Below are 288,358 nucleotides of genomic sequence, written 5' to 3'. Positions count from 1 at the left end.
CTTTGTAAATTTATATTGGTGGCTCAGTAAATGCCATTTTCTTTTAATTCCTTTTTAGTTGTACATGTTGTTTCAAATCAAATCGTAGATTATGAAATAATGTGACAGCCCTGGCCGTTCCCCTATGTTGTTTGGCTTAACTTATTCTGTTGATCCCTTGTGTGAGCTTCTCCAAATAGTTGATTTATGTTTTCCATGGGAGGTAACACATATTTGATTTTTGGTTTCTAAAAACACCAAAATGAATCCTTTTTGAAGTTTGCGGCTTGACATTGGCTCCTAGTACGCTTGGTAGTGACGTCTGCTGGAGGCTACTATGGTTTGTACAGTGCTCTCAATGCTTCGTAAATTAAAGGATTTCTAGCTCACAATGGTTCATTTGCTCAGAATGATTTAAATGAAGCAGGATGTCCAGTATAAACACATCCACACCTCATTTGTGCTGCATACGCTCCGTTTTATGAAGTTTTACTACTGTAGTGTCAACTGCAACTAACCTCTCACCCCAACAATCTGTTGGGACACTCCCTCCTTGATTAGATTTCCTGCTGCACAGAAAAAAAATTAGAAAAGAAGGGGGTCAAAAGGATAAAAGCAAGGAGAATGGTGGAAGGGCAGAGGAGCAGCATTTAAGACTGAGCTAGTGCACACTCTGGGCAGTTTGTGGGCAAGTCAGCTGCCTTGTCCCTTTCTACTCATCAAATGCACATGTTCTGTTGAAAAATGTGGGTCACAAAAACACATTCCAGCCTCAGAACATTCTGATGGTTTCTGGAACGGCAGAAGAGAGGAAAAGAAGGGCGTGTAAGGGCAACGAAGGGGGGGCAGGCAAGCAGACAGGTCAGGGTAAGTCAGTCATGAGAAAGAGAGGGAGTGAGGCAGTAAATCAAAACAAGGTGATCTGAAACATCATTTTGAGCTAAAGTTTTCACTTTTTTTTTTCACTGTATTTGCTCCCCATGCATTTCAGGATTCATTTTAAGATTCTTTAAATGGTTTATAAATGTCTTAATGGTCTTGGGCCTTCTCATTTATCGGAACTGCTTTTAAGTTATGAACCTGAGGTCCTCTGGTATCGACCCGTTAGTAAGAACTACAACTCACGGAAATGCCTCGTTCCATCACTACGGTCCTCATAGAGGGCCATCCATGAGGGCTGCAGAGACTATTGATTTTATTTTTTAAAAAAGTCTCAAGGCCTACCATTTTTGCTTAGCTTATAAAAAATCTTATTTAATTTATTCTCTTTTAAATGAATCTTTGCCTTTTACTTAGTTATTAAACTTTGTATTTTATTTATTTGCTTATTTTTTCAATTCTGCTTTTATTGGTCTTATTTACTGTTACAATTTTAGATTGATTTGAGCGTTGTTTTATTTATTTATTTTTTCCACTCCTATGCCTACTCTGGCCACATGGTCGTTGCCATGGGGATTGTACTTTTCGGGGTAGTCAGGGCCCTGCGCTGCAGCTTTATGATTGTGGTGTGACCCCGATCTGCCCTGATCTGGGTCATTCCCATGGTGAAGACCTTTGTGGTGTGGTGTGGATGGACACCCCAGGATATAATTTCCTCACCAGGTGCAAAGACATATGTTTGTTTATACTTTTACTTTTAGTTAGAGGCAGTTTATTTTAGAGTAGGGTCAAGGGGTGGGGGGTGACAAACTTTGGATGTGCTTGTGTTTTTATTATTTAAACAGTTGTTTTTATCATGAGAAGTACTTTGCACTGCTCTAATGCATGAGAAGTGCTTGACAAATAAAATTTGATTTGATTCAAGAATATGAATCCTACACTTAATCATACCTAACTTATGTGCAGTAGATACAGAATCCTGCTGCTTTAAAGAAGCAATCCGTAACTTTCTGACCTTAAAACTCTGAATTTCAGACTAGTTTAATGGCATGGTGACATCTGCTGTGTTATGGAGCCGTCACTGAGAACTATACAACTCTTTCATCCGGGAAGTCGCATGACGTTGCAATTTTATGGCTAGGCTTCCATATATTTATGCCCATCTTCTGCGTGATCTCTACTCTCTAAGCTTTACCTCCATTTTTTTCTTGCATATATTGGTGCTTCTAGAACCACAAAGTGAGTTTTACATGCAAACTATGGGGCTGCAGCAGAAAGCAGAGCCCATTGTTACAATGACTAAAGATTAAATGGCTTGTACTTTGTAGCATGTTCTGTTTTTCTCCTAATCTTTGTCCTTATGATGTGAATTTCTCTTTCTTTGTGTTTTTGGTCTGTTTATTGCCTGCTCTTTATGTCAAATCATGGTAGTTGTTTTCCTCTTGTGTGTGATTATGACCATGGACTGCATTTACTTTGCACACTAATTTCCTTTCTTAGGTTGTTTTTACTCTTTGACTATTCTGTGACTTCACCAGCTTGGAAATTAAGTTGAGTTAAGGGCCTCGCAGGCTTTTAGGCTGCATCAGAAATCTCCTGCTCCAGTGAGAGTCTGGGACCTGTGTGATTAAGCCACCATTTAGGTCAGCATTATTTGACATTTCCTTTGGGCTGAGGAGTTGCAGTGCAGCCTGCCAGATCCACAGATGCATTCTGTTTAAGTGTGTAAGAGACACACGGTTGAGACTCTGTGGCACGTCAGAGCTGATAAAAACATGTGGCCTTCACTCATACACAGCCAGCAGTGGTGTTGATCTTAACTGTCTTGCTGACATAAAGCAAGCAACCACTCTGGGGTTTGGTTTGAACTGTTCTGTGTCATCGTCCATGCTTCTGTGCATGGCACCACCTGACTCAGGAATCATATGCAGTTAAATGCTGCTCAGTTACTCAGCAAGGCCAAAGGCAGACACTCAATATTAGTGACAGCCACAATAGCTTACACCAGATACTCGATAATCCAGTTTAACTGCGGACAGGATGCTTGTATGCTTTTGCCAAATCCAATTTTGATCAGATGTGAGAAGCTGTCATAGATTATTTTTAAATTTGAAATGATATATTTCTTAGGTGGACCCTTTAATGCGTGATTTCTTACAATTAGATTGTGTTTTCATCACTTTTTTTAGGTGTAATTTTCTTTAAAATTGAAAGTGAGTTTTATAAAATGTTGTAATTGTGGTGCTATGCTGGCAGACTGGCAACTGCCCCAGGGTGTTGACCCACTTCTCCGAGAGCTGATTTTCTTTTAGGCCTTTCGCAATGATTTATCTGTGAGCAGAGTGCACGCACAGCTCGTGGTTTGGTCATTTTATGGCTGTGTGTCAGTCTGTCACTGTGTCAGTGTGTCAAAGGCTGTTCCACAGGGTTGAGTGACACCATTTACCAATGGGTGTAGCAACTTCCTGTCGTCAGTGTTTATATGACACATCCTCATACCCACTTGCAAATTGTGTTGATACAACAAAGTGATCTCTGTTCAACTAAATGTTACTATAAATAAATATCTTCCCCTCCACAGTATATTCTATATTGTAATTCAGCCAGACATTGCTCTCACAGGATGTCGACCTTTGACCCAGGGGATCATTGACCATGAGACTCAGACACAAAACAACAGGAAGGGCTCCCCCCCACCCCCTCTGCTCTCAGCTAAATCAGGACAACAGATGCTGATCCTGCAGGCTCTGCAGCACGACATAATGACAGAGACACACACAACTTGGCTAGAAGACAACACACTCAGTCCACTCTCAGAGGGTCTTATTATCCAATTTAACATCATCCACATGCTTTTCTGTATCAGTATCATGTTGTTACCCTTTAAAAAGTCAAGGAATGCTTAAGAAAATACAACCAGACCCTCACAACCCCAAAACACAAAACTGACTTTTGATCTGCAAGTCCAATAACGTTCCTTTTCTTTTTAAGTTAAGAATTCATTCCCTAAAAGGAATTCCAACTTATCATAAAATAAGCAACCAGAGTCGAAGGTTGGAATACTGCTGGAGAGAAGTTGACGGGCCACTCCAGGCATGGGAATCCTGTGGTGTGAAGACGTAACATTTTCCAAAATATATTGAATTTCAATGCTGTAAGAAGGGAAAATTTAGCATGCTTAATTGAATTGTAATGTTTACGTATTACTGCTTGATGTGGTAAGTTCTGATAAGGAATTCAGACGGGGTGTGTTGTTTACTTTTGCAATTCATCCGGGGGGTGTTAGTGGGGTGGGAATATGATCCTGGAGGCTGTTCAGCATTAGAGGTTATTAAAGGGCTGATGATGATAAACAGAGAGCAACCTCTAAATGACTAAATGACTAAATGACTGTAGAATAGAAAAGCGTCCGGACAGTATCCATGCCAGTCCAGGGCAGAAGATGGGAACAGAGGAGAGGAATGACAGGTTATTCAGAGGAATTATAAGCCTACTGACCACACTAGTGGTGAAGAAAGAATTTCATTAAGTTTTGAGGCCAATTTAACATAGAAGATTGGAACCACCCATCTGGCAGAGCAGTCATTGACACCATAAGAAATTCAACGCTCCATCAAAGGGTTTTTTTCAGGCTTTGCAATGCCAGAAACGCAGCATTCAAACAAAAGTAAACCCTAACTTGAAGCAGCATCTCTGAGGACGGATGCATGTTAAACCGCGAAGTTCAGAGTTCATTCTCAAAGCGAGGCGGAACCGACACTCATGGTGAGGTCATGCTTACTTCAAGGATGAGGACATCGTGCTAACAGCTGCAGCCGCTGACCTCGTCCTTTGGCCCTCGCTGCTGCAGCAGCGCTTACACAATCTCAGCTGTGAGAATGCTGGTTTGGACCCTGTTGCAGAATTTTGCCACATGCTAGTGCAATGAAAAAAAAAGAGAAATTTCTGCGCTGTCAACTGGAAATCACACGCACACACCTCAAGAAGTGGAGGCTGTAATGGGGAAAAACCGGCATTAATCACCTTGAGTAAACCGCCAACTATCAAAGTCACTTTAACCATCTTTCCTCATTGCCTTCAAACACAACCAGAGTAATCAGTCTGACTCATTGTGGAGACACTGAACTCTCTCCCCGTTGCTGTACATCCCACTTCTCAACCCTGTCTGCCCTCGTTGAAAACTTCTTGGTCAGCATCTTGAAAGATGCAAACACACACATGCAGAGTGCTGATCGTTTCCAGATGTCTAATTGGTGAGAGACATAAATAGCCTAACAAAGGCGAAAGGGAGAATCACAGAGTAAAACTGAGAGAGGTGAAGGGCTTGTGGTTGGCTGTCTGGATGAATTATAGACTACAAGTCACGCAAGTTTATATTCAGGTAATCTAATTGTGGAAAAAATCCAGTCTTCCTCGCACGATTATTAAATTCAGAAATTTTTCTTGTGAAACCATGTTTTAAATTTTACTTGAAAGATTCTGATTCTCATGCTTAAAAATGATTTTGTCCTAATTTAAATGACTTTTTTTTTTTTAAAGGATTGGTCATAATGGAGGATTACGTTAGAGATCGGCTAGTTTTCTGAACCATGTGGTTCATAATGTTTTTATCAAATTACATACATTGTATATAAACTTGCCATTGCTATATGTGTTTACCAGTGTATGTTTTACTGTTGCCTCTGGTCCAGGTCGTCATTGTAGTTGAGAACTGGTTCTTAATTAATCATCCTGGTTAAATAAAAGTTAAATTACACAAAAAAAACTAACACAAGTAGATGCTATCAGTCCTCATGGATGTTTGAAGGCGAGATTCTGAGATGTTGCCTTTCTTCCAACAGGCCTTGTCCACTTTAAACCAGCATGAAAAGCACATACAAAAGACCGCCACAGCCAGAATCACAGAATCGCTACTGAATTTAGGCAGATTTTCTCAGTGAAGCACTCCCTTAATAACGGTTAACTCGTCATCCATGTTGCATCCCACCTCTACTCTGAGCTCTCTCCAGAGAGTACAAGTTCGTACTTTATGTCCCTATCTCTGTTTCGTCACCTTCTTCCAATAATGTCTTCTTGTGGTGAATCAGCCATGGTGCATGTTCAAAGCAGCCAGTGTGTTGATATCTAGCTGCTGGCGAGTGACGGGACTTGTAAAGCAAAACTTGGTTCTAATGTGATGTTCTAGGCTGAACATGGTGGTGCTTTAAGTTGCCTTTGCTTTAAGCACTAAAATAAAGTGAACTTTTAAAACATAAGAGAGCTTTTAAAACTGCAAGTAGATAAATACTATACTTAAAAGTTGTCATATATTGAAATAGGACAGATTTCATGTGTGGGAATGACCGTTATTGTCAGTAATTTAAAGGCCCTCTCTGACAATCTGCTATCTGTTTTACTGGTCTGAACCCCGTAAATTTATATGCATAAAGTTTACACTGCTAAGTTCATAATGGACTTGTTCCTGAGACTGAGCAGCAATTACATTTCCTCCAAAACTTTGTAGTTTATGGGCCAGACATTGAACCCAGCTCTATGACTCATGAACAACATGCAGGGGTCAATGTAAAAGGTTATCTTTGTGACCAGGTGGCTAATATTGCAAGGAAGTTTTCTCAGATCATATCTCAGTGGGAGACAGGAACTCTACCATAGCTCTTAATAGCTAGTTAAGACCAGCATGGCTTCCTATGTAAGACTCCCTCCAATTAAATGTGACTGCAAATGGTCAGTGCACTCAAAGACTCCCAGAGACCTTGTCACCCCATTTAAATTTCTGTGAAAACAATCTGCCAGACAAAACCTCAGTGGGTGAAGGGCTGAGTGGTGAATGTAACGCTGCACAGCTGCACTTTTTCAAAGGTACACCTTCTCTGCCCTGCTATTCAGCAACATATTTGGAATCTGAGTTAAATAACATAACAAGCCAACCTTCTTCCAGCTTTTTTTAATGGTACTGAACTCGTTTACATGCACACGAAAAGTCATTACCAATTTCAGACACGGAAGCAGTGTAAAAGCGTCCAGTATTTTTCAAAATAAAAGCCTCCGTGCAGATTTGCGCTGCTGAACCATGAAAACTTTATGTGTTTAACCGGTCAGGGGGTCTCAGTGTCTTTTTGTTTGTTTTTTTTTTTGTCACCATAGATGATGAGACGTTTATCCTGGAATCTCCTGTTATTTCATTGCATCGGTGGACTGCACTTGTGGGCGCTCCACACCTGACACACCCGGTATAAAATGCCGCACCACGCAGGTTGGAACAAAACCATGGCGCAGCTGTAACATGATGCATACGCACCCAGAATAATTCCAGCGTTATCCAAGTTTGATAGTCATGTAAACAGGTTTACCATCATGAACTTTGACATTTAACAAGTTAACTGAGGACTGTAGAGTCTGACCTGCAGCTTTTGGGTTTTTTTGCCGTTTTTTTGGAAAGTTCTCAGTCAGACCTTGAGGTAAATGTACTGGGATGCTCACTTCAGCAACAAGTGCTTCTATAAGATCATTACTGATGTCTTTACTCCTGTTGTATGCACCAGGTACATATCAACTACCAGCATAAAGACAAACCCTGATCTATTCTTTGTGTCTTGCTGTTTCCAAGCTTTAAAGTCTTTCTCAAATTTGAAGAAAACCTTTGCTTTTTACTGTTGCATTCAGCACATTTTTGCCTGTCCAAAGGATTAATGTCTATTAAAGCAGAATGAAGGGCTTCACATTATTATAGCTAGGCTTCTGCAACCCAAGAGAAACACAGAAAGACAAGTAAAGGAAGAGCCAAACTTCCTCTTTACAATGATCTAGAGTTCAGTAGGAATGCCATCGGGCCAATGGAAGTAGGTGTCAGGTGGAGATGCCTTACACCGCAGGTCATTTTTTTGTGGGCATTGGGTTTCAGTGCTGCTATTAAAAACAACGTGAATTTAACTTATGTGATCATTTTTAAACTAGAGGGGAGGTTTGAACTTTAATGTCACAGTGTAAAGTAAAAAATGGGTTTATAGACCTGAATCAACAGCTATTAGCCAATTTTGACTGATGTGTTTTCACATTACACTCAACAACATGGAGTCCTGCTAATAAATATCAGCCATGATAGTTAAAAAACAGACAGGATAGTTGACAGCCATGTGGAGCTGGAAAGAAACTATGGCTAAATGAAATAAAGAAGAGGCATGTGGGTAATGGGAGCTGGATACTTTCTGACAGGCAGATGGGAGTTGGGGGGGCCAGAAGCTGAGGCCGGATAAAGATTGACTTCTTCCTTCATCTCTGACGTGGCGAGAGAGACAAGACAGACAACCTTCCAGCTGAACATCATCTGGAAAACATTTGTCCCCCCTTTGACATATGCGGTGCAGTTTGCAAGTCTAAGGAAGAGTAGGAAAAAGAGAAAGAGAAGGATTTTTTTCTGTTTAATTGACTGGTATGCAAATCAGAATTTGCCAGTAACGCATTGCAAAACATTGGAACAGAAACATGCTTATGAGCTTAACAGCTAAAAACCCATTTTAAAGAACATTTATGTAAAAAAAAAAAAACAAAAACAAAAATAGAACTTTGCCTCACAGTCATCCATTGTCAACCCATCCATCGACCCCACCGTCCTCCCTACATCTATTTTCTGCACTAGAGGTTGATATCACTTTGAAATGTAATGAGTCATAATGGGGTTATTTTAAATCTAAAGCAAGTAATTATGACAGCAGATGCCAATTTTATTGCAAAACTATTCAAGGTGATGCAAACTGAAGTTAAAAGTGTTTATTTAAGTGGCAGATGCTTTGTGCCTGTTGCAATGGTTCTTGTGGCATTATTCTATTACTGCCAGTCTCCATCAACCATTACATGTGAAATTTAGCAACTGAAAGCATGAATAATGTTCTTTGTATATGTTTTTTACTCTAATATAATATGAGCTAACATCAAGATGGCGGCGCGCATGGATGCAGCGGCTTACGGCTCCCCATTCCAATGCTCTTTTCTCTTTCTTTTTCTGTCATTTTTCTTTCTTTTGTGCACGACTGGTCATGCGAACATCCCGTACACCCGCCAGATGCTCTTGGATATCGGAAACCAACACCAGATATCTATTTCGAGTGACTTTCACCACACGCACAACATTCCAGACGACATAGCGAGACCACCGGACTCTCTGTGGATTGTTATCGGGTCTGGAAGGCGGCGCAGACGGAGGAGGGAGAGGAAGCAGAAGCGGGGCTGCAGGTCCGGCGTTATGCTACGGCTAAGAAAACAACCTCACAAGCCACCTCTTCCGAGCCTGTATCTCTCCAACGCCAGATCCCTGGTAAATAAAACGGACGACCTGGAATTACTACTCGCTGGAAACCGCTATGTCCGGGATTGTTGTGTACTGATTATTACTGAAACCTGGCTCCACCTGGACATACCCGATGCTAGCGTGCAGCTAGCAGGCCAAACTCTGCTACGCTGGGACAGGACTGAGGACTCCGGTAAGAGCAGAGGAAGGGGGCTCTGTATCTATGTGCACGACAACTGGTGTAACAACGGGACAGTCATAGACCAACACTGTTGTCCGGACATAGAGTACATGTCTGTTAGATGTCGGCCTTTTTTTCTGCCGAGAGAGCTGACTGTTGTTATCGTCACAGCTGCGTATGTCCCACCCGACGCCAGTGTAAACACGACACTCTCTCTCCTGCTGAACACCATAAACGAACAACAGCGGGCTCATCCCAACGGTGTTCACATTATTGCAGGGGACTTTAATAAGGCCAACTTAAAAACTGTACTACCGAAGTTCTACCAGGATGTTAAGTGTGCTACAAGGGGGGAAAACACCCTGGATCATGTCTACACTAACATCAAGCATGCATACAGGGCCGTACCCCTCCCCCACCTCGGACAGTCAGACCATCTTTCCCTCCTGCTTCCCCCAGCCTACACCCCCCTCAGACGTAGGAACAGGCCCACCACAAAAACTGTAACAACCTGGCCTGAAGATGCCCTCGCAAAACTCCAAGACTGTTTCCAACAGACAGACTGGGACATGTTTGAACAACAGGAGCTGGAGACACTTACAGGAACGGTACTGGACTATATTCAGTTCTGCATCAGGAATGTGACTGTGGACAAAACCATCAGGGCTTTCCCTAACCAGAAACCCTGGATGACCAGCCAGGTCCGCGCACTCCTCAGAGCCCGGGACGCTGCCTTCAGGTCAGGGGACAGAGCACTGTATAGTGCTGCTCGAGCTGACCTGAAAGGAGGCATAAAAAGAGCCAAGGCGGACCACAGGATGCGCATTGAGTCCCACCGGTCTAGCAACAACACTCGGGAGTTGTGGCGGGGCATACAGGACATCACCAACTTCAGAGGTTGTGATGTGTCGACAGCAGATCAGAGTGCAACACTGACAGAGGAGCTAAACTGCTTCTTTGCCTGGTTCTAATCACAGCAGCATGCATCTGCTCCAACCATGCCCCCACCCACACCCCCATCTGGCTCCCGCACCACCCCACTCACCATCCAGGAGCACGATGTCAGACGGGTGCTCCTGGCAGTGAACACCAAGAAGGCTACTGGCCCAGACGGAGTACCGGGCAAAGTGCTCAGAGCGTGCGCCCACCAGCTCGCCCCACCTTTACCAGGATCTTCAACCTCTCCCTGGATCAGGCAGTCATCCCACACTGCCTCAAATCTTCCATAATAGTCCCGGTGCCGAAGAAGTCTCCCATCACCAGCCTGAACGATTACCGACCGGTGGCCCTCACTCGGGTAATCATGAAGTGCTTTGAGAGACTTGTTCTTCAGCACATCAAGGACCATCTCCCCCCAGACCTCGACTCCCACCAGTTTGCATACCGCGCGAACAGATCCACTGAGGACGCCATGGCTGTAGCTCTACACTCTGCGCTGAACCACCTGGAGCAGCAGCAGAGCTACGTCCGGATGCTCTTTGTGGATTACAGTTCTGCGTTCAACACAATAATCCCGGACAGATTATGCACAAAACTGGACACTGCTGGCCTCCCCCCTCTCACATGTGCCTGGATAAAGGACTTTCTAACAGACCGACCCCAGACTGTGATACTAGGTCCCCACCTCTCCTCCACCCGCACGCTGAGCATCGGCTCCCCACAGGGCTGTGTGCTGAGCCCCCTCCTGTACTGCCTCTACACCCACGACTGCAGGCCGGCCCACAATAACAACCTCATCGTCAAGTTCGCTGACGACACTACAGTGGTCGGACTCATCTCCAGGGGTGATGAGGCTGCCTACAGGGAGGAGATCCTGAAGCTGGCTGCTTGGTGTTCTGAGAACAACCTCGCTCTCAACACCAAGAAAACCAGGGAGGTTATCATCGACTTCAGGAGGTTCAGCACAGACCCAGCCCCCCTCTACATAAACGGCGAGTGTGTGGAGAGGGTCCACACCATCAGGTTTCTTGGCGTCATCATCTCGGCCGACATCTCCTGGTCAGAGAATATCACGTCAATCACTAAGAAGGCTCAGCAGTGGCTACACTTCCTGAGAGTCCTCAGGAAGCACAAACTAAACTCCAACCTGCTGCTGACCTTCTACCGCTCATCCATCGAGAGCCTGCTCACATACTGCATCACAGTATGGTGCGGCAGCTGCACTGTAGCAGACAGGGAGAGGCTACAGAGAGTTGTAAAGACAGCACAGAAGATCATTGGCTGCCCTCTCCCCTCCCTGATGGACATTTACACCTCCCGCTGCCTCAGCAGAGCCAGAAACATCATAAATGACAGCTCCCACCCTGGCTCTGATCTGTTTGCCCTGCTGCCCTCTGGGAGGCGCTACAGGTGCATCAGGACAAAAACAAACAGACTCAAAAACAGTTTCTTTCCAAAAGCAATAACTGCCCTAAACTCCTGTAGGACTTCAAATGTGAAATACACTGGACACTAACGACATGTGCAATACATTCTGTCATGTGACATACACAACATATCATGATACATGCAACAATACTCTGAATGTGCAATATATTTTCTGACTACATCATACTTATATCTGCAAATAACTCGAGTGTGCACATCTGTTTATTTCTGTAAATATTTTATACCTTAGATCTTTTATTTATTTATTTATCTTCTATGCTGCTCTCTTTGCACTGACATTGGGGATGGCTTAATCTCATTTTATATTTGTATAATGACAATAAAAGGCATTCTATTCTATTCATTCTATTCTATTCAGAAGGCAAAATTGAACATTAAAATTAAACAAATCACACAGTTACTTACCTTCTCTCCCTTCAATTCACTACCAGTTGTAACATTATTCACCAAAGGAAAAATGCATGTCTTACATCTCTCCTTGACATGTTTGTGCATTGCTAGGCAAAAGAGACAATGTTTTGAAGAAGTGTGTAAAGGTAAAGTTTCTCCATTTGTGCCAGTTTTTCATAACATTGTTTGTGAAGACAAAAGCCTTTGACTCTACTAATCACAACATCTTACTTTGTAGGTTAAAAGATGTCTGTCTTTTGGGGCCATGCAAAAGATGCAAGCTGGGGGTTATCATTCTGATCCTCCAGCCCAGTGTTTCCCAACCTTTTTTCCTCAGGAACCCCCTTCATGAATATACTAAAATGTCATGGACCGTCTGCTCCACCCTGTGCTGAAACCATGCTTGGTTTTAGGCTTGCAAAAGTGAGATTCTCACCAAAAATAATGTATTCTGGTTGAGTCCTGTCCTTTGATAAAGCCAAAGTTAAATGAACAACATACAATGCCTTACTTTTATTTATTAAAATAGGGACAATTTGTGGATATTAATCACAATGGCTCAATGTTCAAAGCCTCAGGGACCCCCTGTGCTCTTTGGGCCCCAGGTTGGGAACCACTGCTCTAGCCCTATCTATGGGTATTCCTTAGGGAGTCTATTTTAGGGTCCAACCTCATTCCAAATGTATCCAAACAGCATTTGTCTTTGCCACTGGCGGTTCTTACATCCATTTATTTGCTGATGACACCATTCTTTTCACATCTAGTCCAAACCTTAATGATGCCCTGGCTTCTTGGCAATGCAACTTTAATGGTCTCCAACACACCTTCTCTAAGCTTCACCTTTTCAGACTAAAACCAAGCTTATGTTTTTCAACAGAAACTTACCTCTGAGCACCTGTCATGTCAATAGCTCTATGATAGATGGTACAGTGTCCACTTTGACAAGTATTAATGTATTTGCCTTGTTTGTTCACTCTTGTCTAACATTCATATCAACACATTACTTTCAAAAGTCAGATCAAGAGTTAGCTTCTTGTACCACAACAAATCATCCTTTGCACCCTTCACCCATTCTGCGAAGCAGGCTGTGCTAAAAATGACAATCTTTCCCATTTTAGATTGTGGTGATATAATCTAGAGGACTGTCTCCAAAAACTTTCTCAAAGACTGGATGTTTTCTATCACACTGCAATCTGTTTTGTTACTACTACCCCTTTTCAAAAGTCATCATTGTAACAGTTATTCATTATTTAACTGGCCTTTACACCATTTCTGCCAAGGTGAAGGTCCCATATTCAGCAGCGTTGGTTTATCTGTCAGTCTGTTAGCAACATAACTTTAAAAGTTATGCATAGATTTTGATGTAACTTTCAGGAAATTTTAGGAATGGAATAAGGAACAAGTGATTAGATTTTGGGGGTAATCCCAAAAAAGTGTAAATAACAATAATAAAAAAAAAAAATCTTAACTGGGTGGAGGAAGGAAAAAATTACCTGGAATCTCTGACTCAATGGTGTCATGCAACACATGTTGCAACAAAATGTCTTGCACATCTTGTTCTTAACTTTATTTATTTTAGTTTGGGTTGTTTAAATGAACACAGCCTAACTTTTGTCCAAATATCATTATTTACATTTTTTTATTGTTTAGGAGAAACGTCATGTTACCAAGTAGGATAAGCACCTGTTGATATAAAAACAGATGTCTGTAGATGACCACACTCTTGAGCACTTACCTTTAAAACACAATTTAACTACAGCCTGATATGTTAACTGTGGTTTAAACTTCCAAAAATGACCACACAATACAGAATTGTAGCACTCTCTCAGAAAATTCCTCCTTAGGTTTGTCATTTTTACAACTGTATGTTTCCATTACATTTTCTAGTGTAGAAGTAATTTTGCTATTTGTTTTCCCCCTAAAGCTATCAAGAACACAGCTTACACTTCTTATGCACATGAAACTTGCAGGCAGAATAGGCTTTGTTATTTAGTGTTTCTATTAGATGTGTCTGTCCACAACAGGCTTTACAATTCCTTTCCTTTTCTTTGGCTATCATAGTATTTAAACCAAAAAATAAAGCTGACATAGTATCAAGCAAGATGCCAATAAAGAGCTAAATATTTTGGCTAACTTCTGCATGAATCTTTATTTTCTGCATATGTTGCATGCTTCCTTTTACACTTTCCATATTTTACCAGTTAAAGTCAATCCTACACTGATTCTGCTGTAAAGATCAAAACAGCTTAACTGATCAATAACCCTAAAACAGTGACTGTTAGTGGCATCTGCATGACTTTCATGGTCATCCTTACTGGATTTATAAAGCAGATTTTTTTTTGGCATTTAGACCTGTCCAACGGTCAGGATGAGTGAACTCCCTGCACGACATTTTTTTCAGCGACTTCCCAGAAGACAAAACCAGAACCACATGGCAGCTTTTGCTTCTCAGAGTTTAGCCTGTGGGAGTTTTGGAACAAAATATTTCAAGAACACCTTCAATTTTTCACTTTTATGTTGTCCATGAGTAAATTTTAAAGTGCGCTGGCATGAGGTCTCATTTACTGACCCAGTGTAATTGAGTAAAACATAAGCTTCACATTGACTCTGGGTGGGTTTAATTGATAGATAACAAGCCTTGCTAACATTTAAAACAGTCACTTTCTTCAAATGGTTTTGATTTACATGATAAATTCAAGTCAGGATATGTGTTTGTATAAATTCAAAGGTTGAAATGTAATTAGCTTCATGAGCCAAGGAGCCAAGGGAGCAGTTTTTCATGAGAACTGACGCACACAGCTTCTTGATTCCACCAAACAACTGAGTATCCTGAGCTTCCGTGACTCTTTATGTGGACCTAACGCAGATCAAACACAACGTGGGCGTATTTATATTGGCCCAGTGTGTGTGTCTGTGTGTGTGTGAATGAAAGAGGAAGCTGCTCTTGCAACCATGGGTGAAGAGTGATGTATACAGTATGCATGTTTTCATATGTTTCCATATGTGTGTGAAATCCCAGAGGGATCTCCCTGGCTACAGCTAAAAGGATCATTCAGAGGGGGGGAACCTCCCTTCCAAGCTTTCCGGTTCCTCGCCCCACACCCTCTGGACCTCCACCCAGGCCTCACTGGTTCTGTCACCCAGGGATGGGCAGCTCTTCCAGTGCAGAGCTGGTTGATTGTTCCCCTGTGTTATTCCGTCACAGTCCTTCCTCTGATGGAACCTTGCCAAGCCAAGCATCATGTTGGATAAGCCAGTGATGTGTGTGTGTGCGAATGTGTCTTGACATAGTGTGTGTATGCATGTGTTAATGTGTTTTACTAAGGCACTGACAGGAAGAGGACAAGAGGGCAAGGAGGAGCACAAGGAAATCATCATTGTCACATAGTGTGCACAACCTTTTGCCTGCCTATTGTTCAACTTTACACACTCTACAGAAATAAAGTTCCAGTGTGGTGAATTACCAGTTGTTTTGATAATTGGAAGCAAATAAAAAGGTTTTTAACTCTGATTTAAAACTGCTGAGAGATTCAGCAGATCTGAAGGGTACCCTTCCCAGTTTTTGTGTGTGGAAGCAGTTTTTGTTTCTACACTGCCTCTAGTGGTTACTCACAAACAGCTTGCGAACAGAGCATTACTTTTTAAAGATGTGCACAAACAACACTTCAAATAAATACAAAATATGCAAGGCAGCAATGATAAATATGCGTACACGTAAATAAATGTAAGTATATTTCCAGTCCGAAGGGTATTGTTCACCACAGACAGAACAGCTACGTTTTAATGCATTCTTCCAAAGGAGTAAAAGAATGAAAATAAGTGTTTATGTTGCGTTACCTGACAGTTTCTGCACAAAATTCAACTTGGTGACACAATATTTTATAGCCACCTGCATTTTTTAGCATGCATATCTCGTATTTTGCTTATTTGCTTACATTTTATCCAGAGGAAGTGCGTCTGTGTTTTTTTAAATGCTGTTGTTCTCATTGGGCCTTCCAGCCCAACAGTCTGCTGAGCTCTATACACAAAGACAGGCCGAGGTCAAAGTTTCTGCACATAGTTATCATGACACACACGCTTTTCATCCACAATAACAGTGGGCAGTGAAACAGGCAAAACGCCTGCAGATTTAAAAGAAAAACCATCTTGTCTTGTAAAAACAGAACTGATAAACAGTCAGTGCATGTCTCCGGGAGGGATAACTTTTCTCATGGTTCATCAGGGGATGTTTGCTGCCAGGTGCACACAAAGCAAACAGACTTTTTTTGGGACTCTGCAGGTTAAAAACCACTTTGCATTCAGATGCATCACAAGAATAGTCTGGTAAATGTACACTGTTTAATCTGCAAGAAGAACAGTATTGGTTGCAAATAAATTTAGTTTTAAATAAGAATCAGAATAAATATACATGTAGTTTTCAGGTACTTTTGTCTAATGTAGAAGCTGTGTAGAGCATGTGCCAGGAAGGATTGCAGAAATATAGTGACATGGGAGTTGAGACAATGTCATCTTTAAGATTTCCTTTTTCTTTTTTTTTTTTTTTTCTTTTTTTCCCAGTTGTCTTTCAGCTTCACTGCAAAGACAAATTTATTAATCGTACTTCTGCCCTGACTCCTCAGTGACTAAGATGTAGGCTATGGACTGTGAACACCTCTGAGCTACTGAAGAAGGCTCAGCAGAGACTGCCCTTCCTGAGGAGGCTCAGGAAGAATAACATCATCCAGAGGCTGCTGGCATCCTCTACAGGTGCACTGCAGAGAGCATCTCGGTGTACTGCATGTGTGTGTGGTACACCAGCTGCACTGTGGCTCAGAGGACGGCACTGCAAAGGGTCATAAACACGGCCCAAAAGATCATCGGCTGCCCTGTCCTCAAACTGGAAGAACTGCACCATTCCCGCTTCCTCTGGAAGGCTGGCAAAATAATCCAGGACTCCTCTCACCCTGCTCACATGTTTGATCTGTTACCGTCAGGCAGGAGGTACAGATCAATCACTGCAAGGACAAACCTGTTAAGGGACCATTTTTACCCAATGGCAGTACAGTAAGAGCCCTGAACAAAGGTTTAATGAGTACTTTATTTTTATTTTTTTTATTATTCCTTTATTTAACCAGGATAAAAACTCATTGAGATTAAAAATCTCTTTTGCAAGAGTGTCCTGGACAAGCAGGAGCAGCACAGTTACAACAATGAGTTACAGCAACATACTTCCACACATTCACACATAATAAATACAATACAAGATCAATACAAACAAAATTAACTAAAACAATTACAGGCAAAAGATTTAGTTTCAAGTTCAGTTAAGAGCGACTTAAAAGTGTTGAGTGACACTAAGTCTTTTAGTTTAAGGTCTTTCTGTAGGTCATTCCAATGGTAAGGTGCAGCAAACTTGAAAGCCTTTTTCCCCAGATCAGTGCGAACGCGGGGCACAGAGAACAGAAGTAAGTCCTGAGAGCGCAGACTATAGCTGCTATCACTCCTCATCTCAACGAGATTATTGAGGTATGGAGGAAGTAGCCCAAGGATGGATTTATAAATTAAAAGATACCAATGCCTTATTCTCCGGAATGACAAGGAAGACCAACCCATCCGAGTGTACAAAAGACAATGATGGGTCAATGACTTAGAATTCGTTATAAAACGCAATGCCCCATGATAAACAGAGTCCAAGGCATGTAAAGTATCAAAGGAAGCGTTCATATAAATAACATCCCCATAATCAAGAACAGACATAAAAGTAGCAGAAACAAGTTTCTTTTTACCTTCGAAAGATAAGCAAGATTTGATTCGAATATAAAAGCCCAATTTCAATTTCAATCTTTGGACTAGTTTCTGAACATGAGGTTTAAATGATAAACAACTGTCGAGTAAAATACCGAGGTATTTGTATTGTGTAACTAGTTCAATTTGATAACCATCATTTGATTTAATGGGATGTAAGTGTGGAAGACTTGCTCTGGATTTAGTAAAAAGCATGTATTTGGTCTTTTCTGAGTTTAAAACCAGTTTTAAGTGGTAAAAAGTTTCTTGTAATTGATTAAAAGGTATTTGAAGTTGAGATTGTGCTTGCTCAGGAGAAGGTGCTGAGGTGTATAAAACTGTGTCATCTGCATACATGTGTAAACTAGCATTTTTTATATTTCTTTCTAAAAAGCTAATATAAATAATAAAAAGAAGTGGTCCAAGGATAGAGCCCTGCTGTACACCTGAGGTTACTTTTGAGAAATTGGATTTTTGTTCCTGGAACCTGACACACTGCGATCTGTCAGACAGATAATTTTCAAACCAACCTACAGTATGATCTGATATGCCAATGTTACGAAGCGTTTGTAAAAGGACAGAGTGATCTACTGTATCGAAAGCTTTGGAGAGGTCGATGAAGAGTACTGCACAGTAGTGTTTGTTGTCTAACGATTCAATAATGTCATTTAAAATTTTGAGAGCTGCAGTTGTTGTGCTATGCCGCTTTCTAAAACCAGACTGGGACGTGGGTAAAATATTTGCAGTGGTCAGGAATTTCTTAAGCTGCGTGTTTATTAAAGATTCCAGGACTTTAGACAGGACACACAGTTTTGATATTGGACGGTAGTTGTTCAAATCTGTCGGGTCACCTCCCTTAAACAGAGGTAAAACATGAGCTGATTTCCAGATTCGCAGAATTGTATTTGTGGCCAGGGACAAGTTAAAAATATATGTCAATGACGGAGCAATAAAATCTGCTGCGAGTTTTAAGAAATAGGGTTCTAGACCATCAGGGCCTGCTGCTTTGGTTATATCCAATTCCTTGAGGGTACGTGATACCTCACAGATGGTAAACGGCTGAAAAACAAAATTATGTTTTGAGGCTTCATAATTTATTGCTGAGGGAAAGTGTAAGTCCTGTGAGTGATTGAGGGAACTGAACAAAGAACCAGAAGCAATAAAATGGTCATTAAAACATGTCAACATCTCGTCCTTATCTGTGATGCTTTGAGAGTTTTTCACTATGCTGGTTGGTAGTTGAACGCCTAAGCTATTGTCGGATAGGGACTTTATTGTTTTCCAAAATTTTAATGGATTATTTAGGTTTTCAGTTGTTTGTTTAATAAAATGATCAGACTTGGACTTTCTTATTTCAACTGTACATTTGTTGCGTAGTTTCCTGAATGTAAGCCAATCAACAGCATTGTCGGTTTGTCTAGCTCGTGCCCATGCTACATTACGTTCATGCAACAGGTCAGCCAGGTGAGAAGTATGAATTATGCTTGATACTATATACTTGATATTCCAACTCATGTTTTTGCCTTAGTAAGCTACCTCAGGTTTTTATGTCTTTTATTTTGCACTAAATAACTGTGCCTTAATTAAATAAGGGGCGTTGCAATAGCTGTATTAAATACTTTATTATCTATTATATTTTATATGTTATATGTTGTGTGTTATATATTTTATATTACACATTATACTCTGGCAGCTATTACTTATTTCATATTATTTGCTATGTTGTAGCTACATTGTATTTTGTCTTATTCATGTTGTAAATATTTATTTTTTTTCCTATTTATTATTCTCTTTTGCATTGTCTGGAGGACTTCGTAATTTCGTTGCACTTTTTGTTGCAGTGACAAATGAAGTTCTATTCTCTTCAATTCTATTCTGGGCACTGAGTCATCTAGAAACAGCAATGGAAAATATGCTGCATTTGAACCCATCCTTTTCAGTATAATGAAATGTTTGAGTTAAATGCATCTGCAAACATAATTCATTTGTTTCCATACTTTATCCACTCCCACTAACTTGAGCATGATTGATGTCTTACAGCTTGTTTAGGGAGCACAAAAGCACTTAAAGTTATAAGTAAATATTGCACAACCACAATCCCTCTACAACTTCGTCCAGTCCTTTTAGAAGCATAAATCAAAGACAGAGCAAAATGCATTTTTGTCCTGATCCATGGCCATCCCTCTGCATTACTTTCGAAGGTAGTGGCTGCCCTCAAAGCATTGCTTTTAATGCACAGGGTGTCCCAATTTGAGCATGTAACATTTGCAGAATGCATTGCTATGGCAATGTGAAAAAGGCTTGCAAAGCTTTTGATAATCGTCTATCTATCTATCTATCTATCTATCTATCTATCTATCTATCTGTCTATCTGTCTGTCTGTCTGTCTGTCTGTCTGTCTGTCCGTCCGTCCATCCGTCTTTCTGTCTTTCTTTCTTCTACTGCTTATCCAAGGTTGGGTTGTGGGGGCAGCAGCTTAAGCAGTGACGCCCAGACTTTCCTTCCCCCTAGCAGTTATTTCAGCTGATCTGGGGGATCCCAAAGTGGTCCCAGGCCAGCAGTGAGACGTTGTCTCTCCAGTATGTCCTGGATATTCCCAGAGGTCTCATACTAGTGGTACATGCCAAGAACATCCAGTAAGCATCCCAACCACCTCATCTGGTTCATTTTGATGCAGAGGAGCACCGGCTCTACTCTGAGACGACCAAGCTTCTCTTCCCATCTCCAAACGAGAACACAGACACCCTATGGAAGAAATTCATTTTAGCCATTTTTTTTATCCGCAATCTCTTTCAGTCACTACCTAAAGCTTGGGACCATAGGTGAGGGTAGTAACATGGATACACGACTTGTTACAGCTATTCAGCTTTTTGTATGATGTCAGAATGAACTGTAAATGCACTATAACCTCTTCAGATAAACTTAACTTGACTTTCTCTAAACTTTTGAATGCATATGTTCAGATTTTCAATGTTTAGGTATTTATTGCAATAAATATATTATTAATGTTATATATAATCATAAAGGTAATCATGGACAACCATCTTGTTCTCCCAGTATGCATAAATGGTAGAGTACTCAAGGTGTTTACAAGGGTGTCCGTAATGCCACGATGAGCTTGTGTGGTTCCCTCATAAAAATCCAGACTGCTGTTAACCAAAAAAAACGGCAGTTATTGCACTTTTCAGTTCATTCTGCAGAGGTGAATTGAGTTGATGGGGACCTGGAAATCAAGATCATTGACAATATATTTACAAATCAGTTGACAACATATATAACATCTGGATTATTAATAAATGACATCACGGATCATCTCCCCATCTTTAGTGTGTTTCATGACCTCCTCGGCAAACAAAACAGTACAACCAAACCATCTAATCTCAGAATGACAAGGCTTCTAACATCGGAAGCAATTGCTGCACTCAAGGCAGATTTAGACCAGCAGTCATGGGATGAGGTTTATTCTTCTAGTAATCCTGACGAGGCCTTTGAAACATTTAATTCAAAATTAATAACTCTATATGATAAACACTGCCTACAACGTATAATATCACAGAAAAAACAAAAAAGTAAACCATGGTTCACAAAGGGAATAATAAATGCTTGTAAAAAGAAAAATCAATTATACCGAAATTTCTTAAAATTCAGAACCAACGAAAATGAACATAGATATAAGGTTTATAAAAATAGATTAATAAATATCATTAGAGCCAATGAAAAACACTATTATCATACACTATTAGAACAACAAAAGAATAATATTAAAGGTATATGGAATTTATTGAACTACATAATTAGAAATGGTAAGAAAAAACATAGTCTCCCCAACCATTTTGTTTGGGATGGTGCAATATTAAAAAATGCAAAGGAGATTGCAAATGCTTTTAATGACTTCTTCACCAATGTTGGCCCAAGTCTGGCAAATAAAATCCCACAAACTAGTAAATCGGATCCAGCTCAAATGTGCATAAATTCAAATCTAAATTCCTTCTTCTTAAACAGTACAAGTGAAATTGAAATAGAAAGCATTGTATCACAATTCAAAAATAAGAAATCCTCAGATTGTTTTGACATGGATATGGACCTGGTGAAGAACATCATTGGAGGCATAGTTTCTCCATTTACATATATTTGCAATCTGTCCTTTTCAATGGGCACATTCCCAAACGGAATGAAAACTGCAAAGGTTATTCCAATCCATAAAGCCGGTGACAAGCATATCTTTAATAATTACAGACCCATATCTCTTCTACCTCAGCTATCTAAGATCCTAGAAAAATTGTTTGCTATTAGGTTAGACAAGTTCATCGACAAACATAACATATTAAAGGAGCATCAGTACGGCTTTAGGTCAAACAGGTCTACATCCATGGCTATTATGGAGCTTGTGGAATCTATATCCACAGCAATTGATAACAAGGAACACACGGTTGGTGTTTTTATTGACCTGTCCAAGGCATTCGACACTATTGACCATAATATACTTTTAAATAAGATGGAACGATATGGTGTCAGGGGTATAGCATTAGCATGGCTCAAAAGTTATCTCACAGGTAGGCACCAATATGTGCATATAAATAATGTCAATTCTGAACATAGAGCAATAACACATGGAGTACCACAGGGCTCTGTTTTAGGGCCTAAACTGTTCATTATGTATATCAATGATGTTGGTGACATAATGGATCAGTTGAGCTGTTTACTCTTTGCAGATGATACCAGTCTTCATTGTTCAGGGAAGGATTTATCTAAACTTATGCATACCGTTGAAGAAGGGTTAAGAAAAATAAAACAATGGTTTGATTTAAACAGGCTCTCTATGAATTTAAATAAAACTAAATATATGATATTTGGTAATAAGAAGAATAATGGAGTAATTAGTATTAATATAGACAATGTAAACATTGAAAGAGTGACTGTAACAAAATTTTTGGGAGTGTATATTGATGAAAATCTGAATTGGAAAGAGCACCTACGTATTCTTCAGAACAAGCTTGCCAAAGTTGTCGCCACTTTGGGAAAGACTAAATATTATCTAAATCGAAACTCATTAAAACTTTTATATAATAGCTTATTTCTTCCATATATAAATTATGGCACAGAAATATGGGGCAATACCTACAAAACAAACACAGATCCGATTTTCCTACTACAAAAGAAGGCAATAAGAGTCATAGATAAGGCTGGTTATTATGCTCCCACAAATCCCATTTTTAGCCGACTGGAAATTCTAAAATTCACTGAACTTGTTGAATTTAGAACGGCAATAGTTATGTTCAAAGCATTTAATAATATTCTTCCTCCTTGTATACAGGGGCTCTTCACTCAAAGGGAAAGTCAATATAACCTAAGACAAAAAAATGTTTTTGTACCCGACAAGATAAGAACAAATATTAAGAGCCATTGCATATCTGTTCAAGGAGTAAGAATATGGAATCAACTGGGTGAGGAATTAAAACAATCCAGTTCTATTTATATTTTCAAAAGAAGATATAAAAAATATCTTCTTGACAAATATATATATCTGGAGCCCAATTAACTTAACTCATGAACCTCATCTTACAATACAACCCAATTGTTGTGTGTCTTTAGAATTACATACGGTCTATTGAAGTGTCTGATGTTTCTAGTCATCTTAAAAGATGTCTCTAACCTTTGCTGATACTTGAAAATACACATGTATCATACTATATTACCACTGCTGAAATGTGATGTTTTCTCTCATATATAAATGTTGCTGTAGTTCGATACCATTGCAGAAAAAAAAGAAAAAAAAAGAAGCCGCTACTTTTGGCAATAATACTGAATGTGCTGCTAGGGGTAGACATCTATAAGCATTCTGCTTCGGTCTACTCCATTTGGGCAAGTTTTGTGTTTATTATTATTTTTTCTTTTTTTTTGGATTATAAAGCTGATGTACTTGTCAAAATTTGTTTTGCAAAACTCTGCTCAAATAAAGAAAGATATATATATAAGATAATGGGAACATTTCCCATTTGCATTGCAATGCCAAGCTAAAGGAAACATACACCTTCACACACGTGCTTAGAACTGCACATGAATGATTTGGCTGCTCCAGGTGAGTCCAAAAGAAGCTGAGTCAACAGCCAAAGAACATAGCAGCAGACTGTGAAGGTGAGTGTGTACCTGTTTGCAGGAGCGTGAGTAAACTTATCGTGCCTGTGTTCCACCAGGTGTGTAACTTTGAATCATAGATCACACACACTGGCAGCGCAGTGCAGCAGGTCAGGAGTGTGTGTGTGGGCCCGGGCATCGGATGGCTGAAAAATAATGTCAACGGGTTGATGTGGTGAGGTCTGTCATGAGAGCGCTGGAGGTTCGCACCGTCAGCTGTGCTTCATCAGGGAAACCCTTACCACTAAACCTCACGTCTTCCTCCTTAGCTGCTGCTCTCCTCTTCCTCCACCGCCCTGTTTTCCAGGTTGCTCCTTTCCCCTGTGATCTTCCATCTGTTTCCCTTTGCCCCAACACTTTTCTCTATTTTTATCAGCTCTTATCTATCTTCACTGTCGAGTGTCTACCACTCTTTCAATTTGTCTGTCAACTTATATTAGTTAGACCAGATACGTCGGCTTTTTTGTTTTGTACATCTTAAATCTCCTTCAACTAAAAACCACTCCAACAGCTTTTGATCAAACACTTACATGTCCTTCATGTTTGTAGATTTGCAGAACTGATTTTTCTGTCCTTTTTTACTCAGGCGATTGTTAGGTCTGTTTTTCTCACGGTGGTCTGGACTGTGCTCTAAGCTGGCATGGGTTGGCATGGGTTGGTACAGGAAGTGGCTGAAGCCCCACGAGGGATCCAGGCCAGTTCTATTTCCTGTCAAACATCCTCCCAAAGGAAAGGAGCGCCGGGACAGTGGAGGAAACTCTCGGTGGGAACGAGTGGACTCACTAAACATTTTCATACCCAAAGGAATTTTTATCTTTGCCAAAGCAAATTACAAACTTTGAAGTCTGTGTTGATTAAATGACCAAGTTGTATATCCTTATTAACATCTGCTTCAGTGTAGCCATGCAGATACACTCACTGGCCACTTTATTAGGTACACATGTTCAGTTGCTTACTTACACAAATATGGGATTTTCACACAACCAACTCCAGGGTTTACAAAATATATCCAGTGAGCAGCAGTTGTCTGGACCAAACTTCCAAAGGTCAGAGGAGAATGGGCAGACTGGTTGATGATGATAAAAAGGCAACAGTAACTCAAGTATCCACTGGTTATAACCAAGGTATGTAGAAACGATCTCTGAATGTACATCACGTCCAGCCTTGAAGCAGATGGGCTACAGCAGCAGACCACACAAGGTGTCACTCCTGTCATAAGAACAGGAAACTGAGGCTACAATTAACACGGACTCACCAACAGTGGACAATAGAAGAAATGAGTCTGAGTCTGGTCTGATGAGTCCCCATTTTAGCTGCTACATTTGGGCCTCTTAGTACCAAATAAACATGTTTTCAGCTTTCAATCCAACTTTATTTGTTTTAGTGCCACTTTACAACAAAGTCACCTAAAGGCACTTAATCAGTTGAAGCCATTTATAATGATCCAGCTAAAACAAATCCACATTAGTCCATTTTATAATAATATACAAGCCAATTTGTAAAATATTATTGCCTTTCTAAAGAAAGGATTAGTTTAACCATCACAGCCTACCTGAGTTTTGTTGCTCACCATGTCCATCCCTTTATGACCACAGTGTAGCATCTTCTGATGCTACTTCCAGCAGGACAATGCACCATGTCACAAAGCTCAGATCATCTCCACCTGCTTTCTAGAACATTACAAAGAGTTCACTGGACTCCAACGGCCTCCACAGCCACCAGATCTCAATCCAATAGAACAGCTTTGGTATGTGATGGAACAGGAGATTCTCACCATGGATGCACAGCAGCTGTGTTATACTATCATGTCCATATAGAGTAAAATCTCTGAGGAATGTTTCCAGCACCTTCTTGAATCTATGCAACTAAACTCATTCAAAATCTGCAATTTAAAGCCATTAGGTGAGACTTATTTTTCAGTTACTATTGTATGTTATAGTTCTCTCATCAGGCATAAAACTTTAAATTTTGTGACCTTTATATGACACCACAACCTCCAAATGTTGATAACCTGAGGATTCTCTGAATGTTTTGGGGTTTTTTTTTCTTTAAAATAGAGGCTGTGTTTGTTTCTGCCAGGGTTAGGCATTTTTGTGGGGTATGTATCCACTATCTCCTACCACTGTCTGGCTCTCTGTCTCCACAGCTTGTGGGTTTTTGGGTGCAGACCAGGCAAGATGAAGGGCAGAGTTTGCCTCTGTGGTTCTGGGTCACTTATTTTCTCACATGGCATTCCAGACAGATCTCCTTACATCCAAATATTCAGCTTTTGTTTTCTTGTCTTTATCCCTGTTTTCTTTCTTTGTTGTCTGAGTGCAGAATGCCCCCAAAACACAGGCAACATTAAGAGCTAAGTAATACTAATAAAGGAAAACATTCACTATTTGTGGGCTTCATAAGGTGAACAGAGTAAATTGTGATTTTTTTTTAATTGTTACAGCTTCACTGTAATCACAACATGATGCCTGTGATTAAAGCTCAATTTAGACTCAAAGTCTTGTAGGTGAGCACAAGGGAGCCATACATTCACACGGAAAGACACATTTGATTTTATGAAGTGCTAATGTCAAGAAATGCTATTTGACTGACTATTAAGAGCATGGATAGGAAAGAGGTCCTTAGCTGTAGAAAAATGGGGGACAAAACGGATTCTCTAAAAGAAAACGTGAGAAGCGAAATGCCGAGGAAGGTCAAGCTGATAATGAGCGAGGTATGTGGGGGTCAAGTTAATTCCCCTGAAGCATTGCTTTGTTTTGAGGGCATTCCTTTATGCCAACATAGTCAGCACACTCTGTTATCTGCAAAACAAAGAAAAAAGCAGCTGACTTTGGACACTTTTCACTCCTCTTTGATAGATTTATGATAATAGCATCAAAGGGAATTCAGAAGAATCTGAGAAAGATACAGCCAAATATAAACTGAACATTGCATTCCCAAAAGTTCCAGTTTTCATGGCCTTGAGGAGCCTTCACTTTGGCATGAGAGACCTGTCAGAGGACAGCGGGTGTCTATTGTGTCTTGGGGTAATTCATCACCAGAGGAAGGTAATGAAAATCCTGGTGGGGACACTACGGGTGACTGTAAATTTAGCCAAGCCGTGGTGACCTGTAGGCCAGAGCACTAACTCAGCACGGATGTGCCTGTCCGTCAAAGTTTCTGAAAAGGTATGTGTGTGCAGGAGAAAGAATTTCAGAAGTTTATTTGCCTTAATTTCGATTTAGTAATAGAACAAATTGTTCCCTCTCATTTGTCTCAAAACACTCTTTTCTGGAAAAATAGTTTTTTAGAGCTGCTGAAGGTATTTTCCCTCTATGCATGTTATGCAGTCTCATGATATTTTCCCCTTAATGTTTTGGGTTTTTTTTTCTTCTAATACCTATTTGGATTATTTTTAAATATAAACATTAAACATAAACATAAAATATCCAAGACCATTAAAAGTATATGCAAAATGAAAAAAGTCAGTTCAGTGCTGCTTTGAGTGACATCATAGACCTAAGCATTAATGTACAATGCAAAACAAAATGCAAGTGAATGCAACATGAATGCATGTGTGGGTATGAGTGTGAGAGAGAGAGAGAGATTATGTTTAGGTGTGTGTTTTAAAAAGCACTTTGTGCTACTTTTGTATGAAAAGTGCTTTATAAATAAAGTTAGGTGTGATTAGATTTTTTTGAGACACAAATATCGAATGACAGCCGCATTTTAGTTTACGAAACCATGTCACACACCAGTAACAGGACTTTAACACACTAGCCGTCTTGGACGTTGAGCTGTAGCTCGTTTGACAAAGAAACCCAAGAAGACATGAATGGAGGAAGTGAAGAAATGAAAGAACGTGTCAGAGCTAGAGATGGGACAAGAGTCAACATCGGACTGACTTTTACTGGCTAGAGAAAGGTTGGAGAAGAGACAAGATGCAAGATGGATGCGGAATTTAAAAAAAAAAAAAAAGTGGAGGGGTGGTAGCACATCACACACATCAGCACATTCTGAGATATGTTGAACTTTGATTTAATAAAGACAGAAATATCAAGAGCCGAACTGGCAATTCAGAAAACAACAGGTGAGATCGTGCTGGCTTCCTGGGTGTTGTCACACACAGTTTCATAGAACAACCGAGGATTCTGTAATGTTATTGTGGCTCTCAGTTGTGGAGGTCCTGAGTCACTTATTCATGTCAGTATGGTCAAATGTCTCAAAAAGTAACATTTCAGTCATTGTGGTTTGGCAAAGGTGACGAAGTTTCCAGGCTTTTAAGACTAGGTATGTTCCAGTAATGCATAGTGAGGTTGATGGCTGGTGAGGCACTGACTCCTTTGGAGTCAGCTTTACAATTATAAGAACTCAATGTCTAATCAACTTTAATATTATTATTATTATTATTATATATTTAGCGCACATGACCTGCTGACTTTAGCTAACACTTTAGCATGGTCGCAACAAGCTCACGTACGTCCCCTCAAGGTAGGTGAGGCAGAGTTCTGTCTGCCTCACTTTATGACTTTTCTCCGCAGTTTCTTGTCTGATCAGTGAGAATAATTATGTCACAGACTTATGGTACATTAAAGAAATTTTACAGACTGTTGAAAGCCAGGCTTCATAATAAATCTCTCTGTAAACTTTATATTGGTGACATGCTGAGAAACAGAAACATGTCTGTTTCTGTACAACCCAGCATAGGACCAGTGAGGCGAGGTTCGCGGCCTCCTCTCGGGTTTCTGCCCTGTAGGAAATGTGCAAAGTCAGTGATTTGACTTAAGAAAATGTTAAAAAATTATTGGAGTCATAAAGATAATACACTTCCAACACAGATAAATGGACAAATATTAAAATTATGTGATAATTATTCATTTTTTTTAGTGACCGCACATCACTGGTTTGCTCAGTGGTTGAGGCTGTGCATCTTACAAGTCCATGCTTGGTTAATTAACAGATGGTAAAGGATGGGACTTCTCCTTAAATCCTTTTTGGAATTGTATTAAGACTAATACAGAGTTGGGGATGTCTGTTCTATTGTAAATGTGAAAAATAAAAATGTTGTGTTCATATTTTGCTTATTTGCTAAATCTTTTTTTTTTTCTTCTTCTTTTTTATTGTAAACCACAAAATAGCATTGAACTGATGCATTTGAGGGTGTGTATTAGCATTTTTCATCCTCTGAATTGCAGTCATGTTAACTGTACTAGGCCATATTTCCAGTATTTTCAGTGCTTTCTCTTCCCCTCTGTCCTCAGCTTGTAACAATTACTCATGCAGAGCCTCCATACTGAATGATTTTACCCTGTGGTTAGCATGTGATCCTTCAAGTGATGGTGTATTTGGCCAGGTGTTCCCATTGCATGCTTAGGGTTTGATGCCTGACTCAGTCTAAAGAGAATACATTTTTTTGTGCAGCTACAAAGACTTTTATAAAACAGGCAGTCTGCAGGAGGTGAGTGTTTCATTACGTAGGCCTTTTTGAAAAGAAACACTCCATGAATTGCTTCATGAATCACAATTCTGGCTCAAATTGGGACAAAAACCACAAAGAGGTTCTTTAGTTGAGGTCCCAACAGAGAACTAAAGGAGTGGACCCTCCTTTCAGCGATCTGAAATGTTTCCTCTGAGTTTTTGCTGCATTAATACTCTATTGAATTCAGCTTTATTTGTATGACACCACTTCACAACAGAGTTGTATAAAGGCACTTTATAGACATAATTCAACCCAGTTTATTGTGAAATGGGATCCAGTCCACAAATCCATATTACTCCAATTTATAATTAGTGTTCCTATGAGCATATTAGTAAAATAAAATAAAATCAAATAAAAAGAAATGCCTATCTGTAAATTAATATATATATTTTTCCAGAGCCATTTTATTCTACAAAGTAGATAAAAAAAAAAGAAGATTAAAAACAGTTTTAAAAGGCAGCATCAATCATGCCAAAAATACCTCAAACACATACTTCACTCCATGACCCCACCACCCGCCCAGATCTTCTCGGCTCCTCTTACAATCCTCAGATTTTTCCTGAAGAATGTTAACACTCTGGAGTCGTGTTCTGGCAGCAGGACTGCAGTTGTTTTTGTCCTTTTGTTTACTGCTCAGGAATCCAAATATGCCATTACAAGTGAAGGATCTTCTCCTCACAGACATCCCACATGCTGTCAGATTCCTGCTCCACCAGCTCTAGTAAATAAGTGCTTGTCGAAAGGTGGCGGCTGTAACAAAAGATTCTCAGCTCGTGTTTCTTCAAATGATGGCTTGTAAATATTTCACCATGAGCAATTAACTTCTTAGCCAGTTTGCACGCGTGAACTCGTGAGAATTGAGCTGTGTGGTTTGGAAGCTGACAAGCTGTCATGACAACAACTTAATTCCAACAATCCTCAGAGTCAAGAGACAGACTTTTACTAATATTGTAGTCTTTGCTTTGTCCTCTTTGTCTTTGCAGGCATTCAGAGTTTCATTTAACTCAGGAAGGCCCTTGAAGGCCCTAAGGTCCATGTTGGCTCTTCTGTCTAGCTGACGGTGTCAGACGAAGCCCTGAGATAAAGACAAATGTGACAGTATGTCAGTCTGCTCAGGGCAAAGATGCCTGGAATGCCCCATCAGAAGGGGGGGAAGGGTGTGGGTATAATTACAGCATAAACGGCGTAATCTCACTTTATTAATTGTGGAATAACATCAAGCAGTTGAGCACAGACACATGTTTCTGAGAGGATTCAACCTTTTTTATATATTAATTCAATCCCATGTTAAGAGAAAATATAAGAAATTTAAAGCCAGCAGTCAAACTATGAAAATTATGGAATTAGTTATGAATTAATAATGACGTATGTCAACTCAGACACTGATTAGGAAAGATTTTTACTCATAACTTGTTCCTTTATAGTATATCCAAGTGTCAACTGAGGTAGTTAACACTTCTGGAATTAAAATACAATATTATGTCATTTTTTTTTAATTAGGAGAAAACCTAGTTAGTAACCCTGCTGCAGTATAACAAACTATGTCAAACACACTTTCTACCCCGTAGTTAGACCACTGCCTCTTTTATTTATTTACTCATTTTTATTTTTTTAATTGATCTCAGATCTGCATGACTGTGCTGCTCAGTATAATTAGCACCTCACTTGTTCCTGACATTAAATCCTTGATGGCACAAAATTTTCTTAAGTTCAGCCAAAAAATTGGAGGCCACTCTCTTTGGTCCCCCAGTGTCGCGAAAACTCTTAGTTAATATCCCCCAAACTGCTTGAAATAAATGGAGTAATATTTGATTCTAACGTTAGTTCTGATGCTCAAGACAACATGTAGTTCAGTCTTGTTTTTTTTTTTGTTTGTTTGTTTTGTTTTTTTGTTTTTGTTTTTTTGTTTGTTTTTTTTGTTTGTTTTGTTTTGTTTTGTTTTAACAGCTTAAATCAGGACAAAAACAGGTAAAAAATCGTTATGTGTGTACCAGGCTTAAGACAGTTATCATATATATTCATATATTAATAATCAGGTCATTTATTTAAGCTGCTGTGTTACAAAAGGGCATGCTTTTTTTTCTACTCTTGCTTTATGTACTTGGGTATCAGTCAGGGCTCACTTCAATCACTTGCCATTGTTTCAAAACCCTGCAGCGAGACTCATTAACTAGAGCAAAAGAAAAAAAGTAGAAACTAGTGCTGAGCAACTATTTAATTTTTTAGTCACGATTAATTGCATGATTTTCTGTGAGTAATCGAATTATGTGCAAAATTTGTTAATGATTTAAAAGTAGAGTGCTGCATGCCTGTATATAAAATGTGGGCTTTATAAAGAAGTTTCACTGTTTTTAATAACTCTGTAAAACGTAAAACTTTCAAATAAAAATAAAGACAGTAAAGAGAGACTTTTTGTAGTAAATCCATAGTATGAGCGGAGGTTTGGTGAAGCTGAGGAAGAAAAAACCTCGGCACAAAACTGATAAACATGAGTGTGTTAAGGCCACATGAAATGCTTTTAATGGTTGTGACATGTGATGACGAACATCATAAGCCAGTAACCCTGCCTCCTGTGGCCCGTAATTTGTCTGCATGTGTATTCAGAGCCAGTGAGCAACAGATTAAAAAAAAAAAAGAATTAAAGAAAAAGAAACATTAACATGCCAAAATATTTGTTGGCATTAATTATTTCATTAATGCGTTAACTCCATAATAATGATTTAACTTGCCCTGCTCAAGTATAAACACACCCCTGTGTTTGCATTCCTTCCCTGACTTCCTTTTAGATGTAGTTTATTTAATATTACTGGCTAACCTTCAACGCTTCAAATAGTCCTGACATTCATGCTGCCTTTCTTTTATTTTTTTAACTCTTCTTATTATTCTGAAAACATGGCAAGTTTTACATCAGTGTTATTAGAATAGTCTTCTTTTTTTTCTTCTTCTTTTTTTCTAAAAAGGCCATGGTGTGAGTTCAAAATGCCCATTGTGTTAATATCTGCTTGCTAGCATGCAAAAGCAAAACCCGGTTGCAAGGTCATGCAGTGTCCCATAAGAAATAGTGGTCCTGCTGTGGAGCAACGGCTCCAGAAATCCACATAATAAACGTCACTGTGCAGGGCATGAAAGTTCACGGCGGGCTTGCGGGAATCCTGCATAATATAGTCAATTCCCCAAACCTAGCTCTTATAATGCGGGAAATTCCCGCATACAGTTACAGCGGTGTGTAATAAAATACAGTGAAGGTTTGCACTGGAGCATAACGGAACAGGAAGACTCTCCTTCTCTCTAAGATCCGAGCTCCCTCTGCTGTCATAGCATCGCTCCCCCTGGCAAACCAAAGGCTGGTAAGGCAATCCATTCACCGACCGCTGGTTTAAATGCTAATCTAACCTCACATTATCTGAAGGGAAAAACACCAGAAGAAAAGATAACGGCCAGTAACGGTGTTGGTGTCAGTGACGTCATAGCACCGGTGACGTTACCAGCCAGCCCAAAAAAAGGTTTCAGGCTAACTGGCTTATATCCGTGGCTTCAACATAATGGTGGTCACATAAATTCAACAATGTACGGTGTTACGTCATTTCAATGTCGTTTCTAACACAGCAGCTGTAATGAAAAAGCCGATTTAGAGCCTTGCAATAATTATATATTATTAACGTATGAAAGAGATCATTATCTTGTGGCCACGCGCTAGTTAAACACACATTTATGGGCAATTATCATTTAATTTGATTGTATTTTAATGTTAATATTAACTAGAATTATAACTGAGTTTACTGGGTTGTTGATGCTTAGTAATAATGTCCACAATTTGCATGTTCCCAAGTAATTTTTTTTATATAAATGTCACCAAATTGTTTCAGTACTAAATGAATTGGCCATTTTTTCTCATCTGGTTAAATTCGTGAAAGAGTATCCTACTGGAAACACCAAGCTATGGTAGCTACGTGAATGAAAAGGTCTGCCAGAAATGCACCAAGCAATTACAGGTGAAAGATTTGGACAAACTGTGCTAAAAGTCCTGTGTTTTCCTTAATAATGGATAATTCCTCTGCAAGTAACACCAAGTAACTCATTTAGATACACAGATGTTAACCAGATTAATGCAAAACTGTTAAGGAACTCCTGAAATTGTGTGAACATGGATTCGGCACAAAAGAGGATTAAAAAAAATAATAATAATTAGAAATTAACTGAATAACACAAACCTCACCAGTCTGATGCTCATTTTATTTTATGCTCAGCTTGCACCTCCCCATGAAAAGTTTGAGGGACAGAACTTATTACACTGATGCAGCTCAAAAAGTCAACAAATTACAGCAATGAAAATAGTTTTTATACCAAACTGGCAAAGACTGACATGTGAGCAGGTTAATAGCATGGAGATGAGACCAGAGTGCTATCTGAGATGGCAAAGGAGAAATAGACGACAAATTAAAGCTGCATATTAATCTGAGGTACAAGTAGGACACCGCAAGACCTGTAGTTAAGCTCACTGGTGATATCCCCCCAAGTGTATAAATCCTCCCTCTATGTGAAGCATGTAAGGGGGGAATTACCCCCATTCTGAAAAATTAATTTCAAGCCCAGATGTGCCATTAAACGACTCCAAACAGAGTTTTAAGGTTGGAAAGTCACAAAATGCATGTCTAACACATCTAGTCCTTTAACTTTCCAGTGTTATGTTTTTATTAAATTCCATTCTTCCCTAGAATTTCCAAATTCCAAATATCTGCTATGCAAAGTAGGCCCTGTGATGGACTGGTGACCTTTCCAGGGTGTACGTTGCCTCCTAATAGCTGCTGGGATAGCTACAGTTCCAACCAAACTGTAGCTGCTAACATACATCATGAATGGGAAAATGTCAAAACAAAAACTAGATGAACAGCTGCTAAACATACTGACAAAGCTGCTCAAGTGCTGCTGCAACTTCAAAGTAAAAAAAAAAAAAAAAAAAAGCTATATGCTTCCTGTGTAAATCTGAACTGCACTGGAGCCAAGAGGCTGTGTTGCAAATATGGTTTGAAAAAGTTCAGTCTTTCTTCATATGAAAGAAAATGAGAAGCAAAAAGTCCAGCAGAGCAAGTAGAATTACTCTTTAAAAGTCTCAACTTTTAGTCCGTCAATCTCTCTGTGTGTAATTACTTCAGCTCACTGGTTCCCCACTTGTCTATTTTTTCATTTTAAACAGGCGCTGCATTATATAGTTGACAGGGAACGTTTTCAGAACTGCTGAAGAAAACTATTTAAACCGCACAATAATTGCCACATTTTTCCTGTTTTCTGTCTGCTCTTTGCCTTGTTATTGACCAACCCAGTTTGCTGCATATTTATCTCTTATGCCCGACTCTGTGACCACAATGTTGGGCCAAATAGGCGAGCTCTGTGTCCCCACATAACCAGACAGGAGAGGAATAGAGGCTAGTAGGGAATCAAAAAACCCCAAACTTAAAACAATAATCCCACCTTGTGATAATGGAATAAGATACCCAAAGTCCAGCATCAGTCCATGTAAATAACACAACTCCATTGACTAAGGGAAAATAAAGGGGGGGATAGCATTTTTTTTGCTACTACATCACAATGGGTGTGTTAAAAAGACTTTTTCAATAACACAGTCTAACAAAACCACATATTCCAGTCTCAAGTATCACAGTATATGCAGATTAGAACAGTTATCTATTACTTAGCTGCAGAGCTCTGTGATGTAAAACTCACAGGTCTTTGCTCAAGTCGAAGAAATTCTTTCCCTAAAATCAAGTGTCTGTGTTGCACAAGTTTAACCTCTGCTTCACTGACAGACTGTTCCAAAAAAAACTTGGATGTCGAGACAAAATACCCAGACTATACAAGATAATAACTCCAAGAAGAGGTCGCATGATGTGGTCCGACTGGAATGAGATAAAGATATGGGGAGCAACCGGGGGAAGAAGCAGAACAGAGATTAAGGAAGAGGTCTATTTTGGAAAGGTTGAAGTGTATGTATATGTAATGTCTTGCTTTTGTTTCTGCACATTTTTTGGTGTGCCATTATTAAGACATGTCTCTATTGTGGTCCCAGTCACTGCCGGAAGCATTTCAGGATCAGAATTATCCCACAGCTTCAATTTTGGTTGTTTAGCTACTTTCAGCCATGCATGCAGCTCGGCTTTAGCTCATGTCCGTGCCAACCAGTCCAGCCAACACCGGTTCAGACTGAAATGGGTCCATGTAACATACAGACATTGCTGGCCCCTGATGAGGAGTTTAGATCAAATAAAAACACAAATAAACAATTTAGTATCCTAAAATTTTATTAAAAAATGTCTAAGCATACTGAAAAACATTATTAAATCATTTATGGTTTCCAGTCTCTCTTTTTAAGTAACTTTACTTTTAGAAATACTTTTATGATAAAAACTATTTTTAAGTAACGCTGATAACTAATACTGCAATATTTTTTTAGGCTTTATCTTAATGAATGATACATCTCAATGGGCCTCATTCACCAGTGTCTTCTTGTTTGTAGATGACAAAATTGTTTGTATCTTTCCTCTTAGATTGGTAAATGTCGGTCTCTTGTAAACTGAAAGGATATGCCTGCTGGCCCTACTTTGCATAGTTAAATTCCCAAATAATGCCCATAAAAGGTCAAAACTTATAGGTATTAAAATTACCATAGAGGATGAAAGTATCAAACGAATGGTAAGTTCATAAAAAAAAAAAAAAATTAAGGCTTTTCAGAGTAGATGTGGAGGTCTTTGGTCTTTCAGCTGGATAGAAATCTGAAGCAAACGTCAAAGAACACAAAAGAATACCAAAAGAAATGTGAGTTCTTCCTTAAAGACATATTTTATTTTCTCTTTCAAAAGCTGACAGAATTTCCTGATGTCAGAATTACACTAACACTGTGAAGGCCTATTTTTCCTCCCTTAATTTACGCTTCCATCCAAACAGATTATTTTGGCATGGAGAGATTCCACTTCTACCCCGTCCCTTTTTGTCCTCAGGGCCTGCTTCTTTTGAGATTTGTAGTACTTAATAAGTCTTGGAGCAGTTATCGTTGTATGACGGAGCGTACAGCAATCAGGCTGAGGACTCAGACCACACACCACACTGGCAGTAAGTTAGTTGAATATTAACGTTATTCAGAAATGATTGTTTTTAACTTTAGCTTAAACTGATGGTGCAAATGGGAAATCTGAATCCCTAACTTTTGCAAATTAAAACAAGCTGGTAAAGAACTTTTTAGACCAGGAAAGCCTGCACACTACTTTATATGGAGTATGCTGAGCTTTTCACAGGACAGATGCTCAGTGTTTTCCCTACTTTACATTTTACTTTATAGGGGCTGGTCTAATGTGGTCTAGGTTCCCAATACACATATGCTCAACTGTGTTTCTTTACATGTTTTTTCTGACATAGCTCTGTTGTTGGCTGGAAAACGATCAATCAGAGAATAAGGCACTTCAACCACAGTCTCCACTTCAAGAGAATCAAAACTCAAGCGAGTGAGGACTGTTTAACCAAGCGTGCAGTGACAGAATTGAAAGCGCCCTGGAAAACTGGCCGCGAGGAAACTGGTCCACATGTGTACACAGTGGATTGATAGGCTCTTGTGAGGGTGATTCTCTACTTGCAAATACTGTTCCCTCGCAGTGCAGTAATGCCTCCTTGCAGTGTGTGTTTTCACTCACGGGTCAGTTTTTTAAGTGTCCCCCTTTTTGGAAACGCCACATTGAAATGTCTATTCAACTTGTAAAATCTAAAGCAACTTACCTGCAGCTACATTTTGTCTCAACAGACTTTACAATGGCCTCTGCGTTCACATGCAGAGCAGATGTCTGACAGCACAGTAGCTACCGCTGTGCTACTAGCAGCGGCAATGCCTGTTCAATTAAGAAATTTTGACATCCATGTGAAAAGATTTAATTCTCAGCATTTTGAAGGCATGGCACTAACAATATAGCTGGCAGCCAGCCGCAGTTGAGTCAACGTAGGGAAGCTGCTTTAGTTAAACAACTCTGCAATTTATGGCAGTAGAATGATGCTGTAACTTGTTTGATTTCATAGTGTTGGATGCTCACATTTTAAAACATATGACAGACTGTGGTCTCTCTTTATTACCCACCATTACCATTACATGACCATTATGTGGCCATGACCAAGGAAAGATATATCTTGTCCTATTTTCTTGTCCCTTTGTTGTTGTTAGTAAAATATCAGTTGTTGATTCATCATTGCTTGCACATTGGTACTTTCGCAAATTTGACCATGTTTTGCTAGCACTACAAAAAGTATGTTTTATCTAGCCTTGAGTTTGGGGACCACTGACTTAAAGTATGAGTAGTGGGGATTGCACTGAGTAACTACTGTGGTCACCACATTTCTGTAAATTCTTATTCAGCAGAATGAACTTCAGAAACATTATTTATTTTTGCTGCATGCTAATGCTATATTAATGCAAACAGCTAAACATTGATACGATCATGTTTTCTAATCAGCCCCTAACATGACATACCTGGAGTCAGTTGTTTGTACTTTACCAAAACCTTCTTGACCATTCATAATTTGCAATAATAGCTAGCTATCGCTAATTTAATCCTCCACAGAAAATGTATAGTGGTCTGCTGAGATCATGCAGCATTTTACAAAGTGTGTACAAAGACTAAAAAGGTCCATAAGAAAGACTCCTTTTTAAGGCAGAGATTCTATAACCTCACAAGACTAGCATCCACCTAACCACAACTACAAAATAAAGGAATTTAGCTAAAACTTGCAGTTACATGTTTCCTCAAGTGAGATTCATTAGTTTTTTTTTGTATGCTGAATTATCGATTTGTTTAGGTAGACCCATAAGACCCCACATTTTATTGCAGAATAAGCTCAGATGCCAGCAATACAAGAGTACATTTATTAATGGGCTGAGAGGTAAAATAGCAGGCGGAATAGTCTGCATAACCACAGAGAAGCACACTGGTAAGCCGGTTATTAGAGCATATTGTGCCTGCATACTTACCAACAGACTGCTTTGGCTTCTGCCTGCCTGTCGCTCTCAGAAAAACCACTGAGGTGAAAGAGATACAGACCTAACTGGGGTTTTTAGACTTGCATACATTGTGTATATATACAGTATCGACAGTGCTCAGAAAAGCTAAACAGAGGGTTAGCTCACCAGCACTTGTGGATCATGTTCAAGCACTGTGTATGCTGCCAGCAGCACTAATCCGAGACCAGCACATCTCTTCTTCACATGAAGAATAACATTAGTGCTTTTACAGTTCCAGTTTTCTGTGCCTCGTGGTGTTACACCTGATGCTCCAGACACACAGTTGCGTAACAAACCTGTGTTTACACGAGCACCGACAACCTTTGTGTGAAAATTATAAAGCTGTGGGGGATCATAAACATGCCACAATAGTGTGAGATGACAGACCAATAAATAACAGAGAACCAACCCTGCAGGCTAATGGGGATGTCTTCATAAAGAAAGAGTGTGGAATGTTTCCCATCCTCTGAAATAGCATTATGAGCTACTACTGCCTGACATGTTGCCGGACAGAGTTTATTATGCTTCCATCTTGACTTCCTTTAAATGATAGGTTTCCCATTCAGAGTGCCAGACAGCAACACATTATCTTTGGTGCTAGTTTCCCTGGCCATGTACAGCTGGTTGGCAGTATAACATCTGGCAATGTTACATCAATGTGGGCCACAGGGATGTGAACTACAGACTTTAGATCTGCATTATGTTTTAGGATTGTTTGGAGACTCTTGTCTGCCTGGTCCACATTAAATAAAATTTGGGGGTATTCTGTAACATTTCAAATTCAAAATGTCTCAGGATGGAGTAAAAATACTCTTCTAGTTTTGTATTGTGGTATCACAGGTTGGCAGCCGTACTAGACTGCATAACTTGCACTAGGAATTATGACTTTTTTTGTATATATGTATATTTCTGTTTTTATAAATTATTCCCAAAAAGAATTAACCAGAAAACCAGCATGTAAGCTATTAGTGGTAAAATGTAGTAGAAATCCTGTCAAAAAAATAAAAGAAAATAAAAGAAAACAGGGAATCAGTACGTTTGGTATTTATCAAATCTGTTTCCAAAATACCCAGTTGTCTCATCAAACTGTCTGATCCTCATTTTTCAAATACACCCAGCCATCATCATCAATATTTATAGCGCTACATGGAACTTTGCTACTCCCACAGAATTTTCAGTGCTACGATTTCCACCCCTGCTGCCTCGACCATGTCCAGAAACTCTCCTAAATATTGGATTTTTTCCTCCCAGACCTCAGTTAGATAGATCTGGAGATGTGGCCCATTTCATCCAGTTAGGTGCTTGTCATAATTTTCAACTTTGGCACAGACACACCCGTCACACACAACAGCAACCATGACTATACAAAAAAACCACACAAATGACTCCCAGAAAGACAATTTATTCTTTAAGACTAAGGGGTATGACTACTTCAGCTGAAGCCATGGGCGCATAAAAATGGTTCCTGATCCTCTTTAATAATTACTTTGTCCTTACTCCATAAAACTGCATGTGTTTAGTATAGAAGTGAATAACTACTACAACCACTACTAGCTCCATCTGCTTACAATTTAAATAATGCAGCCTGCTTAATAATATAAGATTAATGGGTCATGGACTAATTTAGTACCAGAAAACTTTATTAAAAGTCAATATGTGCATTCCAAAATGTGAAATTAAGACTAAAAGAAGGCAGTAAAATGCAGCCAGCTTTGAAAAGTTGCTGTCTTGAAGAAACATGCCAGGTGTGTCACTTCCAGTCATTCTCCAAAACATACAAGAAGTCATGACTCGCCTGCATTTACTTGCTAGGTGTGGCTGCATTAGATCTAAAGCATACTATTGTGATTTGATAATAGATAAAACAACAAGCTGAGCAAACATTTAACACCTGAGTGCCAGAACAGTACGAGTTGGCTGCACATGGCAGCAGGTGACTTGGAGGTGGTGTAGCGTGGGGAGCCATGCCCATTAACGGAACACTAGCACAAAGAAATGGAAATCCAAAAACAACAAGTACAGGTAGAGCTTCAGCCAAGACTACCCTTAAACCTCTGCTTACACATGGATTTTAATAATTACTGTTTATTTTGTTATTAAGCAAATAACAAATATTAAGAATAAATCCTACTGAAGGACTACTTATAAGTCTTTAATAGACTGGATCATGTCTAACTCAATGATCCAGTCTATTAAATAGTTCCAGATTTATCACCTGGGGCTAAAAGTGTAACAGAAAGATGCTCAGTATAGGTAAATTCATTTTTTTGTTTTAAAGGAAATTCTATTTATGGCAATAATATGCTCTATGGCAGTAGTTCCCAACCTGGGATCCCCCAAAGAGCACAGGTGGTCCCCGAGGCTTTTGACCATTCAGAGCTTTGTGTTAAAAATTAAGACCATGTTCACACAGAGAGAAGTTGAAGTGTATCCAATCAAGTTTTTTTTTAAAACCAAGCATGGTTTCAGCACAGGGTGGAGCAGGGGTTCCATGGTTTTTTAGTATTTGCCTGAGAGGGGTCCTCAAGGAAAACAGGTTGGGAACCACTGCTCTTTGGTACAGTTAAAAACATTAAAGTAGCACTTTAACCCATGCTGTATCCAGGCTTGGCATGCCTCCACACCTATGTCACCACAGGCTAGTTCCATGGCTTGCAGGAGATTTACCCTGGTGTAATGTTGGTGCTCGTATACTTTCCACCGCCATGAGAAGAATTCTTTAATGGGTTCAGGAAAGGGGAGTAGGGTGGAAGGCAAAGACTGATAAAACATTGATTCATACTGAGCCATTCTCTAAGCTGGTGGGCTCTGTGAAAACTCACACTGTCCCAAACACAGTAATCAACATTGAATGTGTCTGGATATATACCAACCTGTACATACTGGAATCTTTGCTCTTTGAGTTGCGATCAAATGTGTACAGCTGAGCTTTCAAGCCGTTTCATGCGTAGTCTGTTGCGCTTGAGGACACGATCGACAGTAGAGAGGCTGACACTGTTGGTACCTTCAAGACTCACATGGTCCTCAATGATCTTCTGCTGAATTTCACACAGTTTAATGGTGTTGTTCTTTCAAACCGTATCGACAGTTAGGGTCTCTTGATGTTGGGAGAACATGCCTGTCTTCCCACCCTCATGTGGCAGTCTTTCAATTCTATGAAAAAGAGAACATGCAGTTAGAGAAATATACATGAAATACTAGGATACAAACAGTTAGACTAACCCTCCATTACAATACTACAGTACATTGGCACAGTGATGTACTGAAACACATACTTACAGTATACTGTGGTACAGTATCTAGTATAGTCCCGTGATTCTCATCCCTGATCCTCAAGGCACACTATCCTCGAGGTCTTCAAAGTCTCCCTGCTGCAACACATCTCATTCAAATTAATGGTTCTCTGACAAGCTCTGCTAATGAGCCTGAATTTTAATTAGGTGTGTTGTAGCAGGAAGACAACTAAGACCTGCAGGAGAGTGTGCCTTGAGGACCAGGGTTGGGAATCACTGGTATAGCCATACAGTAATTGCTGTGAACATTTACATACTGTAATGTCAAAAAAGGTAATTATCTGCTCTCTTCTCTAAATCTTCAGATTTTGGTGGACACAGTGATTCTACTGATGTTTGGTTGTACCTTTGTCCGGCCTCCCTCATGCTCTTACCATGGACATGAACATGATTTCAGATAGTACTGTCCTTTGTCTTCGCTGACCACCTCTCACACAAACTCCTCCTCTCAGATTTCTATCCATTGTAGTGGATGGTGACGTGGTACGGAATGTAGCCAATCAGAGAGCGAGCTGGCTGAGGAACAAGGAAGTAAATAAAGTCCGTTTTCACGATGTCTCCAGTCTGTTATTTTTTTCATTTCTGTATTTGTCTGTTAACAATAGTTCCAAGACCACCATCATTCCCTCGTCCTATATATTGTTGGAATCCCCTGATTCTCCCAAGTCCGTTGATGGAGAAAAACCACTTGAGATCAATTCCAATTTTCAGGATATTTATTTAGAAGCAAAAAGATTACATGAGCAATTTTCCTGCAGATATATCTGGAGACTCTAACTAGAAACAAGCGCTATGAGATCCAAGCAGAGTCTACACACTCAGGAAGCGCTATCTTATTTTATACTTCACTCTCTACCCTAGAAACCGGTCCAGTCTGGCTCAGATGCTGTATATGTGTGTGTGCTGTTCTATTCGAATATTAAACAAAGCATCTCTGTCAAAAGTTTCTCTCTGTGTGTGTATGGGAGTCTGCTCTCTGTCCTGTTATGCAGCGTCAAGGCTGACAGAGAAGTATTCGCTTCTGCAGCTGTCTCCCTACTAACTGAAAACAACCTTCACTACACCACTCATAAGCTATTATTTATGATTCATATATGATTATACCCTTCTATTACCTGACTCCCGTACGTGTCACCTGTCTAATTGTTTTCTCTTCCTCACAATATCCTCTTCCATGCTGTGTGTTGTGTTTGCCGGTTGTTGCTATGGTGCTTCTTCTACGTTTCGGAGAACTAGATTGTAGATGAGTTGCGGGACAGCATCGTCATATGTGTGTTGTTCTGTAGTTACATTTTCGGAGAACACCACACACAGTACGATCAAAACTGATTTTTTTATCTTCACGTGTAAGGTCTGAACCAGGTTAAAAATATCATAAGATCAAAAATCGGTAAGTGTGTACCAGGCTTAAGCAAATGAGAAAAACTGTGAGATGTGCTTCTGACTCATTGTGATGCCACACTGACATTCGTTATGAACATTACTGGAGCCGTTGTTACCCAGTAGCATCCTGAGGCTAAAAAACCTCCCAACTTTTGTTCACATTGCATTGTTCAGTAGTGTGGCTTTAAAAAAATACAGATTCAAAGCAATGGTTAGAATTCCTTTTTCATTACTGAGATTGTTTTTAGTTCTTCGGGGTGAAATGGAGCCGCTCTGCCACTATTAATAAAATACCTCTATTATTAAAAGTTCTTCTGTTAAATATAAAATGCCTACCCATCTCTTTAAAAAGCTTTTGTTTGAATATTTTTCTAGACTATAATTTTTATTTTATTGTAGTTTTAGAATTTTTAGGGTCCATGCCATACGAAGTATGGAAGGACAGACGGAAAAAAGCCATATTTCCATAGAAATACATGGGATCTCCACCAAATAAATTCATACTTGTTGGGTCCCTAACGCATTACAACACCTGTTGCCATGGCAACATAGCATGTTAGCTAGCGTGTTAGCATGCTAGCAGAAAATGCTAACTAGGTATATCAACATTTCAGATTCTCAGCTGGACGTTTTACCATGTCACATACCATGTTAGCAGGTTACCTAACATGCTAGGAAAAGGTGTGTGAGACGGGTGCCGGGGTCAAGAGGCTCGGACCCGATAGATGTCGCTCGCGACTTTAATTTTCTTTTGTTTTCATTCTTTTTGTCTCAGCTTAACATATTTTATTTAAACTTTCAGCATCTACATGAGGGTGTGTGTGTGTGTGTGTGTGTGTGTGTGTGAATATGTCTTGTATATGTGTAACTTGTGAGTTTATGGTCTGGGAGATTCGATGAAGTTTGTTTATCACGTTTTTAATGTAAAACCCTTCGAGGTGTATTTCTATGTATGTAACGTGGTCTATAAATAAAGTTTGATTGATTGATTTTTATTTAGTTACCAATCTCCTGCGTCCTGTTTCATCTCATCTTCTGTTTTAAGTTTTTCTCCTGCCTTGGTGGAGCCATGATGCAGATATGTAGATAGACCTCCCATAGGTCCAAAATTAAAAAGGTTTATAACAATATTTTTGAAGTAACCACAGGTGTTTTACATTTTACCTTTGATACGTGGAAATACTGACGGAATGATGCAGCTATTAAGAGATGATACAGTCTTGACACATAATTCTTATTGAACAAACTGTCTTCACTTTTATTGTCTTTATTTTATCTGTTAATCCATTAGATCACAAAACATTCAGCAAATTAACTTCACTGGTCTTATTTAAACACAATTAAATTAGCATTTACAATTTCAATGAAAACAGAATAATATGGTAAAGCACATTAGCATTTTAAAGCCACTGTGTTAGATAAAACTTCCTAAAGCAGCTCCATTATCGTATAGAGATCAATTACAACAACAAGCAAGTGCTGAAGGCACAGGTGGATAGGTGGTGAGGAAACATGTCACCACACATTTGTTTAAACACACATACACACACACACACACACACACACACACAAAACAGCAGATGGAAACCCATTTATCAAAGTCACCTACCAGTTGTGTGCATACAAAACATGCAATAAATGTTCTATCATAGATGTAAAACATCAAACTCGGCCACAAGAAGTGCTGGGTTTGTTACATGCCCTGATTAGCATGTACAAATGCAAAATAACAAAACCCAAAACCTCTTTGTCATCCTTCTAGGAGCAGTGTTACGTCAGCAGCTTTGCCATCCATTGCTCCTCCTCCTTCTTTACTACACCTGCGATGACCTGAGTATCCTCAGTTCAGTTGTCTGTTTGGACAGGAAGGCAACTGAAGAGTCAGGAAACTTGTGAGCCAAAAAGGTGAGTCAGGAATTCTTTGTGAAACGATTAATAGTTAAGTTCTAGCTCTGGACTAAGTCAAATATTAAAATATTCAGATAAAAATACAACTGGAGGTAACGATTTGGAGCCTATCTGCTCCTTGTATTTGACCTGTGAGCATGTTTTGATTGCTGCTTCTTGGTTCATTACCTGAGAGGATGGTGTCAAGTTACAGCTGGTAGGTGCAAGATACATGTGTGCACGTGTTGGTTTATGCCTATATTAAGTAAAACTATTATTTGTTTTTTTAAAATGACAACCTTGGATATGAATCATGTTGATTAGATACAGCAGTTTCTCATGTGACATAAAGATTTATTTGATACAGGATGTTGTTTGGTATAGCTGAAATGAACAACCTTAGATGTGAAAATTGATGTTCCTCTTCCAAGCACGGTAAAATGATGTTTAAAGTTAAATGATTTATGACATAAGATTTACAGCATCTGGAAACAGCTGAGTCATGCTGGTAAGTAAGTAGGTAAGGTTTATTTCTATAGCACCTTTCACTTCTTTTTAGGGCAAGTGAACAGACTATTATAGGAATCTAATTGTGATGAGATCATTTCTAGTTTACTTGTTGGCAGCAATGTTCAAAGCTTTGAGATGTGCATCAAATAAAAAAAGCTGTTTCTTATTAAATATTTGGAGTGCTGTTCTAGAGCCAGTTCTTCATCACACAGGCATGCTGGCATACCTCAGCGTCTTATCTTCATATTTAACTTGTGTTCTTACACTTAATATTATCTCACACAAAGTTTTTATGTAACTTGCAGTGTATATGTTTACCTTTTTCACATATTTGGCTTTTGAAGTATGTTCAGCTTCCACATGCTCCGTGACTATACTCCACACTCTCAATTACAAACTGTTAGGAGTCACATTACCAGCAAATGCTTAAAAATGCAAAACTATGTTAGGACTTATAGATGTCAGGTATATACAACCAAAACTATTTCACCCAATTCAACCACATGCTGTTTGTCCGTAACTGAACTCAGATCAAGTGTGCTGACACACACAGCAACCGCACTGTTTAGCTAATAACATGGTTGCTACACATGAATGTATTGCATAGGTCTTCATGTGAATGCATAACCTATTTCACCTTTTCATGCTAATGCATACTGATGTCATTTGTTTTATAGCACACATGTTTTATTTCCATCTCCTCTTTAGCCGAGAGGGCTTTCTAATGCCTGCCAAAAGTATCTGCGGATGTTTCCGTCCCTTTTTTGTGATTCGACCACAATGCTGAGGCAGCTTCTTGGATTTAGTGCATGCAGTTTTCTGTTGTCGCTGCATGGTTTTGACTTTGGCTTGTGTTAAGCAGTGTGCCTCCTTTGGTAGGAAAATAAAAGAGAATAAATGAAACAATATGAGCTTGATGGTGCTATGTGTTTATAGTTTATAGGTGGAACGAGGAAGGCTGCATCTGTGTCACTTGTGTTTTATCTGCATGATGGTCAGATTTGATGAGCCTGTGCCATAGATGAAACAAGAGTGGCTAGTTGGATGTGAGCAAACCAGAAATATTTGAGACCTGAAGATAAAGTAGTCAAGATAAAGTAGACTTAGGTACTGTGGTTGTGAATGCAGTCATTTAAAAGCAGTAATTCCTTCACCAGATGACTAATCGCTATTTTTGCATTATCAGTGTGAATATATCAAAACTTGCATATCTCACTGCCATCCTTAATAAACAAAAGGAACTTAAAAATGAACCACCACCACAGTTTGTGCAACCAAAGCCAGCCATGCATCATGCAACACTGTGAACCCAACCAGGTGTGCTATGGAGACATATCTAGAAGGGAAATAAACCACTTTTGTGTGTGTGAAATCCAAGAATTAAATCTAAATTGACATTGCTAAGCCCCAAAGCCTCCTTTGTAGCATCACACCAGCAAAACAAGGAGAGAAACCAAACTTAAAAATCAAAAAGGAATTTTGAGGAAAAATGGAGAAGAGCGGCAAAGGCATGATTTAAATTGTTTCATTCTGTTTCCGCTTTAATTAAACACCACAGAATGTATGACAAAACGTCAGTTTTTTCCTTCCCTTTTACCTTTTTTAATCTTGTTTTTTTCTTCTTTTTTTTTTTTTTAACCAACCCCAAATATGCAACAACCAACATTAAAGTGTCATTACTGTGTATAGTCCTTCAGGTGGTTAAATAACCTGTCGACCTGCCCTGGTAACAACAAGATTTTGCTGTCCTGCATGGTCCTGACCATCTACTTTTGGGGTATGTGTCACAGATGTTGGTGTAAGTGGGGTGGGTGTGGCATGGCTTCTTCTGAAGTGGCATAGATTCCTTCTCAGTATACCCCCATCATTTAACTTTACTTCATACAATCTGTGGCTCACTGGTCTAATCACGTGCAGGCTTCCAGACTTTACCTGCCTCAAAAGGTTGAACTCTCACCTTCCCCCTTTTTTTAAACAAATCCATGTCCTTGGCAGTGCAGTTGTAGTGTGTCAGTTCATGTTTGTTGTTTGTTATCTCTGGCACCAGCAGAGTGTCCGTGATTGGACGAAGGGTTCTCGTCCTTCTACTCAGAAGTCTCTGTGTAGGGCTTGTGTTTACACCTTGACTTGGCATGTTACGATGGTCCAGCATAGCCAAGTATGGATCCCGTCCTGCAGCCATGGCTTGACTGCTGATTCAGCTTTTTCATTGCTTTGTGGGTATCCCGGTGATGACGTCTCACTTTTTGTTGAATCTTTTAAACTAAGGCAAAACAGGCCTTTTAGCTGTCTTTCGACTGTGCTGCTCTTTGTGTCAGGTAGGTAATCCACCTCCCAAAAGTTGGAATAGTAACCCACTGTTATCACGTAGTCCTTGTTGTGAAAAGAAACAAATACGTTCCTACTTTTGCCCAGGGTCGATGTACAATATCATGAGGATGCAGTGTCTCTCTCTGCTGCTTTGGGTCCACTGACCTGCATATGTTATATCTGCAGATGAAAGTCTTTATGTTCTCATTCATCTCTTGCCAGTACACACATTCCCTCGCTTGTCTGAGGCATCCCTCTACTCCGAGGAATGTATGTGACGAGTGATGTCTGCTCTAAATGTGTCAGGTATCACTGCTTTCTCTCCTCTGTAAACCACATGATACTTATAACTCACTTCATCCAGCAATGAGTGGTAGTGCCGGATGTCTTCTGGAATGTCTTTCTTTATTTGGTGGCTACCCTGTCAGAATTATCTCTGTCACTCTCTGTAACTTTGCATCGGCTTTCGCAGCAGCTTAAATGGAGCTCAGCCTCTCAGCAGAGATGGTCAACCATGTTTACAGTCTCAATCTCTGTCTCAGCTTCTCCCTTAGTGCAGTCCTGTACGTGTGCAATACTCAGTGTGTCTGCTAGGAGCATCTGTCGTAAATGACATTAATATCATACATGTGCAGCCTGAGAAGCATCGTCTGCAATCTCTTTGGGCACGAAGTAGCGACTTCCTGTGATTGTGCTCTAGGGTCTTGTGGTTGCTCTGTACTGCCACCTGTCTTCCGTTATAGGTGTACTTTTCCATCCCAAACACTATGGCCAAACATTCTATTTTAATTTCGGCCTGTCCTCTCTTTGTGGTGCCCTACTCCCAAATACCACTGGTTTACCACTCTGCATCAGTGCAGCTCCCAGTCCTGTTTCCGATGCATCACACTGCAGTATCAGCTTCTCCTGATTGTAGCACTTCAGAAGTTGAGCATTTATTTTATGTTTTAGTCTTTGAAATCCAAATTCATGTATTTCACTCCACTCCCGCATGTTCTCTTTGTGTGTGAGCTTTCTCAAAATCTCACAATCATCTGACAGGTGATCATAGAATTTTGATTGGTAGTTGACGATACCCACCAGTCTCTGAACACCTTTGACATCCATTGGCCTCGGCAAATCACTCCTCTTCGCACTTTTTCCCTTTGATGTCACCAGGTGACCAATGTAGGGAACCTCCTTTCTACCTAGTTTGAGCTTATCAAAGGTGATGTTTGATATTACATTCCCTGCACCGATTTAAGAAGCGTCTCAACTTTTCATCAGTCTTTGTTTGCCTCTTCCTGTGTTTTTCTTTCCCATGTGGTTAGTACATCATCATGAGCCTCCTCAGGAAGACTTCTGGTGCTGGACTTATTGCCATTGGTATTCTTAGTCAACGGTAAAGGCAAAACAGGGTGGCAAAAGTTGCGAGGTAACTTGACTCGTCATCTAGTTTGATGTGCCAAAAACCAGTTTGCAGAGGATATCATCAATTGTTGGGAGAGGAAAGTGGTTTCTTTTAAGTGCTCGATTAAGTGGTTTTGGATCTATGCAGATCTTTGGCTTTCCATTTGATTTTGTCACCAAAACCATGCTGCTTTTCCAGTCTGTGCTTCTCTCCACAGGTGTAATGATTCCTCTTTTAGTTCTTTTGGTTCCTCTTTGAGTGGTGCATTCATGGCGACCAGCACTCTGCATTTTGGCAGTTTCACTGGAGTCACACTGTTGTCTATTTCATTGTTGTAACGTCAAAACTGAATTCTTTCATCATTGAGCTTGGTTCATTTTTCACTAGGATGTTCTCATACTGCACTGGCATTCCTGAACCATTTGGGGGATCCCGTCATTTTGGTCTTCTACCTGAAACTCAAGTCTGTAGAGTTTGTTGTTTCTGTGGTTTCTGACCTTGACGCTGCATTTACCAGTTGGACGCAGTTTGGTCTTGTTGCACATCACAAGCACCTTCTCTTTGTTTTTCAGCTGTACATTGGTGCTCAGAAGATGTAACGGGATGTTGTTAGAGATGGCTTCACAGTATCTGAAAATCAGTTTGTTTCTTGTAGACCATCATTCCTGCAAAAAGTTGTCGGCTTTGACCGTGGTTCTTTTTGACTTGGTTCACTGTCTCATGGCCTCCATCATGTACAGGTGTCCCTGTCATGCTCTCAGACTACATGTACTGGTTTCCACTTTTTGCTGCTCTCGCCTCTTGATTTACATTTCTCAGCTAAATGATTTTCTATACCCATGTTTTTTACACTTTTGGGCTGGACATTTGCTCTTGTGTTTCTCGTGTGTTTTGCCACAAAATTTACTGTTAACTTCACGGTTTCTGTTCTTCCTTGTGACCCTTTTCAGTGCATGAACCTCCTCCACTGTCTGTCCCTGTAGTGCTTTGTTGTTCTCCTGAGACAGCAGGCTAACATTTTCAAAACTGCCTCCTTCCAGCTTTTCCACATCTTCACCACGTTTCTGGAGTCTATCGTCAGCATTGCTGGAGATTTTAATCCCTCCATCCCGCTGTCAGCTACTTCCTCTGCTCACCCACAGTGATGTTTTCCAGTTCTAGCCCTCCAATGTATTCTTGTTGATTAGCTAACTAGTTGCACTCTTTTCCTTCGCAGCAGTGAATTTCTATACTGTTGCCACCATGTTTAATTCTGTTGTCTCTTTAATTAAACACACAGAATGTACAATGAAACTCCTCTGTGGGTTCTTCTTAGTTGTAACTTTATTAACACTCCAACCCTCAGCCAGCTTTCATCAACTCACATCTCTCTATATGTGCATCACTGAAATCATTAAACATTAACATGGAACAGTAATTCTATGCATTAAATGACTGGAACTTTCTATCTAAACATTATTTGATAATATAAGGAAGGGTTAAGATAGGAATCAGGGATGATGCATTAGTTTGATGCATTCAGACTCATCCATTTTTCATATTTCCTTTACATAAAAAATCTGGCATATATTTATTAATGATGTTGTATTGCATCACAAAAGCCATCATCATTTATCTGCAAAAATGGAAAAGAAAAATATCAGTGAGCAGCAGTTTTTGTTTTTGTTTTTTTTTTTTGTTGTTGTTGTTTAAAATGCCTGGTTAATGTCAAAGGAGAATGGACGAACTGGTTAGAAATGATAGAAAGGCAACAGGAACTCAAATAACCACTGGTTACAATCAAAGTATGCAGAGTAGCATCTGAATACACATGTCCATCCTTGAAGCAGATGGTCCCATGAATCACCATTTCAGCTGCACATTCAGATGGTAGGATCAGAATTTGGCAACAACATGAGAGCATGGATCCGTCCTACCTTGTATTAATGGTTAACCTGATCTCACAGAAAGACATGAAGAAACCACAAGGTTATTTCAACACTCACTAAATTAGCTGTATAGCAAGGCTGCTCTCACAAATGGTTTGTATGATTTCTTATGCAAAATAATGGTTCAGGTTTCTGATAGTGTAATGGTGTTGGGCATAATTTTTATGGCACACATTTGGCTACTTTGTACCACCATGGCATGGTTTAAACTTAACAACCGACCCAAGTACTGTTGCTGACCATGTCCATCAAATCCCAAACAGAGCTACGTTACCCTTTAAGCTTCCTGAATATTGGTGCTTAACCTTAAGTTTTCTTTCCATCCAAGTGTGTGAAAATGTTGTCTATTAAAACCTGGCCAACCAGAGCTGCCATGTCAGCAAAAAGTCAAGTAACGATATAATCAAATCAGGTTATAATGGAAGCAGTGGCCTGTAATGATATAATTACTTCAGAGGTACCCTGCCACTTTGTTATGTGCACAACAGTGGAGGTATGTGGAGTTATAGTCTCGTTATTAATCTAATTATTAAACCTTTAGGCTGGAAGTAGCAGCCTTCATCTAGTTAATTCATCATCTTGCCTACAAAGTTAGATTCCCACAGAGTTCCCTTCATGTTTTTTAATTCTTCACACAGGTGGAAAAAAGCAGTCTTTCTGTTTGCCGTCAGTCATGGTTGAAGGGGGCTTTAGGATAATCCATTGCTGCATTCCTCCCTGGGGCAGTCTCAGTCCAGAGTGTGAGGGCCCAGCCAGATCAGATGGATTAATTACTGTGCAGTTGACTTGCTAGCTAAAGGCTTTATTTAACATCCATATTCTCTGTCATTCTGTACAGCATTGTTTGATGCAAGTTTCCACATATCGAATTTTAGGCTGGCAACCTTTGTTAATAAATTGTGAAATTCTAATTGGGGTGTTAAATTTAGCTTTCTGGTTGTCACACTAGCAATTACAAAGAAAATCTACTGTTTGTCTTGCTTCGGGGTTGGGGCCATGTAAAGAGAAACTAGTCCTCATGAGTGCAGCATCCAGACTTAAACAAGTCCAATGATATGATCATTCAACCCTTAGTTTCAGGCCCAGTGAACAACAGGAATCTAGGTTTACTGAGCTCTCCCATATTTGCGTGAGACAAAGGCAAAGGCTGAACGAGCGAGGGAGAAGCAGGTTTGGACTCGCTTTTTTCTGTAAAATGATCATGAGGAGCAAGGTCTTAATTAATCCAGCTCATTAAGGCACCAACTTGAGGGCTCAGGTAGAATCCACATCCACAAACAGAGGTAAGTTCAGCCTGAGGACAAGTGATGTTCTCCTGTAGATCAAATTTTAATATTTCATGTCATTTTCAAGTGTTTTTCTTTTTGTATTTTTAAATTAAATAACTGTCTTCAGCTCCCATGTGGGATCACAGCTACTTGTGGCTGAGAAAAATCATGAGATTGACCTTTTAAGGTTCTAGGAATCCCATGTTTAAATGTTTTATGTTTAGAAATAAACCAGGATGAAGTGGATTTTGTTGACTGTCAGAAATACCTTTTTAGTTTAAGTTTAAACCTCTTGGTGATCGGTTTGGGATGTGTAAACTAAAATCTAAAATGCATAGTCCAACATGTAAGGGTGACTCTTTGTTTGCTCTGACTGAATGGCTCATGGATTTAGTTTTTCTTTGGAATTTTTCATTAAACAAATATGTCCTGTTAAGTGGACTAGATGGAGGGGGTCAGTGGATTTTTTAACATTTGAGCAGTCATGCTAAGCTAAATGTTTTATAGCACTTATCTGGGACTGAAGGGTAGCATCAGAAACCTGTGGACAGAGAGGTTTTTATCTCTCTCTGCTGCCTGGTTGCTCATTTCAAACTGCGTTCTCCTTCCCCATCCTTATAAACCTATAAGCAGAAATAATCAAGTTTGGATTTGGCTGGTACCACCAGCTTGGTGCTGATAGTGAAATATAAATGGCATAAAATCGGTGATATAACAGAAATGTTGTATGTTTTCCCATCAGCTGGAAAAAAACAAGTTTCCTTCCACCATAGGAACTAGTTAGGAAAATACCTAACTTGGTTTCCTTTGTAATGTTTAATTAGAAAACATCATCCTCTGCATCCTCACTCTTCTTGCTTCTCTATCATGTCTGCATTCACACTAGGATAGTCTGGAGGACTCAGGTTCGTTTTCACACGTTCCCTTGGTTTGGTTTGCTTTCACACTGCCCTTGACTCAAGTGAACCGACCCGACAACGCCATGCAGTTACAACATCTGCTCGCTACAGGCGATATTTACCAATACGACCACTATCCAAGAAGAAAGAACAATACAATCCAGCTTATTGATTGGCCAGGACAGAAAATGGCTCATTTGCACAAAAAAAAGAAACTTTACTTTGGTGTTTAAACCTAATGCAGTTTTCACTTGAAGATGTCCAGTGTGAGCAGCAGGAGAGGCAGAGAGATATCCAGCATGTTGCACTACAACATGTCCTACACTACTTCTTCTTTTGCTTCACTGAACAATTTATTTGCATTCACACTTCAAGCAAACTGCCCCAGGGTTCACTTGAAAGTGAATTGAGACCTTCAGCTTTAATGGGATCAGATTTCGCTTCTTTAGTCCGCACCTGAGTGCGAATGAGTTTTCACAATACTCCAAATAAACCAGGCTATCCGTGGAAGGGGACCAGGGTTCGTTTAAAGCAGACCACATTGCTACAGAAGCCTAGAAGGAACAACCACTACCTAATGCAAGTCACTTCCAGATCTCAGTGGCATGTGCTCATAATATGAGTTTGACAGGGGCCGATCCAAACTAGCAGTCACTTATCCTGCATAAATATCTTTGAAATCTACTAAAAATTATGGCAAGTGTCAAAATGGCCATTCATGAAAGTTTATTATATCAACTTTTCTTCACTTGCAACAATTTTAGGAATACAGAAGAGATATTGGATATTTAAATGAGTGTAAATGATGAGTACTGTGAATATTAACTGGTAATCTTCAGGGAACAGACTAAAACAACACATTTAAAATAAAGCATCACCAATCACATGACTGCCCATTGAGGGTAAAAGACTCATGTTGGACAACCACCCCTGAACCCATTCACATAAAATTTCCAGTAAAGATTATCAGACTAAATATCTGGCTTGTCACAAACCTTGGGGAAGCCTGTACACTGCAGACATGAGGCCATATGTTACATTTAATGACTCCCTTTTTACAAGGTATGTTTTTCACATAACTTGAAGGGAAGTTGGGTGGATAAACCAGAGGAATGTTTACCTATTTAGGACATAAGAAGCAAAATATGGGAAGGGGATGAGGAGTTAGAGGTCTGATGTTGACCACATGAGTACCTCCACTCTGAAAGGGTTCAATCAAGGCAAGAAGACCATTTTAGGTCCTTCCAGCATGTTTGACTTAATTGTTAAGGTAATAGATTAATTACCTTAAAAAAGCTAAAATGGATCGCTGACAGCAATGCTTAAAAGGAAACTTGTTATATCTTACAGTCCTGAAGTTACATCCACTGATTACTAATTTTGTTTTACTGGCTTGTGCACAGTTGGAAACTGCAGCACCTTTCTTCCTCTCTGAGGAATATGGCTATCCAGTATAAATCAGCCCAAACATTAAGGATTTGAGCAGGTGATTTAACTTATAACACCTAAGGTTTTTGAGAACAGATAGCCAAACTATGTCACAATGGCTGTTTTAGTTAAGCCCAAAACTTATTTAACTTGTGCTTCATGCCATCCTCAATTACTCTTCACCAGTTACACATATATACTGATATTTACTTATCTTAACAAATTTCACAAATGTTCTCTTTACTATGACTCATAGACTTGATGTGTGCAGAGATATACTTATTTCATTATGGATATGAATTGTTGGAGATGTTCTGCCAGTCTGTGGTGGCCACTGCCATCATATGCTGTCATCTGCTGGGGGAGCATTATCAGCAATTGTCCCAATCTTGGATAATTTCTCACACCCACTACACAATATCCTGAAGGGATGGCAGAGCTCCTTTTAAACCGGCTGCTGCCGTTCCTCTGTCACAAAGAGAGGTTTAAAGAATCATTCCCTCCATTCACTATAACTCTATACAATAAATCCTCCATGTGTGAGAGGTCATCACATCTCTGTACTGCTGCCACATCTTAATTTGAACATATTCTTCCTCTATATATCTGTATTTATTTATTTATTTATTTTTATTTATATTTATTTGTTTTTGTAAATATACTGTTCCTTTGTGTTTATTTGATTTGTATTGACATTTCTCTCATATTTAGTTTTATTTGTATTACTTATATTTGGTTGCTATGATGAAGAGATTTCTGTCACAGAATTAATGATCAAATCAAATCAAATGTTATTTATAGAGCGCTTTTCATGCACAAAGCAAGACAAAGTGCTTCACATAATAAAAACAAATTATATAATATATATAACTGGAAATATAAATGCACCTCATTGTAGTCTATGTCTCATGTACACAATTTAAAGAGATCTAAAAGCAGAGGTCTAAAAGAAAGGGCTCATAGGGGTTAAATCCTGAGAACTCTTGCTAACATATTAACGGCATTTTGACTTCTCTTTTTGTCCTTGAAGACGTTTCACCACTCATGATGAAATCCAGTTCCCCAAGCTCTTCAGATCATACCACTAATATTACTACTATGCACCCACAATGACCTCACGTAAAGAGTGTGTTTACACAGGCCCGTTAGCTGTAGCCAGACTGGCTCACAGTGAGAAAGTTGGCAGATATTTCCTGTAGGTGTTATGTCAGAAGATTTTTATAGTGAACGTGGCACCTTTTGCTTATCAAATGTCCTTCTAAAACTAACACATAATTTCCCTTTGGGCATTTAAGACTACACTTAATTTCTATATGAAATATGATTTATACCAATGGACACCCCTTGGTTACTGCAGCTTTCTCTAAAATTTCACCCATATCTAATACTAAAACTTAAGCTGTTTTTTCTCATTATTATTATTATTACTACATTGCTTGTGCTAAAACCTTTGTTTGTGCTGCATGTTTAATGTGACTGTTAGCATGGGTTTTGCACTGCAGAGTAACATACATATGCTTACAGATTGCAAACATGGAAACACACAAAGCAGAGAGTAATCGCAGCGGAATTTCAAAATTTTTAAAGCTGTGCAATTATTCTTCTTGTTTTGAAAACTTTTTGAGTTGTAGCACAGGACGGAGGCAGGAGTTTCACAATACCTACCACTGTATATCAGTGACCCACTGCCCTGGGTACCAGACACCAATAAAAGTAGCCATAAAGCATTCAGAAACTGTGCATGCTACGCCTGGTCTGAGTTACATGCCATGGCAGCACATTTACAAAGGCCACAGGTTTGTCAGGGCAGAACAATGGCGACTGTATTAAAAGACCCTTAATGTTGGAGTTTTATTTGACCCCTGGGAAGTAAAGCATTTGCATTTAGAGAGGCTGCATGTGGAGTGCATACTTATGGCTGAGGAATTTGCGCATTGTATATGGTTGCAAGACATTTTACCACTTCCTGACTCTTGACCCTTGACTTCTTGATTGTGGAATGTCCTCCAACTAATGAACGAGTGTGGAGTAAATTCTGACATAAATTTGTATTGGAGCTTAATTGCAGGCTTAAACTGTACAGGGCAATTGTTTTCTTCTCACAATGCAGTAAATCTCCTCTCTAGCTTAATAGATGTCAGAGTTGCACTTGTAAGGTACTATTATGTTGTTGTGTATACTGAATTCTTTAGGTTTTTTCTAGCTTTCTAGATACTGGTTTTGAGGTTTAAATGGGAAAATATTTGCAATTTATATTTTTTTTACATAATATTACACAATTTATGAAAGAAGAAAATTTAAGTTCTTTTTTGTTATACAATCAATGCTACAAATTTGCATTCATTTAGAAATATAATGAAACCACCTTGAATGATGTTCAATATGTTTACCTTTTCTCCCAGTATGGAGGAATGTGGGCCAAAGGCTGTAAAGTTTACACATTCTTAATCTTTTTTCCCATAATGTTTGTCTGTGCTAAGATGACTATACAGATATATTAGGCACCATCTAATCTTAACCTTTATCAATATAACCATAAAAGTCTGACAAGCAGAAAGGATAACAGAACAGGATGTCCTGTTTTTCTCAAAATGCCATTTCTTAACTATATAATAGGACCAGGATCTTTGCCAGCATTTAATGGGTTCTTTCTTTAGCTATACTTCCCTTCCAGGTGTCCTAAAGTTCAGCTCTTTTGAGAAGAGAGAATTAAACTACTTTCACACTGCAGGTGTGAACATTAATACTCAACTCCGATCTTTTGCTGAAATCCGATTTTTTTTGCATGATGCACATTATCATTTAAATGCCACCTCCATCACACTTTAGTGTGAACTGTACATGGTCCTAAAGTGACCTGTCAGATTTTAAAAAATCTGATCTGTTCAGATTGGAATAAAAAGATCTGATAGATCACATATGGGCAAAACAAATCAGATTTGAGCCACTTTTGCCAATAGTGTGAACAGAGCCTTAGTAACATGCTCCAAATATTAAGTAAACCTTAAATCTCCTCTATAAGTGGACAAATACCAGTTTAATAAGTCAATATTTGGCCCAGATCGAAGCAGCTATACCATTTTTAGAAAGTATTTTAAGGGTTTTAATAAAGTGTGATTTTGAGTGTAATTACTTACATATAACAAAGACAAACATGTTACACATACAATGTGTTTGCTAAATAGCCATATAAATATTGCCACAGGTATACATGAGTGCTATTGTCTACAGGGTAAAGTCTTTGTATGTGATTTATACACTTAGTAATGTAACCTAATATGTCCAAGCAGTGGAATGCAATTTTCAGAATGAAGTCCAAAGTGTTAGCAGGAGTTTTTTTTACTATAAATGTGCTGCCGAATGAGCACAGGCAATGACACAGCCTGTTAAAAGTGTATAGAGTTGCTTTAGGTGGCCTGCTCTGTGACTGTTTGTGGGTTAAGAGTTCACGTTATGGAGCTGAATGCTGGTTCTTTTTTTTTTTTTTCTTCCTTATTTAATTTCAACAACCAGATTCATGCAATCTGTAGAAAAAAAAGCAATCTGAATCCAGTCCATATAACAGGCAAGAGGCAGGGTACACCCTGGACAGGTCGCCAGTCCATCGCAGGGCCAACATAGAAAGACAAGCAATCACTCAGTGAGAAATTTTTTTAGAGTTACCAATTATCCTAACATGTAAACTCCACACAGAAAGGCCACTGTCTAAACCTCCCCCGAGCCAAGGCTCGAACCAAGCTGCTGTGAGGCTGCAGTGCTAACCACCACACCACCGTGCAGTCCCTAAAAAGAAACAGAGCAAGATAAAATGGAGAGAACCAGACAACAGAATACATACAATGGGTTACACATGATACAAACAGATGTCAATAAGATATAAGTTATCATTACTGTTAATGTGCATATGCATATGTTCCAGATATTAGGGGCATAAAACCCATCCTGCAGAGAAGCAGTGTCTCTACTCTGAGCCCCTCCTAGATGTTTGAAATTTTCACCCCATCTCTAAGGAAGAGCCCGGCCACCCTGTAGAGGAAACCCATTTCGGCCGCTTGTATTTGCATTCTTCTTTCACTCATTATACACAGCTCATGACCATAGATGAGGGTAGGAACACAGATGGACTGGTAAAGCAAGAACTTCTCCTTCTGGCTCAGCTCTGTCTTCACCACAACAGACTGATGCAGTGTAGGCATCACCACAGACCCTGCACCGATCCACCTGTTGATCTCTGGCTCTATCCATCCATCACTCTTGAACACAACCTTGAGGTACTTGAACTCATCCACTTGGGTAGGACCTCATTCCTGACCTGGAGAGAACACTCCAACCTTTTCCGGCTGAGGACCATGGTCTCGGATTTGGAAGTGCTGATTCTCATCCCAAGTTCACACTCTGCCATGAATCTCTCCAGCCAAAGCTGGAGATCACAACCTGATGAAGCCAACACAACCACCTTATTTGCAAAAAGCAGAGACTCAATCCTGAGGAAGAAAGTTATTCTCACAGTGCTGCCACCACCATCCAGATGCAAATAGTCGCTCTGCAGCAAGTAGATGACTGCATCAACAACACTCAAATGGGGCTGGTAGGCAAATTGCAGAGGGTCCAGCATATCCTTCACCTGCAGTCTTAGGTTTGCCAAGACCAGCCTTTCCAGCACTTTCATCACATGTGATGTGAAGGCCACTGGATGGTAGTCATTGAGGTTCAACTTCTTGAGGACAGGAACCAAGGAGGTGCTCCACTTAGCCTGCTGATACCCATCAGCTGCCTCCAGAGAACCACAGGCCAAAAAGGCCCAATAGGACATCTTCTTCAGTTTAACGGGATCCCTCACTGCTGGTGTCCACCAACAAGTTCAGTAATTACCATCATGACAGCCACCAAAAGACTCCAGACTTACTCCAAAAACTGATTCTCCCTGTTTATTTTTAACTCCCGAGATGGAAAGCAGACTTGACCCAGGTGATCTTAGATGTCTCATGGCTCATATTGCATCAGCAGATCAAATATAAATTTTGGACCAGAACAATTCAGGGCCTTGTACACCAACAGCAAAATTATTAAATCAATTCTTTGGCGCACAGGAAGCCAGTGTAAATATCTGAGAAATGGAGCCTTTTTTAGATCACCATCAGCATAATTGTGGTAAGATATATTTTGTTTCTAGCTAATGGAAGCATGTAGATGTTAAACAATTAGGTAAAGTGATTCCAGATGATGAACACTTTTTTATGTGTGGATTGATTTAGTTTTTCCTTTCATAAAATATAGAAAATAACATGACAAAATATTATAAAGGAAGTGCTATGTATATAAAAGTAAAGAAAAAAGTTGTATTCAGATGAACAACAGCAGTTTCTATTTACAAATCAACACATAAATTATGTCTGCAAATTTTAAAAGACGTGATTCATTATTTTTGTGCATTAAAAATATGTATTTATTCTTCTGATGCAGCTCGCCAATGTATTTATCCTTCTTACTGGAATATAATGTGCAATACATAATACATCCTCATCATCTCTTCATCATCATTACAAAATTGACTTTCATGTTATTTCTTTATGCACAATTGCCATAGTTGTGAGAGGAACCGACCAAACTTGCAAGAAAGACACGTTCGTTAACTTGGTTGAATAAAGGTACACAAACAGGTTCAGGTGACATGAACCAAGTGCATGGTTAAAAGAGAGAGAGAGAGAGAGAGAGAGAGAGAGAGAGAGAGAGAGAGAGAGAGAGAGAGAGGCGAATGTGCGGCACCTTTAATGTTTTGTAACACAATTGGAAGAAAAAAAAACCTGTACCCATGATGCTATGCGGTTGATTCGGTAACCTGTTTATTGCTAGTAAGCATCCATTCCTCACTCTGGATACATTTCGGTACAGTCACACCAACCAGCCAGCAACCGCGCACACAGCTGCTCAAGCCTGGAGTAGACCATTTCCACTCGCTCACAGGGGGGTGGTCGCGGCGTGGAGACGTACAGCAGACGCAGAGGTAGGCAATGACATGTTGAATTCTCTGCGGTTTTTATCCTTTTAGACGACTTACAAAGTGAATATTACTTTACACTCTAAAATAAATGACGTAATTCAGCATCCGAGGAGCATCCTGAGACTTAAACACGCCTCTGCCGCGCCAAAATCGTACCGTTACATGACAGTTACATGTGCGTCAGTATGAAGAGGGACAGTCGGACGTTTAGACGGCGCGAGCCGGAACGCAGCATTTATCCTCTGTTGTGCTTTGACTATGACAGATTGTCAGGTGTGGTGTAAAGTGAGTTACAAAAGCTGACGCGTACCGGTTATGTCAGCATTGTGTGGTCACGTGATTAGACGGGGGTACATGAAGGATGAGAAAAGGACTTGGTCTGAGGTCATGTGACAATGACAGAAGTTTCTCTGAGACACTGTGTTTACAGATAAGAGTGGCATAACCTTTCTTTAAGTCTGCACTTCATTTAAAAAACAAAACACTGGGTAAGCTATAAGTTTTGTTCCAACAAAACTACATGAAAAAAATGTTAAAATAGTAAGAATAATAGAAATTGCCATATTATGACAAGTAAAATGGATATTTAGTTTTACCATCTTTTTGGTTCGATAAAAGCATCAAATAAAGCATAAAAAGATATCCTATGCAGACTAAAATATGTAAACCAAATAATTTAATGTTCTAAGTTTGGGCTTTTCATATTCTTATGAAACAGTTTTACTGAGGAAATGGTTCACAGCCAGATGCTTAGGCTAAAATTGACTGATTTATCCATTGGCCGTCCTGCAGGCTGCAGATAAAGGACGCACACCCACATTAGGTGTCCTTGAGACACACATCTGAGATAAATGAGGCAGCCAAACCAACAGTCACTTTATTCTGTGCCAGCTATGAAGATGTGAGTGTGTCACACTCACTATACTCTTATTTTTCAACTTCTGTGGCCTATTACATGATTTATTTTCATTCTTAATGCTTTTCTTTTTCAGGGGTGTGTGTGTGTCCCTGCAAGAACCAGCGATGGCCGACCGACTGCCTTCACCGCAGGCTGAGCAGCCAGTAAATAAGTTCCACCAAGGACGCCTCCCCAGTGGGAAAGAAGCCCCCGGAGACGGCCTGCATGCCCGAGGCCAGTGGGCCAGCAAGGCTGAGTTCCTCCTGGCTGTAGCCGGGCAGATCATCGGACTAGGCAACGTTTGGAGGTTTCCCTACCTCTGCTACAAAAACGGAGGAGGTAAAGAGAGAAAAGAGTTGTGTTTTTTGTGTGTTTTCTTGCATTTAATTTGAGTTTACAAGCACGGTATTTGTTTGCGTCCAGGCGTTTTCTTTGTACCCTACCTGTTGTTCTTGGTGTTGTGCGGCATCCCCCTATTCCTCCTGGAGACCTCGCTGGGACAGTACACCAGCCTGGGAGGGGTCAGTGCCTGGAGGACTATTTGCCCATTATTTGGAGGTAATCTCATTTTGTTATGTCATCAGCAGACTATATTAGGCCACTGTTGGCGCGGCTGCATAATGTTTGGTTTATAGCGTCTTTTCTTTAAAATCTAATTTCATTCATAAATAATTTTACCAAAAAATGTAAAAACCAGTGGAAAAATCAGTTATGATGTGTTAAAGTTTATTTGTGTAAAACACAATTTCCTATCATATACAAGTAAAAAGTTTAAATTACAAGGTCCCAATGACGTACGAATTATTCACATTTCTGTTGTTTTTACTTGGTTGTTGCTCCTTCATTGTGTTTATGAGTGGAGCTCATAAAGCCTAATTGATATATGGATGTGTGATAAAGACTAATAGCTCTTTTTTATAGACTGGATTAAATGTTTATTGTCCACCGAGGTGTAAAATTGCCCTCAGCTCACCAACACACAGTAGAAAACACACAGGTGCAATAAGATAAAATGCATTTAGAAATACATTTAAAAGGTAAAAATAAAAAGAGGTAAAAACTAAATGTCTAGCAGTTCAAATCAACCTCTGTGGATTGATCACTTTGAGTTAAAAATGCCACAAGGTTTTGGAATTAAGAGTATTTTAAAGGCATCTTTAGCCAAAAGTACTCTGAATCACCTTCCTGACTTTAGGAGCTCAGGAAGCAGTAATCAAGAGCATTAATATGTGATGCTTACATCAGTCAGCTGATTTCCAGCAAGGTCGGCATGCTGTTTGACTAGACACACTCATATGCTGCTCATATGTCTCCCGTTTGGCCGGTATGAATGAGCAAAAGTGAGCGACGATGGCGTAATGGGGCACATGTTTTGCAAAAGCACATGCTTTAGACCAGTGGTCCCCAACCCTGGTCCTCAAGGCCCACTATCCTGCAGGTCTTCGATGTCTCCCTGTTGCAGCACACCTGATTCAAATGAATGGCTCATTAGCAGATTTGTGCAGAGCTTGTCACAGAACCATTTAATTTGAATCAGGTGTGTTGCAGCAGGGAGACATCTAAGATCTTCAGGATATTGGGCCTTGAGGACCAGGGTTGGGGACCTCTGCTTTAGACAACACATATTTCGGTAGTATTTGTGATGATGAACTTTTCTGCTTGAACACTGCAGAAGTTGGAGAGGATGATAAGCCTTATTCACTTTTAAGGAAAAGTTAGATACACAGTACTGTGCAAAAGTCCTCAAAATTATTGAGCTACCTCTTGTTTCTCTATATTTTGCTTCCAAACAGCCAACTTGTGGGCTGTGCAACTGTTTTCCAAGCTTTCAGAGGATCCTTTTTAGTTTTTCTTTAGACTTTTTCACTTATTTTTGGTCTAATCCTTGTATCTATTCAGCTTTTACTCACCTTTTAAAAATGTGTTTCTGGCTTGTTTTGATGGTAAAGTGATATTTATAATGTACATTCCTGGAGCTATCCTTTCCCAGCAGCATCCCGAGGCTTAAAAACACTTCACAACTTTGTGTTCCAGACTGGAGCATCACGTTACAGTTTTGCTTTATGCACTCCATCACACACACACACACACAGTTTGTTCTTATTTCTCTTTTTGTATCTAATAACACATTTTGAAAGACAGAAAATAGGATTTTTTTCACCAATAAAGTCATTCTCAAAGGACTATAAAAAATTGGAATATTTCAGCATTCCACTGAATCCTCCCCCGAGTCCAGATCACATCATTATTAAAGCAGTGTGGGATTATCTGTACAGAGAACAGAACAAAAGGCAATATGAAAAGAAAAGCTTTGGGAAGTCTTAAGAAGCCTGGAAAGCTATTCCTGAAGACAACTTTAAGAAATTAAAAGGAAGCTTGTTTAAGAGGGTTCAGGACTGGACTTTCAAGGTGTTTGTAGTTGTTTTTCTGCTCATATATAAAGAAATTATGGGTAGCTTGACACTTTTACAGAGTACTGCTCGTGTTGAATTGGAAAGTAGTAGCATCCTTTAGTTTGGTGCTTTTTTATGCATTTTTCTCACTGTTTTTCCACCTTCCATCCACTTTCTCTCTTACTTTTCAATCATGGTGCAAGCATTTAAAGCCTTCCTTTGTCCCTAACAATACATAATTCAGTGTAAACACTTGGTGTATTAATATATCCCAACAGAGCAAAGGGCAAATGTAAGCGCCACTTGTTTTCATCAAAACAAGAAGTCATGGTTAAGAATTACACCATTGAAACAGTGGGGAAATTGGTCACCATGATTCAGTGTACGAGACTTTTAACCCTCTTTGCTTACTTAAGTTTCTCAAATGATCCAAATAGTCACAAAAGTGGGTAAGGTGGGTTTAGCTCATCAAACCTTGGAATAGTAGGATTTGGCCTGTACAAAACCTGTTTACTTTTCTGAATGTAAACCTGATCAACCCACACAGTTAAGGACAGGAAAAGGACTTCGACCCATCAGTTTCCAGGCTGTATTTGTTTATGGGAATGACTCACTGGTTAATGTAAATGTCCATTAACATGTAGCAGATAATGTAAGTGGGTCAGCTGAAGCAAAAACCACAACTCTTATTCATTTTTTTTTTTTTTTTTTGTCTTTACTGTACCTTTTATAATTTCAAGCTTTTTGAAAGTAAATTGTTCTCTTGAGGAATCCATGCAGCCCAGGAGATGCTCACACGCATGCATGCATCTTCACAGCTTCTCTTCTTTTGACGTTTTGCAACACATACAGAATACCAGACAAATTGCCAGCTGTATGAACTTAGACAAAGAGATGCTTCTTTAGGAATTCCTCTCTGGTTTGCATATTTAGCCCGCCATCATCAGATTAAAGGCCTGAATTTCATTAGCAGACACCACAAACATCTATTTGTCAAGGCGAACAGCCTCCTCTTTGTAGCCCACTCAAGACCTCATAAGACAATCATTCACTGCTAATGAAGATCATACAAGGTGTGGGCTGTGGGTCAAGTGTCTCGGCTAAAGGGTGCTTTCATCTGAAGCTCGAGTGACTTGGAGCTGATCATAGAATGCATTTTGCATGGGTTTTTTTGTGTGTTTATGCAACTCTCCATATATCAGTTAAAGATATGATCTGCTTTTGTAAGTCATCACCCCCCATATATGCCTTTCTGCGTTTTCTCATGTCTCTACAGGCCTCGGCTATGCCAGCCAGGTGATGATCCTGCATGGCTGTGTGTATTATATAGTCATCCTGGCCTGGGCTCTCTTCTACCTGGCTTACAGCTTCCAGGCGGAGCTGCCGTGGTCGCACTGCAACAACACCTGGAACACAAGTCAGTCAAGTCAGAAGCTAATGACGTGCATATTGAGGCTGCCATGAACAACCTTTAAGAAGTTTATGCTTTCTGCAGATTCCTGTGTCTTGTTCAACCACAACAACCAGACAGCCAACGCGAGCAGCCTGCCTGAGAACACCACCTCCCCTGTCATGGAGTTCTGGGAGTGAGTGCAAAAGCTGTACCGATGATGCCTTATGGGATCCCACGCGGTGTCCGGCATTAACAGCTGCGTTCATGTGTCTCTTTTAGACGGGAGGTGCTCCGCCTGTCAAGCACTTTAGACGAGCTGGGTCCAGTCAGCTGGAAGCTGGCTCTATGTCTGGCCGCCGTCTGGCTCGTCTGCTACTTCTGTGTCTGGAAGGGAGTGAAGTCCACGGGAAAGGTGAGCAGAGATAACACAGGCGTAATCGATTCTGGAGATTTTCTGTTTCAGTCATTGAAATCTTACTTGAAATGCAGGTGGTTTGTCTCCACAGAAGCTAGCTAAACGTTCTATCGTGGCTGACTGCTCTTTTTAGCTACAATCTATAGATAACAATCAGACCAAAGCCTGGTGCCTCACCAAGTTATACTCCCAACTTGACAACAAAATGGCAATAAATTAATCTTTTAGGCAGCTTTTTCTGAAGGTATGTTCAGGTGCGCTTAAAAAAATAATATGAAGGATTAAGTACAGCTGTCAGATTACTGCAAATTATGGGAATATTGCTAAAAATTATTTTGGCCTGAAATATTTTACAGAACTGGATGTTTGAAAGACTTGTTGGGAAAGTATCAACCAATGGATTTCCAATAACCTTTATTGGTGAGTGAGATCATAATAATGCATGAGCATCAAAACTGTCTGCAGCCTCCACCTCTTGAGTTGTGTTTTAGCCTCCAGTTTAGAACAAATTTCAGAGCTCAACGGTGATTGGTTAAACTCAGAACAAGGTTTATTGTCCATCAAAGAAAATCTGGATTTATATTTGCACAGCGTCTGTATAAGTTCGGTTACAGCGTCACTCACCATATGTTCTGTGTAGGTCCGCTGAGGCTCGACACTTACCTTTTCCAGAACTAACGTCTTTCCAAAACCTCCTGCAGCTACTCCTCTGTGCTGTTTTCATATAAATCCCTGGTTTTTCAGCTGCTGAAGCTCCATCATTTCTCTATGCAGATGTAGTAGCATGACATGTGTTTCTGAGTCCTCATAAGCAGTTTTATTTTAAAAAATGACTGGATTTCTATGTTGAAGCCGACTCTTTCTTACTTCCCAACTCAATATACATTAGACATGTATTTTTAGCTCCTGAAATATGTTTTTGAGTTAGCATATCTTGCTAAATCTAGCTTATTTGTTAGCACAGGGCTTTTTAGCTAAGTAATTTCATTTAGTAAAGCAGCAATCCTAACATGTAGCATACCAAAATCAAAGGGAGAAACTCAGCTAAAAGACTCTACCAAGCATTGGCATCTAAACCAAACAACCCCAAAGAGTTATATGGGACTAACAAAAAACATAACAGATCTGTCAACTTCTGCTAATTTTTTTACACAAACAAGGTGTCAAATGAAGGCAGAAACTCTGCTGATTACAAAGATCTTCACTCTTCCTGTGACATACTATCCTGGGCTTTATTTCTTTTTGGACCTTCATCGATATTCTAAGGTGAATTTAATGTAAAAATATTTTGGGTGTGTCTGTTTGGACAGGAAGCAGAAATTGGGCCTTGTGGAGAAGAGATTAATAATGTAAAATTCTAGCCATGCTTTATTATTTTTATTGAAAAAAGTCATGAAATAACAGAACCCTGAGGTGTACTGAAGTCAGAAGTGAGCATAAATCTCCTGTGGAGATGAAATAAGGGACTGTGCACTGCAGTAATTTAACAAACTTTGCCGTTTGCTGTGTCACTTCCTCTATTCGTCAACAGGTTTCAGGACTTTCCAGGCTTCCCTCTTTTAGTACCTAACCCTGCTTGAGGACATCGCGGTCACATCCTTCCTAACCACAACCCTCTGCTTTTGTGTACACTCTAGGTGGTGTACCTGACGGCCACTTTCCCATATGTGATGCTGTTTGTGCTGCTGGTACGAGGTGCCACCCTGCCTGGAGCGACCCAGGGAATAATCTACTACCTCAAACCCAACCATACCCGCCTTGCTGACCCACAGGTGCAAAAACACAAATGCACACACGTCTTCAAATGATGGAGAGTTTTAAAAGTCATGTCAAGAAGCAAAAAGACGTTCTAGTTGTTCTTTCAGGAATGGCAGCACCTTTAGGTAGGGAGGCACACTCTCAGGTGAGTAGGTGTTGTCAGTGCAGTTGGTAGGGCTTGTTTATGGCTGACACATCTGGAATAAACAGGATTCTTTTAAAGTAGACATATCATCCTTTTAAATCATTCCTTTTCACATGGAAATCATTAATTTATGGTCTATATAAAGTAGAACTGCAATGCTTTGGTCTGAATTCCTGGTTATTCTAGCTCCACACACCCCTTGTAAACCCCTGTTCTGAGCTGCGTCTTTAGAGCAACTCGTTTTGGTGCAGTCTTTTTAAATGTGAATGAGACATTTCATGCCCCGCCTCCCTCCAGGTCGCAGAGAGTTCCACTCCACCCCATTCGGTCATATTTGTAGTTTGATAACAGCGATGCGATTATCTACCGGCAGAGAAACGTTTTATTGGCAAGTTTACTAGAGATGTCAACAACAGTAAACGTGTCCATCCAGCCTTACATGTTTGAGTCCTCCTCTCTCCCTTTCTGTTCGTCCCTCACTGATAAGTTCCCCATACACTTCCATATATTTTTCATCATCTCATGCAGTCTTTACCAGCTGTTGTCCCCCAACCCCCAACACTACCTTTTCCACACTACCAAAAGTTAACATACAGTACAGTTATATCCTCAGGTAGGAAGCTTAAATTTAGCACACAGCAGTTATATCTTCAGGTAGGAAGCTAAAAGTTAGCATACAGTACAGTTATATCCTCAGGTAGGAAGCTAAAAGTTAGCATACAGTACAGTTATTTCCTCAGGTAGGAAGCTAAAAGTTAGCACACAGTACAGTTATTTCCTCAGGTAGGAAGCTAAAAGTTAGCACACAGCAGTTATATCTTCAGGTAGGAAGCTAAAAGTTAGCATACAGTACAGTTATTTCCTCAGATAGGAAGCTAAAAGTTAGCACACAGCAGTTATATCTTCAGGTAGGAAGCTAAAAGTTAGCATACAGTACAGTTATTTCCTCAGATAGGAAGCTAAAAGTTAGCATACAGTACAGTTATTTCCTCAGGTAGGAAGCTAAAAGTTAGCACACAGCAGTTATATCTTCAGGTAGGAAGCTAAAAGTTAGCACACAGCAGTTATATCCTCAGATAGGAAGCTAAAAGTTAGCATACAGTACAGTTATTTCCTCAGGTAGGAAGCTAAAAGTTAGCATACAGTACAGTTATTTCCTCAGGTAGGAAGCTAAAAGTTAGCACACAGCAGTTATATCTTCAGGTAGGAAGCTAAAAGTTAGCACACAGTACAGTTATTTCCTCAGGAAGAAGCTAAAAGTTAGCACACAGCACAGGTATATCCTCAGGTAGGAAGCTAAAAGTTAGCACACAGCACTAACAGAAGCAGAACGCACAATGCTAATACTATCAAAACAACAGCCTTACATCATATTAACACACAAATTGGATGTCTAAAATTAAGCTTGGCGTAATTCAGACGCAGTCTTTCTGGAAATCCATCTTAATACTGGTGGAGATTGCTGTACTCGTACTTGAAGTGCTACGTGGAAATAAAAAGGACTTTCCCCGCTGATGTTGGTACATTTCTGTGAAAAATTAAACTGGTAACTTCGGCATAACAAAACATGGACTACAGAATCGCTTTGAGAAAACAATTTTTTTTTAAATTGCGGATTCACAGAATTGGATACCCGGAAGCCCATGACCTTATTTTGCAGACCCACAGCAAATATTGTGACGTAATAGATAAGAAAACGTAATAGAGAACAGAGAAAACTAAACAGACTGAAAAATATGACCCAAAAAGATAATAAAGATATATACACAGCACCAGGAGAGAATGTATTTAAATTTTCTACATTGATAAACACTAATAGTGTATAAAAACATGTATTTAAGGGCTAAAAAAGTGGATTTTTCAGGATATATCCCTTTTAACTGTGTAAAAAGGCAGCCAAAGAGCAGACAGATAAAATCATTTGGCTCCCGTCACCACTCATTTGTCCTTTCCTTTTCCCTTCCTGCTCTTTGTTTCTGTTTCTCTCTGTAGGTATGGATGGATGCAGGCACCCAGATTTTTTTCTCTTATGGAATCTGTTTGGGAAGTCTAACAGCGCTGGGCAGTTACAACAAATACAACAATGACTGCTATAAGTGAGACACTTTGTCACACAGACACACACATAATGTACAAAAAGCAATCCCAGCCACACAGCAGCTCACTTTCCTCCAGACAAAATCATAGTCACTGTAATGTAAGATGGAAGCTTCCACTGGTCAGATGGCTTCCAGAAGGAATGGCTGGAATGGACAGAGAAAACACGCTGATACAGCCACACCTTAAAGAAAAGCCCTTGCTGCCATGTTTCCCACAGTCTCAGACTCACACACACACCAACACACACACTTACAGACTGAGCCAAGCACTTGACTCTTGAGACCTCTTTTGTTTCTAGTTTTCTAAAGGGCATTTTCAATACAAGTGGTTCAGTTGTTTGACATTTCTCCACATTTACTTGCATTAATCGCTGTTTATCTGTTTGTTTCAGGGATTCTTTCATGCTGTGCCTCCTGAACAGCGCCACCAGTTTCCTGGCAGGTTTTGCCATCTTCTCTGTGCTCGGCTTCATGGCTGAAGAGCAAGGCGTGGATATAGCTACGGTGGCCCAGTCAGGTTAGACTCGTTTTTTGGTTTTGTGTTTTTTTTTTTTATGATTATCTGATTTCAAGAGGCTCAAAACAATATTGCAGGGCTTAAAATATTCCGACACTGTGCCAGATCTCTGCCATGCAGAGATTTTGCCACAAAGAAAAAGAAAAAAAGACAATCTAATAAGTTGAGGTCATGTTGAGTTAATCTAACAGTTGTAGGAGAGAAGTGCAGCTTTGTTTTCAGACAAACTCAAAACTAACCAGAGGTTGAGCTGGACTTGGAAAATGATTGGTTGAGAGATCCAGACAACGACGATGGAGCAGAGAGGTTTGTGAAAAAGTTTGTGAAGTCTGGAGAAGCTGTACAATTGGTAAGGGACCAATTGGTAACTTTTTATTGCAGATATCTTACCAAACAATTTAAGAACTAAACCAGGAGGAAAGTGGTGGTTTACAAAACAGATATTTTTGTTTACTTGATGCCACATATTTTCTGACATGCTCTCTGGCCACTGCTGGAAGTGTGCTCTTTAGAGATGGGAATTGCAAACTCAGATGGCTGCAATGCAATTTATAAAACTATTATTGATGCACACTTTTTCCCCATGTGACTACTTGACTACTACTACTTACCAAGTTCAAACTGTAACATGGTTTCTTACAATTGTCGTAACAAACAACACAGAAAAAAACTCATTTATCTGTTGGTTAATGCTTCTGTTTCCACCACATCAGAGGAAAACGTGGCGCTGCATCAGATCCTAGCGGCCTTGGGTTGATTGTATTTCTATCAGAACTTTTACTGAGACATTTCTCCTGGCCAGAGCAAGAGTGACAATCAAAATCAGAATATTTTATTGTCATCATATTTGACACATGAGTGAATTGCAATGCCTTGCGCTGAACGCACAACAGCCTTTGTGTTGTAGTCCAGCTTCCTGTATTTGAAGCTAGCTGAGAGCTATGTTTATAGGTGCATCAGAGTTCGCTTCTTTGATCTGCATCAGGCTTTATTTGCTCATCCACACCTTCCCAAACATACGGAACTTTCCAAGCAAGCAAAGCCCCCCCCCTTCCATGTTTGCATCGCCATGCATCTAAAACTGACTTATTTCCCACCCCTCACTCACCTGTGCTCACCTGTGTGTGAAAGCACATGTCCGTTTAAGTGAGATTAAAGACTAGTTTTTAAACACTTGGAACACCGTCACTGAGTTGGCTGCTGATTTGTTGTATACATGTCCTTACAGGGCCTGGTCTTGCCTTCATCGCCTACCCACGAGCTGTAGCCATGATGCCTCTGCCCCAGCTCTGGGCCGTCTGCTTCTTCCTCATGATCATCATGCTGGGACTGGACACGCAGGTAAACACTGAGTCTGGTGTTTGCTTTTGATTTGCATTGTGTATTATCACTTAAAGCTGACAATGCACAATGTGACCTGGACTTTCACTCAGTTTGTGAGTCTGGAGGCCCTGATGACCTCAGTCACAGACCTGTACCCACATCTGATCCGACGAGGCAGCCGCAGAGAGCTGCTGCTGCTGTTTGTCTGCGTGGTCTGCTTCCTGATCGGGCTGGTCATGGTCACGCCGGTACGTCACGTTTTGGATGCTCCTCCAGGGGTTGTGATTATAATGATATGGATCTAAAAAGTGTTTTTCCGTCCTGTGTGCAGGGTGGTCTGTATGTGTTCCAGATCTATGACCATTTCTCCTGCAGTGGAGCCAGTCTGCTGCTGCTCTCCATCTTCCAGTCTCTGGCCATCGGCTGGGTCTACGGTATGAATCTCAGCTTCTCACTTTTCCATTTATTGTTTTCTTTTCCTTTCCTTTTCTTGACTTTTTTCCCCTCATTCCCAATCCATTCTTTTTTCTATTCTTTATCTTCTTTCTTTCTTTAATGTTTTCTGTCTCCTGGATTTTATTACTTATCTATATATATTTTTTTTATTTAGTTCTTTATTTTCTGGTTTTTTTTCTTCTTTTATCATCTTCTCCTTTGTCTGTCTCATTTCTTTCCATTACCCCTTTTTCATTTTCCTTGTCTCCTCTTATCTTTAATCTTGACTTTATTTTTGTGCATTGTTCTCATATTATTTAAATTTTTTTTCTCTTTGTCTTTTTTCTGCGTTGTTTTCTTTTTCAGTTCCTCTTGCAGTGTGTTGTTATTCTCTCTTTTCATTTACTTTATCTTGTTTTTGTTCTTTTATTTAATTATTTTTTTGACAGCCTTTGTGGGAAAAAGTCCTACCTGTCCAACCCGCTCTGTGTTTTGAGTTTAATTAAATTTTGTTATCAGTAATGAATGTAGACTCTCCGACTCTGGCTGTCCTCCTCCTCCTCTCCTCCCTCTGCATTCCTCTTACAGCCTGTAGACAGTATATTAACATGGCTGCAGCTACCCACTGCTGTAAGGAGACTGGCTCCTGGCCAGGCCCCTGTCTGTCTCCTTCGGGCCCTAAATCAGCCTTCGGGCCCCGTCGCCTCTCAGTCTCAGCCTGGTGGCCCCAGGGAGCCCTTATCCCAGCCAAAAGTGAAGCTCTAAAGCATGCAGAAAATGATGTTTAGATGTAAATTGGGTGAATGTTTCATGTGCATCCATCAGGGTGATGTATTTAGTGCTGAAAGCCACTTTGTGATCTTTAAAAATTAAGACATAATGTTAAAAAAATAATAATAATTGTGCATTAAATAACAAATTAGTTGAATATGTTTGCTGGGAATGTGTGTTTGTGTGTGAATACCAAGCAAGCCTGATTTTATGGCTTTCCCAGCAGTAGGTGAGGGCAGCAGGAGAGTTGAGCCGAGGAGTTTTGGGTAACACAGCGGTCAGGACTTCACTGCACCCTCTCACCTTTTTTATGGCTGTGGGAGCGTACAGTTTTAAGGACTCTGCTAACGCTCCTCTGGTGCTGGTCATGCGGTCCAAAATGAAGAGGCTTTGGGGAGAGGAATGTATGTCAGCTTTAATGTCCAGTTAAACTAATGTTTTCTTTCTATTTCTTTGCTGATTTCACAAGTTTTTCTTGTGTAGAATGAAGAAAGTTAGCCACTGCCACCAAACCATGATGTCAAACCGAACCTTCACTGTGTTGTTGTTTTGTCCACAGGAGCCGATCGCTTCAGCGCCAACATCAGAGATATGACCGGCTACAGCCCCCTACCAGCCTTCAAGCTGTGCTGGAGATACCTGACGCCAGCTGTATGCACCGTGAGTGACCTCAAAACTGACCTGCTGTCACACCATGTAATATCTGCTCACTGGGAAGTCATGTATACCAAAACAAAGATTCCACCATCTGCCTGTCAGTCAAAGCCCAGGATAAAACCAACATGTCTGTGTTTTTTATTGTACGTTTACATCCTAAGACCAGAAAACAAAGCCAACAGAAGGATTTGCTTTGTTTCTACAGTTTTAAACAAACTACGTTTTGCTTTTTAATACATGTATTATTATGATATAAAGATATTAATAAAAATGTAAAATCACATGAAATCCAACAGATTTTTATCAGTAAAAATCAGATGTGCATTTGCTGCCCTTGGAGAGAACCCAGTGCCCTGGTTACAAAGAGTATTAACAGCTGTTTCATCTGCCAGCTGCTAACAAAGAGCTGCCTACAGCCCATCTCCTATTAAACACTAAAACACTGATTATGATGCCATTTTTGGCATCATAATAGTGAAATCTCTTAAGGCAGAACTGAGTCTGCTGCCCATGTCTTTCTCTTCAAGCGCACCAAATTAATCTACAGGAGGCTTCGGTCACCTTGTAGCAAAATAGATGTAATATAATTTTTTTCACTTTTGTACACCCTTTGTTCACCTTTTATGACTGAAAGTTATTATTTTATGCATGAGAAAACTTCTTGCTTTTACGCTTTAAGCACAGAGGAAACAGTTATAGATTTATTTAAGTAATATAATAATTAATAATAAGAGATTTTTAATGGCAAATCCAACTCATTTATTATATTGTCTCCTGAAGGGTACTTTTATTTTCTCCTTGGTGCGTTGGTCTCCACTGAGCCTGGGGAAAGGACTGGTGGCTCCAGTCTGGGCCACGACGCTGGGATGGCTCCTCACCCTCTCATCTGTCTCCCTGCTTCCTATCTGGGCCATCTACGCCCTCATTACTACTCCAGGAACTTTGCCACAGGTAATATTACCAGAATGAGCATCTTTATTTATTTTGATTTTTTTCTTAGATGCAAGATACACTAAATTAAGTGTCCATTAAAGGGATACAGATTTGTGTCCTCCTCAGATTTAGTACCCTCAGGTGACCTTCGTAGCCAAAAATGTCCATGCAGAAAAACTGCTATCAAATCATCATATATCAATATTTTCACACGGTTAGGCCTGTCGCGATAAGCAATAAGTCAATTAATTGAACGATAAGAAAATAAGAGCACGATAAGTTTGCCGGCCGCGATAATTTTTTTTCGTCCCCCCTTTACCATAGACTGTGTATGACAATAGGTTTCACTATGGAGTATTTCGACTAAACGCTCTGGTTTCTTGCGGAGTGATCTCTCTAGTGTCACACTTGACTGCAGCATGTTGCAGCACGAGCCGGTAAGCCGCATTTGTTTTGCACGGCTGCCAACACGCAATGGCCGTGAGACTTGCGTATTTAAGTGGCTTCTCACGCTCTCGCGCTAAACCTCCGATTCTCATGCTGAAATATGTAAATAATAGATGCAAGCATCTCCTCTTTTATTGTTTCGCTGCTTCCCACATGTAAGCAGAACACACACATTCTAGCTTACGACGTCAGTACAAAGCCCCCACTTCCTGGTCTACTGTAATAACCCCTGTAATCCGCAGGCACATTACGCAAATAGAATCAGCCTATATACTACCGTATATGACAAAATACACATTAAGAGCAATGCCGGCTAATCGAGAGGTTTGGGAGGATTCCCAGTGGGCCGCATAACTTTTGGGCCGGTGTCCCGGCGTATGTGAATGTGGTATCCCAGCTAACTGCTGGGTTGTAGTTACTTATAAGGCCAACAGAGGGCAGAATGACTTTGTTTCACAAGCAGTAGATTTTGAAGAGCAGAAGAAGAACACGGGTTTTTGTTCGATGTAAAGTGCTGAAGTTTGGTTCGTCATTAAAACCGGCATGCTTGTCTACTTGTCTGGAGTTTATTTGAAGATGCAACAGTGAAAAAGGCGCTTTTATTTATTTAGTTTATTGACCTTTGAAAATGTGTACTTGCATTATTACGGCATATGTCACTATATTAGTTGAGAATGGTCTCAAAATGACACATTAGCGCTCTGCGCAATATTATCGTTTATCGCGATAATTTCTGAGAAAATTTATCGTACAGCTAAATTTGTTATCGTGACAGGCCTACACACGGTTCCATAAAATAAAGAATTTCCTGCATCTGCATACAATGGGGAAAACAGCTGAATCTGGCATAATCCAGTAAAAATATAAAATATCACTACTTTTCTTCCAAATGAAACACTGACATAATAGAATGATTTTATTCAGTAATGACTTGACATTAAAAATTTTTTGTTTTAATTTAAGTCATTGGGGAATTTTTTGGCCATGAAGGTCACCAAAGGGAGTATCTGACACTACATAGAAAATACAAATGCAATCAAATAGATTTTCCTGCTGATTTGTGACATACCACCAGTACCCCATCCCTCTAATATCTATAAAAAGAATTTAAAAATTAAACTGGTATTTAAAAGGTTAAAGGTCTTAAATATCTGGTAGTTCTTAGTTCTGAAGTTTATGTAAAAAAGCATAAAAAAATATATGTTTGAAATTTTTATAGCAGTTTTTGGTACATGTACAAGTTTTTCTGCTAACATATCTAAGATTCTAATCACCACCAAAAATCCTACTATTAACGTGTAACTACACACCCTCCATTTTTGCGTAACTCCGCCCACTGCCAAAATTTGAAAAATGCTTAACCAGTAAAAACTGGTATGCCATCAAAAATGTGCTGGCTACGGTTGGATAATAGATTAAAAATTGCAACATAAGCTCCGCTGTTACCGTTCATGTTTACTTCCGCAAACACAAAGACGTCACACACACACTCACTGTCATGTCGTCGTGTCTTATATGCATGCGGGACACTTTTGGTGCGCATAAGGTTCATACAGGTGATCACATACAAGTCGCATTTAATTGGAAATGTGAACGGACTCTCAAAAAAATCGGATTTCCCACAAACGTCCGAATTGAGCCTTATGCCCTGCAGTGTGAACCTAGCCTTAGTGCTGTTAGCTGGCCTGTCTGCAGCTCCAGCAGCTCTGGAAAGCTGTGGAGACTCGCGGCAGGTTGTAGCAGCTGCAGGAAGTGCTGCTGGAAGTTATTGCTGCTACAATTTGAGCTGCTGTCTGTCACCAGATAAGGATCAGCAGGTAAAGAATAAAGTTCGGTGTTACTTTTACACCCCTCAAAAGCACAAATCTGTCCCATTGCAGGAATATTTCATCAGAAACTCTGTGAAAGAATAGAAGTCTGACACTAGCAAATCTACACCATATAAGCTCACATCCCTTTATATGCATTGGTGGCAGCCTCGGCCAGTAAAATGTGAAGCCTATGCAGAAGTGCAAAAAATTGGAGTTCCCCTCTTATCCTCTAGAGGCTGGCCCCAAAACAGAGCAAATCCCCATAGACTCCCATGTTAAAAAGCCCAACTTCACAGCAGTAAAAAACATGTTTAAAGCCTGGTACAAAAATCCATTTTAGGATTAATAGGTCAAGTTTACCTTCATGCCAACTGTGAGGGGGGTGAATTTTTTTTTAACTCATCCGTTTGGATGTTATTTAATCTTGAAATTCGGCATAATTAGGGGCGTGTCCTTTTGATTGACAGGTATCCAATATCCGCGGAAAGAAGGGAGAGTGTAGCACAGCCGAGGTTTTTAGCGGGCTAACAGCGTGCTTTAGCGTAGCCGGATTAGCTCGGTTAGCTCTTAGCTACAGACAGCTCGGAGTTTGATGGGTGTCAATCATTCACCCCCACCTTCACAGTTCCCCCTCTCAGCTCCACCTCATTTTGGGATTTTCCGGGAATGACGACACGCTTGACGCTGCCAAGATGGCAAGTGGGAACCGCCCAATGAGCTTCAATTCAGCTCTTCAGAAACCTACGGATGACGTCAGGGAAGCTCCGTCCATCTTTTATATATAGTCTATGGTTTGTGGGCGAACCATCTGTTTGCATCTGAAGGGAGGGGCTGTGGGGTTTTTCAAATTTTCTTGTGAAGTAGGTAACCTCTCTGTAATGAAAAATATAACCTGGTTTTACCCTGTAGAGGGCGTTATGAGCCATTTTTTACTCACAAAATCCCATTTTTAAAATAAATTTAAATACAAATTTTATCAACAGTAGTAGTTGGCAGAAAATGGTGTTCTTTACAGCTCAAAAACACATTTTTTGGGTGCACTACCCTTTAATTATATGGATATATATTTACATTTTTGTATTTGTTTGTTTATTTGATAAATAGGCAAACAAATCAAATAAACAAACTAGCATTTAAAGGTCTAAAATCCTAAAAAATATTGAATTTTGGTAGTTTTGCACAGGTCTGAAGTTGTTTAGGTGATTGTTATGTATTCTTCTTCTTCTTTATTCTTTATTAAGCTCCCCATTAGCTTTTGCAAGGCATCAGCTATTCTTCCTGGGGTCTTTAAATTTTTGCAATTGACAATAAAAGCACAATACACACATAATACAAGACAGTACATATAGTACATGAACACAAACTCACACAACATACCCACTCTCCGTAACACAAATATAACACTAAGACTGCAACACACATCACAAGCTCCTACACTGAAACATCATTAAAGAAAAAAATATGAAAAAAAAAAATAGTTAAATATACAACAAAATAATTGTCTTACTCTAGGATACCATGACCCCTCAACAGGCCTGAACACAAAGAAATAACAGTCAACTCAAATCAGTACAGACTGTTACAATCAACCTAAATAAGCTATATTATAAATCAAAATTACGTGCTAAATAATAATCTTTTAATTTCATTTTAAAATTTACCATATTATTCTGTTTTATTATATAATCAGGAAGTGAGTTCCATTCCTTCATTGCTCTAAAGATCACTGTAGATTTAACAACTGTCTTGCTTATTGGCAAAGTAAAATAACCTCCACTAGCATGTCTTGTTGTATAGTTATGCATCTCTGAACTGAAGGACAATTTACGATACAAAATAGTAGGCTTTTTTGAAGTAATTATGTTTCTAATGAAGACCATCAACAGAAATAATAATCTATATTTCACCTCTAGCCAATGAAGATGGTCATGCATTTTACTTATGTTTGTCCGTATTCCACAGCAGAGGGCCACTCTTGCTGCTTTATTTTGTGCCATTTGAAGTTTCCTGATGTTATTTAATGATGTATTGGACCAAACAACTGTACAGTAATTGATATGTGACAAAATCAGAGCTTGACATACCTGTTTAGAAGTTTGTGGTGTGAAGAATTTATAACATCTTCTAATCATAGATAAAATATTTCCAATCTTTATTAGTATTCTCTGAACATGCTTAGTCCAGGATAGTTTATGGTCAATAATTACACCTAACAATTTTACTTCATTTTCTTGTTGAACTCGTGTACTATTAATGGTAAGTTCAAGCTTGGGATTTGAACGCAGTCTGTGTTTAGATCCGATCACCATGCTAGTAGTCTTTGACACATTCAACATTAATCTATTGCAATTAATCCACTCTACTACAGACTTCAGTTCGTGATTTAAATTTGCATTCAGTTCCTCGATGGTGGCTTCTGATAAGTAAATTGTTGTGTCATCAGCATACATTGCCATTTGAGCTTTCTGTAATACTAAGGGAAAATCATTTGTAAAAACTGAATACAGAAGAGGCCCAAGGCAACTTCCTTGAGGTACTCCATGTTTAACATATTTGATGTCTGATTCACTCCCATTCAAATAAACCAATTGCTGTCTGTCACACAGATAATTTTGAGTTGTCAATAATGCAGATGATGAGAAACCATAACATTTTAATTTTTCCAATAACAACTCATGATTCAGAATATCAAATGCTGCCGTAAAATCAAGAAACACAACTCCGATTATTTTCCTTTGCTCAATATTATTGTGCCAATCATCCACCATTTGTGTTAATGCTGTTTCTGTTGAATGTTTTTCCCTATAAGCATGCTGGAAGTTAGTAAACAAATTATTATTGGAAAAATAAATGTATTATTATTTTATAGCAGCTATATTGCAAATTTAGCAACTAAAAGGGTGCAGAATGCATTAATATAGCATAAATGATGTGAAAGAAAAAAATGGATTGAAAAAATGTGACTAAAAAGATTTATTGGAAAAAAATGCTGCAACACAGCCAAAATGATCACCTATTTTTTATTTTTAAAAAATGTACAAAATGCCCATGGAGGGCATACTGGCATAAAGGATTAAAACATCCAGCTAACTGCAGCTTTTTTATTATTCTGCAGCGTTTCCAGCTTCTGTGCAGTCCTGCTAAAAAGTCCCCACTGGCTTTCAACTACCTCTCCACCAACGGCTTGGTGCAAGCCTACAGCCCGGTGCTGCCTCTCAGCGAGAAGCCAAAGGAACAAATCGCAGAGTTCATCCAGAACCAGAAGACGTGAGCGCCATCATCAACAGCATTCGACGCTGTATGCTGCTAAGCCAATCAGATGTGCCCAACAGGAGGGTGGAGCCTAATGCTGAGAGCTGTATCATCATCAGTCTTTATTTACAGGGAGTCATGTCTTCTATACCGCTGCTGTCGGGCGCAAACCTCCTATCTCCAAAACTGTCATTTTTCAAAAAATGAAAAAAAATGTATGGTTTTGTAATAACTGGATATGATGTCATCAAGCTTGGTATTGTGTTTTACATCATATATCTTTGGTTAAATATTTGTAAAACAACAGACAGACATAAAAGGTGACCAATAGTACTGATTTATGAAGAAAAACAAAAATCACGAATTTTGGACATAGGAGGTTTTTGGCCCACAGCAACGATACGAGATGTTTACAATCAGATTATTTGAAGACCAGATTCAGGATTTAATTTTACAGTTAGCTTGTTAAACCTTCAAGACCAACTTCACCTCCTGTTCTTGGCCATCAGAATTGGTAAAAGTAAAACAGCACTCACTTCTTGATCTTAACTATTTTATCTCCCTGCTTCTTATCATAGTTTCTTACTTATTCGTACAGTTTAGTCACTGTATCCAAGGACCACAAAATCACAACCCCCCACCCTGCGGCCTCTCAATGCACAGGATGCTAACGTTCCCTTTGCATCACCGTTATTAGCTACCACTGTGCTCTCTATGAGAGACTGAGATTATCGCTATGGATTATGTCTGCTGAAATGACTCCATGAGTCAGACATGTTTTAGTAAGTGGTTTTTTTATGTTTTGTTTTCATTCAGATGGTTCAAAACTCAAAATAACTGAAATGTGCAGCAACCTGCTCTTATACACGATAGTGTTTCTTTAAAAACTGTAGACAGCAAAGTCGGACTGTTCTGCAAAATTCAAATATCAGTTTCTGCAGAAGTCAAAGGCATTATTTAAAGAGAGCTCATCAAGCTGAAAACACGCAGTCGTACTGTTTGAAATCACGTTTGCACAAAGGCTGCAGTGATGCGTCGTTTCTAAACCACAGAAAAAAGCAAAATGATGGTGAATCTCACCAATGTGTGGACATATTTTTGCATTTTATACTATTTTAATATGTAGCAAGGCATTAATATAAAAAAGGCTATTTTCATTCAGTGTGACTGATTATTATAGTTTCTTTTAGCACTGTATACATTTACAAAGTTGAATTGTGCTGTTTTCTGACAATCATCATACCATAAAGATCTCATATTGCTGCAACCTTTTGTTCAGATTTACACAATTGCTGCTGCTTTGTAGAAAACTAGAACTCAATATTTTTATGTGCACAAAGAATTAAGTGAATGACTTCACCTTTTCATTGTGATTTCTATCCTTTTTTCACCATTTGAACAATAACATGTAGTAAAGAAAATGTTTAAACTACCAAGGTGTATTAGGGCTGATATAGACTAGAGGTGAAGCTCTAGAGACATAAAAGCTGGGAGGTACTTTATTATTTCTAACATTAATAATGTAGATTTTAAGGATGCACAGATGCCAGAAGTACTTACATTTGAGTACTTACCAATACTGACTACCAATATGACTACTAATAAATCCCATTACAGTTCATTGGTAAGTAGTGTAAACCAGAAGGCCAGATGGGAAGACTGAGTGGCTGATTGTGCGATAGATCAAATCATCCTGTGGCCACCCTTTAAATGTCAAGCTGGAGAACTTTTAGAATCTTCAAGTGGTTTTTGGTAGACTATCTTCACAGCTGTAACGAGGGACATATGTGCCCAAAATCAGTTTCTCTCATTGAGTTAATGGCAAATTTGGATTTTTCAAGTAGCACCAGTAAAAACTTTGTTTCTGGACATCCGATGATTAAAACTTTTAATTAATCTCTTTGCATTGATATGTTAATTTTTACAGCCCTTTTTTTCACATTGGTATCAGGTTCTGTAATCTCAACACTTTTATGAATACTGGTTATGAGTGCATACACATAGTATCGGCCTATTACCTGATACCTGACACTGGTATTGGTGCATCCGTAGTAGATTTATAAGATGGCAAAATGTGGATAAATTCTGAGATTAAAGCGGGAAATTTATTTAATTTACAATAAAAGCACTTAAATATTTAGGGAAATTCTTATAAATGTAAGAAATATTAATTTAATGAGATTTAAATACATTTATAAGAAAAAAAAACTACTTTGTTTATCAACCTATAGTGTATTTAAGTTTGCAAAGTGAATCACTGTAATTTCATTCCAAAAAAAATCTAATTTATGTCATCCAACAAAAGCTCTAATGTGCTGTTGTACTATGCAAATATAAGGATGTATAAATTTTAAAGGATATAAATAAGTGAAAACAAAGAAATTGAATTATGTTGTTATGTTAGTCATCATGCAACAAAAAGGGCAAGCTCAAAAGTTATTGAAAGCTATGATCAACTTTCTGATTTTAAACTGTTTTTACTCTTTAGTGCAGGCTTATGAAGAACTAGCTTTAATTATTCATTTTCCTTTGTGTGTTCATCATTGTGAGGTTTTTTTTTTCTGTCTAAAAGGGGTTCAGGTTGCAAAGTGAGACCAGCATCAACTTGCTGCACTGTAAGTCTAGGACAGAATGTACTGTACGCTGGGAATGCTTGTGTAAATTTAAAAGTGGAAGTGAAATATTTCTTGAGTAAGTGTGATGTTTAAAACATGTAAGAAGATAAACAAGTTCCCTTCTTGAATCTGTTTTCTTTCCATTTTCAGACCCGGATCAGAGTTTTTTTTTAAATGTTAAACTGATCAGGTGTTTTAGGGAAGCCTTTTTTTTTTTTTTACTTCATATGATCTAAGTGTGTTGTCAACTCTGTTTACATGTTCATACATGTGCCTTGTGTTTTCAAAACAAGCTTCTTTTATGTTTACCATCACTTACTTTTTCTAAATTAAAAAGTTTCTGCTGACTGAACTCATTTCAAGTCGTGTGTGAAACCGTGCAGGTGTGTCAACAGAGTATACCTGTGGTTGAGGCAAGCTGTCACCCGGGAGACATCCTCCTCTTCTCCCTTAACGCCATGGCAACAGATGCAGAGAACACACCTGGTTTCTACAAGGAGAGATAGAGGAGAAGGCTGATTAATTGTGACTCATTCTGATGGGAATTACTGGTTTAAAATCCATGATGGGATGGAGGATAGAGATAGGGGAGAAGGTGTCATGGAGATTAAAGAAGAACAGAGAGGGGGCTGATTCTGACTCAACCATTTAAGACTGAGCTTGGTGGTTACATAAACAGCTTGTCAATTAACCATATTGGATTCCCTCTCTACTAGAAAGTGGGCTGGTCCCCCTGCATGCACACGTGGCTCAGCACGTTTACGCACACAATTTGTTTTGGTTCACAACGCTGTAACATCCTGCTATACACGTGTGATCCGAGTTACTGTGTAATTGTGTATGTGCGTGTGTGTTTGTGTGTGTAATAACGGGGGCGGTTTATGTCCATATGGTTGCTTTGGCATACAACTTGATTTCAGATGATGGGGGGGGGGGGGGATTAAAAATGATCCAATAGGCTGAATGTGTCAGATTCAAAGAGGAGAGGAGGACATTGATGGTGAGCCAAAGCAAAAGCTTCAGTCAGCTTTCAAAAGAAGCAGCAGAAAGTTCATATTTTGCTCAGGCTGGCTGCCACTAGCCTGCAGCTGCAGCACTTTTCACCAGAAGCCTGCCTCATTACTTCAAATATCTGAGGAATGGATCATGTGATCATCGGAAACAGAGATTCAATCAACTCTGTCTTCATGAGCGCCTTTTTCCTACCGGGGGGGGGCTAAAGAGGAGATGAAGACAGTGAAGAAAAAGGAGATGAGCAGTGGGGGTGGGATTGCATTGCATAACAACAGAGTGATATGGGCACCAAGCTCAGCTTGATACTGTATCCACCTTGCAGGTGCAGCAGGGCCACGTCTAAGATTTTAACTAGTTAAAGGGAAATATTTGGATGATTCCTCTGAAGTGCATCCTCAGTGATTTGACAGGGGGTACCGAGGCTGACAGCACACTGTGTTCCCTTCGTTGGGTGCTCTGCCACCAAACACCCACTTCCTGCATCCATGCCCACTCATGCCTCCAAAGGCTTTTGGATCAGGAGCTTTATTAGAGCCCAAGAAATGCAGGGTGAGAGAGGGTATCTACCTCTGGCATGTAGAAAGATGTAAACGCTCTTAAGTGACTCAGCATAAGAGCAAGGACTCTCCTTCTGAGATCCTCTTTATATTAGTGAGATGATGGGAATTCACCCTGAGAAGTTTTGCATGAGCTGTGCATTCACTCAGATTTCCTCCACTTCCACATACTAACAACATAATAAAATGTCTTATATGGGCACAGGGAGCATTGAACTCTCGGAGTTCTTATTTGGGAATGGCCATAAATTATCTATTCCCTCTTGTTTGCTGAAACTCTCTAGTCAAACCCTGTTGGACTTTCAGCTTTTAATTATTAAAGATGGCAAAGTGGTAAAAGTGTAAAAATACCAGGCTGGAGTTTAATAGAGGCATTTAGGAACCTGTGCTTGTTTTGTTTCCAAAAAAGGGATGGTTTTATGACTTATGGAAAACAAATGATTTGTAAACAACAACATCCTCTTTCCTTTGTTGGCGCAGCTAACACTCCAGTGACAGCACTGTTCAGGTTTCTCTCCTCCAGCACTTAACTCTGATTTGAGGGAGAGAGGGAGAGAAGAGGGGGGTGGAGGAGTGGTGATTGAGCGCAAAGGGGGCTGGACTTCTTCTCTCCGGGTCCTATTAAGAGCAAACTTTGTGTTTTTGTTCTCCAAGTTCAGCTCAGTCCTCTCCAGGCTGCACACAGCTCCATTCTGCTCATATTTCTCCTTCATCAATGGTTTTGTGTTTCCGCCTGTTGGTCAGTGCTGTGTTTTTGCATGGGAGATCTGGAAACCGAGAGGATGCGCTTTTTGGAGAGACAAACACTCAGAGTTGTCTCCTCGGCCGCTCCAGGGTTGTGTTAGCGGACACATAAATGTTTTTCGGCTGGGAATGAACAATGGTGCGGCTCCTTGCTCTGACCGGGGACATGCTCTGGTGTCGGCTGCTGCTGCTCTGCGTTGTGGAGTTAGAGCTGGGAGCCAGAGTGTCTACTTTTCAGGGTTTCTATCTTCCACCTGCGAGCGGGTCCATTCACACACCTGCGCGGAGGACAGACGGGGTGGTGCGGACCATTGATCGGATTTACCACGGCGGTGGGAAGGTTGGCTACCTGGTGTACCTGGATGGGAGCCGGTTTCAGCTGGACATGGAGCGGGATGAGTCGATGCTGTCGCATCACTTCACCCCCCAGTATATGCTCGCTATGATGGGGCAGAGTCCAGCGCATTTGCAGCGGGAGTGCGCGTACCGCGGGACGGTGAACTCGCACCCGGAGTCCCTGGCTGTCCTCAGTCTCTGCGGAGGAGGTCTCGAGGGCTTCTTCGCCGTGAATAATTCGCGATACACTATCACACCCATCATAAGGGCTAAGGGACATGAGCACGACGTGCGCGCCCTGCAGGACAAGGATGCGGAGAGTACTCTCCACGTGTTTACGCGCGAAAGTTTCAGTTTCCAGGCTTTGAGCGAGGGGCGCGAGAGCTGTGGGACGCGCGACAGGCGCAGAGGACGCAGAGATGCACAGGGGAAACTGCGGCACAGAGGTCGCGGGAAGGGGAAACGGGCAGAAGACGAGCACGGCCAGTCTGGGAGGAGATGGTGGAGCCGGCTCGCCAAGGCAGGCGCTCCAGAGCCGGGCGCGAGGCGCAAGAGATCGGTCTCACGCGCTAGGCACGTGGAGCTTCTCCTGGTGGCGGATGACACAATGACTAAAAAATACGGGAAGGACTTGAACCACTATTTGCTCACACTGGCCTCCATCGCCTCTAAACTGTACGGACACGCCAGCATCGAGAACCCCATCCGGCTCTCCGTGGTGAAGGTGGCCACAGTCGGTGACAAAGAGAAGGGGCTGGAGGTGTCCAAGAACGCGGCTTCGACTCTGAAAAGCTTCTGTAAGTGGCAGAACCAACAAAACCCATTGGATGACGACCACCAGCACCACCACGATGCGGCCATCCTCTTCACCAGGCAGGTAAACAAACTCCCCCTTGCCTCCACCTGTTCGCTCCGCACACCTTGCACACTAACCGTGGCGCCGGCTGTCTTCCACACGCAGGAAGGAGAGGCTGCTTTGCGTCCTCGTATGATGCCAAGGTAATGACGGGTTTGTTGGAGTGGTAGAAGGGGAGTCTGCACAGACTTCTCTCCTCTTTTAGTATTTGTTTTGCTCCCATCTTCGTTTTGCTGAATCTTTCGTGCGTAATGCGAAGCGCCGATGAAGGAGCGAGAGAGAGAGAAAAACTATATTTCCTGCATCTGGTGTTTTTCTAGGCAGGCTCCTCTGTCTCCAGGCTCCCCCTCCCAGTCCCCTGACAGCCTCGGAGTATGTGCACGCCTCCATGCACGCGCATTCTTCCCAGGGTTTGGAGATTTCGCATCAGCTGCTTGGTTGCATTGCAGAAATATCTCAAAAACTCCCTCTGAGACTGCATTTCATTAGGTCATCATCAGCCCCCCCCCTTTCCCCCTCTCTCTCATCTCTCCACTCTGAAAAATATTTTCCCTGTTACATTTCCAGCGTCTGTCAGCTTAAGCTGGGAGCCCTCCATAGGTTGTATAAGCTGTCAGAAAAACAAACATATCCACCCTGTTAGAAGCTGTACCATTACTGAGACCACACTCATCCATCCCTTCTTTCACCATCTCTATTCTCTCCCCTCCTCTCTAAGTGCCTGGTCCAAAGCCGCAGGGCAGCAGCAGCAGATTTACATGCATTTTTCACCTCTTTGGGTGTGGCTTCATGGTGGTTAGCTCCAGCTTTGCCTTGGACTGTGGTGTGTTTAAGTCATGCAAGGTCTTGTCATGGCTTGGCCAAAAAGAGCATGCACAAGTGATATTACCTTGGATTTCCAGCGCTCGTGCATACTTGGCACAGTCCTTGCCGGTAGTGCATACCTGAGGCCAGTACACTGGCAATGTGACAGAGTTTTCTGTAAACCAAACATCTAGTATGTATCTAGTTGTAGGAATCAAAATGGACATGTCAGCTAGTGTTCCATTAATTTTCCCTTTCATACTGCAGTCTTGATCTTATTGAAATACTCGTGCTAACCCTGGTATTTGTATATGTCTCCACTAGTTTGATCCATCCCTTATTGCTCAGTGTGCCACAGCCCCAGAGAAAAGAGTTACAGCATGTGGCAAAAAATCTCCATATACTTAGCACTAAATTTGCATCTCACCTGCTCAGTGTTTGTATTATTCACAAACCTGCCTCTGGACCTTCTTTCACACACATCTCATCATTACTGAACCTGCAGGTCATGCTGTTGAGTTAATCTGTCACCAGATGGTGTGATTATCTGCTGTGCCCCCTGTAACACAACACAGACCTCTAAGAACATAAGTTGTTGGATTTCTGCAGAACAGTTTCGCTTAAATCCAGGGATGGAGCCAGAAGGGCAGCCAGAGTGGCACAGGTCACCTGGAGGATGACAGCAAAAACATCTCTTTAGACACAAATGGATCAACACTGTTACTACACCAGTTTGAAGTACATTTTAATGTGGTTTCCTAATTAGTAATTATTTTGAAAAAAAAACATTGACATTTAGCTGCACGTTTCTAGAGGGGTTTTTGTCCCTGTGATAGTATATCTACTAATGTTATGAAAGGTTATTAATCTAATGTTATCCTGAAGCTACAAAGCATCTTAAAACTAGTCAAGTTATATGGTATGTAGTACTTGATTAGTTTTAAGATAATGTGGGAAAACCATATTTAGTTTTGTGAGTGTATTAAGGGACTATACATCAGCTCAAGATTTTTTACATTTGAGCTGAAACTTAATCATACAGAATGGTCAGAGAGTACCTAGGTGTCTAACTTAAGCTAGAGCTACATGAACCAGTTCAATTTCAACAGGAGGCTAGCAATGAAGCGTGAAAATGTGGAGAAATATAGCCTGCAACCAGTTTTATTTTGTAGAGGAATTTATAAGAATAAGTAGAACAGCAGATATTTCCAACTTTATTACAAAAAGGAAGGACACAATTTTGGCCAAGACAGACCCCAGCCGCAGTGTCAGCAGCCCCGACAGCTTCCAACATGGAGCTAGCCACACAAGTCACTGTAGTCAGACCACAAATATCCAGTCTACCACTGCCACAGCCAGACAGTAAGCCAGCGCTTCTAGCTACTGATCCCTCTACTACCAAATCAAGCACCACATACGGCACCCCAATACAACCAACTTACCTTTCTATGCACCTTTTTTAACTTGTTGTAAATATTTCCACTTGGTGATCCAGATTATTAATGTAAAGATGTTTTATTTCTTATGTCTCTCTAAGGTGACCACAGTTATCACAGCAGTGGCTGTGAGTGTGTTTGTTAGAGAGAGAAACAATCATTTTTATGCTTACAATATGCGCCCCTCCAGATGTCAAAGTATGGCCACCCATGTACAAAAGTCTAGCTCCGCCATTGTTTAAATCTGGTTAAGGGTAAAGACAGCAGCTAATACTTCACTTTAACCTTTGAACTCTGGCTCTTGAAAGCCATTATCTGAATATTTTGCAGTTATTTTGTCCACTGCTATGACAGCGAGACAGGCAGAGTTGAGGTAGCAACTCTGTGAGAGTGAAAGTGGAATTTTAAAAGCTGCATTCCTCATAAAGTCTCTTTTCAGTGATTTGTGTCCACCCATACTGCTGCACAGGTGTTACCAAGAAAAAATATAGGAAGTAAAGATGCTGGTAGGTTTTAGTCCCCCCGTGCTTTGCAGGAGCTCTTCTTGTTTGTGCTTTTTTGACCAATAATCATTTTTGTGAGAGTGACTGTCACTTAAGTTCCAAAAAATGTTCGGGGCTGCACAAACAGAATGCAACCATTAAAGACTTTCAGTAGCTTTGCTGTATTTTTAGCTGGAAAGCAAAGCAAGCTTACATAAATGAAGTATGACACAGTCATTTTCTTTGGAAAATAACTTGCAGCTTTAATGGAAATGGTGCAGATTTTTTTTTTATCTGAGTATTTAGAGCAGCTATGAAGTACATCTGGATTTTTGTAAAACACTGAAGTAAATCACGTCAGTGTGGAGTCAAACCAGCTCATTGTTCCCACATGAGAGCGCAAAGGGTTGGAGGGAACTTGCCTTTCTATGGATGGGTCCAATTACTCCAACACCCTGTACTCGCAGTGAGATGACCCGTGCAGCAGTGTCACCCAGTTCCACACATGCCAGCACCCGGACAAAACAACGGGTACATTGAGGGGACTTGGAGCACTTCTGAGTGTGTATCTCTGTATGTGGGAACATTAAATGTTACGCATGATTGTGTTGTTATGAGCTTGGACAGCAGACAAAGCCTTACTATAAGTTGACCAGAGCGGCAGAGTTGTGGAGAGGTTGGCATACGTATGTGTGTTCATGTTGATGTTCAAATTTGTTTTATTTGCTTCAAATATTGTGGAGTTCATGATGCAGCAAACAAAGTGTTGTATCTTTAATACTCAGGTTGATATAATGGCAGTGATAAAAACACACTATGTCCTCCACATAGTAACTGGATGTAATTTACCCTCGTCTCTCTGTACCTAAACATTAAAGTGTACATTTCCCAGCCCTCACCCCCGTCACAGCCAGTACCTCTATTTGTTTTAAATGTTCTTGATATTTCACACGTGCTTTACTTCGTCTGACATGTGTTGACAACCCGCAGACAGCTCCTGGATCTCAAACCCTCGAACTCGGGTCCTGATCTGTCGACTTTATGCAACTGGCCAGAGAACTCAAGTCTGTACTATAACAACACACTCTTCACACTAAGATGCATGAGTGACTTTAAAGCTCACTCCCGTTTGCAATCATGGTCGAAAGTTCTCTTAGAGCACTGACTTTAGGTTGGTTCATGTACCTTTCTGCCGAAAAAAATAACATTTCTTTGACAGGTTAGAACATGACATCCTCTCGCAAATACTTTTTTGGGGGGAGACATGAAGCTTTAGTGTAACATCTTATGGGAACATCCAGGCTTGAACTTGTGCATTTGCATAGGTGTTCTTACCAATTTCTTTATATACTATGTGTGGATTTCAGATGTGACATCTGCCAGCAACAGCTGATCTGGAGGAGATTAGCATACAGTATGAGACTACAGCATCTGAAATGGAGGGTTTTCATCATTAAAACAAAAGTACACAGTAACAGTGAATCCGTCATAACAATGGATTTCCAAAGAGTTTTAATTTAATGGCTGCTTTAATAATTCAATTAGTTTACGCTTGTTTGTAAAAGATATTGGCTTATTCATCACCTGCCAAGTTTTTTTTTTTTTTTTTTTAAGTTGCTTTCTCTTTCTGAACAGACCCTAGTGATGAATTCCCTCATTGTTCTGCAGTTATCTCTGTTGAAAATGACCACGACTGACATCTGGTTCCATCTTTTATTGGGTCACCTTCACAAATTTACATTGCGTGTCAGTGCTCGTGATGTTAATGCTAATATTAGCATGCTAACAAGCTCATAATGACAATGCTAATGTTTAGCTAATTAAAAATATCACTACAGCATGGATCAAATCCTCAGTTTAGCTAGCTTGCATGCTAATGTATGTTGCATAAAACTAAATTCAAAGTACATTTGAGAGGTGTTTTCATTTTGTGGGTCATAAACCAGAGTGAACTAAGAAATATACTGGTTTAATATATATTTAGAGAGTTTAAAGCTCATAATTATGTTAGTCTGGATGAAAGTGGTGGATAGATGTTTCATCTGTCTCAAGTCTTCTCCAGTGATTTTGGCTGCCTTAACCCATTGGTACCAGACATCCCAGGAGGGGGACATGACAAAAATATATCACACTCAGTCTCCCTTCCAAGTACCACACCATTGGAAAGCTACAATTCTTGACATTTGTATGACGTCTACCATATTAGGCTACAATAATAGTTGTAGATTCACTAAACATTTATCTATAGATTCTGTAAACACTTGTCTGTGACCAGTACATCTATTAGGCCATACTGTACTCCAATAACAGATGATACTGCAACAAAAAACGGTCCTGTTACGCGCTACATCATAGTCCGCATCCTTGTTGTGTTCCTACTCCAACACACCTGATTCAAATAAATGAACTTCCTCATCCAGTTCTTTGCAGCCTGTTAACGAGCCATTCGTGTAATTCAGGTGTTAAAGTAGGGTTACATCTAAAACATGTAGGGCAGGAGGTCCCGAAAGTAGTGGATAGAGGATTGGTGTTTAATCAGTAACCCTCAACAACTTGCTTCTTACAAGACAAAGGTAAACAAGCACATGAAATACTAAGCGGAAATATGAGAACATGTGTAAGCACCATTATATCATTTGGTATTATAACATCTATCAAAACTGCAACGTCTTTCATCATCACTGGTGGCTACTTGTCTCGTCAGTGGTTGTTTTTCATTGGGTTTGTTGGAATCAGCCTGAGGTGATTTTCACAGAGTGAAATTCTCTCAGCAAGAGGGACTTCTGTGTATGTGTGTGTCTGGGTCTAGCTCTGTTTGTTTAACACCAGCGCTGGCTTAGATTTCAAGTGGTCTTGTACCTCACACACATACAGTATAAGCATGGCTCTGATCGTCTCCTGACCCTTGCAGCCAGCCTGCCACCTGTTTTCCTGTTGTTTCTGCCAATATTACCATAATCCCTTGTTCTTAGAGTACTTTTCTTTAATTTCCGGCACTGCTCCATCCTTTTCCCCTCAGCATCTCATTCTTCATATAATTTTTTTTCTCTAATTCTGTCCAACCCTCCCTTTTCTTCACCCTTGTTTGTCTGTTGAGGCCTTTGGATGAAAGTAACTCTGCAAAGAACTGGGAAAGGGGCGAGGTAAATAAATACATGTGTGTTTGGGGATTATTTCAAGTATTATTCCCATGTAACTACTTAACAGGCAATCCCCTTTTTTTTTGTTTTACCCACGTTTCCTGTTACACGGCTGTACCAGTGAAAACTGTGTATGCTTGACAGAAAGAAACAAAAACATCTCTCATACAAGAACCTGGGAGGGGATGAATGAATAAATAAATGAAAGTGAGAGAGGTATAAAGACTTGAAGAGTTTGGGACTGGGAAAAGAGAAACAGGCAGAATGTGAGGGGAAAACTCTTCTATAGTTTTCATGCCTGTCCATGCACAGACAAGTACTGAGAAACTTAAGCTCTATTTGATTCTCAGTAGCACTCAGTGCAGTCAGAACTGGCCTTTGTTTGCTTCTTATGTATCCAGCAGTCAGCTGGCAAGAGAACAGGCTGTCTTCCTGTACAGTTTGTGTGTGTGTGTGTGTGTGTTGTGACTGTCCAGTAAAATGCTGTGTATGTTCATATTTATACATCATTTGTATGTGCAAATGTGTTGCATCTACTAAGATGTAATTTGTGGGTTTTTTTTTTCGTTTTTTTTTTTTCTATGAGAGGTGGTCCCACCCAGTCAGTCATGTGTGTTAGTGCACAACACAAGACAGTTTGTTCTAAACTGATCGGTCCGAAACGGGTAAACACCCTCCCCATCAAGCCTCTCATACACAACCCAGCAGGCCTGTCAGCACCACTTAACATGACAATTCATCCTCTCCCCAGGATGTGTGTGTTTGTGTGTGCGTACGTTCTCATGTGCGCATGCATGGATATTTGTCTGCAGACGTTGAATGTACATTTTAAGCCCATTTTACTTTGTGTACGAGCACACACAAGAGATCATGTGCAGCCGCATGTGCGCTGATGTGATGGTATGATTAGCTGATTGATCTCTGCTCTCAGCGGGGCCAGGCTGGGCAGCCAGAGGCGTCATCTACATGGACATGTGTGGGAATCAAAACAAGGATCAATGCTATGCACTATCTGGGAGGCAGAGAGATGGGGATGAGACAACAGCATCAACACCCAATGGCAATGATTAAAAGGATGTTGTGGCCAAAGAGGTGGCAGATATGGCTAAAGGTTGGCTCTAGTCAGTTAAAATGGACCAGTCAAAGTGATGCGTTTAAAGACCTGAACATGAAAGAAACATACTTTGGTAAGACAGGATCTGTAGGGACTCGTTGGTATAGAAACCTGTAAACCTGTGTTAATTTAAACGCTTTAAAACTCAGCTAGTGCTCCTGAGCACTATCATTATTGTCAACAATTTCTTGGGAAGGGTAATGTGTAACTCTGTGGGGTAAATTGTGATGGATAGCTTACCCTTTAGGTGATCTGTGGAAGTTTTCCAGGGAATTATGTCCTGTCCAAGAGGTTTACAATCCAGCCACAAAATATAGTGTTAATTCAGAGACTATATATGATAAATCCACAATGAAAGATTCACAATAACATGATTATGTATCACGTTTTTATAATAAAAAAGTTTACTAACACTACTATGTTGCTAAGAGATTTCTATTTTAACTGAAAATTATAATGAAGCCACTTCCTGTAAATATTTCTACAAATTAGATAGCTTAAATTGATAATGTCCAATCAGGAACAGCCAAAGATAAACAAGTGACCAGAACATTTAATTTTTCTCTGAAAAGAACAAAAATAATGGTCTTCTATGGTGGGAATAAATTCTTTTAATAAGATTATTTGATGCACAGTGGTGCCCAAAACCATCTCACTTGGAGGTTGTTTTGTGAGGATAGTAGGTAAAAAGTAGCATAAATAACTGTGAATACCAAAAAAAAAAAAAAAAAAACACATGGAGGAAAAAGTGTAAATAAATAAATAGTTTCTGCTGTGTGTTTAATGCTTTTTTTTCTCCTGAAAGCCAAGACTTGAAAGAATGATATGCAGATAAGAAAAGGCTTGGCCACTGTTGATCTGTGTGTTATTTCTACAAGGCATTGTCGTATACTGTGATAAATTACGTTTAGTTTATTTAGTTGGTCTTTATGTTGCTATATCTATTAATAACATTAATATTACATCATTTTAGCCTCATAGTCTGACAACTGTCCTAAAAATATCTGTATGTCTGTATGTTGATTGTGCTTAAAAGGGCTGAGCTTATATAAGCATTTTTACATGAAGAAAATAACAGATGGACCCAAAGTAGCAAAAAATGGCTTGGAGTTTTAAGTGTCAAACATACTACGTTTCATTTCTCCAGGATCTCTGCGGCCACCACTCCTGCGATACCCTGGGCATGGCGGACGTTGGCACCATCTGTTCTCCAGAGCGAAGCTGTGCCGTCATTGAGGACGATGGGCTTCACGCCGCATTTACTGTGGCTCATGAAATAGGTAGGCATGGATGCACAGGTACACAAACTAAAACAATCATGCCAGGGCATGCACATGCACATCTGTCAGAACATTTCTCTGGTGGATTAACATCACGTCATTCAGCTCATTACCTGTATGTTTTTCTTTCCTCATTCTTCCTGCATGTGCACATTTGAAACAAGTCCTGTCATTTCTTGCATTGTTGAAAGTTTGTACAGATTTGATGGAAAGTTTTCCATATTTTATTAAATTTAAAATATTTTTTTTCACTATTAAAGCAGCCGATATTAAAACCCTTCACTCAGTGCTTGTTTGGTTTCTTCGCTGTCCTCAGGTCACCTTCTTGGTTTGTCCCACGACGACTCCAAATTCTGTGAGGAACGCTTCGGGGTGAACAGCGACAAGCGGCTCATGTCCTCCATCCTCACCTCCATCGACGCCTCCAAGCCATGGAGCCGCTGCACATCAGCAACCATCACTGACTTCTTTGACGACGGCAATGGTGAGCGTGGGATTATTTAGGTGATACCAATCACCAACAGCTGTCGGCTGGTCACATTTCTTTTTTATTTCATTACAGAATGCATTTGTAGCGCAGCCAAAGACAAGTCAGACTCTGTGCTCCAGTTTCAGCAAGCAGCTTTATTCATAACAACCATAAAGTACAGCTGTTGACATTTTGCTCAGAAGTTTCATGGCTTTCAGCTTAATTCGTGAACCAACAGTATAACTTCAGGATCACCTGCTGCTCCACATTTTTTTGTGTGTAAAAGGTCATACGAGGCTTGTTTGTCAAGAATATGCAAGTAGCAGGTCTTTCTGCAGTTTTTCTTTTTTTTATGCCGGTAAAAAAAAACTTGCAAGGCTGCAAAATTTGTAGTTCTGCTTTTTCCCTCCTTTCCTCAAAGGCATCACCAGGACACACATTTGCATAGTGTGTGTCATTAAGCTAATTTGGCACAAAAAAATTAGAATAATTAAATAATGAATTGTGCCAGAGCTGGACTTTTATAAATGAGGTAGCCAGAGGGTGGGCAAGACTTTATCAATGGGGGCTATATACTAAGAACGAATCAATGTTGTTGAATCCAAATATGGCTTTCATTTAAATTGTATAGATCCAAAGAGTTTTTATTTACTTATTTATTTTAGGGGCGGTGGGAATCCTCTTTGGAATGAAACAGCTTTTATTGTTAGTAAAGCGTGTCTTAAGAGCGCTCCCTCAGGGCCAGGACTTTCAGACAAAAACAGAGGATACTGTCGTCTTACCAATAAAACATCTGATGGAACACAGAATAGTAATGTCATTTGGCCAAACACAATCATGATAACAGCATTGTTTTCCTCCATGGATGACGGCAACTTTTGCCTGCGATGTTTTGTTTATAGACATCAGCGGTTGATGAGGGAAGTCTTGTTATCTGTAAGCAGTATAATATGCTGTGTAATTTAACGCTGTGTAGAGTGTCGTGATCATTTTGAGAAGGTTATCTCCACTGCTTATCTGATCTTAATTCAAATTCTTGTCGTAAAATAACAGGGAAACTAAAACACATTCCATTGTCTGGTTTAATGAATGATTGCAATTTGTGCTCAGGCTGATAATCTAACATGGCCAGATGCAGTTGGGGTTAGCCTTAACATACGTTCATGCTCATGAAAAAGGAGCCTTGGCCCAGTCGATAATATTAAAATTTTTTCCAGTATGAAAGAGCTTAAGGAGAAAGACTATATTTATGTAGTGTAGCTTGATTCAGGGCTGAAGTGCAAATGGGTCTTGTAAAAGATTGAGGTCAAGACTGAGGTGAAGGGAGATCAACACAGCTTCCTGCTGTCACAGTATTTCAAAAGATTGGCAAAGTGAGGTTTTCCGAATACTATTCCAATTTTTTTTAGCACATGGTTTTAATAAATGTGCTTTTTCATCAGAGGTGTGTGTGTGGGGGGGGGGATTTGCTCACGCATCTCCCTAAAAGGACTTAGTTCATTACCTTTTTCACACTTTCAGAGTTTACAGGTATGCATCAGAAAGATATGAGGAATAAAACATCTTTCCAAAAGATGCAGAAATAGCTCTCATTTTCCTTGTTCTTATATCTTCCTCTACCAAATAAATCTGGTTACAGACTATATTTCTCTATATTTTCATGTTGTAGGTTACTTTAAAATAAACTACCAGCCTTGCTAGCCTCCTGTTTCAATGAAACAGATCATCTAGCTCTAGCTTAGTCAGCACAAATTAACTTGAAAACTGAAGTACTCTTAGACCATTCTTTATAATTTATTTTTAGCTCAAATTTTTAAATCTTGTTTAAGTGGGTTGATGTGTAATTCCTTTAAATATAACATGGTTTCTCCACATAATCTCACTTAAAACTGCTATGTAGCTTCAAGCTAACATCAGGTCAATAGCATTACATAACATTAATGTTTGTACTTGCACAGGGACAAAATCTCTTATAGAAATGTGCAGCTGTGCCACACATACTGGTGTTGTAACACTTTGTGCCCCTGTCAGCTCTGCCCTTGCCCTGTTTATTAGCTAAAAAGTGACTAGAAGTGGTGCAGAAACAATATGAGACAGTGTTTTCTTTTATAGTTCAGCATTTAAACTTACTTTAAAATGTCCTCCTCCCATTTTCATGCCATTTTCAGCCGAGTGTCTCCTCGACTCTCCTCGTCAGCCCCTTCTTGGCCCTGAGGAGCTCCCAGGTCAAAGCTACGACGCCGTCCGCCAGTGTCGCCTGGCCTTCGGACCCGAGTACACAGTCTGCCCGGGCATGGATGTATGTTCTCGGCTGTGGTGCGCCGTGATTCGCCAGGGACAGATGGTGTGTTTGACCAAGAAGCTGCCAGCGGTAGAGGGAACACCCTGTGGGAAGGGACGCATCTGCCTGCAGGGAAAGTGTGTGGACAAAACCCGAAAGAAGCACTACTCGGTAAGATGGCCGGATGGCATCAGAGTAGGATTTAGGGGAGGACATAGAGATCCTGCCACCAACATCCTCTCCCTTAATTTTTTTAGACTTAAGAATCTTTCATCTGTACATTTCTTGCAGTGTGATAGCATTTTTACAGTGGAAACAAGTAATTCAAGTACTATAAAGACTCAAGAGAAGTAAATGGAAAAGTTGTTTCCACAGATGGTCTGCAGAATTTGAGGATGGGAAAATCAACTTTGTCTCATAAAATGTTCAGCGCTATTTATCCAATCATTTTAATCACTTATGAGTCATATACCAACGGTTGGAAAAACATAAAAACTCTGTATGTTACCTAAGGTATTTCATTCAGGCTGTTCCTCAGGGGAGCCATGTGAGCACTGAACCTACTGTGGCTATAAACAGATGTTAGTTATTATCACATGACGATAGCATCCTTCTTTTCCACATTCCAATGAATGTCACATTTTTCTTTATCACAGATCTCTCTCCAAAGGGCTTTTTCTACAACACGTGGCTTGCTTGGCAGCCACTCCAACTTCCAGCACATCTGATAAGCACTAATTGTCCTCTCTCATCTCTTTCATTTTTTTGTCTCTATCTTATCCCTCTGATCTTCCCTCTTCTGTCAATTTCCCCAACTCTGATATCGGCTTTAATCTACACAACCCTCTTGTCATTGTGACCCTCCTCTGCTGCTCCCAGGCGTCCAACCACGGCAGCTGGAGTTCTTGGGGTCCTTGGGGTCCATGCTCCAGAACTTGTGGAGGCGGGGTGCAGTTTGCCCACCGTTTGTGCAACAACCCGCCACCACGGAACAACGGGCGCTACTGCACGGGCAAGAGAGCCATCTATCGATCTTGCAGCGTCACTCCATGTCCGGCATCAAGTGAGTTAAAAAGGATTGTCCTGTTAGACTAGGTTAATTCATCGTCCTTTAGCTCACACCTTTTTTCTGATGAAACTTTTCTCCAGATAAGAGTTTCCGCCAGGAACAGTGTGAGGTCCGTAACGGTCCTCAGACCGATCCAAAAGGGGTAAAGACCTTTGTGGAGTGGGTGCCAAAGTACGCAGGAGTTCTCACTAAAGATGTCTGCAAGTTAACTTGCAGAGCAAAAGGAACGGGATACTATGTGGTGTTCTCTCAGAGGGTGAGTAAGCTGCACTGTAAAGAGGCAGTTTGTTTGATTAAGAAAAATAAAAATAACAGTGTTTTCTCTATGTTCAGGTGGTAGATGGAACTGAGTGTCGTCCTTACAGCAGCTCGGTGTGTGTAAAGGGGAAATGTGTGCGTACAGGCTGTGATGGCATCATTGGCTCCAAGCTCCAGTTTGACAAGTGTGGTATATGTGGAGGTGACAGCACTGGATGTATAAGGGTTATAGGCAACTTCACGAAGAAGAGGTGAGAGTAAGAAAGTTGCACACCATGATAGAAATATGTCACTTCAGCACTAATTCTCAACAAAGGTCAACTCAAGACACCTTTAAATGTCCAGTTCAGTCCAATCAAATTGTAATTGAGTTAAATTTAATTAACTATAAAGCATTTATCATCCATTATCATTTAATTAGAGTGCAACTTAGAATATTGTCTGTAACCACAGTTTGCAGATGTCACTAAATGCCTCCAATGCAAGTATTTAGTCAGCCAGAGAAGCTAAGCTAACATTAGTTGAGGCAAATGCTAAATAATACAAGATAAATTGGTTCTCTCTAAATGAATGAGCTTTATAATCCTGTTAAATGTAATTAATTAGAAAACCTTTATTCTCAATTATCAATTGATTAGACTACAACTCAAAATTTTGTCTGTAACCACAATTTACAGATGTCTTTAAATGTTTACTATGCAAGCATTAGGTTAGCCAGAGAAGCTAAGCTAACGCTACCTGAAGCAGATGCTAAATAATACAAAGCAAAGCACAGTTTTTCTCTGTAAATGAATGAGGATTAACATATTTATTGCTCAGAATGAACAAAGTAAAAGAAACATCTTCTAATTCTTGTTCTTACTGATGTAGTTGAGTTGGTTCACAGTGCCTGGTAATCCCACTGATGACTGTTTTCAGAAATACTCGAGTTGCACAGCCTTAAATCTTGAATGTCTCCACATTTCACTGCTCAGCTGGTTCATAAGTGTGGTTTTGTTGGTCCTATTTCATTAGCGACACATTTTAAATTTTCTAACTGGTTTTAGATAGTAATGTCATCTACTTTTGAGACAGCAGTGATAAAGAACAATATCTATTAACTACTGATCTTATCCCTTCCCTCATCTCTTTTTTGCAAATAGCAAAGGCTACACTGATGTAGTAAAGATCCCTGCTGGTTCTACTCACATCAAGGTTCGTCAGCACAAGGCTCCAGACCAGACCCGTTACACAGCTTACTTGGCCCTTCGACGACCCAACGGGGAGTACCTCCTAAATGGAAAGTTCATGATATCCACCTCCGAGACAATCATTCCACTCAACGGTTCTTTGCTCAACTACAGTGGCTGGAGTCAGCGGGATGAGTGGCTTCACAGCATGGGCCCTGGAGCTCTCCAAGAACCCTTAGTTGTCCAGATTCTAGCTACAGATGCCAAAAAACCCTTGGATGTTCGTTATAGCTTCTTTATGCCACGGTGGATGGCTTCGCAGCAACCATCTCTTCAAAAACTAACCTCCTTGCAGAGCAGCACAACAATGTCAACGACTACAAAAACCACCACCACTAGTACCACTACAACTTCTACTGCTTCCCCCACTCTGGTCCCAGAGTCACCTTCACCACCTGGTCCCTCAACCCCTACTCCTGGACCTCAGTGGATAACTGGACCTTGGATGACATGCTCCAGAACTTGTGATAATGGCTGGCAGAGCCGGACTGTGCAATGCAAGGACTGGGATGGGAAACTGTCAAAGGGCTGCATACTAAGCGCTCGCCCCTCTGCCTTCAAACACTGTCTGGTAAAAAAATGTTGAGGTAGAAACAGTCTGTTGGAGGAAGCTGTAATCTGTAGGTCTGAAACAGTCTGTATCAGTGGACAGAGGACTATGAACAAATAAATTTAGGACATAGAACCTTAAATAGATTGTGAATGTTGGCGCAGAAAGCCAAGACCAAACGCAAGATACAGACAGACTGGCATGGATGTATCTGAGTGTATGCCAGAGGACTGACCTGGAATAATATTAGCTATGCAGAACACAAACTGAACAGAGAAGTATCGCTCTGGCATTGCTAAAGACTCAAGTTGCATGTAATTTCCACATGGACAATAGCTGATTGTCTTTACTTAGCCTCCAAACCCTGGAGACTTAGTGAGTGTTGCCCTGTAATGGCATGCGTGTCTTTTTATGGTTCCATGTGTTGTTGTCACTCAACTCACACTTCTTTGTCTTTTGTCATGAATGCATCTGAGACAAGAGCCCCAACAACGGGAAGCACTCAATGTTCTTTAATTCTATCCACACGGCAGCCCCGATTCAAAGCCTTCATATAATTCATGGTCATGGAGAGCCATATCATGTATCTTTAATCATAAAATGTGCTGGAAGATTGTTGGCAATCAATGACTGGTTGGATCATCTGTAGACTATCTGATTACTAAGTAAGGCCTCTTCCACTAAATTCTGCTCCATAAAATCATGTTTTCAGATTGCCAGTGGGTATTTTTCCCAATCAAAGTTTGCAGCATCTTTGATATGTATGATGGTACTTGATCACACCCTGAAAAAAATTGAAACAAACTAGAAAGAAGGAGAATTTGACCAGGAAAAAATGGGGAAACCTAGCTGTTTTGGAAGCCACTCGGTCACTCCGTTGTCCAGTCTGTGTTTAAGTGATCCCATACTTCCCAATGCTCCTGTGAAAACCAGGCTGGGAAAAAAGTTTTCTGAAGATGAAAGTATTAGTTGTACTGACTTTGGTAATCATTTGTGAAACATAGCAACGGCATTCTGTGATAGAAAAGAAGCTGACAAAGGGGCAAAGTAACCATGATGCTCCTTAACATCAATGGAGCTTATTGATGACACAAAGGTTTGGGGCAAGGCTTGGGTTGTATGCCTGTGTCGTGTGTGTGTTTTTGACAGCATGTGTGTTACCACACCCATGTAGCCAGGCATGTATGGTTTGAACATGCTTGAAACATGCAGCAGTTCCACTTATATCAATCATTTGTTGGTGCTGAGAGGATTTTGTATGTATTTTGTTTTAGTTATTGTCTCTTCATCTTTTAAGGAAACAACACTAATATGACAATGTGTGCCCTGGATACTCGCAACGACAGAAATGCAGTCATTACTTGCCTTTTACAATTCAATTCTTTGTTATTTTACTTATTCTACATTCTTTATTTGCTAATTATTTTTCAACACTGATGGGTGAAGGTAGCCACAGTACATGAAGTTTAATTATACCAGAAATGGGTCCATTAAATCAGGCCTTATGATCAGGTGGAGGATTTTTGTGATTTTGGTGAAATTGCGGGGGGTTTTTTGTTAAATTTGATGTTAAAGTTTACAGTTTGATTAGATAAGTAGAAAGCTGACTGAGCTTTGTCGTAAAAAGCAACTCTTAAGGACCATCTATGCTCCCTTACATGCGTGAATAGGGACGTCCGTTTCAAATGTTGTCATACGTCACCGTCCTCATAATTCAGTGTCTCATACTTCACATACTTCAGTGCTAATTTAAGAGTTCACTCCCGTGGTCTGATGTCAGATTCAGACACCATTGGTGGCGGTAATACATAGCATTTTTTCCAGCTTCCCAACACGTCCTAAACACTTGCATTTAGTCTTTATTCACAAACTCATGCAATTTCTACAGTTGTGCGCATCTTCATTTATCTTTTTCTAGCTAAGCTCTGTGAAAACAAACCAAATTACGCAAATAACCGACACAGGAGCCGGACGAAACCATCCATCCTTCTACGTGTCCCTCTTTTGCATCAAGCATAAAAGGGCCTTTAAGTTCACCAATCTTTTGTGTATTTTTTTTAACTAAAATAAAGAAAACTGACCCTACTTACAGCAGTTCTGAGGTGCAAATTCAGAAAAAACACTGGTAAAAAAAAACGAAACACCACAATCAAAAAGGAAAATTACATGTAGAAATGTTTTTGCAAAAATATTTCAGAAAACATTTCCAAAATTATTGTCTTTTTTACATTTTCTTACCATGTAAAGAAACATGTTTGCTGAAATGTCATGTTTAGTATTTTGTTTTCTAAAACATCATGTCTAAAATGTTTTTTTTTTTTGTTTGTCCCCCCCCCCCCCCTGCTTTGGTTTTCAAAAATACCTTGTGCTGCACCTCAGGATTACTGTCAGGTACACTTCTTGCTAATCTTAGCTAGGCTAAGCTAGGCTAACAGGCTGCTGGCTTTTTTTTTTTTTTTTTTTTTTTTTTTTTGAGGTTTTACATTTTGAGAGTCCAAAACGAAATTTTTTTAAAACCAGATCCCAAGATGAATAAAACGCCACTGTTTACAACACATGCACATCTTTCTTGAACCAATGACACCAAATCCACACCTCTCCCTCAACCTATATGCAAAAACCTTGTGAACAGCTACAACAATGGTGAATTACTTAGTGTTGTATTCATGCAGATGCTAAGTATCATATGGCTTTTATAGCAATATGTAAATGGTAAATGGTCCATATTTATATAGTGCTTTACTGTACCTGGAACGATACCCAAAGCACTTTACATCATACATCACATTTACCCATTCACACACACATTCACGCACTGATGGCGGAAGCTGCCATGCAAGGCGCTCAACTACGACCCATCAGGAGCAATTTGGGGTTCAGTGTCTTGCCCAAGGACACCTTGACATGAACTTGACTTGGCTGAGGATTGACCCGACAACCCTCGGGTTGCAAGACGACCGCTCTGCCTTGCTGAGCCATGCCTACTCTCCATGTTTTCTTCTGTTTTTAGTGTATTTCTGTAGCGGCATTACAGCACCACTTATAAGCTTGGCATATATACTGCAGCATTTTCAGAGGTTTTGTGTGGACATATTTCTTGAAATGATTTTGTTTTCACAGAGCAAAATTGGTTCTCTCTTGTGCGAATGAAGCCTGGAGGCTTTCAGATGAGGACTTTAAGCACACAGAAACAATTTTAGGTGTATCTGCTTAAGCTTTTTTTTTTTTTTTTTTTTTATTTTGTTAATCGTTTGGACTTTTTGTTTACATGGGCTGGCGTGTTGGGAGCCAAATAAATGGTCATTTTTAAACTGGGTCCCAAAGTGAATAAATCTGAAAATACAGCTGTTGCATTTCCATGTTTACAATTCAAACCATTTAATTCCAGAACCGATGATGCCATAGCTCCATCTTTCCCTTGACCCGCATGCTTAAACTCTCAGCACATGCTCCGTGTCTTCTTCTCTGTTTTTGGTGTATTTCTGTGGTAGCGTTAAAGTGCCACTTACAGATCTGGCATATATACTACAGCATTTTCAGTGGTTTTTTGTGTAAATCTGAATGCACACTTGAAATTATTCCGTCATTACAGAAAACTTTGTCAAAAGTAAATTGGTTCCGTCTCCACTGGATGAAGCCTTAAGGCTGAACTTTTTTCTTGTTCTCAAGGCCATGAGAACAAAATGGCATTATTTTGCTCTTGCTAACACACAGCTTCTCATGGAGTGAACTGACCGGAGCAATACAAACTTTTTTCTTGTTCTTGCGGCCTCGAGAACAAGCACAAAGTTCTCGCCTTTCACGGAGTATTTTCTTTTTGTACCGAATAACTAACCCTTTGAAATCCTCCACCAAACTCGTAACATTGCCTTAATTTTTGATAATTCAAAAAAGGATGCATTATCAGTGCATCTGCCTCAAAATAAACTTAATTTGTGTAAAAATAAATTAAATATTTTTTAAGAGATTACAGCTCATCTTGTGGATAATTAAGTATAGCAAAGTAAATAGCATATCTAATGGACTCAACAAATACCTTCCTGTTATTGTGTTAGAAAATCTGGCACCCATTATGCTTTCCTGTGTAGCTAACCTCACCCATCTGGCACCCATGCAGGAGAAGAAAAAAACATAAATTTAAACACTACACATACCACTCTTTCCCTCTCCTCCCCCCTTTACACATGCAGATTTATTGACTCAATATAGACGTGTTTGTACGATGAATTGATCTTTCATATATCTGTTAGTATTCAACCGTATTTAAACAGAAATATAGAGACATTGACGCAACCCAAAATTTATGCAGTTTTGGAGTATTGCAGATGCATTCTGCAGACATTCAACCTACAAAACGACAGAAACACAGCACTGAACTTGTAATTTATTATGTGTGCAACTGGTATGTGAATAAACAAAACAATGAGATGAGTTTTATTTATTATAGTAATTTTGTATCAAATTACTGTTTAACTTAGGAATATGACTGTGCTGAATAATTCCTATGTAAGAATATAGTGTTTTTTTTCTAGTCATCCACATGAATATATGTACATAAAATCTATATATTTAAAGGTCTTTGTGTCTGTGTCATTAAAGCCGTCCTGCCACAGAATTATATTGTAATGACTGCAGATGGTTTTTAAATATTTATAATGAGTTAATATCACAGAAACACATTTAAATTTAGCAAATTTTATTAGAGTAACTTTATTTGGGCTATAGCTACATATAGATGGAAGTTAAGAGGAGAAAATGAGAATATATTGTGGATTAAAGAGGAAAAAAGCAATACAGTAAGTACTGATGCATAGACATAGCAGAGAGAGAAATATGCATTACTTCAGTAATAACGCCATTATGCATAACCACGCATATAAGCAAAATTCAGATTGATCCATTTCCTATTTCTGTAGCTAAACAGGTTGCTGGGTAGTTTAGAGTGACCTGCAAAGATTTGAAAACATTTCTTTAACTGTAAATCATTAAGTGGCTGCAACAGGGATATTAAACTCTAGTCCTCATGGGCTACCGTCCTGCACGTTTTTGATGCTTTCCTGAGCATATTTGACTTAAATTAATGGGTCATCAAGAGCAAGCTGCTGGAGAACAATGTAATTTAAGCCAGGTTTGTTGTAGCAGGGAAACATCTAAAACCTGCAGGACAGTGGCTCTCGAGGTATGGAGTTGGTGATCCCTGGGATGACCATGGCGTAGTTTGGAGACCCCTAGAGTTGAGCTCATATGGAGTCAGCATAAAAATGAGGGAAAAGCCTGGAAAATGACCAACACTTAAGATATTTAAAATGTTTAAAAGATAATGCTAAGCAGTAAGGTCCAACAAGTATAACAAGTCCTGATAAACTTGTCTGCATAGTGAATACCATGAGCAGCCACCATGCATGCACTCACAAAATGAGAAAATGCTCGAAATAATCGAAATTAAAAGTGAAATGGTGTAAAAATTAACAACGCATTCCCTCACATCCCTATGAGACTTTTTAGGTCCCCATAGTACCAGCCCAGGGTAGGGTTATCAAATTCTATCAAATATTTATTGTAAACTGATGTAAACCTCAGATGCCCATGTGCATGAGAATGCAGAAGGTTTTACATGTTTTTGTACAACAACATCAATAATACAACATCATCTCACCAACTGCCTATGTAAGTGAAAATAAATGTCTAACCTGACTGTTTATATTTTTATAAATAGAGGATTTAAAAGTCATAAAATCACCAGATGTGACAACTGTGCAAAGTTAAAAGGCTAATAATACTGAAGAAACACTGATAAAAAGTGGTTTGCAGAAGTGATTAAAAGCCACATAAGGATCACCTTAGAGTGGCATTGTGCAACTCTATGGCCTTTAAAATAATACATATATATATATATATATATATATATATATATATATATATATATATATATATATACATTACTGGAGCTGTCGTTACACATGAGTTTTGGAAAAAGAGACAGGATGCAACATGGATGCCAAGTTAGCCATCATTGGGGGAGACTAACTAAGAAAATCTGCCAAAGTTGCTTCTTTAAATAAACAATTTTTACTAAAAAAAAATGACTGGCTATTTTGGTATTGCAAGTTATTTATTAAGTAATTATTATTTAGTCATTATTTCCTAAAGTTATTTCTAGACTTGCCCTCTGACAAAAATTCCCTCTTCTATGGCCTTTTTCTGATAAACTTGGCTCTCTGCTCACAACTAATTGAGAGGCTGACTGTTGTCCACTGCAGAGAAGACACTAAATGGTGATGATGAGAATTTGACAGCTTTATAATGATGTGATTCCTCAAACCATCAACCAGTGTGTTCTTAAAGCAGCTGTCTTGACATGCCAGTGAAGCATGATAAAGCTGCCACAGGGATTTCAGGTGGTCTCATTTAAAGATAAACAAGACAAGGTCCGCTACACCACTTTATTCCGGTAATTTATAGATACCTTCAGTCATTTGTGCTGCTCTGGCCTTAAGTAGGCCTTTTTTTTTTGCTCTTTATCTAATGGATCTTGTTAAAGATTTCAGCCAAGTCACGTTTTCTTAAACAGAACCATAAAGTCTCCATAGAAATCAGGTTGGGGTTTTTTTTTCTTCAATATTCACAAAAATACACAGAAAAATAAAATATTTTGCAACTTGCAGCTGTCTCTTAGCTGCAATCAGAACCATTTTCCACACAGAAATGCTTTATTAGACGTGCACACTCTGCCTCCACGTGGTCAGCGGCCAGTGACTTCATTTTCCAGTTATCTCCAAATATAATGCAACTGCGCCGCCTGCTGGCTACGCTTATGAAGCGTCATAATTTTCTTTAAGTAAATGTATGCCATCTAACGGGAAATAATGAAATGACACTCAGTCTCTTTTTTGGCCTGATATTTTTAAGGTGGACTTCCATGAGTTTACCACTCAAACCAATGTTCTTTAAGGCAAAGTAAGAAAATGTGATACTAAAAACCCCAAAATGTATATCTAACCATCATTTATTAAACTGCATGATATTGTGAGTTTTTAAAATAATTATACTCAAGGCATTTTATGATTTTAAGAAAACTCCAGTTTACACTTTTAAAGAGAAGTTCAATTTTATGCCATCCTGAACTGATTTGAGTGATTTTTATTAAAAGGTTTCACATGAGTGTTGTTTTTCAGCACTGTCTCTGCCTTGTGAGTTACTTTAATGAAACTCAATCATTAACTCTTCCTTCTTTTTTGGGAGTAAGAGCGAGAGGAAGATGAAGCAGGAGGACGGGGGCTCGGGTTGCCTTGTGCGGAGCGCACATGCAGCGCCACGGAGCAGTTTCTCCACCTTAAGACCTCTGCGGCCCCTCTCTGTTCCCTCTCCCCCGGGAGAAGCAGTGAGGAACCCAGCCACGGCGCACCACAGCCGGCTTGGCATAGAGGAGGTGAATATGGTTCTTTGGGCTCAGGTCAAGATGATATAGTTACCATTCCCGACCTTGCCCTCCTTATAACACTGTTCCACATCAACCACACTGCCTATCACCTCAACGTGGACTGAAATTAGCTGAAGTTTAATAAATATGAGTAAAATAAACGCACTGCATTAGTAAATAATTTAAAGATGTGGTTTATATTTTGTGAGTATGTAAGTAATACAGATATATTTGTACACCAGTAAAATGTGTTACACAGCTTATGTGAGTAGTGCTTGAGGCAGATAAGTTCAGAGTGAAGAAAAAAGATTTCCCTGCCCAAAGCTCTCTATCCTCCACAATGATTGATTATTATGGCAACTCTCCAGGTCGCTGGTGTGTTCTCCTTGCGCACGGGACTTGGCCTCTTTCAGATCAAAGAGTCCTCAGGAAAGGGGTGGTCCCGGGGCTTGGGGAGATATAAAGGAGGGACCGGCTCTGATCTGACTGCAAGCAAGCAGAGAACAAACTAAAACTGGCTCAGAGCAAAAGACCTGCCCCCGAACTCAGAGCTAGAGCCAGAAACTGAGACATCTAAGTTTTTAGAGAGAAAAGGAGAGCGACCTGTTGGAATTTACTGCTGAGATCCAACTTTTATCTTCATTTCATTAGAGGACTTCACAGCAACAATTTAGACCTGCTCATAATTTTAAAACGAGTTTTGCACTGGATTTGTTAAATTTTTTTTAACATTTATATAAGTGTGCGTATTTTTGGGGGGCAGTTTTGTGGAAGTTTAAAGTCTTTGGTTTTGTAGCTCGTAGTGGAAACACGTTAAAGGATTTATTTTGTAAAGACTAAGTTATCAATTAATTTTTCCACTTGTCGGATTTCACAGTTGAATGATGTGTTTTTTTTCACGTTTCCATTGGTTTTATTACCGTCCTGTGCGCCGTCGCGGCGCAAAGCATCTGGGAGGAAAGTACAGTTGTACCGGTCAGATTAGATCCGGCGACCCGGTCGATGGGCGAAAACGAACCGTGGCGAACTCTCTCTGCAGAAGAGAAAGAGAAAGAGGCAGAGATGAGAGTGTACCGGTTGGACGTATTTGGCAAGCAGTTAGTTTTGCAGCTAGAGCCAGACCAGACCTTCTTAGCGCCTGGGTTTGTCTTCCACGTTGTGGGGACTCCCGAGACCGAACCAATACAAGAATCCAAGAGCGGTGCCGAACCGGGCTGCTTCTTCTCTGGCTCGGTAAACGGAGAGGAGCACTCAGCTGCGGCGCTCAACCTCTGCCACGGACTCAGGGGCGGATTCTACTTTCAGGGTGAAGAATACTTTATCCAGCCCCGAAACTCGAGTGACTTCCTGGGCACCGAAGAGGAGGATGTCCATATGATTCGCCGGAGAAGCCGCGCGCCTTTGGCTGGGGAGGGCAGCTCCAAATGCGGGGTCAACGAGGACGAAGAGAGGGTGCCAAAAAATCTGGAGAAAGAGGCCAGTCACGGAGCCACTAACGCAGACCAGACAGGTAATTCTGCGCGCATTTAACACACTATTACTCATCTTTATTAGAGCTAATATGTCCCCTGCACCAAAACGTAAAAATATATAATTGTATGAAGTGTATTCACACTTTTTGTAGCTTCAAAATGCAAAACTGTATTTTAAACACACAAATCACCAACTTCAGTGAGTAAGGCGGACCAAGCTGCTGTCAGCTGGAATTGTCCGTGTGCCAGTTTTACGCAGCACGCGCAACGGACTCGGCTACCTTTTGACAGCGCAGTTAGCGCGCTGCCAACGAGGGAAGGGAGGGGAGGAAAGGAGAGAGGAAAAAAGGAGGAGTGGCGGAGGAAGGGGAGGGGAACTGAGGAGTTAGAAGACGGGGACAGCCACAGCCCGGCAGCGCTGAGACGTGTAAGCTCGCCTCCTGGTACACGTCGCACCGACGGAGTTTTGAAAGGATTTTCTCCATTCTTCCTTTCTCTCTCTCACTCGCATAATTTTTCCACCCGAGAAGATCATTTTTAGGAATTTAGACCCGGAGAAGGAGGAGCCGCAGGTGGTGTGACACAGAGTCACAAAAGCCAGGCTATCCTTAAAAGAAATATAAAATAACAATAGCTGCTAGTTTTATAATATTCCACTTGTTGAGAGATTAGATAAATGTCTCGAGAATTTCTGTTAAATATATCAGCTACAGGAAGTCTGACCTCTTATTTCTCTCCTCAGTCCACCACAGGACCAGGCGCTTCGTTTCCACTCCTCGCTACCTGGAGATAATGCTGGTGGCCGACCAGTCCATGGCTGAGTTCCACGGTTCGGGGCTTAAACCTTACCTCCTAACCATAATGGCAGTGGCATCCCGCCTATACCGCCACCCCAGCATCCTCAACTCCATCACCCTGGCTGTGGTGAAGCTGCTGGTGGTGTATGAAGAGGAGCGAGGCCCTGAGGTGTCATCCAACGCTGCCATGACCCTCCGCAACTTCTGTCAGTGGCAGCGCCAGCACAACCCACCAAGCGACCGCCACCCAGAGCACTACGACACCGCAATACTTTTTACCAGAACGGTAGGTTTGGAGTAAAAGGGGTGTGTTAAGACAGAGAAATTGAGGAGAGATAAAGGATGATGGTGGGAAATTCTAACATTTTGTTCTCTATCTGCCTCTAGGATCTGTGTGGTGCCCATTCATGTGACACCTTGGGTATGGCTGATGTTGGCACAGTGTGTGACCCTGAGAGAAGCTGTTCTATTATTGAAGATGATGGACTGCAAGCAGCATTTACAGTGGCACACGAGCTTGGTAAGAATAAAAAACATTAAAATGTAAAATCACATGTATATTTACGCTAGATGTGCTAAAGTACTGCTATTTCTTCAGGTCATGTCTTCAACATGGCTCATGATGATGCCCAGCTGTGCTCTGGGGTCAATGGTGCCCACTGGGGTTCCCACATGATGGCTTCCACCCTGTCCAACCTGGACCAGCAGCAGCCATGGTCTCCCTGCTCTGCCCTCATGGTCACCACCTTCTTGGACAACGGCCATGGTCAGTGCCTGCTGGATAAGCCGGTCAAGCCTCAGCCGCTCCCACAGCCCCTGCCGGGGACGGTCTACGACGCCGATCATCAGTGTCGCTTGACTTTTGGTGAAGACTCCCAGCACTGCCCTGACCTGAGCAGTGTGTGTGCGGCTCTGTGGTGCACTGTGACTACAAGTAATGGTTTACTGGTGTGCCAGACGAAGAACTTCCCCTGGGCTGATGGGACGCCATGTGGGAATGAGAACTACTGCCTGGCTGGACAGTGTCTCACAAAGAGCCAGGCTGCCAAACACCAGGTAGGAACGAGACTTCTAAAGACCCCAACAAAAACAAAAATGGACTTTTCTTTACTTCCTGTTGGATCATCCAGAGTCCTGCCTGCTTTAAAGTCACAATATTTATTTTCGTTATTTTCAGATTCCTGTTAATGGAGGCTGGGGTGTGTGGGGTCCCTGGGGTGACTGCTCCCGAACCTGTGGCGGAGGAGTGCAATATTCCTATCGCGCCTGTGACAACCCTTTACCAAAGAATGGAGGCAAATTCTGTGAGGGTAAAAGGATCCAGTACCGCTCCTGCAATACAGAGGCCTGCCCTGATACCAATGGTAAGAAATTAGCCATCACATCTAAGTAATAGGCTAAGTCTCACTTCTAAGTGTTCCCCCTTTGGCATCACTTATATGCAAGTGTCATGTTTGCAGTAAATCTAATCTTTCTGCTTTTATTTTCTTAGGATTGTCCTTCCGTGAGGAGCAGTGTCTGGCCCACAACGACATGTCAGCTCAGGTATCGCTGGGTTCAGGCGAAGGTGTTGAGTGGGTGCCCAAATATGCTGGGGTTTCACCCAAAGACCGCTGTAAGCTGGTTTGTCGTGCCAAGGGAACTGGATACTTCTTTGTCCTCAAATCTAAGGTGATTTTCAGAGTCTTTATATCTTTGTAGACACTCAGCTCTATGGCCTTTTAGCTTTTGAGTGAGTTACATAATATTCTGACAAGGAAAAACTAAAGTTACATTTTTGCCTCTCTGCTGCCCCCAGGTGGCCGATGGAACGCCCTGCAGCCCAGATTCCACCTCTGTTTGTGTGCAAGGCCAGTGCGTAAAGGCTGGATGTGATCGTGTCATCGGCTCTAACCAGCGTTTTGATAAATGTGGTGTGTGTGGTGGAGATGGATCTACTTGCAAGAAAGTTTCCGGCTCCCTGGAACGTGCCAGGTAAATATTTAACAGGCCATAAAGTCATAAACTCTGACCATCAGACTTTCATCCAAGCTAAAGTAATTTTCTTATCTAAGTTGGTCATCTGTCTTCCTCTCTTTCAGGCCTGGTTATCAGGATGTTGTAACTATCCCTGCTGGTGCCACCCACTTGGACATCAAACAACGTGCTCCAGGCAACAGTCGTCACGATAACAGCTACTTGGCGGTCCGTCGGCAAGATGGAACGTATCTGTTAAATGGCGATTACAAACTGATGACCATGGAGACGGACATTGCCCTGCGAGGGGCACATTTGAGATACAGCGGCTCCTCCGCCAGCCTGGAGCGCATCAGAAGCTTCACCCCCCTCCCCGAGCCACTAACTATCCAGGTGCTGTCTGTAGGGGAGGCCCCGAGGCCACGGGTGAAGTATAGCTACTTTGCCCCTAGACCAACCAATGCCGCTTCAGGCTCCAGCAGCAATGAAGGCCGTCGCCAGTCAATTAATGCCATCCGGGAGGTAGGTGGTGCTGAGTGGACCCTGAGGGAATGGGGCCCATGTTCCCAGACCTGCGGAGGAGGTATACAACAAAGAGAAGTTGTGTGCCTGGACCCCCAGGGACGTCCATCCAGAGACTGCCCAGAGGAACTCCGACCTTTGGCCTCCCGGTCCTGCTCCACCCAGCCATGCCCCTCCTGGCTTCTGGGAGAGTGGTCGGTATGCTCTAAGACCTGCGGCCGAGGCTTCCGCAAGCGTCCGCTGCGCTGCATCGGACACGATGGGCACACGTTAACCAATGACAGCTGTGACCCCAAAGACCGGCCACGACCCCTACTGGAGCTATGCAATCAGAGTGCCTGCTAAGGACTGCATCCAGACTTTATTCTCCAACAGAGACCCTGAAAAGAGGCCGATGCATGTTTACATCCAGAGCTAGAGAGCCGCAGATGAGTCCACAGTAATTGTGACTGCAATTACCAATATTTATCCACTCCCTCCATCCATATTGGGGCCAAATACAAACATCAGTGGCACAACCATCTCAGATCATAGATCTGTTAAGGGGAAACACACAGACATTTCTGACTTTCCCTAAAAGAGCATGCTGCTTCCCATGCTAATGTCAAGCTTGTGTGTGAGTTCGATTACCTTGTTTTTTTAATGCATGTATGTTTGTCCAAGCTGGGCTGGACAAACAAAGATTGGGGTGGGTGAGGTTATTGCAGAGTTTATAAAGAAACAAATGAAAGAGAATAGCTCATGATCTACTTGCTCACCCCATCAGGTATGGAAATAAGATAGCTCATTGTTTGTATGTTCAAACTTCAGTCCACATTTATTTATCACAAACCTAAAGCACTTCATCTTTTTTTTTTGTTTGTTTGTTTTTGTTTTTTGCCAGTGGCACATTTTATCACCCAGTTTCTCAAAAATGTCTCAGTACTTTGTCTATTAGCCATATCTTGCCCTCTCCTACACAGCCTTTAATGAGGGAACTCTTCAAAGACCAAAGAGGACTGTGTGAGTGTGTGTGTGTGTACATGTGTCAGAGTGTGTGTGGGTGTGTGTGGAGACCTAAAGAGGGACTTGTCTCCTGCTACTACTTCATAAGTAAGTCTCTCCTGCCTTCTGCGAAGGCTTTGTTTGATTTTTCACGTGTTCTTTTTTTCCCTTTTGTACAGAATATCCAAACTTTATTTATTTTTGTACAGCCTGTTAAATATAATCATGTGGCTTTTTAATATTATTTTTTATTGAGATTACAGAAGGAAGTAGAATATATAGAATATTTATACAGTGTTATATATATATATGGTCCTAGGTTCATAAATAAAGCATCACATTGACTTGTGCAGTTGATGTCTCAAGAGTGGTTTTCTCTTTGGAGTTACGTTAGTGACGTTAACTATTCCTTTGCCTCTTGAGGGCAATGTACACACAGCTGAATGCTTAACCTCACTCTAACTTTCACACAATCCTTTGAGGTGGCGAGGTGTGGCCAAAACATCCTCACTTAGATGATCTTAACTCTTTGCGCCCTGTGCTTATTTTTTTAAGCCTCTGCTTGAAAATTGCATGCCCATAATGAAGTGATTGTATCCATGCAACCACAAGGTATATTTGAATACTTTTGGAGTCATAATAAAGGGAAGATGTTTAAGTATTAGTATATTTGTTACTGGTAAAGAGTTAATGAAGATGGCACATAGTACAAAAGAAACAACAATTCAGGCCTGCCTAAAAAATATACTGAGAATGAATATGAATGTCCCTTTGGAGAGGCAGAACTAAATTAGAGAGATTTTTAGTGCAGACAGTTCAGGAGAGGTCTCCAAAATGGCCGTTTTGGCACAGATTGGCACCATCTGTTCCCCAGTAGGGGGACCACAGACTTTAACACCACAATGCCTAATATATCATCTTTCATACATATAGTTTCTGAGACCTATTTCATCACTCTTTGATAAAAACCCTCAAAGCCCTGTTGTATATAACATGATATTTAAAATTTATCTGCTGGTGTATCAATTTTGCACTAAAATAATTCTGGCAAATCACACACTGATAAATGGAACATATAGGTTTATGATTTTATTTTAAATGTTTACATTTTGTTAAAGGGCCAAATAAAGCATTAGGATAAAAATAAAAATTCCTTTTCAGCCCCCTAAAGACATCAGTTCACATCTTATCCACAGGACTACTCGGTACACAGCAGAAAATATTAAAGTAATTTTGAAAGAAAAAAAAAGCATAATAAATTAACATATTTGGACTCTACAGTGTTGGATGCATAGTGGACCCCTACTTTTTGGACCCCACAGATAAAATAGAACTGGTCCATGTAAACCCAAACAACCTATGAAATCCTTCAAGAGTTTCCTACACCCGGCTGACCACGAGGGGGCACTGTTTAGCAGCTTTCTGAAAATGTAAAAAAACTTGTGCAAATCAAGATTCGCCCACAAGATGGTATTTTTTGTCCATTTTCATCCTTGTAAATTCTCTAATCATTTCAGAAAGATCTGGTCAGATTGGACCACAGGACAGCCACAAAGAGCTGCTGATAACTTTTGAGAGCCCCCTATCCTTTAAACCCACACCTTGGCCCACATATGTAGGTCTTATAATGTGTTTCATATGATTTACTGAAAGCACTGCTACTCTACTGCCTGATTGTATCAATATGAGATTAAATAAGATGGATGAAATGTAATATTTTAAAAATGCACCACATCTTGTAGACATCAGCTCAGTTTTTGTATTTATTCGAAGCAAAACTAGGTGTGGGGCTGTGCATTAGTTGAACATATTGACGTCAATCTGAATGAAGCAGACTGTCGTGCAGCTGAAATTACTTTAATCAAAGCAAGATGCTATTTTAGATTCAGCAATCAAGCAGTCACTGAAACACAGAGTATACCTGTAATTTTCAGATCCTTATTAACCATGTGGAATAAAATGTATTTCTGTTACAAAGTGGAATACAACATTTAGTATAATTTGATAATTTGTGTTCAACAGTTTTTTTCTTTCTTTCTTTTTTTTTTTTCCTCTCAGGCATTTCTTGCCTGAACTTTCCCTTGCTGGAACCACAGCAGTGTCACTAAAAGCTTGAGTCCATGTGTGAGACAATCTACCACCATGAAACACAAAGGAAATCATTATCCTGTAATTATAGATGGTTAAGAAGAAGATTGGCCATCTCTGTAATCTGCATGATAGTATAATATGTCTGCTCTGAGAAAAGATATGTATATTTATAGACTTAAACTTGTTTTTATATTTCTTTCCTTGACTTTGAAACTGACAGAAAATCAGAGATAGTTGCAGGAAATGTTATAATTAATGTCTGACATGAAAAGGCACCCTGCTTTTTCTACCTGCTTGTTTTTACATGCCTCACACGTCACCATTACAGCTTAAAAGAAACATCTGGAAGGCATTATGAATCATCTCTGCTCAAAGTGGGTGGCATTTCCGAGAACTAAATTATCTTCATCCTTTTCTCTCTTTTATTGCCAGTCTTGGTTTATACATTAAAATAAAAAAAAATATATATATATAAATTTTGTTTATATTATAGCAAATGTTATCCGGTTTGCCAGCTTCAAAAGAAACATATTCAGGTTTAGAAATCTGAATCTATAATGACTAAATCTGGAGTTGATCAGGTTCCACTGCAAGCAAAATGTCACTTATCATCATATATTTTAAATTTACTTGTATTTTACACAAGAACTTTTGAGATCAGGAATCATAAATTGATGAATTCTTTCTTTTTATAGATTAAAGTCAAGTATTTTGCATGAATATTTGAGCCCTCACTGTGTCACATTTTGCTCTAAAATGATTAGATTAATGAAAGTACTCAAATCACCAGAGAAAGAACAGAGGGAGGTATGAAAGGCCCCTGCTTTCTCTGCAAAGGTGGGCAATGGCATCCTTCCAACCTTATAGCACACATAATCTTTATCTAGCATCAAAGATTTAAAAAAAATCCATACAGCCAGTTTAAATTGGCGAAATGTTCTGAGCTAGTTAAACTTGAAGTTAGATTGACTCAAACAACTCTAATTCTTTGTCAGAATTTATACCTGTATGTTAGTTCTATGGTAATTTAAAGCTTTGTTTCACAGATTAACTCATCTTTGAGCAAGTTGTTGCATTCAGGACCTTAAGTAGTTGTAATCCTGCATGAAGTAATTTGGAGTGAATGCGCTTATAAAAAAAAAGTGGAGGCATTAATTAACTTTAATGGTTGCCAGATTTGGCAACTGTGTGGATCTGGGTGAAGTATGGCTGCGTACTATTCTGCATATTCCTTTGGATTTCTTTTCAGTCATCTGGAAGGACCTGGGTTTCAGCATCCAGATTTGGGACGATTATATCATCACTCATTGGATTAATTTTGGCTTGGAAGATTAAAGGGACAGGGGTCCTGATTAAGATATATATATATGGGATCTTTGAACGTATTAATCATTGCTTATCTTGAATCCTGCTTGATTTAGAGAGATAAGAAAACTAATGTAATTAAGTGTGTCCTCTCGGTGTTTTAATGGGCTTTGACGTGATACTGTGTGATGCACAGATGATGTTTTTTGCGCTCCGGGACAGAAAGTTGGTGTTGTTTTGATAAACATGTTATCAGACATCGTGGATCCCAGGAACATCTGAAGTTGTGATGTCACAGCAAGGGTTTCACGCACGTGTGCGCATACGTAGAAACCTTCTTTCCCTCTAAACTCCGAATGCATCAAGCGCAAAAGACTATTAGATCACTGCGCCGGAACTTCTTTTTAAAACTAAAGCAGAGCTAACCTAAAATCAAAATTTTTATCAGAACAAACCGATCTGTATTGTGTTGCATCTTGCTTCAAATGTTTTTGCCTCTATAGTTTCCTGTTTCTTTTAAACTCTTGTTTTTTTTCATGTTCTTTCTGCTATTGTTGTGGCTCTTTTTGTGTAAACCTTTCTTACCCTAGGTTTATAAAAGACTAAGTAAGGTAAATTGGACATACTTACTTACCTTATTGATGTGTTTCATAATCAGCTCCATACCAAAGCCTGCTGTAATAATTGGATAATAATAGGAAGGTTAAAAAAGTGTTAAAGAGAGAGAGAGAGAGAGAAATTATGACATATTATTAGAATGTTCTATCCAGTTCATACAGTCATATAACCCTTTCAATCAACAAAATAAATAAATAAATAAATGAACTTTATTTTGTGTTATGATATATACATATGAAATGAAATGAAAATTTTTTACGTTAATTTTTTCCAAAACTCAATAATTTTTTTCTTTCTTTCTTTTCTTTATCTATTCATTAATCATAATTATTTACATTTTTTTATATAGCTTTGTGATATTTTTCTTTTCCTGTTCATGACTGTGGCAAAATTGGTTGGCTAATTATAATAAACGTATATATGTATTAAATTGTATATGTATTTATTCTTCTGTGGGTGGCAGTATATGGGATGACTCAGAAGTGCCTACTGCAGTGGCTAATTTGTAACTATACCAACACCTGTTTAGCCTGTTTGGAAATAGCTTTTAAATTCCATTATGCAGGCAAGAAATATATTAAAAACACCATTTATGGGTTTATGTTGTGAGTGAAAAAGGTAAACAAACATAATAGATAAACAGTTCTTTGGTTTATTGAAGAATAAGGTTATCAGGAGTTTTATATTTTACTTTGAAAGTAACAACCGGAAGTCGTTCTCCGCCTTGATTCTGACTTATAGTTCTTATTGATCAGCGGTGGAAACTCAACAGGGTGATTGTAACAAACGGAGGGACGGTGGGGGGAGGAGAGGGGAGGGGAATAAAAGCCTCCGCGGTCGCTTGGAGGTGTGGGAGCGGAAAACGAAGCACACACGTGGAGGAACAAAAAAACGCAGCTCCGCTTTTGAAACAAGCCCAAGTTTGGAGGAACACGGCTGTTGTTGGTCTACAGGGAGGAAATGTCTCAGAAAGAGACAGATATGTGACCTCTGAAAGCTGAGGAGAGACGCGCTTTTTAAATTATCAGCTACTGACATTAAGAAAGATAACAGGCTGGAAAAGAGGAGACCATGGAAAAGCCCTGGAGGAGGCGGAGGACGCAGGCGTTGGGATGGAAGTGGCTGCTGCTCTGTTTGTTCACTGGTGAGTTTTACTTTCCCAAATAAAATTGTTGCTTCATCTTTGATTAATAAAACTACTGTGGAATTTTCTGGGTGACTAAAAGATTTCAAGAAATCGTGACTATGGATATTTGTAGGAAAATGTGCTGGAAACTTTTCCACTAAGTCAAGTCTACAGTAAAGAGCTGCTGTGGGAAGGGGGGCAGGGGAAAGCCAGCGGTGTGTGTGTTAATGTGTGTGAGGACATGGTGCCATTGTCTCCCAGCATGTGGAGAGACAGGAGCCAGGACCTATGAGGACCACCCAGACAGCTCTCCAGGAGTCTGCTGGTGGGAAGTGTTCCAGCTTTTAAATTGGGAGGTAGTGCTAAATTAAAAAGGTGAGTCTCTACCTCCATCAAAGATGAAAACGATCTGTCTGTAAAGACTTGATGGATTTGGTAGTAACTGGGACTTATAACACATTTATACAAAAAAAAAAAACATCCCCCACACCCCCCTTCTTTTTAGTTTTCTTCCTGTATTTGAACCTCTTGAAATATGTATATGTGCCTCCAGGCACACATCACTCAAGTACAAGTGATTGCTGAGACAAAGCAGACACACACACATACACACACGTGCACGCTGCTTGTTTTCTTTGCAGTGTCGCCCATTTGAAGTGCATGGGCTCACTCTTGATTGTGAAAGACTCCAGCAGGTCCTGCACAACAGCAGAAACCCACAGAAGAGCCTTCAGATGAAAAGGGTCGCGTTGTGGCAGCAGGTTGAGGCGGGTACACGAAGAGGCACAGCTGTGTGTACAATGCTTTTTTGAATAAGCAGTCCTTTGCCTAAGCATTTGTGTAGGGGTGGGTGGTAAAGTTCATTAATCACAAATGCACACAAAAGGATGTAATAGATCCTACCCAAGCTTTGACTGCTCATTGCGACGATAAGCATGTTCATAAATTATTAAATCACTCTGGACACAAGTGGAAATGCTCTTTACCCATTTTGATTTAACCCCCTACTCAAACACTCCCATCATGCTGTGTGCCTTTCTAATAATCTCCCACTTGAGTAAATTCCTCTGCCAGATCCATGAGGCTCATCTTTACGCTTTATCTGCAACCGCTTCATAAGCTCCTGAATTTAACAGCTCTGTCAAGGAGCCATGAAACTCACATTCTCATAAAGATGGGCGACTCAAAGGGTTTGATCTTTGAAAAGAATTGGTAAAATTTAAGTAAAAGACTCATCTGATGGTCCAGCCCCAATATGCACCATCCTGAGAAAGCAACCAGTTTCCATCCACTTTGTTTGGTTTACATTTAAAGGTGCAGAAAAATTGAATATATCATTGAAAACTATGTTTTCTAAACACCTTTTTTATTCTCTAAGAATGAACCATTTATATCTCTTTCTTGTGGGTCCACATACATGCCAGCTGTCATACTCTTGCTGCCATTTTTCTTTGCAGGGACAAACAACTCTTTGTACAGACCCGGTGCTAGGGGTGGGCATCAGGGGGCAAAGCCCGCCCACTCACAAATCAGGCCCTCCTATCCAGAAACCTGCCGTTTTTCTTTAACTTGTATAGTTTTATATATTATTTTAATTAATAATTATGCAACTATACAGGTACTAAATTTCCATAATTAGGCTGTATCGAAAATTACCCCAAGCCATATTTGCTGGTCAGATGTTAGCTTACCTGGTAGCCTAGCCAGTTAGCAATAGATGCCTCAGCCATGTAATAGTGTGATGTCATCTTTTTTTATTTACATACAAAAGTCAGTTTGTAAATGCTTTAAAAATCCCAGTAATAATTCCTTAATGTTTAAAAAATGTAAAGATGCAAATAATTTTAGATCTCAACAAAATTTAAGGTAAAATTTGCACTTTACATTTCATTCGAGAAAGAAAGCCTGATCCCTGAAGTTTTGTTGTTTTTATTATAACTTAAAATTCAGCGATGAACATCTGTATCTTTGAGAGGCTTGTCACAAAAGCAGCAATGATGGGCTGTTTAACAATTTTTCAGCAATAAATTATAAATCAGTGATTCTTACACACTGGACCTTTTTAAGGTTTTACATTAGAAAATGTTGATAGAAGCAGAACAAAAGAAAAAGAAAACACCTTCTGATAATCATGTGCAGCTTCTAACCAGCTCACAGAAGCATGAATTTTATTTATTTATTTATTGTCTAAATCTGCCATCCAGATCTGATTTTTTTAGTCATTTAACTCAAAGCAGAAGATTTTTTTCCTGCATCTGAACAGGATCTATATTCATTACCAACGTCATGAATAAAAATGTTGGATTTTTGCAGCCTGTGTCATAGATTGGTCAGCCGGTATGCATCACACGGCATGTGAATGTTCAGGTGGGACATGTGGGCTGTTATTTCTGCTTTGGTCAGTCTGTACATTAAAGATAAATAATTCATGTCTAGCTTTATCTCTGAGATGCTTCATGGTGATTTTTGGTTCAGACATAGGGGTGAGAGGACCGTCAGAAGGAAAACCAGTTGCATTTTTGGTGTGGATGAGCTTTGCAGACTATTGAATGGTTTCTAATAAGAAGTATGTGATGATGCTTTATGGTTCAACTTAATTATCTTTGAAGGAAATAAAACCTTATAACAAAAGGAAAAAAGGCTTGCTTAGTTTATTTGAACAAAACCTAAGATTGTTCAAAGGCTTGGTTATATGAATCTTTTTCTTTAACTCCCCACAGGTGTTGATGGCTTATTTTTAGAGCAGCCGTCTCTAGTTCTGACATGGTATAATTGAGTCATGATTATTTCTGACCCTGCTTTTTATTTCATCAAGAGCTTTAGAAATTAAATTCTATGAGTTTTTAATTATGAATAGGGAAGACAATCATGAGTAAGCATGGAAAAACACTAAAGGACAAAAGTGGTGGTGGGGGGAATTATTAAAATAGAAAGAGAAGTGGTTGTTTAGCTGTTTTAGCAGAAATGTGTCAGAAACTTTCCCAGCTGTTTTGGGAATCTCCGTCCAGGATCTGGAAGCTTGAAAGTAATGCTTTCAGCCTTTGTGTCTATGTTTCATCTCTTATTTGTAAACTCTTGTTAAAAATGGTAATTTCAGGTATGTTATTGACCTTGTTTCCTCATTCCTCTGTCCTCCCGCCTGTGATCTTGTCCCGACAGCGAGGACGTCTACTTGTGTTGCCAATGTGGCACATCAACATTTCAGGGTCTAATATTAGAGGCCTCCACAAGCACTAACAGATATGGTGTTGTGTTTAATGACTATCATTTTCTGTGGTAAAAACAAGCACTAACTTGGATACAGAAAACTTCCCCGACTGGGTTAAAATTCAACTGTTTTGTGGTTGCAGATTAACCTCTTCTTCACTAGAGCCTCCTGTGCAGGGAGCAGCATGAGACACATGCAGTACATATTTTTTTTCATACAGTAGAACGTACTGTACCAGTCCTAACATGTAAGATACCAAAATCACAAGAAGAATCTCAGCTAAAAGACTCTACCAAGCATTGCCACCCAAACAAAGCACAATTTAAACCCAAAGCAAAATACATGGGAATGTAACAAAAGCATGAGAGCAGCTCTGTCCACTTTAATTTCTCCCCACAGACAAGGTGTCATCTGAAAGCAGAAACTTTAATTATAAAGATATTTGTCTCGTTATTGTGTGACAGAAACTCTATGAGCTAAAGCATGCTTTAACTTTGCTGTTTTATGGTCAAATGTTTTATTCCGCCTTTAAAAAGACGCTGGTGATGTGTTCTCCTGTGACCTTGCCTTTTTTTAAATGAATGAGGAAGGTCCTGGTGGTTTCTATGACGATGAAGAGGGTATCCTGGGCTTCACTTCTTTCTGGGTCCTCATGGTTTCTAAGGTGAAATTGCCATCCTTCGATTCTCCTGACTCTGACCATTGATAAAGGTGTTGATTATCAACATCAACCGATGGCTTCCTGAGATATTTACCTACGTAACACCACTAATAAAACATCTCTAAAACTTCTCAGAATCACTTTTTTTAGGTTATAATTTTGCACAAATCCTCACCAGACAATATTTCACTAATTCCAAGATGAACGTTCTTTTAGGAGGAGATAACATTTACATTTTCTACAGTTTTCCATGTGATTTTACTCTGGCACAGTAACGCATATCTTGATTCTGGCATTTGTGTAGAAGAGGTTTAGGTATTAGCGGCCAGTACTGAGCTAGTTTTAAAACTTAATTTTTGGAAGAAAAAAAAACACACGCAAATTTTTTTTTCCCCTTAGGTTGTTTTTTTTTAATATCTCCACATGTGTGTGTGTTTGCAGGTGGTGTTGATGCCCAGTGTGAAGGCTGTATTGAGTACTGCTGTGACGGTTCGCCGCCTTTCTGCTGCTCCTACTACGCCTACGTGGGGGACGTCCTCTCGTAAGTTAATGCATTCACAAAACATGAACTTTTCTAAAAAATTAAAAATAAAAAAAAACTGCCCAGTGTTTTACTGTTATGGTACTTTTCTCTCTTCAGTAGAAGAAAGCAAAGAAAGTATTTTCTCAGATATATCTTTTTCCTGTGTGCATACAGCTGACGGTGGCTGATAAATCATTAGGATAAAACTGGGACTGACTTGAGGTTTCAGTGCTTCTGCCCGGATTTTTAACAGCTTTGGTTGCTAGGAAGCATCAATTACCTCCTGCTGGAAAAAGAACAGAGTGCACAATCTCATGTGTGCCCCCCCCCTTTACAAACACAAAAATTGGAGCTTTAACTGTTTTTGATCTGTTAATGATTTTGGTTTACACTACTTTGGGGGGGAAATGACCAATCAGAGTTAGTTTGGCCAAAATTGTGACAAGAAATCTGCAGAGACTCATAGCTTTGAGTTCTGGCTGCAAGATTCAAATGACGGGGCACTAATTCGCATACCAGCTGTCCTTTAACAAGCCAGAAGGTGCTGCAGAGGATCTGACCTTTTGATCTCTTGCTGCTGTTGCTCAGCACAGCTGCTACAACACGTTCACCTAGCTGTCAGACCTCCACTCCCCTTTAGATGAAACTGCTATTCTTTAAGTAACTGTCTCAGTCTGTTTTTCTGATCTTTTCTGATCTCTTAGGCTCGTCTGTTGTGATGTTCTTTGGTAAAATCTTGGCGAATTCAGGCTTTGGAGAGCAGCGAGGGCTGAATGTGACAGGCTGACTAACACCGACCACGTAACAAACCTGCTAATGAGCCTTTTTCTATCTCCTTTTCCAGTGCCAATTCGCAGACTCCCCTGCAGCGAACGCACACGTTTGCCACACAGTTTGCACACAGCTGAGTTGCATCAGATCTCCCTGGCAGCAGCGTAGACGTAAAGTCGGAGGCAGCTGCATCCTCTCACGCTCATGACTCTGTTTGTGTGTCTTCCAGGGGCACCGCCATCTCCGGTATCGTGTTCGGCGTGGTGTTTTTGATGGGGGCGGTGGCGGCTTTGTTTCTGTGCATGTGTATGTGTATGAAGAACGGGCGTGGTGCACGGGTCGGCGTGTTCAGCACCTCCTACATCAACACTGTGAGCCAGGGATACCCAGGTGGGTCGGCACGCTCTAGAAGTCGGTACTGTCTTATAATCAGGAAGATATGCACAGCTGATGACAAATAAAAGGAAAAAAATGAAAGTTTTGCCTCCTAATTAACCAATCTAGCAGCCCTAAAATGAGCTTAATCAGTGATCCCCTTCATCTCATCCTGCTGAATTAATAAATGAAATCAAATCATCTGTAATGCCCTCTAGACATCAGATTCCAACTTGTGAACAGCATCATAAAAGCACCAAATATGATGTGAATGCTCCCTCTCATGTTCAGTATGGTTCCATGCACTTTTGAGTCAACCCAAAGTTTTATCCATTAATTGGTCTAGTCGTCTTATTCTAGAGTACAAATTTATTTATTGACCCAATTATGTTTGACTTTCAGCTCGGTAAGCCCCATTTATGCTCCCTTTACATACATAAATAGGTACGTCCATTTCAAATGTCACTGCCCTCATTCTTCCATGCGTTCTTTATGAGAACGTTCACCTCTAAGTTCTGATGTTAAAGCAAACAAGGTGACGTTGAGGGAGATCATGATCGTGTACATTCTCATAAGGAGCTATAAAAGTAGGCAGCACAGAAGACGTGGTGGTCTGTGCAGCCATGAAATACATCAAAGCTGCTTCTTCGTTGTTCCTTCGTGGGTCTCATATCATCTACATTGCCCAACACCACCCCCATTGTTTCCAGTGGTACTGCTCTGTATGCTCCACTCGCACTCCTTAAAACTGAATAAATTTTGCACATGAAGGACGCAGAAGATGGACGAAAAGCTACATATTCATACGCTGCTACACCTCGAGCGAGACAGCAGACAGCTGTGAGGAGAGTACATGAGTGAGTGGGTCATGTCATCAAATCCTACTCATAGAGAGGAGAAACTGGATCAGCCCATCCAAGATGAGGCATCTTATTTTTCTAAGTGCCAACCTGCACTGAGGACATTAATGCTGCTTTCTTGAGTTTTTTTAAATGGTAAACAAGTGGTTTTTTATCAGAGTAAATGCACAAAAGGAGGCAATTATAAGGCTTATCGTAAAAATGCTGAAGGGTTTTCAAAACACAAGCCATTAATTTTGGAGAAATTAAGGTAAATTATGGGGCTACAAAAGATGCTAAATTAAGAGCCGTTTGGGAGCCAAAAGAGCCGAACATCCCATCACTAGCTCGCACAGTTTCTTCAGTTGTTGTCCTGTCTTTATTCTTCTTCTGCTTTTTTCTTCCCTTCCTAATCCTCCTCTTCTTCTCTGGTTTGTTTATTTCGCTGGTGGCATGTCGGTTATTCTGCTCAGCACTGCCGGTGGTATTGCTCCCTCTTCTGTGACAGACAGCTAAGCTCTAAAAACGGATCAAATTACGCACGTAATCGACACAGAAGACGGACGAAAGGAATATTCTTAAATATAAGAACAGCTCTGGCCATAAATTTGCACAAAATCTAGTGGCAGAACAGGGAAACTGCAATATCTGGAGGGTCACAACAATCTCAGCATCCATGTGTAGTCTTTATTTTATCATAATAAATACGCTTTGCAGTGAGCTCGCCTTCAGAGAGTTATCTTTTGGGTCAGATCAGAGTGACTTCAGATCAGATTGTGCTTCCAAAAGACATCTTGTTACAGATTTGTGTTACATTTGCAATAACTGTTTTGGTGAATATACAAATGGGTTTTGCTCACCGACGTGAGACAGGAGTCAGGTTGGGCTTTTCCTAACCATCACTGAGCTGAATTATGCCATCCATCAAGTCAATTTTAGTTATAAAGTGTTTTCCCTTCCAAAGGCTACACAAAGTGCTTGACATATGCATTATAAAGTAAAACAAGCCTTCACACACCAAAGTGAGTTAATTAAAAACTAATTTATTATTAGCTCTCACACACAGTCACAAAGAATTCCATTCACAGAATTTTAAGCTTATTAAGCATTTCTTAATAAACATGAACATCCTAAATCAACATGTAGATCTGGAAAAGTACTCTTGAAATGGAACATGGTTTAATTTTTCATGCAGTCTGTTACAGATTTTGTCTTCGGTGACAGTGTAACCTCATCCCTTCCCCTTCAGGCCAGTACTTCTGAAAGCAGTGGCAAAAGAAGGGGGGAAAAAAGAAAAGAGTAATTAATATGTTACTGACTCCACCACAGCCTTGAGCAACATCTCTGAACACAGTGGATTATTATCGGAATACAAAGGAAGAGATGTCTATGACCTCTATTTGGTGATTTCAGATTTTTGTCCTCCATCTTTGTTACTCTGTTTCTTGTTTAGGCGAGAAAATGATGACAAAGTTTCCATGTTGTTCTCATAAGAACACTCAGCACATCTAAACCGGTGCTCCATGATACTCCTCCAGCTTTAGGAATGGTTCTTTTTTCTTTTTCTTTTTTTTTTTCTTTAAGGCTCATCATTTATTCATCATGTTTCATTCTCCTCTGTGCATCTCCTTCATGCTATGCTGGCCAGGCGCCTTTCACGCTGCCCTGCAACTCTGATCAGGTTTCATGAAGACAGCACTCAGTGTGATGCAATATGAATGCCTGTGTACTGTATGTAGCAGCGTGGGAATAACTTTGTTGTTCTGGGTGTAATGGGCTGTTATCTTTCTGGTCCAGTGTCCCACTGATGACAGTTTCAGATCAGCTCTTGATGTCTTAAAATAAAGCTATTATTTAATTATGAGATTGGGTGCAATATACAAAAAGCTTGCCATGGGGTTTAACTTCAGTTAACGTTTCTTTCATGTCTGCTGCTTTAATGTGAATGCTTTAATGAATTATGAATTCCCACTAAAAAGCTGCTAAAAGTTATTTTATCTCCAGCTTCCATGTTGTTCTCTTTCTTAAGTGTGCAGTTTCACCAGTCTACCACCAGAGGGTGCAATTGGGTTGCAGAACCTCCTTGTTAAATTGGGGCAGGGATCCTGAGCTAAAGTGGGTTTCACATGCATTAAACATGGAAGAAATGTAAAGCTTGTCATTATGACTGAAGAAAGAAATGCTTCTGAAAAACCTGCATTAATTATGTTTTTTATTTGTTTCTTAATTCAGGTCCTCCACCTCCATACAACTATGATTATGAGATGTACCCCCAGTCCTTGCATCCACCACCCTACACTCCAACTCAACCTCGGCCAGACAACTACTCCCCACCACCTCCTTATCCTGGGTTTACCCGGAAGTGATTTCTCCCACATTGTAGAAGCCATCCAGACCAGCTTCACCTCTTATCGCTTGGATTTAGGGACCTGGAGATCTCTGTACAGCGTGTGGTGTTGCAGTGTGGATACAACCCAGCACGGTGTCCATATTAAAACTTAAGGAGTGAACAGCCAGAATACCCTAGTTGATGTCACTGTCTTTCAGCTGCTCTGTGGAGAAACATATGGTGGGGAAAATAATCATTCTGTAAAATGTGGGTCAGGACAGCCAGAGAATGCCCCACCAAGTCTGATAGACTTAACTGTTGGCTGGACTGCAGCTGGTACTTACAGCATGCCAATGACCGATATACTTTGTATCCCATCTGTGCACATTTAAGGTAGCACACTGTTTGGACAAAGGTGAAGACTTCTTTTCTCAGCATGGAGTGGAACCTCACATTGTTGGAGAGAAGAAAATGTCTCTAAAAACACCATATGAACTCTTTTTTTTGTAAGGTTTGCTATATTTCCCCCATATTTCCTTTTGAACTTGATGTATATAAGTAACTGAGGTGGGAGTTTATGATTAAAGCCATTTTAAACAAGTCAGGTCTGGACCTGTCTTGTGTAGACATAAAGACTTGAACATAATGTTTAATAATGTGTTTAATGGCATGGCCAGTCTTAAGGATTGGCCTATTGGTAATGAACTGGCTTTTATTACCTTAATTGAATTCTTATAGGAGGGTGAATACAAAACTGACTCACACTGAAAAAGACATGTAATAAAATTGCAGTTGTAGAGAAATTAAGGGGTTTTATTTGATATGACTGTGAATAGATGAGGTTTAATCATATAAACAATGTAAGGTAAATTATTGTTGCCTTGCTCTTTCAGTGCCTGTTGTAAATTAAACATGTTTATAAATATAAAAGCTGACTCTAGCATCCATTTATTCTCATGAATTGTTAATAAAAACGAGCGCACGCGACGACTGAGATTAAATTTTTCTTTCTAACATAACAAAATAACGGTTTGTGCGTGTAGTCTTGGTGCGCGATAGTATTAAAAACAAAACAAATGCTTAGGCTGGGAAGATAAAGCGCGCACGAATGAGGCTGCGTGCGCGCACTTGTTAATCCCACTCCGCCGTGGTCAGGTGATGCTGTTCTGAGCAGCTGTGCCACTTCGATATCGTTCACCATCAGACAACGGGAGTCACCGGCGGCGATCGCACACAGTTTTCCAACCGACTGAAACGTTACATCGTTTGGACAAACGCTGCCCATAGTAGCGTTGTGTGAGGGAAGCGACATGGGGGACCGAGTAGCTTTACTGCTGCTGGTTGTAGCGGCTTCGGCTATGGCCTTGGAGGTAAGAAAAATACGTTTTTGTGTGCTTGAACCTATAGTATCTTCGACCATATTGTTGCTGTCGTCACAGCTAAGCTAACTAGAGTTAGCTAAGCGTTAGCCCGGAAGCTGAGCCGTCGTGTTCCAAGACTAAAGCTTAACCTTTAATTAATTAAATAATCTTGTGGAAATCCTTAGAATCTGATAATATGAAAATTTAACCAAAATATATGTTACTCCTTTTCGTAACGTGCATTTATGTTCTGACTCGATTAAGAGAATAACATGCATAACATTGCCTGTAGTTTTATGTTGGAAGATTTTAAGCGGACGTGTCTCTTTAAAATCTAGCTAGCTCGACAGTGTGGGTGAATTCTTGGGTATTTCTAAACGAAAGGTTATGTGTTTAGTCAATGTCGCTTAAATAGTTGGACATTTTCCTCAATTGTTTTTAGTTGTATATGGTTATAATACACCTCTCAAAAGGCACGAGATATTTACTGGAAGTTGAATTGCCTCTATTGCGTTGTTCCGCGACGATTTTCCCTTGCAAATCCTTGTGTTAAGCCAGTGGTATGTGATTTATTGGGACAGCGTAACAATGAAAAAATGAAAAAGAATACCCGACATTCATTATTTAAAGGTGCGACCATTAAGTTTATATTTGTGTTGAACCGAAAAGCAACACGTTTTGCTATTATTTATAATTTCCCAAGAAAGTTGTGTACACTAACCTTAATAATACTTAAAAACGTAGCTACGAATGCTGTAGTATTCATATGGCGCATTTACCAATGGTTTGGACCTTATCCCCTTTGTGATAATCAATACACTGTACTTTAAAAAGACGAATAGTCTCATTTTACATATACCCGAGGGCTCATATTTGAGGGTGGGCGTGTTTTGGGGGTTGCAAATAAGTCTGTAACACATTCTTGTTTCGTAATGAAGTCTTGACGTTTGATTGTGGTTTTAAAGAAAAGAGAAAATCGTGAAGTTGGGAGTTAATGTGGGAAATAAACATTAACGCCCTCCACATAATTCTGTTAGATGGCAGAGAATAGAGAGGTAAGATGGCGGCGGTGCACTGCAGCATTTATGGAGGGGTTGGGAAGCTGGGAAGCCAACAGGAGCTTTGACCACAAGTGCTGCCTTTTAGGCTTTTCATTAACCTGTCATGCAGTGTGAAGGGATAAGTTACCCATGACATTTTAACTAATTTTACTTAATGTTATTTTTTAAACCATGCAGCTTTGTTCCCAAAATCATTGCTTATATATTTTGTATTTCAGTTCCCACTTGAAAACATTTCTATTTTCACTGCTTTTACTTGATCTTGTGCTTGTGTATCCCTGAAATGTGGACACTCTTGGCTATTTAACAGTTGTGAGATGTTTTCATTACATATTGGTTTAAAAGGTGTGTTGGATACACTTAGAAGGCTAGAATAAGTGTTAAGTTCACCCTTCATCAATACAAGAGGCTAAAATTGGCATTTAAAATTTCCCCAAACAGTTACAACAGTCCCCCAAATGGGAATTGTTCAATTGTCTACATTAAACATTTGAATAATAAAGGGGAACAATATTTCTAATTTGTGCTTATTGTTGGAGAAATAACACATTCATATTCATAAGGATTGGACTCTAGTTGTGGTTTACGGTTATAGTTCAGTGTTATCGGTGGTATCGCTGGTTGTATAAGTTGAAGCTTATCTGCACGTTTGACTGTATACTGGCACTTAATGTCTATAGCTTGGCTCTGGGCTGCTGTTTTACTCATTTTAGGGTTAGCTTCCTTCCAATTTGATGAATGAGGGGAAATGTGGCTGCTGATCTTCATTGTTCCCTCCAGTAGTCTATAATCAGTGGATTTGGAATGAATAGTTTGGACTCTGGCTTTGTTCGTAATCCATTTCTGAGGTCCCTTCACACAGTTTGTACTCTTTGACTCCACAGTTTAAAATCTAAACATCAAAGGCAGAAATTGAGAAATTATATTAGGATTTAAATATGACTTGAAAAGTAGATGTTACAAGTTTTCAATCTTACAAGAGCTCTGTTATTGCCTTCATTACTGACCTATTTAAACACATGCAGTCACTGCTAAACACACAGCCCTAAAAAAACAGCCTTTTCCTGATGAGCTTGCCCTATACGGGCAGGCAGTGGTGTGAAGTATGGGAGCTGGATGCCAGCCTTTGTGCATTTGTAAATCCTGAGGAAATGGTTCTTGGATGAGTGCAGACAGTCTGTGTGTGTGCATACTGCAGTCTTTCAGCCTGGGGTGGACAAGCCCTCTCCTCTTATTAGAGCCTTAATGCCTGTTGGTGCTGCCACTGTTTCTCTGTCTGGCATCTTCTGCTGCTCATATTGCAGTTTCAGGTCTTTGAAGAAAGTAATCCACTTGACACCAACAGATCTTCTTATTTTACTTGCTTTCCCCAGCATTGCTTGTATCTCTATAATGTATGGCTCAGCCAGCCCTTAGAGAATGAGGTTGAACTTTGTGCTTTACCCAGGAATTCTGTTTACTTCAGAGAGAAAATCCACACCAATAGTGGCATAAGCTTTTACACTTGACTGTTGAACCGACCTGGTGACAGAGAAACCATTGCTCTGAGAGGCTGGAAGCAAAAGCTAAATACTCTGGTTTTCAGCTGCCACACAGGAAATATCTTGGATGTACCATCTGAAGCTGAAATGATAAAAAAAAAACAACTTTTTGACCACTTTATGGTTGAAGTAATTTTTTATTTACTTGCTCACATGTAGATTATTTTGATTTTCTAAACGATCAGTTGACTTATCATTTGTATATTTTGCATTGGCTAGTTTAGAATATAATCAGTTGTAGTTTGTATTGATAATAAAAGATAAATCTGATTATAATGTTAATTGCAGTCCTAAAGTTATACATAGTCCAATTCTTTAGTGGACTGACAAAAACTGTAATAATACAGCAAACCGAGAACCTGCAAAAGTGTAACGCATAAGAGGCCTTATTTTTTAAATAAAATAAATCAATCCTCAAAGTGAAATTTGAATTTATGAAAAAAAAATGTAGTCACTGGTTGTTTTGTCCTTGTTATTTGCAGGCTTACCAGTCATTGTGGTAAATAAAAGTTGACATTGTGCTGGTTTCTTTTTGTTTCTGAAAACAATAGTTAATGGCATATTGGAGGGCTGGATGCTGTTTTTTTATGTGATTGGAAAGATTGATAGGAAAGTGGGTGTGTGTCTTTTTGTTAAACCTCCACAACTAGTCTGAAATTGTCCAGAAACTGAAAACTATATTGTGTTTTCTGTTTCTCACATATGAAAACGTGCTTCTTTTACATTTTGTTTTGTTATAAAACAATGTGGTTGCATGGGATCGTTTAGAAATGGTGTTTACGTAATAAACTTTACACCAGCAGAATTACCAGAGTAAACACGAGAGCTAAGCAGCCACCTGTGTGGCATCAAGCATTGTATTCATTAGTAGTTAGTAACTCATTTACAAAAGGTATTCCCGAAAAATTGATGAACAGTCCATCATTATAGCTTTTCATTATCATGTGTGAAACAGGCCTCTCCCAGATAAGTTGTCATAGCTATATTTTAGGTTTTAATAAACAGCAACACTTTAAGGCTGTAAGAAGTTTTTAAACAACTTTGCTATGACTGAATAAGGAGGTAGCAGAATATTTCAGATATTTTCATCACAAAGTGCATAGCCTCTGTCACAGGCTCATTCACAGGAGTTGCTGCTCGTTGCTGACTGACCAGGTTCGAAGCAGAGAAAACTCTACCTGGGTCGGCAGTGGATGATGCCAAATATTTGGCTTTGTGCCCAAATCTAGTATCAGGCTTTTGTTTTTTGTTTTTGTTATTTTTTACCCTCTGCCTTTCATTTTCTTTGTATAATCCTTCATGCTTAACCAGTGAGGCTAAAAGCTTGCTATGAAAATTAATTGTGCAAACAGCACGTTGTCCATCTTGGTGATGTCAACAACAACACTGCTGTCGTCCCAATTTATGCTCCCACTGCACTCCCCCCCATCTCTGCCCTGAAGAAAAGAATTCCTGACCTTTTGATGCTGTTGTTTCTGTTGTCATAGTAATCGGGATAACGTAGATATGCTTGCTGTCTTTTCAAGCTGTCCCTCTATCATGTCTCCTCTTTGTCTACCTAATAAAACCCCAGACACAGGTTTCCCCAGAAGTGATGTAAATCGTATGAACATCAAGGGTTCACCTATGTTTTTTTCATCACCTCTTCCCTGCATCACATCCTTTTTTCTTCTCAGGCAAATAGTCTGTGTATGTTCATGGTGAGCTTTTCCTGTTTGTAAAAATGGCATCCCCCTGTTTAAAAACATGTTAGGAATTTGGTAGTGCAGATTTCACTGGTTAGAGGCCATCGGATAACTCAAAGACCTGCTTTGTGCTGCACAACCTGGCCTCTGAATGAGATGCTGTGCGTGTATATGAGGGTTGATTTGATCTATTAGGTATTAAAGAAAATACTGGCCTTGTTAACTACGGAAAAGATTGTGATCTGCAGCGATAGTTTAGATAAAAACTGGAATATAAAATGATGCTGCAATTGTAAATTCTGCTTATTTAGCAGGGCTTGCATGTGCATCAGTAACAACTACTTGAGAAATTTCCCAAGTATAAGAGTCCCTAATCGATCAAATCAATAGCTTTAGTCTCTGACTGTTAGGACAAATTAGTCCCTAATAATATATTATAGAGGATGGGTCTTCATTGTTATTTTTTGGAGGTGATCTTAGGTATGGATGCATTAACATATTTCTGATTACCATGGCATGTTATCAATAGCTAATGTGGATTGGATAAAGTGTATAAAATATTTTCACTAGAGCATTTCCCATGAAAATTCTTCTCTTCATCTTCACTTTTTGCTGTTTAACTCGCAAATAATTTGTTTTTAGTTGGTCAAATATGTAGTTTGTTGCCTCGTAGTCTTGAGGACCACATTCTCCCTCCCATTCACTATATTTGAGTGAATCTCTACAAGGCTGCACCATTCATCATCATTCAAATGTTATTTCCATCTGTAAATATCAGCAGTGCACCATGAAGATGCTCTTTTCATTTTACTGCTGCTGAGTAAGCAGCTGTTGGTACAGAATCAGAATGATAAGTTGAGAAACGAGTCACCCTGACCTGCAGTTACTCAGTAACAGGCATAGAGTATATCCACACACACACACACACAGGCTCTATCTGAAAGCATGTACTTGCCACTGAGGTCTATCATGATCGTTGTATGTCTGACTCAGATGTGTTGTGATGCATGTGCCTGACCTTCCACTAAGATATGACTTAAATCATGATCTTACCACTGCCTATATAAAATCTACTTTTACACATGGATTAGATCACATGTCATGGTTGCAGCACAATGGTACATTATAGGTACGTGTTCATCATACATTTGCAGGCTTCCAAGAGAAGAAGAAGAAAAAAAGATTGGAAATCCTAGCATTAGCATGGAAAGTCTACTTTTTTTATGGTTAAATGTTATTTTCAATTTATAAACTGCATATATATGAGAAGACTAATTTGCATGCATTTTACTGAAAAACCTTTGTTCCATCTCAGCAGTTTAATATGATAAATGCAGACATTAGTTATTCACATGTGCAATCTTTCCCTTATTGCCCTCATAAATTCTTCCAGAGAAATAAGAAATGAGCCATAGACATATTTCTTGCAGCCACATATTTCTGCAGCCCCCCCACCAGTCATGGAGTATTTTAATCTTTTCAGTGCTTATTAAATGTCTAAGACACTGCATTGTCTCAGTAGGTTGCTGACTCATTTTCTTCTTGAGATTGGGAATCTTTTAAAAAGTTCCATCTTAATTATGGCATTATTTCGTTTCGCTGTCTCTATCAACACATACAAAATCCCACAAGGGTATTTAGTTATAGTCTTTTACTAGTAGAAATGATGTCATCTTCTTTTTTTCTCTCCTCCTTGTCCTCATCCTCGGTGTTCAGGGTTGCCATAGCAGTCTAGCCTTCCCCAGGTACTTGGACCATAATTAGGCCACTTTGTGTTTCCTGTCACTTCTCCGATCTTTTTTTATTTTTACTGTTCCCATGTAAAAAAATCACTTCTGTTTTTTTCTGTGAAAATCTACCATTGATTCAATATAACAAGTTCTTCTATATCTACACTGTGGAGTTGGGACACTGTTTAAAACAAGCTTTACATGTCTGATGTATATGTGAATCAGGAGAGTGAAAATTTGCATCCAACTGGACTGCATTGTCGATTGTGCTGGGCTATTTCTAGATCTGTTTCCTGTTTGGTCTCCTTGATAGTGGTGGACATCCTGTTTGTGTAGTAAACCAGAGTGATGTCACGTGTAATACGTGATTGTGTTGGTGTGGGTGGTTAGAGGAAGCCATTGTATTGAAATCCCTCTAGTTTGAGGTGATGATGACAAATCCAAAGTCATTTCTATTTAGTATTCTTTTAAAGGAGCATTTAAAACAAAGTAATAATTTTAGGATTCATTTAACTGGCATAGGAAAACTGGATCCTTTAAAATGTTAAATATTTCTATTGCAGATTTATTTTGTTGTTTTGTTTTATAAATATGGACTTTGCATCCAGTGTCTCAGCTCGTCCTGTTTTGGGGTGGTGTTTGAAAGCACACATAAACTCCCTTCATCAATACATGGTCCCAGATGACACAGAAGGATTACCGCTACTCTCAATCAGCAATATAATAATGGGTTTATTTATTTATTTATATATTAGAGCAGGGTTGGCCAGTGTCAGTCCTCGAGAGACACAATCCTGTAGGTTTTCCAAATTTTCCCTGCTCCAATGCACCTGACTTAAACTAATGAGTCATTGTGCAGATCCTTATAGGCTGTTGGATCCATTTAATTTGAGTCAGGTGTGCTGGAGCAGGGAAATTTGGAAAACCTGCAGGATTGTGGCTCTTGAGGACCGATGTTTTAGAGCTTTGAAATGTAGAAATGTGATTGTTTTTCATGGTCGGCTTAATTTAACTTTCTCCAAATTAATACAATTTGAAAGCCTTAGAAAAATATGCAAACATAAGGAAAGTTTTGTATGTGTTAAAAAATTTGTTTTACCAAATAGTACAGTAAATCTGCAGCATGCATTATTTAATTCAAAGGCATTGCCTCCTGGCTATATTTAAGCTTATGGTTAGCGTCATGTTATAAACAGATGACCTCAGCACGAACAAGTCATTGCACTTTAACTGTATTCTCTTTCTTTTTTCCCTGTCCTTAAAATATTGATAGACATAAAACATCAGAGAGGTGTGAGCAGAAATAAACCACATGGCCTGGAGTGTCTTGGGCTGTTTTTTTTTCTTTTCTTTTGTTTTTTTGTTTTTTTTGTTTTTTTACTAGCAAAAGACCCTTGGGGAAATTATACAATATGTTTCAAATAGATGTAAAAATACACCTAAATTAGAGGTTGGAAATGTCATGCACAGCAACACAGAAACTGTAAGAGTATAAAGAAGAATCTAAAAAGGACAACTCAATATAAAATTGTGAAATTATATATATAAAAAAGACATTAGATTTTGTTCATACACGTATTTTAGTTACAGCTAAATCAGTACCTAATAACTTTAATGAAATTTTGTACAAATTTGTGTACTTAAAGATAATTGGGCCATAAAATGATCGTTTAGTGTAAACAATGTGTGTGTTTCATCTGTGTATGTTGCTTTTCCACTGCAGTGACTCCAAACTGGGCACCAGTGAGGTCAGAGCCAGCTTATCTGGCTCATTACAGATTGGTTTGGGGCACTGGCACACACAGCAGCCTGTATCCTCTCCAAAGCAAACTAGCCAGATGATGAAATTCCTGTTCTCATGTGACTGGGATAATGGTGCTGCCTCAGGTTGCTACAGCGATGACTGGTAGAGGTTATAACAGGCAGTTCCCTACGGTAGAGAGCACTCACTGTATCTATGGTGGCTATTACCAAGGCAACCAAGAGTCCCTCCAGCATGTCTAGACAAAGTGATCAGAAGTCACATTGTGTTTCTTACACACTTTTAATCAGATTTTAACAGATTTGTCTGAGATGCTAAATCCAGAAGAAGCCCTCGAGACAAAGCCTAATCGCATTGAATATGAATGAAGATAATTCCTCCAACAAACTTAAGTTCTTCTCTCAGACTTGATGAAAACTTGTAAAGATGTGGGATGAACTCTGCAAGGAAAGATGTGACATGCAAATGATGGATGTGGTTGACATTAGATTTGAGAAAAGCAATTGACAGAGACAAACACATTTAGAAGTCTCAATTCTTGATTTGAGGAAGCATTTCGTTGTGTCACTTTGACCTGTTTAAGCCTTTATAAGGGATGAGATCAATATTTAACCTAGACTGACTTCAGATTATTGATTGCAGACGTGCCTGGGTGAGCATGATGCAGTCTACATTTCTTTAGGCACTTAGATTTCATCATAACCTCAGTCCCTTCACCCTGCCTAAACTGGTGGTTACATCATCTAGCCCAATTACTGTGCATTTACCTTTGACTTTAGTGGACAAAGCTGGTGGTTTTCCTGCAGGTGGTGAACCATCCATCCACCGACTCACCCACCCTCCCTCTATGCCCAGTTACTCCAAGATAGAGCTGGGGCCTATCCCATTGGCTACTAGACAAAAGGAAGGGTACTCTCTAGACAAGTTGCCAGTCCAGCACAGGGCCATGGTGAAACAGTGTGTTTCCTCCTTTGACTGCAATTCTTTTATTGCTGCTCTACGGGCTGGTGAGCAGCAACGCCTTTTCATTTTCTTTCTATAACCAAAGAGATGCACAGAGGATGACTTGATCAGTTTGTTTGGAGGGAGTAACGCTTCCTCTGTCATACTTTCCCAATTGTGTAAAATCAAGTAATCATGGCAGCTCTAGAACCTACAGTGTTAGAGATGATCTACGAGTAAATAACAGCCAATGTGATTATAGTCCATCTTTATACGTTGTCATTTTATGCAAGAGCATAGTGTTCATTGTATTATTCTGCAGTCTTTTTTAGTTCAGCTTTCCCAAGCAAATTAAACTGATTTAAAAAGTAGTGTATTTTGAAAAAAACTCACAGCTTTATTTGTTACCACTGTAATTAATTTATTGACTTGAAAGAAAGCAATGAAGTTATGTTTACCAAGGATAACAGAATGAAGCCCTTATTTCCATTGTGTTAAGCTGTTAATTTCTGTTTTCGACTTACTGATCATGTATCTGAGCTACGGTAAACGGTATCTAACACCTACTGGCTGACGTCATTGTGTTTGAGGTGCAGCCTTGTCCTATTAACCACTGGTCCAAGCATGTCGGCAAAAGATGCCTCTAAAAGGCGTGTGCCACAGAGAAAACGTGTCTAGCTCCTGCGACACATCTTGCTCTCCAGGGAGTCTCCTCCTGGGATTAGAGCTGATCTTAAGACACACACCCCCACTGCCATCATCCCACCCACCACCCCCTACACCCAGCTCCCCATGGCAGGCCTGGGCTACTCAGATAAGACTGTGCAATTAATAGCACTGCAGGACCAGCGCCTGTGGGGACACTTCAAAGATCGGATATGCATGTGTGTACGCTCAGGGTGCACTGGAATATATTAAACAGACTTTCAGCCTATGTGTGGAAGAGAAGATGTACGTAAGGATAGATTTATATGCATTTAGCATGCTTGTGATGTAATATTTCTTTTTCTGACAACCCCATTTACTTTTATTTATTTATTTATTTTTTACAAAACAATCAAATAACTGTACATCAGTAATAAGGTGTATAAACATAAGAAATAAAACAAATAATAAAATACAACTAAAATTGCTCCATTATATGAAGCAAAAGTATATGTTTGTATTTTGCTTAAATTTGTTTCGTCAGACCTAAAAACATTTTTAAAGTTTTTCTATTTCACAACTAGTTTGTTATTAATTAATTGTCAGCTTTAATTGTCTTCGTCTTGAGGCAAACATGTGGGTGATTATTTAATTATGAAAGCCTTAATAATCCTTTAAGACAGAACATATAAAGCTTTTAATGACGATGATGTGTCCAGCATTGAAAATATTTGAGTCATAGATTTTAGCTGTGAAAATTTTGTCTGTATAAGATGAAAACTGTGGTTTAGGTCACTTTATGTAATAAAATCACACACACACAAAGATAGTTCATGTAAAATGCTGCACTGAGCTTGTCATACTCATAAACCAATGTGGGGTAGCAAGCCACTCCGGCAAATTGCACCAGCAAATAATCTCCCTTTTAATCACTTTAAACTTGTATGTTATTGCATTACATTATTAAATTGTTGCTTTGTGTTTTTTGTTTCTTTTATGTTCCAACCTCAGGGGAAAAATAATCCCTTTTCCCTCTCAAAATGGTACACTGATCCTAAAACCTTTTTTTATGGTGTTTAAATCAACCTTAAAGCCAAAATTTAACAACTTCATCTAAACTGAGTTCAGTTTTGTGGACCTGTAAGGGCCTGCAGGCTTATCTTGGGTTTGCATTTACTTCCCATGGCTGACATGATTTGGACACAGTGCTGCTGCCTTCCTGAATGCCCGCCACAACCCGTTATCATTTTAGTTTTTTTTATCATCTAACTATAGAGTTCATTCATCACTTAATAGGATTAATCAAAGCAGCAAGAAGCAGAAACCCATTTTTGATGGTTCACTGCTTTAGTTGCGTCACTTCTAATTTTGTTTTAGGAAGAAGTAGCATGTGCCTGGGGATTCTGCTCGCTTTAATTGCACCATCTTCTCAGGGTCAGTCTCATACAGCACGGGCCTTCCTCCTGGGTTCATTCCCTGTTGTTATGGTGATAGCTATCATGCCAGATTGAGACCAATGGGGGATATTACTCCTGACCAAGCTACCATCCAAATCCTCAGTGTCCAGATTACAGGTCTCTTCTCCCTCTGTAGGATGACCAGCTGGCAAACTGAAAGGACTGTGAACCAGGGCTAAGACGGCATAAAGATGATGAGTTTAGGAGATGAGGAAGGCCTGATGTCTCTATCATTTGTCTGCTTTTCACTGAGTCCATCTGTTTGTTTCCTCCATATAGATTTTAGCTAGGCTGTTACTGGAGCAAGAAGTAAACACTAAAGTACCGTTTTTCTAATTTAGTCTTTTCATTTACAAGATATAAAGAGAAGATATTGTTGAAAAGCAGGGAAAAAAGCAGGATTTAAATATGGCGACATCTTTTTCTTCCTGAATTACCCCTCTCTGACACCAGAAATTCCCTTCTTCTCCTCAGTCCAACACCCCCCTCTGCTTTTGTGCCTGGTGTTTTACAAAGTGCTTGACCTTCTTGAGCCCAACTGGCTTATTTTCTAGTTCATCTGTTCTCCAATCTCTCTCTGTCTCTTGCCTTTGTGATCATTGTTCTTTTTCTACCTTCCTGCTCTTTGCCATCCCTGGTGGTGATTTATAACTTGGCTGATTTTAACCCTCCCCTTCCCCAAACTTTCTTTCAACAAACGACTAAAATGCCGAGAGATTTGTGAGTGTACCATTTGCCCAAAAAGTGTGACACAAAGAATTTGAATGTCAGCAAGCTGTTGGAACAGATACCCCTCAAAGCAGAGAGGAAGTTGTTTTTATCTCCTTCAGTAAGTGACAGACTGCGTCCAGGGGGGGTGGTCAGATAACGTAAAAATGAATCTGGGCCCCTTAAAGTGGTTTAATTAAAAGATGTCGTAACTGCTCAACATTTTAAGGAGGATTTGAAATCTTTGAGCTCTGTTTGCATCGGTTTTTGCTATAAATAAGCAGGATGGGATGTGATCTGTGCCTGTTAGTGCTGCTCGCTCACAGATGGCAGTGTGGGAATCAAGAGGCAGAACCCTAAATAATCCGGTGTGGTGGTGCAGATGGCTGGGTGTCAAGAGTAATGGCCACCAGTGTTATCATTTGTGTGAGCTGAAGAGGGCTGTGGCCAGGAGGGGATTTTACACTTGTGGGTGTGTGTGTGTGAGGGATTTACTACACTTTGCAGCTTATCATGTTGACCTGTGGGGGGATATAAACTTTGAAGATGCATATTTGGTCCATAGAAGTGTAACCAAATCTGATGGTGTCCAAGTGTGTGTGGTGTTTACTGCTAAAACTTTTTACAACACATGTTTTGTCTCTTTTTATTTAAACAAACGTTTAATTAATGGACAAATTTTATAATTGTTGTATTAAATTCTTGTTATTTGATGCAACTCCAACCAGTCTCACAGATGCATTGACTTGAGGAGAATCTATTTTTCTAGATTGCCATCACCTCAGAGCAGCATCCAGCATCGCTTATATTATCAACAATTTTTCATTAACAGTAGCTTGTAATTCTGTGAGGTAAATTGTAATTGATAGCTTACTTTTGAGGTGATCTATGGAAATTTTCCCGGCATTTATATTTAATCCAGGAAGTTTACAATCCAGCCGCAAAATGTAGTGAGGCTCTAGGTGGTAAATCCACAATAAGTGACCCAAGGTAAAGTGATTATTTATCACATTTGTATGTTTTTATTTTTTATTTTTTAAATTTTATTTTTGCTGTATCTGCTATGTTGCTAAGAGACATGTGCATTAAATAATTATGAAGCCACGTCCTGTCGAACCTTCTACCAATTTGATTGGCAGTAATGTCCAATTAGGAGTGGTCCAAGATAAAGAAGTCACAAGAAAGTTCTACGTCTGTCTGAAAAGAACAAAAATAATGGTCCACTATGGCTGGAATAAAGCCAAGCTGCACAGTGGTGTCAAAAACAAGATAAGTTGTAGTTGCTTTGTTTAAATAAGTTAGTGTTTGTTTCAAAGGCAATTTTTTTTCTCCAGAAAGCCAACACTTGAGAGAATGGTATGCAGATGAGAAAAGGTTTGTTCACTGATTTTTGTGTTATTTCTATAAAGTACTGTCAGTAATAAATTCTGTTTTTGTTTTTTTAGTTGGCCTTTGTGCTTCTATATCCGTTGATGCAATCATTTTTACATCCTTTAAGTCCCATAATGTGACAACTGAGGCTGTCCTGGGAAAAAAAAGTCTTTATGAAGGAAAAAAACACGTATAATAAGCTTGGAGTTTTAAGTGTTTAAGCCGTGCTCACTTTTTTTTGGTTGGACATGAAAATAGTAAAATTAAAAATAGAAAATAAAAGTAAAACAGTAAAATGAAAAAGTAAATAAAAATCTAAAATCCAAATTAATGTTAATTTGTTGTGTAGCCTTGAAACAAACTACCAGATTCACAAATGACTCCTTTTTCTAGTTGTGTTAGCACAGGGTTGCTTTACCTTCTACAGGTGTTGGTTTTATTGCATTCACCTGATGTACCTGGTGAGCTTCCTGTTCTGCTGTGCTTGTTTTCTTCGGGTGCAGTCTGGTGAAAAGAACAGCTGAAAATGTTCTGCGTCTAACAATTGTGTAAATACTCTGTAACTGGAAAATAATGAAAGCTGATAAAGTTCATTTTTGCACCAGGTACACGCCTGCTAAGTTGACCCTGAGATTGGACTTTTTAGCTTCAGATTGAATCCAAATTGGCACCCCCCCCTCTTCCCACTTTGATATTGGAAGAGCATTTTATGCCCCTGGCTGCTTGAAGAGAATCACGTCTAGAGGGGACAAATATGCTATCCATCTCACAGAACAACATTTGTTTGCTTGCCAGAGCCTTCAAAACCATTAACAAGATTAGGCAGTGCACAATGGCAGCGGTCCCTCTCCTCCCTCCCTCTGTCGCCTTCTCTTTTTTCCTCCCATATTCCCTCCCATTTTGTTCTCAGCTCATTTGCCAGTACAATGCAGACATTGAGAGGTTTGTCTGCACCTCCTCTCTGAGGGGAACCTCCGCACAAAACCTCCTTATGTAGGCAGACTGCAGTGGCATGCACAAGAAAAGACACAAATCATTACACAGGGATGAAAATTAACACACAAATTACTACATTCATGCCAAGGGTGGACTTTGTCTCGCTCACATTTGCTCGCACACAACTCCCCCCCCTTTGCTTCTGGCCAAATGGCTCTTCCTCTCAGTATGTCCTGCACTTACAGAGATATGAACTGGAGGGTTATATAAATACCATGCTTTCTTGTATAAAGGCAAAAACCCTGCAAAGCCACAGAGGTGTACACTATACATATAAGTGTATACCACAGAGCAGTGGAGTGGGCGAGTGTGCTTGTGCATAATAGACAAAAGAGGCTGTATTTGTTTCCTCTGGGTTTTCTTTTTGAGGTAATTTATTCTTGTGAAGATATTGATTTGGAAGTCCATGCTCTTGTTTTTCATCATTTTTCTGCACAACCTTTTTGCCAGTTTGACTATCACCACAACAAATATGTTCACAAACATTCCTGAGATATTGTTACAACATCAGATATCACGTATGGCTATATATCAGATATATTTAAGGAGAAGAGAACAATGTCCTTCACTTCTCATTTACTGAAGACTTTGTTTGCTTTTACTCACTTTCAACATCTCGCTTCATCTTACAAGCTAATCTCCTCTGTTGGCTTACCGCTGTTTTAGCAATAAAATTTAATTGCATCTGTGTTTCAGTTCTCAGCTTAAGTAACAAGAGTGGTGTACCTCATTAAATCCCTCTCTCTTATTTCTACCTCCTTTTCAGGTTCCTACAGATGTTTCTATGGGTCTACTGGCTGAGCCCCAGGTAGCCATGTTTTGCGGAAAACTGAACATGCACATCAATGTGCAGAGCGGCAAGTGGGAGCCAGACCCCTCGGGCACAAAGAGCTGCATCGGTACCAAAGAAGGCATCCTGCAGTACTGCCAGGAGGTAAAGTGTGAGGAGTGTTTGAATACAGAGCAGGACCTGCTCACCTCCTGGTTAATTACTCCCAGAAGGTTATTAAAAATATCAGGATATTAAAAAATAATACTAATTTTGACATGTACTCCACACAACAGGCAGTTCTCATGCTTTAATTAACTAGTGTTAGGTTTGAGACAATATGTCTGGATGATAAGATTTAACAATCCTTTTTTTATCATTATTATTTAACGGACTAACTTTTTAGTAACTAAGCAGTTGGCTTTGTTATTTTAGAAAAAGTTAAGATGACAACAGATACGAATAATTGGTCTGTCTTTACTTAAGTTTTAGTTAACATAAATGTAGTTAAAATTTGAACTCCACAGGAAATTCAAGTATAGGGATGGAAATTGAAAACCAAGCATCCACTCAGCAGCTGGTTCCCAATTTTCCAAAGCGTCGGACTCAAGCGTCACTTGGCTTATCAATACCTGTATCAGTGCTGACAGGTGCTGGCCAGCTCACTGGCTACAAATAAATGTCAGACATGTCGGTTTGTTGCTGGAATAAGCGATCCAGATCCAGAGCATGGCTACATTTCATTGAGAAACATGACAATGGCACAAGTCCTAATGTCGATATTGGAAAGACCAATAATAGTAAAAGATAGTAGGACAGAGCTATATCCTTGCACAGCAGAGTCAGCTGTCTAATCGCTATTCTGCTCCTTTACAAGAGGAGAGTACTTGCTGGAGGTCTGCCTGAATTGCAGCTGCAATACTGCAATCTTTTAATTCAATACAGTAGTCCAAATAATGGAATAATTTCCTGCTTCCTGTAGATGCTGAAGAGTTCATCACTGAACTGTGAGTTTTCCTCCCACTGCTGAAAATATTCCTGCTGTATCCCTCACTTTTTCTGTGTTGAAACGGTTATGGTGGGCGAGGGGCATGTTTTGTGACATGCGTTCTGTTTGCACATCGGACTAAGTGCAATATGGAGGGCAGAGGAGAAATTATGTGCAGTCGTGTAAATAAGACAATATCATCATTTAGTTTTTTTTATAATAAGGATAAAAAATAAACATGTCCTAATGGAAATGTCTAAACGCAGGTGGGGCGCCACTCTTATATAATTATAGGGAAATAAGTAAAACATCCAAATGAGAATGCATTTGGAAGCCAGATATTGGAATTATGCATCATTTATATATTCACATGAATTATTTGTTTCAGTGGCTTTAAATTCAGTTTTGCATTAAATGTCACAATACAGGTCAGTGTTTATTTTATTGCATTCCTGGAAACTTAATGTAAACTTCTACAGAGTTTGTATATTAAGTGATATATTATTTTCTGCTTTACAGACTAAATCTGTAGTTTTGGCATCCATATCAGTTTGAAGATATTATTGATTTTGTTTACATTGTTTGGTGGAGTTGTCAAAGATTTTAAACTCAGCGTACACTTTAGAATATTGACAAAGTAAAGCTATGCTGTGTAATTAGTTCCTCATAGAAAACTGGGTCAGGAATTAAAAAGGAAACTGACAAAGAATTGATAATGGCATTGACATAGATAACATCTTATCAATTTCCATCCTATGCTGGGAGCTCCAGTGTCACAATACACAGTCTTTCTGTTCTCAGTGTCACTAATCTTCCTATCTGTAGTCCATTTCTTCCATTTGGGTCTTCTTGAGTTTTATATTTGTACAGGTTTCCTCAGCAGTTTGAATCTATTGGTCCAGAGTTGGTGGGTCTGCCTGGTCCCATCTCATTATTATTATTTTTTTTTTCAAGACACTGTTAAGATTTTTATCAAAGACGTTGTCCACTTTATTACAGTAACCTCTTGCTTCTAGATATATCTGAAGAACTCATGTTTATCTCGGCCAAATTTATCTATTTCCTGAAAACTTGTCATTATTTCCTTCTGAAATCCTTCTATGTTGTGCTTCTTCTTGCTGTTCTTTTTACAGTGGAGAACATCTAGATTTTTATACTTGAGGAAAGCAACTATTAGGGAAAGCCACACAAGGAATTGTGGGTGTTAAGAAAGGGAAGTATTTGTTTTTGCTGGTATAAAAGTAAGTAAAACCACAGAAGTCTACAGTATTTTTCAAAGGGCCATACATTCTGCAAGCAGATTTGTTTTTAAGTCAACAAAATCTCCAAGTTAGCTGCGTAACATGAAACCAAAACTCTGCTCAGTAAACAAGCTCCTTACGGCCATGCGACTGCTTTTCAAGCTACACTTAGCTTGTAATTAGGAAGAGTGAAACTAACCAAAGCAACTGCCTAATGCGTGACACTGAAAAAAAATCACACCGCTGCTAGGCTCAAGGGTCCTAAATTCTAAATTCTTTACATTATAATTGTAAATACACCATGATAAAAGTAAGCTGCCTGATTAAAAGGGATGTTTTCTGTGTAAAAACATGCACCATGTTCAGAGGAGTATGGGAGGTTAAGCTCCTTTTTCCACTGTTACCACTGAAGGCAAATCTTGTGAATATAAACAAATGACTTTCAAATCGTAACTCCCAACCACAGCTTGAACTCAAAATATTGAAAGTAAAACAAAGACATATTAAGAGCTTTCCACTCCTCTGCAGTACTTGAATGCAAGAGCTGATTTGACCAAGGCGAGGGTGACAAGTGGGAAATAAAGTCATGAGATTGCTATTTTTTTCCTCTGTATGAAGGGATAAAAAAATAGGAGTTGTCATAAGTGAGAATGAGAGAAGAGGTATTTGGAGAGGGATGACATGCCGAGTCAGAACGATGTGCACAGGCAGATGTCATCCATGACGGGCTGTCATGGAGACGAATGTAGAGGTAAACACCACAGACTTTTTTTAGGCAGAAAGCTCCACAAAATGCTGCCGCTCAAAATGCACAACAAAGGCACATCACTTTTTTGGCATGAAAGGCATCAGTGAAAAGCCTGCTGATTCCCCTTCGGCACTGTCTTCACTCTGGGTTTCAAACCACTTCCAGATGTTGTGTTCTGAAGTGTCTGCACTTTGACACATCAGTATAGGGCTAAAAAAATAAATAAAAAGGTTTTTAGTCCCTGAACATTTCTCATTAAGAAAAAATGTTAAATAGAAATGCAATCTTGTGATATGACTTAGCTGTGTTGTGACATTATTACACTGCCCTTCCCAAAAAAAGTCATCACCTGGATTTAACTTAGCAAATCAGTGAGTAAGAGCCTCCCATTGGATACTTGCTGCATGCATGATTGTTTCAGCTGGCAAGAAATTATTTACCCCGAACTGCTGCTCCAGTTAGCAGCTTCTCATTTCTTAAACAACCATGTTAGAAGACGCATCCTGTGGTCATGAAAAATATGTTGATCTGTTTTAGAAGGGTCAAATTATTAGCATCAGACAAAGAAAACATGTAAGGAGATGCTGAAACTACTAAAACTAGGTTAAGAACTGTCCAACGCATTATTAAAAACTGGAAGGATAGTCGGGAACCATCATCTTCCAGCAAGAAATGTATAAATATCTTGAATGATAATGATCAGCAATCATTTTCACTTTTTAATAGTGAAAATAGTGAAAGTAAGAGCATTTCCAAACAGGGTTTGGGACTTAACAGCTGTGTAGCCTTAAGAAAACCACTTATCAGAGTTTAATAAAAAGAAAAGGCTTAAATTTGCAATGGAGCATTAGAAGGTCATGTGGTCTGAGTCCAGATTTACCCTGTTCCAGAGTGATGGAGCATCAGGGTAAGAAGAGAGGCAGATGAAGTGGTGCAGCCATCATGCCTAGTGCTACTGTACAAGCCTGCAGTGCTACAATCTGGGGTTGTTGCACTCGGTCAGATCTAGGTTCAGCAATGTTATGTATCCAAAGAATGAGGTCAGCATATACCTGAATGACCAGGATATTCCATCAGAGGATTTCTTTCATCCCTGATAGCATGGCCATACTCCATGGCACGAGACGACATTTCATACATGGATTAGCCACCACAGAATCCAGACTGGAGCCCCAGTGAGAATCTTTAGGATGTGATGGAGAAGACTTTACGCAGAGGGCTGAATCCCATCATCACAATAAGATATTGGAGAAAAAGTAATGCAACTCTGGATGGAAATAAATGCAGAAGCTTATCAAAACTAAAGGCAGTCTGACAAAATATTAGTGTGACCCTTTTTTATTTATTTATTTATTTATTGAGAATGAGAAGTGTAGTAAATAAATCTGTGTGTTTAGGTGTATCCAGAGCTCCAGATTACCAATGTGGTGGAGGCGAACCAGCCAATCAGCATCCAAAACTGGTGCAAGAAGGGACGCAAACAGTGTCGCAGTCACATGCATATTGTTGTTCCCTACCGCTGCCTAGGTGAGTCCATCTTGCATATTAATGCTAGGAGTAAAACCTTTTAAGCATGTCATGATTTCTTTTTGGCAATCTTATTTATCTGGTTGCTGTTTTTGTTTTTTTGTGGGGCTTACTGGTGAAATGTTTCCTCAGTGAATCTAGGTGGGGCTGAGGTTATGTATGAATTCTAAATGTGGATCTTAATTTTGCTGCAGTGGGAGAATTTGTGAGCGATGCTCTGCTTGTTCCTGACAAGTGCAAGTTCCTGCACCAGGAGCGCATGGACCAGTGTGAGAGCCACCTGCACTGGCACACCGTAGCCAAGGAGGTGAGCCCCCTCTTAACATACTTCCACTACTTTAATCCCTAGCATTCATTCACGCTGATCGATTCTGTCTGCATCTCTTCATCAATTTGTACGCATGTAGTCCTGCGGAGACCGTACCATGAATCTCCACGACTATGGGATGCTGTTGCCGTGTGGCATTGACCGCTTCAGAGGAGTGGAGTTTGTGTGCTGCCCCACCGAAGCAGAGCGGGATGCTGACAGTGCAGAGCAGGACGCTGATGATTCTGATGTGTGGTGGGGTGGAGCGGAGACCGACTACTCTGACAACAGGTGCACATAAACACAGATGAATAAGGGCGAAGCCACAGCACAGCAATACATGACCTCACACATGATCACAGATGCAGCCATTTTTATTTTTAACATTACCCCGAAGAGGAACTTTGTTTACTTGAAAGGAAACTGTCATTTGAACTCCTTGTCCTCCCCACTTCCTCATTTCTTTCCCATTTTTCCTGTTGTCTCCATATGTCTCTTTACTTCCCCTTCATCCCCATCACCCTCCCTTCCTTCCCTCTTTTTTGCTTTCACCCAGTATGGTGCGTGAACCAGAGCCAACAGAGCAGCAAGAGGAAACCAAACCATCTGTGGTAGAGGAGGACGAGGACCTGGAGGTGCTTGAGGAAGATGCAGAGGAAGAGGAGGATGAAGAGGATGTACTGGACAATGACCAAGATGGAGATGGAGAAGAGGATGAGGAGACAGTGGGGGAAGAAGAAGAAGAGGAAGAAGAGGAGGATGATGATGGAGATGACATCATTGACACACTTGATGACAATGATGATGCTGATGAGCCCACCACTAATGTTGCCATGACTACAACCACCACCACCACCACCACGGAGTCTGTGGAAGAAGTTGTCAGGGGTGAGGAATGCTTTTGATGCTTGTTTGTGGGCTTTTCCATGTTTTTGTTTTCATTTCCTCAGAATTTAGTCTTTTAAACCTCTTAAATACAGTAATCCATCATTCCTGTTTGATGCTGCGGTATGTTTTCTCCCCGGTTTGTATGCTATGTCAAACATGGTTAAACTTGATGTTCCTCACAGTAATTCCTTGCTGTCATTTTTGTTATTGTGCTCATTAATCATTTCACATCTTTCATTAGCCACGATCCATTAGAACCAGAATTTGTTGCGCTACTGCTGTTAATTCATTTTTGTGCCAAATTAGTGTTAAATTCATTTCCAAGCAGCATTAATAATGAATGCCTAAACCTAACCATTTTTCCAGGTTTTGTGATTTTGTGTCCTTGAATTTAAGTGGCAAATTCAATGACATCTTAAAATATGATGCTGTTACCTGGTGAATGATGAGCTGAGGAGGATTTGGGGCTGCGTACTACCTTATAAATGATGAAAGTGTGTGTGTTTTCCAAGATGTGTGCTGGGCCAGTGCAGAGACCGGCCCATGCAGGGCCATGCTGCCCCGCTGGTACTTTGACCGACAGGAAGGCCACTGTGTTCAATTTATCTACGGCGGATGTGGAGGAAACAGGAATAACTTTGAGTCAGAGGACTACTGCTTGTCTGTCTGCAGCAGCGTCAGTAAGTCCTGCCGACAGCTGCTCAGGTCAACCAGCAGCTCACCGGGTTTGATTCCCAATTTCTGTGTTTAACTTTCACATCTGTTCACCGTCTGTCCACTGGCTGTTTTCAGCTCTACACTTGACTAGCATGCACCAAAGATTGTCTTAACTTTCTCACCAGAATCTTTCAGTTTAACTGCCTGCACACTTTTCTTTCTTTACCTTACACCCAAATCTGTGTGTGTGTGTGTGTGCACATTTTTATTTTCAGCACATTTAAAAGTGGACCTTCTTTTGAAAGCTGTGATTATTGCATTACATGAATCTCCTTAGACAGAATAACACATTGATATTCTTTTCTTTTAAAATTCCATATTGAAATGGGGTCACTGAAGTGAAGTGGTTCTCTATTTAGACACAAACGGCTTCAGAGGTTAAATAACGTTCTTTACATTGCAGTGGCTACTGGTGCTTCCCCATAGACCTTGTAGGATAACCACCATAATTCCCACAATTATGGCTATTTCAGGGCCATCATTTTATGCATATTAGTTTAGCATGAATGTGAGCTGTGAGCTCACCCAGAAACATTATTTCTGCAATAATCCTCGCTTCACTGCACATTATCCCTTATATCTTTGACATGTTTCTGGTTTGCTGCTATTATTCTGGCCGCATCATTGAGGAAATATGCTCAAGTTAATTAATTCAATTCACTTAAATCAGATGTCAAATTGCTCAGCTGCAGTTTTGAGAATATGAAACATTTTTCTTTCTTGCGATAAGGAAAAACTCATTAAAACAACATTACACGCTCTCAATACATACCTTCCTTCCAGATCGGTGTGATGACTGATTATCAGTGGAAATGAGAGCGATTGCTCAAAGATTTTTCCACCTTGTTTATCTGGTGAACCATCTGAGGTTCTTAATAATGGCTACTTCAGGGGGGAGAATATTTCTTGCATGACTGTGTTGAATTAGACATGATCATTCAGTCACGAAGCAAACTGATGGGATTTCAGATAGTAACTCCATCCTGGATTGGTAAATTATTTCCACATGCCGTTTTTCGCACAGAAGTCGGTTGTGTGTTATAGACGGGAGCAAAAGGTGCCTTAAATGTTGCCCGACCGCTGTGTGTGTGTGTGTGGGTTCAGTGACCTTCGTCAATATGCAAGTGTGTGAATGTGTTTGTGCACATCGTGACTGAAAAACAAACTGCCCTGCAGCAAAATGAAGTCATGCTTTCCATCTCCCTGTAGTTTGATCTAATTTTATCTAGTGTGTGTGTGTGTGTGTGTGTGTGTGTGTGTGTGTAGTGTGAAAGCGTGCTTGTGTGTTTTGGCTCAGGATTTTTGCTTTGTTGAGCACAGAGGTGAGAAAGAGCTGCAGTACATGCATGTATTGTCAGTCTTTTTGGTCTAATGTCACTGATTTTATAGTAGATTGCACTCTGAAAAAGCACCAACATGGTGATCCACGGTCAGCACTCAGCAGGAGCAATTTTTCTAACAAAAACAACAAAACTGTGGCCCAAATGGCTTCCTAATTTTCCATGTTAGTTACCAGTTGTCATTACAGTCATTCAAATACCACAAATATTAACAGTGTTGCACAGCTGTTGTTTACATGTACGTGTTTGTTGCATGGATGAGGAGCATTTTATCAATTCAGCAGCAACAACCCACTAAATGTGGCTTTTTGTAATTTAAGCCATTTTTGCTGTATTTGGTGTTTTGTTTTTATTAATGTAGAAATTAACGTAGAACCTGAACCCTTTTAAGCACTGTCAACATACATTATTTTTTCAGGACAACGACCTTTGACAGATTTTCAATCTGAAATTATGTGAAATGTATGTACTATAGATATAACCCATAAAAAGCAAACAACAACAACAAAAGAAAAAACTTGACATCAACAGTGACCGAGCCTTTTATTATCATTATATCTAGTCTTTGCTATCATTAGGAAAAATATTGGCATTGAAACAAACCCATAACAGAAACTATATATTTAGGCTTTTCCTCCAGATATTTTTGCTATTGAGTTATTTATGCATATTTATTCTGTCTATCCTCAGAAAATCAACTCCATATCAGCTTGTTTTTGGCACCAACGTGCATCAAAAACATCTTCCTTGCTTTAATCTGGCCATCGAAGACCATTATTTTTCTTTTCAGACTGACATAAGTTGTCACTTGTTGATCTTTGGCTGCTCCTGAATGGACATTGCCATCAATTTAAGCTCTCCGATTGGTTGAAATTTGGACAGAAAATGGCTTCATCATTATTTTAGGGTCAAATTAGAGTTTTTTTATTAGCAACGTAGTAGTGATGGTGATCTTTTTTTTATTATGAAAATGTGATCAGTCATGTTTTCATGGATCAGTCATTGTGTGGTTTTCAAACTGGGGGTCGCAAGATAATTTCAGGGGGTTGCCAGATGATTGTAAAAAATATACATCATACATTTATCAAATTGGGAGTGTTTTTTTTTTTTTACTAGGGCTATCAAAATTAAACTATTATTGAAGAGATACATCTTTGAAATTAGCACATTATTATTTAACACAGTAATGCATAAACAAAGTTAGTACACATGCTATATTAAAAATTTAAATTTGACATTATCGCCATGAGAGAAGCTGATTTGGGGCATGTAGGTGTTTTTTTCCCAGCGGTGAACCACCACAAACCATTTTATCCTCTTTATTTATTTAGATTCTTACAGTTTTCCAGCCTTACATTTAGAAGATGGCTGCAAAATGACTCATTTGATACATGATGCAGTTAATCACTAAGTCGTTGTGTGGGGGTGGGGGTCGCGAACACCTATGCATTTTATGTTGGGGGTTGTAGCTCAAAGTTTGAAAACCTCTGATCTAGAGTCTCTGAATAAACACTACATTTTACAGCTGGATTGTAAACCTCCTGGATGGGATATAAATGCCTGGAAAAGTTCCGTAAATCATCTTGGAATCAGAATCCATAATAGAACTGGTTGTTAGGATCTCTGACATATCAGTACCTTGACTTGGTTGGAGAGTTTATCTTGGGTGGGGTAAGGAGTAAGTAAATTTTACAAAACATTTGGCTCAGAGTGAATCCCATCTCAGTTGTTTTTGTGTCTTGTGCAGTCATGTGCTTCTCAGACGTAACCAATTTCACATGATTTGCAACCTTCACGGCTGGTAAAAGCATTTTGTTCCTCATCTATGAAAGATAATCAACTTTCCACTGATTAAATCCCAAGTTTCACACAGCAACAGATCCAGCGTATTTCATGTGGGTGAGTTTGTGTGTCTGGATTAATTCCGGTTGCAGCAGCACTAAATCACGGTTTGAAAGAAGTTATGAGAAATGTGTTTTTGTTTCTTCTAAAAAGCAGTTTTGGTCATCTGAGGTCTTCACTTATGTTGGAGGGTTTGGGCTTTCAGCTAAAGCTACTGACTAGTTTTCTTTCCCTCTTGAACTTGCACTAACCCTTTTAACCCAGTTTGGACTTTTGTGTTTGTTGCCAGTTCCAGATCTACCAAATATAAAGTGTCCTGTAACACAAAACTCCATTGAAAGTCTTCTCACTTCTCTGTTTCCTCTCTATATTTTGATGCAGTACCTACTGCCACACCCAGCTCACCTGACGCAGTGGACCATTATCTGGAGACCCCTGCTGACGAAAACGAACACGCTCACTTCCAGAAAGCCAAGGAGAGCCTGGAGGCCAAACACCGGGAGAGAATGTCCCAGGTACTGAAGATAAACCATAAAAGGAAGGGGAGCAAATGTGTATTTTGTCTTGTTGTTTAAAGGTTAATAAACTTTATCAGCGGTCATCTCATCTATGTTACATTAGAGATGATGGATGTTCAGAGAGCAGAAAAGGATTTTCTTACTAGCACAGAGAGAACAAAAATAATCTATAAATAGAAAATGGATGGAGAAGAGGTGTGGTGAGGAAATCAAATTGGTGCGTCTGTTAATCCCTCCCGGGTGAGCCGACTGAGGCATTTCAACTTTAATTGTATTTTTTAATCAACCGTCTCACTCTCAGATGGAGATCCAGATGGTCTGCTTCAGTCGCACTTTTTAAAGCCCCAGATAATGTTGCTAACAACACTTCGTGGCACTTAAAATGACTTTTTTTTTTGCTTTGCTTAGCTGTGTTTGTTGTGAGTGACTAGCTACAGGCACAGCATCAACTGATTACACATAGTAACTTCTCCCTTTAAGATGGTGTTATTGCATTGCTCTGATGGAAGTGAAAAATGAAAGAGGTCCACAGAGTGAGTCAGAGAGTCAAAATGGGAAAGGGTGTGCAGTCATCACTCTGAAACACATGCAACTGAGCAAAAAGGGAATAGAAACAGCTGATGTAGTCATTGCTGTTCTTCACCCAGACCAAAGATTTTATAGGATTTTTGTACAAGAAATTCTTTCTTTATAAACCAGTAGTTTGTAGTTTGTATTCTGCTGCTGCTAAAACTACTCTTTGGTAAAAACCTGGTACCTTCCACCCACTAATAGTGAGGCTTTTGCACTTATTTGTCAATACCAAGTTCATAGAATTCAGAGTTTTTGTTATTGTTATGCTGTACCCGTTAACATTGTTGATCTTCTTCCTATTATGAGGGTTTTTAACACCTAACCCAACATGAACACACCTGTAAAAAGTGATACCTCTCACTCTATTTAATGTGGGCAAAAACAGGATTAAATATATAAAGCAGCATCTGTTCTGATGAATGTTTTCCTTCCTGTTCTTGTCTCCAGGTGATGAGGGAGTGGGAGGAAGCTGAGAGGGAAGCCAAGAATCTTCCACGTGCCGATAAGAAGGCCGTTATTCAAGTAGGAAAAGCAGTGATTTATCCAGCACAGTACCTGCCATCCTTGTACGTCATTGTTTCCAGGGCTTCAATCAGTTATTTTATATGTGTGTGCAGCGTTTCCAGGAGAAGGTGGAATCACTGGAGCAGGAAGCAGCCAGCGAGCGCCAGCAGCTGGTGGAGACCCACATGGCCCGGGTGGAGGCTCTGCTGAACGATCGCCGCCGCTTGGCGTTGGAGAGCTACCTGACTGCGCTTCAGCAGGACCCACCCAGGGTAAACCAGCCACACAGAAGTCACCATTAAAGTCAATAGTTAATTTCCCTTTTTCTTTTGGTTTAAAATATTCCCTGATAAAAATCTCTTGATCTGTCCCTTATATCTGACCTGCTGCATGAATTATTCCCTCATGTATCTTCTGTTTTTAGTTTTTTCTAGTATGCACCTCATACACATAGGAGGTTGTTTCAGGATTTGGCTTTCAGATATTATAGCCTCACATTTCACATATAAAATTCTCTTCTTTGATCTTTAATGCAAACAGCATAATGTGTCTTGTTCTCTTCATTGTCTCTTACAGCCACGTCATGTCTTCACCTTGCTGAAGAAATATGTCCGTGCTGAGCAGAAAGACAGGCAGCACACCCTCAAACACTTTGAGCACGTCCGCATGGTGGATCCCAAGAAGGCAGCCCAGATTAGACCCCAGGTAGCATCAGACATTGGATTTTATAAATTCCTTTTGGCTGTTTTTTTCTTTGAATTTAAATGCTGCAGTTATTTAAATAACTTCATAACTTAAATAACTTCATTTAAATATAATTGTTTTTTTGTTTTTTCAAATAAGCTAAAGCAGCCTTTTTTTTTTTTTTTTTTTTTTTTTAATTTTCTGTATGTGTTTATGGTGTAGGTGCTAACCCATCTGCGTGTTATTGAGGAGCGCATGAACCAGTCTCTGGGACTTCTCTACAAAGTGCCCGGCGTAGCTGACGACATCCAGGATCAAGTTGGTAAGTTTGTTGGCTCAAGAAACAAGTTTCATGTCAACAGCTTTGGGTAATTTTTTATTTTTTATGTTGTGGAAAAGAAATCTGTGACTCTTCTTGGAAAAAAGGAAGTCGAAGCAGATGATTCAGCAGGGAAAGCCCTCAAAGGTTTATTTGTATTTACAACTAAATCGAAGTATAGTCCTCATCTTCCGTCCGATGTTGGGAAAAACCCCGTTTCACAGCTTTATTCCTCTTTTTATAGAGCCTAAAATTCCCTGGAGGCATTGATAAATTAAGTGCATACATACATACACACTTGTTGTCCTGTTGTCAGAACCTCCCTACACTATCTTTGATGTAAAAGTGGAGGGCATGATGAAACCATGGAGGTTAAGCTGAGACTTTTAATAAGAAGACTTTTGATACCATTAATCATGAAATGTTGCTCAAAAAAATGGACGTTTACAGAATTAGGATAGTGGTGTTAAACTGACTGAAAAGCTAAAATGAAACCCAGCAACAGTTTGTACAAATAGATAATCCTACGTCATCGTTGTAAACATGTGGTGTACCACAAGGGTCAGCAATCGGTCCCAAGTTGTTTGTATTCTATTAAATGATGTCTGACATGGTAAAATATGTTGTATTTGCTGGTGATATAACTGTATTTTGTACTGGGGAGACGCTTCAGCAGATTTTGGAGGTGGTCACCACAGAAATAAGAAAATTAAAGCAATTGATTGACATTAACAAATGATGTAATTTGGAGGTGAGGATTGAAGCAAAGCACAAAATAAGCATTGGCAAAATGATCCGAAAAAGGGCGCTGTGTGGTAGTGTGGTGGTTAGCGCCGCAGCCTCGCAGCAAGAAGGCCGCGGTGCCTCAGCTGGACCTTTCTGTGTCTGCATGTTCTTTACGTGTATGCGTGGGTTCTTTCTGGGTATTCTGGCTTCTTCTCTCAGTCCAAAGACATCCATGTTAGGTTAACTGGTCACTCTAAATTCTCTCTGTGCTGGCCCTGCGATGGACTGGCGACCTGTCCTGGATGTACCTGCCTCCTGCCTGCTAATTGCTGGGATAGGCTCCTGAACTGGAATAAGCGGTACAGAAATTAATGTTTGGGAAATACATGGTACAAGTTGTTCTAAAGGAAAATGTTGATTGGCTTTAAATCAAACACTGGGTGGTAATGAGGTCAGAATCAAAATATGGGTCACAACGTGTTTGCTATCAGTCACAATCAGAAATGTAAATAAAAATATATTAACCTCTTGATGCCAAGTGTCGCTACAAACCACTTCTGGCCTTTTATTCCTTTTAAACTAATTTTCTTGATATATTTGTTTACTATTTAATTTTATGAGACTTAAATTTCATTTATTGCTTTTAAAATATTTAATATTTTATTTTGTTCTAGTCCTTTTTTCCTGCATTTATTTAGTTTTTATATAATTTTGAATAATTATAGGGGAAAAATATGTTTTCTTTCATTTTACCTACTCCTTTTCAGACACTTTGTCATGTCTCTTTTGCTTTGTCTTACATCTGTTTTCATTTGTGTTCTTAATGGATGAAGAAAGACAGACTTAATGGGAGAAGTTTTTACCAGTGGTTAACTGTTAGTGAAAATAAAAATATGTAATTCAGATTGTGACTGCTCATCAATGTGTGAAAGACAAACTGAAAAAAGCCTCACTGCCCTGGTTTTGTTGCGTGTAACAGAGTTGTTAACAGTGGTCTAAATTCCCCAGAAAATGCTGCTTTTTTCTCTCCTGATAAGGATACTGGAGTCATTTGGCCTAATTCTTATGTTCAGAGTCAAATGAAACTGTTAGAGAAGATAAACTGCTGGGAAGATAAATCCCTTTCCCTCCCTCCCTCCCCTGCATGTGCAAGGTTTCTGCAGGTTTTCTGGGTTTAGCTGTGTTGTGTGCGTCATGCAGCCATCTGTGTCTCTGTCTCATTGACTGTCACAGTCTGTGCAGCCCAACAAAACACACAGAAGAAAAGACAGCCTTCAGTCTTTGCTAAGCGTCATGGATGATTTGCATCTTTTGATATAAAAGCAGTGGCGTCAGCAGCTTGTGTGGGTCTGTCTGTGATCATAAGTAAAAACAACTATCAGATTTTTCTGTTGAAATTACACTTAAGTTATAGCAAAGCAAAACACATTCCCCTTCAGGTCTCCTCCTTTCTGACTTCTCTCCATCTTTTCTGCCACCACTCAGAGCTTCTGCAGAGGGAGCAGGCGGAGATGGCCCAGCAGCTGGCCAACCTGCAGACAGACGTGAGGGTGAGCTACGGAAATGACGCCCTGATGCCTGACCAGGAGCTAGGAGACGGCCAGACTGACCTGTTGGCCCAGGAGGACACGCTAGGCCTGGGGGGAGTCGGCTTCGTCCACCCTGAGAGCTTCAACCAGCCCAACACCGAGAACCAGGGTACTTACAGCAACACAAAACACACAAACAGCTGCTGTGTTTTCTCTGAGGTGAATTTAGAACAAGACAAGGCAGGTTGTAAACTACTTTTAACTTCCTTCCAGGTATTCATGAACTGTTAACACAAATTCAGCCAATCCTCACAAGTTCAGCACAGCTTTGAATTTTGTCCAATCACAGCAATTTTAATAATGATAGATCATAAATGTGTGGTCATGTGCGAGAGAAATGCATCACATGTGCCGTCTAAAATTCAGGGAGGCAGCTCAACTGGTTAAGGGACCGCACCACCACTTCATTCACTGCGTTCACCACATGATCATGGAAAAAAAATGTCACATATTAAAAAACTTAATTCAGGGGAAAAACAAGGAAAAAATTAAACTTAATCTGGAAAAAAATGATTGAATTTCATAGCACTTTAAAATGATCTTTTTACCGAATACAATATTGAGGTGGAAGATGAACAAAGTCGTCACGATGAGACGTTAAGATCCACATCTGGAGTAAATACTGAAAAAATCAGATTTGTGTGTGTGTGTGTTTGTTTTTCAGCAATAAATCACAGCTTGTAGAGCATTTTGCAGAATGGTAAAATGCTCTTCCTTCAACCTTATTTCAATAAAGAATGCTGGAATATTAATAATTAAAAATAATAATATTAATAATTAATTTAATAATTGTATTAAATGACCAATATATATATTTTTTTGTTTTTTCTTCACTGTCTCTCTACGGGCTCTGTAGAATGTTATTTTATATAAAAAAAAAAAAAATATTTGTGCTGCTTTTATTGCAGCAGTTGACCAAACCTGCTTCAAAATCAGGCAAGAATTTTACCCAAAATCCAAGAGGGAATGAAAAACTAATTCTTTGCATGTTTAAAAAAAGAAACTGTCTCCATTTTTTCTCTCTAGTTGAGCTTGTGGACTCTCGCCCCAGCCTTGACAGAGGCATTCCCACACGGCCAGGTGAGTGCTGCTTAAAAGACATGAGTAGAAATTTAGTTAAAGCTTATTAACAGTTTCAAACATGCTACTCTGGACTGTCTCATCCAAAAATAGAGCATCTGTTTTCTGTCAGTGGAAAATCTTTTATCCCTAACCACAAGCCCTATCGATCAGGTGCATTAATATAAATAAACGTCTTCACATTGTGTTGCAGACATTTTTGTTAAAGCAGCCTCCAGCCTAACAAACATTTTCAGGTTAACTCAGGTCTTAAAAAAATATATATATATGTGACTGCTTTGAAGTAGAAATATTTTTACACCACCTCTCCTCCGCTGAGCCTTTATTTGCTCACAGCCAGCTCCACTTGACCTCCATTAAGGCGCAGGTGGGCCTGTTAAGCGATTTGGGATGCAGCTATGGGATGTACGTGTACTGCATATGCTGTGCTACTGTATGTGTGTGCTATATTGAACTGATACTGATGGTGCGTCTGATGTGGCCCAGCGTGCGCTCCAATGAGTTTAATTTCAGCATGTGTGTCTGAAAGAGAAAGTGGCTATTTCTTATGATCGATAATAGATTGCACTTTTTTCCCCTCTCGCTAGTTACTGGAATGAAGATGGAAGCTATTCCTAAGCTGCGTATGGAGACGGAGGACAGACAGAGTACTGAATATGAGGTTCACCACCAGAAACTGGTAAAGATACTCAAATATGCAGACTTATTAATAAAGGTGAATGTGAAGGCAGCTTAATAGACACGTACACATAAAGATGTGTTTTCCCAACACATGCAGGTTTGCACTCTGCCCCCTTTCCTCCACAAGCACACACACATCCATGTCTCTACTTTGTCCTACTGATAAACTCCCAAGGTTGTCACCATGGAGACAGGTGCCCATAGAGACAACCGCAGTAATGAATGCGTCACACTTGTGCTCTCCTCTAAAAACCCACTGCCCTCTGATCAGAGCTAAGTTTTGTGCTGCGTGTATCTGTATTTGCCCGCTCAGCCACAGCTGCGCAGCAGTTCAGTAAGGCCTCCAAAGCTCTCGTTGTGCATGCCATCATTAATCTCCACCAGCATTGTAATACCAGCACAATAACCTCAATCCATCCTCAGTCAAATCCAAATCCACGTACCTTATTCCTCTCACCTAAAAGCTTAAATCCCTTAATCCCTGCATTTTATAACATATCACATTTCTTGCATTCACAGGGAGCAGTCAGTGTGTCAGACTGGGTCTTTAACTCGACTCCTTAATTTGATATTTACTGTAACTGCATTCGGCATTCTGCAGTGTTAGAAGAAGAAGGCAGCTCTCTCCGCTGAAGTGAAACCCAGCTGATGTCAGCATAGTTGAGATATCTGGAGTTATTTTTCTCCCTGTAGAAGGCGTTTACTTCCCTTTATTGTTAAAATATGTAACAGATTAGTTCCACACAGCAGCGTAATCTGACAGAAGCACAGCACATGACATGATCTTTTAAAATCATGTCATGTGCTGTGGGGAAGCGGAGTCATTCTGCATCAGTACTACTTTGTTTTGCTGGAAGACATAATTTTCAGCAATATATGATTCCGAAAAAAGTTGCCTACGTAAGTCTGTCCCATCCATGTGTTGTCATGTGTCGGGTTTTTGTTTCTCCAGCCTCACAGCATCCATTTTGCAGCTCAGTTTAAATCTGTACTATTTATAGGGAAATGTAAATCAAATAAACATGCAGTCTGTGATTAATTTATGCCAAAAACTGGCATGTTTAATTTTGTAAAATCATCAAGTTTCAAATTTGGGTTTTTTCGATCAACCTGACCATCCACTGTCCTAAAAAAAATAAAAAAATAAACCACAGGTCTTCTTCGCTGAGGATGTGGGCTCCAACAAGGGCGCCATCATTGGCCTGATGGTCGGAGGTGTCGTCATAGCAACGGTGATCGTCATCACCCTGGTGATGCTGAGGAAGAAGCAGTACACCTCCATCCACCACGGAGTTATCGAGGTGAGAAATGTTTAATTACTAAACATAATGGGATTAATGGCTTTTTAAAAATTAATTTCCTACTTTTGGTTTACTAATTAAATCCATTAATCAGAACCTTCAGTAGTTTTTTTTAAACTACTGGCTAGTCTGGGTTCTTTGTTTGTTAGCAATTCAATAATAAAAAAAAATCATAATAAAGCTTTTTTTCTGCTTGAGGGGGAATTAATTTGTAATTTCGTTGCAGTCGTTGCAATGACAATAAAGTTCTGTTAATGACACACAGAGTAGCTGGGAAGTAAAAAACTAAGATAAAAACAACAAGAAACAGTTTAGTAAACACTAACAGTTAATTAGGACATCAGTGCAATGCACAGGAAGTAAACGTCAAAAAAGTGTAACTGTAAACATGATAGTAATACACAGTATAATTATAGTATTATGTAATATATAGGGTGTAATATAATATATAACTTATCTCTAATACAGTACAATGTAATATAATAAAGTACACAGTGCAATAATAATAAATAAAAAGGGTGTATAACGATGGTTTATTCACACACAGGATGTACATTTGAGATTTTTTTACGACAGAATTGTGAAAGGGGTACCACATAAAAATTACTAACAGCTTATAACAGGGGCCCACCTCTCTACAAAGTAGTAGTATACAGTGTAATACGCTACAATAAACCCCATATTATTGTATGATGTGTGTTGAAATAAGCTGTTGGTTTATGAAAGTACATGATGTATGATATAGTGAAGTACAGTAAATAAAATAAAAGTGTGACACACTTTAATGTAATGTTCCATAAGGTGTGCTACGACGTAATAGGTGGTATAATATTTATTTTATAGGGTGTATAATAATGATGATGGTGATGACGATGACGGCAACAATGATAACAATGTGCAGTATGGTACTATATGTATAATTAAGTAAATCATGCAGGTGTAAACATAATGCACACAATAGTAATGGAAGTAACAAAGACAATAATATACTTTGCAGCAGCTTTAAAAAGCTCTAAAATCATAGACTGTGTTTTATTTATTCACCCACAATAAAGACGTAATAAACCCTCCCCCTTCCCCCTTCTGGTTCCGTCACAGGTGGATGCTGCCGTCACCCCCGAGGAGCGCCACCTGTCCAAGATGCAGCAGAACGGTTACGAGAATCCAACCTACAAGTTCTTTGAGCAGATGCAGAACTGAGGAGAACGTCACCAGTTCACACACTCGCCATCATCTCCTCCCCTACATCAACACACCTCCCCCTCCCCCATCCTCCCCTAGAACAGTCCCGTGTCTCCAACAGGCAGTGAGGCTTAGATCACCAAGTAACTGAAATAGTCAGTTACCAGCATAAGGAGTGACTGTAGTCAGGGTTTCTTTCATTTTTAATTTCTTTCTTTTGCCAGGGCGGACTCTGCCGAGCCAGTTTGCACCACATTTGTTCACTTTATTGGAGCAAAGACGCCTTTTTTAATTATAGAAAGGAGTTTTTAGGAGTCGCTCCGTCTGGGCCTGCTGATGTATGAAAAAGGCCCCACCCAAGGCCTAGAAACAGACTCGCTCTCTCTGAGGGGGAAAGTGCGTTCTCTCCACACTGATTCAGGGTCAGTGTAAGGTTGATTTTTCTCTTTGTTTTGGGATAGCTGTAGGTGTGGAGTTTTATAGGCAAAACTGACCTCTGATCAGTAGGGTTGTAAGCACACCTCCACCTGGGCCTCATTTATAGAAACCGGTTTATTGTCCAACATGTCAACATAATTATTTTCTTCTTTGTAATGATTAAATAATGAAGTATAAAATTTTAAGTCAAGCAACAAGATTTATTTTAAATGAGGCCCAGTGTTTCCCCATTCTACTGCACCACTACTGCACTCTCCCTACAGTCTACACTGGAGTATAATCAAGCCTCCTCCTCCCTTTACCCTCCTCCTCCTCCATCCATCCCTCTTTTTTTCTTTTTGCATTCTTACAACAGCTGGGCTGTGTTATGTCACACAAGGCTCTTAAGGATATCAGGAGACACTGACGATAATGATGAAGTTGACATCAGTAGTAATCATATTCTAAATGAGCTGTTTTTATTTTAGAGGTGTTTTCTCTATCATTTCCTGTTTTGTTTTTCAAAAAAGAATGAAAACGGAGAAAAAAAAAGTTGACCGATGTAAAGTCCTTTTTTTAAATTGCGTGTAATGTTACTGAAGTAATGCTGAAGTCTTAGCTGTTCTTATGTAGTGCATGACAACAATGACAACAGGATTTGGAAAAACAAACATTAAAAGAAAAAATCAACCCAAGATCTTAACGCTGCTCTCTCTCGAGATCCTTTTCTCACATATAGATTGTCATTCTAGCAAGATTGTACATTTAGTATCTTCTCGTGATCATGTGACTTCAAACGATGATAAAAATATATATAAATCTAAATGAACGGGCTCTGCTTTGATATGTAAAGATTCACATTTCAGAGAGATCTGTGATTTTTTTTTTTTTTTTTTTTTTTTTTAGTTCCTCAATTTTATTTTATTTTAATTATTTTTCTTTTTTTTTTTAACCCTGCAACTTTCCTGAAGCTGCAGGAGGGGGCCTGGCTTCACTTTTGTACATTCTTCTTCACTGAAAGATGTTGTGTTAAAATTCCTTATGTGTAGAGGCGTTCAGAAATCACACCTGTTCATTTTTTTACTTCCTCAGTTCATGTTACTCTGTGATTAAAAAGGCATGTTGTGACGGCAAAGATGAAGAGAAATATGAGGAATCTGGCTCGAGGAGCAAGTTTGGATTAATTCTGCGTGTACATGTTGTCATTTTCAGTCTGGTGTTTTTGTCCAGTTGTAAGCCGACGCCGTCTTTCTTTTTGGGGGTTTTGCACTCATTTTGCTTTCTGCCGACTGAACAGGTGGAGCGCTATGAGAGGTGGAGGGGGAAGGAGGGCAAGGTACAGAGGAAATGACTTGCAGTTCCAGATGGATAGCCAGCCAGGCAGTGTGTATGTATATATATATATGATGGATTTTCACTTCCCCCTCTGCACTTCCCTTCCCTCCCTCCTTCGCCTTCCTTTTCCTTCAGGCATGATGCTCACCTCTGCCATCAGCACACCCTCGTCTCCTCGGAAGAGCGCAGCAGTCGACATATAGATAAACAGGCGTTTGCTGTCAAGACTGCACTGACAGCAGGAGGAGAGGGGGTGTCAAAGCAGAAATAGAGGGGAAAAAAATCAAGATGGCAGCATTATGGCAGGGATCTCCATTCATCTCATACAGTCAGCTCATGTTAAAGGTTTGTCACCTCCACACGGCATTGAAAGAAACAGAATGAGGTCTCACCATGTTAATACATTTAATTGTGATAAAATCTGTGAGAAAGTAGACTCAAATGTGCCTATGGGGGCTGCAGTGGGGTGAGTTTTTGGTTTTGAGAGGGTGCTTGTTAGAAGCCCAACAGAGGGTAGTAGAGTCGAAGAGGAAACATGATTTTCTTTTCCTTTTCTTTGTGGGTTATATATTATTTTTATTTTCCACTGTGTAATATTGTGCAGGCCATTTGCATTGACGCTTTCTACACTGTATTCCATAATAAAGTTTTGAATGTACATACAAATCTTTGTGTATTTGTTTATGCTTTATATTTTCACATAGACAATAACCATATTACCACACATGCACCCTGAGAGAGTCTTTTATTCAGTCTTTGTGTCAATGATAAATATCTGACAGGAAGATGAATCCCAAAGATCATCAAAGTATGAACGAACCCCGGCCATCAAAACAGCTGAAACTAAATCTGTGTGTTTTTTAAACTTCTGATTTGAGTCCAGATCCACTATTTGGAAAATGTTGTTTTAAACAATGCAGAGATTTAGGAATCCTATCAGCTATATCTAAAATGTAAACGGTACAAACAAATTACATTATTTTAATAGAAAATATATTAGCTTAAAGTAACATTTTACAATCATGCTTGTTTTGTTTTTGTGAATAGAACCATGCATAACCTTGCACAAAAAAAGAACAGCTTCTTGGCAATGAATCATATATCGTTGGAAGGCCTGTTTAATTTGCTTTTAAATTGTACCACATTTGTAACAGATAAGCAACAGAGTTGCACCCATGAAAAACTTTCCAAATTTTCTCTGCCAATGCCAAACACCTTATTCTGCTATTGACTTCCCTTCTCCTTCCGAGAAGTGTGGAGGAAGGAGATGTTTAGTGATGAGACCAGAATCTGCTTGCAGCAGTTTGATTGTAGGATTAATGGATTAACTATGCTGATTCCTGCAACGATGGGGTAACAGCTTTTGGTGGAGGCAGTTTGATTGTGTTGGGCGGCATCTCCTTCACTGGAAAAACTAGGCATATCACTGGAAGCAATCTTAATGCAGAGAGATATAAAGATGAGATTCTGCAAACTGTGGCAGTTCCATATCTCTGCAGCCTTAGACTGAACTCAATCCAAGATAGCAAGACTACCATTACAGACTACCTCCAGATTTTTGGGGGCAAAAAAGTGGGTGGAATGACCTGACCTCAACTCCAATGCACACTTGTGGGATCAGCTTGGGTCTGCTGTTTGTGCCAGAATGACCAGCAAAACCACATTGGTTGAAGAATGGGAGCCATGACCACTGGTGACCAGCATGAGGAGGGGGTGCCATGCTGTTGTAGAGGCTGTATTTTTTGTATTATTATTATTAAATAAACTATTAAATTGCCAAAACGTGTTGTTTCTTCAGACTTTAACTATCAAATCCAGCAGAATATAGCAGAATAAGATGCGTGGCATTGCCAGAGAAGATTTGGAAAGTTTTTTTTATGGTCACAACCCACATACACAACTACTGCTCATCCAATAAAAGCAATGTCATACGAATGTGGTACCTTTTAAATTGGGAAACAAACGGACATTCCAGAGTTCTAATATTTATTCCCCAAAAAACACTGCTACAACAGAGAAACAATCGACAATAAGCAACTACAAAGATTATAACATGCTATGAAGGGGGATATTAATTTTAGGTGATTTTGAAAACTGCTATGTTTTCCGGTAAAAACAATTGAATATAAACTAACTGCCAAAAACACCCCCTCTCCTCTGCAAATATAACAAAACGGATTGCCCTCGAAAGGCTTTAGTAAAAGTGTTTTGTTTTTGTGAGATCAGCGTGCAGCGGCGCGCAACATTTCACACTCGCCAATTTACTTCCTAATCTCCCACAATCCATTGCGGTCTTCCACATTTGGATCTTGCGCCCTAAGTGTCAAACCCAAGGTGAGTTCGGCTTTAAAAACTAAATGCTATAAAATCAGTTTAAGCTCTCGATGTTTATCATATAGCTGTACATTGAATAACGCATTCAAGAATACAACAAATGCAGATGAGCGACAAACCGATGAACGCCAAATTATAACAATAATGTTTGAAAAGTCTGTCGTTAGCCAGAGTTAGCTAACATTAGAGTTAGCATATTAGCATTAGCAAGTGCTTGTAAGGTGAAGGAAACAAACATTTAGTGTTATCTCAAAGGCAGTACCTTTAATAGAAATATCACATCATTACGGAATTAATCTTAGAAGTACAACGCCAGTTTGTACTTTGCCTGTTGGACAAAGCTTGTTGTCTTTGACTCTAGCTAGCTAATGTAAGCTAGCCCAATCGATTTGATTTGAAAGTGCTTAGAGTTTTAAATCAATTAAATTATTTTATATTTGATTTATTAGTTCGTGCATTTTAGGTTTGAGGATGCCAGTTTAAGGTCATGTTTAAGGTCATGTTAAATTCACACTGACACAATTCTCCAAGTGTTTAAAAGCTTCCTAATTTTAGTCCTGTACTCCGTGTCCGTGTTAGATTGTCTTAAATGCACCGATTAAACTGGATATTTACTTAATATATGTTATAAAAAAAAAACAAAACAAAGAGATGGAAGAAATCGTGAACTAACCTGTAAATTAAAGTACAGCTATTCATCAAAGGTTATGGTGCGAAATGCTACGCTGTGTGCCATTGAAAAGTAAACTTGAAGCACCTTAAATTTGGTTGCAACGTTCAGGTAAATAGATTTTACTTTGAACTAAAGCAAGGCAACTCATTGGTTATCAATGTTTAGGCCTTTTCGGTTGAATAACTGCAATTTTAATTGTCTTGGCATTTTATTCAATGTGTTTGATCACAATATTTTACTAATTCAGCAGACCTCAAAGGCTGATTGGTGAAACATACTGTGGGAGGCGCTCATTTGTGATTCAGGCTAATCAAATTGTATTTTCTGCTCCTTCAGATGGCGCTTAATCGGTTATTCCATCTGTCCTCTTTGCTGCGCTCCGCTGTGAGCCTTACCCTGCGAAGGAACATTGGCATCTCCGCCGTCGTCTTCAACAAGGCCAAGGAGCTCGATCCTGTCCAGAAACTGTTCTTGGATAAGATCCGCGACTACAACAACAAGAGCAAGTCAGTCGACGTGTGCATTTACTGTCATTTAATTACATTAATAATAAAGCGTGCCCTGTGAGGACATGATGTTTAGGTTTGGCTGATCAGAGTGCAGCGAGAAAGATTCACCAAGTAGGCAACTTGCTCAGAGTTCAGTCATGGTGAAACATTTACTTGCAGTATCCTTGAAAAGGGATAGAAGCTTCTTTCTGGTCTCCCCCCAAGCAATTTCATTTCAACTCCCCCTTTTCTTTTTGTACTAACACTTATTCAAATAGCATCCCGTCCACTCATTGCGGTTGCGCTCATGAATTTTATCATTGTTTGATGCCTCGGTTCTCCCAGGGCTGCTGGTGGGATTGTGGACGCAGGTCCTGCTTACCAGAAGAACCTGTCTGAAGAAGTAACCAAACTCCAGAGGCTATACGGTGGAGGAGACCTCGTCAAGTTCCCTGACTTCAAATTCCCAGGTCAGTTGAAACCCCGCCCCTCACACACACTTCTGATCGGTTTCAATTGAAAAATTAAAACATTTAAAAAAATTGGTCCCAAAGAATATTTAGACAGTTACATATTAATTTATATGGATTTTTTTTACTGTAGATAATGTGAAGTTGATATCACTGATTGTTAATTTGGAAGCCTTAATGTGCTCTGGCAGACCCTGTGTTCAGACTTGAGGATATTATTTATGTTCAAACTCTCAGATAAACTTCTAAAATCATATTTTTGTCCCTTAACACACATGCTTATGAGATTCAACATTAAAACACAACTTTATTGTCTGTTAAGTGACAAAAACCCCACTATGTATGACTCCATAAAATAAACACTGCTGAATGTATTTAGAAGTGTTAGAATTTAGTTATATTAATAAATTAACCAGAAAACAGTGGCTGGATTGTGTGAATTAGATTTTACATCCACTATCTTTCACTGTTTTTAGCCAAACAAAACAAAATCAAACCAGTAAAACTGTTGCATTAACCTGAGGTAACAGGATAGCCCTCTCTACAAGATGGTCCTCCCGACTTTACCTTCACATTTCTTTACAGAGCCAAAGTTTTCAGTGTTTCTAGCTTAGTGATGTACAGAAGAGCTTTAGAAGGACACCGCAGCCCAGACAGTGTAATTGCATTGTTCAGGTCAAAGTCCGAACCGTCCTTTGTCAAAGACAGTCTTGATTTATTTTTCTGATTAGCTGCAGTTCCGGACGATTGGATGTGCTTTTTTTTTATGATGTAGCTGTTTCTGCTTTGGCAAAGTTTAACACTTCCCTCTCCTTGCTGCGGAAAAGTTGCCTCGTCACTCACATCTTTGTGTCTATAAATAACAAAGTAGATGACATTTAGAAAGGAAGGAAGGAAGATTTTTATGCTAGTTGCTGTACATTTATGTTTAGCTGCAGCATGGGTCATGTTAAAAAATAAAGTAAATGACATTTGCTAAAAACTCTTATTCATACTTTTTTTTTCTGAATTTTTCTCCACAGAGCCGAAGTTTGAAGAAGGAGCCAAGTGAACGATGTCCATGTTGTAAATCTCCTACATGTCACAAATATGTTGTATTTAATAAAAAGAAAGTGGATTGAACAATAATGCTCTGGCTTTTTAATAAGCTTTATCTGAAGGTATTTTTTTTTCCCTAACGTGACATTGATTTTGTCACTTTTTGTTTAACTTGTCAAAGACAGATGATTTTTAGGGTAAGTGCTAAAAACAGATGTTTATATGTGTCCCTGTGGTGCGGTATTTCTCCCTTTAAATCAGTGATCTTTGAGCTTTAATAACTGGAAACTAACAATCATATTATTAATGAATAATTTAAATCAGTTGTAGCCTTTGTTTTGGCTCCCAGAGCAAATAACTGGTGCATCTAAATCACATTTTTTGCATCTTTATTTGAAATTCACAAAATTCCAGCGAGCCGAACGTTGGCTGACCTAGATGGAAATTGGCTGTCACTCTGTATTAGTCTCGGGAGTTCTACATTATGACAAGGTCAGAGATGCATTTGAGCCTCTCCAGGATGAGTATTTGAAACCCAAAATAGCAAAAGGAAAGACTCCGTTTCCAACTGACCAGATGCTTAAAATGTTAAGATTTGTGCAACCATGCTTTAAAACTGATCTCCGTATGCAGGCAAGATTTTGTCCCACTCCGTTTCCCAATTGTGTAAAGGCTGCATCCTGAGGAAAAATAAATAAATGCATGTTAAAAATCCTATACTTTCAGAAAAGATTTCAATTAATCTTTTTCTGCTTTTGATGTGACATACTTGTTTGGAGGAGTTGCACTTGAAAGATTAATGTATAACCTTGTTCAGTGAGCCATTGCACTTTAGTATTTCCCTCTGGGAAAGCAGAGGAGGCTGCATATGAAGAGAGGCAGTTTAGTGTGAGGAAAATTGTTTCCTATAATTACAATCTGTTAAGATTGATGCAACATTTGCACAAGTAGGATAACCTATATCTGTTGGCTTTGTGAGCTTTTAGATTAAAAATAAAGAAAAGATGACTTGAATAAAAAAGCATTTTATTACTGATACATCATTCAAATAAAAATCCGAACAAATCATCCACACAGTCAAAAACAGTCAAACGGTGGCACGAGAATATCAAGACAGAAAAGTAAGGCAAGTTTTTTTTTTTTTTATCCTTTTTACAAAAAGTTGTGATCCATAGATCGATACGACAGACAAATTAAAAAGGCACAAGGTATACAGAATATATTTATATATAATATGAATATATTAATAAAAAGAAAAGACCATGCAGGCACATCAGGATGGAATGGGGTTGGTCTCAGTAGAATTAGCTGGACTGGTTGGTTGTTACTAAGATCAGGGTTTTCAGTGGTGTCGGGGCCTGAGACTTCCAGAAGACAAAATACTGACTTGAGGTAAACTGCATTTAAGTCTTGAGTATTCTGAAAACTGAAATGCTTTCACTATGGCTTTACAGAGACTTCCCCTCTGAAGATAAAATGAGGAGGAGAAAAAGAGTAATGAGTCTTTGGTCAAATAAATCAAGTGAAACAATTGGCCTGCTGGAGGAAGAAACAAATTGTGATGGATTATCAGTTAATCTTCATTTTTTTTCAGAAAAGATCAATATCAACATCTGACCACCAGGGGGAAGCAGAGTACTATTAAACTGTACTTAATCCCATTAACAGAAGACGTGAGTGGGAAAGGTGAACCACAGAAGCAAAACAAGAGCAAGAAGCTTCGCAACTTTACTGGATTCAACTCATTTGAGAGAAGTGACATGTCGGAAGATCGAGGAAAAATTTAACAAAGAATTAAATATTCCAGAGTCCAGTGTTGGCACCTTATCACAGGGGTGATGTCAGTCGAAGGGAGTCCAGCTTCTCAGAGCATGAACGACTGTGTGTGTTTGAAATCCTGGGGCTGAGAGGATGGAGAAAGAAGCATTAATATTTCAGTACTTAGCTGTTTTGCCTCCTTGTTCTTTTTTCCCATAGAATTATATCTGCTCTGTGACGTGTTGAGGTGATCAGAAACAAAGCTCGATGGGTAAGAGAAGATAAAACACTTACTTCTTGAGGCGGTGGGATGTAGTTGACATTGGACCTGAAAGACAAAGACAAGGGAAGCTCCTTACTTTACATTTAACATACAGATATTAGCTTTTTTTCTTATCTATTAACCAGAAAGTCTTCATTTGTCACAGCACTGCCACTTTATTTTGTGAAAATGTTGCCTCAAGTCAGTTTGTTGCAAAATGACACAAATATAAAACATTTTTTTATTTTCTTTAAAAAAATACAGAAAAACAGACCATTAAGACAGCCATATAAATACAGATATATAAAATGTATTAAATAACAGGAAGGCTGTTTGCACAAAGGTGAGAGTTTTACAAACCAGGTAATATTGTACAAATGAAGAAGGAGTGAGGGTGAAAATGCAAAGTGGTTGTGACCAGTTAGCGAGGGATTAATGGGTCATTTCATGTCCATTCCTCAGGGAAGGGGAGGGAGAGTCCTGCATCTATCTGCTTGCAGGAAATGATGCTTTTTTTTGTTTGATCTATATCTAAGAGGGAGGCAAGGGGGGTGGCAGATGATGCTGAGTAGCGTCCTTAAAATTTGGTGTAAACATCTCTAAAAGCAGGAGGTGTGGTTTTGTGCTGGCTGTTCTCTCCTGCAGACGAGTGTATTAAAAGGCCTCAATGGATCTGGATTATTACTGTTAATGTGCTCCTCTACATGCTGCTTGGCCTCTCATCAGGTTCCTCTCGTCTCTGGAGTTAAAAGAGGCATCCCATGTTCAGAGCTGTGTCCTCACCTTGAACACTTGAAACATTTTCAGATACTTTCAGCATAAAAAAGTTTCTACTTCAAATGCAGCTGATGCGAGTCCGTCCAAGTCGGGCCAAATTCCCCCCAGTCTGCATCTTGGAAGCATCCTGCAGGGCTGAGGTAGTATCCTTACTCCGTACTTTGACTGTCTTCGTGGATGGCTTCAGGCTACAGCTCAGTGATATGTGGGCTGGGATTAGGAACAAAAACAGACGATCTGAGAACTCCACATGTGGCACAGGGCTGGCTTTATAGTAGACTTGATCTAAAGTGCTTTATTTAGTCAGGCATCTTCTGGCAAGTTGACTTGATTTAACAGAATATTTCAACAAAACATGGGGTATGGTATAGTTTCACATCAAAAGTTATATCATCATTGCAATATTGCTGTCGGTAGCTGTTAGACTTGTCTGGCTCAAGTCAACTTAGCCGGGATTAAGTCTATGCATTGCATCATTTTTCAGGACCACATGCTGTTAAGGTTTTTTTAAGGACTGCAATGGATGAATGCCCCAGATCCTTTGTTTGGTATAGGGCAGAGATCATAAACTCCGGATCTAAAGGGCCACTGTGCTGCAGCTTTTAGATGCATTCCTCCTCCAACAGCTTGTTAAGTTTTATAAAAATGACCCGTTCACATGTATCAGGTGTGTTGTAGCAGAGAAACGTCTAAAACCTGCAGGACAGGACAGAGACCCTTAAGGGCCAGAGACTGAGATCCCGGGTCTCAGGTGAGATTGCTGCAGACTAATTCTTGGATGCTGTCATAAACAGGCTCTTTGTCACTTTTCAAAATCTGGTAAATTTTTTAGTTTTTATTTTATTTATTTATTTATTTTAGAATAACTAAAAGGTCAACTGTAATCTGGATTTTTTTTTTGTAATTCAATTTCAGCCTGAAAAAAATGTACAATATAACGCATAGGGTTAAGGAAATGAACATAAAAATGAAAAAATAATGTTTCTCAAGTTAAAACAGGTGAAACTGTGACAAATGATCAAACCTCACCATGGAAGCCCATTCCTGCCACTTCTAAATGACAAATCTTCACAGACTATCTCATAAGTCTTCATCTTATAAGATTTAAAGTATAATTATGAGAAACAGAGTTAAAAATATGAGATTCAAATCATGATTATAATTAAAAAGTCATAATTATAAGATTTAAAGTCATAATCAAGAGATTAAAAGTAAAAAAAGAGATATAAGATAAGATTTCTCATTTTTATAAGTGTCAGGAACGGTGGTGTGTATTTTTATTTCAATGTCTATTTGTTTTATAATTTCATTGTTTATTTATCTATTGAGAAAAATCTAGAAAATGGCCCAAATTAGGCCGTTTTTTTTTTTCCAACCCTCTTTAATGTTAAATGTGAGTTTCAAATAAATATCAATCTGTCAAATTACAAATAATTTGTAATGCAGACTCTTCCACACTGCCAGTTCACGCTCTAATCCCGGCCTGGGACCCTTTCCTGGACGTCATCCCCGCTCCCTCTAACCCCATTTCCTGTAGCGTTATCAGTTAAAGACCAAGCAGGGAAAAAGGAAACAGATTTATTAGACCTTATCAACTTAGCATGTTAATCTGTAAATATTTGGTTTCTCACTTGAACAAGTTTGAAACTCGGCATCTGCAAACCAACCTAAGTAAGGAAGAATAGAAACAAACGAAATGACCCCAACACTAAAATAAATAGAAGTCGCACTGCTTTTACTGAATTTAAGGCCTTACGGGGGGAGACTACTTCTTGGACAGGTTCAGTCCACCGTGAGAAGATTTAAACTCTTGTGGGTGTTAATTTGCCTTCATGTGTCACACTCACGTGTCTTCAGTTCTGTGAAGGGTTTGGCTGCTGATGTGGGCTGCACCGTGATGCTGGGAGATCCAAAATGACCTGCATGGGTGGGTGGGGGGGTCAGGATGGTGTCTTTAACAATGATGGAGTCATCTCAGATTGCACACCATGCTGGAGCAGGTGGGTTAATAGGATGGAAGATCGAATCATTCATAAAAAGGAGCTAAATAATGGGATTGTGTACATGTCGTGTTGGTTTAAACCATCGTTTCTGTTTCATAGCTGTGCATCCAGATCTGCGCCTTCATGTTCAGTATAGAGGGTCATTTTTAATCAGAATCAAATAAAACTGACGTAATCCTCAAATAAAAATAAGTTGATAGAGATCAATGTTTACTTTAAACATTTTCAAAGGGATATAATTGACTTTCTTATCAAGGTTTTTGCTTGATTGAATCAGCTCTGCTGTCTGATCCAACCTGTTTCTCTCTCAATTAATCACACCCTTCATTTTATTACAAGAGCTGGAATTAAAGAGAACTGGGAAATATGTGGCAGCATGATAAATATCCCCTGGAAAAGATTAAAAGGATTTATTTCATAGCTGTGTGTATTTAATATTGATTAAAATTGTCTTTTTTCTTCAAACATAACTAGAACAGCAACGACAAGTGAATGAACTATTGACAAACCAGTTGTGGTTACACCTTACTGTTGCCACTCTTCTCCTTTTGTAATTCACTCGGACCAAACAGAGGCAGCTCAGTGTGCTTACGCTCAGCAGGCCGGCATCATGAAATTAGCCTTGTGACAAGAGAGTTGTTGGTAAGAGTGGTGTGTTCATCTTACAAACAAACCCACAGGTCAGCAATGCTTAACAAGGCCAGCTTTTAGATGGACTGTGTGAAAAGGACAACAGAACCAAGCTGGTTTGAGGCCATTATTTCTACACTCTTACATGGGGGTAAACATGGGGGTTCATTTTCTTTTGCCCAGGGACACTTTCACATGTGGTCTGGGGAAGTCATGGATTGAGCTGCTAATGTTTTAATTGGCCTGGAAAACAGCTGTGCCCAAACCAGAGCAAATAAAGCCCGTTTCCTCTGACAGGGACGGGTCAGTGCCCATTTTTAAATGTTTCCACAGGCAAAAACTGGGAGGGGTGTCAGAATATCTAATCCGACCTGTCGTGTTTTTCTGGGACCCTTCCACTGGGGCTCCAATCATACTGATCTGACCCTGAAAATAATGGAGCCTGAAACGCTGCAGTCTGTTGATTGGTTGAATGAGTCATCACGTCCCAATGTGACTCGGCAAAGTGGGAACAGCAGCGTGTTTAATATGACGCACATTTTTTGTCATTTAGAAGAAAGAGAACAAACTCTGGATGTCCACCAATCTCGTCTTTCTTTCCGTGTTATAATTCGAGGAAGGGGTTGCGCCGCAGTGACATCACGTAGCTGATGCATCTGTAGGTTTGCATCATTGGTGATGTGGTATCGATACAAAACCAAGTAAAGAAGGGGCTAGTATTGTTGAGGCTGATACCATAACTTTAATAGGGTTGTGAAAAAGAGATTGATCTGTAAAATATATACATTTTTTTAAATTCATAAACAGTTTGATATATTACACAATGAACCAGTCCTCCACTCTTTACCAACGCTGGTATCGATATTTGGATCGAGTCACCTGCCACTAATTGCTGTTTGCTTTATACACTGCCTACTGGGTAAGGGTGTAGTTGGTTGTGGAAACGCAACAGAGATTAGGGTTTACCAAACCGTCCCATCCCAAGCCGGACCCCTTGGTGGAAATGGGGATAAGATGCCACCGCTGAGTGAAAAGGGGCTATGGAGTCCCCAGTCAGAGTTCTTGCAAACAGCAAGCCTTCTTTTGCAAAATCATGTGAAGTTTGAATATCACTTTCCAGTTAAAATGCAATTCAAGTGCTTTAGACCATTAGATTTAGTTTGCCTCCACATCAAGCAGAGGGTGCTCTATAATACATTTTAAGAATTGTGTTTATTTCAGCATGTTCGCTTCACACTGAATGAAGGCAGGTAACAGTCCCGCCTTGTAAGGGCTTATGTGAATTATTTTTGCGTAATTAATTTAAAGTGAAAACAATTCATTCAAGTTGCCGTTCTGGCTAAGCCTAATAAATATAACCAAGCAACCAGCCACAACATTAAAACCAGACAGGTGAATGTTTGTCGTATAATTCCAATGCAGGCTGTAAAGATCAGGGGTGTCCAGTTCGGGTCCTCAGGCGACAATCCTACAGGCTTTCCCTGCTCCAACACACCTGACTCAAAACTGAGTCATTGTGCAGAACTTCATCGGCTGTGTGATCCATTTAATTTGAGTCAGGTGTGTTTAAGCTGGAAACACTGAAAACCTGCAGGACAGTGGCCCTCGAGGACTGACTGGACACCCCTGGTTTTATATGATATATGTGTTGCTACCTCACAGTGCAAAAAATGCTCAATGATGGCTTGAAACACATCAACCCTGAGGTACCAAACTGGCCCCTATATTCTGCAAACCCTTCTTTGTTCAAGTGTTGATAGGATGCAGCGGATCAAGCTTAATCCCTGCAGCACGGAGCTGTTTTAACAATGGGAGGGAGCAATACAATATTAGGCGTATAAGTCCTTAGTTTAAAGCAGCTGATCTGGATGCACAACCTCACTGTGCACCAGCACATCTTTTAAAAACTACTTATACAAAAACCAACAGTACAGGTACAAAACTAATTTAAGCAAATCTTTGTAAATTATATATTTCATTTACCAGCATTAATGCCATTAAGACATGCAGCCAATCACATGCAGCAATTCAACACCCCGTTATTCAAAATTACATATCCGGTGCCTTCTATCATTTCTCTGAGCAAAATATTTAACACCAAAAAATAGTAAACCGCCTTAGATACTGTTGCTAGGTGCAGTACTAAGAATTAGTGTTGGAGTTCCCCTGGCTCTGGTTTAAACCCCTAAAGATCTTGAAAGTTTAGTATAGCAGTATTTTATTGTAAGCTTTAAGAAAACAGATTAGTTTAATCTTAAACTGCTGATTTATTTGAAACATCAGCTGATTTTTTTATTTCTACAATATTATTTGAATGAATATATGTAATCAGAGTAAATGGAAAGCTAGATGTGTTCTAATAAGACATAAAATAGACTGTCAGTCTTGAATACAGACCCCACACCCTCACCCCCTCACAGGAAGAGCTGCATTCATAATCTGCCTTCCTGCTCTGTAAATTTGTGCCTGCTATCGGTGCATCAGAAATCACGTCACATTGTCTTTGAGTCTTTGTGAAGAAGCCTGTTCTATAAATAGGAAGTTGACACTGACAGCTCCAGTTAGCTCAGTGGGATAAGCATCAGACTTTAACCTAGACAAAGAGCTTTCGCATCAGCTTTTAAAGGAGAGCTCAACGTTGACTCTCCATCAAACTCCGAGCAGTAACAAGCCCAGTAATCTAATAACATAAAGTCAGGCCAGTTTGGTCGAGTCACGTGAGGATGTGCATTTACGTCTCTGTGGTTACAGTCAGACATCAAAAACTCCTCACGCCCACTCTGATGTTTGTAATGCAGAGACTGTGATGGTGAGTGAATGCACTGCACAAGCAGCCTTCTGGTAAACCAGTCTCATTCTTGTATATCTAAATAATCCATATCAAATTAGCCGTCCAATCTGTTTAATTGCCTGCAATCGTCTCTGCTGCCAATGTTGTCCTCCATACTGATTAACAGCCGGTAATTATTCCATAATTATGTTGCTTTGATTTTATATATATATATATATATATATATATATATATATATATACTTAGATCAGGATGTAGAAAATCAATTCAGATTAATAGCAAATACTTTCCTTACACTTTTCCAGCTGTTGATGCCAATCACTGAATGAACTGAAACACAAAGGCTGCTGTGGCTTAAAAACATGCACACAGAGCCACAGCTGTCACTCTATACAGTCCTGACTCAGCACACGCATGCAGACACGCAGTCCTAAGAGCAACAATCCGCCCCCCTCCACCTCCTTAATCCTCAGAGTGTACGATATTAGTGTTTGTTCGCATCAATGTTAATGCAATCACAGAGCTCTTACCTTCCTCTGTGTCCTGCTGATGGATGAATCGTGGCCATGGAGGAGAAAACAGAGTAATGTCAGTCTTTTTGGGAGAGAATAAAAACTGTATCCAGTGCACTGATTTTATGAAGTTAAACTTACGGGTGAAAAAGCTGTTGCGGTGTAAGGCAAGTCCCCCGCACCCGCATACCACGATAAGCAGGCAGACAACCACCACTGTTGTCACCACCGCCGTCATGTTGACATCCTCTGCAGGTGGAAACAGCCACAGAAAACTATTAAATACAAAAGAATGGCCACAATTTACTCTTATTATTTCTTATTATCCTTGAAAAAAGAAAGTTCAGGCAGCGTGAAATAAATGTGGTGAGCATTTCCTCTCCACTGCTTCCTTGATTTTGGCCAGAGCTGAAAGGTGTGGAAAGAGGAGGCAGGATGAAGTGTGGAAACACACATAACACAAACACACCTATTGCCATGTGCTTTCCTTCGCACATCTTGGGCGATCCCACTCCATTAGACGCCAGGCAGCTGTAGCGGCCAGTGTCCTCTTTGACTACAGCTTTAAACTCCTAGAGACAGAAAAGGGAGGGTATGTTTTAATCTGAGAGTCCTTGAGCAGGTCTCAGGAACACAGAATTTAGCAGACGTGTCTTTATCTTTACTCTCTTTCCTCGTATGTGATGCTACAAAAAGGAGAGAAACTTGAGTATATCAACACACACTCCAGACATTCCCATTTTCTTTATCTGCATGCACGGCCTCACCAGTATTCCTGTGTGAGCGTTGATGAGATAGGTTGCGTTGGCTTGCCGGGGCGGGCTGATTGGATGGTTGTCCTTGAACCAGGAGTATGTAGCAGGTGGGATGCTCTGCTCGTCCAGACAGCGCAGCTGCACGAGTGTGCCTGTCACTGCTGAACTGGGGATTTCACAGGACGGGATGTGTGGGGGCACTGAACGATGAGGTAAGCAAACCATAAGCAAAACTTGGGAAAACAAACCCATTCATCCAATGTTTGTGGTATTCTAGTCAGCTGTACCTAAGACTTTGAGCGTGACGTTGGTCTCGCCCAGGCTGACGGTGTCTTGAGAGGCGCTGATCTCACAACGGTACTCCCCGGCGTCCTCTTGGGTCACCTTTTGCAGCGTCACTGTCGCCCCTTCGATGGACGCTCGACCTTCAAAAGAACCTGAGAGAAATATCAGAATATCATAAAACGGAAACGTCTTTCCTGGGGGCACGTCCTAATCTGAGATTACTTAACCTGAATGTGATATAATCTGACAAGATTTGCTGATAAATTATGTAGACAACTGCAGGAGCTATTTGTAATTCATCTCTCATGTAAAATGAGTCAAATAAATCCAGATTTGCACCGTTTTTGAGTGACAGATGTATTGTCTATTGTAAACCCAATATTATAGTGATCATTTTGTACTGGGTGTCATTCAGTACAAATGTCAGTCATAACTCTACTATTGTAATTAAATTTGATAAATTTATAGATTATATTATAGTTATTATAGCTCCAAACATACTGTTGTTAAGGAAGAAATTTCTGCATATGAGTATGGCTATGATTATTACTATTATTGTTTCATTATAATATGATGTAATGGCTAGTGGTTATTATTAATAATGAATGAGACTATGGTGCATTTAATGACTATAAAATTGTTTTAATTTATTAGGTTTGGATTAGATAAGCTTTTGCTTCCTCCCACTCCTTTTGACATTTGGGACATTTCGTTGTGTTGATTTATTCATTTTATGCTTTTATTTCCCATTTATTTTTACATTTCTGCCTTTATGTTCAAATAAACTTTTGCAAGCAATCAAAAAACAAGGCAGGCGTGCAAATAACTTTACTGTTGGGACAGGGAATCATTTATAATAATTTTTCCTTTTGTGACACCATACTCTATTGTACGTTTTCCATCTATACTTTTTGTCCCTTAAAGGGAAATCATACAAGTGCACAGTGTGCATAATAACTTTACTGTAAAAGATAATGTGATAAAACTTGTGAGCATAAATTCTTGAAAGAAATGTTCAAATATATCTGAGTAGATCAAATAAAATTAAAATGAAAATAAAACTTTTTGAATTATAATATAAAAAGACTAAAAATGTAACTTTCTTACATTGAAAGCACATAGTGCTTAAAAACCTGCATTTAACCAGTTAAATATTGAAGTACAACATCATCATCATGACATCTAATAAGCTACTGTGATCATGTTACACAGAGGGAGTACACTAGTTTTTGCTCGTCATTTTTCAGCACAGTAGTGCTGTGATATTTAGACTGGCAGATATTAAAGTATTAACTCCAGAGTATCGATACACCCATCCCTACTTCACTGCCTCACTGAAGTTTGCTGAAGGCTGCACTGACTCACCAAAATGTTGGCAGATGAATCAGAATTAGAAACTTTGGTGGAAAGTAAAACTTTTTTCCAGCACAGGTAGCTTATTTAATCTGCCAAACACAGTAGTGGCAGTGTCTTGCTTTGTGCCTGTTCGCTGGAATCTCTCTATGAACTCAGTCGTATGTTTTAAAGCCCAGACTTTAATATAAACATTGTGGGAGGATCTGATTAACAACATCCTAATTAAGAATTGAAGCTGCTTTGATTGAGGAAAGAGTTAAAATTCCTCCAAGTGGATGCTCTGAACTGATTAACCATTATCAGAAATGCTGATCTGCACTGCAGTTACAGAGTTTATCAGCAAACATGAGGGAAATTTGTTATTTCAGTGAGTGGGAGAAGAGTATATTTTAGATAATCCAACAATTTACAAGATACAGCTGGAGGAGGCAGTGGGTCAAAACGCATTTCTAATCGAAGAAAAAAAAAAAAAAAAAAAAAAGACTACTAACCTGGTAAAAGCTTTTGTACAATTCATTATTCATTCACCCATTAAATTCACACCTTCAGCCACACAGATGAGAGACTGAGGACAAGAGACAGGTTAAGCCTTTTATGGTTTGACACCACTAACACAGACTTCAAAAAATACCTCACAGTTTCTCCATTTCTTTCCCAATGTTCCCCCAAGTAGTTTTCCTCCTCCTATGTGGTGCACCCCGCTTCCAGAAAGCTGATTAAAATAAATTCCCTGCTTGTCAACATGAGGATAGGCTGCGACAGGTTGTTTTCTCACCTTTGAAGCGTCCGTTGAAGTACACAAAGGAGACATCTTTCCCCTTTTTCTTCCACTCGATGCGTGGGTTCTGGTCTTCCTCTGTGTGGAACATGCACGACAGCACTGCGTCTGAAAGCGAGGGGGGGGAGTGTGGCCAATGAGATGTTTCTTCCACAGTGGCAAAGAATCAGTGGCATTTTTAACTGTTTGGTCTATTTATAGCCTTATGGTTTTCACTGTCAGAGAGAATCAAACAGTAGCATTCTCTTTGGGGTTTTTCTGCCTCACCTGAGAACTCCTCCACCTCCACTTTAGGTTTGGTGGTTGACACGGTAACGGGAACAGAGGGGGAACCTGGAGGAGATAGAGTTGGAAATTAAAACGAAAAAAAAAAAAAAGAAAGAGGGGTGAGAGCAGCTCAGAATGCAATATGACTCATCATCCATTAGGGGGAAAGGTGAATTGAGTAAAGTGCTTCATGTGTCCGCCAAAAGCAAGAGGAGAATGCTTAATGGCCATCTTGTTCTGTTGTCTGAGATAAAGGCGGCAGGCATCTTTCTCCAGGAAGCCTAAAGTAAAGGCAGGATTACTCCCTCTGACTTAATCCAGCGGGGGTTAAGGAGCAGCACGCCTTATGTTTTTTTTAAACCCAGGTTTGGTCTAATTCACCAATCGTTTCTCTAGTGGCTGGTCCGGAATAACCTGATGTATGGAGGGCATTCCCTCTCCCATCTGTGTGTCACCAATAGTCCTCCAAACAGGAAGAGGAAGCGACTTCTGATTTTCCTGTGTGCTGATTGGTTTATGGAGGCGGATTAGAGTCTGGTCATCCTGCTATTATTGGGAGGCTAAGTGACTGTGAAGGCTACCTGACAGAGAAAGTGCCTGGAGGCACGCACACAGGAGAAAAACGAACATCTGAAACAGTAAAAAAAAAAAAAAAAAACTGAGAAAAAGAGGGAAAAAATCAGACTGAAAGCAATGCATTTTTTAGAGGAGAATAAATGTTGAATGGACCTCTGGGATGCTTCCGTGAACATTAAGTTTTTTAAATTTCACGTAATGTGATGTCTGTAAGCAGACTTTCAATGCACACTTCTTTCTACCATTGTTTGGCCAAACGATACAACAAAAAGCTAAATTTAAAAACAAGCACTCAGTTACTCAGTCCTTTGGTTTCCTGTTTGTCTGTAACTTCCCGTGTTGGGTCCATTGTTGCTAGATTACTATTAGTCATGGAGGGCTTCCCCTATGAAGGGAAGGGTGATGCTAACAGTTTTTCAGGGAAAGCTGAGACAAAGGGCAGGAAGAATTGAATAAAGCAACATGACAGTTTAATGGATGTTAAAGAAAGGTCTTTACACTCACACACCACCATTATTTGCTCATTTTAAAGGTTATGGCAGCCTATACAGAAATAATATCGCAAATGCAGCATAAAACAAGCTTGTTTAAAGCTTTTCCTGAAGCTGGAACAGTTTACATCACCTTCAGTCTCCTCCCTTCACTTTGCCATGTGTTGACTTGCAGCAGTTTAACAAGATTATTGTAACTTCGGCTCACGCACCTCAACACCCTCAGTAAACGTCTCTAAAAGATGCACAATCAGATTAAAAAGAGGACAAAGATGAGGGATCAAGGAGAGACGAGCTTCCCTAAGAATAGAATACAAATAGTGTGTGGTGGAGAGGGGACTGAGTGGAGGCTGGTGGAGCGAGAGGACCAGAGACCTGCAGGAGCATGAATAAAAGAGAGACTGGGATTGAAAGCGAGGGAGATCCTCTGCGACAGTAGGACTGTGAATGGGAGAAGCTCTTGTCACTCGATGTGAGGCCAAGAAATGTAACGGGGATGACAACATGCCTGTACACATGCACATAAGCACACAGAGATAAAAAAGAAAAAATGAGGGGAGACGTCATGTGAGGTCCTGCTGCCCCTGCCACAGCGTCCAGCCACTATGAACACTGTCAGCTTGTATGACCTCAATTAACTACAAAGGCGTCAAGGCAGACGATGAACACATGGCCTGTTCAGATCACTTCACAGCTGCATGGTGGCTGATGTTAAGAGTATATGTTGCTTTGGTGGCTCTGCTGCAAAGAGGGACGCCTCAACACCTTATACACAATCCATTCAGGGTCCTGTTTCAGGCTTGAACTACAATTTATTGCAAATATTTTAAATCAAATTGGACTTTTATTTTGGGAAAGAGTCCAGCTGCGATCAATATTTCTAGAAATGGTAAATGTCTCTCATATAGGATGTGCAAGGTTGTGAAAAGGTTGAATTTGACGGTTTTTAAACAGTAACAATGTTGTTTTGGTAGCAAAAGAATATCACATCTTTACTCCAAAAAACCTAAAACCACAGTATTAAAAGTTAAAAGCTCACAGCTTGTCACTAGAGTCAAAACCTGAGTCCAAACTGTAAATCCTGTGACTTTGTATGTATATTTCACCTTTTTTCTTTCAAAGTTTAGGCAGTGATTTTTTTCGACTGGTGTTTGCAGTCTTCCTCAGATGAATGGAGGCAATCACCACCATCACCGGGTGCTCTCACACACCTGGGACTCTCTCCTCCAGAGACCATTAGACGGCACGAGTTGTGGCCAACTTGGTGGATCTGTTGTGGCTGGCCACACCAAGGAATAACAGCTGTTAAACGGTACAGCGGTTAGACTACACCTTGGAGCAAGGCTGCAGACACTAGTCTAAACATATCAAGGTAAAAAATAAACATCTACTATCTAAACTTTGTCTGGAAAAAGAAACTGAAATATATTCCAAGAAAATAATGCTAAAAAACCCAAAACCTATTTAAGCTACTTATGTGACTTACTCCACATCCACCCCTCCAACCTCGCACTATGTATTTAACAGCAGGATAAGATGTACACACACACACTGGGTGGGAAATGTTCAGATTTTACATCTGTGGGTTGTAGAAAAAAAACAAGATGACTGCATCTGAAATTCTACATGTAAAAATATTAATCCATGTATAAAATGGGAGCTTAGATTAGGAGTTGAAAGCTTAAGAAAATCTCATGCAGACCCACCGATCCAGCAAACTAACTATTTTATTCAATTCATATCAAGGGAGAGAATCTGACGAGCAAACAGATGTCAAACGGAAATGATCTGGCCCAAATAAACCATTTAGAGTTCACTTGAACAAAGAAATATATTACAGGTTCACATCACCAAAATGTAGTAGAAACTGTTTGGAAATGGAGATATAGCAGCCTATCTGGAGGCTTGTGTGAGATGAAAAGCTGTAACATCTTTACCATGTTCTATTAATTTTAATATCTCAAACTAAACTATCTAGCATTGGAAGAGGATTTATATCTCCAACCACCCCCCCTACCTTCTTGCTAAAGATGTGACATCCAGTATCAATGTCTTGATAGTCATAGCTAGTTGTAGTGAATAAAAACAGAGAAAGAAGTGTAACAGATGTACAAATAAAGAGTTAATACAGCTAACAGCATCCTTTTGGCAGCTGAATTTGGCTTAATCAGGACACACGATTACATGGAACAGTCACGTGTCAGATCTAGTTGTACTGTTAAAGGTGTATATGACTAAGTAAGCTCTGATTAGCAACATCTGGGCCAGAGTTGGGCCTGGAAAAAGCCCAAAACACCATAAAGATGGGGGTTGTGTCACATTACTGAAAGTTAGACCAGGTTTGTTAGATCTGACATGAACGTCAGAAATGAGAAACTTACTCATATGGGCCTGGCTAAGTTATTCATGTGAATCACAGTAGCAGATCTCTTATACAGAATCAGATATGGCCACTGTGGTAATTAAAATGCTTCTGCTACAGTGGGGGCCTGTTGTGGCTTTGAAGCACAGGCACATCTAACAATAGCATCAGCACACACAAGCGAGCAACAAACGCTAGTTAGTGTGTGGCATTAACATCAACAAAACGCTGCGAAGGCTTTAACTCAGAGGGACAGCAACCGTCTTGCTGGAGCAAAAAATAGAAGGATGGCAAGCTCACGCCTTGGCATACAGCTTCACTCTCATTACATAGTCTGTACAGAAATCAGGGTGGGTGTTGCCAGGGCTGGGCTGAGGTCAAAAGCATGGCACCGTTCTAATTAAGGCACTTATTTGAATTAACAGGGAACAAATGAAAAAGAGAGGGAGTAAGACCCATAGGAAATATCCTATCCGACTGTGTGATATAGATAACGTGGATGGCACACGTTTCAAGGCTGCAGGGGTACAGAAGAAAAACAGGACGCTGACTGTGTGTGTGAATATGTGTGTGTGTGTTTTCGAACAAAGCCTGCCTGTATGACTGCAACACAGTGAGCAACAGCTGTCTCAGTCAGATACAGAGTGTGTGTGAGAGAGAGGTTGATATGAGCGATGTTGGGTCTTTTGCCACAGAGACCCACCCAAAATATTTCCTTTTAGATTTTCTTAAACAATTCCAGTTCACAAGCAGCAGCGAAGCTCTGTACTCCATAAGGTCATTAATAAAATAAATAAATAAATATAAAAAACTGCTATAAAACATTAGAGATAAATATTTGCTCTACTATTTTTTGCTCACAACTTTCAGTCAGCTTCCTTATTAAAACTACCAAATATAAAATTATTTAACTCTTTAAATGTTTTTTTTCATGATATCACTGTTTTCATGAAAAAAAAAAAAGAAAAGAAACCCTCATGAAATTAGTTTTCCACAAGTTGGAGTTTAAAAAAAATAAATAAATTAAAGATCAACTTTTAAATATACAAAAAATTTGTAACAACATTGATTTTGATGCATTGTTAAAGTTCTTTGCAGATTCAGATTTAAAATTTACTACCAATTTGGTCCTTAGAGGACAAAAAAGTCCTCTCCAAAAACAATTCTAAAAACACAACATTAGAGATTAAAAGTTTAGCATGTTTAAGACTGATTTTCAAAAATAAAATATATGGAAAATTACTAAATTTTGTATTTATTCTCATAAAATCTGTGACAACTTGTAATAAGATTGGCGTTTAAAGGGTTAAAATCATTTGAATTATTACATATTTGGTAATTTTGATAAGGAGTGAAGTTAAATGAAAGATCTGAGCAAAAAAAAAAAAAAAAGAAAAAAAATCAGTCTGTAATATTTTATTTTTAAAGAAGACTTTTTTTGTCCTATAATGACCCAATAGGGTCGTGAATCTGTCCCCCAGTGTACTGTTGACCTAAAAAAAAAAAAAAAAAAATTCCAAAGTTCTCCAGAAAAAGTTACCCATATGGGGTAACACATCCAAAATGGTGGCCAAATATTGAGAGAAAAATTACCTGAATGGGCAAAAAAGTCCGCAGTGACCTACAGGAGTTAACCTGTTGACATCTGCCAGTGAACCTGATCTTAAAGTCTTAAAGTCTTAAAGTCAGGTTTATTTGTCAATTTCTTCACATGCCCATAACATACAAAGGAATCGAAATTACGTTTCTCACTGTCCCATGCGTATACAGGTATCATGATGAAGAGTTATTTATGTCAGATAGACTGAAGGCCGCTGAAAGCACCCACCTCTGTGAGCTCGTGACTCGGTGGCCCGACAGGTGGCAAAATGTGGACAACACTGAGTAAAATGTGCGTCACTCACTCCCACTGTCTCATCACATCCATATCAGACTCCTGCTGCCGCCTCACTGAATTCCTAACAGCACTTCTACTGCTTTCCCTTTTCATGAGCGTCACACAGGTTCCCATGCAGGATTAATCACAGGGAGTTTGATCCTGTCTCATAATTCCAAGAAATTCATCTCCATCCCCCGCCCAACCTCCACGAATGTCCAGTCTGGCAACATCCTGCAAAAACACCATGAAGTTTTTGGTGGTAGTCCAACCAGTGATAAACAGATCTGCCTCTTCCTTTGCCAAGACGGGGTCCCACCCATCATCACACTCAGGCAGCATCCTTCCAATACAACTTTAAGGACCAACTTGTAGGAACCCATCTGCTGCTGCATCACAGACCAAATATCCCTCAGCTTTTTAGGTTCTAACTTTTTAAAATTGCAAACGTGTCACTACTTTTTCCTAATGAAACTTTTGCCATTAATTTCTAACAGCTGACTTATAACTCCAATTTACCCTCTGACTGATAAGCAACAGGATAAGTTTAAATACTGAAAACATTTTTTATCTTTATAATATATATAGATATATATAAAACAAGCACAAAGACAGAAAGAGTTTCCCTGGATAAATAGTTTCCATGCTCCACTTACATTGCATCAGTAAAATAACAATAGGAAGATACAGGGACGTCCCTTCCATTATCGTCCACAACTCTGGCTGAGTCTTCTTGCCAGGACGGAGCGAGGAGGCAGATCCCAGACCTCAGCGTTCTTCTCACACTTCTTCACAACTCTCCGATAATTCATCCAGCATCGAGGGAATAAACTAATGTCCAGTGAGGTGTATGTGTGTGTGTGTGTGTGTGTGTGTGGAGGGGAAGCGACCGGACTGCCCCGGCGCGGATCTGTTCACAGCCGGCGAAGCTGAATGAGCGGGGCGCCAAGTCCGGCTCAGGTCAGCAGGCTTGGTCCTGGCGGAGACGTCGGGCAAGGATTGGCGTGCATCGGTCACTGTCACGGACGCGAATGAATGTCCTCTGTTCTTGTCGTGTGGTTTCAGCGCTGGTTGAGGCTGAGGTGGAGACGGAGGGAGGGAGGGAGAGAGGGAGGGCGGGGTGAGCTTTTCAGGCGAGAGCGCAGCGCTGTGTCCAAGACGCGCACTGCATGCCAAGCGGCCACAGAGCGGGAGTCAGCTGGGCATGGCAACGAGGTGTGGCGTCCATATCTTTTACTTAAACCTAAATGGCACCCCAATAAATTCAGCTTGACTCTGTCATGTGACCCATCTAACATCCAGATGAAAGGATCTACTAGCAATCTGTCCAAAGACAGTGAAGTCTTGTGTAATCAGGCATTCCTTGGTATTATGCTTAGAACTCATCACTGTCTACTGCAAACCTCTTGAGTGATGGGAACATTTTAAAACTTGCCTAATGACATACTCCAAAGTATCTGGAAAATTATTCCCAGCTACTTTTTTTTTTTATAGTAGGCTATTTCAACAGATTAAACGTCTAAAATCCTCAATTAAACAGATTATGATAAAGAATTTTGGTGTATTTTTTTCATCTTTTAAATGAAAAGTATATTATCAAAATGAAGAAAAAACAAGTAGCCATAGTTCCTGTTAAGTGTGCTTTTGTAGATACAGTGCAAGTAGAAATATTTATATTTTACTTCATTCAGATGGAAAAAAAAGTAGCAGCAACACAACTGTTGAAGAATGGAAAAGTTTACTGGAGGTGACGAAGAGCCAGACACTTAAGGTCAAACATTCTTATCTGTCCAAGTAAAACAATGGAAACTTTGCACAAAAAATGTGAATGCCAACAGGCAAATATAGCAGGGGATTTTAGCACTTTTTTGGGGGGGGGGCACTACTTACACATTTAGCTGTGTTCCTCATCCCACCGAATCCTGATCCTTACGAGTTGAACCTCACAGTAAGGAGAACTAATCAAGCTTTCCAATGATGTCTAATACAATAACAACTGGTATTGTCAAAGGGGAGAAAAAATCAACCAAACACAGCTACGAGGGAAAGAAGCATACTTTGTATACATGTTGATTATTTATCAGAATTGACACATTAGTGGAAATTTATTTAATAGAAACAAAACAGATTTTTTTTTAAGGATTTTTTAGATGTTATTTGAGCTTTTCCTAATTACTATATTATCTGAGATCAAAGTGTTTACAAAGACTCAAGTTGACCAGTTTAACCTGCGTTAAAGCTCCTTTCGCCAGATGCTGTCAGATCATAACAGCATCCAAAGCTGCAGTGCAGGCAGGACATAATATAAATACTAACTGCACATTACGGCTGGTAAACATTAAGAAATAAGAGTGAATGCATCATCAGCCTGCTGCACTTGCTTGAGTATAAAAAGAACAGAGACATTATAAATTAATTTCCATGTAAGTGCATTATTCCAGTGTTTTTAGTAGCTATTCAAATTTAATCATAATTTAGCGGGAGGGTCACAGGCGCAGCAGTCATTTCTAAACATCTCTTGTGCATTACAGCAGCGAGGAATTCAGGGCACGGATTCAAACATCTCGACTGGTGCAGGTGCTGCGGCTGTCCTGAGAGTCCACAGCATATGTCCTTGGGTGTGTCTCACACATTGTCAGTGTTGGGTGGGTGGGGGTGGTAGTATTAGGATGCTTGAGTGGGTGCAACAGCTGCACAGGGGTTAAGTTTTCTGGCCACAGGCTTTGCATGGTTTTCATTTGTTTTATGTTGTGGAGATTTTGCAACTTTAACATGAGAAAGAATTTTAAAACAAGCAGATCACTTATTAAATTTACTTTTTTTTTTATTTTATTTTTTTTATTATTAAATTATTAAATTTACTTAAAAAATGCAGTAAAGGGATCAAAATGGCTGGAAAGGCTCAGTTTTCTTTATGCAAGTAGCAGTAATTAATGATAAGCAGCTGCTAACCACCTGCACTGATGCACAAATGGTGGGCTAAATTTACCGTAACACAAACTGTTGTTGCAGCTTTCTATTAAGGAAACCTTTATGACCTTACAATGAGGTAGCGAAGTGTTTTATATCAAGACGTAGACGTTCTAAGGAAATTTAGAAGAAGAAATACTTTATTAATCCCTTTGGAAAGTCCTCAGGGACTTTTTAGGGCTCCAACAGCAACATTTCCTGACAATGATGATGTACTTTTGGCGGAAACCACGACTGGTGTGTCATATGTGTTGGAGTGCTTGGAATCCTAGAGAAAACAAGTTAAAGGACGCCAAACCTTGAGCTGGCCAGACACACTCATCAGATCGAGAGCCACCTGTTTAACGACTGATAGACACAACAGCTGCACCTCTCCCCAACCCTCGGCCAGTACATACACACAGCTTTTGTTGAGCAAACTGCTGACACATTTCTATTAGTATCCATTTTCACTCTCACTCCTTTACAGCCTAACAGGCCTGTTAAAGTAACAAAGTTTCCTCACAGATTTTTTAACGTTTATTGAATAAAAGTTACAGTCAGATACACGTAAAGTGTGCAAACATGAGTGAAAGGTCAAACAGTGGCGGCTGGAGGCTGAGCCGACTCAGGAGGGGATGGAGTCGCTTCTTCAGGTGCCGGGATGTTTATCTGTGTAAGCAAAAGAAAAAAAACAAAAAAACAGCTGCAAATCATTTGTTTACAAGCTTGTCAAAGCTTATGTTCTTCACTAATTTTCTTTTTTTTTCCACTATAAGAGAGTGGAGAGGTGTTGGGTCAGGATGCTCCCCAGTTCAGGAGTCAGTGTGCAGTGTGGGCGGCGGTGTTTGGAGCACCAGCTGGAGGCAGACGGGGGACATGCCTCCCCACCGCCTGCAGCCGGCTCACGAAACAAGCCCGCCCACGCCTTGCTGCTTTCATAAACCTGTTCCTAGTGCAGGCTAGGACGGACCATACCATGTTAATTTTTTAAAATGTATAATAAACAAATGAGCTCATTCTCCTGACATGTTTATGTACAGCTGAGGCACTTCTTACACATGACAAATAGCACAGATTAACAATTATCAACAATCTAACCAAAAACATGAGATTTTTATTTAACTAAAAGCATTAAATCTGATCATTTATTACCTTACTAAAGAGACAAAATGACAGCAACATAAAACTTATAATCAAAATTCATAACATGAGAGGAAACAGCAGGTAGGACTAAGTGAGAAGCCTGCATTTAGTATTACATTATACAACCATATCAGCTAATGTAAAGAATTATATTTATTATCAGAATATTGGATTACATCTATTATGGATATATTCAATTAATTAAATACTTACAAGGATACATGGGAGGAAATTCACACTGATTAGGGATGGTTGCAATTAGTAGTTTTCATCTGGTAAATAGGGTTTAAATCAGCTTCCAATTAAATAAATAAATAAATAAAATAAAAATAAAAAAACAAATATGTCTTTTTGACTCTATTTGACTTTAAACCAAAACATTTTTTTAATATAAAGGCTGCCATTTTGGTAATTCAACCTTCATATTTCTAACTCGAGAACAAGGAATAATTAATAATTCTTTTTCGCTCTGATTACATCCCCGTATCGTAAAAAAATCTGACATCTAAGTCAAAAAAATGACACTAATAGCAGATTTAAGTTGGCCTGATGAGAGCAGGTCCAGGCAATAAGTAAGAGACACCACATTTAACAGAGACTACAAGTTATCAGTTTATTTAGTTCTGATTTTCTCCCATCGTGTCAGCACAGGGAAAAAATAAAGACGAGATGAAGACTGAACAGACTAATTATTTAAATAAACGGAATATAACCACAGATGTGAGTGATCCATCTTTTATAAATGCTATTATTAAAATAATCAGATTGATTTACTTAAAATCAAGCATATAAACGAGGATCTAACACATTTTAGAGTTAAACAAACATGGTTTGACCCATTTTTACTGTATATCAGGGTTAGTTAAAGTTAAAGTGAATGGAAGCACACGAATGATTTAAAATGGTTCAAAATAAAAAAAAATCTATTAAAAATAGAAAAACAACTGGTTTAAGGAAGCAGCATAAGTTAATTAATTGCATTCCCCCAAAAATTAAAAGTACTTGTTGACTCAAGAGGCTGAAAGATGTACCTGGAACCTGAAAAGCTGCAGCACGGCTGTGTTGTTTTATCCACTAAAGGCCTCAAGAGGTCAAATAGCCCAAACAGAAGAATTATTAATGCTTTTAAAATGCTTACAGGCATTGATTATGTGCCACTAAATCAGGTTCATGGATGGAAGCTCTTCTCAGCTGGACAAATCTATGAAATTTGAGTTTCCTCAACATTATGACGTGTGTTTCAATCTGTTCAAGCTTAAACGTAACGACTAGCAGTGGTCATCCTGATTATTAATATGTAAAAGCAGAATAGTAATGACAGTTTCAAGCAGGAATAAGTCAATTAAGTCTAGTGGGATCAAAGTTGTAACGTCTAAAAGTAAACTGGGAATACTAAATAACATAATGAAGCTTCATTTGCTACATAAAAAGAGGTTTTGTGCCAACATCCACCAATGCTTTCAGCTTAATTTGGGATTTAAATTTAATTTATTAACACATAAAAACAAATTATTTCGTTGCAGATAAAAAAAACAGCTAATTATGATTTATCTAAATAAATTAAGAGTAAAAACTCTGTAGAAATAAAATAATGAAAAAGAACTGATGTTTCGGGCTGACAGTGAGGTGCAGCAGAGCTGAAGAAGCCTCTGCCTGAACACTCGGGGTTGCCCACTATGTTGAGCAGCATTTGTTTAATTATTATATAGTCATCTATTCACAAATGAAAAAGTTAACTCACATATGCTTAATCTTAAATTATTACATGAAATAATACATGGCCTATAATACACCTAAAAATTAGACAGAAATCTGCATTTTGTTAAAAACTGTTCCAGGGATGTGATCCTGTCCTGTGGTTATTGTTTCAGCCTTTCAGTCATTTATGGAAAATTAGTCTGTGATCAGGTTTGAAAATGCAACACAATAATTATTGTGAAAATTATTCGTTCTCTTTTGCAATGTGCTCATTGCGATTATGATTTTAAGCCCTACATCCCAGTATGACGTGGTCAGTTGTCCTTATATTTATTCAGCTGCTTTGGCGACTCACTAACAGGAAACAGTTAAATTCACATTTTTTAAAAAGTGACACGTTAATGTTTCCCCAACCTAAAAAAAGAATGCTGCCAATTTAGGATGCAAACAGATTCATGGAGAGAAGTGCATTGCTTTAAGCCCAATTTACAGACTTGTGCTGTAAACACACCTAAATGGAAACAACAACGCAAACTTATTTTATCTTCTTGTAGGGCTGGGCGATAAATCGATAAAATCAATAAATCGAATTTGAAATTTCTGGAGATTTATTTTTATGAAAATCGGGATTTTTTCCCATAGTTAGTTAGCAGCAGATTAATCCCTCCCTCCACACCAGACCGGTGTTTGTCTGACAGATTTTCAGTGAAGTGACTCTTCACTCATGCCTGGGATTTAGCTGTGCGTATAACTGCAGTGAGAAATGCTGCTCTCTACGAGATGCAGAATTCAACTTTAGCCCACAAACCCTAGTTAAGAGACAACCTTCATCAGGGGAATTATTTCTGCAGTGGATCCTGTATGATAAGGATCCAGATGGAAAGAGATCACGGATGCAGCTGTGTCGCATATTTCTATGTAAGATATGAAGTCGTTTATATGGTGGAAAAGCTATGACATTATAGGGCTGGGCGATATGAACCAAATCTTATAACTCAATATTTTTTACCTGAATCATGATATATGATATATATCTCGATATATATAGATTTTTTTTGTCAAGTAACCAAAGAGACAGTTCCAAATTACAGCCTTCAGTGCTAAATATACTTCTATTAAGGTTCAGCAGCACATGTGCATTAAAACAGCAGAAATTAAAGTACCTTTATATTTAATTAAATGTTCCTAAAACAAAATAAATTGAAAAGTACTTTTCAATGACCATAACAAAAATACAGCTGAGCAAAATGCAAAAGAAAAGATGCTGTTAACTCAAAACAAGCTATCTCGATATAAACGATATTCCCTTCTTCTATATTGTGTCTGATAAAGTCTCGATATATTTGAAAATCTCAATATATTACCCAGCCCTACGACATTATGCTTTATTTTTGCTGGCATTCATCTATATAAACAAATCAATGTTTTTAATGAGTTTATGTTTTGTAAAAGAAAAAAAAAAAAAAAAAAAAAAGATTAAAATCGGAAATCGGATTTGGTTATAAAAAATCGGAGATTTTATATCGCCCAGCCCTATCTTCTTGTATCTTTCCCCATCATTCCCATTTTAACAGATCAGGAAGTTAAATCAAGACATATGAATGCTCAAATGCAGCAAAAAATGAGCAATAATAGTCATAATAAAAGTAATCAGGGTTTCAGATTGTTGTCACTACTGTCGTTTGCAGCAATGTGGTTAAACAGAAGGACTCGTGGTCTTTAATGAAAGCTGTCCAAGAGATGACTTGTTTTGGCAACATTGGCCTGCCTGTACTGCAGTATAATCGTCCTTCAAAGAACTTCCAGTCCTGCTTCAGTTTATTGCTCTTCTGCTGATTAGTGGTGGAGATGTTCTGTTAACAAATGGGACAAAAAGGACAGGCACAAGGCTGCCCTTCATACGCATAAGCATGCCCAACGCTGCATGCATTACAGTCAGGTGATAAGACGATGAGTAACAATGACCTCTAAGACTATAAAAACACAAAAAAGTAAAGACGCCCGGCCGCTCCTGCAGCAGCCCTGCATTTTAATCCTGTGCCTGTAAAAACTCCAGAAAGATGTGATCCAAATCCCTGCTTCTACTGTCGATCCAACTGTGGTGTCCATATTTTTTGCCTCCAATAAAAAGCAATTTCAACTCCCTGAATGCCTGAAACTCAGTAAAATGTAGGTCATGGAGCATACCATGTCATCAGCTGCCGTTTTAAGTTAGTCTATTAATGAATATCTTTTTTTTTTTAATCCAATTACGTAATCAACGATGCACAGCGAATGCCAGAAAGGTTGCAGCAAAATATATTTTGCCTAGATGGCTCCATCCAAAATTAACTCTTAGCCTAGTTTGAATCGAGTCGAACTTGGTTATGCAGACACATATTTAAAAATACTTTTTGCTTGGATCTCCTGTTAGCGTCTGTGCTTTTGATGTCGAGTTCAGTGAGCAGCAGTTTGTCCTTCATGAGGAGGATTGGACCTGCTGTTTCCTAGAGATTACAGCCCACGATGCATCTTCTGTTTTTGCCAACATCATAATGAGTGCAATAAAAATAGCCATGTTAAATCCTAACCTCTGGCTGCTTTGTGAAATCTGAAGTGATAGCTGCAACCAGGGAGCTGGCTGAATGTGCAACGGGCAGCCGTCTGGACTAGCCTCCAGCGTCCATTTCAAACCAATGCCCCAAAAACACTAAGAGCCCTCTTTAAGCTGGCCTCAGTGCTTCAGCTTTGATGTTATGGATGTCTGAGGTAAGAAAAAAAAAACTGAGATGTTTGTTGTTCTTACTGGTTTTTGTGCCCGTTGTCTCAGCTTCCTCCAGACTGTGTGGTGAGCCTGTAGAGAGGAAACGAAAGTATGAAATTCAGGCACATGTAGGCAAAAAAGTACCAAAATTAACTATCAGATGCACCAGATTTCAGTGCAATTATAGCAAAGAGACTCAAAATATCTCATTTGCATAAATATTCTGACTCTTTGTTATGACAAGTCCAGAGTTGCTTTGTGTAGAGGACAGAATAACCACCACCACTGCCTCTCTTCATTCAGACCTTTACAGGTGTGTGGCCATTCCTCTATAAAGGTCACATGATAACCTCCTGGGCATTTTCTAAAAGACACATGAATGGCTCAGACCAGGAAAAGCAAACTCCTCTGATCTGATGAATAAAAGATTAATACGTGACCACAATTTAAAACAGCACAGCAGGCACTGAGAATCACCATCCCTGCAGCCAAACGGGGTCATGGCAGCATTTTTCTGTGGGGACGACGCTCTAGAGCAGTGGTGAGGAACCCTGGTCCTCGAGGGCAACAGTCCTGCAAGTTTTTCATGTCTCCCTGCGCTAACACACCTGATTTAAATTAAATGGATTCAACAGCCAATCAAGCTCTGCAGTGACTCATTAATTTGAATCAGGTGTGTTGGACCAGGGAAACATGGAAAACTTGCAGGACAAGAGCTAAAGTCACCAACACTGCCATAGAGGCCAGTCAGGACAGAAGTATAGCAAGATGCAGAAAAAATAAACAAAGCTTTTTGAAATATTCGCCAGAGTTGACCTTGAATAAGAAGAAATAGATGCTAGTTGCTCCTCAAGTGGGCTCAATGCACCATTGCCTGCCTGGCTCCATTTTCACAAGCTTAACTGCAGATGACCCAAGAGGTTCAAAGGAATGGATTCATGACCCATATATGAATGGGGAAGATCTGCATCCTGCAAATGATGGCAGGCTTTAAACATCTTTGCCATTGTAGAGAACTGCATGAAGACTGATGAGAATAATCCTGAGCTGGATCAATTTAGACAAGCCTAAAACTCTCTGTCACCAATGTATGCAGTTTATATTTCACTGCAGTGATGTGTTTAAATACTCTTGGGAGGGGAAAAAATAATAAAATCATGACTAAATGTGGATGGTAAAAGCATGTTAATCACCAAACTTACAACTGAAAACACAGTTTGAAAATGAATCTATCTACACAAACTGATTAGGAAATAATTCTTGATTAGATATAAATAATCTAGTAAAATATAATAATATAATAAAAGATACAAGCACAGAAGATAAGATTCCTGATCCAGAAGATGGATTCCTACTTCCAGTAAAGGGCCTTACTGAGAGCTGGTGGTGGTTTGTAAACCTAATTTTGAGCTAGGTAGCCCATTCTGAACACCACTGTGGTGTTATGTTGCCTGGCAACCAATTAATATAATGATAGGCACGATTTATGTAAGCTCATGCTGACAGCTTACGCATTTGCTCTGAATATATTCTTTTATTTCCGAAACGGGAAGTTATAACGAAGACGAACGACTTAACCTTCAGCTTTCAGGACCAAATCTCCAAGCTGTTTATGACTACATCTGTAGAGTAAACTCCGCCCACTTTGGTTCTAGTTAAACCTGTGTGAATGAGGGCCGGTTCATCAGAAAGCATTTAGGTTCTCAGACTCCAGAATGGAGCTGAAGCTAGAACCAGAACTGTACCACCCTGAAAGCACTAAATGCCATCAGTTTGTTCAGGTCTTCATATTTCATTGTTATACCTCCACACCTCAAACACACACACACATATCCCTACCTGTAGCTGCAGAGGCAAAGAGAGGCCCTGTGCTCTTCTGTGGTGTCCCCAGGATCCTTGACCTAAGCTGTGTAGAGCTGTTACATCAAACTGGGAGAACAGGCCTGTTCTGGCCACCAGAGGGCCCCCACTCAGCAGCACATGCTCACCACATCTACAATAATATAAATCCATAACAATAATAGAATTTAAAATTCGATGTTGACAGAAATGTGACATGAAACTGAAAATACAGTGAGAAATGAATGTGTCATATCACCTGTAGAGGGTCACAGTGCCTTTAGGACTTTGTGATGCTTTTTGTTCAACTTCCTCCTGTTTACACCTGGAAGACACAACAACAACACTCACAATAAATTAAAGTTTAAGGAAAACACAAAGGCATAAAGATGAAGCTTCATATTTGTTCCATTTAAAGACGTATGTTGGTAAGATCTGCAAGTCAGATCTAAATCTACCTGCTGTGTGAGAAGACCTCCAGCGCCACAGATGGCATTACTTCCAAAGGCTCCCATGGGAGGTCCTGATGGATCAGCTGCAGGGCCCCTCTGGTCAGAGAGCGCAACGACTCCTGGAAAGAAAGCCATGTTGGTTAATAAACACCCCAAAAAGATCAAAACACAAACCAAGAAACAACAACTAGTAATTCCTGCTCTGCAGTCAAAACTCCAACACATCACCAGCCTCTTAAACACACAAGCGCACAGATTGTCACTTATGGATGAAACAACATCCAGTAAAAATTTGTAGGCGTCCTAGCGGTTTGTCCAACACACCTCAGAGGGAGTCCATGAGTCGAGCTGAGGGTCGAGGACCACATCGCAGCAGAAGGCCCCTGAAGTGACTGCAGGGAAATCCAAACAAGAATTGTATGAGTGACAAACAACTGCAACTATATTTAGTCTAACTGCATATAATATTAAGGAAAACAGAAATAATAACAGCCAAGAATAAAAATAGTACAATATATTTCCAAGATATTTCTTGGACTTTAGTATCTGACAGCTGTCAATCAGAACCACACATCTACCTGGCACATCTGGAGTGCTGAGCAGCTCCACGGTGTACTCATCCTTAAACGCCGTCTCCAGGACCTGTCCTAGCAGGGCTGCGCAGGAACGCCAGTAGGCCTGAGGAGAAGGAGACAGACTCACTGGGTAAATATTTTCTTTACTCTCCTGAATCAGTGCATATAAATTAAGGGAAAAAGAAAAACAACACATTTTTTGTCATTGACATACCAAGTTGACGGGTGTTGGGTCGTTGTCTTTGAATGTGAGCAGAGTGAGTGAGCAGGAGCGGGTGAGGGGCTGATGAAGAGGCCACAGTTCCCCGTCCACCAGCGCCAGGGCCGAATTGTTCACATGATATTCCGTCAGATCTGACAGAAACAGAGTTCATATGAGTGCAGCTTTAAAATACTTCCAGTAAAGTTTAAGTTGGGGGAAATTCTGTCCCATTTCCAGGTTGTTTTACAACTATGCCGACAGCCTTATGCTCCACTTACGTCTGGCGCAGCTCAGTGGAGTGGACATTCCTCTGTTCATAATGAGCAGCGTGCCATCCAGTCCTGGGCCCTGCATGGACACCTCTATCTTTTCAATACGGGGGTACAAGGCTCTCTGCCTGGCCTGCTCTCTGGAGAAAACAGCATTGCGCTGGTGTCGTACCTCAGCTGGTGATGGACGCAGAGATGCTGCAGTGGATGCAAAGCCTGTGGGTGGGCCGGGATAGAGGAACAAATTTAAACAGAAATAAGTTATAAATTATATATATATATGTTTTAAAAAAATGCAATTTCCCGCCAGGACTAAGAAAATAGTTTTCATTCATTTAATTTAATTCAAAGGAGGTGGTTTATCTTTATTTATTAGTATTGTTTTATTTAAAGGGGCTCTCTAATAATTTAGTGTTTATAAACTAGAGCACATTATGGAAATCTGAAAATGTTCCCAAGCTCAGTGTTTACTTATTATGAGTGGGGCTAAAAGTGATTGTGAGTCCTCCAATTCAGCTGTCACATGAGCATCTGAGCCAAAGGCTTTATCTTGCACAGGATTTTAGACCTCAAGGCTGTCTTTCCTGGAATATAAAGCCAGGATTAGGTTTGGACAGGATAAACTGTCAGAATTAGCAGCAGCATTGATATAGATCTTTAGAGGTGTAGAGGAACTATTGCTGTATATAATCCTTCTGTATGATCATAGTTATTTAGATTTTTAACCAATATCAAAACAGAATTTTACTCTTTTGATCGCATTTGAATTTTTAGTGTTTATAAATATTAAGACACGAGAATCATTAAGTGTTTGGTCCATTATCAGATTAAACCTTCACCGAAAGAGCACAACCTTCCGCAGGTTAAGCCTCAAAGTGTCTAATAAACAGCTGGAGAAGAATTAAGATTATAGGTTATATCTATTTTAAATTAAAGTTTTTAAAATTATTTTAGCTTTCAGAGTCAAATATACAGTAGGATAAAAGTATCATTTTTATTTTAGTACAATGAATAGTAAAATAGTTATTTATTTTTGTTTCGTTAAACCTTTATTTAAACATTTTTTTTAATCCCATTGAGATCAACATCTCTTTGTCAAGGGTGATGTGGTCAAGAGGTCAGTAGTACATGACTTATAATACAGATTGAAAATACAAAGATTATAAATTAACAGCCAATACATTAGTAAATTTAAACAATCTACAAATTTTAAAGTGCAATGAATGAAGTCTGCAAGTACATAAATAAAATGAGGTCAGAAACAATTATTTCCCTGTAGTCCCTGCTCAAACATGGCATTAGCAGGTGGGCAATGTGAACTAGGCTGGTGAACGTTCCTCAGACTACTTTTGAAAGTGGTCCACATTTGGACAACAGTGTGACCGGGACCAGTTGCATAACTTGTTTAAAATTTTGTTGGTCCTGTGGTTAAAAGATATTTTGTGTACTGGAGGTGCAGTTTGCTTTTATTTGTGCAGTAAGGGTGAACACAACAGCTTTTTTACCAAGTGCCAAAATATAGTCTTTGGCATCCTGGGGGCACCCTTTACAAACAATATTTAAACCCACAGTGTATTTACACACGATAACGCTTGATATAAATGTAAGTTAGCAGACCTATAAATACTGATGCCCTATCTATTTCCTTTCACTGATTTTGGCGAGTCACGTTGCCTATGCGTTCATATATTGGTCACTCCAGAAACATTTTAATGCCAGGTGTATGCAGGACTGTTGTATTAGGGAAATGTGGATTCAAGATGTTTTCTTGTTTTACTTATGACATATTCTATAATCCATATATATTTTTCCGGTTAATATTTAATTCAACACAGACCTGTTTCATGGCGCACCGACCCATCATCAATAATAACCAACGAGGAAGAAATAGCATTCACAGTTGTGTTTAGCTTTTCATGTATTGTGACAATGACACAAGCTAAGCTCATGCCAAGGATCATATGTTTGCTTTTCTTACTATATAATGTCAAATTAGCTTCTTTGACAAAAGTATTTATTTAGCATAAAAGCAGAACCTCGCAAATTGTCAACACTTTAGCTAGCTCACGCGCCAATGCTATTAGCTAACGGTTACTTACGGGACTGCAAGACGCGACATAAGGTCCTAGTCGCCATTGCTACGAGTCTTTCCACATATACATACAAAATAATAAACAGATAAATCTGATTAGTAAAAGCGAATGGACAGCCACTGTTTTACAAACGCCCGTGCTTGAAGGACGCCATGCATAGCTCGTGTGCAACATATATTTGAGTCCGGAGAGTACCAAAACATGAAAGTTCCGTATGGCCTAAAGACAAACTGCTGTTCTAGTTTCTGACAGCAGATGTCGCTCTTGACAAAATAACTATTTGTTATTGGAACCCCTTCCAGTACAAATTTATCAGTCATAACAGCATAAAACACTTTTTAAAAAATGTATAACACATGTTTTATGCTCCTACAGCCACCAACTTTTGGTTTTATGTTTTCAGGTAATTTCTGTTTTTTAGATTTAATAGCTTTCATGTGTCTGCTACATTTGTGCTAATTGGATCTGAGCCCAAGTTAAGATTTTAGAGCCAAACTTGCACATTTTGTAATGGTCTCTAAAAGCATTCAGTATTTGATAAATGCTCTTTGGTTTTTTTTTTTCTTCTTCTCCAGGGCCAGAATCAGCAGTGTTGGCACTAAGAGCAATGGAAAAGTAGGACGCCTGGTCTGGAAATACAGCAGCTGCAGTTATGGAACATCATAAATTCTCTCAACACAGGCCAAGAAAATGCATTTTTACTGTTAAATGGTCAATTCATAAGAAAAGTACATATAAACGATCAATTTAAGTTAGACTTAAAGAACGGAAAGAGTATCTTACATATGAATTGTACTCGAAATAATTATTCAACAATAAATACATGACACACATGTGCATAAAGTTTTATTTTTTGTTGAAAATAAGTGTTTCTGACATCAATCCACTAACATTTCTGATGTGACTTAAGGTAGATGAACTACACACTGACACCGATGTTTACTTCAAGGCATTTGTAATGTGAAAAGACAAGTGTCTGAACATTTTATTGACTGGCTGATTAGCTGATTGATTGATATTGTCTCTTTGGGTGAGATTGATTGTACTCAATGTCAGTGTGGCAGTACAGCTTCATGCACACATCATCCACAGTATGTCAGCATTTGGGATCTTCTGCATGAATTTCCCCAAAGGTGCAGTTTTCTTTTTAGACATTCCTTCATCTTTTCATTCATAGTTAGGCGGGCCTGCTGTGAAATAAACTTCAGTGCGACTCCTTCACAGTGGTGTTACATATCTGTTTAGATACTTAGTGATTGGTCTTGCACTGTCAAAAATGTCCTAAAAGTGCAAAAGAAAAACACAAGCTGAAAAGAAGAGGTCTAATAAAACTGCTGAGCACGCTGCCATTCCTGCTTGGATGTATGGCTGCATTCCCAAAAGCATTCTGCACTGTGATCCTCTCGATTGATGGCTTTGGCACTGCGCTGCTTTTTGGAAAATCCCGGAAATTCACTCCTGAATAATCAGCAGGATGGTGATGGTTGCTGGAGGTCATGTGTTGCTTTTTCTTTCAAGTGAAAAGCCACCTTGTGTCAAAGAGGTGATGAACATTTAAATCTAATTCCCCCCTTCACTTGTTTTGTCTAATGCTGCTTCAGTGAGCAATTTCCTACATTTCCCAAAATGCCTCTTGTCCATTAAGCAGGCCGTGATTTGTAGACACAGAATCCAGGTAAAAATATTAATATCAAGAGTGGATTTATCCTCTAACTCTATCTTTAAACTGTCTAACATGAATACGTTTGTACTCTGATTTCTACCCCCTCCACCTCCACCCACCACCCCTCCATCAGGCTGCTACTGAATGCTGCAGGTGGGGCAGCAGTTCTTTCTCCGGTCGGGCAGAGGGCAGAAGTCCATCTGCCTGACAATCTCTGCAAACAGCTCATCCACCATCGTCTTGCTCTTGGCTGAAGTCTCCATGAAGGGGCAGCCCCAGTCCTCAGCCAGCGCCTGGCCCTCGCTGGGGGAAACTTCCCTCTCATCCTCCAGGTCCACCTTGTTACCCACCAGCACCACAGGCACCTGCTGGTACCTGCAACATAAAACAATAAAATCTGAAATTTGCAGCCTTTAATGAGAAAACGGGAGTGAAGAACAGATTAAACTCAGTGACAGTTTTTGTGTGTTTGTTTTGTTGTTGGCCTACATACTCTATTTGTTAGATACTGAAACAATAAGGGTGTTGAACAATGAACAGTGGCGCTACATTCAGTTCCAGCTTCTCAGGAGGCTCCCATAACTCCCCCGGTATTTAATACCAGTAGGAGGTCCCATTAGTAGTCTGTCACAAAAAACATAGCTGCCTCTGTTTAAACACATCGCTGCTCTATTTATTCCTGGGTATATTACAACATGCAATTGCACACCATGCAAGCTATGTTTATAATGGCATCTGGTTTTTGTTTTAAATAATCTAATCTCTACATCATCTCCATCATGCAGTAAGCCTGTCTTAAAGGATCAAAAGATTTCTTCCCCAGCAGAGAGAGGCTGACAATCCCAGTTCTCTTTCCTCTGAGCCATCAATACAAGAAACCAGTCAGAGTGAGGAGAATAATGGAATAACTTACTGAATAATTAAATATTACTGACGTGCTGCTCTCACATGGGGTTTGGGGGGGCATGAACGTTGGCTTTTGTAGCAATTATTTTCTGTTCCATATTTATATGACACCCACAATTCAAACAGAGACCCTTAAAGGTTTACTTAACTAATTCATCTTGTACACCTTAGTATGTTTTTGAGACAGATTTAGATAAAACGGGTTCCTGTTTTTACTTTTTTTTTTTTTATGGAAAAACATTCTCACCTGTCAAGCTTCTGCAGACTGAGAGTCGAGTATTTTGATCTATCCGCAGACATTCATGGCATAATTTACAAAGGTTTAATCCCAAACCCCCCATATCATAACACTCCCACCTCCTTGCTTCACAGTCAGGAAGCAAGGAGGTGCTATGGTAGTTCATTTTAGTCTCATCTAACAAAAATCAATACTCCTATCATGCCCCAAGCTTGTTTCCATTCTGATTTTAGCAACTATTTTTGGGTGGATAACTACTGCTGCTCTTCTTCATTACTCTGTGTACTCTGATTACTACAGGCACTGTTTTTATGGATTTGTAGTTGGTTTAGTTTATCTTAAAGATATCATAGTTCCGCATTTTCCCCCTAACACAGCACTTTGCTCTCAGATTACAGGATTACTTGTGGTACCTGATGGTAAAAATGAGAAGCAGACATTTATGACATTGTTGTTTTCATTAACTTGTGCTTTTCTTTTTCTTTCTCAGCAGGCATAGGATGCTTGTTGACCCGTCTTTTCTGTCCTCTCCACCCCCAACTAGTCGAGGTAGATAGCTGCCCCTCATGGGTCTGGTCCTGCTAGAGGTTTTCCTTCTTGTTAAAAGTAAGTTTTTCCTCTGTACTGTCACCTGCTGCCCTGCGTTCATGCTCAGGACGGGGGTCTGAATCGAAGAGAAGATTCAATGCAATTCATTGGTTTTCATAGCTACTCAATTATTACTTGCTGTTATATGATATGAACACGGGTATCATTAATCAGACTAATGTGGAAAATATAATATAATATAATGTTTTAATTGAATTACAATGAATTTTACTGAATTGGACTGCATCTTTAAAAGTGTCTTGAGATAACTTTGTTGTGAATTGGCATTGCAGAAATAAAGGTGAAAACAATTCAACCGAATTTGTCTTCCCGAATTCTTCTCCATTTTTATTGAGACTAATAATGGCTTTTTAAAAACTGCTTGTAGTAGAGAAATGATTCTACAGTTTCCATCAACCGTAGAGCTTTGTAGCTCCTTTATCAGCTCAACGGCTGAGCTACTGCATCTACTCGTGCTTAGTAACAGTTGAAGTGTCACATATTCCTTCAAGAAATAATGGAAGCCAAAACAAACTTACACTCAACAAGCTGAACTCCAAACAAAAGAAATGTTGAAGGTGCATTTTTAGCAAAATGAGTTTGAAAAAGTCCGACTTTGTGACAGATTATATGTCTGTGATTTGTTCACAGCTCGTATCTGCTGCACCTAAGTGGCCAAAAAAGGTAGTTATCGACCAAAAATGAAAAAAAAAAAAAAAAAAATCAACCGCAAGCCACGATATTTTGATTTATTTGAGTGATGTTTAAATTGTGTGGCAACAGTATTTCACAAAGTATTATCATGCAACAGTTACTTCACGTCATACAAAGGCACTTGTACATTTATTACACAGTAATCAATCCTGATCTGACTCTATTCAAACATGTGATATTTCTTTTCAGTTAGATGCCCTTCATGAAGCAGGACCTAAGTTACAGCGGGTATATATTCTCACAACAAGCAATGGCGCAGACCAGCTAATAGCCTCCACCATCAGTCATTCCTAAGTGCTTTCAAGCCCGGCTTATTGATCCACTGGTTCTATTGAGAAATTAGGCTCTTATCTACAAATTGGTGGCCTGGTGCCACACCACCCAGCTGGGAGAAGGGCTGGGGCGTGGAAAAGAGCTGGCAAACATCTCACTGAGCTAAAGAGGGCCAGTGACATGAAGGAAATTTGCAGTTTGGAGGATGTTTATAGACCTGCTGAAGTGTTCTTGAGAAAGACAGTGATGCTTCACAAATGCTAAAGGTCTCTCCTCTTCTCACCCTCTTCGACCTCATCCCAGACAAATCCACAAGAAAGCAAGAGCTTGTGATCTCAGATAACATCGGTTTCCGCCTGAATTAGTCAGAAAACGTGCTTTAAGACAGTCAAGCAGAGAAAATGCACTCAAAAAGCCTCAAATGTCAAAGACTTCCCTGCAGCTTGACACCGCTTCCCCACAGCCGGCACACTGTACAACAAACATGCATGAAAACAGCAGCTGACCTCAGCAGGACAAGCATCCCGCATGGCCTGTGTGCTTGGAAAGCTGGAGTCTAGAGGGTGTGAAGTGTGAACAAGGAGAGCAACATGCAGACAAATGCAATCTGACAGCTTTGCAGGAGAAACTCTATATATAACTACAAAGACACAGGGAGAGCCAGCCTCTCCAGAGTAGGCTGGGGAGTTAGTATGAAGATTGTTTGTTGCAGCATCAAACAACCTTCTTCCGCACAAGATGAGGGGAAGCTGCTCAACACGGCATGAAGAAACCTCGTCCCACAGGGATCTATAGGCCAGTGTCATGTGTTATTGAATAACACGACAGCCAGTGCCTTTGGTTAGACTCTGGAGTACTTCAGGCTAGTGTGCTCAATATGTCTGTCTGAAGCGAAACTATAAAATGTGAACTAAGACTGAAATATTCACCTTGAAATAAGCAAAGTCTTCCCTGATAATCACACTTTGCAGACAGTACGATTTTCAGGAAAAACTTCACTGAAATGAGCAAAGTTTTCCCTGAAAATCATACCGGCTGTTAAGTGTTATTTTCAGGGAAGACTTTGCTGAAAAATCGTGCAGCAGGTTGTTGCAAAATAGGCAGAATGTAGTCTGATATCAGCTGCATTTACATGGACAAATATTAAATCTATTTGACTGAAATCAGTCTGATCAAAGAGTCCAGATGACATGTTTACTCGGATCCTAGATAAAGATCCGATCAGCTATGTGCAATTCCTACTAGTTCAGAAGAAGAATCTTTTCTTTTTTTTATTTTGAACCTTTTAACAATTGAAATGCTTAATAATCCTTAACTCTTTCAGTCTCTGTACACGTAACCCCCACGTGGTTCAAGCATGTGCAGAAACATACACCACAGATACAATCGGAATGGTAATTTTTTACAGCTGATCTGATTGTGAAAAGATTTAAATCACCCCTCTTGATTGGGTGAAAAATTCTTTCAGATTGAGGCCTGTCGGATCAGCTGACATGTTTACATGACACATTTTTATTCTAACTGGACATTTTATCGGATCAGAACGCTCCATATAAACACAGCTATTGTTTTGCTGAAATAAATAAATTCTTCCCTGAGAACCACACTATCTGGAAAATGACATATGCAGCTAAGAAAAAAAATCCTCAGCTGTGATGGGTTAAAGCAGAAAGTGATTTCTGTTGATTCTTTATCTCAGGATTTTATAAAAGCAGCAGTTTTACATTGAAATGTTATTTTTAAGTCGTTGAAATGACAAACAGTATTTTACAGAGTGAAACAGCTTTAACACTTAAGGAGGAAGGATGGGGTTGAATGTGGTATTACACCAGGGACTGCCTTGCAGGTGCACAAAGTCTGAATTCCACCCAACCCAATATTATCTTTAGACTTTTCAACTTCGCTTTCAGTGACGTTTAATTAGTTAACCGAACAGATTCACATCAAACCAAAAGAAGAAGCAAAGTAAAATGTTGCCATCTCATAATATAATTGCCTTTACAGTGACAAAGCTACGATTTAAACACAGGGACAACACCTACTACACAAACTGGTTAGTCCTTATATACCCAGCCACACTACTGAGCTTTGCCACCATGCTGTTTAAACCAAAAAATATTCTCTGTTTTACACTTTAGATGTTGTCTCTGTACTAGCTTTAAATATATAAAGACTTTAAATGATTCATTTGTCATTCATAACCCCTACTGTGTCCCAAAAAGTGTTGGAAAATTAAACCTATTCTGCTCATTACTTCACTGTTTTTGCAAACAAAATGAGCTCATAAAATTTAATGCCCTCTTACGGATTAAAATGTCAAATGTAATTCAAGCTAATTAAATCAACCCCACTTTATTATTAATAACACAAAACTTACAGATGATTTTCTTTATTTGAGCTTGTAGGATCTTTAGGTATTTTCATCATTTTATGATGCACTTGTTGTGTTTTTACTGCGTGAACTGTTTAAATAAAAAGCAGGAAAAGATGTTCAATAATGCTGGTTTTGTTCCTGGAACAGCTAAAGAGTTGGAAGCCGTCTATTATGGGGATTATCAGCGCAGCTGAAATGTGCTGCGATTGGCTGAAATGACAAGCTGCATGAATATGAAGCTTTTTGTTTGTTTGGAAAAAAAAAAGTCATTCGAATACTCAGAACTGGCAACAGCAAGAGGCCAAAAAAAAAAGTTCCATAGCGACTTACTTACTGCCATTTATTTCAGCTGTGGGAAAAGATGCAAACACACATACACAGAATTAGCGTTTAAAACTTCTCAAAAAAAAAATGGCCTTCACATTTTCCATTTACCTCCAGGGGGCAACACATTTATTAGGCTACCTGCAGTGCTAAATAGCTGCGGTGACTTCACTTACCCATTTTCACAAACACTGGCAAACAAAAAAAGCAAATTCCATCTCCAACCCTGCAGCTGCCTCTTTGCTCTCTGCATCTGCTGTTAATTAATAGCTGGAGTGAGTAAAGCGTGTGAGCAGCCATGTAACTGCTTGCAGATCCTGACAGAGAAATCACAGCATATATAAACTCCCACAAGGTGTCACATAACGTTGAGCCTTTAAAGCTTAGGGAGCTCCCGTATTGCAGCATCCTGACTACATGAAGAAGATATCAACTCAAGAAAATAACAAACTGAACATTCCTGTGCTAATCGGACAAACAGGGAGGGTCCTCACAGCAGATGGAGGCCTTTTAAGTGCTTTTTATGATGAAACCACAAGATAATCTCATTTTCTTTGTATAAGACATTAAAAAGAAGAATGAGGGGGTTTGCAGACAGTTGAGCGCTTACGGTACGTAGAAGCTAACTGGACTTCTCTTCTTGGTTCTTGAAGGTGTTTCCCATCTAATCCAAGAGTTTCATATAATCTTCATAATAGCTCATATTTTTTGTTCTAATGACAACAGTGACAAAACATTTTGTATTGCTGAAGCAGAAATGGTCACCCTGGCAACCTCCATCCATCTTCATTAAAAGAAAGCCTTGTAAAGGACCTGTCCAGGATGACAGCAGGGTTAGGCTCCAGTTCACTGTCATACTAAACAAGATAAACCAGGCAACAAAACTCCAAGCTGGTGAAAAAGCACCTGTTTTCTAACTTTTCTGTACCCTCCAAAAACTCCCATGGGATCTGAGGTTCCTGTCTCTGTTTTTAGTGCTATAGCTGCAGTTAGGAGGTGATAATAATCTGAATGTGGGAAATTCCAGATACACATCAAAGTATTTTTGTAGCCCTAAGGGGTTACAAGATAAGACGGAGAGGTTGCAAGATAATTAACAAGCTAGGAACTCTATGATTTACTTTTTTATCGGGCTCATCTGGCCTTTAAAGAAGTCTGGGAAAAGAACATCTGTCATTTTGAAGCTGCTTGCAAATGACAAAAGGAAGCAATTAAGCACGAGTTTGCTTTAAAGGTTGATGGTGACTACAACCCCAGTTCCCAAAAAGTTTGGACACTGTGTAAATGTAAATAAAAACAGAATGCAAGGACATGAAAATCCCAATAGAACAAAATTAACATATCAGATGTTGAAATTGAACATTTTACCATTTCATGGAAAATATTAGCTCATTTTGAATAATTTGAACCCTTCTAAAAAAGTTGGAACATAGGTAACAAGAAGCTGGAAAAGTAAGTGGCACAAACCAAAAACAATTGGAGGAGCATTTCAGAGAGGCGGAGCCTCTCGGATGTAAAGATGGACAGAGGTTCATTAACCTGCAAGAAACTGCATCTAAACATTGTAGAACAATTTCTGAAAAATGTTCCTCAATGTAAAATTGCAAAGACTTTAAAGACTTCATCATCTACAGTGTATAATATCATCAAAACATAAAGAGAATCAGGAGGAATCTCTGTATGCACGGGGCAAGGCTGAAGGTCAAAACTGGATGCTACTGATCTTCAGGCCCTCAGGCAGCACTGCATTTAAAACAGAGATGATTCTCTGCTGGAAATCACTGCATGAGCTCAGGAAGACTTCCCGAAAACACAGTCTGTGCACAGTTCCCCCTGAAATCCACAAATGCAGGTTAAAACTCTATCATGCAAAGAAGAAACCAGATGTGAACAGGATCCAAAAATGTCTCCATCAAGTTTTGACCCTGCGCACAGAGATTCCCCCCTATTCTCTGAATATTCTGATGATCTTATACATTGTCAATTTTATGTTGACAAACATTTTTCTAAAACTGTTCCTTAATTTTTAGATGCAGTTTGTTGGAAATTGGTAAATCTCTTCCTCTCTGAAATGCTCTTTTTACACCCAGTAACTGACCTGTTGCCAGTTAACCTAATTAGCTGTCAAATGCTCCTCTGGTTGTTTTTTATTTGTGCCTATTACTTTTCCAGCCTTTTGTTTAGTGTTCTATTGGGTGTACATGGGTTTATGAGATCATTACATTCTGTTTTCATACACATTTTGCACAGCATGTATCTTCATTTACATTATATTTGAACAGAACAGACCAGAAACTTGTTTGCAGATATCAGGGAGCTGCTAGACAGCTACAAGTCAATACAGAATGTGAAAAATGATGGTGCATGGTGAAAACACTTAAGCAAACACAGTGCAGTAAATATGTTAAGTCCAAGCACTTTGCTCACAACAGCATCAGGCACTTTACTGACGGTTGGTATTTTCAACAACTCCTTCCTTCCTGATGGCAAACACTAAAAGCCTCGGGTGGAGAAGTTGCTTTGTACCTACACCAAAGTCTCCCCTGGGATATGTAGTTTTGGTCTCCACACCCAATTCCCATTCAGCAGCGCGTGGCGCTCACCTCCTGCTATTAGACACAGCATCAGTGCAGCGTGAAAAAGCAGCTCCATTGCTTTGAACATCTCCTCTCTAACTGGACGATGAACCTTGACATGCAAGAGATGATTAGCTTGCGGGAAAAGCTCCACCCAGATGTTTTCACAGATAACATCTGACACCGGTCTGTTTTTGGTTAGTTTATGGGATGGTGAACTTATGCACAGCAGGGATACCTCAGCAAGAGGCTTCACAACGCGGTGGCATACAGGACCTCACTTCCTGCTTTTCCTTCCCACACCGAGTGCCCTGCATAAGCATTTTGGTTTATGTGAATCTCTAATGGAGGCCTGATGTCTTCTTGGCTTCCAACCCAACACAATCCCATTAAGCACCAGTGAGTGGGCACATACTACATCTCTGTGTGGTGCTTATTGTTACTGCTGCTGGCTCAGCAACAAGTTTGGGAGGAGGGAAAACAGCTAATGGAGACCAGGAGCTAATTGTGCACCTCTACCATCTGCAGCTTTACACGTACAGCAACAATCCCCTCGAATCCAAAGCAGTGTGAAATGAAAAGATGAAATATTAATAGGGATAGACTTGAGGACAGCAGTGGTTTGGTGCAGAAAGGGGCAGCTGATTTGGGTGGCGGCTGACTGGAGGCTACAGTGCGCTGTTTTATCCGTCATTTTATTGTTTATTTCAAAGGAGTTCCCTCATGCATTCGCTCCTTCTGAGCATCGTCAGCTCTGACGCTCTTCTGCTTTAACTCAGGTCATTCGGTTCACTCCAAGAATGAAGCTGCAGCAGAACCACACAGGTCAAATTATGATTTTTTTTATATATAACAAAACATGCAATTAGATGGATAAACATGTTGATAAGACAATGCAATCATATTTTTTAAACAAATGACTAAAGGGGCTTTTCTTCTAATGGATTGCATCATTTTTTCCTGTTTATATCATGAGATAGTACCAAAATTCTTAGATGTGATCTATTCCAGTCACAGCATTACAGTCCTGTGAGAATTAAAGGAGGCTCCCAGCCAAAAATACTGAAAAAGAAAGATCACAGATTTTCCTCCACTCTGTCTTATCCAGCTCTGAGATGAGCTCAGCGGATTGACTGAGTCATGGGCTGAAAACATCAAAGCTGTCCAGAGTTATAAGTCATGTGTAAGAATAAAATATCAGACTCAGAGTGAGTTCAGCGGGTTGACTTGTGACAGGTGAGCTACAGCTGGGAACTTATGAAGAACACGTGAGGGGGTTGCAGCTTCTCACCAAGCATTCAGGGAGAGAAAATGAGGGAATAAAGAAGAATGCTGATTCCTGGGCCTAATTTAGGAGAAAATAAACAAAGACAGTACATTTTTAGTGGTTTCTATGATGGGTTTTTATGATTTTTAGGGGCCCTTGAGCAGTGCTAAGGAGCACTCCAAAAACTGAATGAAACTAAAGATGTGGGATCTATAAGAAACACAAATATATTTTTTAAAAAAAAAGCTTTTTTTAAAAAAAATAGGAATCATTAGAAAATAAACTGTCTCACCGTTTGACCCGGATGATCTGATCTCTCATCGGCTTGATGTCCTGAAAACTTTGCTGGTTGACCAGACTGTAGACTAGGATGAAGCCCTGGCCGTTTCTAATGTAGAGGTCCCTCATTGAGGCGAACTGCTCGGTCCCCGCCGTGTCCAAGATCTCTAGCACCGACGGACTGGAGTCCACTTCGATCTCTTTCCTGTAGAAATCTTCTATAGTCGGGTCGTACTTTTCTATAAATGTCCCGGTGACAAACTGCACGGTCAGCGCGGACTTCCCCACCCCGCCACTCCCGAGCACCACCACCTTATATTCCCGCATAGCCTAGCGCTCCTGTGGAGTTAAATCCGGCATGCAGAGAATAAAGTCTTCCGCTGCGGATGAAAGAAACGCATCCCCACGCGCAGGAGCCTGGACTCAGACTGCGGCCAGCCTCCGGTAAAACGAGACGCTCTCACAGTTGCAGACGGCCGGACGGATGCTGGAGCATTTAGCCCTGAGATGCACAGCTACAGCCTTTACGGAAATATTCCCACGCTATCTTGAAGGGACACCATTCCAGAGGCATCCATAATGCAATAAGGCGGCGGTGTGGTAAAAATAAGGTTGGCTATTATTAGAAACTTCGAGACGGCACATCTTTTTATGCGCCGACAAAACAGATGACTAACGCTACATTTCCCTGCACAGCAGGGTACAAAAGAGTTAAAGGAAGAGGGTCGATTTAACCTTAAGGAGACAGCAGTGCTGGGAATCCACGCCTCTGAAGTCGGAGCATCCACTGGATGCTACGATTTCCTGGAAAGTATGGGGGGTGATTAGTGCCACTAGTAAACAAGGATGGGGAAAAGATGTAACGGGGGAAAAATGATTCAAACAGTGCATCTCTTGAAAAAAAAGACACAATAATAAAGAAAAACAAATCTCAGCTATTATAGTCCATTGGTAAATTAATCTAAAAGAGCAGGGGCCAGTTTGGGAGATGTTAGGAAGACATAGTAGCTGGTTTTCATTCACTATCAAAAACAGATCTGAAGTAAGGGTGGGTGTTTTGATACTCTGGAATGTAAAGTCCTGCCAGTCAAAATGTGGGGTTTTGAAATTTCACAATAACACTGTGAAAATACAACATGTGCTATCTGTTTTGAGCAATAAAATTCCATGCAAAAAAACAACAACAACAAAAAAAAAAAACTCCCCAGTGTGTTTCTTCCAAGTTCTCCGTGTCACATGATATTGGAACCCTATCAGATGTCAGGATGTCACGATGATGCTGCTCTTGTTAGTGACGATGATGTTGATCTTTAATATTTAACTGGTTTAAAGCAGGTTATTGAGTACTGTGTTCTTCCAATTTAAGAAAGTTTCTACATAATGCTATAGAAATGTGCAGTCTAATTATCATTATGATCATTTTAAAACATAAAATCCTATTTGAATGACTCAACTAATAATAATCTTATAACAATTTTATAAGTATTTTTTTATGTATTTATTTTAATGACTTATTTGTATTTCACGTTAACGTTGCAGTATAGATATCAATGCACATACAATCATCCAATTTCCCTTAAAGGAGCAAAAAGTATTAGTATTGATTAAAAAGTACCACAGATGAATGCTAGCTTATTGAAATAAAAAAGATGACTCATGTTCATGAAAAGCTGCTGAAATAATTGAAAGCCCCTTCTACATGTGATCACCAGCCAACGTGGCTGGTAGATTTATTAAGTTACGAGCCAATCAGAATTTCCACTAGACACATTATTTATGCAACTGAAGGTATTTAATCATTTAAACTGTTTTTATTGATGCTGTTTTAATGAAAATGCTAAACAACATTCTCTTAGTGTTCTCCTTTCTACCTGTCTGGGTCATATTTGTTTTCAGGTATTTGTGCAGTTTCCTAGTTGTTTACAGTATTTGCCCCATCAATGAAATGACTTTATCGCTGTGTGTGTGTAAAGTGAAATTCCTTAGAGCAGGGGTTCCCAAACTTTTCCATGCCAAGGCCCCCTAATCAGCATTAGCTTCTGGCTGGAGACCCCCAAACCCACAGACAGTGCTACAAAATATGTAAAGAAACAACCACTTTTAGAATGTATTTCATTCTTTTATTCACTTTTCAGTGCCAATATTACATTTGTTTAGCATAAGAAAATTACTAACAAACATCTTTTCTTACTGTGCATTCCCACTGAGTTATAAACTCTTCAACAAACTGTTGACAGATAAGAACAGAACAAAAGAAATCAAACCTCTCTCTTGTACGTGTGTGTTAACGTCTGGGAATGACATTACACTAGAGTAGAGTCTCCAGACAGAGAATACATTTCAGGCATTATGGCCATTTTTCTGTGTGGCTGTAAAGCCATACCTAATGTACGCTGCATCATGTTTTAGGATTTTAGTTGGCCATGAGTTCATAGGTTTTCTTGCAGCAGAGTTCTCTACGGCAGAGCTGTTGGTCTGCGTCTTTGTTCTTTTTTTTTTTTTTTAGCAAAATCCTGTCCATTTCGGGCTAGCTAGCCACATGCTAGCCTGAGGAGCAGAGCAGTCTGATAACCGCCAGGTCGACACAGATAAAGACATCATCATGCCGAACTTACAGCTGAACCTCTTTTTGCTTTTTCTTAGCGCCCTCTAATTTTCTGAGGCGGCCCTGGTACCCCCTGCCGGCCCCCCAGGGAGCTACATTAAAAACCACTGCCTTAGAGTATATATATGTATATATGTATATTACTATCACTTTCCGAGTGGAAACATGTGTTCTGGTTCTCAACAAAAAAATTACATCATCTTCTGGTTAATGTGAGACAATTTCTGTTTCCACCACATCAGAGCAAAACAAGGAGCTGCATCAGATCCTAGCGGTCTTGGGTTGAATTTTACTGAGTTCTTCCACATCTGCCCGCGAGACATTTCTCCTGGCCAGAGCCGCCTATTGCCTGACAGGAATGTATATTTTGATTGCACTGAGCCACAAAACCTGTGTTGAAGCCACACTGCCTTTTGCATTGTAGTACACTTCATGTATTCGGTTCACTAAAATCGAACCAAGAGTTCGTTTGTGCATTCACACCTCCTCAAATGTAAATGAAAAATATTGACAACATATCTAATAATTCTTAGATGTAAAGTCCTAATTATGAGATAAAACGTCATAATCATGAGTTTCAAAGTCATAATAATTTTATATCATGAAAATCCCAAAATTATGACTCAACTTTAAATTTAATAACATTTTATTTAATAATTATAACTTTAAGAATAATAATCTAATAATTACATCTCTTTTATTTCATATTTATGACTTATTTTCACAATTTCACAATTACTTTAAGTATTGGAATTATGACTTTTTTATACCATAATTATGAGTTTAAATCTCATAATTATCAGATACTTTGACAATATTAATTTACAAGTGGTGTGAATAGACTTCTATAGAAATAAACACATCTTACACTATTTTACTCAAAAAAGACTGAGGAGCATTCAGTCTATAAATGCTGTCCTGGACCGAGACAAAACATAAGATGGAATTAAATAAAATTAATTAAATAAGCTGGAAAGAAAAAAGGGGGGAAAAAAGTAAATGTTTCCTACTGAAGCTTAGACTTCAACCCACTCTTTAACGCATGTAGACAATGAATAGACTTTACATAGATCTTATAAACTTGTAATTACCATGAATTATGTTGGAAATAATTCCACCCTGAGCTTGTTGCACAAGGTCCAGGAATAATTTGAGGTTATTATAATAACTGTGTCAATATAAAGGAATATAGTGCCTGTATGTGACAGAAAATTAGTTTATAACCTCGAGGGATAAAATAATAACCAATTCTGTACAGAAGATGATTAAACTGTTCCAGATGTTCAGTAAATGTGTTGCATAATGCTCTCAGTTTTAATGGTCATATTACCCAGCTCTCATTCTTTTTCTTTTAAAAGCCATGGCGCCATGTGTGGTTACTCTAAAGCTGATGGAGGGCTGTGTAAGTTTACATGAGCTCACTCAAAAATCTGTTCGTGTGCATTTCTCAACATCTTTTAAATAAGCTGTGAAGTTCTCTCTTTAAGTGCTTCTTCCTTCACATCCAATCACTTACATTTCCCAACTAAATTATTTAATGTATACAGTAACTACCTTAAAAGCCAAGAAACACAACTTGAGTACATGCATTACCAACTGGCTCAGTGATGTAATTCATCTCCATATTTACAGAGGAAAGCAAAATCTCTGAGAAATGTTTTCAGCACCTTGTCGAACCCATGCTACGATGTGGGACTTTGTCTCTGACCTGTTTGAAAAGCTCCTCGGTCTTCATGGTTCCTCTTCCATAGTGGTGTTGCAGAATCTGGGGCCTATCAGAACAGGTGTGACGTACATATTCTGAGAACATGTGACACCTTTCCACATGAGTAGACCTCATTTAACCAATAATATGGTTTCATAAGTAAGTTGAGAGCACTAGATTTTATTAAGGACCTCAGAAGAAAATGGTAAATACATCTTCACAAAAACATTTTTTTAAATATTTTTCATCCACTGCCTAAAATCTATTGAAATTACAGATTGCAAGTTGGAAAAAGTAGAAAAAGAAAATAAAAAAATAGTAATCATGTAACCCAACAACTACATTTCTGTAATAAACCGCATGTATTACGGGTACAGAGAAGTAGAGAAGAAAACATTTTTAATTAAAAACTTGTAGCATCCTTCAGGAAATTAAAGTTAATTGCTAATTGTGCATTCCTACACTGCAGCTGATAATATAAATAAAAAAATCCAGATAATGAAGGGCAACATCTATCCCTATTCCCCTAGGGGATGTGTAACACAGGGGCATTAATAACCCCTCATATCTGATTTATTTATTTTTCTAAACCCTACTCCATTGTGGTAACAGGACTTGGTATAGAAAATAAATAATGGAGAATGGTTTCCTTTAACAAGTCTTTGGTTTTATCATCCTTACCTAACCTCTTAACCCTTTGATGCATAGTGTCCACTACAGACACATATGTAAAGGCTGTTTTTACATGTATGCATGGGTGTGGATTGTACATTAGCAACTTAATTGGACATTAGTGAGTCACCAATACTCTGTCACGTATAAAGAATAACTACATTTGATATAGTATATATACATACATTGTAATTACCACATTTGCCTCAGTGATAAACAGGACAAGAACGGGATCCAGGTGTTTTAATAGAAAATTTATATCATATTAACATGACAAGATATTATACATATTTTCATAGCCCAAATAGAAAATCAACATGCTGAGTATAAGTTAAAAAAAAATGCAGAAAAGCATCAATGTGCATGTCTGTAGAAGTAAAATATTTTATTTAAATATATTATTTACTTTTAGGGCAGTGGGCTTCAGGAACCAGGGAGCAAATCCATACGTCTGATTGATCATTTCTTGTAAAAATAAGACATCCAGACCATATAAAGTTATTTAATTTTCTTTATTTCTTTCTTTCAATAGATTTTACACTATCTTGCTGGAACCAAAGAAACATCTGACTATATAAACATAAAAGAGCACAAAATATATGCAAAAAGAATACATTTAAAAGGATTACACTGAAACTATAAATCCTGTGAGGGTCTTCTTGTCAGTTTACTTTCATGTCTTTGTTGGTAAGGTAGACTGCAACAATCATGACAAAGCTGCTTCCTAACCTCCAGACTCTGGTTTAGTGACCTCTGCTGGCTTAAACTGTGAATTACACGCTCCACTGTCGTTCCATTGTAAGGCAATGGGACAAAAAAAAAAAAGAAGAAAAAAAAGACGTCACTATAAATCCAGGAGACCAGAAGTAAAGACCAATGACTGTTCTGTTCTGTTACAGCGCCCCCTCCCTTTTGGCTTCGTGGTGCACACATTAAAACCTTAAAAAATTATTTCAGATATAAAGATTCATGTTTGAAATTAAATTCAGAAGGAATTTGAGAGGAGAGCTGTTCAAGTCTCTTTAATACATTTCCTAAGAGCTCTTAAAAACATAAAACCCTAAGCACGATGGACTCAAGATAAGGCAAAGTGTTTGTATAAGCTGAGTCTGCTCAGTTGACCAACTGCTCAGAAAGTGCTTACATTTGTCTTTTTATCTAAATTTACCATCTGTCAATCATTGCAAACACATTTCAAGGAACATCTAAAAGGATTCCTTCCACAAGGGTGCCGTCAGTCACCAAATGAGGACATTTTTGTACTTTTTTCTTTTTTCTTTTTCCACTGGAAACATTCAGTTCGTTATTATCTAGTAAAAGAAATCCTTATTTCCCCATGCAACATCACGTTGAATTAAAGTTAATTACTGCTATTGACTGATGACCGTACAAACTGAGTGCTGAGACCAAGAAAAACGTCAAAAGAAAGGAAAAAAAAAAAACTGAATTTTAAACAAAGTGCAATCCTAAAAACTAATAAAAATGTCTCAGTGTGGAACTTAAAGGTCCTTTGTCAGGGGAGGAGTTGTACATCCAAACTTATTAATTTATAGAATATTTAGTTCTTACATTTATATATAGATTTATATTTATGTGTAATCTATATAACATTGATGACTTGTAATCTATAAGTGTTACAGTCACAGCGCTATAGAGGCTGTTAATTGCTAATGAAAATATCAGGTCATTGTCATAATCTCAGTGAAGAATAAGAAATGTTCATATCGTCTTTACAATCTACCTTGTTTACAGTGTTCTAGCAGAAAAAAGAAAAAAAAAAAACATAAATCAACTTAACAGTGTCATTTACAAAAATACCGAACTTTAGTAATTGCAACATTTGGTTGCCACAGCAACAACTTAATATTGTTATGAAATACTATCATACTAGAGTGAAAAGTACATCTTTTTTTTTAGTTTTCTTTCCATTTTTTTTTTTTTTTTTTTTTTTTTTTTTTTTGGTAAAATGTTATCTATACAATAAACTTTTTCTTTTTTTTTTTTTTCTTTTTTTCCCAACAACACAAGCAAACCTATGACTATGCTCATTCCTGCAACACCGTGATCTTTTTAAAACTATGAGAAGGCAAGAAAGATCCGGCAGCTTTTAAAGCCGCCAGCCTTCAACGTTGGGCCACTTCTCATTTCTGATGGGTCAGATCTTCGAAATGATCAACTGTGCAGAACGTAGCAGAGCTCAATAAATTACATTCATTTCAAAACAGAATAGTTTACAACATTGTTTTTGACTAAAATTTGACCAAGAGTAACATAAGATAAATTACAACAAAACAGGACTTCTCACCACCTTCCACAAGTGTGTGTGAACGACACCGAAAACGTATGGATTGTCGATGTTCATCAAGCACCATGAATTTACATCAGAATTTAGACAAATTAAAATAAAATAAATGAATTTAGCATCATGAAAAGGAAAATACATTGGAAGATATTAGTGGAAAATAACATTTTATGACTTGGCTGATTGAGAGGTGGAGGTGGTGGGTTTTCGGGGAGGGTTCCAACGCTTCGATAGTAGACAACACAAACTTTAAATAAGTCTGAATACATTTCTAGAACCGTGAATAAAAACTTTTTTTTTTTAAACAAAAAGACACTTTACATACATTACACAGTTTACAATACATGGTTTTCTCACTCACGTTCCTCATGTAAACTACTCCAACCGATGTAAGAAACGATGGTACACCGCCAAAGTCACCAAACATTCTACAAAGCTATTTTTTGATTTGTCGTTTTAATTTCTCTCGTTTCGTTAAAGTCACTTGTGATGTTAATGAGAGTGTGATGTCTTCATAGAGAAGTCCACGTAATATCTGACAGCCAGTGTGTTACGTTTGAGACTCTTGGTGATCCGCTCCAGGTGTGTGTGTGTGTTGTAGTCGATGAGAATTTTTTAGGCACTTCTACAGTTTTCTAAAATGGAACAGGATTATCGGTGATAGTAGGGTTGAACGGGGCAACCGACGGTCACAGATAGCCCTCCAGTTGAAGTTCAAGTCATCGTTTTGCATGACGAGTGTCGTCGAATGCACCTTTTTTTTTTTATTTTGTTTTTTTTAGATTTTTTCTAAATTTAGGATTAGCACTTAAATCCCTCAACCCGCCCATCAAAACCTAAAAAAAAAACCAAAAACAAAACAACCGCCCCCCCAGAAACACTCTCCTGCCAGGTCTGGTGTTGCCATCACCTGCTGGTCCTCGCTTCAAGTCGCAGTCTGCCGGCAGACCATCAGTTTCCAGATACAAACACGCATGCACACACACACACACACGTGCACACAAAAGGCTTGGTATGTCTGGAACAAACCCCTCAAGCTTTATTTGAGCCCTTGGCACAGACACGAGCCTTCAGGCTTCTTTTCAGTAATGGCCACGACTATCTTACATCAACACTGGGCTGCATCTTCTCCTGTTTGGACTGCCTGTGTTATCCCTCTGCTCCTCTCAAATGGCGAGTGTGTTGTATTTGCAGCACGGGCAATGGCAAAAATAATAATAATTTAGAAGGGTGTTAAAACGTGGCTCTGCTTCATGGCAGGTTTGAATCAACCAACCTCGTCCAAGCTGCAGCTTTGGCAAGATGTCTGATGAAATGTTGGAGGGGAGGATGAGCTTCATCATGGTATCCTAACAGCATCTGGGGCAGGTGAGGGTCGGGGACGAACCCACGTTAAGTAAACACGAGTCTGTCCACCCCGAGGACATCCAACGAAGTGTGAGACAAAAGAAAAAATTAAACTCCTGAAAGCGCAGCGTGTGAAGGTGTGGTTGTGCATGGGTTTCCTGTGACGCTTCCTGTTTTCCGCTTCGACGTTACGCACTGAATGTCCCACAGAGTGCAAACCAAACATCTGGTTTAACTAATGAAAAGGGGTTAACGTTGTGCAGAGGTTTTTATAATAAATATGCAAGAGGAGGGAATCCATGGTGTTAAAATGACCTCTATAGTGTATCTGCTATGTATGCACTATACATAAGAATATTTCTGACTTTTTCATGTTAATAGTTTCTTTTCTAGCAATACATACAGTATATATCTTTTTTTTCTGTGTGTTACACCGGCACTGCAGTTCTTATGGTTAAATTGAAGTGGTACACTCTTAGCATGCAGGTTGTTGGACCTCAATGGGAGAGGCAAGGTAGTATTTACAGAGGGGCTGTTTTGGGTTTCCTAGTGCAGCTTCGTGACACTCCATTCCCCTCCTGATGCTTACTTCAGGATGATCTGCAGGACGGAGACAGACAAAGAACACAAGACAAATTTGTAAAATTTTAGTTTACCTGTATGAGAGAAACTTTATCTACTTGATCAAAAGTTAATTTGCAAGAATATATGTACAGAAAATCAACACTGCCATTATATTTTTGTGGATTTAGAGTAATTTTGACTACGATAGTATGGAAGGAGAAAAGTGACACAATGAAATACATAAATACAGAATTATTTACGTGGTATTTATTTATTAAAATTGGAAATAAATACAAGAACAAATTAATATATTATTAGATTTTGTTATAATTAAATTTTACATACAGATATGTAAAATTATTTCACTATATAATGAATTATTTCATGGTCCCCATGCTGCATCATGAATTAATTTTATCTGTCAGCCTCACCCATCAAACGCAGTGGGCGGGGCTAATGCTCACAGTTTTAGTTGGCGTTTGATTACTTTGGTCTGAAGTTAAAGCTACTGCAGAAATGACATTCGTCTTGATTTTATTATTATAATTTTTAATACATATAGCGATGGGTGATACCAAAAAATTTTCCTGTTGATATGATACTATTAGTTTATGGTACTTTTACGTTTTCACCAATATTGATACTTATACTTTTTGCCCCCTACAGGAAAATCACGCACACTTTTACAATATGCACTAATGGCTTCATATAGGCAATATGAAATATAGATAAAACTGGTTAATAATAATAAAAATAATAATAATTTATTTGTATGGCCCTTTCCAACAATCCTCATGTGAACAAAGTGCTTCACAAAGGATAAAACATCAGAACAGAAATGCTTATAAAATAATAAGAAAATACATTAATGAGTAAATTAAATAAAAATTTGAAGAAAATAATTATTTAAAGTGGTAAAATAATTTAACTACAAATAAATATAAGATTATTCATATTACTTAAATTAAATGCAATAAAATGTAATATTTAATAAGAATAATAAAGCATAGTGCTCAAGAACCTACATTAAACCAGTAAAATATTAAGACAACATCATCATCACTGACACTGGCAGCATCATCGTGACATCTGAGGCTATCATAATCATGTGATACTGAAGACAGAGAAGTAAAAAGTTGTAGCTGGGTTACGCACATAAGTTTTTTATTCTTGCAGCATAAAATGCAAATGGACTTTTTTTTTTTTATTAGAAAAGTGATATTTCAATATTAAAAATAAAAATTACTGAATCCATTGTATAGTGAAATAATAATATAATTTAATTAATTAAAATGACTTAAAAACAAATTTTATTAATTATGAATTCGATAAATTATCAGTTTATATCCAATTTTTACTACTAACAAATTTAAGTAATTTTTTATGTGATTAATTATATATATATATATATATATATAATAAATAAATAATGACACTTTTAAGTAGTTATGTTACATTTATTTGTGTATTGAGTTTGTTTATTTCAATACTAAATAAATTAATTACTAATTTAATTAATTATTAAATGCTGCCTTTATGTATTTAATTGTGGCACTTTTCTCCCTCCATACATTAGAGCTGATGTTTTGTTGTATTTGGCATCTTCTGAAGTTCTAATCGGGGTCTAACCATGTTTATAACAAAGTCCTTGTTAGATCATTCTATCCTGTCGGAGGCTTATTTACTACACAATATTGCTTCAAATCAGATGATTGGAACTATGCCCATACAACTGAAATTTCCTTTTTGTTTTCTTTGATGCATTTCTACCAAAATGTACCAGCGAAACTGCAGAATACAACTGGCAAAGGAGTCAAAGTCAGCATTTTCTGCTTACAGCCAAATCGCTCCTGATAACCAAAAACCTTGTTAATTTGAGGCATATTGACACCTTAAATCAACAGGTAAGAGGGGTTTACCACAATAACAACATCCCAGACAGCTGAAAGAATCTAATAAATACAAATATCACTTTTCTGCCTTAGTTGTTGTTAAGTTGTGGCGTTGCTGCCGACCTGGTCCATGCAGATAAAAGCAGGAGTTTTTAACTATTCCCTTTCCTGTGTGCATCATCTCTTTAGGACACAAAGACTAATTTGCCATAAAGAGGCAGACAGAAGAAGAGAAAGAGAGAGAAAGGGGACAGATAGAAGAGCTGCTGGCTGCCATCGTGTGGCTGCCAATGCTGGACAAAGCCACACGGTACTGCTCACACCACACATCATATGGGTTCGTATGGGTGTGGGAAACTTTGTGCACCATGTGTCAGCCCAGACAAGTTAGGCTGCAGATAAGAAGGATGATGATGATGATATGGGTAAATTTGAGTTAATCACGGAGGGAATTAGTTGAGCTTCTTAATATAATACTCCTGTATGTAATGCAATATTCTAACAATAGATGGCGCCATGACAACATCCCCAGTAAATATAACCAGAGACCACACAGTACATAGTTAATGTAGGCTCAAACATGGAACGATGTGATTGGTTCCTGCTCATCATGTCACATAAACGGTTCAGAGGGTCACGAGCTGACCAGACTCTGAACCTGTCAGCATGTCTGCAACATGCTGACCCCATACGGTCATGTTAGTTATCTCAGTTTAGATTCCTTCCACTGAAACTAAAAATACCCTTTCTAACATCATAATGTCTGATGAATTGTCCAGCTTAAAGAAACAATGTCTTAATTAATTAAAGAGACGCTGCGTGACGGGGTGACTAAAAACAGTGAGTTCAGCAGCATGTGCTCTTAATAAAAAACATAAATGAAAAGACTGGATCTGTGTTTGATAAAACCGCAGCACGGCCGATGATGAGACGGTTCGGCCGTGTCCAAGCTACAGGGCGGGGAGGAGGGAGCAGGGGACGCAGGGAGACAGACAGCCGAGGCTGACGTCAGTGTTTCTCCGGCTCCTTGTCCCACATGCATCTTTAAACAGCGACTCTGCTTCCTGCTGCTACTGCTGCTGCATGCCAATTACAGGAAGAGACAGTGACTCACAGGAAGTGTGTGCACTGCCGGCCTATGAGGAGCAGAGAGCTGGGGTCGTGATTAACAATGGGAGGAGGGAATTCTTGGAGAAATGATTCATTTTCATCCTTCTCATTTTTCATTTCACACAGGATATAAGCATCGTTTAATACAAGAATACCTGATTATGATTTGATAACTTAAGTTGGTTTAAACTCTCAGGATATTAAAGCAGTGAGATTTTTCCACTTCATGCCCAGTTATGGACATTTTTATGCTCTTTGAATGTGAGGATTGTCTGGCAGTTGCATTTAAACATGTGGAACACGTATCATCTGTTCATCTGCGTGTCCTCAAAGTACCTCGGTGCAGGTTTAGTTGTAAATGATTACCAGCTGCTTGCATGAGGCCAGAGTGCCAGCATTGTGCTGAAATTTCCAGGTTTAAAACAGGCCACACGTGCGTCACTCCGGTATTCAAACCTGGCCCAGCTTCCTCGGCTCCTGCTGACATGTAGCAACAGGAGAGCCACCTTTCAGAGGCCATTTATAGACAGCTTCTCTGGTCATTTTTCCTGTCGATCGTACCCTGACACGCATAGTCTGGAACTGTTTCTTCAAATGATTTATCCTCCCTTTTATCCTTCATCCAAGAAAAGGTTAAAGGAAAAAAAGTGAAACCGGGAGGAGCGTAAATAGATCCAAAATGGCTGCTGTTACACTGTAAAAATTTGTTATCTAACCAAGTCTTACAATCTTCTATCCAGCCAAGAAGTCTTTCTGATCTTGTTTAGAGAGTGATATACTAGGTAAGAGAAGATCATCGTTTGATGTCTTTTATTTCTAACTTAGTTATTAAATTCTAAAACTGGTCATTTTACATGCTACTTGAAGTCACATCTTTTCTTTCACATCCAATTTTAGCAATGAAAACCAATTAAAGAAGCACTTACAAGCTAGTTTTAAGGATTTAACAATCTGTTTTAAGCTATTTCTCACTTGTCTAAACCCTAAAATCTATTTCTTATTGCATGAAATCTTACCAAGTTCAATTATCTTAATGTCCTGGCAGATTATTTCACCTGAATATAGTCAGAATCTTGTTTTTTCTTACATTATTAGTTTTACAGTATTTGTGAATTAGTACTGGGGGGTCTTGAAACAAGTTTTTATAGCAAAACTTGGGAGTGAAAAATACAATGTGATGCAAAAAATAACACATTTTAGGATTCAGTAACTAAGTAAGAAATAAAAGACATATACTCATAAATCTCAGTCTTATGTTACGAAAGCTATTTTTACAGCGTATGAACCAGCTGCATGGACTGCCTGTGTGTATTTGCCTGAATGTGTTTTTTTTCTTTTCGCAATAGCACACAAGCAGAACAGATGACGTCCCTACTGCAGATGGAGAGGCTTATTTGACAACAAGAAAAAGTAGAAAGTAAAACTTAGAACAGAACATGCAAAAACAAAACCAGGAAGTGGTGCAACATAACACAACTCCTAATTGCAAATGTGGGAGCTCTGAAGAAGCGCTTTCATGGGCGCCTAAGGCATTTTGCAGAAGATTTGATGTGCACTGGCTCAGGTAGCCCCTCAGTGTTATATGTTCTGGAAAACACCCACTTACAGGCGTTCACAAACCACGAATGATTGGGGAGATGTTGGGTGTGGGCTCAGCTGCAGGTTATTGCAGCTCACCATTAGAAGGCAGTACTTATTCAGAGCTCCGGGGACTGATGAAAGAAAGCTTTAAAAGGAGCAAACCTGATTGGCTGGTGCTGTTGCTGCGTAGGGGACACTTGTGGCAGGAGTTGTTGCTGCAGAGACAGTAGCAGGCGTAGCACTGTACATCATAGGGACTTTGTTTTTGAGGGTAGGAAAGGGTAGAGGGAAGAGGAGGAGGAACGGGGGAGAGGGGGGGAAGGAGGTGGTAGCAATGGACATGTAGGTGGAGCATTATGGTAACCATAGGAACAGTTGCGGCGTGAGCGTTGACGGTAACGTTTGTTGTTGTTGTTGTTGATGGTGGCGGATGTGACAAGAGAGCCAGCAAGCCATCGTTAGGGTTACACCGGCAGATGGCATGCAACCATTCACAATGCAAAGCGAGGAGGACAGAAAACAGAAAAGAAGAAGAAAGCAAGGGAGAAAACAAAAACAAACAAACAAAAAAACAAAGGAGAGAAGCTGATTACAATCACAAATAAGGAAATTTATACGGAAAATCAGTTTGCTGTTTTTCCCAGAGAAGTTATGCAGCAAGTAGATGCCAGGCAGCAATTGGAGGAAGTTTTTTTTAACACTGTTTACTTTACTGATAAGATGCCTGAGAATTTTTGCAATTCCCATCCCTTTTGGTGAAGAGAAAAGCCTTCGTTTTGTATAATTTCTCTGGGAAACTGATTTAAATTTCCTGATCAACACAGCACAGCAAACAGAAGCTATCCTAAAGCTTAAGAACAGATCACATCCTACTGAAACTTTAATCATAAACAGTCATTAGCAAGAAAGTCAGTCAGTAGGGAAACAAGAACTCGATATTACAACTCCTTCAGGTGATACAAAATATACATTTGAAGTGTGTTTCACAGTGAAAAGAAATGTGCAGATTCACAATAAAAATATTCAATCACCACTATAATGGGGTGGTGCAGCAAAGCGATGACATTTTGTCTCACCTGCAAGAGGCTGCAGACACCCCCCCCCCCCCCCCCACTCCCACCCTAAATAAGACAAAAGTGTGTGAGAGAGCAATGGGAACGTCAGGACCTACCAAGACTGCTAGCAGGAGTCATGCACAAGACTGACCCTGTTGTGTTCATGCAGAGAAAGACAGAGAGAGAAGGGAGACAGAGAGGGAGAGAGAGGAGGAAAGAAATGGGTTAATTGAGGGGGAGGAGAACAACAACAAGGTTAGACAGGACAAAAAAAAAAAAAGCTTCGCTCAGATGCTACTGTTACAGCAGCCGTATACAAAAGCAAGCAGAAAAAATCTCTTTATTGGTTATATGAGCAGGAAAATGCTGTTTATGTGCAGCAAACATGAAGCAAACCCAAAAATTATCTTTATGAAAACGTAGCCATGTTTAGCATGTTGTAAAGCTGCTTGTTGAGAGGTTACAGATTTAAGGTTAGGAAATTTTGAGTATTTTTTCTTTTACCTAGTCTCACTAAAAATGTTCTCCACCAAAAAGTAGCGCAGGCTGATAAAGGGTTAAAAAAACATTAAGAACCCACTGCTGCAAATTTATTAATATAATTACGCTCGACTGGACAGTGCTTGTGTTGTCTCTTTGAAAGCTTTTTATTTGATCCACAAGTGGTCAAATAACTATAATAATAATTAACAAAAACAACTTAATTTTTAGCTCAAAGAAAGAGACAGAGTAAGACTGAAGAGGTGAGCCAAACAGCAGCATCATGCAGTGTCAGTACGATGTGCACAGGCTTCCATCAGGACCGAATCAAATCAGGATGGATGAGGTTTACTGCTCTGTGGAGACTCTTTTTCTACATCGTGGACAAACCTCAACCATCTGAAACTCCACAAATTAGTAAACTAAACTGTAAGTGCAAACTGACTTTAACCCAACAAAAATAAAGAGGAAGGGATGAAGGGCAGGTAGCAGGTGGTGAGGAACAGGAGTCTCATTCTCATGATTTATACCCGTTGCTGCAGGCTACCACATTTGCTGCTGTTAATTCATTTAGCTTCTAACCTGACGGCTCTCGGGAAAGAACTTGAAAGAAATAACCTTGATAAGTTTGGGAAACTATTCACTTTTTAAAAAATATTTCAATATCTGTTTGTTCATACACAGAAAATGGTTCCTTCTGACTTTCAAGGTGGAATCTAAATATAGTCTCAAGGCTTTTTCTCCTCTTTTATATGCTTGGGCATTAAGATTGGCAGGTGCATCATATTGAGGTGGTAATATATCATACGTTTTGTAGCCCTGATCAAAGCCGGCACTGGCCTTACACCTGGCAGCTATTAGGTGTTTTTATGAGCAGGCGGTAAATCAGGGTTTAGGTATGGCGTGGTTAACAGTTAAAACATTAGCACATGCCATCAGAGTAAAGCGATTCATGCGTGCCACTCTCCTGAATAGTTTCTAAATTAAATACAAGACTGTAGTTGAAACTTCAGAAAGATAAGATCGTGATCATTTGGAGGACGGCTGAGATGTATTTGTGAACTATGTGCATGCTCTGCACACCTACGAGTGCATCTGTCTGCCGCTGTGTGTGTGGAGAGCGGGAGCTCTTACCTGTGGGAAAGAAAGCGGGCTGCTGGAGCTGTGCGTTGGCCAGCGCCTGCTGGTAGTGCAAAACACTGGGGTTGAACAGGGAGCTCGCTCCGTTGCTCTTCTCAAGTGCTGGTCTCTTTGGTAGGGGCTGGAGGACACTGTGAGGGAACGCCTTGCCAACGGAAAACACACACACAACAGAAGCACAGCAGATTTTAACTGTATAATCATTTAAAGCAATGCTAATATTTTCTAAATGTCTCATTTGTCTATGCACAGCACAACAAGACAGAAATGGAAACTTGCTTTAACTACCACAAGAACAATGAGAAACTACAACATAGCAACAACACATTAAAGAAATTGATAGCTGGGAGTAATTTAATATTACTTTCTAGTTGCTTATTAATGTCAAATACAATCTAGAATTTCCACTGGTGATCACAAATGGTTAATATCTATACATTTACATGTCTTACAGTGTTTCACAAAAGCAAAAGAGCCAAATTAAATTCTGTGAGTGGCTACAGTACAATTAAAGAAGCTACATGCAAAGCAAAAGGTGAAAGGTCAAAGTACCAGGTCTACAGTTGCCTCGAGGGGTCGCTTCATTGCTTTGGCAGTCGACTGAGTCTTTAATTAGCAGGCAGCGAGCACATGATGGCAGTGGGCCAATGGGATTCAAGCGTATTAACATACAGGTAACAGCAAGCAGAGGTGCATCATGGGGGACAGCATTGCATTGTGGATAGGTGAGAAGAAAAAAAACAAAAACAAAAATAATCTGAATGCAAGTATACCACATACAAAACAATAGGCATGCACATAAACAAAAATTTGTTTTGTTTACTTTAAAGAAACATTGCTACTTTTTGAATTAGTACAAAAGCAAAAAAAAAAAAAAAGAAGAAAAAAGCATCTATATTAACCTTTAAGAACAGCAAGATTCTATGATGTACTTCAAAACTACTGGGAAAGCATGTAGTAGTAATGTAAGCTACATCTGAACAAGTCCGATTTTAGAATATCTAAGCAAGAAAAAAGCAGGAAGGTAAACACAGCTGATTGTAGCTACAAATACTGAGCTCACACTGAACGTATGTGAGATCTAGCTACTCAGTTCACAGAGTACGACTACAGCTCTGCTCCTGGATTACTCTATTTGATGGCGTGAGGTGATTTTTTTTGGGGGGGGGGCCTGAGAAAATGTCTAAAGCGCGCCCAACAGATGGGGATGTGAGTGAGGTCAGGTCAAAGCCAAATTATTCAACTCTGCCTTCACAACTGGCAGAAAGACATGGACATGTTTGTACGGGCAGATTTTAAACCAGAGATTAGCAAGGCTGTCTCCATTGTGGCAGCTACAACCGTTAATGCTAAAAAGTAGCTTAGCGATCACGTCCGTCTCTGATGTGCAATGAGTGACAAACTCTCAAAGCATGTAGCTGGTTAGTGTGATCAATGAACTTGGGAAGGTGACAAGTTATAGCTTATAAAAAGAGAATGTGGAGCTCTGTTTATTTTTACATTCCTTGAAAATAACTTTAACGCCTTAATGCCTGAATTTATTTACAATTATATAAAAGGTAAAAAAAAGAAAAAGATTAGAATAAAATAAATCAGATAAACTGATAAAATAAGTAAATGAAAACAAATAGATAAACACAAATATGTAAAAAATGTAAATAAATAAATTAAATCATAAAAATAAAAAATAATAATTAAAAACCAGAAGTGTTTTGTCACTTATTTGTGACACTTGGCATCAAGGGGTTAAACTCTAGAAGCATTTGCTAATCTAATATTCATTGGGAGCTAACACGACAAGTTATAAAATAATACATATTAGCCAAAGATTTAGCTTTTGTTTACTATCTATTAAAAAAATTCTTATTAGTTGATGTCACTGCTGGGAGGGGAGGGAAAAAAGATGAGATGGGTGTGGTGAACACTGCACCATGCACAAGCCTCTTGCTTCATGTATGTGGCTTTTCTTACAGTATGTGACAGTTTATTTTCTGTTAAGGAACAACAATGCATTAACAGACTTTAACACCGTGGTTAGTTAAGATGGAAGATGGTCTAATAAAGTGACATGGAAAGCAAAGATGATTGCATTTGACTTGCAAAAAGGAAGAAGATCACAGCATGGCAAGCAACACATAATGTGGCACAAGAAAAACCTAATCCCAGTAGTCAATCTTCTTACTGTAGCTGTCTCAGTTAGTGTGTAAGCTTATTGTTCTATTTGCTATACGTTTTGTTTAAGAAGAAATGAATTATGGGTAATGATATTTCCTATTTGCAGCAGTGCATCAGTAGAGGTTTTCTGGGTCTCTGCTTTAATAAAAGTGTTTCGGCTTAGGCAAAGGGCTATGAGAAAATTGGATTAAAGGTGCTGACTAAACAACTTGTTGTCCTAAGGTTAACCCTCTTCACCTCTGGCACAGATTGTATCTGCTGAAGGTAATTTTGGAATTAGGTCATAAAGCTGAGTATACAAGGAAGAGAGGAGGACTATGAAGCGTGGGGCTGTGAGGAGAAAACATTATTTTTTCTGACAAAGCGTTGATCCCTGATGGGGAAGGTGTTGAACTAAGGCTGTACCACTGTCAAATTGAAGAATGTGCACAAACAGGACTAATCTGCACTCACATCTGCCTTATCATCCACACTGTGGACTCATACCGGAAGGAGAGGGGAGAGCAAGCAGCAATGGAGCCAGCCAATGAGACATATGTGCAACGCGTAAAGCATGCCCATGCCATGGAGGAAAACAGTCAGTCAGCAAGTGCAGTAGCCAAAGGACCATTCAGAAGAAGCCACTCAGAGCCGTCTGGGGAAAGGTGTATGTGAAGGGGGGGGGGGGGGGCAGCCAAGACAAAATCTCCTCTCCCCAGCCTTTTTTATAGTATTCAAATTAAAAGCCTGATCAGAATAAAAACGCTTCATGTAAACACAACGATTGGAAGATTCTGATCCGATCACGTTAGCCATGTTTACACATGCAAAATTTCTTTAATCAAGTTACAGCTCTGATCATTTTTTCTGTACTGTTTACACGAAGCTGAAACGGCTATTCCCATCATGACGTGTGTTTGCGTGCTAATAGAATAACTCATTTTAACATGCGCCGAATTTTCTCACTTTTCAGAAACAGTAGAAGAAGAAACGGTGATTTCCGATGTTAACAAAAACCGTCTCTTGTGAGTATTTATTGCTTTCCTACTGATTTCAGTTCCCTTAACAATTTTAAATCCTTGAAGTATTTGTATCACATTCCAATCAGGTATGTTTGGTCAAAAGGATTTATTTTCAAACATGTGATGCATGTAAACGCACGTCAATCTTTTCTTATGTAAACAGTACAGTTCTGATCACAACTGTAACCCAATTAAATACATTTTTAACATGTAAACATGGCTAATATCTAAGTCTCCACCTTACTGTCTAACCTTCTCTCTCTCTGTTGCTTTTTATTGTTTTATTTTTTTTATTTAAGTTAAGGCCTAGGAGGGTACACCCCCTCCGTCCATGATACTGCATCCTCATTCCTCCTAGATTCAATTTGTACTGATCTGTAGAGAAGTGCATTCATTGAGAGCGTTGGAGTGGGCTGCAGGGGAGTGAGCTAGCACATTGCCTCTGTGTAAATGAAGGACATCGGAGAATAAAACAGGACAGTTTGTTTGTTCTTGTGGCCTTACACTGGGGTGTTTAGGTGTCACTAAAACCCTGTTTTTTGTACACAACTGCCCCACTTTGAGATAACTATTGTTGGTGAATAGACTAGGAGAGGTGGGCATGTTTTGTGCAGTAATAAAACAGTGCTCCACATTTTATGTTGCAGAAACATCTTCTTATATAGTTTAAGTCAAGATGACTTGTAATAAAGCCATATGTGGCTAGTTTGCTCAGAGGCACATCAGTTTTGTAATACAAGCACTAGGTTTAAGTTGATGTGCAACTAACACTGTATATAATCGAATTAATTTTGTTACATAAAAATGAAATCTTCTAATAATCACATATTCATCCAACTCACAAATAATATAAAAGATAAATCATATAAGCGCTGTTGTCTTAAAGTCCTCATTTGAAAGTTAAAAGGGCTTCTAAATTAGCCTTTTTGTCTCAGCCAGACCTTACAAGCACTTAAAACAAGCAGAAACCTTGTGAAATTTGTTCAGCTACTACATTAGAATAATGAAGTGAGTAAGTGTTTTCTGCTATATTACTATGTAGACAGTAGATACAGTAGGCGGTCTGCAGTGTTGTGTGCTCACCATGGCTGCAGCTGTGGCGGCAGCTTGCGCAGCCACAGCTGTCTGGTTGGCCTGGTGTTGGGCGGCCTTAATCTTGGCCTGCAGGTGGGCCGGCGGGTGGAAGTACTTGCACTTCTCGCGGGAGCAGCGGCTCTTGATGTAGTCCATGCAGACGGTGACCGTATTGTCGCTGGTGTCGATCATGGGGCTGTCACTCGGGTGGGCGAAGCGGCAGTCCGTCTCGCCGCGGGCGCAGTTGCCTCGTTGGAACTCGCGGCAAACCTGGGAGCAGGAAAGCAAGGCGGACGAACAAAGACAGGCAGATATGGACAGACAAACACATGCATGCATGCACAAAGAAGAAGATACACAAACTGTGAATGACTGCGCGTTTACTGCATAGGACATCATCAACTGGATTTTATTCCTTCAATTTTTTGACATATTCAGACAATATATTTGACTGTGAGGCTGATATTTTTGCAAAATATGCCATATTTAAATACGAACATACATTTTCATGACTGAGGACACAGTTTGTCATCTCAGCATTTGAGCTAAAAAAAAATAAAAGTATATAAAAAGATTAAAGATAAGACGTAAAATGAAAAACACATAAAGGCATTAGCTTTAACCCCTCTATGCCTATTGCCACAAGTTAAATTTATTTCCATTTTACTGATTTGATTAATTTTTAAAACCTTATTTAATTACAATTATTTCTGTATTTATTCGTACCTAGTGGGTCTGTACTTGACTTGCACCTTAGGACACACCAGTGTTCACACATATGCACAGATTTTATAATAAAGCCCACCTACACGTTTGCAGAAAACTTGTGGGCACACACGTGTGCACATACATGATGGCTTTGTGTAGGAGTGTGTATGTGTCTCAGAGGAATAGTGTTTAATTAGAGCCCGCTTCGTGCAGTTGCTAAGTGATAGCACTCCTGCAGAAAAACACAAACAGGCACACGCCTACGCAGCACCTCCAGGTCTTAGAGAGATTATTGTTTATCTTGATAAATATAGTGAAGAAAAAGAAAAAAAAAAACGCATGTACTCTTTTACAATCACTCAGATTGTTTGCCAGGAGGGCAGATGGAGACCGTCTAAGTTGTTTATTTTCTTAGTTTAACTGGGGGTTAAAGGAAATTTCAGTTAAAATCACAAAATCTCAGTTTTCACGTCATTTGTCTCACACAGGCCTTTCATTACCTTAGTGAGACAATAAAATCATGTTTCTTAACTTAAAGGCAATTAAATAAAGAACTGTCATAAGGAAACAAAATATGACATGAATGACAAATAATAGAGAAGATGCTGCTGTTATGGACAAGGCTTAGATAAGTACTTTTTTGGGGATTTTATCATTTTGGTGCCACATCAGAAACTTTTTGTGAGACAGAATCATTTACTTAGATTTTTTCCAGAGAAACTTAAAAGTGTTTTATATTCATGCCATCAATATCACAATTTGTTCTGCACCATTTAAAAAGTGAATTAAACATTTAAAATCACATTGCAACCACATTTTAAATATAATTTAAAGCAGCAGGAAATTTGCATGTGACTTCTTATTGATAATTACGTTGTTAAGGTGGTGTTGTTTGTGAAATGACTTGTGTTCTCATGGTGGACATTTTTACAGTTGGTTTTTCATTTTCTAGTTTAATACGGGAAAATTATAGACGCTTGCAATTTGGCTATTTTGGAGGCGTCTATTTTTTTCCCCAAGTTGGTGCAGGGGGAAAGCTTATTACCCGGTAATGACGCCACCTACTCTCGTATGCTCAGAACTAAGAGACAACTGGAAGTACCTGCTGCGTCGAGGAGCTGTAGTCTCTGTATATGACTTGGCTACAATCCAGGTTTTTTTTTTTTTTTTTTTAATATAAGGCAGTCTCTTGTATCAGTAGTTTCATTGACACATGTGAGCAAATTCCTTAATATTCCAGGTTTTACAACTGATTCCAGTTTTATTATCACATTTCCTCCATGTTTTCCACATTGCAGAAATCCTGGGGCTTTACATGAAGAATCACTGTGATAGTTCCTACGATTAAAATTATAATTCACAACCTCAAACTGATCACTAGCTCTGATTTGCCAAGTAGTTTTGTAGAAGAGTGTGAAGACTGATTGGGGTGGGTCACCTCTAGCTTGTCGGTACGCAGAAGTTTCTGGTTGGAGGATGAGCCGGCGGTCACCGAGACAGGTGGGCTGCCGGGGACGATGACGGGGGTACTGGGCAGGATATCCGTGGGAACCAGACCCATGCTGTGCGACATCGGAGTCAGGTAAGGTGTGTAGCTCAAACCTGCGCTGGTACCCAGACCCTGGCTGACTGGAAACGTCTGCTGCAGTTGGAAAGAAGGGAGGAAGTTTATCACCACTTCAAAAGTTTTTTAAAAATATGCAGCCTAATTATGTTTTGCTGTTTTGGCTCTTTTTTTAAACTAAAAAGTGACTACAAAATGATAAATTCATGTAGGAAGAACAGGGAAAAAACAGGGGATCAAGAGGGAAAAGTGGTAAAGAAGTAAAAAAACGAGAGGCACCACAGACAAATGAACAGACAGCACAGCTGTGCAGAGCAGTGGTAGAGACAGATGAGAGGAGAGATGGCAAACACAGAGTAATAAGTGCAGAGTTAAAAAAAAAAAAAATTTCAACCTCTATGCATCCTGGAAAGACTTTGCTGAGCATGCATGTTCTGCTTTAGTTACATCAAGCCATTCATTGATGCAGTTAAACACGCACATCTGGCAGCAGTCCAGTGCAACCATGGTCTACCACTGACTGCAGAATAACTTCTGAGAGCAGCTGGGAAGTTTGGGCATTGCAACACTAAAAATAGTAGGCGCAAATTATGATCTTTCTACTCTGAGATGCAATCTCAAAACAGAGTAATATGAGCAGTTAGATAAAAGTTAATCTAATGAACTGCGACAGAGCTGGTCTAACATGACGTGTTTCAGCTAGAAAATAATCTCAGTGACTCATGTCTTCAGGGTAAATTAACTCAAAAACCATTACATTAAAACTCCGAGCCATATTTTTGCAACTTGTGGTCCACTTTGTTTTTTTCTTTTTTTATTATTTAAGTTACCATCGTGACATTATTTTTTTTTTTCAGGACAGCCTCAGTTGTTAGATTGTGAGGCTAAATTAATGTTTCAATAGATATAGCACCACAAAGGCCAATGAAAAAGAACAAAAAGAACAACAGTATTAATTTATTACTAACAGTACTCTGTAGAAATAACACACAGATCAACAGTGACCAAGCCTTTTCTCATCTGCATATCATCCTCTCAAGTCTTGGCTTTCAGAAGGAAAAACTTTGTAGAAACTATGTACATGTTTACACATCTTCCTCCAGGTGTTTTATTTTTATTTAATGTGAATTTACGCTACCGTTTAATTACCATCTCCAAAACCAACTCCAACTCAACTCCAATGCCAATTTTTGTCAAAACCATCTTCTTGCTTTTATTCCAGCCATAAAGGACCATTATTTTTGTTCTTTTCAGACACACAGAGAACTGTCTTGACCTGGTTCATCTCTGGCTGCTCCTGATTGGACATTACTGTCAATTTAAGCGATTTAATTGTTGGGAACTTTGACAGGAAATTGCATCATTATTATTTCTAGATGAAAATAGAGGTCTCTTAGCAACAGAGTAAAGATAGTGATCTTTTTTTTTTATTATGAAAATGTGATTAATAATGGTGTTATCCTGGATCACCAATTGTGGGTTTACCATATAGTCTCTGAATAAACACTACGTTTTGCGGCTGGATTGTAAACCTCCTGGATAGGATATAAATCTTTTGAAAACTTCCATAAAGGGTAAGCTATCGATCACAATTTACCTCACAGACTTAGACACTACCGTTCTTGAGAAACTGTGGACAACATAAGGGAAAGTGCTCGGGTTAACACTGACCACAGGCTGCATGGTGGTGCCGGGGATCATGAACTGCATCTGCTGAGCCAACATTGCGGCCGCTGTCTTCTGCTGGATCAGGTTATTTCTCCCGTTGATCTCCAACTGGGTCTTCAGGTGAGCAGGTGGGTGGAGGTATTTGCAATTCTCTCTCGTGCAGCGGCCCTAAGCAGGACAAACAAAGTTGATGAGGGTGAGAGAGCAAGACACACGAGCCAGGTTATTATCAATCTTGTCTTAAAACCTGAAGCATCTGAGAAGCAAATAAAACAGATTGATGACAAAACTGACTGTGAACAAGTTGTGTGTTTGTCTGAGGATGCGTGGATGTTGCAAATAAGTGGGCGGTGATTTCTAACAGACTGCAAAACATCAAGTACTGAAAGGCAGCATGCATATTCATAGAGTAAAAAAATATAAGAGAGGTTTGTGCTTAAATCTGTGAAATCTTGGTTCTACCTTTATTATAAACACAATGAGAAGTGAGTCATCAGACAAGAAAATAATAAAAGCATTGATGGAGAAAAGTTAAGTCTCTTGTTTTAGCCTATCTAGCCATCATGACTAAATCTCAGCAGCTTTCTTATATACAGATCATCTCGTATTCTCCGTGGAAATGCAAATGCAGGGGCTAGCAGGGTCAGGCTTACAGAAACCCCGGTGGATGAAGGCAATTATACTGTCAAACCAGAGGCTAATGGCAAACACAGTGATCCAGTATGGATTGTATATGTGGTGCTTACTGCACTGAGAGCAGGTGGAGGAGAGGAGCCAGGTCAGGAGGGAGCAGAAAAGAGAAAGGTAGATTGTAGGGGAAGATAGGAGAATATAAGGAGAGTAAAAGACACAAGCAAAGTGTACTAATATGTATTAGTATAGATAGAAGCAGAGAGATGACCAAGGAAGGCCAAGAAGACAAAAGAAGAGGAAATGTCATAGCTGGCATGACACAGCAGGTCTTGGTTAATGAGAGGGAGAGTGAAAATAAATTAGAATCAGCCGAGTGTGAGGAGGTCTGCTGCTTTGTCTAAATACCCCTTAACTGCATGACACAGACGAGCCTCAGTACAGTGTTCTGATTAGCAATATCATTCTCATCATGATCCCTCTCATTTCCTCTTATAAGGAAGTGTGACAGTTCTGCCTTGTGTCCACACATTACTTTATAATGACTGAGTTTAATTACTCAAGTGCAGCACACAAATATTAATTCAAGCCCAGAATAAAAACAGGCCATGTACAGGATGCCTCTCAGTCCGTAGAGTCTGTTTGGATTATATTGACAGGAATTCCAGCTGAGTAGCGCAATGATTTGTGAAAGTGGTATTGAACCAAAACAGCCAACCTAAAGTAGAGAGACAGATATATCAATAAGTATTCATCAACATCTAGACAATTAGCTGGCAGTATTTTTAGTCAGAATCCAGGACTAACACCAGTATGTTGCTTTCTAACTTGGATGTTGGAATTTTTGAGTTCTCAGTAGGAAAAAAATCAGCTGGAATGGACCTGAAAATAAAATTTCTGACTCATAAAGTCAGAGTATTTTAGCTTCAACCTCAAAATCCAACTATAGCAATAAACTTTTTATTAGCACTTCTGTCAGTGTGTTTCATCATATCAGTCTGTTCCATAATGCAATGGTGTCCAGCTTATATGCGTGACCCCACTGCAGTGGTGTTATCAGCTTGTATTGCTGATAATAGCGAGCCTGATGAGTTAATCACTTCTGAGCAGAGATGGAGACTTGAGTCTGGTCACACCTAAGTCACATATACAGTACCTTCAGGCATGATTTGATTTGTAATTGCAATCAAAAGACTTGAGACTCATTAACAATCTTTTACATTTAACGTCTTCTTCAAGATCTCCTCTCTGTCTGATCTCCTCTCAGCAGCTTTATGTTAGAAACGTCAGCTTGTTACTACATTTGTACTAAAAAATTAAACTCCACTAGACTGGCATTCGCTGAATATGTTCAAAAGTAGAATGAGAAATTTACTCAACACAGTGAGTTGTTTACATAAACGGCTGCCTTTGCCACAACCTGCACCGGGTGACGTTAAACAGCAGCTAATAAATCATCAGACTTATCATAAACAACACAGTTTTACTGACTCTATTTATTAGAAAAATGGGTGACAGCTGATGGTGCTTCAGTGATGTTAACAATATGTATAAGACCTGTATGCACTGCATCTAAATAATTCAAATATTGTAAACATATTTCATCAAATAAAAAAAAAACATTCATGTTTTTTTTTTTTTTTTTGTATTCATCTCGCATTGAGTAACTTCAGTGTATGAGTTATATATAACAAAGTTATAATATTATTAAAATTAATTAAAACAACATACATAACCTTTTGGTCACCCTGTGTACATTTAGTAAAAAAAAAAAAAAAAAAAAAAAAATATATATACACACACATACATATATATATATATATATATATGTATAAATTGCACAAAAGCCGACCAACAGCTCTGTGGGTTCAAATTGATTTCAGTACATATTTAATAAATCTTTATGATGGTTTTCTGAATTCTGTTAAGCAAAGAAATGTTATTCTTGTTTTATACTTATTTTATTCTTGTTATTGAGGTGGCATTCTATTCTATTCTATTCTCTATAGTTCAGAAAGAGGAACGGGGCATTTTTTAGCCTTAAGCTAATGATCAGTCCTGTTACAAAATGCTGGTAGATAAGGAGTATGGGTGAATCTTAGATTACTTGGATATGACAGTGCCGTATTCTAAGTAGACCGGACAGCTGGCGTCGCATGATCGATTACTCATTACACCTAAAAGTGACTTGGACTTGCATTAAATGACTTTCGTATATATCTGCTTCAAAGGCAAACTGCAGCAAAAGCTGCTAAATTTGGCCATCTGGTCATTTTAATTGTGTTTAATTGTGTAACTCAGTTCTGGGCGCTACTTGTATCAATAATCTCTCTTAAATCACATTTTATTGTGTGTTAAAATGTTTTGAAAGCACAATAACACATTACAAACGGCTAAAAATACAGATATTTGTATTTGTAAGTTAAAGCTGAGCCTGAGCTTAGCAGGAGCAAGTGAAAAGAAAATTGTATTTTACTCTAATTAGTAACACATAACCAGAACACATCCCATGGGCTGTGATACGAATGAACAAGAGAATAGTAGTATGGATTATTTCTGCTACTGCAAATGGTTTGAATGCTCAATGTCGCAACGGGAATTTGACATTGATGCTCAAACCTGTTTAAGTCTACAGGACAACACTGAGCTTTGTTCTTCTACGTTAGGTGGGCAGACAAACAGAAAACAAATTTTAATCACGCTCAGATCAAGCTATAAGCTAGGCTCTGAGTGTAAACAACCAATGCTCTTTAAGTTTCATCAAAGGGAAAATTACTAAAACCTGGATATCGTGTTTGTCCTGACACCCCACAGAGCTTCAAACACACTGTACGCATTCAAACAATTACTTTTCAACTTCTAACAATATTATGTCTGTATAGGCTATAGGTATATAAATATAGGCAGTTTTTATTGTTATAATATTTCTGGTGAAATCTAAATAAAAATTTTCCCTATGAGACACATATGGCTGCAGATAACAAGTCCAAGTGAGACCCTGGTGCAGCTCTGTAATGATGAGTGTCACAAGCTGGAATGGACTGACCTCTGCAACCTGGTGAGAAAGCTGCAGCGAGCCACGATACCTCCTCACTCCTCCTTTGTGGTTCACACGCACACAATCACACCTACCCACACATATGCATACTAAATCACTCGATCACAACAAGCATCACCCCCACATACACACAGGCAGAGCCATGTATGTGTACAGATATACACAGCGTTGCCCAGAAAGCTACTATCTCTGCTGAGGAATCCTGCAACCAAAAGCCTCCAAAATGATTGGAGCCCGGTGCATCGCTACCATCAAAAGTAGCAAAAAAGATATGTGCGTCTGCTTTGTATGGTTTGTGTATCTGTGGCCACGACAAAGAATGCGTAGGCAAGTGTAACTGTGCAGGAGAAACTGTGTGGGTGGGTGTGAGAGAGAGGGAGCTGGTGCTGAAGCTGAGCTCTGGACAGCATCCCAGACCGAGTCTGTGGGGAAGCACAGCATCACCATTGTGTCCTGCAGAGATCACAGACAAACACAAATACAGACTCTCACTTCGCACTTTGTCTGTAAGGTGGGCTTATGAGTGAAGCCATTATGATTCTTCTTCGCCCCATGTTCTGTTCATTTATAGTCAGAAAGTAGAAAAGCTTCATTAGTTTCCTTTTAAAACAACTACGTAAATGGTGACAGTACTGGCGAAATTGGTTCAAAACACTCATGCTGTCTCACCAACAACAACTACTGCTGAAAACAATAACAACAAAAACACTTTTATCTTGTCAAGTTTTGTTTGAGTCTCTTTTCATAGATTTTTTCATGATCTGTCAGAGCACTGAACTTGGTGCTTTTCATAAATTAGTAGTATTCAAAAGCAAATGTCAACAACATGCAACATAAATATTTATTATCTGTAGTAGTTTGGAAGTTACAACAAAGATTTGGATAAACTCCATATTTATCCATAATTAACTACCCATATATTTTTTATTTGCTTCACAAAATATCAAATATAACCTTTAAAAGTCAGTATTGGCATTAAAGTCTTTAATTAATCAATATTTCTGGGCTTCATTCATCGACATCTTCCTCCATTAGATTTACTACTATACTACTATGTTCATTCATGACAAAAACTTTTTGTATCTTTCTTCTTAGACTGGTGAAAAAAAGTCTCTCGGAGATGAATATTAGCTGGCCCTGCTTTGCAAAGTTAAACATCTGAAAATAACCATAAAAGGTCATGAAACTAACAAGTTGTTTGCAGACACAGACAGAAGCAAGACAGAGACAAAGAAAAATAACAGAATATAGAATTAAACTACTACTAATACTACTACTACTAATAATAATAATAATAATGATGAAGAAGTGCATTAGGACCTGTTTGTTATTGTTTTCAAAGTGACACACTTGATTATAAATGATCATAAGGTGAGACTGTAATCATGGAAAAGCAGCTTTATGTACAAACCGGTTATTAATAACTCCCGAACTTGGACAGCAGCCTGCAGTCTGGTCTCATGAATGCATCACAACACACACCCTCCTGGCTAAAGAGGAAAGTGGTGCACCGTAGATTATTTTCATCTCTCTTTCATACTGTATCTTCTACAGTTTGTTCAGCAAATCACTGTCTGCTGTGTCTAAATTTAAGATGTGGGGCACGAATTGGAGCAGGTGGTGAATCTGATTAAATAAAACGAGTCTGATCAGTGGTGTTATTAACCAGCTGACCGGAGGTAACCACCATCTCCTGATAAAAGTAATACTTAAAATAAAAAGGCATTGTTGTATAAATTTGAATTATAAAGACCGCATTCAGCAGGTGGACCTGGAAGTTGCAGGTTACTTGGACATTTATGCGGTGGAGGAATGGATCTGGTGTGTCTGCAGTCTACTGCACTGATGGTGTACGTTTGACCAGAAATGGAATTAAATCTTGTCTTGAGTGTGACTTGCTCTTATATTAATTAAATTAATGAAAAATTGTTTAATTTTCCCCTGAGGGAAATTATAATGCCTAGCATTGATCTGCAATATCTATCTATACATTTTAAAATGCCAATAATGCTTCTTTAAATTACCAAAAGTTATTTATTTATTCTATTTTAATGTTTTGAACAACAGAAGACAACACATATGAGCCCTCAAATCTTCGTAACTCCGTAACTCTTCGGATTCCTGAGTGTTTGTGGGATTTGTTTTTACCTAAGAACAAATCTAAGATATGCAGATTTTCATGAAGGCCACAATCTTTGTAAAGAAATTGGACTTTCCTACAATTTTAGTAACATTTTTCATTTATTTACAAACCTATCTATCTTTCCTTTGCGTTTTCATGAAATGTTTAACTGAAAATTTTATGTATTGGCTATAAAAATTGTTCAACAAAAGCAAATATTTTAGGGGTTTGGTTAAACAAGTTGATTTAGCAGCTACATTCAGAATTAATTTATAGGGTGATGTAATCCAAGTATATACTAGGGCTGGGCGATGTGGCCTAAAAATAAAATCTCTTTTTTTATTTATAACCATTTTATTTCTTTTCTTTTACAAAACCTAAATAAACTTATTAAAAACATTTATTAGTTTATAAAGCATATAATGTCATAGCTTTTCCACCATATAAACGACTTCATATCTTACATAGAAATATGCGACACAATGCATCCGTGATCTCTTTCCATCTGGATCCTTATCATACAGGATCCACTGCAGGAATAATTCCCCTAATGAAGGTTGTCTCTTAACTAGAGTTTGTAGGCTAAAGTTGACTTCTGCATCTCGTAGAGAGCAGCATTTCTCACTGCAGTTATACGCACAGCTAAATCCCAGGCATGAGTGAAGGGTCACTTCACTGAAAATCTGTCAGACAAACACTGTTCTGCTGTGGAGGGAGGGCTAAATCTGCTGCTAATTATGGAAAAAAAATCCAGATTTTCATAAAAATAAATCTCCAGAAATGGAAAATTCGATTTATCGCCCAGCCCTAATATATACTGTAAAAGACTTCCAGGTATTAACAATGACTAAATATGTACATAACTCCATATTCAGTCCAAACTGATGCATTCATCAAACTCATCAGTCAAATTATGTCTCTTATCATGTCAAGCAAGGTAGAATAAAGCTATTACAATGTAAAAGCAGCGGCAATAAAACTGGAAAGTGCTCATTTGATTGTGACTGAATGGTCTGAGCTGCAGTTTGAGAGACCACACTTCAGATTTAAAAGCACTTAAGATGAGGTAAGTTTAGTGGAAAGGCAGCACTGCATCACATAGAAAACGTGCAGTGCTTATGGTTCACGATTCCTAGTGACAATGATGACGGTGCTAGAAAGCAGCATGCATGACAGATGACAACACCGTGTCATCGTCTGGTTTTAAACCTTTATGCTTTTGTGAGGGTGGTATACACAAATACACAAACGCCCACGCACAGCAAGCGCACCATGCCTTGTGTCTAAGTCACCCACTCGGAGCAAAAATTCATTCATCGCTCTCACTGCCTTCGAGCAGCTCTCTCAGAAAAGGATCACTGAAGCACTGTGGCACCTCTGTGGTTCACGTGTCGGTCACTCCTACAGAGAAATTACACCTTTCACCATGGTGGCTCACATGACCATTTCTTATTGTACGATCCATGCTTTGGAATACATTCAGAGCTTCCATGGTTACGGGATAATCCCATCCTTGCACTGCAGAGAAAACATACTTCAATGAGGGAGAGATCAAAGATACACTATCTGTTATTTTATGATATGCAACTCATGCTAAAGCTTTAAATTTAAATCAGACACTCCAGGAACATTCCCTAAAATCATAAAAAAAAAAAAGTTTCCAAATTCATATAATTGTAAAATTTTTGAATCCGTTAATTACACAAACCATTTAACATTTAAAACTCACTGATGCCCCTGAGCCTGCTTATTTTGCTCGCTTTGTGTCTCAGGAATGATGGTGTGTAACCCTGTGGGGTAAATTGTGATCCACAGCTTATTTTTATTAACTCTGTATGGTAAATCCACAATGAATAATCCATGATAACATGATTATTTATCACATTTTGTAACAAAAAAAGAGATTGCTATCGCTACTATGTTGCTAAGACACCTCTATTTGTACCCAGAAATGATGGTGAAGCCACTTCCTGTCAAACTTTCAACCAATCAGAGAGCTTAAATTGACAATAATATCCAACCAAAAGCAGCCAAAGATCAACAAGTGTAAATAGTAGGATAGCAAAAGTAGCAACGCCAATATCTTTTTCTCCTGAATCCCAAGACTTGAGAAAATGATATGCAGATGAGAAACCGTGGTTATTGTTGTACTGTGTGTTATTTCTACAAAGTACTGTTAGTGATAAATTCTGTTTTGATTGTTGGTTGGCCTTTATGGTGCTATATCTATTGATATATTCATTTTACATCATTTTAGCCCCATAATTTGACAACTGAGGCTGTCCAGGGAAATATCTCCCAGCCCTCGTCTGAATTTTGACTGTTGAGCTTCTACATGCAATTTTACATAAAAAAAAAAAGGTGGACCTAAAGTGGCTTGCAATTTTAAAGGGTTAAATTAATTTTAAGGGTTACTGTAAAATTTAAAATGTATCTAATGTGTCTGAACCTCACCTAGCTTAATCAAAAAGTATCGTCAGATTTATAAATATCAAGAACTGATGTACTTCATAACAAGTTAGGATACTGTCTGTCTGACACACCTTAATCATGAAAAGATGAAGAGAAAAAAACAAAAACATACGAGGCAAACATTGACAGATTTCTGACAAGGATGCAAGACTTTCCTTGCCAGAACACAACATAACTTTTACAGCATTGAGGTTAATCACATTGTGATGCTGTAAAGATAAAAACACACCATTCTGAACTGTCAGCGACCCACTTCTTTGCTGTATTTCTGTTTTCAGTGATCCATTCAGCCTCTGCTTTGCGTGCATTTTCAACAATCAACAGATGTCATTTGAAGGAAGAATATTTTCCTAATGATCAGCAGGTACAGACAGAAAACGACTACCTTATGAGTCAGTTGTGCCCCAGGAGTACCTGATTCACTGCCAATATTAGATTAATTGCTCCACCAAAGCGAGAGACGAGACGGGGAGCATTTACAGAGCTGTTTGTTTCTCTGTCTGCCTTTTTGTCAGTGAGATTACAGAAAAACTACCCAGCTGCATCTTATGAAATGTGGGGCGATAAAACTGCAAAAGCTGACAGACATTAGAGATAATAAATAAATTCACAAGAAGCACTGGTCCAAATGTCTCATCCCTAACTGGGCTTTAACCCTGGCATCTTCAGCAGTGGTTTGAAGCCCTTTCCATGAGCCCCCCTCTCCTCCTTCATCAGCCCAACTGAATGCTCAGAGTGATGACTGCTGTGTGTCTGTGGGTGGCACAGACACAGAGGGCCAGTCTTCCACCCGCTCCAAAGAATAGCGCTTCAGTTGTGGGCCCCTCCGTTCACCACTGTAACATTTGCATTTTGCTCTCAATAGGCGCTCTATCCTGAGGTCTGCTGGAGACAGAGAGTGGCTGCCTATAGGCTGTAAATGTCCTGGAAAACACAGTTATAGTACACCACTATGCTTCCAGTTGCCCTCAATGGGAAGACTAGTGTCCTAGTGCTGATTCAAAATGAATATACATGACATGAGCTCTTGCTATCTTTTCTGTCTTTAACATTTCAGTCTGAGAAACAATATTGATGCACTGGCTAGTGATCAGATATACAGTACGTGTGTGTGTGTGCAAGCAATTCTACATTAAGCTCCCATTTTCTCTTGTAAAGCTGGGCAGGATTTACATATCTTAGTCCTCGTGATCACTTTCTCTTGCTAGTTCAGCGCTCAGAGGCTTGATCGATTGGAGTGTGACCGCCAGTATTGGCAGACAGCAATCCGGAAAGAACAATCACAGAGGAGGATAATGGAGAAGGATCAGCAAAAAGCAGGCCATGGCTAAGTGATTGCAACACCAAGACCAAGAAGCAGCAGCATCTTTTGGTTAGAGAGATGAGAGTGTGACTAATAGCGTGGCTAGTCAAATATAACACAGATCACACTGATTCTGGTGAGCAAAAGATGCACAGAGAATACACAACATGCTTATTATTCCCTAAAAGAGGCATCTAAGTAAACACAGAGGTATCTCTTGTAGACCTTCTTTCTAGGGCTTAAATATGTACTTAAGTGTCTGGTTTTTGGGTGGCTTGAGCGTTCTTCTTCCAGTTTATCCTTTCATGCTTCACAGCATGAAAAAGGAGGGCCTCTGTGAGAAACTGACACAAATTCTTCTGACATGAAACCTGTGATATGTGTAATCCACTTGCAGCATGGCCAAAAAGCCTCTTGTAACTGGACTGACCAGCGCAGAAAGGAGCTGAGAAAGCGCTCACAATTTCATCTTCTCCCTCGTAATATTCTCACATATTTCTTTTCATTTAAGTTGAGTGGCATGTCTCTGCAACTCATCTGTCCAGCTGGTAATGCTGTTAATGTTACACTGTAAAATTGAAGTGAGAGTGGTGCATGCAGTTGTAATTTAGGCTGCTTTGACTTTATTGGACACTTTGCTCTGGCCTGAATAAGTCTTGTATGGCTTCTGCTGCACCAAGATGTAGTGTATGAAATGATGTATAGATAGCTAGTACTTCCTGTTTTTAAATGTTTCTGTAATTAAATATGCTTATATTTTACAATACTTAATAACTTACTGTATTTTACCATTTTTTTCCTGTTTTTTTATAGGCTGTTTTTTTGTGTTCATTGTTCTATTTAAAGATGTTTGCATTTCAATTATTATTGTCATCATTATTTGTGGCTGTAAATATCCAAATAAAACCCGTTTTTGGCATGTAGCAAATCCTAAAAGTAGGTTTCTAAGCAAATCATATTTTCTTTTTCAATCAGTCTAAATTTGTCCATTAAGTGCTCTTTGCATTAGATTTTTCCAGGCCATCATTAAAATGTGAGTCGTTTTATTTCTTCCTCCCCTTTCTCAGTTTACTCCAAGAGTCTTTTGTCTGGGATGCTAACAGCTGGTTATGGTTCGACCTCTTAACAGTTCATGAGGAAGTCACTTTGAAGAAAACCCCCAGCTATGAAATACCAGCACTCTAGTGCTCAGAAGACCGAAAAGAAGTAGACCCAGTGATCCCAGCGCCTGGTTAAGTAGTGAGGCGCTGGATGCACATGGACAGGGGTTTTCTTTATCCTTACAGACAGAGAATGCTTCCTCTTAAGGATCTTGTTTTGTTTTTTGGGCTCTAATGGATCGGTTTGAGCTAATGGGTCTGTTTGAAGCGATGAGGCTACAGGACCGCAGGAAACACTAAAAATCCATTTTGAAATGATAGCCAAAAGCTTTTTGGTTACATTTATGCTGGTAATGGAGATCAAGGATCAGTGTTGAACAGTGGGTCATTTAAATGTAAAACTGTAGTAAAAGCCTGGCTCCACACTCCCTTCTCAGCCCTGATTATATTGTAAACAGGTACATTTGCCTACCTATTAAACAACATGAAAATTAAAAATAATAGTAGTGAATACAAACAAGCAAGTTGGGAAATATTCTACCTTCTTTCTTTCTTTCGTTTTTATCTTTAAGACAGAAACACACACACAGCAGACACACATAAGACTGTGTTGCCTCAGCAGTAATTAAGTGCTTTTGTTTCAGGAGCTGTAATCCCACAGATGAAGGAGTGGTAGTGCTGCTGACATGCCTGAGATTACCCACGGATAGAAAGGAGGAGAAGGCTTGGAAGATGTACACACAGAGAAAGGAGAGCAGGCTTGCGATGTAATAAAGTATGTTGTTCTGTTAGAGCTTGTTTGTCCTGGGACGCCTGGATATCATGAATCTTTCACACACAGGGCACAAAAGTAAACACTCCAACCTCCATCTGAGGCGTGTAATAATGGCTGCTGATCAAGTGTCTTGAGCAAAAGAAAGTGTCCATTTATCTTGTTTTCCTCACACTCTGTTTTAAAGTTTCATCTGGCTTTGATCACATTGTTTCTCTGCAAGTCTGTGTGGCAACATCCCAGAATGGCAGCATCAGCTGAAAATCACATGCTTGTGTTATCATCATACATCGCTAGCACTCTGAGCTTGTGACTGTAGGTCAAGCAGTTCTAGGAAATATTAAAACAGTTTGTTTTAGACTGTATATAAAGGCCACAATATAACACAGCTGCATGAGAAACAAAAAGAAGAAGAGTAAATGAGATTTTCAGGGCTAGTGTATGCGAAATGCCTGCAGGCAACAGGCAACATTCAGAGCTGTCGACATTGTGGATCAACGTTAAACTCATCTGTCACATTAGTTAAAGGATTTATACCAAGCAGTTTTTATAAGAGAAAAAAAACAATTATAAACACCTACAGATAGATTAGAATCCTACCAGTTTCTAAAATAATTGAAAGGTGGGTTTCTAAACTCCTAATTGAACATCTGATTAAAAATAACACCCCTGTTTATCATTGTTTGGTTTACACGTCCACCAAGTTGGCTTTTAGCTTACTTTTAAGTAAAAAACAAATCCTTTCTTGACAGTTGTAACTGTGTTGGTGCATTTTTCTGAAAAAGCCATAACATGGATGAAATCTTACTTAACTGACAGATGACAGTGTGTTGGGGTCAACAGTGTCAAATCACCTGAAATATCCAGTAGGAGTCCTGCAAGGTTATATTCTAGGACAAATATAATTTTCCACGTACATGCTGTAACTTTTACACCTACGACAAACCCTCAGGAAGCTGCTCACATGCTCATATCAGTGATATCTTAAATCCACAACTGGCTCAGTAAATCTTAATATTTATTTGTTCTTCAGCGAGTGTCAGTATGTTGGATGACTCACGAATGTCCAATGAAGTGGCAAATTTGCAAACATCATGCACACCAATGCATATGCTACAAAACAGCCTTTAAATAGGTGTCCACTGTAGTAGACATTATGTATCTATAGGATAACATATTACAAAAACACAATCAAATTTAACTTCAAACAAAGTGGACCACCACTGACTGTTGGTGCAGTCAGAATGTTCCTGCATGCCATGATTTACTCTCATATTGGCTACTGTTTCCCAAACTGGTCATTCCTGTAAATGCACATAAACCTGTAGAGTCGTGGTACAAAAAGGTCCTAAAAATCTGACAGGAAATGAAGGAATATGTCAAACTAAAATCACTGGAAAAACGAGAGTTTTCTGCGACTGGTTTTGTCTGTGACATATCAAGGGACAATAGATGTAAATTATCTGCTAGGCTAACTGTGTAGCTAGCTTATGTCCATTAATGTGCAAATGTGTCATTTTCAAATAAATGAACAAATAAAAAAGTTAAATAATCTTTTTTTGTAGGAAGATAAAGGCAAAGCCAGCAAAATTCAGATGGTGGCTAAGGTAATTACCCCTGCTGGGTATGAGTGTCATTGTCTTAACTGTCTTTTGAGGAGGCAATGTTCAGAGCGCGGCTGCAACGTCACCATTGTGAGGCGCCTGCAAAGCCCTGGCCCCTGCTGCTAATCCTGCTTGAGGCTGGAGCCCTGCTCCAGTTAATCTGATCATCTGTGACCTGCTGAGACATGAAACCCACCCTCCAGAGCTCATTTAATCTGTGCACACACACAGGTATCAATGCAGCACATTTGCACCAGGTTGAAGCCGACAGGTACTGTACAGGTATAAAAAGCAAACATGTGCTCACTCACTTGCAGCATGTTTGAAGAGAAGCAGCAGACACACCTTTACAACTGCACACAAACTAAAGAAAGGTTCAGCAATGACATTCCTATATCTGTCAGTTTAGGGGTGAGTCACAGCTAACAGACAGAGGCATTAACCTGCTTTCAACAAGCTAACATTTCAAAATGCTAAGAAGATGGATCTTGTCAGCGCTACACTGATAAGACAGGTGTCCTACAGCTAATGGGCAACTTCAACTAGTCACAGCAGTGAAAGATTTAACAGAAATAGGTTACATGATGTTGATGGCCCAGAATGAACTGTGTCACGGCCCCAAGAGGAAACAGCAGAAAGACCTTACTCTAATTTCCTCATTTTATATTTCTTTGTTCGCGATCAGAACAAAAACTGCTCCACAAAACTACTAGCCACACTAATGAGAGAAAATGGGCAAACAATCCGAGAAATTAATAAATAAGTAAAAACTAAGAAGCCTGGGCTAAATTTCACTCCCTGCTGACGCTATCGACAGCATGTCAGAGCGTGTTGAGGAGTTGTGTAAATCCATACAACAGATAAAAGAGGATAATGAGATGGAAGGGAGAGAGCAGATCTATTCATCAAAGCCTCTTTCTAACACACTCAGCAGATAGGGGCAGAAATGTTGCATGGCTGCTTACGCTCCAATTCTGAGATTAAAGCTTTGGTTGCAGACAAAAAAAAAAAGTTATTCAAACTGCAGAGGCTGTGGAGAGTCCAGTTACCACAGTGAGAATTTGCAATCAGGTTAAGATTTAAGTTAGGACTCCTGTGTAGAGATAATTTGTCTCATAGTTAACCCTTGCCATTTGGGACTTTTTTGTCCTTTCATGTATTTTCCTCTTTTGTTTGCATTATCCCCTCTGCTATAAAAACATTGGATCAATAGTCTTTTCCACTTTTGTTTTGCTCAACTTGTAATCACAAGTACCAAATATGTAATTAGTCAAATAATTTTAACCCTTAAAATGTCAATTTGATCACATGATGTCACTGTTTTTATTAGATAAATAAGTTTTTTTTTTAATGTAATACATGTTTGAGGGGCTGGGGGTTTATTTTAAAGATAAAAATCAATGTTGTTATTTTTAGCACATTTAAGAATGATAAAAATAAAATAAAATAAAATAAAAACCTTAGCTCCCAAACATGTATTTTAAGGAAAATACCTCACTTTATGTATTTTTTTTTTTCATGTGTTTTGTCAAGTGACATTTTGTAATTATTGACATTTAAAGGGTTAAAATAATTTCAACAATTACATATTTGGTAGTTTTGATGAGGACGATGTTAAATAAAATATACTGGGAGAGGACTTTTTTATCCACCAATGACCCAAAAGGGTAGTAAATCATAAATCTAACACTTAGGGTTACAACAATTTGAATAATTACATATTTTGGAAGTTTTGATTACGACTGAATGAGCAATTTGAAGGACATAAAGTGGGAAAAAATATTTATCTGTAATGTTTTTATACTAGTTTTTGGGTGAGGACTTTTTTGTCCTATAATGTCCCAAAATGATGGTAAACTGAAGCGAGTCACAAGGGTTAATCATGTAAATATGAATAAAGATCACTCTTTCTAAGTGCCTCCTCCTTAAATGAAAAACTAGACTAGACAGGAATAGTTACTGGAAACCATAATTGCATAAATGGTTGGGCAATTTCAGTTTGGTGTGTCCCACCAAAGGGGAATAAAATCCAGTACCACGTGGATTGGAGTGTTGTTTGTTGGTTGTTGTGATGAGGCCTCCGAGGCCTCTGCAAACTCCTGTGGGCTGAATCGCATCAAATCCCACGTGGAGATGATGAAAACAGTTCTCATAAGATCGAAGAACAGAGAGCTGAATGAGAGCGTATGCATGGGTAAAATAATAGGCCCCCTTGGTCAAAGAATTGAGATCCATAAACCAGAGGCGTGACTCAGTGTTTGAGCTGCATGGAGGGGTTTTATCTTTAAATTTCAGATGAAGGTAAAAAATATCGATCAAGCTGTTCACCCACATCATCACCACACTGTTTTTTTCTGTTTTCTTCAAGGTAATCTTTTAGTTGTTTAGCTAAAAAGAAAAAGAGAGTCAATCTTGGAATGCAAACAGAACAGGATTAAGCAACGACTGTAAAATCTATGAATGCTAGAGTGACTTGTGGCACCAATCTCTGCCCACCACTGTTGCCTTCATTTCCTCACCCACCATGAGTTCAGCCCTCTGTGATGGTGCACACTGCCAATTAGTGTCTCCCACCTGTCACAGTGGGTCACTAGTGCAGGCATCTGCTGGGTGCGAAATTGGCCATCTCATTTTCGTCCATGAACTTTGCATGCACCCCCTCCCCGTCCTGGATCATGTTGTAATGGCCTGAAGTTGACCTTTACATTATAGGCCACCCTGTGAGGTTGGGGGGGGGGGGGAGACTGTGCCGCAAATAATACCTCTAGCTTGGACGGGGCAACAGTATCGGGTGCTGTACATGTTTATCGGCACTGAATAGCATCCAAAAATGACGTCAGCACATTCCCAGATGTCAAACATTAACCTCTGATGTATAAAAGAGGTTAGAAAGAGGCAGCTCCATTTAACTCAGTACCAAGTCACTGCCACTTGTCAAGCTTTGTCAAGGATATGAGACAGACACCTTTTAGCAAAGAGAAGTTCAACCTGGGAAAACTACAGTGTCCATTTGCTTTTTAGAGAGCAAATTTATACCAATCACTGCAAGCGCAGTTTAAATGGAAGACTTAAGGCTCAATCCAAACCTGGCACCAAGTAAACGTGTCTTAAACGGGCTAATGGGAGAATTTATTAAAGGTGCAAATATATTTTGTCAACCTCACCAATGACATTTCCTCACAGGGGACTGGGATGTCATGGTAGGCCTGATTTTACAGCTGTCTGTTTGACAAAGAAAGTGCAGGAAAGCCATTCTACTGTAGGGCCCCTCAAGATTGTATTTCTGTTGCCTCATTAGATGAAGCCAATTAAGAAGATCTCTGTCTCATTATAAAGGCTGGCTCATGGGACACAGCTGGGCCTGTCTGTTTAACTGTTTGCCGCTCCCCAGGTGTGTGTAAGTGTGTAGCTATATATGTCTGGGTAGCTGGGTAGCTTTGTCTTTGCTAGTCTGTCCACTTTTTAACAATTAGAGAAGCAAAGAAGTCTGAGGAAAAGAGTCAACATGATCCTGATGAAGATGTATTTGAATATTTAAAATGTGTCATGTTAAACACCATCAGCTGGCATCACTGACTGGTTGCAGCTCCTGATTTTCCAAACATTATATACATTTTAAAATGTGAGATTCTACCGAAAGAATCAGGCAAATAAATGCTTCGCTCACACAACCTGAGTCAGTCTTTGACTGATGATCAAACTACGCATCAATAATTGATGAGACCAATGCTAAAGGTCAAAGCACAGCAAGCCTGACTTTGCCATAGATCTGCCTTTAGCTTTACCGCAGAGGTGCTCACAACAGCAGCTACTACTGCAGAGGTAAGGGAGTTTGAGTCTAGCTGGCTTTAAAATTCTCAAATGTGAGGATGGCATGGATTCTGCAGCACTGATTTGAGATGCAGTTTTATACAGAGAGAAAAAGAAAAGGAAAGAAAAACATGCAGAGTGGAGTACTTTATCAGCACTGTGGGCAGCAGAGAGCGATGGAAACGGAGGATGACTCAGAGGTAGTGGGTGGACTTAGACCAGGTGAGACACTGGTACAGCAGATGGACAGATTTTCAGTGCTTGGTCGCTCCATCATGCTGCAGGCAGCTCATAGGTTGAGAAACACCTACTATTCAATCTGACACGGAACAACAGTAGTGCTATACATTTAAGTTTCAGAGAGAAGAAAAATGGGAGTTCAGGTAAAAAAAAACTCCATTACAGGGCATAATAAAAGCTGCACATTAGCAGAGGGGAATGGAGATGGTATAGGACTGCTGTAGAGAGTTCAAGTCATGGATTAAAGCCTAAATATAAAGAAATACTTAATTAATTTTAATTCTATGAAAGCAATAACTTCAAACTACAATTTAACAAATAAACCCATGAGTATAGTTTGACTTTAAGTTTAACCCCTATAGTCACAAATTTGTAACAAACAACTTTTTTTTTATTTATTATTATTTATCATTTTTTTTTACATTATTCATTTATTATTTATTTTATTTCTGTGTATTTATCTTTATATGATTTATGTATTATTCCCCTTTATTCACATCTGTATTTTTTAAATCTCGACTTTTTCTTTTTCCCTTATTTTTTCCTGTATTTATTTTGTTTTTATATAATTGTAAATAAATGTAGGGATTAAGGGGTTAATAGTGCTGCTTTTCTATTTTTGTTTTAGACACAAAACTGCAATCACCACTATTAAATGTAAACAACTATTGCCAAGCTTTGTGCTTTATTTTTAGATTGGCTGCTGACATTAAAAAAAAGAAAAAAAGGGAAATGGCCCACCACACTTCATCTACTGGAGGACAACCAAGAAAAAAACTGCAGTGCAATGATAAAGAAACTGATGTGCAATTTCACACATCTGGTTCTTAAATTAGAAACAGCTCATGTGTCTACTTTTTCTATCGGTGGCAGTCCAATTAAACTAGTCAAAATGAGAATTATGCTTCAAAACAGGAAAAATGTGGATAAAAAATAGGTTTGAATGGAGAGTAAACATAGATAAGTGAATACAGTATTAGCACACAATGGAAGGAGAAAGTCTGAGATGTGAAACACCTTTTTTACATGACTCAAGTGCATCTATTACAAATCATCTTGGCATGTTGGTCTAATAATAGGAAGTAAAAGATATTCATTTCCACAAATGCAAGTGATTCTTCTTTTTTTTTTCCTTTCTTTATTCTTTTGGCATCAAACATTTACAGTCTGTACTGCGTGTAGCACCGATATGGCTTCCATCTCTTTATTTTTTCTTGTCTTTGAAACTCTTCTATGGGGTGAAATCATGGGGATAAAATTAAACTTGGCATGGTTTGCACAGGCAAGAAACTGAGTGTGCATGCATGTGGACTGTTTAAGGAACGGCAGCAGTTGGGGTCTCAGAGGGGCTCATCAAAGCATGCCGTATCTACTGCAGCCTCACATTAGGCCCAAGTCAGTGCCTCATTGTGTGTGTGTGTGGGGTGTGTGTGAGGTACACTAGCTACCACTGCACCCGCCCACGTGTTTGCTCTGCCCAGGGTGTGGCCCAGTTCGAGAGGATTACGCTGAGGAATGTAGCCAAGCCCATCTTTTAAAACAAGAGAAGAGAAGGGAGCTGAGGCCGTCGGCATGAAGTTCATGTTCACTGGAGCATCCCAAAGATCCAAAAAAACGCAAATGCAATAAGCTCAGACTCAGAGCGGGGCACTTACAGTTAAGCCAGATGAATCTTTAAACTTAAAAAAGCTCTCGTTGGTGCAGATCTATGTTAAATTTCTCAGTTTGTTCCTTGTGAGTCTTAATAACCGTCTTTAATATTCTGTATGAAAATATCTGCATCTCTGCTATGTCAAAACTATCACTTGCAGACAACAAAAAAACAAACCTTAAACTCCTTATACCACATTTATTTCTCTCCCTTCAGTGCTTAAATCACTTATTAACATCTTCCCTTGATTCTAAGCTCCCTAGAGTCTTTATTTACTCCTTTCAGCTACCCCACACTTCATAAAAAACCACTTTCAATATGCTCTTTTTGAAGCTGACTCTGGATTAAGATGCTCTTACTACGTTAGAGAAACCAGGGCGCTTCTCCCCCAGGGGGGCTACGCCGTGCTTGTGATACAAATGAGAAAACACTCCACACACCTGAAAGTGCTTCTATTGTTTGTCCTGCTTCACCACTTTCTTTCTGAGAACCAACAACTGGAGGAAACATGATCGTGCGAAGGTGCAGCAGACTATCCCCCCACCCCTCAGCCTATGGAAGCTCAGTCAGGTGTGGCAGTCACCTGGTAACATGTGACCGGTAGAAGAAAAGCAGGAGCTGAAAATCTAAACACAGGGTGTTTTATCAGGTGTCAGATCTGCGGTGTAAAGTTTGTTTTGGAAGGAAAAATTCTGAAAAAGTATTTGGGTGCAATCTTTTTTTTTCAAAACCCACCATTGCAAATTTGCTACAAACCACCTCTGACTTTTTTTAAAATTATTTTTTATCTAATTAAAACATTTTATTTATTCATTTGATATTATAGATACATGATTTTAAATTATTTTTTAAAATTATTAATTATTGTTATTAATTTTAATTTAATATTTAACTTATTTATATTTTTCCAGTTGTAGCATTTATTTAGTTTTTATAAAATGAATACAATATATTTTAAGTAATTATTTTATATGCCCTGCAACCCTTCATCGGACACAGAGGTATAGCTGATGGTTGGATAGAATATTTTATATTTGTAATTATATTTTATTTTCTATGTAATTATGCATTACTTAATAATAAGTTTAATAATAAGGTTAATAATACAAAGAACAGGCACCTTCTTTGCCTTTTTCTCATCTTTTATATCACAAAAATGTGTATTATAGGCAATCAAAAATAAGATTTGGACATTTTGTGCATTAAAAAGAAAAAACATAATCCCGACATCGTAGTCAGAGCTGGAATAAAATGAAAAAGCAGAGAGATAACCATCAACAAAAGGCTTATGTCTGCAGGACAGCCAATGTGACATCATCACATGACCAGCGTGATTGCATTTACTCCATTAAGGTAGGTATTCTCATTTATTTCCTGCAGCCCCCACCTCCAGTCTATCCACAGCCACCACTCTGTCATGGTTTCCATGGTCACACTGCAACAAGTATCATAGAGCTAAAAGGAAATGGCTGCCAAAAATAACCTTATGGCTTTTTGTTTGATTAACAACAGCCAATACATAGGGAGGTCTTCTAATGCCGGCTAACAAAATTTACATTTTTATGAGACATTTGAATGCCATTTTGTGTCTGGCGGCCAGCACATCTGTCTGAAAGCGTTTGATTTGCATGTCATATTCCTAATTCAAACGGCTCAAATGTATGGCAAAGTCATGGCTAGCAAGCTGAATAGAGAAGAAGTGGCTTGCTGTATTTAGAGAAGTGACAACTGTAGCATAGGGTGACTATTTCTAAAGCTCCAAACTGTAGAGCAGGGGACAAAAATAATCACCAGGACGCTACACAGTAGAAATGCTGAGTGTCAGGGTGCTATGAGCTTTATGAAAGAGCAAATCCAGCAGGGATGGTTCCTCAAAATAATTTGGACCATGCAAAACACAGTAACGGAAAATGCAAAACCAGCTTCCTCTACTCCAAACTAAAGCTTGGCTGCTTCAAAGCTAACAACACCTCTCCCTATCATTGAGATCCAACTGTCTCAGCCTATAATCTCATGACTTCGCTGTCTGTGAGAGACGTAGATTCGGCTGGGCTGTCCTCCAGGATTCATGGGTAAAAATGGATGTCTACACAAGAGCAATAATTGATTCATCTTCTTAAATATAATTCATACACAGCAAAAATATGCAAGCCATTTATATCCTCTTGCCACTAGATATAAAAGCAGCTTTCTGAAACGCCCCACTCCACTATGCTTTAAAAGTAATTACACCATTTTAAAGCTGCATTGAAAAAGACAAATACAAAGTGACAAAATATCAATCATTTACATAATATCTTGTTATGGGTTGATTATGCGGCTTATCTGTGCTGCATATATTCAAAACAAACCCCGCTGTTGAGTAATTATTCGACTCTAGCAATGCTGAGTTTGAGATGAAGCAATATGGGAGTATTTATGATCACTTGAGAGCCTGAAAACAACAACCTATACAGTCAAAATCCCACAGACTTGCTTGCAAACTGCTGACTAACAACAGAGCTACATCTAGTAGTCCCCTTTCTCTTCAGTGTTACGTTTCAAAAATTTATTAAAACTATGATCACTGGCTAAGTTACACCTGGCAGTACACAACCTTAGCATGGTAACCCTATCAGACAAGACCCACGAAGATGATACGGTGTAATGGGGTGAAAATAAGCCCGCCGTGGAGCGAAAAACATTTCCTAACGTATAATAAAGTGCTCATTCTCTTAGCTGTCACGAGGAACAACTCTGTGGGTGAAGAGGGGGGTGAGTTGGAGTTAAAAGTACAGAGAATCCTGTATACTCCTTTGAGGAAGACGAGGATAATAAACAAATGAGAAAATCTTTGTCTTCCTAAACATAAAATAAGTAAAGTTTTTAGCTCATGGGTATCCTGAGGCAACCTAAAAGGACATCAATTAATTATATCACAAACAGCCGACCAGTCAAGTTTAGCAAATATCACAAATATTTCTGTCTTTATAGTTTTCTAGGGCGTAATATAAAAAAAATCTGAGGAAAAAAGGACAGAAGCAATAGCAATATTAAAAACCTGTGTAACCTTCTTGTGACATATTAATCCCATCTGCTAAATTTAGTCCTGATCCAAATAGATCAATGCAGAAACCTCTACATCACCCCAACGTACATAGCAATAGTTTTAGGCCTAAAAAGAGAGTATGATGGCTGCCAATAAACACCTGACACTGATCAAAACAACAAAATCTGATTAGCTTTATCTAAAAACCATCTTACTTTACATGCAGTGTGCATTTTCTAGCTAAATGGAACCTTGTGACATCAAGAAGAAGAGTTCACGGGTTTTTAATTTTGGATGGGAAATAAAGAAATAGCATATGCCCTTCACTTTGAATGAAGAATAATAAAGGTATTGATACTGTCAAATCCCCTCCTACGGTATTTCTTAGAACTAGCTTTATGCGTAGTCATGTAACTGAAGTTAGGGCCAATAGCTACTGATGATGCAGAATACAGATTGTGGGGATGTAAAATTTGAGCCCGGTGTCCCCTATGGACACCTGATCTGTAATGGAAGCATGAATTTCCTGTCACCACATCTTCACTTGACTTGTGCCCGTTTCACCTTGAATTTTAGTGGGGGTGTTTGTAATACTCTGAGTAGCTTTTAGCTTTTATCCATGCGTAAAGCTCCTGATTCTACAAAATAGGAGCACTCTGACTCTGACTACTGCAGCTAAGATGAAATATCCCTTTTAAAGTGTCTGCTTCACACAAACCAGGCCAACCAGCCAGCCAATCAAACGAAGGCCTGATTGAAGTGTCTATGGCCAACATCAGGATGATTACACCCTTTCATTGTTGCTGAGAAAGATGTTGTGTTGACACAGAGAGTGATAACACAGGTGTTCTTTTCCTATTCTCTAAACTAGTGTCAAAGCAGAAAAATTATCTTTCTGGCTGCTATGGTTGAGTATCTTTAAATAGAGACATGTTAAAGAATGGAGCGAGCATATAGACTGTTTGATTTAATCATCATGACTGCCACTAATGACAGAAGTAATAATATAAAGGCTCTTGTGCAATCATGAGGGAGGATCCTCAAGACAGGACCCCTCCTTTGTGGTTCCTCTAGCAAATAGCAGAATCCTCTGACGCATCATTTCATGCAAAGATTTCTTCTTTATCCAATAAATGAAGGTACAGATGATGTATGAGTTGCCAGGGAACTGCCTCAAGTCAGTTTCTGGACAGGAAATTTAACTAAAAATCTAAAAGAAAAAAAAAAAAAAGCTCTTGAATGAAGTCGAGTACTTGGTTCTCGGAGTCATCAAGGCATCATAGCATTTGCAGAAGGTCTTCTCCTGCTTGTTGCAACAACAAATCAGTCCTGATTAGGGTCAGCGGTTTGCTCATTAAACTCTAACGGCATAGCAGTTCACAAACTCTGGCAGCTGAGAAAGGACGCCACTCAAGGCTCAATAACTTGAGTGGGCCTCACTAGGATGAAGTCTTAGCCAAGAAGGCAGCTGGTAGCCACGTAAAAACAGTTTGTATTTACAGTGTCAGATAAATAACTGAACATGAGCAGCTTGCAACAGTTTTTGTAAGGCAGGCTTTGCTGCATCTACAGTTCAATTCTGTCCACATTAAGAGTTAACCCTTAAAACTCCAAGCCATGTTTTACCACAATTTTCCTCCAGGTGTTTCTGCTATTTACAGTTACTTATGCTATTTACCTGCTACCCTCACAAAACCAACTCCAACTTTTTGCCACCACAGTGCACAAAAAATGTCTTCTTTACTGTATTCCAGCCATAGTGGAGCATTAACTTTGTTATTTTTAGACAAGACCAACAGGAGTCTTCCTGGTCACATGTTGATCTTTGGCTGCTCTTGATTGGACATTACCGTCAATTTAATCTGATTTGTGGAAAGTTTACAATCTTAATGATACGAATTATGTATTATGAAAATAACAATGATAAAAAAAGATGATATCATGGATCACTCATTGCGGATTTACCACGGAGAGCCTCAGCATTAACACTACATTTGGCAGATGGATTATAAATTTCCTGTTTGGGATATAAATGCCTGAAAAACGTCCTCTGAGGGATGTCAGGGATCAAGCAGAGTTTTAAGGGCTAAGAAAGTGTGAATCTAGTCCCTCAACTCTGTCTCCTTATAATACATTACTATATATATAAAATGCTGCTACAGCTTATTGTTAAAAAAGACCAACTCTTCATTTTTTTGCTGCTCTGTTCTAGTTTCTTTGGATATTTATCATTGTCACATCTGTCCCCCCCCCCCCCCCCAATACAGTTTGAAAAATAGTAGGTTACTCACACATGCAGCATGTAGGGACTAGTGTGAACTGACCCTGTTAAAAAATTGGGACGTTAAACGACTGTTGCCAAGATGATTTAAGACGTTATTCCTTTGCGTAAACCACAGATAAGCTCTGATAAAGAGGGGGTGTTCGAGTTGGAGAACATCTTGCAACATGCAAGGCCTACATCTCTTCTTGAATCTGTGAGACCGAACTGCTGCAAAACAGGTTCAGACTGTATGTTTGCTGGTTGTATCCATAACACCTGACATGCATCCAAGAATAGAAGCTCTGGAACGACTCAAGGCGATCAGATGTTCGCCTAGAAGTACTGACGATTGGACAAGGCATGGTAACGTTAGAAGAACTTACCGTATAAACTCACACACACACACACACACACATTTGTGGTTACTGTGAACATTACAACGGCCCTCTCTGGCCTTTAGCATCATAGGTCACGCTGGTCTGCTAACTGCAGCACAGAGACCTGACACACATGCTAATTTGAGCAGATAACCTACACCCACCGACCATTGGGAATCATAAAACTCTAACGTTTGACATCAGATGTTATAGTGCTGCTGCAGAGGTATAATTCAGGTTTTATGTTTGTTTTACATCATCTGTTGTGATATGAGCTTGTGGAAGAGACTTAGATTTCTGTAAGCGAGGCATTCATACCAATAAATGATAAAAATAATCTACAAGAAAAATCATTCTACACTTATTAACTACACATATACAGAAGTCCTTACCTTTAATGAGTCAAAGCAGGCGATCACCCTCCCATTTTCCACCTGGCAGCTTTTGGGTGGGTGGGCAAATTTGCATTCTTCATCACTGCGTGAACAAGTACCTCTCTGAAACTGCCGGCACACTTCCAGGGTCAGCCATTTTGTGTCCCGTATCGAGGCTATGTTTAGAGCCATGTCAAGAGCAATGGCTGTAGAGCTAGGGACGAGAGGGGGCCGCTTGCTTTACGGAGGCGATCCTCTGAGGTGTTTCAGAGCGTTACGGGAAATGAAATGAAAAATAAAATAAAATAAAACACAACAGCTAAAACTGCTGAAACATGTAGTTATAAATAGTCTGCTTCAGGTCAGTGGATGAGGTCTGCCCTTGCAGACAGAGAAGTCGAGGTAATGGACTGGCAAAGTCTCTGTGACCTGAGCATGGAAATACACGAACGGCAATGTTGTGGGGTTTGTCAGTCAAACAGCTTGTTCATCAGTCAATAAGTCTCAGGTGCAGACCTCTGACAACGCAGAGGGCGCATGCCTGGGGACAACCTATACTGGTTGTACCAATGTCCTCAAAATGTCCTCTTTATGAGTGTCGATGTCTTTGCAGGGATGAAGGATAGGGAGCAAAATTAATCCTATTTTGAGGTACAATGGCACAGTTTAGGACAACACAAGAGTTTGAGGCTTTCTAATGTGTGAAGTCTTCAGTATATACTCTCTTTAAATTTTGGCACCTCGGCCAGCAGTGCAGCAGCGTTGCCTTTTAACTCAAAGTTTCTTCAAACAGATCACAGGTTAAGGACAAACCACCAGTCAGGGGAGCTGTCCTGTCACGACTTCAGATGGAAAAATCTGGAGCTCTTCAGAAACACTCAGTGATCTTCAAGTACGGATGTTTTCTCACAAGGCACTTTCTGTCGGTGATCTGAAAAGGAGGGGAAGGACAGGAAAAAGAAAACAGACAGTTAGTTTAGTTGATGCCTATTATCTCAAATTTGCTACAAGCTGCTTCTGGTTTGTTTATTTTCTTCTATTTATCTGATTAATCTATTTTATTTACTATTATTTATGTATTTATTTAATATTATTTATTTGCTATGAATTTATTTAATATTTAATTGCATTTGATTTTATGCCCGTCTTTTCCCTACTTTTGAATGTTTTTTTTTTTTAACATAATTTGAATTTAGGTGTTAAGTGGTTAACAGCGTTTGTTTACCCATGCCAGTCTGAATTTAAATGGATACTGCCCTCACAGGGGTGCTACCTAAGTGTACATGGCTAATAATCAGTTGTGAGGTTATCCAGAAGCCACTTGAGACTAAGTACCCCGGTCACCGCTGTGTGCCTTTGCATGGGGACACTAAAACCCCAGTGGCTTTTTTAACATGTTGCATGCAAATCAGTGAATGGCAAAAGTCTCTGTGCTTTGAGACACTGGACATGAGTGTGGAGTCTGAGAACAAATAGAAAAAAAAAAGAAAAAAGCCCCAGGGTCCAGTCTACCCTGTAGAGCCACGCACCGAGGAACAGCGCAACCAATAGAAAACCGCGCAGCGCAGCACTATTCTGGGCAGCCATCCAGCTGCCAGAGAGGGACCGAGACAGATGCATATGCCAGTGCCAGATGCGATTATGACGCTACCCACTGTCCTGCAATATTCGCTAGTCTCACACTATCCCAATTACTGTAGGTACCGGCTCATTGACAGCAGCCTTCAATTTCCAATCATGTGGAGAATGTTTGTATGTGCTTCCTGCCTTGTCCTGTAAAGCCACTGGTTCATATGTCTGATTGTTGTCTAGGGAGACATGGGAGACAATTGTTAAAGCAACAATCTGAGGAAATGACCTTTAGCTTGAGAGTATGAAATCTATTAGTAAGCTACTGCGCAGGGAGCTCTTTTCTTGGCACATCTGGAAATGTTTTAGTAGTATCTGGGGGCGGGAGAAGGGGCTGAGGACACCAGACTGAGGGTGGGGAAAAAGAAGGGTTGTAAAAACCAACAGCTCTGGTTAGAAGATTACCCTTGTTCTATTTTATGTATTTAAACGTATCTAAGGGACACAGAGAAAACCAGAAGCAAATCCAAGACATGACCTAAGATTAGACCCTTAAAGTGTGTGATCTCTCTAGAATTTTAATATTTCTGCAATAAATATAACCTAAAACATCACATTAAAGAAACAGACAGATACTGTATATATCCTGCAGGGTTGCTTAATGACATGGTAATGCAGCAATAAAGCAATGCAGTATCTGAGTGGAAAAGGTCTGGGCTGTAAGAAGGAAACTTCTGTAAAAACTGCCAGTAACAAAACCAATGCCTGCCTGCAGTTTTCTAAAGATCATGTGGTCAATGCAAAAGACTGCTGGAAAAACAGTTTTGCAGACAGATGAAACAAAAATATCATGTTTTTTTTTTTTAAATGAGAAGTTTCGTGCCTGAAAAGGGGAAAATCCAAGCCTAGCACTGCATCACTGACGGAACAGTTGTGAATTAAATCAGCAAATCCGAAAAACTGAAGCTGTTCTTGACAAAGGAATGGACTATTCAGATTTTATTTGTTGGTTGTTGTGGTCACACATCCAGGCCAATTTGCCATAGACAACCAGCAGATGCTTCCCCTTGAGATCATCACAAACCTGGTACCACTGCAAGCCTATAAATTCAAACCATTGTCTTGCTAATCATATTGTCCCACTTTAGTGCTGATCATGTGAAATGAGATCAGAAGCTTCCTCGCCCGATGGTACTGACGCCCAGGCTCCACTCTCAGAGGCAGGTTTTAATTTCACATCATCTCCCCTGGGAGGGAGCCAATCGCTGCAGAAGAGACAGTCAGGTAAGAATCATGTCAGATCTGACCTTTAACAATTAATCCCTTCTTATTTTTAGAAGCCATAAGAAGTCTGTGATCAAGCTAACCTACTTTGTCAACGTGTGAAGGGACGATGGCGCCAGTTTTGTTAAATGACTAGCCTGAAATGATGGAGCAATATGGCTGAAACAATGGGGGAACTTAGCCATCAGATACTCATATATTACAGGTATATGGAGAAAGCAGCAGCCTGAAAAAGGATTGGTTGAGGTTGAACAGCTCATCACGAGCAACATTCAAGCAAGGTTTGTCATGAAAAACATTCAAAACAAATGCAAAGGACTAAAGATAAAAAAGGGCCCCTATGTGGGTGGCAGGAAGATAAAAAACATGTAAGAACATGACCACACATCTGTTCCCATACTGATGTTTAGGCAAAATACAAAGGAAATCTATCTGCTGGAAAAGCCAATTTTTCAACTTTATTATGAGACGGATGGCATATAACAAAATGAAGACGCTATGGCATGCTGGCTCTTTATCATCTACTGTACAACTGAGCCCGGTTCATTCTTGAAACTCAGCAAAGCCCCTGCAGGAAAGCAAACTGTCATCTTGGGGAGAAAACTACTACCTCTGCCATATAATAACACTGCTTCCCATGATGTATGAGGGACTCAAATACACAGTGGAAGAAAATTGCTTTGCAATAATGAATACCTTGGAAAACTGGCTGAAGTAAGAGGCGTTGCATGCAGTTTTAATTTAGGCTGATTTGACATTATTGGACACTATGCTCTGGCTTGAATAAGCGTAGTTTAGGTTCTGCTGCACCAAGATGCAGGACAACAGAGTATGAAATGATATACAGATATTCAGTACTTTTTAAAAAAAAAATGTTTCTGTAATTAAATATCATTATATTTTACAATACTTTGTAAACTATGTGGGTAATAATGAGTTTTTATTTATTCCCTTTTTGGTGATAACATTATTTATCTTGATAGTGTCACCTGCTCTGTATCAACTAGACAAGGCCACATTTCAAAAAACACCTAAGAAGCCATATTCTGCATATTACATAACAGGACTTTGCCCGATCTGTTTTGTTTAAAAGTGGACAGGCAGGGTGACCTGATGAAGTAGGACAGAGATGTGAAGAAAAGCACCACAGTACTAGACTTTATGGATTACTGACGCTTACAAAGACCAGCTGGCAGGGTTATTATCTTGGTCAGTCTGCTTAATTGAATGAGAGTCAGCGCGACTGGGGTGTCTCGAGTGAAAGTCATTGGCTTGACCTCTGAATACCACGTATGTAACCCATTAGTCTGGTATCTGTGCACTCTGGCTGTGCAGTGCAGTTTATCTATGCTGCTTGTATTTGCTCAGCAGGAACGATAAGCTACCTGGTTTCTTTCAGCCATATGCTTGTGACAACATTTACCGTGGCATCAGCCAGGTATTTCCAAGAAAATAAGGTAAAAATACAGCTCACTATGAGACACAAGCACATGGACAAGGTTCCTGAGTGGCTGCATTTCCATTTATTACCATTTTATGCTGGTAAACCACGGTTGTATAGACATTTGCATGGCCAAGAGGAACAAGTGGTCAATGTTTTTCAAGGCTGTGGAGAGAGGTCCTCATTGTAGAGGGGAAAAAAAAGAATATGTTCAGTTTCCAGTGAGTAATGGAAAATGAGCAAACCCTGTTGTTAAATCCTTAACAATTTAGCTAATATAGCTTTCTGAATCACATCACCACCCTGATCACTTGAGAAATGTTCCTTTGTGCCTTGCAGAGAGGATCAGAACCTGTAGCCTAATTCGTATCTAATACTATGGAAGCTGTGATGCTTATGAAATTGTCTTTGGCATAAGCTACAGATCCTTATGTTCAATATTATCAAGTACCATTAGCGATAAGGATGGGTGAGTGAGCTCAGTAGGCTATACCAGGACTAAGCTACTGTTGGGAGACAGCACAAGAAGCATTTCACAGAGTCAGCAGGTAGGTATGCCCCATATCATAATAGCCTTAGCTAAACCACAGTGACCCGAATAGCCCATCTGATGATATGAGACTGGGCTTTCCTCTCCTCATAAGTGGTCCGATTTGCAACACAGAGAGATTTTTAGCATATTTGATTTATATCAAATCAAAAACTGGATTGTTTTCTGGTCTGAGTGGTTTTGTTTACTCCTTGGTTAGCCATAGGGACACTGGGAACTCATCACCTTATTATAGCGCTAATGTTTGCCATTACTGCTCAGATAAATATGATAAATGTCTAATGAATCACTGACATCACTGTTTTACAGTGCAAAATGTGGATGAGGCATATCTACTTTTAGCTTTTTTAATGTGCTCAAATGACGCAAAGGCAGCAGACAACCTTTATCCCTTCAAATAATTGTACTTTCAGGCACAAAACATCTGTTAAATCTATTAAAGAGCAATGATTTTTTAATAACATCTCATGGTATAATTTACCTGTGAGTCATTTTGCAGTTATAGGATTTCTGGCTAACAAATTCCTGAGTATGGGCTGTGTGCATGTCGGGGATTCAGCCCATTTTGTTCTAAACAGGAAGGGCTGGACTGATGTTCCATTTTAGAAAACACCCACTTCCCTTGATCTAACGCCAGACGTATGACACCACTCTGGTCTTTTCCATGCAGGAAACGGTTGTCCACTACTTGACCGCACCAGGCCCAGAGTAGAGCGCCAAGCTAAATCTAGACAGACAGTGGAAGGCAAGGGGCATGTCAACTACACCCCATCTGACTCAAAAGGTTAATTATGATGTGAGCCTTATTAGAACCACGAAGTTCCAGTTTGTTCAGGCTATTTGTGTCCGCATACAAAGCGAGTGCCAAAACATCAGATCCTGCTCTGGACAAACAACTTTTGCTTGTAGCTAGCCCTTTGCAACAGAGTTGTGAGGAAAAAAGAAATCGCACAAGGGGAGATGCCACATGACACTACAGACTTTTCACGAGACAGTGAAAAATATGTAGCTCATGTGGCAAAAAAAAGGAGCTCTGGAGCAAGTCAACTGCTGTGATAATGCCTCTCCCACAGCAGTGGAAAAAGAAAGTCCATTACAGGACTGCAATTGGGGATGAAGAAAGTTACTGCAGGGCTTCTGTGCATTTATCCATCTCTTTACAGATTTTCTCCAGATTTTCCTGTCCTTGTTTTCTGCCTCACACTCTTTCTCTCATACAGATAAAACATTCCCTCAAGTCCCTCCCCACCCAGACTGGTATGCAGCACACTGCAGCAAAACTCCTAAAAAAATCTATAAAAAAAGGAAAAAAAAACACTGCAAAACGACAGTTCTTTCCCACCTCGTATCACTGGGTCCAGGAGCTATGCTGTGTGCCTCTATCTTGTCCCAAACACAGGAGGCAACCGGTGCTTCTGTGCCACTGATCTACAGTGCGGCTCTCCCTTCAGCCTCAGCGAGTGGAGTTAATGACCATGTGAACTGTTGTCATTCCTCGCGAGCTGCCGAGTGCTGCAGCCAGAGGTCCTTGCCTAGACAGGGATTTTCTCTCAATGTCTCTCTCCCAGCCACAGAGCAAGCGAGCGAGGCAGGCAGGCAGGCAGGCAGGCAGGAAGCAGAAGAGTGTCTACTCAAACTATTTGGCTGAAACACTTCCAGTCATGCACACACCCCTAAAGCCAACCTCTTCCTGCCCACCAGCCTGTGGCAAAGACCTGCCCCTTAACAGCTCCAGCCAATGAAACAGCAGCTACTTTGAATCCCAGCTTTCTATGTCTTTCCATTGGAAGAGAGTAGACGACTGATGGGGCAAATACTGCGCTTACAGTAACAGCCCCTGAATACTGATCTTTAAAAGGTATTTCCCCAATTTCCTGCCCTGCTCAACTTGCTATCATATTAGTAATCTTAATGCATTCTGGTCCTGGTGGACATGATTATATCTAAATGCTAATCAAGAGGATATATATTTAGAAAATACCGGAAGCAGTATTAAAAGTGTTGCAGCAGCTGCATATTGAAGATCAGCACTGTCCTTGTCTATGTTCTATCATCATTTAACACCATCCCCCCAGGACACAGGAGCACTACACATCCTCCCCCTCCTGGTTCTCCTCTACCTCCCTCTCAGCATCCGTCCTTTAAACTCATCCACCCACCAGCCAGACCCTCCTCTCCTTCACCTCTCTTAAGCACCTTTCTCTTGTCCTCCCCTTCATCCTTCGCTTGTGCGTATTCTACATTTCCGTGAGCTCTCTAGACTGGAAAATTACACAATAGTGGACATTTCTTTTATTGCGACTGCATCAGAATTTGATGGGGGGGGGGAAGAAAAGGAAAAAAGCTGAGGATTGGGAGGTCTTGGTCAGTCCTCCTCTTTCCTTGCTCATTCTCTCTCCTCCACCCAGCTGATGACATGCCGGTTTGCATCATATGAGCCGTGAAACCAGAGCGTCACAGAACTGATGAGTCAGAGATCCAGCTTCATGACTTTTCGATCCAGATTCAATAGAACAGCTGTACCGTCTGTCTCTCTCTCTCTCTCTCTCTCTCTCTCTCTGTCTGTCCGTCTCTGTCTCTGCCTCATACAAAGGTTGTGAATGACGCGGCAGCCTGGGTGTTTCGTTGACATCAATGAGGATAAACATGCTTTGCAGTTTGATGATAAACAAACTTATTTACCATACAATGATAACTAGATGGCTATACATGATCAAATACTCCACTTGCAAAGCATCTGTAAAATAACATTACTAGCATGAAAAAGTGTCCACCTTGGCAAGTAACAGTGACGTCATTTTAAGCATCAGAGCACTTGTAGGGAAATAACAAGCACTCTGCAAATGCATGAGGCATGAAGAGGGAGGCGGGGAATATCAGCCTTTGTCAAAAGCAAAGGTGTCACCTTACAGAAACAGTGAAAGTAGTCTCACAGTGTCACTGTATCATGTGCACAGATTTAAGAGATTGAATTAGGGAAAATACTGTGAAAAGAAGTAAAAAATGTTAATGGTATCCACAGAAATTACATAAAAATTAAGCTTATCAATGCCTCATTTGGTTGCAATTAACTTATAAATGACCATGTTATAGAACAACTGTCAGAAACTGTACAACAACCCACTCTTGATGCTAATTTTTGCTGGCAAACCTTTTACAGTCTACCTTCTAAATAGATTTGTCCGACAGGAAAACAAACAAAGCTTGGCAGACAAACAAACCGAGCTACTTCCTACCCACATGGTATCCCTCCCCTCTTATTATCCCTGTCCTGTTTGACCCCGAGTGGCTTCCCTGCCTCACACACAACCAGACTTAGGATTCTGCGGCCCAAAGCAGCTTCATTTCCAAATACAAAAGGTGGATTATGAGACAATGGTTAATTAAAGAAAATGAAGATTGACGGTTTAAAATAGTTTGAAAAATCTACATAACATGAACGACTGGGTGTTGGATAGTTTCACACGACAGGGGAGGGGAAAAAGGAGAAAAAAACAGGGCTCTGAAATAGGGCACTGAAGACAGATCAATGAAACGGCAGCTGTCTTTTTCTATTATTAGCCGTAATCAAATATCAAGCACCAGAAGAGTTGTGCTTCCTTCTGCTTGAAGCCAATTCTGGTCTGTCATCCGTAAGCCAACAAGATAATTGAGCATAAATAATGTCTCTGTGGATGCACAGGTAAATACTGCCTCGGGTTTTTGTTGTAGTTAGATCTCATGCTAATTTAATCATATCTGACAAAATCCTACATTTCTGGTTAAGCAATGCTCATTTTCTAACAATCACAGGGTGCTCTTTAGTGTTGTGGCTGTGATAGCCTTAATAAAATAATATATTTCATGCCTAGGCCCACTTTACCTGATATTTGTTATATTGTTAGTCCCTTAGATAAAATGCCTGCTCATTGTTTCATTGCGTTTTCATTGATCTAATTCTGTTCTGAGCTGTTGCTTTGCAATTTGGGTCCAATTATTGCACATGACCCATGCAGCAAGCCACATAAAAACTTATTAACCTTTCCCAGGTGCAAGCTGTAGTAAATTAAAAGGTCTTTCCCTATTGTGTCTTATTAAAGCTGCTTTATTTTTTTTCTTATAATTACTCATTTAAATATATTAACATCTGTGTTGTAAGTATTAAACAGTATTGGTTGAAAACCATGCTTTATAAACACACAACCTGGTTTTTAATCGAGTAATTATTAAACCTATCCTCATTTTATTCAGGTCATCAGTCACCTAGCTGCATGCTGCATGTCCCAGATAGCACAAATGAAAAAGCTGGACAGCTAAATAGAAAAAAAGAGAATCCAGGTTAATTCCGTTTTAATAAAACTGCTCTCACTTTTTTTCATTAGCTGTCTGGACACTGACTGGGAGCTAGCGTAGCAAACCAGCCAATCCCAAATTACGTTTCGAGATACTAATGAAGTGTTACTGGGAGCGTTTTAGCCACCCCTGCTGTCACTGGAGTTATTACCTTTATAATAACGCCATTACAAATGTGAACAGGTAGCAGAGCAAAAGGATGCTAATGTTGTTTGCTAAGCTAACTACCTGCAGCTTACCTGATGACGAACCTGTCACATCCAGCTGCACTTCAGCCGCCACCGACGCGTCTCCAGAGCTGTCTCGTTTGGAAAAGGACCCGCAGCTTGGCACAGGACGGCGAAAACGATCTGCAACTAACGCTTGTCACAATTTCTCTTTAGCGGCAAACTTTTTCGCTCGCTTAATAGGTTTTTCCTGAAGCGCTATAAGTCGCTACACGCTAGCTCGCTAACTACTTTTAAGGCTAGGGTAGGAAGCAACAAGCGATTTTGACAGTTCGAGGGAAAGTTGATTGTGTTCCTCTGGTGGGGGGGTTATTACTACAGTCTAAAGATTAATAGTGCATTAACTTGTAACAGTTGACACCAGTTATAAAACTACACGTATATATAGTATAATTTAACTAGATATGTTGTTGGGTTTAGCGTGGGAATCCAGTTCTTTACAATTTTCAAGGTTGTTCCGCTCTATAATGAATGTGGTACAGTCCGGAGACCAGGGAAGGGTACGGATAGCGTGTATTTATGTGTGTTTCTGTGCTTTTCTTTTTTTCTATTCATGTCTTTTTTGGGGAGGGGGTGGAGGGGCGACTGTTACCTAGGAAACAACAGTGAATCTCCCTGGGGAAAAAGATGTGGCCAGCGATTTATGAACCAGTGACATCTGATGAAACATATTGTAATTTATCCTTTGAGATACTTAATCATGAAAGTTGCTTTCACTTCTCTAGTATGTTATTTTTCATTTCAGTCTTAAAAACCTAGTAAAAAGTAAAATCAACTAAAATCTTATTTAGCAGTACTGATGGGAGAGGGATTTCTAATCTATTTGACATTGCACACACACACACACACACACACACACACACACACACACACACACACACACACACACACACACACACACACACACACACACAAAAATAGTAATAGACTAATATAGTTGCTTATCTGTTATTATTTCAAGTCTGCCCAAATCAATCTTACAACAACATCAATAGAAAAAAGCTTTCAATTAGCCATGGACAGAAAATCAGCCCATCATCACCAGTTGATGCTTTGCAGAGAAGCATGCACATCCCTGTCATTTTGCAGCCTAATTGAATACAGGTGGCTGGGCTTTAGCAGAGTGTGACACACAGAGACCCGTTGTCAGCAAGGAGCGCGACGAGTCAACAAGGAGCAAGTCACAAATATCCCTGGAATGAGCAGAGAGGCACAAATTTAGCCCTACTGACTGCTGCCCACACCATGTGCTGCCTATTGAGCGCACAAACAATGAACATAGCCATGGCAGACTGCTCTGTCAGGGCCAAGGCCTGCTTCAGTGGAATGCTGTTGGGAATAAAGGCATCATAGTCTGCTAATATATATATATATATATATAGATAGATAGATAGATAGATAGATAGATAGATAGATAGATAGATAGATAGATAGATAGATAGATAGATAGATAGATAGATAGATTATGCTTGTATTCTTTGCATTCATCCATGTCTTCTCAATTAGTTTTTTTTCCATTTGCCGATATAGCTTGTTAATTTTTCATTTTAAACGAGGAGAAAAAAAAAAAAAAAATAACACCTTATAACACCACGATGGAGAAAAACAGCATTTTCAAGACACCACTGATAATGAAAAACTGCTCACATAGGTTAAGCTTAACCCCCCCAAGGCCTAACATATTGATCCTCATGCAGAGGAGGCATTTGTAAAAATGCTGCTGCTGGCATACTTTTTTAAAAGTCTCTGAACACCCACTCACTTGCAAACAAATGCACAACAACACACTGGCCTCACACGTATAAATACACTTAAAGTACAGTAGAAGCTGCAGAAAAATTCATTTCACAAAACATTTTCTTGACTGTATTTGTCTCAAATGAAGTTTGAGGTTAAAAATGTACCAGCTTGCATTTGCTTTGTTGGATATATTTTTTGAGAAATTTTCTCACAGAGCTTACAAAGATTATTCCTTTTTGGATTAATGAGTTTTAAAGGCAACCATTCCTCATTTGAAAGAAATAGTCTCATCTCAGTTGCAAAGAAAAAAAATGAAATACAAGGCTTATCGCTGGGTAGCACGAATATACTCACATTGAAGCATAAAATGTATTTCAAACGCAGCCCTTTGTGCAAAGAGAAACCAAAGCAGACATTTATGTGTGCGTTATGCTCATTAACGGGTTTTGCCTCTACATTTGTTGCAGTAGCGGTGTGTGGAGTGGACCTCAGGATCAACTGAGGAGGCGTCAGGCAGAATAACAACCGCAGTATCTGCAGGACACCAATGCTAGTTTCTCTCAAACAGAGAATAAAGAGAACACAGTTGGAAGCTGTTTGCCCCTGCAGACAGAAAACAGTAAACAGCCACCCAGACAGAGCACATGCAAGACACACAAGCACATTCAGGAGTGCCAAATCTCTGACTCTGAGGTCTTTTTGCTCACACACACACATGCACAGCAAAACACAAACACACACCTGGACAAAGTGGTCAAAGCTCTCTCATCAAGGACAGTATTGATCTTGGAAATCTCTAACCTCCAAATCCAAACACACCTGATTATGAAAGCTTTTAACCCAAATGCTTAATGCAGCGGAGGTTTAATAGAGAGAGCTTATGGTCAACACAAAGCTCAGTAGAAAAGGGGATTCTGTGTGTGTGTGTGTGTGTGTGTGTGCGTGTGCATGCGTATGAACCTTTCATTGTGGCTCAGTCAATTTGATTGATTGTAGAGAGATCACCTGGGCCTTTTACTCCAACTATGACTTTGATGGGCATTTTACTAATCACAAATCCTGAGTAATAGATAGATTGAAGATGGTCCCAGAGTCATTAAACAAAATGATCCCCAATTGTGTTTATGCTGCAAGAGCAACACTGTTTAAAATGCTGAGAGGAACAGTTTTCCTCACATAAGAATAGACTAGTTATGCATCATCATAAATTTTCTGCTGCAGCTGTTTGTTCACATTGCTTTATAAGTCCTCCAGGACTCATATCAGCATATATAGGAAGATACTGCACACTATATAGTGAATATTAGTCAGAGTAGCATGCTTATTACTCTGCAGTTGATATATATTATTCTAGTGAATGCACAATCCTTACACAACACCAGTATGTAGTAATGTGACAAAGGGTTAAACATACATAAACTGTGAAGTGTTGGATCACCATGTGCTGCCAAAGCTACTTCAGTGTTTTTTGATATTGATATTATAAGTTTGCAAAGCTCTTTTGGGGGGATGGGCACAGGTAATCCAAAAGATATGCCCTCAAAATCTCCTGTAGGTGTTCAAATGGGGCTAAAATGCTCCACTGAGCAAAGACAAATTGAGTTGTTGAATGAAAAGTGGGATAGTGATTAGTGCAGGGGGCATGGTGTTGACCCTCTATACAGGATAAACTGTGTGCAGTTAATGGATAGTTGATTAGTGCAGCTTTAGGTTTATTAAATGCAGCCTTTCAGCTGCTGTCTGGGATGGCTGTCACTCATTGAACTGGGACATATTGACTTATCACCTTTTTTTTGTTTGTTTTGTTTTGTTTTTGTAGGAAAAACACATTTAACTACTTTTAAAATTTTTCATTTAATCCAAAGTACCAATTTTAAAAAGTGATTTAACATACCTTTTAAAATATGCACTTGCGTTATTGCATCCTTGAAATATCCGGCCATATCTTGGGACTTAATCCCGGTTCTGCTGCACAGAATTTGTAACTACAGCTTTATTATTTTCACACAACTTTCTAAAGCAGATAGGAGAGCAAGTCCAAAAACAGTCCAAGTTTTTAAACACACTACCAGAATAACAACATGGGAAAGAATAAGACAAGAACAAAAACATGCAAGGACAGACAGAGATCAACACAATGAGAATCAACACAAGTTGAAACAGCTGAAAAGCTTGACGCCAACAATCTGGGAAGGAACACAACAAGCCAAGAAGTGTAAATACTGAGGTGAGTTATGACTAACAGAACACAGGTGTGTGGTAATCAGCTACACTCTAAATAGGTATGAAGCAAACACAAGAAATACAACACACTAGTGCCTCTTTTCCACTTGTTTAACATCAACATTAACATACAGAACAATCACATGTTGTGAGACATGTATTTAATACACTGAAACACACATTTTGCACATGGGAAACATCTGGTCCTGGAACATTGCATGGTAATAACATGTAATAACATGTGAAACCCATGTAAATTCCCAAGTGAAGCCCAAATAAACACATGTGGAATGCATGTAAATTTCCATCTGACACTCATATAATCACATGTTAAACCTATGTGAAATCCACATGTTAAACTCACATAAATTCCAATATGAAACAAATGTAATTAAATGTGAAAGTCATATAAACACACATGAAACCCATGTAAATTCCCATATATATATATATATATATATATATATATACACACACACACACACAAAGGAAAACTCTTCCATCTCCCCTGGGTAGGCTGGGTAGCTGTTCATTTCAAGCTCAGGTTTTCTACCAGAGTCCTGGGAGCTTGAGAGTCCTATGCAGTATCTTAGCTGTTCCTAGGACTGCGCTCTTCTCGATGGAGATGTCCGGTGTTTCTCCAGGTATCTGTTGGAGTCACTTCTCCAGGGTGGGGGACACGGCCCCCAGTGCTTCAATGACCATTGGTGCTACTGTTGCCTCCACCTTCCAGGCTTTCTCCAGCCCTTTGTTGAGTCCGTAGTATTTCTCCAGTTTCTCGTGTTCCTTTTTCCTGATAATGCCATCGTCGAATATGGAATGGAGACCCCTAGGTAAAAGACAGACAGCTAAATGGTTTAAAAGGAGAATGCAAACGTCCACTCACTAGAAACTTCCAGTTTCATTTACTCTGAATGGCGGTCCATTTTTTATCTTCTTTTTCTTTAACCTTCTCTTTCCTTCTTCACTAGTTTTGACTATTTTTAGCCTAACAATAAAAAAAATCGAATCTGGCAACTATCAGTTTAAAACAAAGTAGTGGGAAAGCATCTCTTACAAGGTGGACCTTCTGTCCCAGCATCCAACACCACCTGATATACACCCATCAGCAACTTTATTTTTTTCACCTTACTAGAACAGGGTTGGAACTGCCTTAATGATTTGTGGCATATATTCAACAAGGTGTTGGAAACATTCATTATAAATTTTGCTTCATATTGACAAGATAACAGTTCACAGTTGCTGCTGATTTGTTGGCTGCATACCCATAATAAGAATCTCTGATCCACCACCAGTGGTGTTCTAAAATAGGTAAACCTAATAAATTGTCCAGTAAGTGGACATTTACATTCTCCTTTAAAACCATTTAACTCTTTGTCTTTATTTTCTCACTTAACATGGCTAAATACCTGTTACAGTCCATTTCACAAGAAACTGCTGGATTACAGAGTAGAAAACATACTGGCAGTAATCGTGAGACATGAAGATCTTGGAAATGTCAGGAGACGGGGCATATTACCATGACAACGCAGCTATTGTCTTTTCAAGGTTGCTGCGTGTGGAGTGTGGAAACAAAACGAGACCCTGACTCTCCTTCTCCATCAGGAACGGTTACAATAAATTGTCTTTATTTTTTTCTGCGAAGTTCATTACTAAAATCGAATTGACCGGTTCCCTGAAATTGCTCAGCCAAAAATCAATGAGGCATCATCAACTTTTCCTCTCTACAATCCAAAGTGCTTCCAAATACAGTGAAGGAATTTATATTATTCATGATCTTCAGGTTCACACAAGGCCATCAAGTCAGCTCAGACTCCTTAATGACTGAACCGCCCTTCATCATAGCCAAACTGGCCCTGTCATCCCTACTTGGCAGTCACTTAGCCCAAAGGATTGAGACTCCTTTGAAATATTCAATAATGCATTAAAGATCAGAGAGAAGTCAGCTAATTATGTTCACATACACACACACAGTCTCTCCTATCTGCAAAAGCCTCATAAACAGAGGAGTCAGAGAAAGTAATTAAGTATTTTGCTCTTTTACACGCTGTAATGATGCTGGGATTTTTGTGAATGAAAAAGGGGATGGAGTTTTCATTTTTGCTTGTAATTGGTTATTTTGTCCTTTAAGAGTGAGAAAAATGTATGTACCCTTACGTGTAAGCGACAGTAACTCATCTCAAGACGACTCATCAGGTTGAAATATTGATTAGCGGGTTAGTGGGCCACTTCAGTGTACCAAAGAAGAGTAGAAAATCCCATTCTATAGCAGATCTGTAGATCCCCTCTTCCTCCTCACGTGTGTGAGAAAGGTTTGCATTTCTTAACACTATTCAGATCACTTTCAAAACAGCAGTGAAGTTAAAACATCACTGCAAAAGCATTACTGTTATTATTTTTTAGTTTAAGGCACCAGACATACAGTGTTTCTCTACATGCACTGGTCACTGTATTAGATACACCATAAGTACCCTGTTGGACCGCCTTTTGCCTTCAGAACTGCATTAATTCATTACGTCATAGATTTAACAAGGTGTTGGAAACATTCGGCAGAGATTTTGTTCCATATTTACATGATATCATAACAGTTGCTGCAGATGTGTTCGCTGCACATCCATGATGAGAATCTCCTGTTCTACCACATCCCAAAGCTGCTCTACTGGAGCCATTGGAGTACTTTGAACTCACTGTCATGTTCAAGAAAGCAGATGGAGATGATTTGACCTTTGTGACATGGTACATTATCCAGCTGGAAGTAGCCACCAGAAGATGCTACACTATGGTCATAATGCAAGGCAAATTTATTTGTACAGCACATTTCATGTACAAGAAAATTCAAGATGCTTTGCATAAAACACTGAAAGCACAGAGGGGTGCAGAAGCATTAAAAAGTACATTAAAAAAGAACTATAAAAAGAAATAAAAAAAAATAGAAAAAGCTAAAATAAAATGGATAAAATGCAAGAAATAAATGTTCCAGTTAGAGAAATTACCAGTTGTTTTGATAAAAGGTGGCAAATAAAAACGTTTTTAGCCATTATCTAAAACTGCTGAGTTTCAGCAGACCTTGGCCTTAAACTATTATTTTAGTTTTATTTTTATTTCACTGAGGGAAGTTCTGGCAGATCCAATCTTTAATTTGATCAGTTTAGTTGATCAGTGTTTGAATCGGGCTATAGTCTCCCAGTGAGTTGGTTATGTAGACTTGTGTGTCATCAGCATAAAGTGATGGACATGGTCAACAACTCTGGTAGGGTGTGGTGTTTTAACCTTGAACAGTTACTATACTAACAGATACTAAGGGCAAAAAAAAAAAATATTCTCCATAACATTAAATCACCACCAGCCTAAACTGTTTATATAAGCCAGGATGGATCAATGCTTTTATGGGGTTTTAACCATGAAAGCATGGATTTTTAGTTTTCCATCAAGGCAGAGTTCATGCATTCATCAGCATTGGTTTGTCTGTCTGTCTTTCTGTTATCGACATAACACAAAAAGTTATGGATGTATTTTGATGAAACTTTCATGAAATTACAGAAATGGAATAAGAAATAATTGTTTAGATTTTGGGGCTGATCTGGGTCACCGCTTGCATCCAGGAATTATTTAAAGGATTCTCTTCTATGGGGAGATAGGGATAATTTTGCCATTACAGCTTCTAACTCAAAAATAAGTCCCACAATCATTGGCAAAATAAATAAATAAATCACAAAAAAAAAAACCACAAAAAACACAAACAAACAAACAAAACAAAAAAACAAAAATTGCAATGGCTTGGCAGATGTCTGCGCGTTTGTGTTTGTATTAACAAGCCGGAGAGTGTATACTCTTCTCAATATGTCATTTATGTTAGTGGTGGCATAATACTTCTTTTTTTCCAGTAATCATTGACATTAAATAGAGTTTTAATTTATTATGATTTATTCTAAAAATTGAAGGTAATCATTTTGCATAAGTGCTTCATTTTTGTAACATGAACAAAGTTTCATGCAACCTTTAATTAAAAACCTTTTGAAATTTGCTTTTATAAGACAAAAAGTCTGATTCTTGGTAGTTTTAGCACCTGAATCAAACTGTTTTTGCAAGGTTAATTTGATTTTACCAACTATAAAGACCAAATATTGAACATATTTGGAAAAAGTAAAAGAGAAAGTAACATTTTGTAGAAGATCCCATTTTCTTTATATTTCAAGTGTGTGATTGTGAAGTAATTCAGTTTTACCACATTTCAGTTTATTTAACACAACTAAACACAACTAAAGTAAAAATTTTAACCAAAACTAATGCAAATTATAGCACATTTAGGTTGATAAGTCATCATTTGCATATTAAAACAGAAAAACAAAAGAAAATTAAAACATTTTCACTGCAAAGCAAGTTTGCGCTCACAGTAGTTGAATATTTATCAATCTTTAAATAGTGTTATATAGCAAATTCTGTCCTGGAAAGTCCTATAAGAACATGAAGCAAACACAAAGTAAGTCCTCAGAATGAGAAAATACACAAACCCTCTGTTTTTGTTCCACACTTGCATCCTGGTCAGTGGATCAAATAAGCATTAAGATGTATTTTCTGCTGCTAAATGAGTTGGGTATTGCATTACTTCCTCTGTAATCACTAAATTCTAAGTGGCCCTGCAAACAGCATCAGTCAAAGCCGCCTTCAAGTACTGCAATTATTACATTACTGTAACCATGGTGATTTATTTGCTATGTGATATGCTGCGGAAATGTATTTATGGAGGAGAGTGGGTGGAGATGCAATGTGTGTGTGTGTGCGTGTGTGTGCACGAGTCCTGTGCCAAAGGCAAAAATCAGTTAAATATCTTGCCAACACACCCTTGCCCTGACCTCTGGGCTGTAGGCACAGCTCTGTGTAACTTTAATCCTGGGAACAAAAGTAGCAGTTCCTCATATCGTGCCCACACTCAGAACTAAATATACCAGGAACCAATAATATATTTGCTTTTTCCAAATATTTGATTAAAAAAATAAAGGTGAAGTTTGTTATCTACCAATAAAATCATAAAAAAAATTCATATACAAACAAACAGGGAGCTATTTCAAAAGCTCTGACTTAATTATTCTACAGAAATATCTTCATCAAGAGTCAAAAGATGTCGTCGTTGGCCTTATTTAACTCCAGTAATGACCTGACTGCTCCATCTAGTGGACATACTGCAACTGACTGTGATGCAAAGATATCCAGAGCAAGAGCAAAACCCACAGTTCTTTCCCGTTACAGATAATAAATATGCATCTTTACATTGGAAAAAGTCATTTAAGACTCTGAAAGCAAAGCATTCAGCAGGATTTATTACTTTGTGAGCGCTAAGGAAAACGTTCCAGCCTCTGGTGTAAGATTGTGTTATTTCAAAGGATTGAGATGTATGATGTCCAATGCAAATGTCAAAATGAAAACAGTTTTTATTTTTGCACTGGTTTGATTGTCTGACAGCTGGAAAATCACGTTTACTGCAAAGCTGCAGAGATTCTGGTTAAATGTTATACAGTCAAAACCCTGAACTCAAAATGGACCAATTCCCAGCTTTAAATTTAATTTTTGTTCTGAATATCTAATTCACTGTAAAATCTAACAGGTTGGCTTTACTAAAGGAAAAAAAAATCAGACTTGTTCCCTCAAGCAAATTACATTTTAGAAGCCTGAGTTCACTGGAAGGATTTATTAAGAATTAACTTAATAAATCCGAGTATGCTGTAAGTACACAAGCAAGAAATTTAATGTGATCATATCTGTTTAAAATCTTTAAAAAGTTTTTCTTTTTTTTATTTTTAACACACAAAAAAATTCAGGTTCACATTATTTAAATGACCTGATGAACTTTAACTGTTGCTTTATTTGCTTTGCAGCAGGAACCTGTGTGTGTTGTCTCTGCTGAACTGTTGCACCACAAACTCCCTGTGCAAAGCAAAGCAACTTAAGTGTTATTCATTATAACAGTTAAAACAATGAGAAAAACTAAAACTACAGAAGCAAAACTTTTAGAGACATTTTAGTTATATGATTTGAAAATGAGCATGATTATAGTTTATTTTAAATTCCTCAACTTTTACTGAAAACCTTATCAACTTTTTTTGTGCCATGTAAACGATTGATCAATCAAATAAAAAAATTGTTCTTTCAAAAACGAATTGGAAATGTAATCTATTATTAAGCTATAATAGGATGCATACAATGGATTACCTCTAATTTGTTGTTTTTAAACAGGAATATGCAGCATTGGGCACAAAGCCGAGCCCTCTTCATCGCTAACCGTCACATCTTTACATATTAATCTTATTTACATTTATCATTCATTTATTCAACATTTACTACTCCAAAGTACACCTGACTTTTTAAGATGTGTGTTAATAATAACTTGATTAAAATTAAGTTATTTCTGCTGGATATATTGGTGCTGGATATAAGTATTTTTAAATTACATTTTACAGTGTATAATGGTGAATCTGATGCCACTTTTTTTGTTCAAGGAATGGATTTATCTTCAGTTTAATCATATTAAAGACCAAAAAAGGTCTTTATGCTAATGCTGTTAAACGTGGCTCTGATGCATTAAAAATAATGGACCTCAGCTATTGTTAAAATAACATTTATGATGTATTGTAGTGGATGGTTAAAATGAATCCATTTAATAAATGAAACTGAATTAATGTTAGCAGTGGAAACAGTGGAGTAAGGGTTGAAATAATTTACTGAAGGAAAACGTTTGATACAGCAATGTGAGAATGCTCATTAAAACAAACACACAGGGCCAACTGGATCAAACAAGCATGTTCACGTTCAAGGTCAATTTAGACTCATGAGTAAATTTAACATGTATATTTTTAGACTGTAAAAGGAAGCTGGAGTACTTAGTGAAAAGTGCTACACTTTCACAAGACAGTGCCCTCAAAACTACGTTTATATGCACTTTAATTCACATCAGGTCATTTTGAAAGTTCAGTACAATAATTTAATAAATGCACATTGTTTCTTGTCATCCCTACAAACCAATTAAAAGTCAGTAGCAAAAGCAGAGGATTGCAGGTTGTACAGATTTCACGTTGCGTTATTATTGTTCTGCGTGTAGGATTTTAGTAAATAAAATATTTGGGTTTCAGTTTGTCTGTGGAAAATTTTGCTTGAGTTCTTTCCCTTGTCTGTTTAGATCACTGACAGCAATCCAAAAGGTTTTGATCTTTAATTTCTCAGTGGAGTTTAATTAAACTACTTAAAGAGGAGGTTCCATGTCATTAAGTCCCAGTTTTCATGCAGTATGGGGATAAAAAGGATCTTTCTGCAAATAAAAGGTGTAAAAAAAAAAAAATGCAATGCCTTGTGAAAGGAATGAAAACATTGGACATTTCACAAAAACCTAAGTGTTTGCAGAGGACTCAGAAATACGTTAAGACTAATTTTCCAACAGTTTTATTCAGTGATGAATATCATGCTACTCCAGATGGTTCAGATGGATGGAGGTCTGGATGGTTGGTGGATGGCCACCAACAAGGATGCAAGGTCAGCAAGGTGGTGGTGGTGGTGGAGTATTTTGGGCTGAGGGTGTCAAAATTACTTCTGCAAAATATAGTTTCTGACCATTTCCTGCCATAAAAAAAAGAAAGAAAGGAGCCTTCTGCAGTAAAGACAATATTTCTATATTTTTAGTATAACTGCTGTTGTGCGGTTAGCTTTAATGATGCTTTATCTTGTCTAGCGTACTTTGTCACCTGAGGGTTGTTGGAAAGAGCTATACAAATCAAGTTTTTTTTAAAAATTTAATTTAATTTTTTATTATTATCACTATCCCACGCTGCAAAAAATAGCAGTAAATCTTTGGCTGCAATGGGTATAAAGGGGAAAAAAACTCATGGTGTAGTCACCATCATCCCCTGATCTCAACCCTTTTGAAAACCTGCAGAACGTCCTTAAAAGGAAGAACTCTGAGAGTCGGGACAGTAAATCTCCAAACAACTTTTAAAGGCAATCTGGTCTCCTCAAATGAAATCCAGCCAGAAACTATCCATGGACATCCAAGATCAATGGATGACAGAGGTGTTAAAATAATAACAGTTCTATGGAACTGGATTTGAATTGTTTTTTTTTTTTTTGTTGTTGTTTTTTGTTTGTTTTTGTTTGTTTGTTTTGACGATCTATATAATGCATAAAAAAAAGCAGGTGTACCGATTTGAGGTTTAGGAACTAATGCAGAATAATTTGTAACACAGGATTTTAAGTGACTATCAAAAAAGGTTTTCATCATTGGTAGTTTTGTAAAATATCCAATCCAAACCATTTTATAACTTACAATTAAAATATATATATATATATATATATATATATATATATATATATATATATATATATACATAACTGTCATTTGCATTGATTATTTCATAGAAATGAACAAAAACAGGATATGATTGAGAACTTGGAACACAGTGTAGGAGATAAAAACATTTTATCACTGCCAAATCCTGAGACAATATATTTTAGATGTAAAACAATACATATAATAAGAAATTATTCAACTTCTTCTAAAGCAGAAAAGACAAAGAAAAAGAAGATTTTGTCTCCCTTGTATTCTTAAAATGACCTAATGTGTGTTTGATGTTAGTGTTTCTTTTGGCTGCAGGTGGCAATGTTGCTCTGCAAGACAGCATCCCTTTTCTGAGCTTTTTATTTGCTTCCTTTGTTCTTTCAATGAATGGAAATAAAAATTAAATAGAAACCTAATGGACGTACATATCACCAAAAAGCAAAGTCTGATTATTCCTGACAAAATGGTCTTGGCTTGTGTAGAATACAAATTGTGTTAAAGTGATATAAGTCTGTAGAGTTGGGTATATTATATGAACTGCTTATTTGCATTATGTTTAAATCATCCATCCACACACTTTTTATAGGATTTACTGATAAAAGGCTTTTAAGTCAAACCTTACATTGGCACTGGAGCACAGATAAAAGCAGTGCCTCCTCTTCATGACAACTACAGGTGTCAAAACAAGAAAGACAGATATATTGGTGTGATATAGGAAGGTCAATGTTGAGCTGAGCAATGGCAAACATATCTCACGGACAGGTCTAAATACTGGAAAAATCCTTTTTTCCTAACCTGAAAAATTCAGGATAAGGATAAGCAGGAAAGAGGGATCACGTATGGATGGTGAGGCGGGACGCATATGTCTCACGCACATGGAGGGAAATGACTCTCCAGGGAGCAAAAACCAGGAGGATGGATTGGAGAAGAAAAACAGGATTCAGTCCCTGTATGAGGCAAAGGAAAACCAAAATAGAGGTGCTGACAGCTTCCTCCATTCAGACCCGGTGGGAGCGCTTATCCAGGTTTGCGTTGTGAGATAAGTGGGGGGATTATTTATTCAGGTTGATAGCTCCTAGCGCACTTTGAATGATAAACAAATGTTTGGGTGCTGTGTTTTCTTCCACTTTCAGTGTGCCAGTCAGGATTAAAGTTCATGGTTGACAAGACAAATGTGCTCTTATTAGAATCCATAAATAAGATATGTGACTTTCTCAATTTTCTCATCCCTTTTGTGTGTGGCATTGTCCCTGTTTTGTGCACCTGAGAGCTGCGATCAAACAGTTAAGCACATTCCTATTAAAGCACAGTAGAAGTAAGCCCACATCAAACACAAAGGCAAGAATATTTTCATCCATTGTCTGTTGTAAAAAAAAACCCCACATCTGAAGTGGGAATAAACGGAAAGGGAGCCTTTTGTTGTGGTTATCCTCCTGGTGGTTGAAAGGAAGGTGTTATGTTTGCTATTGGATAGATCTGATGTTATTTAAGTCAGAAAAGACATCTGCTCTGCTGTAAGTCACATCCGCGTTAACTTCCCTGGTGCAGATGCTTCCCAGCAGGCTGATTTATTTGTCTCAGATGGTGGGCGTTTGGGTCGGAGAGGTCCTGCACGGTGTTGTTGGCACGGCTGAAGGGAGCAGTTGCCTCCAAGAAACACTTCATTTTCATTTTGCGAGCTGTTGAGGTTAGGTAATGAGCCACATTTCTACATACGGTTAACAGTTTGAGAATAATAAACAAAAGTTCAAGATAAAATCATCCTTCCTGTGATCAGTTTTGCTGGCTCTGACATCCAAAGATTTGCACATAGGTCAGATTTGGTCATTTAGAAAAAATCCAACTGCATTTCACAATCAGCAGATGGGAAATGTTTGGGAAAGAGTTAGCAGAGGCCCAGACTACCACTGATCTTTTTAAAGATCCACGAATTACTTCTCTATCTATACAAAGGGGTGTCAAAAGTACAGCCTGAGGGCCAAAACCAGCCTGCCAGAAGATCCAGTCTAGCCCCTCCAGATAAATCTGATAAATGTGAAAATGACACAGAAGACATTAACTGCAATTCCTACATTTGTCTCTTTAAGAGTGTCCTTTTTATGTTTGAATATGAAACATTTACAAAACAATTTAAGATAAACTTTTAAAAAAAGTTTTAAAGATTTCATTTTTTAATGGAAATCACTAAATGTGTTCATTTGGCTTGTACAAGCAGAGGGTTCAAAATCTAGCATCTGGGATGAGGTGCACTCGTGCACATAGCATGGATGAGGCACATCTGTGAAAATAACAATGCTAGGTGATTTATACAGGTTGGGGGGACAAATGCTTCTAGCAAGATGATGTCTTTATTAAGAGAAAGCTTTGCTAATTCAGCAAGACAACACCAAACCACATTCTGCCTGTTTTAACAGTGTGGTACTGTAGCAAAATAGTTTGAATGCTGTATTGGCTGGCCTGCAGTTCATTCAGTTTATTCTGAAGTCACATTTCAGTAAAGCTCAATTGTCTTAAATTCAGTTGGGAGTTTGGAAGAAAAAAAAAGGCTGGGAACCACACAAAGGTCTGTCCGCCAGCTCTATAGGTGGCCACGAGAGACCCTTAGAACTTAGATGAAAAACAAATCTTACAATAGACAGTGAAGATCAGAGAGAAAGTGGCAGCCCCCGTCAGGGATGTTTGGAGATGCTTTATGGGGAGGGCTGAAGGTGTGGCTGCACAGGTCAGGCCACTGCTTCCTTCTCTCCTCCTCTGGGAGGGACTTCTGTGTCTGTTACAACAGGAAGAGACTTAAGGTCAAGGCACAGGCCTATTGCCTTCCTGTCTGTGTGACAGATGCCAGTTCATCTTACTTTTCTATCTCTTTGTCAGACACAGAACCGTCTACACTTCAACATGTGGGGTGAGTAAGGGCATGGTGATGTATGCATAAAGAAAATGAACATTTATTGGATTATAAGGAGTAAATTTATAATCTAAATGAAATGTTTATGGTGGATATTTATAAAAAAAAAGAATAATAAAATGATGATGATGACTGATGTTTATGCATTTCAGTGCCCTATTACTTGTATCCATGCATGCCACTGCTTGATTAGCCACAAAGTTCTCAATTGGGATATGGTTTGGCCCTCCTCTGCACTGGAGTTTAACCCTAACAAGAGCTTCATCAAAAGATTATTAAATAACTGGACAAAATTCTGGAGGCTGTGGTTCGCTGCTCTAGCAAAAGTTCAGCAACTAACTGAATATATACGAAAGGACAGAAATTTGTCACCATTATCAACTGTAAAATCACATAAAATATAGCTGCATCAAAGTTGCATCAAAGTAGCATTATGGGACGGCATGGCTCAGTGGGTAGAGTGGTCATCCTGTAGCCCAAGGGTTGCCGGTTTGATCCTAGCCCACCAAGCTCATGTCGAGGTGTTCCTGAGCAAGACACCAAACCCCTAATTGCTCCTGATGGGTCATGGTTGAGCGCTTTGCACGGCAGCTTCTGCCATCAGTGTGTGAATGTGTGCGTGAATGGCTGAATGTGACGTACATGTAAAGCGCTTTGGGTAAAAGTGCTATATAAGTACAGACCGTTTACTAAACCCCACAAGACTGAAACAATGTCCTTTTGACAGACAAGAGCAAAATAGAGATGTTTGGTTTCAATGTGCAGCAGTGCATTTGAAGAAAACTAAACAGCACATCCGTACAAACAACTCAGACCAGCTGTGATGCACAGTGGTGGAAGGCTGATGATTTGGGCTTGTTTTGCACCCACAGGACCTGGACGCCTTGCAGTCGCAGAGTTAACCATGAGCTCCTCTGTTTATGCGAGCTTGTCCAAAACTGAATCATAGTTCTTCAGTCGAAATAATAGAACAAAATCGGCTGATGGACAATCAGATGTTTGGCTGTTAGAAACTGATGGAGCATCATTGTAAATCCTTATGTGAAGGAGAATGATAGGAAAGGACAGAATCTTAAGAGACCTCTGTATAAATGAATGCCTGCAAATCTGAAGCAATGTGGGTAAAAAAAAAATGTGGGCAAAAATCCCCCACCAGGATCAGAGAGACCGATAATGCCTTATAAATAACATCTTTTTCTATGTTATGCTTCATTTAGGCTAATTTTTTTGTTTAATAATGATGATGCAGTGTGGTGCATAATTTTGTAGTTCAGTTGCATGAGATTGCATTTAAAATAGGACATACTTTTTTATTTGGCATGACTGCAGTTCTTCCTATGCTACATTAATTATTTTGATCTTTATGTAATAAATTTCCATTTTCTATTTCTCTGTCAAATGTACAAAGATGTATTAGGTTTTAGTTGGGTTCTACTCAACACAGCATGTCTCATTGTCACCCAATATATGCATAATATAGTGGAATACTGAATATTGCTTCCACCACTGAGATATAAAATATTCTGGCCCAAAAGGTGAAACCAGGTATTTCTATTTCTCCTATATATCCAGAATGAAAATTCCCCCACTTCTGGAAGATCAATAAAATCACTGCAAGACATAAACAAAGGACAAATAGGGGTGGTCCTGCAAACATCCATCCTTGACATATAATTTTGTAAGAGAAAAGCAGATGTGGTTGGTTTCCACTGGTTAACACTAAAAGTTATGATTAGTATAATTCTTTGGCTTAAAAGGCATCCCTATATAAAGCAATAAATCCTAATTTGTTGTACATTACTCCATTCATAAGTATATCTATTTAATCATTAGTAAGAAAATCAAACATTATCAGAAAATATCAATAAAACAGTGAAACAATTGTCTGCTGTCATTGCTTATATACTAGTGAAATAGTCCAAAACAGACATATATACATATTTAATGATCTCCAACATGAAAATTCAATCGTCACAGCAATATAATATTTACATGATATAGTTCAAATATAATAAAATGATCATAATATATGAAATGCCCATAAGATCTTTCCTCCATAAGGTCCTCTTGAAATTCCATAACTTGCCAGGTCCAATATGGTGGCACTGTTGACATACGATCCAGCAACTGTTGGAAGCAATGTGTTAAAGACCGAAGGAAAATAGTGATATTAGTGGCTAAATTTCTAATCGTAACCAAATGTTTAGGGGGAGTTAAAAAAAGCATGAATAGAAAAAGACCCCCCTTTATAGATAGTGATTGGTTTGCCTACTGCACCGTCTACAGTAGACTTGTCTACATTATTACACGCTGGAACTCTAAACATGACCAAACATCCTGAACAGACAATAGATCCACACTCTCCAAAGGCAAGCAGAAACGTATTTGACTTAAGAGGATGAGGGTTTGGTGGGACACATACAGACAAGTAGAAAAATGTACAGTCCTTCAGCTACTATCACTCCTCAGTCTATTATCTCAGCTCTATAAAGCCTTCAGCAGCACAACTTCATAGACTTTTCCTCATCGTGAAAGACACGCACAGCCTCTTTGATAAGATAAAATAAAGAAAATAAAGACACAGCAAAGTGAAGCCTCTAAACCTCTCCAACCAGACAATCTGAATGTCTATTTTCACAGATAAGGTCACACAAAGCAGAGTGCCCCATCCTTAAAACCTCAGAGACACACTCTCGTCCCATTGTGCCCTGATAAAGGAGACTAGTGGATGCATGTAATCAGCATAATATTGATAGTCCTTAATGAGAAAGGCTCTGAGTCACTGAAGCCATTAGCCAGGATAAAAGAGGCTTAATTGTTTTGTGTGTGCATGTGGGTGCCTGTGTGTGTGTTTTATGGCATGCACGTGTTCCTG

At 39.3% G+C, this 288,358-nt stretch overlaps 10 protein-coding genes across 33 annotated transcripts; 6 read left to right on the top strand and 4 right to left on the bottom strand.

Annotated features, from left to right (window-relative positions):
* Positions 1 to 61,678: 61,678 nt before the first annotated feature.
* Positions 61,679 to 82,991, top strand: LOC121635733 (sodium- and chloride-dependent GABA transporter 2-like). The gene is made up of 15 exons (XM_041979043.1): positions 61,679 to 61,683; positions 61,775 to 62,019; positions 62,104 to 62,238; positions 65,350 to 65,490; positions 65,569 to 65,659; positions 65,746 to 65,878; positions 67,519 to 67,653; positions 69,777 to 69,880; positions 70,276 to 70,400; positions 71,629 to 71,741; positions 71,834 to 71,971; positions 72,055 to 72,157; positions 73,489 to 73,589; positions 74,367 to 74,537; positions 79,893 to 82,991. Coding segments are annotated over exons 1-15 (1,893 nt in total). The 5' UTR covers positions 61,679 to 61,681; the 3' UTR covers positions 80,049 to 82,991.
* A 1,912-nt stretch (positions 82,992 to 84,903) lies between these two features.
* LOC121635884 (A disintegrin and metalloproteinase with thrombospondin motifs 5) lies at positions 84,904 to 102,451 on the top strand. The gene is made up of 8 exons (XM_041979273.1): positions 84,904 to 86,172; positions 94,275 to 94,407; positions 94,724 to 94,891; positions 97,045 to 97,328; positions 98,037 to 98,220; positions 98,307 to 98,482; positions 98,560 to 98,735; positions 99,627 to 102,451. Exons 1-8 carry the CDS (start codon positions 85,096 to 85,098, stop codon positions 100,297 to 100,299), a joined length of 2,871 nt encoding a protein of 956 aa, XP_041835207.1. The 5' UTR covers positions 84,904 to 85,095; the 3' UTR covers positions 100,300 to 102,451.
* Positions 102,452 to 108,186: 5,735 nt separating this feature from the next.
* Positions 108,187 to 113,766, top strand: adamts1 (ADAM metallopeptidase with thrombospondin type 1 motif, 1). The gene is made up of 8 exons (XM_041979196.1): positions 108,187 to 109,193; positions 109,898 to 110,238; positions 110,340 to 110,472; positions 110,551 to 111,008; positions 111,130 to 111,316; positions 111,445 to 111,623; positions 111,751 to 111,926; positions 112,034 to 113,766. Exons 1-8 carry the CDS (start codon positions 108,686 to 108,688, stop codon positions 112,773 to 112,775), a joined length of 2,724 nt encoding a protein of 907 aa, XP_041835130.1. The 5' UTR covers positions 108,187 to 108,685; the 3' UTR covers positions 112,776 to 113,766.
* Positions 113,767 to 118,195: 4,429 nt separating this feature from the next.
* cyyr1 (cysteine/tyrosine-rich 1) lies at positions 118,196 to 128,186 on the top strand. The gene is made up of 4 exons (XM_041978323.1): positions 118,196 to 118,572; positions 122,865 to 122,964; positions 123,947 to 124,107; positions 127,164 to 128,186. Exons 1-4 carry the CDS (start codon positions 118,500 to 118,502, stop codon positions 127,295 to 127,297), a joined length of 468 nt encoding a protein of 155 aa, XP_041834257.1. The 5' UTR covers positions 118,196 to 118,499; the 3' UTR covers positions 127,298 to 128,186.
* A 245-nt stretch (positions 128,187 to 128,431) lies between these two features.
* On the top strand, positions 128,432 to 164,453 carry appa (amyloid beta (A4) precursor protein a). 2 transcript variants are annotated; one of them, XM_041979227.1, is made up of 17 exons: positions 128,432 to 128,630; positions 143,286 to 143,453; positions 147,663 to 147,792; positions 147,987 to 148,099; positions 148,200 to 148,390; positions 148,656 to 148,987; positions 149,500 to 149,667; positions 153,268 to 153,401; positions 154,425 to 154,499; positions 154,595 to 154,753; positions 155,058 to 155,186; positions 155,388 to 155,487; positions 157,696 to 157,908; positions 158,826 to 158,879; positions 159,467 to 159,558; positions 160,715 to 160,861; positions 161,960 to 164,453. In XM_041979227.1, the coding sequence occupies exons 1-17, from the start codon at positions 128,571 to 128,573 to the stop codon at positions 162,059 to 162,061; spliced, it is 2,367 nt and encodes a 788-aa protein (XP_041835161.1). In that variant the 5' UTR covers positions 128,432 to 128,570; the 3' UTR covers positions 162,062 to 164,453. The 2 variants fall into 2 exon arrangements, with proteins under 2 accessions (XP_041835161.1, XP_041835162.1); XM_041979228.1 differs by lacking the exon at positions 149,500 to 149,667 and having other exon boundaries at positions 128,433 to 128,630.
* Positions 164,454 to 165,993: 1,540 nt separating this feature from the next.
* atp5pf (ATP synthase peripheral stalk subunit F6) lies at positions 165,994 to 168,888 on the top strand. Its single transcript, XM_041979233.1, has 4 exons — positions 165,994 to 166,129; positions 167,139 to 167,308; positions 167,636 to 167,760; positions 168,783 to 168,888. Exons 2-4 carry the CDS (start codon positions 167,139 to 167,141, stop codon positions 168,809 to 168,811), a joined length of 324 nt encoding a protein of 107 aa, XP_041835167.1. The 5' UTR covers positions 165,994 to 166,129; the 3' UTR covers positions 168,812 to 168,888.
* A 919-nt stretch (positions 168,889 to 169,807) lies between these two features.
* jam2a (junctional adhesion molecule 2a) lies at positions 169,808 to 187,436 on the bottom strand. Of its 9 annotated transcripts, XR_006009552.1 has the most exons (13): positions 186,934 to 187,436; positions 180,973 to 181,038; positions 180,703 to 180,813; positions 178,574 to 178,723; positions 178,299 to 178,486; positions 178,001 to 178,103; positions 177,673 to 177,780; positions 177,550 to 177,565; positions 173,443 to 173,514; positions 173,227 to 173,262; positions 170,962 to 171,805; positions 170,851 to 170,884; positions 169,808 to 170,701 (listed from the first exon to the last, which is right to left on the bottom strand). XR_006009552.1 is itself a non-coding variant. In XM_041979229.1 (11 exons), the coding sequence occupies exons 1-11, from the start codon at positions 186,980 to 186,982 to the stop codon at positions 170,663 to 170,665; spliced, it is 936 nt and encodes a 311-aa protein (XP_041835163.1). In that variant the 5' UTR covers positions 186,983 to 187,434; the 3' UTR covers positions 169,808 to 170,662. The 9 variants fall into 9 exon arrangements, 4 of the variants coding, with proteins under 4 accessions (XP_041835163.1, XP_041835164.1, XP_041835165.1 ...); XR_006009551.1 differs by having other exon boundaries at positions 170,851 to 171,805; XR_006009553.1 differs by lacking the exon at positions 173,227 to 173,262 and having other exon boundaries at positions 170,851 to 171,805; positions 186,934 to 187,434.
* Positions 187,437 to 189,753: 2,317 nt separating this feature from the next.
* On the bottom strand, positions 189,754 to 200,426 carry mrpl39 (mitochondrial ribosomal protein L39). Its single transcript, XM_041979226.1, has 10 exons — positions 200,250 to 200,426; positions 198,160 to 198,366; positions 197,894 to 198,033; positions 197,683 to 197,782; positions 197,429 to 197,496; positions 197,111 to 197,223; positions 196,912 to 196,977; positions 196,653 to 196,806; positions 194,856 to 194,903; positions 189,754 to 189,898 (listed from the first exon to the last, which is right to left on the bottom strand). The coding sequence occupies exons 1-10, from the start codon at positions 200,284 to 200,286 to the stop codon at positions 189,824 to 189,826; spliced, it is 1,008 nt and encodes a 335-aa protein (XP_041835160.1). The 5' UTR covers positions 200,287 to 200,426; the 3' UTR covers positions 189,754 to 189,823.
* Positions 200,427 to 201,057: 631 nt separating this feature from the next.
* Positions 201,058 to 212,219, bottom strand: LOC121635845 (ras-related protein Rap-2a-like). Its single transcript, XM_041979203.1, has 2 exons — positions 211,459 to 212,219; positions 201,058 to 202,281 (listed from the first exon to the last, which is right to left on the bottom strand). The coding sequence occupies exons 1-2, from the start codon at positions 211,770 to 211,772 to the stop codon at positions 202,044 to 202,046; spliced, it is 552 nt and encodes a 183-aa protein (XP_041835137.1). The 5' UTR covers positions 211,773 to 212,219; the 3' UTR covers positions 201,058 to 202,043.
* Positions 212,220 to 216,924: 4,705 nt separating this feature from the next.
* Positions 216,925 to 270,666, bottom strand: mbnl2 (muscleblind-like splicing regulator 2). Of its 15 annotated transcripts, none has more exons than XM_041979360.1 (10): positions 270,308 to 270,659; positions 260,911 to 261,823; positions 236,092 to 236,256; positions 234,295 to 234,498; positions 232,158 to 232,418; positions 228,451 to 228,504; positions 227,893 to 228,043; positions 226,395 to 226,430; positions 225,386 to 225,438; positions 216,925 to 220,676 (listed from the first exon to the last, which is right to left on the bottom strand). In XM_041979360.1, the coding sequence occupies exons 2-10, from the start codon at positions 261,082 to 261,084 to the stop codon at positions 220,662 to 220,664; spliced, it is 1,113 nt and encodes a 370-aa protein (XP_041835294.1). In that variant the 5' UTR covers positions 261,085 to 261,823; positions 270,308 to 270,659; the 3' UTR covers positions 216,925 to 220,661. The 15 variants fall into 15 exon arrangements, with proteins under 15 accessions (XP_041835294.1, XP_041835290.1, XP_041835288.1 ...); XM_041979356.1 differs by having other exon boundaries at positions 225,386 to 225,480; positions 270,308 to 270,658; XM_041979354.1 differs by lacking the exon at positions 225,386 to 225,438 and having other exon boundaries at positions 234,295 to 234,495; positions 270,308 to 270,666.
* Positions 270,667 to 288,358: the final 17,692 nt, after the last annotated feature.

The sequence above is a fragment of the Melanotaenia boesemani genome, chromosome 24 (genome assembly GCF_017639745.1).
Source record: "Melanotaenia boesemani isolate fMelBoe1 chromosome 24, fMelBoe1.pri, whole genome shotgun sequence".
NCBI classification, from domain to species: Eukaryota; Metazoa; Chordata; class Actinopteri; order Atheriniformes; family Melanotaeniidae; genus Melanotaenia; species Melanotaenia boesemani.
The sequence above is the reverse complement of the archived record's forward strand: the minus strand, read 5'-3'. Positions and strand labels throughout refer to the sequence as shown.

Coding starts and splice junctions, on each gene's coding strand:
- atp5pf (XM_041979233.1), top strand. CDS start 167,139: ATGGCGCTTAATCGGTTATTCCATCTGTCCTCTTTGCTGCGCTCCGCT. Junction 167,309..167,635: donor GACTACAACAACAAGAGCAA/GTCAGTCGACGT, acceptor CGGTTCTCCCAG/GGCTGCTGGTGGGATTGTGG. Junction 167,761..168,782: donor CCCTGACTTCAAATTCCCAG/GTCAGTTGAAAC, acceptor TTTTCTCCACAG/AGCCGAAGTTTGAAGAAGGA.
- LOC121635733 (XM_041979043.1), top strand. Junction 62,239..65,349: donor TATTTGCCCATTATTTGGAG/GTAATCTCATTT, acceptor ATGTCTCTACAG/GCCTCGGCTATGCCAGCCAG. Junction 69,881..70,275: donor TACAACAATGACTGCTATAA/GTGAGACACTTT, acceptor TGTTTGTTTCAG/GGATTCTTTCATGCTGTGCC.
- appa (XM_041979227.1), top strand. CDS start 128,571: ATGGGGGACCGAGTAGCTTTACTGCTGCTGGTTGTAGCGGCTTCGGCT. Junction 153,402..154,424: donor ACCGGGAGAGAATGTCCCAG/GTACTGAAGATA, acceptor TCTTGTCTCCAG/GTGATGAGGGAGTGGGAGGA. Junction 158,880..159,466: donor AGGCATTCCCACACGGCCAG/GTGAGTGCTGCT, acceptor CCCTCTCGCTAG/TTACTGGAATGAAGATGGAA.
- jam2a (XM_041979229.1), bottom strand. CDS start 186,982: ATGGAAGGGACGTCCCTGTATCTTCCTATTGTTATTTTACTGATGCAA. Junction 180,814..180,972: donor GGAGGTGGAGGAGTTCTCAG/GTGAGGCAGAAA, acceptor CCTCGCTTTCAG/ACGCAGTGCTGTCGTGCATG. Junction 178,487..178,573: donor CGTCACGCTCAAAGTCTTAG/GTACAGCTGACT, acceptor CTCATCGTTCAG/TGCCCCCACACATCCCGTCC.
- LOC121635884 (XM_041979273.1), top strand. CDS start 85,096: ATGGTGCGGCTCCTTGCTCTGACCGGGGACATGCTCTGGTGTCGGCTG. Junction 98,221..98,306: donor CACTCCATGTCCGGCATCAA/GTGAGTTAAAAA, acceptor ACTTTTCTCCAG/ATAAGAGTTTCCGCCAGGAA. Junction 98,483..98,559: donor ATGTGGTGTTCTCTCAGAGG/GTGAGTAAGCTG, acceptor CTCTATGTTCAG/GTGGTAGATGGAACTGAGTG.
- LOC121635845 (XM_041979203.1), bottom strand. CDS start 211,772: ATGCGGGAATATAAGGTGGTGGTGCTCGGGAGTGGCGGGGTGGGGAAG. Junction 202,282..211,458: donor CAGATCATCCGGGTCAAACG/GTGAGACAGTTT, acceptor TTTATGTTGCAG/GTACCAGCAGGTGCCTGTGG.
- adamts1 (XM_041979196.1), top strand. CDS start 108,686: ATGGGCGAAAACGAACCGTGGCGAACTCTCTCTGCAGAAGAGAAAGAG. Junction 111,624..111,750: donor TCTTTGTCCTCAAATCTAAG/GTGATTTTCAGA, acceptor TGCTGCCCCCAG/GTGGCCGATGGAACGCCCTG. Junction 111,927..112,033: donor GGCTCCCTGGAACGTGCCAG/GTAAATATTTAA, acceptor CCTCTCTTTCAG/GCCTGGTTATCAGGATGTTG.
- mbnl2 (XM_041979353.1), bottom strand. CDS start 261,084: ATGGCTCTAAACATAGCCTCGATACGGGACACAAAATGGCTGACCCTG. Junction 236,257..260,910: donor CCTGCTTTGACTCATTAAAG/GTAAGGACTTCT, acceptor TGTCCTGCTTAG/GGCCGCTGCACGAGAGAGAA. Junction 226,431..227,892: donor GCCCGCTTTCTTTCCCACAG/GTAAGAGCTCCC, acceptor TGAACACAACAG/GGTCAGTCTTGTGCATGACT.
- cyyr1 (XM_041978323.1), top strand. CDS start 118,500: ATGGAAAAGCCCTGGAGGAGGCGGAGGACGCAGGCGTTGGGATGGAAG. Junction 118,573..122,864: donor GCTGCTCTGTTTGTTCACTG/GTGAGTTTTACT, acceptor GTGTGTTTGCAG/GTGGTGTTGATGCCCAGTGT. Junction 122,965..123,946: donor TACGTGGGGGACGTCCTCTC/GTAAGTTAATGC, acceptor TGTGTCTTCCAG/GGGCACCGCCATCTCCGGTA.
- mrpl39 (XM_041979226.1), bottom strand. CDS start 200,286: ATGGCGACTAGGACCTTATGTCGCGTCTTGCAGTCCC. Junction 196,978..197,110: donor GAGGTCTTCTCACACAGCAG/GTAGATTTAGAT, acceptor TGTGTCTTCCAG/GTGTAAACAGGAGGAAGTTG. Junction 194,904..196,652: donor CTTTGCCTCTGCAGCTACAG/GTAGGGATATGT, acceptor TCCTCTCTACAG/GCTCACCACACAGTCTGGAG.